The 288,358-nt window shown below is 30.6% G+C and overlaps 32 protein-coding genes, 1 long non-coding RNA gene and 1 other non-coding gene across 47 annotated transcripts; 14 read left to right on the plus strand and 20 right to left on the minus strand.

The window, feature by feature from the left end:
* The first annotated feature begins 257 nt into the window (after positions 1-257).
* On the plus strand, positions 258-4,114 carry LOC115709398 (GTP 3',8-cyclase, mitochondrial). Of its 3 annotated transcripts, none has more exons than XM_030637490.2 (7): positions 258-429; positions 1,275-1,907; positions 1,999-2,166; positions 2,256-2,447; positions 3,206-3,274; positions 3,436-3,548; positions 3,846-4,114. In XM_030637490.2, exons 1-6 carry the CDS (start codon positions 361-363, stop codon positions 3,517-3,519), a joined length of 1,215 nt encoding a protein of 404 aa, XP_030493350.2. In that variant the 5' UTR covers positions 258-360; the 3' UTR covers positions 3,520-3,548; positions 3,846-4,114. The 3 variants fall into 3 exon arrangements, 2 of the variants coding, with proteins under 2 accessions (XP_030493350.2, XP_060967462.1); XR_004010234.2 differs by having other exon boundaries at positions 259-429; positions 3,436-3,705; XM_061111479.1 differs by having other exon boundaries at positions 259-429; positions 3,206-4,114.
* Positions 4,115-6,226: 2,112 nt separating this feature from the next.
* LOC115709399 (probable pectate lyase 4) lies at positions 6,227-9,327 on the plus strand. Of its 4 annotated transcripts, none has more exons than XM_030637493.2 (7): positions 6,227-6,401; positions 6,640-6,666; positions 6,892-7,171; positions 7,821-8,172; positions 8,246-8,456; positions 8,564-8,632; positions 8,951-9,327. In XM_030637493.2, exons 3-7 carry the CDS (start codon positions 6,913-6,915, stop codon positions 9,185-9,187), a joined length of 1,128 nt encoding a protein of 375 aa, XP_030493353.2. In that variant the 5' UTR covers positions 6,227-6,401; positions 6,640-6,666; positions 6,892-6,912; the 3' UTR covers positions 9,188-9,327. The 4 variants fall into 4 exon arrangements, with proteins under 4 accessions (XP_030493353.2, XP_030493355.2, XP_060967463.1 ...); XM_061111480.1 differs by having other exon boundaries at positions 6,264-6,401; positions 6,780-7,171; XM_061111481.1 differs by having other exon boundaries at positions 6,264-6,401; positions 6,877-7,171.
* A 7,022-nt stretch (positions 9,328-16,349) lies between these two features.
* LOC115711172 (ABC transporter G family member STR-like) lies at positions 16,350-22,174 on the plus strand. The gene is made up of 5 exons (XM_030639502.2): positions 16,350-16,718; positions 17,681-17,860; positions 18,631-18,899; positions 19,805-21,114; positions 21,724-22,174. The coding sequence occupies exons 1-5, from the start codon at positions 16,350-16,352 to the stop codon at positions 22,134-22,136; spliced, it is 2,541 nt and encodes an 846-aa protein (XP_030495362.2). The 3' UTR covers positions 22,137-22,174.
* A 1,533-nt stretch (positions 22,175-23,707) lies between these two features.
* On the minus strand, positions 23,708-27,884 carry LOC115710638 (TPR repeat-containing thioredoxin TDX). Its single transcript, XM_030638995.2, has 10 exons — positions 27,544-27,884; positions 27,423-27,456; positions 26,198-26,347; positions 26,033-26,120; positions 25,876-25,956; positions 25,717-25,781; positions 25,489-25,629; positions 25,304-25,417; positions 25,017-25,047; positions 23,708-24,255 (listed from the first exon to the last, which is right to left on the minus strand). The coding sequence occupies exons 1-10, from the start codon at positions 27,651-27,653 to the stop codon at positions 23,927-23,929; spliced, it is 1,143 nt and encodes a 380-aa protein (XP_030494855.2). The 5' UTR covers positions 27,654-27,884; the 3' UTR covers positions 23,708-23,926.
* Positions 27,885-30,062: 2,178 nt separating this feature from the next.
* Positions 30,063-34,779, minus strand: LOC115711241 (protein TIFY 6B). Its single transcript, XM_030639573.2, has 6 exons — positions 34,395-34,779; positions 32,012-32,154; positions 31,659-31,930; positions 31,475-31,565; positions 30,714-31,126; positions 30,063-30,501 (listed from the first exon to the last, which is right to left on the minus strand). Exons 1-6 carry the CDS (start codon positions 34,498-34,500, stop codon positions 30,378-30,380), a joined length of 1,149 nt encoding a protein of 382 aa, XP_030495433.2. The 5' UTR covers positions 34,501-34,779; the 3' UTR covers positions 30,063-30,377.
* An 18,297-nt stretch (positions 34,780-53,076) lies between these two features.
* Positions 53,077-55,959, minus strand: LOC115710304 (pentatricopeptide repeat-containing protein At4g19890). Of its 2 annotated transcripts, none has more exons than XM_030638670.2 (2): positions 55,911-55,959; positions 53,077-55,500 (listed from the first exon to the last, which is right to left on the minus strand). In XM_030638670.2, the coding sequence occupies exon 2, from the start codon at positions 55,295-55,297 to the stop codon at positions 53,180-53,182; it is 2,118 nt and encodes a 705-aa protein (XP_030494530.2). In that variant the 5' UTR covers positions 55,298-55,500; positions 55,911-55,959; the 3' UTR covers positions 53,077-53,179. The 2 variants fall into 2 exon arrangements, with proteins under 2 accessions (XP_030494530.2, XP_060967460.1); XM_061111477.1 differs by lacking the exon at positions 55,911-55,959 and adding an exon at positions 55,624-55,885 and having other exon boundaries at positions 53,077-55,555.
* Positions 55,960-56,063: 104 nt separating this feature from the next.
* LOC115709570 (surfeit locus protein 1) lies at positions 56,064-60,506 on the plus strand. Of its 2 annotated transcripts, none has more exons than XM_061111478.1 (7): positions 56,064-56,313; positions 56,411-56,511; positions 57,504-57,742; positions 58,081-58,252; positions 58,331-58,614; positions 59,364-59,448; positions 59,643-59,793. In XM_061111478.1, exons 1-6 carry the CDS (start codon positions 56,169-56,171, stop codon positions 59,431-59,433), a joined length of 1,011 nt encoding a protein of 336 aa, XP_060967461.1. In that variant the 5' UTR covers positions 56,064-56,168; the 3' UTR covers positions 59,434-59,448; positions 59,643-59,793. The 2 variants fall into 2 exon arrangements, with proteins under 2 accessions (XP_060967461.1, XP_030493561.2); XM_030637701.2 differs by lacking the exon at positions 59,643-59,793 and adding an exon at positions 60,050-60,506 and having other exon boundaries at positions 56,069-56,313.
* A 1,199-nt stretch (positions 60,507-61,705) lies between these two features.
* LOC133035540 (uncharacterized) lies at positions 61,706-62,271 on the minus strand. The gene is made up of 2 exons (XM_061111385.1): positions 62,093-62,271; positions 61,706-61,925 (listed from the first exon to the last, which is right to left on the minus strand). The coding sequence occupies exons 1-2, from the start codon at positions 62,269-62,271 to the stop codon at positions 61,706-61,708; spliced, it is 399 nt and encodes a 132-aa protein (XP_060967368.1).
* A 2-nt stretch (positions 62,272-62,273) lies between these two features.
* On the minus strand, positions 62,274-62,825 carry LOC133035541 (uncharacterized mitochondrial protein AtMg00310-like). The gene has a single exon (XM_061111386.1). The coding sequence runs from the start codon at positions 62,823-62,825 to the stop codon at positions 62,274-62,276; it is 552 nt and encodes a 183-aa protein (XP_060967369.1).
* Positions 62,826-66,326: 3,501 nt separating this feature from the next.
* On the minus strand, positions 66,327-73,619 carry LOC115709560 (uncharacterized). 2 transcript variants are annotated; one of them, XM_030637688.2, is made up of 11 exons: positions 72,938-73,619; positions 71,121-71,378; positions 70,697-70,939; positions 70,389-70,538; positions 68,693-70,131; positions 68,358-68,431; positions 68,185-68,266; positions 67,968-68,093; positions 67,697-67,803; positions 66,892-67,049; positions 66,327-66,801 (listed from the first exon to the last, which is right to left on the minus strand). In XM_030637688.2, the coding sequence occupies exons 1-11, from the start codon at positions 73,376-73,378 to the stop codon at positions 66,571-66,573; spliced, it is 3,309 nt and encodes a 1,102-aa protein (XP_030493548.2). In that variant the 5' UTR covers positions 73,379-73,619; the 3' UTR covers positions 66,327-66,570. The 2 variants fall into 2 exon arrangements, with proteins under 2 accessions (XP_030493548.2, XP_030493549.2); XM_030637689.2 differs by lacking the exon at positions 66,327-66,801 and having other exon boundaries at positions 66,909-67,049; positions 67,697-67,793; positions 72,938-73,591.
* Positions 73,620-80,097: 6,478 nt separating this feature from the next.
* On the plus strand, positions 80,098-83,901 carry LOC115709575 (uncharacterized). Of its 2 annotated transcripts, none has more exons than XM_030637708.2 (5): positions 80,098-80,442; positions 81,684-81,835; positions 82,444-82,530; positions 82,909-83,067; positions 83,615-83,901. In XM_030637708.2, the coding sequence occupies exons 1-5, from the start codon at positions 80,289-80,291 to the stop codon at positions 83,705-83,707; spliced, it is 645 nt and encodes a 214-aa protein (XP_030493568.2). In that variant the 5' UTR covers positions 80,098-80,288; the 3' UTR covers positions 83,708-83,901. The 2 variants fall into 2 exon arrangements, with proteins under 2 accessions (XP_030493568.2, XP_030493569.2); XM_030637709.2 differs by having other exon boundaries at positions 80,192-80,385.
* Positions 83,804-86,987, minus strand: LOC115710015 (uncharacterized). Its single transcript, XM_030639501.2, has 2 exons — positions 86,539-86,987; positions 83,804-85,200 (listed from the first exon to the last, which is right to left on the minus strand). Exons 1-2 carry the CDS (start codon positions 86,847-86,849, stop codon positions 84,045-84,047), a joined length of 1,467 nt encoding a protein of 488 aa, XP_030495361.2. The 5' UTR covers positions 86,850-86,987; the 3' UTR covers positions 83,804-84,044.
* Positions 86,988-92,467: 5,480 nt separating this feature from the next.
* On the plus strand, positions 92,468-93,464 carry LOC115709582 (uncharacterized). The gene has a single exon (XM_061111482.1). The coding sequence runs from the start codon at positions 92,548-92,550 to the stop codon at positions 93,223-93,225; it is 678 nt and encodes a 225-aa protein (XP_060967465.1). The 5' UTR covers positions 92,468-92,547; the 3' UTR covers positions 93,226-93,464.
* Positions 93,465-101,844: 8,380 nt separating this feature from the next.
* LOC115709576 (uncharacterized protein At3g17950) lies at positions 101,845-102,969 on the minus strand. Its single transcript, XM_030637710.2, has 2 exons — positions 102,608-102,969; positions 101,845-102,527 (listed from the first exon to the last, which is right to left on the minus strand). Exons 1-2 carry the CDS (start codon positions 102,692-102,694, stop codon positions 101,982-101,984), a joined length of 633 nt encoding a protein of 210 aa, XP_030493570.2. The 5' UTR covers positions 102,695-102,969; the 3' UTR covers positions 101,845-101,981.
* A 1,750-nt stretch (positions 102,970-104,719) lies between these two features.
* Positions 104,720-108,657, minus strand: LOC115711691 (uncharacterized). Of its 2 annotated transcripts, none has more exons than XM_061111483.1 (4): positions 108,504-108,657; positions 106,284-106,744; positions 105,984-106,209; positions 104,720-105,423 (listed from the first exon to the last, which is right to left on the minus strand). In XM_061111483.1, the coding sequence occupies exons 2-4, from the start codon at positions 106,725-106,727 to the stop codon at positions 104,900-104,902; spliced, it is 1,194 nt and encodes a 397-aa protein (XP_060967466.1). In that variant the 5' UTR covers positions 106,728-106,744; positions 108,504-108,657; the 3' UTR covers positions 104,720-104,899. The 2 variants fall into 2 exon arrangements, with proteins under 2 accessions (XP_060967466.1, XP_060967467.1); XM_061111484.1 differs by having other exon boundaries at positions 108,440-108,598.
* A 5,167-nt stretch (positions 108,658-113,824) lies between these two features.
* On the minus strand, positions 113,825-114,419 carry LOC115709578 (MICOS complex subunit MIC10). The gene has a single exon (XM_030637712.2). The coding sequence runs from the start codon at positions 114,281-114,283 to the stop codon at positions 114,023-114,025; it is 261 nt and encodes an 86-aa protein (XP_030493572.2). The 5' UTR covers positions 114,284-114,419; the 3' UTR covers positions 113,825-114,022.
* Positions 114,420-116,839: 2,420 nt separating this feature from the next.
* On the minus strand, positions 116,840-122,192 carry LOC115709563 (ERAD-associated E3 ubiquitin-protein ligase component HRD3A). Its single transcript, XM_030637693.2, has 6 exons — positions 121,489-122,192; positions 120,266-120,757; positions 119,577-119,792; positions 118,354-118,677; positions 118,006-118,248; positions 116,840-117,273 (listed from the first exon to the last, which is right to left on the minus strand). The coding sequence occupies exons 1-6, from the start codon at positions 122,017-122,019 to the stop codon at positions 117,028-117,030; spliced, it is 2,052 nt and encodes a 683-aa protein (XP_030493553.2). The 5' UTR covers positions 122,020-122,192; the 3' UTR covers positions 116,840-117,027.
* A 4,172-nt stretch (positions 122,193-126,364) lies between these two features.
* Positions 126,365-129,437, plus strand: LOC133035542 (uncharacterized). The gene is made up of 5 exons (XM_061111387.1): positions 126,365-127,231; positions 127,454-128,368; positions 128,688-129,028; positions 129,079-129,204; positions 129,296-129,437. Exons 1-5 carry the CDS (start codon positions 126,365-126,367, stop codon positions 129,435-129,437), a joined length of 2,391 nt encoding a protein of 796 aa, XP_060967370.1.
* Positions 129,438-130,824: 1,387 nt separating this feature from the next.
* LOC133035543 (uncharacterized) lies at positions 130,825-131,499 on the minus strand. The gene has a single exon (XM_061111388.1). The coding sequence runs from the start codon at positions 131,497-131,499 to the stop codon at positions 130,825-130,827; it is 675 nt and encodes a 224-aa protein (XP_060967371.1).
* Positions 131,500-131,535: 36 nt separating this feature from the next.
* On the minus strand, positions 131,536-132,483 carry LOC133035544 (uncharacterized). The gene has a single exon (XM_061111389.1). The coding sequence runs from the start codon at positions 132,481-132,483 to the stop codon at positions 131,536-131,538; it is 948 nt and encodes a 315-aa protein (XP_060967372.1).
* Positions 132,484-134,141: 1,658 nt separating this feature from the next.
* Positions 134,142-137,836, plus strand: LOC115709573 (uncharacterized). 2 transcript variants are annotated; one of them, XM_030637704.2, is made up of 11 exons: positions 134,142-134,316; positions 134,403-134,495; positions 134,604-134,668; positions 135,683-135,737; positions 136,181-136,270; positions 136,343-136,427; positions 136,523-136,618; positions 136,740-136,924; positions 137,017-137,105; positions 137,376-137,475; positions 137,625-137,836. In XM_030637704.2, exons 1-11 carry the CDS (start codon positions 134,266-134,268, stop codon positions 137,667-137,669), a joined length of 954 nt encoding a protein of 317 aa, XP_030493564.2. In that variant the 5' UTR covers positions 134,142-134,265; the 3' UTR covers positions 137,670-137,836. The 2 variants fall into 2 exon arrangements, with proteins under 2 accessions (XP_030493564.2, XP_030493566.2); XM_030637706.2 differs by lacking the exon at positions 134,604-134,668 and having other exon boundaries at positions 134,182-134,316.
* A 3,703-nt stretch (positions 137,837-141,539) lies between these two features.
* LOC115709569 (uncharacterized) lies at positions 141,540-144,387 on the minus strand. The gene is made up of 5 exons (XM_030637700.2): positions 144,090-144,387; positions 143,949-143,998; positions 143,202-143,328; positions 142,426-142,530; positions 141,540-142,334 (listed from the first exon to the last, which is right to left on the minus strand). Exons 1-5 carry the CDS (start codon positions 144,340-144,342, stop codon positions 141,712-141,714), a joined length of 1,158 nt encoding a protein of 385 aa, XP_030493560.2. The 5' UTR covers positions 144,343-144,387; the 3' UTR covers positions 141,540-141,711.
* A 5,023-nt stretch (positions 144,388-149,410) lies between these two features.
* Positions 149,411-155,410, minus strand: LOC115709581 (protection of telomeres protein 1b-like). Its single transcript, XM_030637714.2, has 10 exons — positions 155,126-155,410; positions 154,123-154,259; positions 152,917-153,106; positions 152,222-152,286; positions 152,011-152,096; positions 151,124-151,405; positions 150,951-151,027; positions 150,783-150,841; positions 150,248-150,397; positions 149,411-149,927 (listed from the first exon to the last, which is right to left on the minus strand). Exons 1-10 carry the CDS (start codon positions 155,247-155,249, stop codon positions 149,706-149,708), a joined length of 1,392 nt encoding a protein of 463 aa, XP_030493574.2. The 5' UTR covers positions 155,250-155,410; the 3' UTR covers positions 149,411-149,705.
* On the minus strand, positions 154,858-154,968 carry LOC115711836 (small nucleolar RNA snoR113). Its single transcript, XR_004010704.2, has one exon. It is a non-coding gene; the product is annotated as a small nucleolar RNA snoR113 (small nucleolar RNA).
* Positions 155,411-156,445: 1,035 nt separating the features above from the next.
* On the minus strand, positions 156,446-160,194 carry LOC115709574 (phenylacetaldehyde reductase-like). The gene is made up of 6 exons (XM_030637707.2): positions 160,071-160,194; positions 159,255-159,424; positions 158,406-158,597; positions 158,029-158,191; positions 157,033-157,216; positions 156,446-156,590 (listed from the first exon to the last, which is right to left on the minus strand). The coding sequence occupies exons 1-6, from the start codon at positions 160,192-160,194 to the stop codon at positions 156,446-156,448; spliced, it is 978 nt and encodes a 325-aa protein (XP_030493567.2).
* Positions 160,195-162,066: 1,872 nt separating this feature from the next.
* LOC115711169 (kinesin-like protein KIN-7F) lies at positions 162,067-166,857 on the minus strand. Its single transcript, XM_061111485.1, has 6 exons — positions 166,204-166,857; positions 165,701-165,790; positions 165,206-165,306; positions 165,007-165,120; positions 164,762-164,843; positions 162,067-164,513 (listed from the first exon to the last, which is right to left on the minus strand). The coding sequence occupies exons 1-6, from the start codon at positions 166,406-166,408 to the stop codon at positions 162,238-162,240; spliced, it is 2,868 nt and encodes a 955-aa protein (XP_060967468.1). The 5' UTR covers positions 166,409-166,857; the 3' UTR covers positions 162,067-162,237.
* Positions 166,858-167,286: 429 nt separating this feature from the next.
* On the minus strand, positions 167,287-171,687 carry LOC115711168 (zinc finger protein VAR3, chloroplastic). Of its 2 annotated transcripts, XM_030639499.2 has the most exons (7): positions 171,090-171,687; positions 170,393-170,510; positions 169,604-169,950; positions 169,217-169,333; positions 168,805-168,921; positions 168,050-168,148; positions 167,287-167,949 (listed from the first exon to the last, which is right to left on the minus strand). In XM_030639499.2, the coding sequence occupies exons 1-7, from the start codon at positions 171,491-171,493 to the stop codon at positions 167,832-167,834; spliced, it is 1,320 nt and encodes a 439-aa protein (XP_030495359.2). In that variant the 5' UTR covers positions 171,494-171,687; the 3' UTR covers positions 167,287-167,831. The 2 variants fall into 2 exon arrangements, with proteins under 2 accessions (XP_030495359.2, XP_060967469.1); XM_061111486.1 differs by lacking the exon at positions 169,217-169,333 and having other exon boundaries at positions 171,090-171,638.
* Positions 171,688-172,827: 1,140 nt separating this feature from the next.
* On the plus strand, positions 172,828-176,818 carry LOC115709572 (uncharacterized). Its single transcript, XM_030637703.2, has 6 exons — positions 172,828-173,293; positions 174,093-174,227; positions 174,353-174,434; positions 175,158-175,252; positions 175,344-175,511; positions 176,271-176,818. Exons 1-6 carry the CDS (start codon positions 172,936-172,938, stop codon positions 176,429-176,431), a joined length of 999 nt encoding a protein of 332 aa, XP_030493563.2. The 5' UTR covers positions 172,828-172,935; the 3' UTR covers positions 176,432-176,818.
* A 6,050-nt stretch (positions 176,819-182,868) lies between these two features.
* LOC115709565 (translocon at the outer membrane of chloroplasts 64) lies at positions 182,869-188,195 on the plus strand. The gene is made up of 13 exons (XM_030637695.2): positions 182,869-183,222; positions 184,193-184,345; positions 184,582-184,706; positions 184,923-185,048; positions 185,499-185,681; positions 185,906-186,050; positions 186,134-186,302; positions 186,425-186,559; positions 186,839-187,042; positions 187,138-187,265; positions 187,349-187,400; positions 187,485-187,554; positions 187,697-188,195. The coding sequence occupies exons 1-13, from the start codon at positions 183,020-183,022 to the stop codon at positions 187,777-187,779; spliced, it is 1,776 nt and encodes a 591-aa protein (XP_030493555.2). The 5' UTR covers positions 182,869-183,019; the 3' UTR covers positions 187,780-188,195.
* A 1,567-nt stretch (positions 188,196-189,762) lies between these two features.
* On the plus strand, positions 189,763-192,668 carry LOC115709568 (uncharacterized). The gene is made up of 7 exons (XM_030637699.2): positions 189,763-190,244; positions 190,328-190,410; positions 190,922-190,984; positions 191,068-191,169; positions 191,336-191,401; positions 191,844-191,919; positions 192,039-192,668. Exons 1-7 carry the CDS (start codon positions 189,890-189,892, stop codon positions 192,494-192,496), a joined length of 1,203 nt encoding a protein of 400 aa, XP_030493559.2. The 5' UTR covers positions 189,763-189,889; the 3' UTR covers positions 192,497-192,668.
* A 656-nt stretch (positions 192,669-193,324) lies between these two features.
* On the plus strand, positions 193,325-198,400 carry LOC115709583 (uncharacterized). 2 transcript variants are annotated; one of them, XR_009686624.1, is made up of 3 exons: positions 193,332-193,539; positions 194,978-195,514; positions 198,351-198,400. It is a non-coding gene; the product is annotated as an uncharacterized LOC115709583 (long non-coding RNA). The 2 variants fall into 2 exon arrangements; XR_009686625.1 differs by lacking the exon at positions 198,351-198,400 and having other exon boundaries at positions 193,325-193,539; positions 194,978-195,441.
* A 20,219-nt stretch (positions 198,401-218,619) lies between these two features.
* LOC115709571 (uncharacterized) lies at positions 218,620-221,126 on the plus strand. The gene is made up of 3 exons (XM_030637702.2): positions 218,620-218,874; positions 219,888-220,239; positions 220,324-221,126. Exons 2-3 carry the CDS (start codon positions 219,889-219,891, stop codon positions 220,972-220,974), a joined length of 1,002 nt encoding a protein of 333 aa, XP_030493562.1. The 5' UTR covers positions 218,620-218,874; position 219,888; the 3' UTR covers positions 220,975-221,126.
* A 1,281-nt stretch (positions 221,127-222,407) lies between these two features.
* LOC115709579 (protein C2-DOMAIN ABA-RELATED 4-like) lies at positions 222,408-224,861 on the plus strand. Its single transcript, XM_061111487.1, has 4 exons — positions 222,408-222,735; positions 222,840-223,129; positions 223,837-223,932; positions 224,401-224,861. Exons 2-4 carry the CDS (start codon positions 222,968-222,970, stop codon positions 224,692-224,694), a joined length of 552 nt encoding a protein of 183 aa, XP_060967470.1. The 5' UTR covers positions 222,408-222,735; positions 222,840-222,967; the 3' UTR covers positions 224,695-224,861.
* Positions 224,862-268,165: 43,304 nt separating this feature from the next.
* LOC115709564 (probable auxin efflux carrier component 1c) lies at positions 268,166-272,891 on the minus strand. The gene is made up of 7 exons (XM_030637694.2): positions 271,381-272,891; positions 271,144-271,296; positions 270,794-271,061; positions 270,583-270,668; positions 269,380-269,537; positions 268,746-268,822; positions 268,166-268,616 (listed from the first exon to the last, which is right to left on the minus strand). Exons 1-7 carry the CDS (start codon positions 272,489-272,491, stop codon positions 268,550-268,552), a joined length of 1,920 nt encoding a protein of 639 aa, XP_030493554.2. The 5' UTR covers positions 272,492-272,891; the 3' UTR covers positions 268,166-268,549.
* Positions 272,892-288,358: the final 15,467 nt, after the last annotated feature.

The raw sequence follows: 288,358 nt of genomic DNA on the forward strand, positions 1-288,358 counted from the left end.
AACTTTAACATCTACTAAATCACACCTCTTGAATTTTAACATGTGCCAAACTGTGCCTTCAAAATTTTCATTAATCCCAATAATTTGAGAAGAATTTTGCACAACCTAAAAAATTCACATATATAATTTGGTAAATATCAAAATTTGGGAGAAAATATCCAAATTAGCCTCTTCCAAGTTCCAAATGTCTCCTCCATCTTTGGCCTGTTGTGAAGCTGGTAAAGCTAACCCATTAATGGAAGGTGGTCCCTCCAAATTCCCAATTTCATTTCATTGCCTTTTCCAATTACTGAAACTCCACTTCTCTCTCTCTCTCTCTCTCTCCATTTTCTTACTACTGTTTCTTTCTGTGGCTTCACTATGATGAGCCGTTACATCTCCAAACTCACCACCTCTGCTCACCGCTTCAGAAAGTTTACTCCTTTATTCGTATGTTATCATCTTTCTCTATTGATTCTGTTTACAATTCAGTTTATTCAGTTTCAAGCTTTGATTTTTATTTACTTGATGAATTCTTTTATCTGAAACTTTTTCTGGGTATTTGAGTTTTTGAACTCCTGAGCTTAATGTTCATTTGGGTTTTTTTAGGGAGAAAAGGGTTTATCTCAATTAGTAGCTATTTTATTTATTGACTAAGTTTTATGAGTAAAAGGGTTGTTTTAATGACTAAAAATGTTGTGAAGAAATGTGAATTGGATTCAAAATTGTATTTTTTTTGTGTTCTTTTCCTAATCATGATGAATTAGCAACCTTGGCTTCAAAAAAGTTTGGAGCTTTACTGCATAAGAGAGAAATTTGTTTTGAACTTGGTGAAGTTATTGTTGATTAACAATAATCCTTTTTTTCAATATAGATTTAGTCACACCAAACACAACTCTATCTCAGGTTTAAGGTTTGGTAGCTACTAAGGTGGTGTTTTGTTTGAAAAAATGAAAACACAGAAATAAGAATGGAATGAGATTGAATGAAATCAAATTTAAAATACATAAATTTTATCTTAGAATGTTCCTTCTTTCTATTTCAAAATGGAATAGTCATTCCACCGAAATGATAGAAAAGTTATTCTATTTTTAAAATCCTACCAAACAAAGGAATGGAATACAAATTATTTTCTTTCAATTCCATTCCATTTCATTATCTCTAACCAAACGCCACCTAAGTGTAACAGAACTCTACAAATTACTCACAAATGAGCAATGTCGACAGAACACACACAAGTCTCTTTTTTTCGATAGGTTTAATTGCGCAATAACCCTTTAATTTTTGCTCAACAGGTTGGGGTTGGAAATGGATCAAACTCAACTTCCAAAATTGTTGAGGATGAAGGTTTATGCAGCAGTAGTAGCAGTAATAATCAGATGAGTTGGATAAAGTGGTATGGGACTTGTATAGCTAAATTGCCAGAAGATGTTAGTAAGGATGATAACCCTGTTTCTCAAATGTTAGTTGATTCATTTGGGAGGTTGCATACTTACCTGAGAATCTCATTAACCGAACGTTGCAATTTGAGATGTCAATACTGTATGCCAGCAGAGGGTGTGGACCTTACTTCGAAACCTCAGCTTCTGACTCGGGATGAGATTCTTCGCCTGGCGAATCTTTTCGTAAGTTCTGGAGTTAATAAGATCAGATTGACTGGGGGTGAGCCGACGATTAGGAAAGACATTGAAGATATTTGTTTAGGCTTGTCTAACATGAAAGGACTAAAGAAGCTTGGGATTACTACCAATGGAATTACTCTTTCGACGAAACTTCCTAAGCTTAAACAATGTGGTTTGACATCTTTGAACATTAGTTTAGATACATTAATCCCTGCAAAGTTTGAATTTATGACCAGGCGAAAAGGGCATCACAGGGTTTTAGATTCTATCAATACTGCTATTGAACTTGGTTACGATCCTGTTAAAGTATGTCTTCATTTTCGTGTTTCAAATATGTATTTAGTATATAATGCACATTATTATCTTTCATTTGACATGTTGATGTATGTTCATTTAGGTGAATTGTGTAGTGATGCGGGGTTTCAACGATGATGAGATTTGTGATTTCGTTGAGCTTACTCGTGAAAAACCAATTAACATTCGGTTCATTGAGTTCATGCCTTTTGATGGAAATGTTTGGAATGTGAAAAAACTTGTACCGTATGCAGAAATGTACGATAAAGTGGTAAGGTACATCTCTAACAGGTATTCCCGTCTATAGATCTTAGAGTATACCTTGTTCGATAATCTAAGTATTTTGTCGTTGTTTAACAGGAAAAACAATTTCCAAGTATAAAAAGGCTTCAAGATCATCCAACCGAGACAGCTAAAAACTTTAAAGTAGACGGACACAAGGGTGTCGTTTCGTTCATCACATCAATGACCGAGCATTTTTGTGCTGGTTGCAATAGGTTGCGAATTTTAGCTGATGGAAATTTCAAAGTGTGCTTATTTGGTCCCTCAGAGGTATTTTTTATTCTTATGCTTGCTGGAATCGCCTTTAACTTTTCGTTAACTTGATGCTTTTGTTGCTGCATTTTTTACTGGTCATGAACAATAATTTCATAGAGCATCTTGCACGGTCGAGTGCATCGAGCACATATCGCTATGCTACATTAGAAGTTCTAACATGGATTTTCTATGTCTCTTAAGACATATAGGTGAACCAAAGAAGGTCTTGTTAGTATTTTCTTCTTATCATTATTTCGATTCGAATTTCTTTTTGTGATTTGTGTTGTTGTCATGAATGATAATATTACTTTTCATTGTAGTTGTTACTTTTCGAAAATCATATCTACATTCACTCTTTCCAAGTCATTCCTTTATTGTGATGACATTTATTTTTCCTTTCTATGTGGAATGTGCTTGCCTCATCTTATGCTATCGGTTTAACTCATGCCATCACGGTTCACACATTTTGCTCTTAAATTCCTCGGCTAACCAAAGAACAACCCCGACTCCTAAGTAATTGAATCCCATAAGCATCCAATGTCTTATTCGCTGGCTTTGTTTCTAAGTAATTGCCCCATAACTTGGTTGGTTTGTTCTCACCAAATTCTACTAGCTAAATCTAAGAAGTAACAGCTTATTTACCATACATCCTCCATTCACTGAGGATGAGAAAATGAAGAAGCTTGTGTATGTTACCGACTTAGTTTGCCTAAGTTCGAAATTTGGCAAACGGGGAACTATAACAATCTTATTAGTTCTTTTTTTCAATGCAGGTTAGCTTACGAGATCCCATTCGAAGTGGTGCTAATGACGATGAACTTAGGGAAATAATTGAGGCAGCGGTAGGTGTTTTACTCGGTCTCTTCACTTTTCTATCCATATTTTTATTTCCTCTTGCCCTTGTTTCTTTCTGTACCGAACATGGGGCTTATTGCCCACATCCCGAACTGTTAATTATTGTGTTTTGTTTTGTCCCGTCTTTTTAAACTGATTGTTGCTTTAGGTGAAGAGGAAGAAAGCCTCACATGCTGGAATGTTTGACATTGCCAAGACAGCAAATAGGCCTATGATACATATCGGTGGCTAAACCTTTGATGCCTTTCGAAAATTTTGAAGGTGCCATTCTCTCTTTCTAGTCTTGACTGTGTAGCCCTTTAGTTTCTTTCTGAATATGTCTGTGGAACACTAATGGTGTCCAACACCAACTGATGCGACATACAATGATGTCCAATATCATGCACCGATCATTATATGGCGCATCAAGTTGACTTAGGTAACCATACTTTTCTGCAATTTAGCAGTGAATTCAGTTAAATCGAGGCTGGACTCGAGAAACATGCATGAAGCTGTTGGTTCACATTGGTGTTGTTTGGTTAATTGGTGTCTTTCGGGTGCATATTTTTGTTGAATCAGATACACTCGGGAAGTGAGAGCCGCCATGCCAAACTCCAGCAAAAGAATACTCAGTGCTTTCAGTTTGTTCTTTTTACTTTTCTAAATCTCAACATAGTTAAATCTTGTTATTTGTTTGTTTATTTCACTCAATTAAGAAAAGGACATTGTTGAAAAATATTATACTAGAATAATTGAAGTAATACTAATAATGATTGCACTAGAGAATAGAGATGTCAAAAAAATTGGCTATGCACTCATTTTAACAATTCTTTACTATTGTTTTGGTTTATTTCAAAGTGTACCAAAAATCAACTTTTTCTTTTTGTACGATTTTTTTTTTTCAAAAAATTGGTTTCGTGTGGTTTTAGAAAAATACAGGGCCTGATTTGTCATTAGAATTCAATTAATAATTTTTACAAAAAATAGTTTAAATTGATATTTATCTTAATTGGACCATGTATCAATATTGAAGTTGATGTACTTAAGTATTGAATTTTATATAATTTAATGTAATAATATTTAAAGAGTAGTATTACTAATTAATTGTAAGGCAATACATTTAGAAAATATTAAGCACCACTGATATTTAATAACAATGCTCACATGTTTTTGAAAAAAAGAATAGAATCATTAATGGATTGTCCACATGTTTTTGAAATAAGAAATGTTCAAAAGAATAATTGGTGTTAGAAATAGTAAATGTGTGGATTAAATTAGGTAAAATAAATGCGACAATGTTCATAATCTTTAAATCATAATTAAGGTGATGTTTGGTAACATTTTTTTAATTAGTTTTTTGTTTTTAAAATTGGAAAAGTGAAAATATTTTTCAAAAACATATTCTATAAAACTCTTTTCATTTTTTAGTTTTGTAATTGAGAATCAAAATAAAAAAAAAAAGTCACTTTCAATATTTTTAAACAGTTTTTTTTTTTCTTAATCAATATTTTGGACTCTGATCAGACCCGGACTCAAATCCCCCCCATGGCCCTGGCGCTGAACCCGGCCTCTGACGCGAACCCAAATCTGATCCCGGACCTAGACCCGACTTTAAAAAAAATCAAAAAATAAAAATGAAAATAAACTTTACAGAATACACTTTTGTTTTCTGTTTTTAAAATTGAAAAACAAAAGTAATTATAGAACGTATTTTTATTTTTCAAAAACAAAAATTTTACTTTTATTTTGTGATTAAAAAATTAGAAAACAAAAGTGTTACCAAACGACACCTAAGTAAATATATAATTTGAAATAATAGAGAGATCCTAACTACACTTTTGAATTCTCATAATTTTTGAGTGATTGACTGGTAAATCTCCTTATGTTTTTATTAGTCTATACTTTAACCCTTGATCTTTTTTCAATGACAATGCTCACTTGTTATTTTTTTTCTTTTGACAAAATGATGAGAATCATATTAAGACAAAAGTCATAACATTTTTAAACTAACATAACTCAATGAGTATCCCAAGAACATGTTTAATCAAACTATGAGGCTAACTCCAATGGGATGGTTTACATGATTAATAAAAAAAATGGTGTACCACATTGTATTATGTAGCAAGAGAGAAGTAGTGAAAATATTTTAAATTAGGCATAGGTGTCCTTTATATTTTTAATTAAAATAGATAAATGAAAAATTATAATTGGCTTATACAATTAAATAAGACCAATATGACAATTATTTTTGTTGACCTCCTTAAAGGTGCTTTGAGTTACAATATTAATATATTAATATTGTTGAACACATGAGATACAATACTCTATCTTGGGGATGTTTTAACATAAAGACACAATCCTAAATGTTGGAAAGCTTTACAGTTCTTTTCTTATTATTATGTATGCTAAAGTTGATAATTAAAAAATAATTTGGTATAGATTATTTATATTAAGATATAAATTTATCTTTTGACAAATTTCTCATAATAATTTATTATCAGGAGATCACTTATTGCTAAGAGGTATTACTATTAATTTTTCTGATTGCCTAATTTGTGATGTTGGTGACGAGTGTTGCACTTTTTCTTTCAGCGTTTTTTTTTTTCCAAGCAGCTCATATACATTATTCAATTTTAACTTAGTAATGCCATTTGATCGACATCGTATCTAGATTGGCAGGTTGAATGCTAACCGAGCTCACCGTGAACTTTATAGGGTTATTACGATTGTTTGACATTCAAAACAAATTACAATATAGAAAATTGTGTTCAAACAATTTATTTCATACACGTATAAATTAAAGAGTCACACATCCAACCAAACACATTGTTTGACCCCTATTTTCATAGTATTAAATTTTTTCAAATTTTTTAAAATGGAAGAATATCTTTTTCTTTTTTTTTTTTTTTTTTTTTTAAAAGGAAGAATATCTTTATCTTAAATAACTAAAAATTATAGACTATAGAATTTTTCCAAAATGATTTAAATAATAAAAATAATAATAATTAAAACAAAAACTTTAATAATTTTATTTCCTTTTATTTTCTTTAGTTTTTCTCACTGTCCCTCTTATCATCTCTCTCCGACGACGGCTCCGATCTCCGCCGATACCGCCACCTGCCTCCTTCTTCAAGAGTAAGTATACCTTTCCTCTCCCACACTTTTTTGGAAAATTAGTTTTCAGATCAAATTAGGGCCACGGAATCCCTAGAATGAAACTGTTTGTTTGTGCTTTTGATCTGTTTTTTTTTTTTATTATTATTATTGAATTGATGAATAATTGTTATGGGTTTAATTTTATGCGAATAATGTATGGATTATTATATGTTTTCTGGGAAATTCTAATGGGTATTAAATCACACATTTCATATAGGAATTCAAGAGCTTCAATGTCCATTTGGTAATCATTATTCTTCTCGTTGGTTTTGGTTTTGATAATATTATTATATACTTTCGTTATATAAGAAAATCAGTAGTTATATATCTCAATAAATTTTGTTTAATTTCTTTCAGTTTTGATCAGTGTAATGGTGGGGTTTCAATTTCAATTTCAATTTCAATTTCAGTTTCAGTAGTTATTATCAGTAACAGTTTGTTGATTGTAATGAAGTAAATTTATTTTTAGAGCTTCTAAACATAGCCATTAATGGGAAACGGCCACCACAAACACCATAACAATAATCAAAATCAAGGAGCTCTGCCCTATAAATACGGTCCCTCACAACCACCACCACAAGTTCCAACCAGCTCAACCACATCTTACCCTCCTCACATGGACACCTTTACCTTCCCTTATGCTCATGTTGACTCAAGCTTGCGAGCCCTAGCCTCTCAGGCTGAAGGTTTCGGTCGTTTCGCCATTGGTGGTCTCCATGGTTCACTCTACCATGTCACCACTTTAGCAGGTTGTCTTCTTACTCACTCACTCACTCACCCCCTTAAAAGTTTGTGTTTTGGGCTTTCCTCTTTTTTTGTGTGATTAAGATTTGAATGTATTGATCTTCATATTGTCGAATTTGGGAGATTTTTGTTATGTTGGGGTGAGTGTGATTTTCGTAGAAAACCTTTTTTTGTATTTTGAGTTAAGGGCATGTGTTGAATTTCAAAGATATTTTGTTATGTTTAGGAGATTCATTACTGTTTGTGTGATTTAAATTTGAATGTAGTGATCTTCATGTCAATGTTTTGTTTTCGAATTTGGGAGATTTTTGTTATGTTGAGGTGAGTGTGATTGAAATTTGGATGTTAATGATTTTCATAGAAAACGTTTTTGTGTTTTGAGTTATGGGCATTTGTCGAATTTCAAAGATATTTTGTTATGTTTAGGAGATTCATTACTGTTTATGTGATTTAAATTTGAATGTAGTGATCTTCATGTCAGTGTTTTGTTTTCGAATTTGGGAGATTTTTGTTATGTTGGAGTGAGTGTGATTGAAATTCGAGTGTAGTAATTTTCATAGAAAAAGTTTTTGTATTTTGAGTTAAGAGCATTTGTCGAATTTCAAAGAAATTTTGTTATGTTTAGGAGATTCATTACTGTTTGTGTTGCTGTAGATGATGGTCCTGGATCACTCCGAGATGGATGTCGTAAGAAAGAGCCACTTTGGATTGTGTTTGAAGTGTCCGGCACAATTCATCTTTCATCCTACTTGAGTGTTTCATCGTTTAAGACAATTGATGGCCGAGGCCAAAGGATAAAACTTACTGGAAAAGGTTTGAGATTGAAGGAATGTGAACATGTCATTGTATGCAATTTGGAGTTTGAAGGTGGTAGAGGGCCTGATGTTGATGGCATTCAGATAAAACCGAAATCCCAACATATTTGGATCGATAGATGCAGCCTTCGCGATTATGATGACGGACTTATAGATATAACCCGCGAAAGCACTGATATAACCATCTCAAGGTGAGATATTGAATTTGAATCCCCAAAGTTCACTCTTTCAGCTCTTTGTTTTTAAACCATTGGCTTTTTTTAGGTGTCATTTCGCGCAGCATGACAAGACAATGCTGATCGGAGCAGATCCTTCTCATGTAAGCGATAGATGCATTCGTGTTACGATTCACCATTGTTTCTTTGATGGGACTCGACAGCGACACCCTCGTGTTAGATTCGGAAAAGTTCATCTTTACAATAATTACACCAGAAACTGGGGCATATATGCTGTTTGTGCCAGTGTAGAATCTCAGGTGAAGATAATATAACTCAAATCATTCTGTGTTTGTTTTTGGTTTTTGAGGATTTCATCTGATAATAGTCTGTTTTTGTGTCTTATTTCATGGGCTTCCACAAATAGATATACTCTGAATGTAATATATATGAGGCTGGGCAGAAGAAAGTAGCTTTCAAGTATCTTACAGAGAAGGTATTTTGTCTTCTTTTTTTGTTTCATTCCCTTATAACATGTTTAAGGCCTTGTTTGGTTAAGCATTTTTGTCTGCTTTTTTCTGCTCTTCCCTGAGAAAGTTACTGATCATGGCTTCGGTTAAAAGAGTTTTTTCACTAACCCGAAACTCAGTAAATTCGCTCGATGTTCAGTCCTAGCAACAACAAAAGTATTTTTGGAGTTTCAGAAGCGCAAAAACAACTTTGGCATGTACAAGGAGATAAAGAAACCATTTTTTTTTACATGTAAAAAAAGTGAGACTGATGGGCTGTTGAACTTGTTGTGATGAATTCGCAGGCGACAGACAGGGAAGTAGCAGTAAGTGGCTGCATAAGATCCCAAGGAGACTTATTCATGTGTGGAACTCAGGCAGGGCTGATGGCCGAGACAGAGAGCGGCGGAAATGGCATGTTTCATCCTAGTGAATATTACCCGAAATGGACCGTGGCACCACCCACAGATGCTCTGAAACACCATGTTCAACACTGTACTGGATGGCACAGTGTTCCTCGCCCAGCTGATCTTCAAAACTAGCCACACTCATATATAAATATTTATAGAAACTTGCTATGTTTTATATGATATTTTGGTGTTTGTAAGTAAAAATGGTCACTTTTATTATTGTAACTCTGTACTAATGGTTTTGTTATCAATAAAACATAAATTATATTAAATTATTATGATTTTATTTGATTTATTTATGTTTTTAAGTAATGAACTATCTCCTATTATGGTTTATGGTAGATTGTTTTGTTAGTTAAAAAAAATTATACTATTATATAAAGAGTAATTTGCGGTATAAATATTTAAGTTTAATCCTTAACTTTCGATTTTAGATAGATACTTTAGTTTAATTTTTGATAGTAATAATACTTAAGTTATAAGTACCTGACTATTGAAGTGTCAAGTTAATAGCTATATGACAGTTCACGATTGCTTCAGGTCATTAAATTTTATTTTTTATTTAAAAATTAATTTAAATATACCAATAAAAAGATGATACGTGGATAATGATTTGACAGTTAACGACTAGATATTTACGGAAATTCTAAAAATATAATTTAAGTATTATTACAGTCAAAAATTAAACTTAAGCATTTATTTACAATCGAGAGTTAAACTTAAGTACTAATACCACAAATTACTCTTATCTAGAAAATTCCTAATTTGTAATTAAGTGTAGAGAAGCTCTATGAGGGAGTTCAACGAAACATGTCACATAGTTCTTATGAGAAATTATACTATATATCTTTTTTAATTTGATGTCTTTAATTTTTACTCTCGTTTTCAAAATTTATTATGTTTACCTTTTTTTTTTTTTTCAATCATTCTACTAATTTTACTCCTATCACTTCACGATAGTTTTTATTTTTCTCTAATTAAAATTTTCCCTTAACTTTTCCACAAACTTACACATCCATCTACAAAGAACACAAAATTATTATATTTGAAATTATATTTTAGTTATGTGAGTGTGTGAGGATAATTTGGGCATGATACTCATAAAAAGAGGTATATTTGAATTAAATCTTATTTGGAGGTAAATTTAGTTAATGTATATATATAAAAAAAAAAGGTATTCTTCAACTTCTCCCTAGTTCTTACACTGTTCTTTAGCTAAGGCAGATTATGCTCGCGCCTAGTGTGACAGTCAGTAGTCCCGTGATCCGTAAGGGGAAATACCGGGTAAGCTGTGCAATCCCACACCACCTGGGGAAGGTCAAGTGGAATGATTCAAAGACTGTGTAGATATGGGACTACACAGTTAAAGAGAGCTTAAATAGATTGATTGGTACTACCTATGTCAACAAGGTGCATCTTGTTTTTCGGTAGCCCATCTCGAAAGAACTCCATAGTTAAGCGTGCTTGGCCTGGAGCAATTTCAAGGATGGGTGACCTCCTGGGAAGTTTTCGTGCGAGTGAGGACAAAGCACGCTAGAAACACTCGTGTTGGTCTGTAGGGTCAGTCATTAATCCAATTTGCAACTAGAGTGGCATACTCGTGTATAAGAGCCATTCATTCCGTGGGTGTAAGGGCCCAATAAAGGCTTGAAGCGGGGACGTTACACCTAGGGCCCACTTAGCCCAGGAGTTCAAAAAAATATTTTCTCTTTAAAAATATATATATTTTTCCAGTAGTTTTCAAAGTTACTACATATTTTTATAAATAAATAGCTTAATAATTTTTATTTTCTTAAGGTCCACCCAATTTCAAGACCAACTTTATTCTTACATGGTATGTCCACTCGTGATGTTCTAAGTACTATTGAAATATTATATTATTATTAGTGCGACTCAATATCAAATCTCATATATTTTAACTATTATAGAAAATTACTAATTACTTATTATTATAATATCATCTCATACTAATATTAAACACTACTGATATCTAATAAGATCGATATTTATCAAATACTTAATAAATATGCATATCATGTTTGTCAAATACTTAGTAGATATTGTTGTACATGTTTTTGTTGACATCATGAATTGTTGCACACTTACTATCGTGAACAAGTCCATCAACAATATGTGAGATTTTATACCCATATTTGTCTTAACTTGTGAAAAAAGATTGTAGAATAAGACATATTTTTTTATTTATATATATAAATTTTATATGGGTGAGTATTTTTATGACTGCTATAATAAGTAAAAATTTTATTTTTAGATTTAAATTAATTATATAATTAAAATAAATTAATTTGTAATTAAAATATTTATTAAAACATTTTCAAAAATTAATATTTATATATTTTTTTATTTTAAGAAAATAAATAAAATCAGTATTAAATTATAAGTAATTTATTAATTATTTTTAGTAAACTTTTAAATTAATCACAATTGTTTAATAATGATCTAACCACTAAAAAATAAATGTAACTATCATAGTTATATAACTATTGAAACCTCCATTATATATATATATATAGGGAAATTTACAAAAATACTGAAATTTGGGTTAACTTTTACAAAAATACTGTCACACGGAATTTTTTTCAAAAATACTGTGTTTTTATAAAACACCAGTAAAACACAAAGCATTTTAACTCAAAACAACAGTAAAACACTAGTAGAACACCAGTGAAACTTAACACAGTATACTGCAGTATGAAACTTATAAAAAAACAAAGTAAAAAAGTAATAAATACTGCCTGGCAGTATTTTTGTAAAAAAATAGCAAAAGTTAGTATATCATGTAAATTTCCCTATATATATCCCTCACTTTTTAGAGAAAATCAATTTTGATCCTTTGAGAAAGAAAAAGAAGAGCCGGCTTTTGTTTTTTGGTGACTTGGCCGGCCTATAAATAAATTTGTATAGATTAAGGTTAGTACATGTGTTGTTGGATTATTGTCAATATTAATACTATGTTAAGCTTCATAAGTTTGTGTTTGTCTTTTACAATTATAAGTCCACATTTTGAACCTATAAATACTTGAAAAATTACAATGTTGATTACACTCATATTCCCAAGTAACTTAAATCATTGTTAATATATATACTTGAAAATTATTACAATGTTATTTACACTCATTCTAAGTTCATTAGTTGAGACACAAAATCTTTCTTTCTCACATACACTCGACATTGGTGTGGTTTAATCTTACCAAAAAAATCGATGTGAAACTCGATTTGATGGTTTGATTGAGCCGCGCCAATATCGCGTGATTTCCATTTATTAATTTGAAATGGATTATTATTATTATTAGCTTATATTAGTTAGTATTGTATGGACTTTGTTCATTTCATATATGTTTGATTAAATGTATCTTTAAAATAACTTTATATAACTTTAATTTTATTTTTTTACTTTTGTATTATTTAATTTTTGTACTTTAATTTTAAATTTTAATTGATTTCTTGTTACAATTTTTAGCTAAATGAGACTTCATCATCAAGTTACGATCAATCGAAAGAGATGGTGACTCCATTTCTTCTATAGTGTTTGGGACTCGCCACAAATATACAACGGGAGTTGGTTGCCATGTTAGCATATGAAATGATAGACTAGATCATATGCACTTCCTCTGCCTCTATCGCTCTTGGCGAGGAAATGCAAACAAAGCAAAACTATGGAGAAGTATGTTGAGTGCCCTACGAGAGCCTCGAGATCTTTGCCTTCTTCATAGTTTTGTCTTTGCCTTTCTTTCGAGCATGATTTTTTGAAGTGCCTAGATTTAGTTTTAATTATTTCTACTTATAACTTAAGACAATACTTTCAAATAATATTTCAAATATATGCAATGTAAACTTAGGTTATTGATATGTGTTGTTTTATTTGATTAGTATTTGTTTTTTTTTTTTTTAGTATTGAATAACTAAACTAAAAAAGATATTATAATTAAATCTATCATTTTTTTTAGATTAGGAAATAATGTGATTAATGCTAATTGTAACGAGTTGTCGCTAGAAGTGACTTAATTTGTTGCTTGTTACTAAAGATTAACTTTAAAGACAACATTGTTATTTATTTTTATTTTTTTTGAAAACAATGAATATATCATTGAACTAAAAATTAATATGTTCAACAACCTAATATATAACTAATGAAACTAAACATCTCAAAGACAATATGAAAAAATATCCAACTTAACAAATTATTTATTAATCCGAAAAAAATGTACAACTAATCTATATGCAACCACTAATTGACATTGTTATTGCTAGATGATCAATAGACTTTTTTTCTTATATCTTGTAATGCACTCATTGACAAATAATAATAATAATAATAATAATAATAATAGTTTTATTTTATATATAATTTTAATTTAGAATTTTAAGGGATTATAATTAATGCATTTAAGTTTTTAAGATTTATCAATATCTAAAATTTTATAATAATAATAATAATAATAATAATAATAATAATAATAATAATAATAATTATTATTATTATTATATTTTTTTTTTTTGAAAATAAGGGTAAAGTTTTATTCAACTTGAAATAATATCATCCCTTACAATAGAAAGCAAATTTGATGGAGCGGAAAACTCATCAAACATACAATCTGACATAAAACAGGATTGCCTTGCAATGCAATGAGCAGCCCTATTTGCAGATCGTTTAACAAAAGAAATAAAAACATCTTGTACTTCAGATAATAATGAACGACAGTCTTGAACCAGTAACCCAAACTGAGATGGCATTTGAACTGAACCTTTGATAGCCTGAACAGTGACTAAAGAATCAGTTTCAATTTCCACATCAGTGATTTTCTTAGTCTTTATCCAACTCAAGACTTCTTTCATTCCCACCACCTCAGCAATCTCAGGAGCAACCACACCGATCTTACTCCCCGAAGCTGCTTGAATAAGCTTCCCAGCCGAATCTCTAACTATGAACCCAAAACCAAAACGATTTTCACTTTCGAAAATAGCTCCGTCGACATTTATCTTCTAACTATTATTATTATTATATTATTATTATTATTATTATTATTATTAAATTTGAGCCAATTTATCCATACATTTTGAAAGAGGTGGATTGTATGGATAGATTCTATTTGTTTTACTAGGTATGTAGTATACTTAGTAGAATTTGACATATCTTAACCAAATTATTTACATGAAGTAAAATGCACAAGGAAAATTGTTGGATTTCAAAAGACAAACATAGAATACTAAATAAATTTGGCTATTGAGTAATTTGCAAATAAATATGAATAAAAACCTCCATATCTTCATAAATTTGATCAATGATTTTATAATTCACTCTCATAAACCCTAGAATCTAAACAATGATCAATGAGAAATATGAAGGAGAAGTGTTCATAAATAATATATCTATACTATCTTCACTTTTGATAAAAAACTAATCCAAAATTCTCATGCAACAATTGGGAATGCCAATCATACCAGGCATAAGTTGAAAACTTATTTTTATTACACTTTAACTAAATATAATTGCAAAATAATTTTAATTGATAAATTCTCTCTTTTATAATCAAAGTAACAAACATAACCTCACATAATTTATCCAAATTAGAATCCCTAACGTACATAATAGGGATATGACCTATAAAACTAGGTATAAATTAGTAATAAAAGAAAGGTACAAATTAAAATAAGAAATAAAAAAATAGGTATACAATGTAATTTCCTCAACAGACAAAGCCTAAAGTTTTATACCCATTAAGCCTAGCTAGAGGTCAAAAAAAAATTATTTGCAAAAATCTACATATTTTTCTGATAATTCTCAATATTACCATATTTCTTTTAAACAACGACCTCCAAAAAAATAAAATAAAATAGTAGGCCCAAACAATGTCCTTATATATTTGTATTGAATTTAAGCTAATTAGGATTTTTGACTTTCAAACTTTAACATATACCAAATCATACATCCTGAACTATTAAGATTGTTAGATTCAAGTACTATTATCTAATTTCGTTTAATTTTACTAACGTGATGATTGCTCTTGTACTAAATTGTGCCTCCCAAACTTTAATATGTATCTAATCATGTCTCCAAACTTTGGCATGTACTAAAACGCATCTTCTGAACTTTCATCCACGTTAGACTTTCATTAGTAAAATTAAACGAAAATCCTCAAATCAAACAATTTTAATAGTTAAAAAAAAAATTAACGACCTGAAATGTTTAATTTAGTACATGTGGTGGCAAAAATCTTAATTGTACAATTCCACCATTTTTTTTAACAATCTAACACCACCACTTGATTGATATATTTTAATTACAACCAACCAATCATTATTTACACAATATAATATATCATTAATCATACTTATAATATATTTTGTTAAAATTATAAGTCCTAAAACTTATAATTTGTTGTAATTAAATATATTTTTTTATTATAACAAAATTAGTATTAATACCATTTTGGATTATGTATATTTTGTAAAAATACATAATAGATTCTCTGTTTTATTAAATGGTAAATTGAACCCTGTATTTTTTAAAATGATACAGAATGGTACCCTAAGCTCAATTTTTGATTTTTTTTTTTAATATAACCAACTTGAAATAATTTTTAGTACGAACAATGTAGAAAATATAACTAATTTTTGTCACATCACCACAAAATTAAATTATTATTAAGTTTTATTATAACAAAAAATCAGCTCATAGTACTATTTTGAAAAATAAAGAGTACAATTAATAAATTTTTACAAAATATAAGATCTAAAATGATATTTACTAATAAAATTATCACTATACATAACAAACTAATAGTAATAACTTGACTTGTGACTAAAAGTAATTTTTAATTACAAAATAATATATGTTTTAATAAAAAAGTACACTAAATAATTTTATTCTTAGTGAGTCCCATATGAATATTCTATTTGTACTTGATTTATATACTTGATGTATTTTATGTGAAATACATATAAGCCAAAATATGATTGTAGTGATATTATCAAAGCTAGCTAGTGAATGATAAATCCAAAGAAATTACAAAATAATACATTTATATATTATGTAGCCGTCTCATAATAATTCTCACTACATTTCTTTTGTCCACAATTCTCAAAACACTACTTTATATGTCTCACTACAATGAAATGAAATAATTTTACCCGTCACTAAATTTGTCCACATTATCAAATTTCATTACTTTAAAACTCTTTCACAACCCTAATTTCTCTTAAGCCTTAAAAAAACCCTAAGTCTTCTCTTCTTCTTCTTCTTCTTATTATTATTGTTTTGTTTGTGATTATCATGGCGAATAATAATAAACTCGCCATGATGAAGAAGAATGAAACGAACAAAAACCTAGAGACACTTCTCGACATGGATAACACGTCGAGAAATGGTAATGTTGCAGTTCAACCGAGAAATATGATTCCAGGCCACGGCCTAGAGTTCAAGAACCTTTCTTATAGTATCATAAAGAAACAAAAAAGAGAAGGAGTTTGGATCGACAAGCAAGCTTATCTACTTAATGATATTTCTGGTCAAGCGATGAGAGGAGAAATTATGGCTATTATGGGGCCAAGTGGAGCTGGTAAATCTACTTTTCTTGATGCATTGGCTGGAAGAATTGCTCAAGGGAGCTTAGAGGGTTCTGTTAGAATTGATGGAAAACCGGTTAGTAAATAATATATGAATTTTTGTAGAGTACGTGATAAAAATAACCTTTTTATAGTACTATATTTAAACAAATATAGTCTTTGATCCATAATTTTTTACAAAATAGCCTTTCGACAGGGTATCGAGAAAGTTGTTTGGGTGTCTCTGGATTAGACTATTTTGTAAGAAAATCATCGAAAAGTAAATTCTTGTGTAGAGTGACTAAGAAGTTAATTTATCAGATATATCTCTATTTGAGTAGAAATGATTCAATATTGTTATTAGAGATTAGCAGTTTTCAATACCATCATAAGGTAATATATCTTACAAATAGTTATTAATTTTTTTATAGTAATTATTAAATTAAAATAAATAAAACTTGAAGTTAAATTGTACTAATAACAATATAATACTCTTAGATAGTATTGGGCATCACTTGCATCCTTTAGCATTTCTCGAGTAATAATATCTACATACAAAATATGCATTGAAATATTACACATAGTAATGTACTAACTTTTTTTGACCAATAATATTTAGTATAGAAAAGACGCACTTTCTCAAAAGTATTTGTCAAGTAACAATTTGTAATATTTTAGTGCACATATGTCCTGAGTGCTTAATACTAATATAAGGTGAATAAGTAATTTACGATTTTTTATAGTAATTTTTAAATTAAAATAAATAAAATTTGATATTAAATTACATTAATAATAATATAATACTTTTAAATAATATCATAGACATCACTAACATCTTTTATCTAATAATAAGATGTGAATACAACAAAATATGTACTAAAGTATTACACAAAGTAACATTAATATTATTTAGTTTAGAAAACACTCACTTTATCAAAAGTAACAAGTTGTAATATTTTATATAATGTGCACATTAAACATTATAATTTGATTAGAGGTACAATTATATAGTAATTAACTAATATTTGTTGATTATGGTTTTTTTTGTACTATAAATAGGTTACAACAAGCTACATGAAGAGGGTGTCATCTTATGTGATGCAAGATGATCAATTGTTTCCAATGTTGACTGTGTTTGAGACTTTCATGTTTGCAGCTGAGGTCAGACTTCCTCCTTCCATTTCCACACCTGAAAAGAAGAAAAGAGTCCATGAGCTCCTTGCTCAACTTGGCTTGCAGGTACCGATATTTATAAATAGGGTCGACCCTGAGATATATTAAGCCTTAGAATATGTGTGTTTTTAAAAAGAAAAAACTTTTCTTTGGGCCCTAGGTTAGGTGGGCCCTTGGCGCAGAAGTCCAGAGTTGGCCCTGTATATCGAATATTTTTAATGAGTTTTACCTATAAATGGGTAATATTAGGAAAATTTAAAAATTTTATGTTTAATTTTTATTTCCAATTAAAATATATATATATGTGCTAAGATTGTTTTATCGACTGAGAAAGATAAAAAAAAATTAGGTTTGAGTTAAATATTTATAATATAAATATATTTTTAATATAGTATAAAAAGATATATTTTTTAATTAAGTAACTAAACTAAACATAAAAGCTTAAATTTTCTTTTTGGCTCATTAATCAAAATCTAATGATTTAATATTTCTAAAATTATTTATAGTTATTTTTTAGTAATTATGAATGTGTAATATTCATTGAAAAATGTTCCATAAAAATCGTATCGATATAAGCTACCTATGGTGTCAACATCATAGAATATGGCATAGTATCATTCAATGATTTCGGGTTTCAATTTTTTTTTCAATGATTTCGGGTTTCAATTTTTTTTTTTAATTTAAATTGAAATATAAAATCCAACATTTACCTGCACATATGACACATCTTAAGGTATAGGGTGTGTTTTCCTTTTAATTTTTTTGTAAATGAAATATGAATTGTTGTTTTTTTTTTTTAAATATTATGTTTTGTATTGTATGGATGGATGTTGCAGAGTGCAACACATACGTATATTGGGGATGAAGGAAGGAGAGGTGTGTCAGGAGGAGAAAGGCGTAGGGTTTCTATAGGAATCGATATAATTCACAAACCGTCATTGTTGTTTCTCGACGAACCTACCTCCGGTTTGGACTCAACCAGTGCGTATAGTGTAGTCGAAAAAGTCAAGGACATCGCTCGAGGTGGTAGCATTGTACTTATGACCATCCATCAACCTTCTTTTCGCATTCAAATTCTCCTTGATCGCATCACTGTCCTAGCAAGGTATATAATAATATGTGCACACACAAATTACATATATTTTCATTACTGAAAATTTTCATAACACATAATTAATACATAAGTCTCTTTTTTGATAGGTTTTTACAAAATGGATATTGTTGAGGCCTTTTATTAATACTTTGTTGAAAATTTTAGATACCTAGTGAAAAATTCTCAATGCCTACTTTTGTAAAAGAAAAATGAAACATTAAAAGAAGTCATTTTGAAATATCAAAACTATAAAATGATTTATAACATAAATATTCTTCAATTCTTAACATTCATACAAATTTTTATTTAAAACAATATTCTTTTTGATATTTTTTTTAAACAAAATGATTTTTGTCTAAATCCAAACTAAGTGTAGGGTGTATGAAAACCAAATATGCAAACAAGATTATACAAATTGCATATCTATATATAATATAAAGAAAATACTCTTCCTTTACAACTTTTTTTTTTCAAAAAATATATAGAATTAATACTATTTTAGACTTTGTGTTTTGTTAAAATTACTGATCAAATCATCTGTTTTGTTAAATGATAAATTAGACCTTGTATTTAACTAAAATGGTACTAAATAGTACCCTGAGTTTAATTTCTGATAATTATTTTTTAATATAACAAACTTGAAGATAATTTCTAACACAAACAAATGTAAAAAATATAATCGGTCTTTTCATAACACCTCTAGAATGAGTTATTATTAAATTTTATTTTGACAAAACAAATAAGCTCAAGTATTATTTTGAAAAATATGAAGACCAATTTGTTACTTAACAGATAGTCCAATCAATAAATTTTACAAAATATAGGATCCAAAATAACATTTACACAAATATATACATATGCTTATTTGTATTCATCATTGTAACTATTTCAATTTTATGTATATATTCATGTGGCAGAGGAAGATTAGTATACATGGGAAGCCCTAACGGCCTCTCGGCCTACCTAGACGGCTTTGGTAGGCCAGTTCCAGACACTGAAAATAACCTCGAGTATCTTCTCGACGTGATCAAAGAGTATGATGAAGCAACCATAGGACTAGACCCCCTTGTGCTTTACCAACGTGACGGTACAAAGCCAGACCAAGCAGCCAGAACACCAGTTCCCAAACCCCCAAAAGCCTTAAGAACACCATACAGAAGCGGTAATTATTCAAGTACTCACTTGGTCAATCTTCGAAGCCAACAAGGCTTCTCTTCATCAAACATGACATCTGGACCAACAAGTGCTAACAATTTCATGGACTACTACGACGAAGATGAAGATGATGATGAAGATTTTAACAAATCTTTAGAGCGTGGCCGAAGAAGGCCACCTCAGACTCCACTTCATAGTGGAGTTTTTAGTAGTAGTTATAATAACCCTCCTCCTTTAGCTTCACAATTTTATAAAGACTTCTCTTCTTGGGTTTACAATGGTGTTAAGGGAACTCCACGACGACCTCCGTCGTGGACCCCAGCTAGAACTCCTGGGCAAACACCTGCCCAGAGAACTTCAAGGTCTGGCTCAAGAAGCTTCGTTTCGAGTCAATATCCTACTCCTTACAATCAACCAAATAGTAACCCTAATAATAATAACAACAACTCTATAGCTAAAACCCCCTCAACAACCTTCAACTCATCTTCATTTGTTGAAGAGTTTGAAATGGAAGAGTACGACGACGACGATGATTATGAAGAAGAAGTACTCGATGAGATTGATCTCGGACCAAAATATGCAAATCCGTGGTTAAGAGAAGTGTTCATCCTTTCATGGAGGTCAGCATTGAATGTGATTAGAACACCAGAGCTTTTTCTCTCTAGAGAGATTGTCTTGACAGTAATGGCCCTTATTCTTGCGAGTCTTTTCAAGAAATTGAATCACGATTCATTTAAGGACATAAATAGGCTTTTGAATTTTTACATCTTTTCGGTTTGTCTTGTGTTCTTCTCCTCAAACGACGCCGTTCCAACGTTTATACTCGAGCGTTTCATCTTTATAAGAGAGACTTCACACAATGCTTATAGAGCTTCGTCGTATGTCATCTCCTCTCTCATAGTTTACCTACCATTTTTCGCAATTCAAGGATTTACATTTGCAGCCATAACCACCTTCATACTTAAGCTCAGAGCCAACCTCTTTTACTTTTGGATCATTCTCTATGCTTCTCTCATTACTACCAATGCTTATGTGATGCTCGTCAGTGCTCTTGTTCCAAGTTATATAACAGGTAAATATATGGATATTGCTATAGTATTGATTGATTTTAATCACTATCTATAGTTATTTTTATGGATATTTACAGCGTAAATACTTATGTAGTTTATTTTGTTACACTTAAAAATCTCTATGAAGTCATTTTGTTATAATATTAGTCCTTTTGTTGTCTCCAACTCAGGGACTAATGTTGCATCAAATATGTAACGGTTGAAATTTTTGTTGCCAAAGACGAACTACATAAGAATTTTCACTATCAAAAAATTTACATAGAGATTTAAGTGCAATAAAATTAACTATATAAGAATTTAAGTGAAACAAAATGAACTACATAAAAAATTTTACTGCAATTTCCCTTATTTTTGGTACAAATATAAATTGCAACTCTATTTATCTTACACAATGGTATATAACATAACTAAAGAGATTTTCCCAAAAATTTAGATAATTTAAGATGTTCAAATAAATATTCAAACAACCTGTTGCACTTGCATACAACAAGTTGTTTGAGTCTTGATTTCGATATCTTAAATTATTTGAAATTTCCTAAAAATATGTGAGATTTTCCTTCTAACTATCATTACTCACCACTAAACTTGTTCATATTACTTTTCCATTACAGGTTACGCAGTAGTAATCGCAACGACAGCTCTTTTCTTCCTCACATGCGGATTTTTCCTTAAGCGAACGCAAATTCCAATCTTTTGGAGATGGTTACACTACTTGTCAGCAATTAAGTATCCATTTGAGGCGATGTTGACCAATGAATTCAAAGGAACGCGTTGTTACAATGGCCCTCTTCAAGATCTCTCGCCAGGTCCTCTAGGAGAAATCAAGATAAGTGAATTGCATATTCATAACAGGACAGTGTTACAACAACCATGCGCATTGATTGGAGAAGATGTGTTATTCTCCATGGATATCGAGCATGAAAACTTATGGTATGATGTTTTGATATTGCTCGCTTGGGGAGTTCTCTATCGCCTCTTGTTTTATGTTGTCCTTAGATTTTATTCCAAGAATGTCAGAAAGTAGCGAAACTAATCTATTTGTATGAAAAATATTGGATGGCGGCAAGGCTATAAAACAAAAAAATTGATAATTTTTTCAAACTATTTATTGACAAGTCATATAATCTCGTGATAGGATTTAGTAATTGGATAAATGTTACTTTAGTGTGTTTAAATCTATCAGAAAAAATAACTCTAGTTTGTGTTACTTCTCATAAAAGTTCAATTTATATACATACACAATATGGTTTGTACTTACCTTCCAATGGGTTTGAATTTTGCTAGGCTTTCATTATATATCTAATTCATAAACATTTAATTGTTAGGAAATGAAAACATAGTAACTTACTAGTATTTTACTACAAGAAATATTTATATTTTTGAATTGATAAAATAAATGTTACATTATTACCTTTTTATCGTACATCCCTTCTTTTGAGGTGTTCAATATATTTAGGCATTAGATATTTATTTATTTATCATATACTTTTTTTCAATAAATTAATAATTGTATGATCAAATCAATCTAACTATAAACCGAATATGCTTGTTTGCTACATTGCGTTTTATATAGTATCTTGTATGACAATATTAGTGTTCATTTATATGCTAATCATTTACATGAAAATTTAGTATTGTTTTAATGTTACTTAAGAATATCTAATAATGCAAGATACGATATAATTATATCATTAAAAGGTTATGTTAAATAACTAAAATAAAATAGAAAGTCTCTATTATCACGAGATATCTTCGATAAACTTATTAAAATTAAAAAAATATGAAATATCTATGTTGATTGTAAAATGTTAAGCATCAACCACTAATATGAAATGTTATATCACTATTGATATAATTAAATATTAGATTCTATATATTTTAACTTTTTAATTAGTATGAAAAGTAGAAACCTTAACCATTCATTCTTGCTATTGGTAGTCCAAAAAAAATCTTGATCGAACCTATATTTTCTCAATGGATAAAATTTGCTCATGGTAAAACTTCATATGGGATCGATGTACTTTTATCTTCAACGAATAGTCCAGCATCCAACGCAAGTCAAAGCATATGATTGTCAAGTTAGTGAAATGTGATATTAATAAAAATAGTAACACACTACTCTTAACAATATAAAACAACACTTCACAATAGTATTGAGCACCACTACCACTAGTGCTTAACAACAATGTAAATATAAAATATTCAAAGTTTTAAGTTTGTAAGTAGCATAAATCTAATGTTTATTTTTACCAGCATAAGTATTGAATATTTGTAAAACTATAATTTTTTTTTTTAATTTCGTCAATACAAATTATGTTATTGTCTTAAACAAGGTACATATAAGACCCAGATTCTACATCGTTGAGTGTAGGAAGAAACATGTAGTATCCATTACTTCTAAATGTTCTTTTAATAAATTAAAAACAAAATTTATACTGACGAAACTAAAAAAAAATTACAGTTTGATAAACATTAGGTACTTATGCCGTTAAAAATAAACATTAAATTTATGTCGCTTACAAATTTAAAACTTTGAATACTTATGGCGCTATTTATCCTAATATAAATAAATAATGCTCATGTGGATTCATTCAGTGTTAAAAATCTATTTATTTTAAGTGTTATAAAATAAAATGGCATAATGTATCAACCATATAACACTTTATCAATAAACTCAACTCAAACCAAAAACAAAACATTTCTAACTTTAAACATGTACATGTATATGCATATAAATTTTTGGACCCAACTTCCTCACATGTACAATGAAAGAAGCTCAGAATTAAGGGTCAAGAGAAGAAGAAAAAACGACGATTAGCCTGCGTGTTGTGCAATCTTGCTTTCGAGTGCATTTTTGTCTGCACCAACCACCTTGTCTATCTCTTTACCATTTCTTATGAAGAAAAAGGTCGGAACACTACTTATGTTCCATCGTCCAGCCACGTCTCTTGCCTCGTCTATGTCAACTTTCAAGAAAACTACTTTCGGGTACTTACTAGCTAAGTTGACATACAAAGGAGATATGAAACGACACGGTCCACACCATGTTGCTGTGAAATAGAGGATTGCGAGACGAGATGTTTTCGAAGCAGAATTTAACTTTGTCTCCATTTCACTTATGGAATGTATACCGATAACTTCCCCTGTTTGATTAAAAATAAAGCCAAAAATTAAACAAGGGAATTTTGAAAAGCCATGATATAACATTCATGCCAAGAAAGGTTGGAACTTTAGTAACAGTCATACCATAACAGACGGGACATGATAATCGGAACTTGAAAATTACTATACGAAAAGAAACCTCGGACAGAAAACCAGACAATAAAATTTACCACAGAGCAACCAATTTAAAGTAAAGAGGCACCACCAAAGAGAATAAATAGAGTGAAAAAAAAAACCGCATACATTTAAACAATATGAAAACATGTTGGGATTAAACCTGTCAAGACAGTAACTTAAGCAGAACCTCACCAACACCTATAAATAGGTATGTCTCATCTCTCTCAGGCATCTCCAATGCTCATACTTCAGAATTCAGAGCCAAGTCTAGAGAGAGATTGTTATATAAGTCACTTGTGTATTTGATCATATGTTCCTAAGTGTGAGATTGAATGTAATTGAGGTTTGATCTTCACTGTTTCGAGGTGTTATTCTTGGAGGTGTTCCATTGTATACTACTGATTATTCTTATCAATAAAAATTCACAATTCATTCATTCTCGAGTTAAATTTTATTCTTGCCCGGTTTCTAATTAAGTTTAGTTTAATTCTTGTGATTGGTTTTAGTTTGATTGTATTTCTTTGAACACTGCTACTGTTGTAACAATGGTGTTTCGAGGGTGATCATTCACCACAAAAGAATTACGAAAAAAACCAAAGAGAGAGAGAGAGATCGAACATCATACCGTCCTTGAGAGCAGACAACGCTTCTTGAGCCTGTATAAAATAAAGCAATAACATTAGAATAGATATTAACACTCTTATTCTAGTATACAAGAACATAATTCATAACTATGCAATGTCAAAACAAAGGATCAAAAATCAGCAGCTTTGGATTTTCAGGATAACAAGATTTCCCTCTATGACCTTGACTTAACATTCCAAGTTTTTAACCTTTTTTTCAGCAAATATTAAAATGAAACAGATTAACTAGTACAATCAAACACCCATTTAAAATTTTTAATCTACTCACTTGGGCTTCAAATTGTCTCTGCTTCTCACGCTCGGCTTTTCTCGCCTCCTTTGCTTTCCTCAAACGTTCGTATTTTCTCCTATGCTCTTCAATTTTCTGAGCATTAGGCTCGATCTGGAAAGTTTAACTACACAATCAAGTAACAGCTTTCGGCAAAGATTTCATCTTCAAAAGAGCAAAATTACCTTTTTAAGTGCAAAATCAATCTCCTCATCGAAATCAATATTGGATGCTACATGCAAATCTCTAGCAGCTTCTTCCCAATGACCCAACAATGCCCTTGCCATACCTCTTATTTTATATCCTTTAGCAGAGTCTGGGTTGATCTATATAACAAAGCATATAACTTATGCATCATAGTTAACTAAATTTATTCTTCTCCAAAACACATACAAACAGAAGACATAACCAACCTCTAAAGCTGCATTAGCATCCCGAATAGCTGCGTTCGGTTTCTTTAGTTTGACAAAGATACTTGCTGAAAACAAGAAGATAATAAGGCTCTTAAGAAAATGGTTAAACTTCAACACAAAGGAAAGAAGAAAAATATTCCGGGTTTATAACAAAATTACCTCTAGTTGCATAAAATATTGCAGATTTTGGATTCAATGTTATTGCTTGTGTTATGTGATCAATGGCTTCATCCAACTTGCCTGAAAGGGAAAACAATTATTTAAGAAACAAAAAACAGAAAATGATAATTCTAATCATATAAAGTGGATGGCATGCCTTCAGAAATAGCATTCATAGCCTTTGCTTTTGCATCTTGTGCCGCATCTTGCATCTCTTCCGTAACCTCAACAGTTAGATCTCCCATCTGCAGTTAAATAGTAAATAAAGCAAGTTCTCGAAATGAAGAAGAAGAAGAAGATAACTAATATTTCTGTTGTTCACCTTTTGCGGGGGCTCATTATCGGGCTCCACAACATCAGAATCATCCAATTCAACATCAGACTCAACAATGTCATCGTCTTCACCGAATGATTCATGCTTTTTGGTATCAGTTTTCTCCTTAGTGTCCTCTGCACTGTTTCGAAATTTATCCTATCAATCATGAGGTTAGACATTATTAAAGGAACAAAGATATCTTTACAATTCAAAGATGGAATGTGGAGTAGATTTAAATAAATAATGATACAAATTTGCAACAGAAATTTATCATAAGGAAATAAACAAATATGATAAGAAATCAAACTTAAGATTTAGAACATTCCCAATATCCATTGAAGAACCAAAAGTTAAGTTAAGAAAGCAGAGCTGCAAATAAAAGAAAAACCAAGATATTGTAAATGGCTTAATACTCAACATCATTAAATTTGATACTTATACCAAAATGACAAAAGGAATAAGAAGTACATCTGTTGTTCGATCAGAGTAGAATTCTAGGAATATATTCTCAAGTTATGCAATGTCAAATCACCCAAGGGAACAAGCTCAAAGGCCACACAAGATCTGAGGTTCAACTCCCTCTTACAAACTTACATAACAATTGCTATAGTTTTATGTTCCTCAAAATTTGCAGGGTTAGACAAGGAGGCTAGCTAAAAGAAAAAACACATTTTCCAACATAACATGTGCAAAATAAACAGTTCTTTCAACCCCAAATGCTTAATGAAGGCACTACCCTCCAAAGTTTTTCAATGCACTTCCTTATTACTCTTCTTCAGATGGCCACCAAATTCCCAATCTCGACGGAGTTTCTTCTCAAGAACAAATTTAACCATTTATAAAAATGAATTACTACACTCATCACTAATTGGTTTTGCGATACAATCCCATGCTTCTTACCATACTATTCATCCTAGTAGCAGCTATCCTTACTCTCCAAATATAATGTCTTAACTTCCATTCAATGTCTTCTAACATTTCCAACTTTAAAAAACTATGAACCAATAAGGAATACTCACCTTATTCACTACAAGTAAAAAAAAAAGCTATAAAAAAATATAAACTTGAACAAAAACTACAAACAATTTCAGCCAATCAAACATTATTTACAATATTATCTTCTCTTCTCTCAAAATGGCTCAAAGTTAAATAATCTTAAACAAAAACCACATCAAATTTATATAATCAAAATTTATATATATATCCGATTGAACTTGAAAAAGAGTCTTACCGTATCAGGGTCAGAAGGAATTTGAGCACCCAAGCTGCAATTAATGAAAAAGAAAAGAAATTACACGAAATGGGTATGCAATAATGAGCTTAAAAAAGAAGAAAAAAAGTAAACTTTATACCTCTGAAGATAGGATTTGAAGAAAGCGAGAGAAGGGTTATGGAGTAATGAAGGGTTTGATTTACAGCGAGTGATGAATTGCTCCAATTCTGCCAATTTCACAGAATCCATATTAATCGCTTCGCTTGTAATTGTAAACCAATCTACTCTCACTCCTTTGGATTAGTCTTTTACTTCTTTTCGAATTCGAATTCGAAGTGTCCAGAAATTTTCGAGGGAATTAGATCCAACGAATCATTTGCTACGTAATAGTGTGTCTTTTGTCGAAATTATTAGGCTAATTAAAAATTTTGTTAATTTGTATTTTTGCTTTCTGAATTTATTTGTAAGGTTGTTAAAAATGCCTTTAAATTATTGATATGGTTAGATTTAAGAAATTTTGTCCAATTTTAGTAAAAAAAGTCTAACATGAATAAAAGTTCTGGAAGCATGATTTAATACATGTCAAAGTTTGAGGGGCATAATTGGGTAGATATCAAAGTCTGAGAAGCATGGTTTAGTACATAAACAATCACTGAAATAGTAAAATTTAAGATGAAAATCGGTAAGTTATGATAGGTTTTTACAATTTTATAACCGATCGGTCGGTTACGGTTTTTATTTTACGAAAACCGTAACCGACTATTTAGAAATTATAACTATATAAAACTGACCGTAAGGTTTTTGACGGTTTTTCGGTTTGGCAGTTTTGGACGATTTTTGGTGGTTTTGGATGGTTTATTGCGATTTTTAGCGGTTTTGGCTGTTTTTTGGTTTAACCATTTTTTTATTTCAAAAACCGAAACCGACCGCCAAATTCGGTGATGACGTGGAACCAAAAATTCGGTTACGGTCTGGTCGGTTTGATGGTCGGTTTCGGTTTATCGGTTTTTATGAACACCCCTAGTAAAATTGAATGAAATTAGACAAAAATCCTTAAATCTAACAATCTCAATAGTTTAGAGGCATTTTTAACGATCTTAAAAGTTCAGAGGACATGATTTGGTACATGTCAAAGTTCAGGGGGAAAAAATCTTAATTAGCCTAAAATTTTTATCACTCTTTCAAATTGTTGGTGTTAAAATTTTTTCCGAACTATTAAAATTATTGGATTAAAAACGTATACCAATTCTGTTTAATTTTACTAATATAACGATTGTTCAGGTATTAAATCGTGCTTCCAAGTGTGGTCCTAAATTTTGACATGTATTGAATTGTGTCCTCTAAACTTTTATTCAAATCAGACTCTCGTTAATAAAATTTAACAAAAGTCATTGAATCTAACAATCTCAATAATTTAAAAAAAAAATTAATGACTACAACATAAAAAACATTAGACATCGATGGTATAGGGCATGTTAGATAGGGTTATACATCGGTCGGTTTGGGTAGTTTATTATATATATTTTCTAACTCAAGCTAAAGTTCGGGTTGCTAAAATTTAAGTGCAACCCGCCCAATTTAAAAAAAAAAAATCTGTAAATCGACCAACGGTTTGGTCGGGTTAACCCGCCCAAACCGGCCAAACTTTTTTTTTTTTCAATTTTAAAGTCAAAATCAATGAAAATTAAAAAGATAAATTAAAAATATCACATTCCACCAAAGTACAACACAATATATATGATTTTAAAACTAACAATTAAACATATAACTTTATATTATTATATATTTAATCATTTATGTTATATATAATAAAAACTAAAAAGTTGAAGAAAAAAAATTAAAATCTAAAATCGGGTTGGTCGGTTTAATTGGGTGGGTTGGACCTATTTTCAACCTGCCTATTTAACAGATTGGGCGGTTTGTAATTTTTATTGATTTTTTCAATTTGGTTTGGACGAGTTATTCAGTTTGGGCAGTTTTTAAATTTTTTCGTACAACCCTAATGTGAGACTTGAAGCAAGGTAATAGATTTATGAAAATGTACTAACACCTTACTACCACTACCTCTCTGCACTTGTAACCTAACACCATCCGAGTACTACCTTGACCTCTTGAGACCACTACTACTCTAGGTCAATAGTGCCTCTACAAATAGCATTTCCCTTCACTTAAAAAGGAGTTGGAAAATCATTAAATGAATCTTGACACTCTCGAACAACACTATATTTATATCTTCATGCTCCAACTCTTAATTTTTTTTTCATGTTTCATTTTGTTCTTAATTTCATACTTAAGTTTCGATTTTTCAACTTTAAATTAGTTAACAAGTTCTTACCGTCAACATCCACCTTTTTGATAGCTTAAACAATCTCAAAAACCACGTGTCAACTATAAAGGACTCGTACCTCATCTCCCTTTAATTAGGTCAATATATATCTCGAGAATTTCATCCCATTTTCATTGTGTTATTCATATGAAATTAAATTCGAATTCATATATTCAATATTACATTGTAATATTCTGTAATTTTAATATTTTTTAAAAAAAAAAATTAAGAAAAATTATAAACCCAAACAATCTTTGACCCATATCTTCTTATGAGTTAATCCAAAACCAACATTAAACAAAAATATATATTGGTCTCTACTCTGGTCAATGTGATGCAAAAATGATACTTTACAATGTATTATAGAAGAAAAGTAATAGAATGTTACAAAATGCATTTGTTTTTTGGTACTATTTGATAGAAAGACTTAGGCTAACAATCAAAACCAAAACCAAAAGAAAAAGAAAAAAGCTACATTACATATCTATAAGATTTATCTATAGACCATATAAGGTCAAAAGAATTGATCTTACAATTTAAAACAAAAATACATGTTAATGACGACGCCTCCCCCGAACAGCTTCTTCCATTCTCTCTAACCCTTCTTTTCATGCCCCCATAGCCTCTCGGGGGGCATGCCTAAAGGGTCAGTTTATGGCTGACACTGGCGAGGAACTACTAGAGTTGATCGAGAAACTCGTAACATCAGAAACAGGGGTACCACAGTCTGAAGATTTGTTGGTGATGTTATATGGAGATGTGTTTATCACCCTACATGATGATCCAAAATGCACATTCAGCAAATAAGGTCTAGAAAAATATAATAGTAAAATTACCGAATTTAGCTATAACAATAACCAGACACACACTCAGAAAGACAGATAACAAAAACCTAGAATCAGTTATAACTAATGAGGTTAGTCCTTTCCAATTTTATTGAGAAAATAAGTTAGGACGACACAAAAATAACTTAATAAAATTACCTCTCCTTACGCTTTTCTAAGAACCTAGCCAAGGATGCTTTACGTGCCTGAGGGACGGGGACTGCGACCGAAGAAGCTGGAATCACATTTGTTGTGGCAGGACCTACTGAGCTGACTACTTTAGGAGGCTCCAAACGGTTACTCGAAGAAGTTGAAGCTCCCATTGGCTTCACCATTGATAATCCATTGGTGTTATTAGCTCCTCCACAACCCTGAGTATCAGGGTGCATGGTAACAGAAATGGAACCCGGAATGCCTGTAAATGAAGATGGAATATGAGACCAGTTCCTAATGAAACCATCAGCCGTCGAAGGCCTCGGTGTTGATGATGCCTCCCCTTGAGCCATTGCAGTGGGTGGTTTACTCTGAGAAAGCGAAGAACCATTTCCAGCCAGTAACATAATAGCTTGCGCCTATATAGAAAAATAGTGTAACAATTATAAAATTAGAATTTTTACACAAAGTACCTAAAATAATACTTTTAAGGATTATGATGTATTTATTATGAATTTTTTTTCCTATTTTAATTACAATTTTACAAAATCTCATAGAATAATATAAAAAATAATGTATAAACAACATCACGAAAACAATATTCAAAAATTCCCTATAAAATTAGAATAATACTTGAATTTATAGTCACAATATATTTCCAAACTATTGTTTTGGGATTCCTTGAGTAATTAAATTGTTACTAACAAATATAGTAAAAATGAGATTCATGCCAAAAAATTGTGGAAGTAAAAAATCAAAATACATACCTTTTCAGGAGATATATCATCATATACACTGACAGATCCTCCATAAAATATGGTCAACTGAGCAGGTGCACTAGAGGACTTGGGTGCATTCCTACATTACACAATCAAGTTCAAAATTTAGTATATTATCTTCTTCAGATCATTTTGATTGAATAATATGATTGAAAAGAATTGTATAGGGTACCTCAGATCAGTGGTGCCAACTACAGAACTACCAGAAGGAAGAACAGATAAAGGGGATATAACTGGTACACCTCCAAAAGACTGTGGTTTCATAGTAGAAGAAACCATGTTTTTAGCAGAGGAAACAGACATTAATGTTTGATTATTTGGTTGATTTGATGATAAAGGAAATATCTTCATTTCTTGAGAATGATCAAAATGCTGCACAGGATCATAAACAGTCATCCCATATTGAATTACTCCTCCTGTTTGTTTCTCTTGAGTGAAATTTTTCTACACAAAAAAGGGTCAATTAAATAAAAATCAGAACTTTAAAAAAGTTGGTTAAAAAAAAGAATTGTATACAATACAAACCTGAATTGGACTACTTTCATTAACTGTCTTTCTTATTATTTGTCTATTATTACTGTCTTGAGGAGCCTTGAAAGACAAGAATTGAGGAAGAGCAGAGACCTTATTTGAAAATGACCACTGCATCCCTGAAAATTTTTCTGGTGCTGCAAAAATGATCAATGAAATATAAGCTTAGAAGAGAGAGCCCAATTATTTTTTCTGGACAAAACTAATAGTCAATGATTTATAAAATCAAAGTTAATATATATATTCACTTACAAAATAGAAATGAAACAAAAAAAAAGTGTTTTGTAACTCTGACAAAATTAAAGACCATTAATTAGCACATCTGAGCTTAATTAATAAACACACCATTAAGAGATTCATAGACATAATAAAATAAGATTTATTATAATATTTTTTATTAAATAAGTTTGTTTTCCCAGTTATAATATCATATAAAAAAACAGGTTTACAGCTGGCTAGGCACTATATTCAGAAAAGTAAATTTGAGAATATGATTAAAATTGTTTAAATAAATTATAGTCCATTGTTATGAAAAGCAGTATTCAAATGCAGATTATTTTAATTAATTAATGATAAATATTTATATATATATAAATATCACATTTTTATAATATAAGGTTCTTGTTGATTAAGTTCTTTATTAAAAATATTAAACCACAGCACCTGGCCAGGCACTAAAGTTATGAATAACATTATCTTATTCATACACGACAACATTTTTTAACATAAAATAAAAACACCTTAAAAAAATAAACTATTTAATAATTTATATACAATTAATATTTACAAATAAATCCAAAAGACACCTAAGCCCACGTTTACATCCAAAAAAATAAAGCCCACATGAATTATTATTTTTCTTGAAAAATAAAATAAAATAATAAAAGTGGATTTCTACAACAACAACAACCTCACCAACTGTGAAAAATAGGGAAAATAAATAAATAAATAAATAATATGTTGATAAACAATCTTCTTGTGATTTAGATTTCAGAAAGATTATCATAACATTTATGGTTCTGGTGTAACATCAAGAGTAATTTGGTGGTCACAACAACCACCACATGTTTAAATTTAAAGATTAAGAAAAATCTATAGAATACCCTCTAAAAAAAAGTGTGTTTTGGTACACCTTTTATATGTTTCAATAATACACGAGAGTTTTCTCAGAACTACTGTTTATAATTTCGAAAATAAAGTTTACACTAATTTTTCTTATAGTCCTAAATAATTAAAATGTATACTATCATTATAGAAAATACGCTAAAAAGCTATCCTAAATATCAAATCAAATAGAGATGTATCGAAAACTTCCATGTACTATAAACTTACCCTAAGAACTATTTTAGCAAAAATTAATGAAGAAATAATGGTGACACAAAATTTGAGAAAAAAAAAAATGGTAAAAAACCAAAACATGGTAGAAAATTTAAAGTTATTTACAATATTAAAATAAAAATAAAGTTTAAATATTTTGTTATAAACGTAATTATTTTATCATATATTAGGGACACATTCACGAATCAAAAAATATATATACAATTTAATAAGTTATGACATATATTTATATAAAAGATAATAATTATAGACATAATATTAATTATAAAATAAAAATCTATTCAAAAAAAAATTATAAAATAAAAATTAGAATTCAATTTCTACATGAAGTAGTAAGTAAATAATTAAACCTTATTTTCGGTATCATTTAATAAATGAGATGTATGTACTATAACCTAAAGACTATTTTAACAAGAATTAATGAGCAAAAAAGAAATGGTGACACAAAATTTGAGGAAAAAAATTGGTAAGAAACCAAAACGTGGTATCAAGAACACTATTCAGAAATTTAAAATACAATCAAAATAGTTGACCAAACCTTCTTGCCTTTTTTTTAAGTGTAAATCCAAATTTAATATTCGAGAAAATAAGGCTTAACAAAATTTTTTGTAAACTGTTCCAATAACCTGTTTAAATTAATTTGAGATAATATTAATTCGTCCAATCAATCCAAACTAATTGTTAATTAAGAGATTTTTTTTATATGATTTTATCATATATTTATAGAAAATACTATTATTTGATAATTTAACAGAAAATAAATTTAAATATGATTCTGAAACTGTTACTTAAAGATACATAAAACTATTAATAAAATCTCATAAACTAATTAATAATTTAGTTCACAAATTAGGAATATCTTCGTACTCAAATTTAACATAAATATTCATAATTCATGCAGAAAAATCTTCAACTACAAGCATCGAATCGATTTTCATTTAAGAAATTAATATTGAATCTCAACTGATAATAAATTCAATCAATAAAACAACGATGAATTAATTTGATTTTCAAATAATAAATCAAACGAAAACCAAACCTGAAGATTTGGAATCATTAGTAGCAGAAGCAGTAGCGGATGATTCCTCCTCTTTCACACTCAACGAACCATTCTGAAAGCTCAGACTCAAGAAATTTCTCTCCATTGAAACCCAAACTGAAGCTTTTTCTCTTCTTCTTCTTCTTCTTAAGGAAAGTTTTTCAATCGAAACTGCGTCGTTTTAAACTTTTTGAATTTGCAGAAAAGTCCTCAAACAGAAAAATGTTACCAGATTCGTCCCCGAAAAAGAGAGAAAGAAACGAGAGAGAGAGATTTCTGTTCTTGCGTTGTGTTGTTATAACAACATCGTGTTATAATAAATGAAATGATTAGTGAGAAAACGTGAAATCTGAACCGTTGGATTAATTTAATTCGTGTGTTAATTAAATTAATTATCGGTTAAACCGGTTGATAATGACCGGGAGTAGCCGGTTTGAGAGCACGTGCGTTTCGAAGTCGATGACCGTACTGTCTGTTTCAAAAAAGCTTGCGACGATGGGCCTAGCACGTGACACAGCTATCACCTTATTTTTATTTTTATTTTTTTTGTAAGAAATAATTATTTTTCTTTTTTTTTTGGAAAAATATTTATTTTTTTTAATTTATATTTGGTTATGTCATGTGCATCGAGTATTTGAGAGGCACGTTTCACGAGGAAATAAAATAAAATTCCATGTTGACAAAAAAAAAAAAAATTCATAAGATAATTAAAAGTGATGCACTGATCTACTTTACTTGTTTAGGCATCGAGAAGAGTTTTTAGTTTAATTTTTTTCATATTGGTATACATTAGAGTTATTTCAGTTGAGTAATTCTCAACACCACTACTATTTTGCCTATTTCTTACCTTCGAATTCTACCGTAAATGAATCCCCATACTATTTATTCTTCTTTAAACTCTTTAAAATCACATGTCTGCTTCACTTCTGCTAAGCAAAAAAAAACCTAGCCGCTTTATGGTAACGTCTCAATAGGCCATCCCGCTGACGAAATTATAGAGGATTCAAAGAGAGATATCCTACAAAATTTGAAAAAATTCAAAAAAATTTACAATGTAAAAAATAGTGTTCAAACAGTCTATTTTACACACGTACAATACACTATTTGAGCCTTATTTTTAGCGAGTTAAATCTTTTCGAATTTTTTTAAAATTTTACAGAATGTTTTAAATAACTATAACGTTCATTACTATGAGAAAAGATTTGACTAAAAAATTATTTTAAATACCAAAACAGATAAAGATGGGCATCTCTTTTAAGGGAGTTTATCATGTAGAATTTTCCATTGATTTATTTGATCAATAAATCCTTGAATTATTAACTTAAAAAAATATTATAGAAAAATTCTACAATACTACTCCTAAAAGGGGTTTAGTGAGGTACCATCTATTTATTCTAGTATTTAAGAGAATTTTTTAGTCTAATTTTGTTCATAGTCGTCTACGTTGTAGTTATTTAGCAAAATTTTGAGAAGTTTAAAAAATTTTAACACGCCAATAATAGGATTCAAATAATTTATTTCACACGTGTATCAAATAAAAAAGTATCGCTTGTAACATGCTGATTAAACCCTATTTTTGATGTGTCAAATTTTTATAAATCTCTTAAATTTTATCGAATGTCTTAAATAACTAAAACGTCAACGATTATAAAAAATTTAGACTAAAAACTCTTTCGAATATCAAAACAAATAAGAAATACATTGTAGAAGTATAGTATCAATAATATATTCCCTTTTGTACCTTCCATGTTTGATTGTTTGCTAAGTACTTCTTTAGGCTTTTGTATTTTGAATCTATATTTATAAATTATTTGAAAATAGTGTTTTGAGCTTGACTATAATTTCATTTTCAAAATATATATTGATTTTAATTTTCACCTAAAATTGAGGTCATATGTAAAAATAGTATTATTACAAAATAGTATTATTGTTTAAACTAATTATATATGTAAAAAAACCAATAACATGGAAAGTGCATTGGCACAAAATAATATTATTATACTATTGTTTATCATAAATCTAGTTTGTGCATGAGGCATATTTTTCAATTAGAAAAGAGTAAGGATATAAGAAAAGTCTCATTAGGCTTTCTCTATTTTTTTATAATAACAAATCAACTTGATTAAGAGTAATTACTCAAAAAAAAAAACAATTAAAAGTTTCGAGGCAACATTATTAGTGAACATACAATCAGCAAATAAATAAGATTAGTGTGCAAAAACTTGATTAGTAGAACATTTTAAGAAACATTACTTAAAGATTTCAACAAGCTCATACAATCTTGAATAACTAAATAACCAAAGGGATAGAACATTTTCATAGGAGTGAAGATGGATTGCACATCAACCAAGCTATTTGTCTTTACACAAAGTGAAAATCCTTCCTTTTCAACTAGCTCAATACCTCTTTTATTTGCAAGCCTTTGCAATTTTAGGCTTCACCTTTCCCGACCGACTCAAGCTAGCAGTCGCCATCAGTTTAGCATCACAAATTCCTAACCACAAACCCAAACCATCATCGACTCTCCTCTTAAAAAATAGCAGTGTCTACATTAATCTTAATACAATTTGCAATTAGTTTTTGTCCATAGCTCTAAACTATCATTAAGCTCTCTAATTTAGTTAATAGGTGTTGTGAAAATAGTTGCTGCAGAAAATAAAAAGAATAAATTTATCGAATTAAAATTTAGGTTGAGTCGCGGACTAGGTTGCTCTCTTTAAGACATTCGCGGCACTGCCCAGATATGTGCAAACAGACTATCAGCTTCGTTGTGTCCAGGATAAAATAGCCCAGTCGAGCACACTATATCGAAACTCTATTGCACAATAGAGAACCGTCAAAATACTACACTCCAAAACTGACTACTGCTTGGAATATATATATGTAATATAATAGTATGTTTATATCGTATATGTTTTTTCTATGAGAAAAAGATATGTGTTTCTCCCGTTGGTTTAGATGCATTATATAGGCAATACACCGAAGGTAGTAACAGGAAGAAAGATGTTACTGAAGCGAACATTAGAACGTGGGAACGATGCTGAAAATCAGAAAGCTTCTATTTACCAATTAATTAAATGCGTTTTAGAAAAAAAATGTTTTAATTAATTAAATAAATAATAATAATTTAATAAATAAAATTTCTCCAAAAATAAAGTGACACCACACCCGCTCAGCTCGGTAGCGACACGCGTGTGGTGGTTCAGTGTGTAAGTCCTCACCCATGCGTACAAAACTTGGTACCCCTTGGGATTCCAACCCAAGTTCTAAACTTGAATATTATATACATTTTTAATGAAGTGTTTCTATCCCATGTGGAATTCTATTTACTCACACGGTAACAAAAAAAAAAGTAGTTATAACCTTAATTTTTTTTCTCCCATTGATGAGTCAAACATTTCTTTAGTTTAGCTTTTTAGCTATTTATTTAGCTAAATGCAGCTACAAACGATATAAGATAAAAGAATATTTTTAGGTGATATTAGAGCACGTTTGGTATTGTTTTCTATTTTTTGTTTTCAAAAAATTGTTTTCAGAAATGAGAACAAAAAATAGTTTTTGAAGTTTTTAAAAACAAGTCATGTTTAATTAGTGTTTTTTAAAAATAATATTGACTAAAAGTGAATTGGTTTTTAAAACAGAAAACAACATTTTGTTGTTTTCAAAATTCTTGTTTTTTTGTAACTTTGTTTTTTTAAATCTGTTTTAAAAAAATAAGGCCAAACAAGCTAAATTGTTTTCAAAAAATAATTTTCTGTTTTTAAAAATAAAAAACAATTTTTTAGTTATGATGCCAAACATTAATTTTTCTATATTTTGTTTTCTCTTTCTTTAAATAATCAATTTTTTTATTATTTTTTTCCCAATATCTAATTAATGAAAAGGTTAAATAATAGTTAGATGATGTCATGATGAGAACAATATAATAAAATTGGTTAATGACATAATATAAATGTATAAAATAAATACTATAAAATTTTGATAAGATATTTTAAATAATATAGTAAAAAATCTAGTGTGAATACTCTAAGATTTACTTGATAGCGTGAGTAAAATTATAGTAGGACATATCTGATATATATTATTATTGGTATAATTTAGTGACACGTTATATATTTTAAAGTAATTTGTGGTCAAATTTTTTAAATTTTGAAATTTGGTACGATTAACTCCCTAAACTAAAAATTTAGGACTAAAATCTCCAATCTTTACAATCATTTGCTCTGTACTCCTTTCTCCCTTCTTGACACTATCAGCCTAAATCGTTCACGAGTCTTCCCTATCAACCTTGTCGATCTGGTCGACCCCCAATGGTTAAGACCCAATTGAGGGAACAGGATTTAAGCAATACATTGTACTCGCCCAAATTGAAAATCGGGAAAACTTTGAATTCAGGTTTGGGGGTGACAAAATAGGTGTGCTGGGAAGCGAGAGAAGGGTTTGATTTTAGTTTGATTTAGTTTAATTGTATTTTAATTTTTTTGAGTTTTGTTTAATTTTGTTGGGTCTGTGATCTGAGAATATGCTTCGGCAGTGGTGGTGGTGGTAGTTTCCGTGGTTGTGAATGGTGGTGTTGATAGATTGAAGAAGAAGAAGAAGATGATGATTTTTGGGTTGGAGTTTGTGGGTGGGGGTTTGTGGCTTAGGGGATCACGGGGTTAGGGTTTCTGGGTTCATGGCTCGGGGGATCATGAGGTTGGGGTTTCTAGGTGGGGTTCCGTGGCTCAAGGGATCACGGGGTTGGAGTGTCATGGGTGGGGGTTTTTGGGTTGCCATCGGGTTAAGGGAAGAAGAAGAAGAAGAAAGAAAAGAAAAAGAGAAAGAGAAAGAAAAAGAAAAAGAAAAAAAAACATAAAAGAAAATTAAGAAATAATATTTTTAAAATATTTAAATAAATAAAATGATGTAGACTAATAAAATCATGCCACGTGCACATATTGTCAAGTTTATTTGGTATTTAACAGTTAAAAACTAATAGAATAAGTACAGAGCAAAACGATTATAGAGATTAATGAATTTAGTCTAATAATTTTTAGTCTAGAGGTTGATTTTGTCAAACTTCAAAATTCATGAATTTTGGCCACAAATTATCTTATATTTTAATTGAACATTCAAATTAAGATATATAGAATTTAATATATTTTTTTTTAACAAATAGAATTTAATATTTATGTACACTAATAATAATATATAAATATAGATACACTTTAGTATTTTTCATTAAAAAATACATGACCGCCAAACCAAACATGTCTAAGACTCACACGCCTCTTTTATTTGTCTATTATTATTATTATTATTATTATTATTATTAACATCAACTTTTTATTTCTTTATTTATTTAATATGGTGCCTATTCTTTATAATATACATATTTAATTAATAGCAACACTTTATTATTTTAAAACAGTTCTCTGCCCTACGCTATTGATAGATTTTTTTTTATTATTATTCTAAGAAGAAAAGAAAATGAAATTTCACATGGAATAATTTAATATTATGTATTTGCTGTCATAGCCCATGTGAATTGAATAGAATTAATTAAATATTAAATGCTAAATTATTGGTATATTTTATGGATTAATGAATCACCCCTAAGCATTTATTTTATTTTATTTATGGGAGAAATTTATTTTATATTTACTATAAAATAAAGAGTTTTGGAAATTAAATATATACACCTTTTATTTAAAAATAAAAAAAATGTTTATGTTTTTTATATTCTAGCAAAATGGCCAAAATAACTAATATGCATGCATATTGATATGATATTTTTTTATTATAATAAATAATTCAGTTAATGTTATTTTTTTAACTTGAATTTAATTTGGCCTAAGGGTTTATCCAATGAAACTATAAAATTATAAAAATAGTGGAGTTTTAACACAATATTATACTAACTGAGTACTAAATATTAATCTATATGTGAGACTTTATAATTTCACACTAATAATAGTGAGACAGTAGAAATCACGACAATTATTATTATTATTATTATTTAATAATTTATTAATCACTTTATATAAAAAATAAATAATTAAATAATTTATTTATAATCAAAACTTATATTATATTTATAAAATAAAATAATAATAAAGAATATACATTTTAGTGTTGTGATTGGAATGTAAAAAAAATAGGATGCGTTTGGAATAGGGGTGTTCATCCGATCCAATCCGCACTTTTTTGGTCAAACAACATCCAATCCGCACTAAGTGCGGATTTCATATTTTGGATCCAATCCGATCCGCATAAAAATTTAAATCCAATCCAATCCAATCCGCAATAGTGCGGATTGGATCGGTTATTTTGGATCAGTTATTTTTTTAATAATAAATTATTTAATATTTCATTAGAAAAAAAATTAAAAAAAGACTATTGTTTCTTAATCTCCAATAATAATCTATTTCCATCTCTATTTATATACAAATCAAACTAATATACATATATATATCAATATATATGTACTTATCTTTAGATTTACACTAAAATATATATGTATCTCTTACTAAAATAACTAAGCTAGTATACATATATTTTAAATTTATGTGTATGTGTCTATGTGAATAAGAATTATTTTTCTTGTGTTTTTTATTATAAAATAAATAAAATGCACCAACTCAATATGTTACTAAAAGAAGTTTGTGTTTTTTTTTTTTGATTAATATATATTATATATTATAATTTTTTAAAAATATGTATAATTAAGTGCGGATTGGATTGGATCGGTTACTTTTTGAGGTCAAACAACATCCAATCCGCACAAGTGCGGATTTTGGATTTTTCAATCCAATCCAATCCGCACAAGTGCGGATATCCGCATTTTGCGGATTGGATTGGATTGGATCGTGCGGATTGGATTGGATCGGATAATTTGTGAACACCCCTAGTTTGGAAGAAATTATATAATTACTAAAGTAGTAATTATATTTTTTTAAAATACAATGTATGTTTGGATGTCAGGTAGTAATTGCATATAAATTTTTATTTTCATATTTGACAAATAAGTTAGTAGTTACCCAGTTTAACATTATTAATTATCTAAAAATAGTAATACAGTATTGTGTATTACACCAAATTTTCATGGGGTCATAAGAATTGAAAAGTGTAATTAAAATCCTTTAATTACCTTCAATTACATGATTACTATATAATTATCTGGTTGAACAAATGCGCCTAACCTCGTAATTACTAAAATTACACTTAATTCTAATTACACAATAGTTTTTCAAATGTGCCCTTAATTAGTGTTAAAATAATATAATTTTAGTGTTAATTTAACACTAAATATAATTTTTACCATTAAGGTTGCCTTGTGGTATCTTTTAGTTTTTAACTGCATTTTAAAACCATGGGTCATGTTTTCATGGTATTAAATAATAATAAATAAATAAATAAAGAGATTATACCACTTTGGTATCATTTTATTTGTTTAAATACCACTTTACCATGTCCTAGTTTAGTTGATATCCTTACAAATAATATAATCTAAGTTAATTTGAAACTATCATTATTTTATTTTAATTACATAACACATCTAATTTATGTTTTAAAATCAAATTTCAATCTTAATCTAAACAAATAAATTGTTAGAAACAATTATTTTTTTCCTTAAGTTTTATTTTCCTTTTAGGTTTTTAATAAATTGTAAGAAAATATTATTTCAAAATTTTCTAGGATTTTTTTTTTTTTAAATAAACTAATTTCCAAAAATATTTTAAAAAAAGTCAACTAAGTAGTTTTAGTGTCTAACTATTGATATTAGTTCAATTAATTAATAATCTAAGAAAGAAAAAGATTATTAATAATGTTTCAAAATTAAAGTTTTTTTTTTTTTTTACAAATTACAAATTAATCTTCCTTATAATCCTTACTATATAAACTATTAAAATCCTGAAGAAAAAAATATCCAAAAAAAAAAAAAAAAAATTAGGCTTTCGAACCAACAAATAAAATAGAAGAAAGAATTGATGATTGAAAATTAATTTTTAAATATAGAGAAGATAAATATACATTAAAAATATATATACCTTAAAACAATAGTGAAGTATATCATTTGAACATTAATATCATTTTGGATCTTATGTTTTGTAAAAATAATTAATTAGACCCTATTTTATTAAATAAGAAATTGGACCTTATATTTTTTAAAATAATGTTAAATAGTATTGAATTAATTTTTTGTTAAAATAAAATTTAATAATAATTTATGTTATGACAAAATTAATTACATCTTCTGCATTATGAATTATTTTTAAGTTGATTATATTAAAAAAAATTAAAAACTTAACTTAAAGTCCTATTTATATTATTTTAGTCAATACTAAATTTATTTTACCATTTAATAAAATAAAAGATCTAATTACAAAATAAAAATACAGAATCAAAATAGTATTACACCTAAAAATATACTTTACAAGATAAAATAAATTAGATAGGTCATTTATGTCACTACATGCGTAATTGTTCAAATGACAAAATATTAATATTTAAAAATAAATAAAGAATTTGCACTAATAATATTTGGTTTTTTTTTTTTTTTTGTATTTTTACAGAATTCTACATAAAAACCTCTGTTGCAATGCAACTAGCGGAGCAATCTAAATCACAACACAAATTGTATAGCAACTCACATAGAAACATAAACTACCTGAGAAACTAATTTAAAAACCCAAACCGTAAATTTAAAATATATATATATATAAAATAATTTTCCTAGGATATTAAAACACATCTAAAAAATTCAATAAAATAAATACATATTTTTATGTTTTGATTAACTAAATGTATATTTTTTTATAGAAAAATAAAATAATAAATATATGAGTCCACGATTTACTTTTCATTTTTATTAATGATTTAATAATAGAGAGAATAATATTAATAAAGATAGAAAATGAGTGAGTACGTGGGCTGCATGTGAGGTGTCCTTATCGTGAAATTAATTAATGGCTCACATTTTTAATATGCTTACTATTTTTCTTATATTGTTTTTGGAAAATTCTACAATATACTTTCTTAAAATAGGTATCGATACACTCTCATTTATTTCGGTATCTAAAAAAAAATACTTAGTCTAATTTTTTTTTATAGTCGTATACACTATAGTTATTTAAGACATCTAACAAAATTTTGAGAAATTTAAAAAAATTTAACACGTCAAAAATAGTATTAAAAGAGTTTGTTGCACGTGTGACTTTTTTATTTTATATGCATGTGAAATAGACGATTTAAACATTGATTTTTATATTGTAAATTATTCCAAATTTCTTAAAATTTTACCGGATGTTTTAAATAACTATAACGTACACGACTATAAAAAAAATTAAACTAATTTTTTTTTATAAATACCGAAATGGCTAGGGGTTACATCAATACACCCATTTTGATGGGGTGTATTGGTCATTTTAAAAAAAAAAATTGGAAAACTCTAAGGTGCACGTTAAAAATGGGTGTACCGATACACTTCTTCATATTTTCGATATTTAGATAATTTTAATTTTAATTTTTTTATACGGCAGCCAAATCCGGCCTTGGGAATATACGGGTTAGGCATGTACCTAGGGTCCACCTAGCCCACAAAAAAAATTCTTTAAAATTACACATTTTTTTATTGATTTTGAAAAATATCACATTTTACTCTAAATAAGGGATTAATATTTTTTTTATGACCCACTAAATTTCAAAATCGATCTTAATCACAATGTACATTGTTGTTATTTAAGACACATTTTGCAAATTTTTTAGAAATTCAAAATAATTTAACGTGTCGAATATAAAGTGCAAATAGTTTATTTCATGTATGTCTCTATTGTTACACGCGTATAAAATATATTATGTTTAAATTCTACTTTTTGTATTGAAAAATTATATATTTTGAATTTTTTAAAATTTTACACAATTTAAGCACCTAATACTATTTTAAACTCTATAAGTTAGATTGAGAAATTGGTCAAAACACAAGTGTGATGCTTATAATAAATTGCTTGAATTTAAATAATAAAAAACTATGATATATTTAGTAATAAGATATATCTAAATAACACCAACTCACCAAAGTTTTTTACATGATTTAATAGTTAATTTTATCTAGCCCAATAGTTAATATTATTTTTCAAATATTAGCACAATTTTGCTAGAGTTCTTGTATGCCTTTTTTTTCAAGTTCAACCTTAGGCTAAGATGAGGTAAACCTATGGCTAAGGCCTACCCAAACTCGTGGCTAAAAGAAATTATATTGTATACTTTATGTAATAAAAAAACGACTAATTAGGATTTTTCCTCGGAACTTTGACATGTATCAAATCATGCTCTCTAAACATTTAAGGTCATTAAAAATACTCCCTGAACTATTTAGATTGTTGAATTTAAGGAATTTTGTCCAATTTTAGTAAAAAAAAAGTCTAGCATGGATGAAAGTTCAGGAGACATGATTTAGTACATGTGAAAGTTCGAGGGACATGATTTGGAAGATATTAAATTTTAGGAAGCATGATTTTTTTTTTTTTTGAAGGGATAGGGATGATTTAGTATTTAAACAATCATTGAAATAATAAAATTGAGGCTAATTAAGATTTTTACCCCTCGAATTTTGACATGTACCAAATCATACCCCTGAACTTTTAAGGTCGTTAAAAATGCCCCATAAACTATTAAGATTGTTGGATTTAAAGAGTTTTATCCAATTTTAGTAAAAAAAAAAAGTCTAACATGGATAAAAATTCAGGGGCATAATTTAGTACATGTCAAAGTTCGAGAGGCATAATTTGGTAGATATCAAAGTCTGGGGAGCATGGTTTAGTACATAAACAATCACTGAAAGACTAAAATTGAATGAAATTAGACAAAAGTCTTTAAATCTAACAATCTCAATAGTTCAAGGGAAATTTTTAACGGCCAAAAAAGTCCAGCGGCATGATTTGGTACATTTTAAAGTTTAGAGAATAAAAATACTAATTAGCTTAAAAAAATGATATTTTTTGTAAAAGTTTGTAAAATATGTCGAATAATACTCAAATTCCACTTTAAATATATGAATTCAATCAAATGGCAAGCTTTGACTTAGTCAACTTATACTTATAGTTAGAGTATTGTTATTGGGCATCAATGGTGTCTAGTACCTCTAGACATGTCGCCTTATAATTGACTAGCGATACTTTCCAATATATTAAACTATATAGGACTAATGATCGTCTTAAATATGTTGGAGGCCCTATTCTAATTTAAAATTTAGGTCTCTACAAAAAAAAATTACAATTTATAAATAATATTTTTAAATATTATCATTCAGTTATATATTTTTCTAAACACCAAAAACTTCAACTATTTATAAAAGTTGTTATTGATTCTAATAGAACAAAAAAATAATAAGAAAAAAAAGATTATAAAAGGTTTGAAAAAAAATAATAAATAGCAGTAATATATATATATATTTTTTTTGCTTAAAAACATTAATAGAATTGAAAATGGCTTTGGAAATTGAGATAGAAGTGACTAATTACAAATTGTTAGCCCCTTCAAAAGTTAGGTTCATTAAAAAAAACTATTAGACATTAAAGAAAAAATATATTAAGCCCTTTATTTTTTTTTTTTTTTTTGGCCTTGTGCAGTGTAATGACCTCTCTAGTAATTTTTGATTAGTAAAGGCAATTAACACTAATTTTTATTATTTTATTATTATTTGTGAATTAATTTAATTGTGGACCCCAATATTTAGAAATAAATATTAGAGTTATAATTTCTCAATTCCGGAGATTTTATTAAACTCTAGGGGTATTATCTAGCTTATATGTGTAATATGTTATTTTTGTAATTTTTGCTCGGCGACAACGGAAAATGCGATGGATGGCTAGATTGATCACATGGGTAAGTTTAGAACCTTATTTCATAGTGGGAAATATTTTAGAGAAAATAAATTATCGGGTTTGAGCGGGGTATGGGATTTGACCATTTTACCCCTAGTTTGGTGGAATATCTAAGTTGTAAATAGGAGGGCATTTTAGTCTTTTTCCTTTGGTGAAGAATAGGTGGCAGCCTTAAGAAGTGACACCTAACATTTTATTTCAGCAAAGAATTAACTTTGTTAACTCATTTATCTCATTTTGGGAATTAAAAGAAAAACATCAAAATTGAAGAACTCTTTCTTCTCTTCTCTCTCTCTCTTCGAAGGCAGCAAGAACAAGGGGAAGGGGCTGGGATTTCTTTGGATTTTTCAGCAAAGATTCAAGCTATTTCTAGTGAGGTAAAGCCCTAGACTATTGGTTATTGATTTTTAAGCTTTTAAAGTTAGGTTGAAATGGTGTTTTGGAGTAATAGGAGTTGTTAAGGTTTGAATTGCCTAGGGTTCGAATTTTAGGGTCTTGTTGAGTTGATTCTAAGTCCTAGCTGTTGGTTTTAATTGGTGTTGATGGTTTTATGCAAATTTAAGTTTAGAGTTCAAAGCTTTAAGCTTTAATGGAAAGTGGAGATTTGTTGTTTTATTCTGTGAAATACTGCCTGGATTTTATTGTTTATGCATTGAATAGGTGCTCTGGAAGGTTTCATGGCAATTGGTGGAAGATTGAGCAACAAATGAAAAGTTTGGGGAATACTGGTGCAAACCGGCTAGCCGGTTTGCAGTGCCACAAAAACCGGCTAGCCGGTTTTGGCAGGGTTCCCCGGGCCTTTCATTTTCTCAATTTTTGCCATTTCGATGCCTCAGTTGGGTGTTTTCCCATTTCCAGAGTTAGAATAACCCATTAAGAGTATAACAGAACCTAGGGTTTTGGTTTTGGATTTCCCGGGATTAGGGTTTTAATCATGTGACTTACCCGGTCTCAAAATGTGATTAGGGCATCCATTTAGCACGAGAATTCCGTTCAGGTCAGCCAGCACACTTGAATTCGGAAAACAGGTAAGAACTGAATATAATATGTGATGTGATTATCTGAATGTATGTATATGTGTCTGTATATGCATGCTTAGATTATGTTTCGCACTACCAACACTTGTATGAATATGTTACAGAGTGCATTGGTACAGTGAGTATTGTTGTTGTGAGTACGATACAGTGATACCAACACGGGCACGGGAAGGTGCTAAGGTGTGTGGTATATCACTCAGTGGTACTCAGGGTACGGAATAAACCCTACCAACACTCGTACAGTGAGGTACGATGTGTATGTGGTATAGTGGTTGTACCCTAGTGTTGAACGTTCATACTCATCTGTTAAGCTCTGTAAATAGGTGTATGGGCGCCTATTTACAGGTCGGAAATTATATGATATGTTATATGCATTTCTTACTGAGTCTGTTGACTCACAGTTTCTGCTTCCTTGTGTAGGTAAAGGAAAGGCGAAGGCTGAACAGGAATGAACCTGAGCTCGGGTGAGATTGTACATGTCAAGCGGCGCGACCTGGAGTGTTCGGTCTCGGGACATCTGGGAGTTGTATTTTGAAAGTTGTTGTGCGACCTGTAAATGTGTGTATTTTGGAATGTATAGTTTGAAAAGTAAATTTTACAAAGTTTAAAACGGGATCCCGACACTTGTAAATATTTTATTATATTACAAAGTTTAGTATTTAATGCGAAAGTTTTAATTTGACACGTTTTTCGAGAAATTTCTTTGATTAGCAAAGATTGTACAATAATTGAAAAAGTATTGTAGCGTGCCTTAGCATTAGGGCGTTACATGCAGTAACCCACCTTGCACACCATTATAGCCGGCCGGGAGCCAATACTTAATTAGATCAAAACCGATATTGACATATAGGAGGATACTGGACACCACTGATGCCCTTTAATATTTCTCTTATAATTATGATCACTTACTAGATTATTTATCGAGTTAATTAATAGAATATCTCTCAAACTATATATTATATATTTTGAACAATTCAGTCTTGATTTGGGATTATCTAGATAAGTTTATAAACATTACGATCTTTGTTGGATGATCACTAACATTGAGCTACATTTATTTGCTCCATAATTACGTATGTATAATTATCAGAAAAATGCTAAAAGACACTAGTGGTACCAAGCATCCTCTTACGTACGTCAAAATCGCTATTGGTCTAACTAAATATCGGGTCTCATATAATTTAATATAATAATTTTTAGAGAGTATATTGCTAGCCAATCGCAAGGTGACACGTCTTAAGGGTGTTAGGCACCACTGATACCCAATAACAATGCTCATATTTATCAATTTCGAATAGATTAGCCATGGCATGTTTGACATTATTCGAGTTGATCATTATTGCTTCGAAAAATGAGTATAACACTATAATTTACAAAAACGATTAACACGCTCTTCTATTTATTAAATGATAATTTAAAATTGAAATGCTCACTTATGGTTAAAACGTCTTATTTATATACTGATCGTATTTTTTTCTTATCTATTTTATATTACTGATATTATTGAGGTTAAGTTCGTCTAGAATAAAATTTACAGTTATAAAAATATATGTGCACGTAATATTAATCTAGTTTAGGTAAAATAATTTAGTCATAATTACTCGTGGTTGTTTCAGGTTTATTGGCTAAATTAATAAAAATTATTTTAATAAAATCCTAAACAAATCAATAAATAAATCTATATGTGTTCACACTATATAATAATAATAATATAGTTTTTTTTAGTGCATAGAGTAACATGATTACATATATCATTTTTTTTAACTTGTGATTTATTATTTCTTAGTTATAGATATTTTTGTTTTACCAAAAAGATATGATAAATTTGTAATTATCAAGTACAGATTTATTTTTGTAGTTATCAAGAACAATTTAGCTAGCCTAAAAACATTTTAATATAAAAAGTTTAGTATTTAACATTTAAATAATAATAATGTGACACCTTAATTAAATAATATTTTTTATATAAAATATTATTTTTTTTGATAGATTTAATTACATAAAATATTTAATAATTATAATGTGATATGTGACAACTTTTTTTTTTTTAAAAAAATACATATAATATATTAATTAGCTTCTCCAAGGTATATTAATATAATAATTGACATAATACACAATATAATATAATTTATTCATATGTGATAATGTACTATCATGACAACTATTTATACATTTGTTTTATTACTTTTTTTTATAAAGAAAATAAAATAAAATAATTTCTATTACAATCTTAATTAAAACTAAAATATTATAACAAATATTCATGGAATATGTTAGCATATATGAATTGGTCTTAGTAAGTTTGTGATGTGGAATTATATTTCAAACTTTCACCATTATTATTTTTAAGTAGGATTTTTTTTTTCTTAGAGTTTAAAGAGTATATTTTGTACAATTATTTATTAAGATTTTATTTTTAAAAAATTAATTTTTACACATTCTTTAAAAAGCATAGATAAGTTTTTGGACTCGAATTTAGTCAAAATATATTTTTTAGAAAAATAACTAGATTTGAGAAGTCCTTGCAAAAATAATCGACAAAATATTTTAGTCATATCAAAAAAAATATTTTGAGAAATTTAAGTCCAAAAATATAATTTTAACTATTTTACATAATACAACATTCAAAAATATATTTATATTAATAAAAAAACAGTGTTCAAAAAGATAACAATACAAAACACATAATCTAAAACTCTTTTTTTTTTTTGTCTATGAATACATATAGTTAATTGGAAATATTTTTATTTGTTTTATAAGAAAATTAAGGTTGCTACTACAAATCTCATTAAAAATTATATCGGGTAAATAGTATTTTGGATATTGTATTTTGCAAAAATTACCAATTAGACCTTTTATTTTATTAAATAATAAAATAGATCTTATATTTTTTAAAATTGTACAAATAGGACCCTGAACTGATTTTTATCAAAATAAAATTTAATAATAATATGATCTGTTATGACAAAACTAGTTATATCTCTACATCTGTTCATGTTAGAAATTGTCTTAAAGTTGGTTATATTAAAAAACATTTTAAAAAAAATTGAACTCAGGATCTTATTTTTACTATTTTGGAAAATATAAGATCTATTTTATCATTTAACAAAATAGATGGTTCAATTGATAATTTTTACAAAATACAGTGTTTAAAATAATATTTACTCAATTATACCTTATAGAAAATTAAATAAAAGTTATTTTTTTAATAGTTATTATTTTAAGACACATTCAAATAATTAATATTAATATATTATTGACCAATAATTAATCTACTTACATAGAGATGGATAATAATGTATAATATTAATATACACTTTAATATTGTACTATTTATTTATTGATATTAAGCTCTTTCAAGTGGTCCTATAGGTGGACTAGGGCACAAGATTCTAAAGTGTGTAACACACATCAAGAATTGATTGAATATACTTTAATATTATTACCAATATATACTCTTCACTACTCCACCTACTAAAATAAATAAATAAATAAAGTTAGGGTACAATAGTAAAGCCAAATATTTTATATTATCATTATTATTAAAGATATTTGTGACGAAACTACCTAAAATATTATAATAAATTTTTAAATAATTTATCGATGATAAAATTATCTAAATTTTTATAAGTGTAATGGATAAATAATTCAATTTTTTTTTATTAACAACAAGACTATTTAAGTTTATTAAAATAATATTTTGTTACTATCTATCCAATACTTTACGGTGTTAAATTTATTGTAAATATAACTTTTGTTTATTTTATTTTTTATCGTACAATTAATTTAATACTGTTGAAAAGTAAGTAGTAATATAAATTTTATTAATAAATTTAAGTAGTTTTGCTGCTAATAATTTTTTTAATGTATATATTATAGTTATACTTATGAAAGCTTAATCGATAATTTCAAACCGTCACAATATATATATATTAATATTTATAAGTTACACTTGCAAAATCATATTATTATTAGAGTAAATATAATTTTAGACCCTGTATTTTGTAAAATTTATTGATTAGACTGTCTGTTTTGATAAATTAGACTCTGTATATTACAAAATAGTACTAATAAATACTAAATAGTACCCTAAATTGATTTTTTTTTGTCAAAATGAAACTTGATAATAACCCGATCTGAATGTGTTATGACAAAACTGGTTACATTTACTGTATTTGTTCGTGTTAGGAATTGTCTTCAAGTTGGTTATATTAAAAAAAATTATCGAAAATTTAGTTCATTTTAGAAAATACAGGATTATCATTTTATCATTTAACAAAACACAAAATTCAATCAATAATTTTTGCAAAAATACAAAGTCTGTGATAGTCAGTAGTCTCGTGATTTCGGGTAAGCTGTAAAATTCTACACTGCCTGAGAATGTCAAGTGTGATGATTCTGAGACTATGTAGGTATAAAATTATACTGTTAAAGAAGCTTTAAAAATATATACTATCTATATCAACAATGTGTATTTTATTTTTCGGTAACCTATCATAAAAGAAATGACCTCTTCAAAAATTTTCCATGAAGACTTGAAGCTAAGAATTTACATGATCTAACATTAACCCTTATTATTATTATCCATTGAAGGATTAATTGAAAACGAAATGTGTCCCTACTTTTGCTTTGAGATAAAATATCATATATTTTGATAGAATATCTCAAAACACAAACTTCTATTTGATTGATTTAATAATAATAATAATAATAACTTCTATTTGATTGGACTTTTCTTTTTGATCATTATACACTAAATATTTTCTTAATTATTATAAGGTGGTCCTTATTTTTTATTTATATTAAATATTATATAATAAATTAAAAGGTGGTTCTCAAACATTGAAATAATATATCTTTATTATATATAATATATTTTTCTTTTTTTGAAGAAAGATATATAATATGTTATACTTATATATTTAATTATTAAGGATTATTGTTCATGTTGAAGTTAAAATATAATTTAACATGGGCAATTGTAAGTATAAAATTCTCTTTGAATAAAAAGCTATTTAATCCTTAAAAAAAACATGATCGTTATGATTAAGGAACATTATTGGCTGGCTAGTTGAATTTGTATTTTTATAATTATAATTAATTAATTATTTATTTTGCCCTTTGATTCAACAACGAGCCAAAATTAAATTATTATAATTCATTATATTCTTATTCTTATATAGCTTATAACCATTAACTATAAGAAATAATTCTTTCAAAAAAAAAAAAAAACCTATAAGAAATAATTAATGAAAGTCAACAATATACAAATTAAAATGACATTTTTAATTTATATTAATTTAAGGAGAATTTTTTTTGTACCCTATAAAATTATAACTATATTTTAAATAATATTTAAATTTTTTTCATTTTATTCTTTTGAATCATATATAATTCTTTATTTTAATTTTATTATCTTAATATATCTATTTTTTTTATTTTTATATGTATAATTTTAAGAATATGAAAAGGAAGAAAAAAGTTTTTTAAAAAATTAATATAAATTAAAGATATGTATTTTAGAGATATATTTATAATATTTTTGGGTGCAAATAAAAGTGGTAGTTAAAAAAAACATAAAGAAAGGATTAACATAATAAATGAATATTTTGTTAAATTTATCTAATCAATTTATTTAAAAACAAAAATTAAACATTTCTATACAAAGTGAATAAATAAGCCATCTCAAAATTCATTATAACAAGCAAGACTTAATCAAAATGAAATTATTTGCTTAATAATTAATTTCAAAAGATTTTTCAAATAATAATAATAATAATAAATATGTTTATTGAAGAATAAATTTAAACACCATTGAATCAAAATTGTGTATCACAATTCATTACTTGCACAACAAGTTACATCTACAATGAACTAACTTTCATGAGTTTTGTATAGCCAAACCAGTTTTGCCAATTCTTTCAGACAATTCAGAAACAAGAGCATACTTGTTGCTCTCATAACAAGCCGCCATAAACGCCGCCATCGTTACTCGATCCACATTTCGGTCTTTATCCACCAATTTGTGGAAGAACAATGCTGCCATCCCTACTTTCTTGTCACTACAAAGTTTCCTCACCAAAGTATTAACAGTCCGAATCCATAGCCTTTTCTCAAGCCTCTCCAAGATAGCCATAGCCGACGAGAACTTCTCTCGCTTACAATACTCGTAAGCTAATGTTACCCTTGTAACTTCGCAAGGCGATAACCCTTTCTCGATTGTTGCAGCATCGTATAGTTTACGAGCTTCGTCTAACTTTTCCTCCTTGCAAAGCCCGCTAATTAGTGCACCGAAAGTAAAACTATCCGGTGCACAATTATGATCGGTCATTCGCTGGAAATAATGTGTTGCTAAAGTGATGTTACCAATTCGACAGTAACCGCAGATCATTGAAGTGTAAGTCTCCTTACTCGGTATCAAACCAACCCTAATAGCATCCCGAAAAAGCATTTCGCTTTCTTTCATTCTTTTCTCTCTGCAAAAGAAAGCTATCAAAGTTGTATACAGATACATATCAGGGTTGAGTCCTGTTTTAACCATCTTATTAAACAGCATTAAGGCTCCTTTAGTCTCACCTTTCTTACAATGCTCAGAGATTAGAATTGTGTAAGTAACTCGATCAGAACGAATTCCTTCAAAAGAAGCTTCCTTTATCAATCTATAAGCTTCCGGGATCCTACCCTTTTTCAAGAGGCTATCGATAACTGCGTTGTAAGTACAAATATTAGGAGAAAACCCCTCAATTCTCATGGAATCCATTAACTGATATGCTCTATCGAAATTTCCATCTTTACAATGGCCATCGACGAGAGTTGTGTAGGTATTCGTGTTGGGAACGAGACCTTGTTCTATCATTTTGTTTAATAACATCTCAGCTCGATTCATCTTCTGTTCTCTGCAATATCCACTGATCATGGTTGTGTAAGTATGTACATTAGGCTTGTAGTTGTCGCTTCGAACGAGCTTAAGAAACAATCTAAAAGCCTTTTCGGTCCATCCCTTCTTGCAAAGACCGTCGATCAATGCTGTATGAGTGTAAACATTAGGTTTCCAACCTTTACTAACCATTTCCTCTAACATTTCAAATGCTTTCTTTACACTTCCCCTTTTACACAAACCATGAATCATCGAAGTATAGTTTACTAAATTGGGACTCAAACCCATCTCGATCATCTTATTGAAGAACCAAAACGCTCGGTTTGTCAAACCCTTTTCGCTAAATGTACTAATGATTAGAGTCAAAGTAGCATTATCTACAACAAAACCCTTGTCAAGCATTTCACCTAACCATCTCTCTGCATCAGAAATCCCACCATTTCTGCAATAACCAACAACCATAGATCTATAACTAACCGAATCGGGAGAAACTCCTCTATGAGACATTTCCTCAAAAATCTCCTCTGCATACTCAACTGAGTTTATTTCACAAGCAATTACAAGAACAGAGTTCAAAATATGTGTTGTCAACATAAGACCCTGGTTTTGCATATCGAGAATCATATCACCGGCCTCCTTCAACCTCCCGATTTCAGAAAAACTCACTAACATACACTGCATTACTTCATGGGCTCTCTCAAAATTCCCATTACTAATCAATGACATAGCACAAACTATGTAAAGCCTCATGAAATGGCGAAACTTAGATAAACCGATTGCCCAATAAAAGAAACTCAACGCAACCATAGAACCGCCCTCATCGGCTAGTGAAGCAACAATAGTTGTAACATGTTCATGGCTCAAAGAATCACTATCTATACTAAGATTAAGCCTAGGAGGAAGTTGCATTCTTTGACCATGTTCATAAAAAGATTCAAAAACCAATGAACAAACTGTTCTCACAAGAGACTGTGGAGATGGGTTAGAGAGCATTGAATCATTATGAGCACAAGAACACAACATTTTGGAGAAATGGAAAAGGGAATGAAGAACTGAAGTAGATGATAATTTCTGATTAAGCCTAATAAATCCATGGGATTTGAAAAGTAAATTAAACACCATGAAGCTCTATATGATTAAGCCTAATCTTAGTGTACTTTCAACATTCATCTTCTAATCAAAAAACAATTTAACTTTCCACAATCACAATATTCTCAGTCTCAAAAATCAATCTAACTAACTTTCATTAATGGTAATCAAAAACCTGTAACAATCCAAACCCAGATGGAATCTCTATGGCTGATGTAGCTTTTCTGGCATGAAACCTGAGATTTTAACAATAATAATGTTAATTAAAACAATGAAATTGAACCAAACAAACTGGGTTTAATCTAAATTCAAAATGCAAAGTTTCAATCTTTAAAGCAATGAAATTGAACCAAACAAACAAATGAGTCTAAATCTCTCCTTGTAAAGTTCAAAACTTTACTATACAGAAATCAAATTGGTTTAGGGCAAACTCTTGACTGTTTTGATTACATATACAAAGAAAAAAAAATGTAAAGTTTCAATCTTTATAGCTAGGAATGTATAATATAAACAATAATTAACTGAAAATTGAAAACTAACAAGCTGAGAAACAATACTTAAACCCTCAAAAACATTTATTATCATCATAATTGAAAACTAAAAACAAAAACAGAAAATCCCAATTCATTACAAGGAATGTATTTACCTTGGTACAAATCGAAAGAGCCAATCTAGTGGGAGCTTCTTAATTCTCGTACTAAACTCTCTCTAATGTAAAATCTTGGAGATGAGGGGAAATGTTTGTTGGGCTTCAAGTGGGCTTTTGAAGTCTGGCCCAACTTTAAAAGGCCCATTATTACATCAGTACGTAAAACCCCTTAAGCCCTCATCTTCCATCTCCAAAAATCTAACCTTTTTCAATAAAAAACCAAACTTTTGTATCATGAAATCACGTTAGATCCATATGACGACGACCACCACCATTGTTAAATCCATAACCAAGCTTCGACGGAGTCATTGGGAAGTCTTTTACAGCTCTTCACCTGCAATTTCCTCCACAGTTCAATCTCAATCTCAATCTCAGTTGACATCTTCTCTTCACTCTTCTGGTGAGTTTTTGTGATTTTTTTTTTCTTCTTATAATTAATAAAGAATGGTTTTTTACTAATCATTGTTGTATTTGGGTTAATGGGTATTTTAAATTAGAGCAAGAAAATCGAAAGAGATGGTCAAAATGGTTGCTTTTTCTTCCTGGAGCTATTACTTTTGGTCTTGGTACTTGGCAAATATTCAGAAGACAAGATAAGGTGTTGTTCTTTTGTTATTACATATATAATATATATGATTGTTTTTTGTTAGGTTCTTTGTTATATCAAACTATGTTGCAATTCGTAAGCTTTTGTTTTTGTGTATTGAAAGTTATTATAATTCTCTATGGTTTTAGCTTTATGGTATTGAGCAAAATATATATTGAATAATCGTCCGGTTTTGTAATATGAATGCCAGCAACTTATCATGCTTTGTCATTTATTTATATGTTTTAATTGCATAATTTAGACTAAGTGTTTTTTCAATGGGGACAATTGAGTATAGTGTCTCACCATATGGAAGGAACCAGTTTTAGAATATTGAGTAGTTTATAAGAATTTGGTAACTCAATCACTAAATAGATTTGACATGGAACTCTAAGATTCTTGTCAAGAGTCATATCCTTAAGCGGGTATTTGATCCACATTGTCTCAAAAAAAATAAGGTAAGTCCACGAGAACAAAACAAGCGAGCAAGCATGAGCAGATAAAGGGTCACTTGTGATCCAGTAATTCAAGATTGGCAAGCAAAAAATAGCTACCATCTCGAGGGGATATTGTTTAAGTCTAGTGTCACAGATGGATTAAATATAAGAATATTGAGTCATTTCTAAGAACACATGGATAACTCCATTCATAATTCTTGTTAGGGATAAATGTCATGAAAATATATGCATGTTTAGACAATAATTGTAGTGAGATCTTCTACATTAGTTGAATACCCCTCTGAGTAATGAAGAATGCCATTTTACATTTTATAGGCCCTCTCTATTTTTGTGCAGCCTTTGTTTTCAATTTTTTCATAATCTTTTTCTTTTCTGTATTTTGGGGGAATTTGCTTCCATGTCTTCTTCATTCTTATGCAGATTAGTCCTTGTTTTGTTGTTCTGTATTTCCATTGTTGAGAAGCAATGTAAACTATTACAACTGATAATAAAGATTTTCAATAGTTAGACAAGGACTTACTTTAAGGAAAATGTTTATTGTTACAGATAAAGATGTTGGAATATAGACAGAAGAGATTGGAATTGGAACCATTGAAATGGAACAGTGTGTTTCAACCAAATGAAGGATTAGACTCGTTGGAGTTTAGAAAGGTCGTATGCAAAGGACATTTCGACGAAGAAAAATCAATCTATATCGGTCCTCGTTCAAGAAGTATTTCTGGAGTAACAGAAAATGGTTACTATGTCATTACACCCCTTCTGCCAATACCCAACTGCCCTGACAGGTACATACTTCAGTAACCATAGAAATTTTCGGTTTGTTTCTTGAGTAAATTTCCAAGTTCCATCATCAAGTATTGCACACTTGGATCTCTGCTTTTTTCAAATAAAAATGAGAAATCTTGAGCACCACTACTACTCAATGGAATGAGTATCAAGGTTTTCTCAGGTTTACTATTAGAAAAAAATCTAATTTCCTAGCTTATCACCTAAGTTCTCACTAGCATTAGATTTCATGTTCTTATTGTAACTTAACACTCTTTGCAAATAGTTTCATTTTGTTACCAAACTAATAGTTGAGCTCAAACTCTTTTCTTTTGTTTTTTAAATCGCCTTTTTCCAGCGTCCCATCACCGATTCTAGTTAATAGAGGATGGGTTCCCCGAAGTTGGAAAGAAAAGTTCTTAGAAGTCTCACATGGTGATCAACAATCGAAACAAGAAACTCACGACGTTCAAGAGGGTGAAAGAAGCTCATGGTGGAGGCTATGGAAAACAAAGCCTACAAAAGTTCAGGTAGTTTTTCTAACAGTTTCGTATTGCAATTATCAACGACGAAGAAATATTCAAGATTACATCTTTAAAACTTGACAGGATCATGCTCCTGCCGTTCCTTCTGTTGAAGTTGTTGGTATAGTTCGTGAGAGTGAAAAGCCAAGCATATTCGTTCCAGCAAATGAACCAAACTCGAATCAGTGGTTCTATGTCGATGTTCCTGCAATTGCTCGCACATGTGGACTTGCTGAGAATACTGTTTACATTGAAGATATCAATGAAAACGTTAATCCAAGTAATCCTTACCCTTTACCGAAGGATGTGAATACTGTGATTCGAAGTTCAGTTATGCCTCAGGATCATTTAAACTATACATTTACATGGTAAGTATGCTGATTCTTCAAGTATTCTTGCTATATAGACATTTCCTCTGTCATGTCACAAAGTTCAGCCATAGCAGTTAGATTTTTTTGATTGCCCAATTTGTGGGAAATGACAATTGTTCTGAATTTGATATAACACCTATTTGTGTTACTATTCTAGTTCAGTTCTTGAAAGAATTAGAAAGGCGTTTTCAAAGAGAAAATTACAAAGTTTCAAACTTTTCGAGACAGTTTGGTATCTCCCCGAGTAATCTTTTACTCCCTTTGTTAGAAACACAATTCTTTCCCCCTTACAATTACTCAGCCTTTCTATTTATACACTAACACACCTCCTAACTGGTGTTAACTAACACCTTAGGACTAATAGGACGGCTCCCTCAAAACATTTCATCTCAGCCACTACCGACATGACAAATCAGCTACCGAAATCCCAAACCAAGGCCTACCTAGTTTGCTTACCTAGTGATTATTGGTACTTTCATAGAACAATAATGATGTGGATTATCTATAATGTTGCATTGGGTAAAAGCTCCATACATTTCTGTGATTGTTTCTCTTTTGAGTATGTAAAAGTCTTGATCAGAGATAATTATTGAAAGACAGATCGATCAGATATCTCTTTTAACGAATTGCCTGATTGTGACAGCTTATCGAGACTTGTTTAGAACCATTAAAAAGAAGAAGAAAAACTCACTTTCATTTCATTGGAAAGTCTTGCATTATCTCTTTAACAAATTTCTCCAATGCAGGTATTCCTTATCGGCTGCAGTTACATTTATGGCTTTCAAGAGAGTAAGACCGAAAAAGAGCAGAAGATAGCAAATTATTCATATGGTAAGAATTTCATCTTCCTCTCCTTTGTTCTGAGAGAATTGATTTGCAACTATACTTGCTAATTCCATTTCTTCATGTTAATGTACTCATCATATTGACCATATTTTCTTTTCCATTAGTAATGTTTAGCTTTAGCTCTTGATTGAAAAGGAAAATAACTGATCATATTCTACAATGAATTGGTTGGTTTGCAGATCTTGAACCTTAGGATCCCAATACAGAATTCGATATTTTTATAATATGACAATGTACATTATAATTATAGTAGGCATTTTGTTTGTTTTCGAAAAATTCTAAATAAATTATGGTGCTGAAAATAAGATTCAAATAGTTACGTTTTTTTTATTACATATACAACTAAATTATTTGGAATTTCATAACTATACAATATTATGTATATGTAAAAAAATTGAGATATAATTTCTCTAATTACCGAACATAGAAAATGTTCCTATGATAAGAGCAAAAGTGATGTTCTTACTTAAGTTCTCTGAAATTGTATTGTTCTTAATTTGGGAGCCTTTTGTATAGAAAGAAAAAAAGATATAAGGGTGAAAGTATGTCTAGTTGACACTAAATCGCGACCCTTTTCCATTTTCAGCAATTTTCGATGCAGAAAGATTTATAGCGAAAGACGAGAAAGGTTAAAGAGAAAGGTGTACTTACTACTTACATTGTATTTGAACTTTCATGTCGTTTTTTTGAAGGTTTGCGGATAAGAAAAGAGCTCCAAATAAATAAGATTTTGAGTACAATATATATGAACACACTTATACCACTTTCCATGAAATTTGTGGAAAATGGCCAATTTCTTGACAAGGTGATGATGATGAGGCTTATTGTTATTGCCCCTACTCCCATTTATTCTCTTTTTTCTTAGCAAAGATATAGAAAGGCATTACATTTTTAATACTAATTAATTAATAATAATGGCTACATATTTTGTCTTCTTTTGGTTTTGCTATGTAGGAAGCTTGGTTTGATGTACTTAAATTAATATTTAATGTACTTTACACTTAAATTAGTTTCTATGTACTTAAGTTGTCATTGATTAATAATTGTTTGATCCTCTACTCTCTAACATGACATAAAAGTAGGGGAATTTGAAAGAAGATGATTGATCTTTGGCTGTTTTAAAAAATCAATTAATTAAATAAATAGGATTTATACACTTTAAAACTATGACATTTGTAGAGTTTTACTTTTTGAATTTTTTTCTGTTGCAGAAACTTTACTTGAATTATAAAAATCGTTGCATACATCTCTTGTAGTTGCATTCTAATTATTTATTTAAACATTTTGTTGGTATAGAGCACTAATATGATGTTAATTTAGTACTAATAAAAAAAATACATAAATATCAGTCTAATAATAAATTATGAGAGTATGTATATGCATTCTTAGAGTTACTGTTTGTATTTTTAATATCAATAAACTAAATTTTAAGTAGTTTAAAATTAATAAGCAATTGTACTGTAATTTATAATCACATAAACAAATTGTATTTTTTTTTTAAAATAAAATGAGCAAAATATAATTAGAAGAAAATATTTACAACAATTTACATAGTTTGAAATGAATTTTTGAACTTAACGAACTTAGTTGCCACTTAAGGGTACAACTACAACAAAATAATAAGATATTTTTACTGTCATTTATTTTTAAGTCATATGTGTAACAATTACAAATATTTTTTTGAACAAAAATTAATTCATTAAACAGCAATATCCGCTATCACAATAGACTGAAGAGCATGTGGAACATTGCTCTTAGTAAAAAGACGATCAGACCAAAAACAAGCACTGCGAGCAACACAATGTGCGGCTTTGTTAGCAGATCGTTTAACGTAATAAATAGAAACATTATGTAAAGAAGAAAGAATCAATTGACACTCCTGAACAAACAAACCAAAAACTGATGGAAGAGCAACCGAGCTATTAAGAGCTTGAACAACAGCAATACAATCTGTCTCAACTAGCACATTGGACAAGTTCTTCGACTTCAACCAACTAAGGGCCTCCTTAACGCTCAATACTTCAGCCACAGTCGGCTGACAAGCCCCAGAATGCAAAGAGGAACTAGCTTCGATTAACTTCCCATGACAATCCCTAATGACCATGCCCATACCATATTGAGTTGTTGCCTCAAAAATCGCTCCATCCTTGTTGATCTTCAGCTTCCCAACAGGCGGCTTTACCCAACAAATACTGCTACCAACAACAGTAGCATCAAACAACATCGGTTCAAACCTGTTCTCTTAAGCCAACAGCCAACTAGAATGACACGACCTTGCCACTCGAACCACATCCGCAGCCTGAGAAGAACGACCCTGCCAAAGAAGCTCATTTCGAGCTTTCCAAATACCCCATGCTACCATCAAGAGCTCATCCACCAAAGCCACTCTACCTCCTGACAGAAATGCCTTAAACCAATCGGCGAAGGTAGATTCTGCACAAAAATGTAACCCCACACCCGACCTATGCCAACATGATTGAGCAAAATGGCAGCCAACCAAAACATGAAAAATAGTTTCTTCATCAAAATTACAAAATACACAGCGAGGATCAACAAGAACATATTTTGTACGCAATTGGGTACGAGTTGGGAGACACCCCGAGATAGCTTTCCAAGCGAAGTGAAGAACCTTGGGGGGACTTTAACTTTCCAAAGAACCTTCCATAAGTTAGACTCCAACTGAACACCCCATTCACCTTTCAATTCTTGAAGATAGTGGTAGGAGCTCTTAACCGAGTAAAACCCATTCGACTCTTTACCCCAAAACCAAGAATCAACATTAATATTATCACTTAGAGGAACCTCCATTATCAACTCATATCCCTTGCCTCAAACAAATCATGTAAGACCTCAAGATCCCATTGCTTACGATCGATGTGCATCAACTGCGAGACTGTGCTATGAGCCAACACAGGATGTCTAGAAATGACACAAGGGTTCACATCAGAAACCAGCCAATGGACATTAAGCACAGGGGTAGACACACCAGACCCGATTCTCCTTCTAGCACCATCACGAACCAGTCGTTGTGACTCAAACACACTCCGCCAAATAAAACTTGGGTTCGGACCTATCTCAACCGTAAGAAAATTACCATTTGAAAAGTATCGGGCCTTGTAAATACGTCCCACGAGAGAATCTTCATACAGAAGAAGACGCCATCCCTGCTTTCCTAACAAGGAAAGATTGTAATCCCGCAAATTACGAAAGCCAATCCCACCTGAATTCTTGCTTCTACAAAGCCGACGCCAACTAAACCAACTGACACCTTTTGTTCTATTATTAGAGGACCCCCACCAGTACTTTGACATTAAGCTCTCAAGGTGTGAAACAGTCTTAACCGGAAGAAGAAACACAGACATCAAATATTAAAGAAGTTTCACCGTAAATATCCTTTATTGAAAATCATTCAATTTTTTTTTTTAAAAAAAAAATATCTATAATTATATCAAAATTATAGTTTTTCCAAGTACCGATAATAAAAGAAATACCCCAATTTAGTGGGAATAACAAATTTTTTACGACTAAAAAGATTGTTAGTAGTACAATTACGTACCTTAGATAATAGTTGAGTACTCAAACTACGAGGTTAAACCTGCTACAATATTTTCTGTTGTATTTTTTGAGCAGTGAATAAAACTAAGTTAACTATAATGCTGTAATCTTTTTCATCTAATTTTTTTTTCAAACGATCTGAAAAATTAAACCATTGATTATTTTATTTTTTTTTAATTTTAATTCTAATCGTGTCTTTAATAAAAAAAAATTCCCAATTAAATTACAAGATATTATTTTAACTAATTACTATTAATAAAATTTTATAATTTAATCAAATTTCCATGAGAAAAAATCCATTGCCACGTGTAATTTTTCATACTTTGTCATTACAAGTAACATTTTTTTTTTCTTTTTGAATAAATATTAAGAATCTCTAAAAAAAAAATACTTAATGTGCCTTTATTACACGATTAACTTAACAGTTAACGTTAAACGTTAACAAATAAATAAACCCAATAATTAAACCCAAAAAATTAAACAATCTTTTTTTAAATTAAAAAAATATCTTACCCACATATCTCTCTAACAACTATTTTTGAAATTTTTTTACACGGCTAAATTCAAATTTCAAAAAATAAATAAAAGTTTAATTTAAATTTATTATTCAAATCTCTCTAAATTAAATATTATTTATTTTTGATTCATTTATTTCCTTCCGAACTCATAATATAATACTTAATATAAAACATAGCATACGTGCATCGCACGTAACAATATACTAGTATATCTTTATATATTAAAAGTGTCTATCTAACGGCAATTCTTGGTTTAACGATTCTTTTTTTTATTTAGCCTTACACGATTAACTTAACAGACTGTTAACTTTAAACGTTAACAAATAAATAAACCCAATAATTAAACCCAAAAAATTAAACAATCTTTTTTTAAATTAAAAAAAATATCTTACCCACATATCTCTCTAACAAATCCTACCATTTTTAAATTTTTAAATAAAATTCCTTCGGTTGGAGTCTACGATTGAAAAAGATTTGGGTTCAACCTGGATTGGCTTCCCTGTTGGTATTGAGTTCATTTGGGATTTTTGAAACAAATAGTCGTTCAAAATGGTAGTAGAGAGCATATATAGAATGCGAGATACCATGTTAGGGATGACAATTGTAGAGATTTTACTTTTAGTTCTCAATTATATGGATTCGAATTTTGTAAAGGTTTGATCGTGATTGGATTTTTTTTCTTTCGAAAATTGGATTTGTTTTTGGTGTACATAAAGAGATGGAAAATTGTCTTCCAAGAAATAACGAGAATATTGTTTGAATTTGTTGTGAATATTGTGTAATCCCTGGTTGTTGATTCAACAGTCAAGATTGGAATTGCGTGGTGTTTGGAAGCATTTAGGCCAGTTTCAATTAGGTAAAATAAAGTTGTTGGTTTAAATTACGATTGTAAGTTTATATTGCTCATGACATGTTTACATCTTTTTGGATCTAATTAACAACATAATCGTCATTTCATATGCATCATTATTCTCTTTTTCAATGTAATTGGGACCAACTATAGGTTCTTTATTCAATATTACTTAGGAAATTTTAGGTATATTTGTGATCCTTCTTGGTTTTGGTAAAAGTTTATTATCAGAGAAGTGGGTAATGACGGTGTTTATTTTGTTTTAGAGTGAATTTTAATAATAAGCTAAAAGGATAAGTGCAAATGCATAGTTTTTATAGTGAACAATATGAATATGTAGGCTTTAGGTACATGTGCCTTTATGCACATTTAGTTTTGAAGAAGATCCTGAATTTGTCAATCTGATAGGTAGGTAGTTGTCCCAAACATGTGACATAATTTTTGATTCACACTGTTTGTATCATCTGCTACTCTATCATGTTAGTTTCTTTTTCTTTATAATATTTTGTACACATAATCACAATCATGTTTACACTATGATGTGACAGTTTATAGTTAGTTTTACTTTGTAGTGTTTATATCATCTCTTCTCCACGATGTTGCTTTTTTACATTTAAGTACTTTTTATACTCTTCATAACAGTCAGGTATTTGACATCTCATCTTTACAAATATTCACACCATATGAGTTGGATTGTCTACTTTGTGGGCGTAGAGAGATCATGTGGGAGGTAAATGCATTTGAAATCAGTAACTTCATTACTATCACTTATCATCACTATGCAAATGTGCTAATAGTGAAAGTTCATAGTTCATAGTTGCTTGAGATTATGGGAGAGTTCACACCGAACAAAGAAGGCCTTCTCGCCGCCTTGTCACTGGTGCACCTAGGCTTCCACCGGGTGGTCTATCAGTGGTAAATCAAAAACTAACTATTGTCAAAAAGGTAATATGTATTACTAAATTTAGTATCTGGTATAGAAAAGGAAATTATATCTATTTTGGGTGTTCATAAAGAGATGAAAAAAAATAAATTAAATTATGTATGATTATTTGTTATGTCATTAAAAGTTAAATTATATAGCAACTAAAATAAAGCAAAGCATGTACGTGGTTGATCTTTTTTTGGAGCGGTCTTTTGATATTGATTTCACCGAGGCTCGACGGCCAGCAGAGATTTGATCGATGGTGAAGGTAACTATCATTTTTTTTTTGGTTTAATGATTGTCGTAATTGTTGTGTTTTTTGGTCTACCATGCAACTGTAAGTATATCTTAGTTTTTTTTTTTAAAAAAAAAAGATTAATTTCGATTCAAACATGGTTTCTTTAGAACAAAATTGCAATCATAGCTCCCAATGTAAGAAATTTTTTCTAATGTTTTTGCCTAATTAATCATTAAATGACATCAAATTTATACATTAAGTTTCTACTATTTTCAATTGCAGCCACTTCGTTAGAAGTGTAAGATTTTTTTTTCTCTTCTGATATAATTTTCAAATTTTAAGGTATTTTTGTATCAACCTCTCTACCATGCAACTGTAAGTATACCTCAGTTTTTATTTTATTTTTTTTTTAAAAAAAGATTAATTTCGATTCAAACATAGTTTCTTTTGCTCCTTCGGTTTTCTCCGGGCTTGTGTGGGCGTAACTTGAAAACTAATATTTACGTGTCTTGGCACGTAACTTCTAACTAGTATATATATATATATATATATATTTTAAAATTTACCGTTTCCATGCTCCGATAGTTAGTAATTTCTATGTGAATTTTAATTGCGAATTAAATTATTCCGTTGATTGTTATGTAGATATGTAAATTTTCTTAAAAATATATATAAAAAAATACTTTAAAATGTAAAAAAAAAAAGAAAAAAGAAAAAAAAAACCCAATAAAAAGTTCCCTCTTTGAGTTGTTATTATTATTATTATACAAGAGAAAATATCATAAAGTACTAATATTATACTTAAAAGTCAATTTGCCATGATTTTACACTGTACAAATTTTGTACATTACACAAGATCGATCTACTGCTAAAGAAATAGCCCAAACAAACACTATACTCAACCAAAGAAGAAAAGCTAAAATCAAATCAAAACAGCAAAATCTCAAATCAAAGAATAAATTGAATTGGAAATGAAATGAAATTATACGAAAAAAGGATGACGGGTTTCAAGGGATGTATCTTACTGGCAAAGGCGATGAGCTTGTGCTTCTTCGTGTAACGCCTTTAACAAAGATACGAAATTGAACATATTGTCTTTTGAGAACCACTTGAGTTTCCATATTGTTTTTTCTTTGTTTGACGAGGTTTCTACCTTTTTGCCAGTATAAGATGATAAGGAAGAACCGAGAGGGTGCGGTGTTGGGCGGGAAAGGGATAAGGTTACGCACTGATTCTCCTCTTCCTCTACAACCTGAAAATGTGAAATGGTTGACAGATTTTAGCGAATTTCGGGACAAGGCAAAGAACAATTAATGTCAATCATAGAGAAAACATTACTTACAATCTCAGATATGCTGTCAATTGAGCAACATGAATCAAGCGAGAAGTATGACGGTGAGTGTGCATCCACTGAAAGAGAGGCGAACTTCGCTAGGTCTTCAACGCACATAATCAGATGGACACCGATAACAAACAATGATCTTGGAAGCCATGAACCCTCTGTACAATTTGAATAGAATTCTCATTACCAATGAATAAATATTAGAAATTTAACGGGTGCTGAATTTCATTAAAGCTCAAACTTTACAACCAGTAAGAAGTTCGATCGAGCCAAATAGAAGAACAATTGTATTGAAAATGTTTTACTTTTTTTTTTTTTTTTACTGTGTTCGAATCCTGCTTCTACTAAAAATGGAGCACCCTTCTCTTCTCATGGGTTAGTGTTTTGTGAGATGAGTTTTACCTAAGTAGTTGTAAGTAACAATAGGATATCATAGCCAATACCATTTAATGTGATCTGAGTGAAGTCATTTGCGAGGTAACGGACAACATGGACAACTTAGCTCGGAAGATGAATTCTCTAAGAATTGTGAGTAGAGATGGAACTTAGATTTTGGGCAGAAATCTTCATACTGCTAGATGTTACTCGGTTTGGTATTTCTCGAGCTTAGGGTCCTATGAACCCTTCTCTCATAGGCTAGTTTTATGTGAATTCTATCTAGATAGTTGTAATATCGTTGGAAGTTAAAGACACAAGTCATTGGTTATGTACAACCCTAACAACACAGTGAAAAACGATGCTCAAGACAATTATTTAGACATCAAATCACAAAACTGGTAAAATAATTTGACTGCTTAAGGCATACCTCTATGGTTGCCATGCCAAAAGAGAACCATAGAATATTGGAATATGCTCACTTTTGAACCACCGAGTATTTGTTTTTCGAACAATTCAACCTGAACCTGCTCCAAACTGCCATTTAAATTTCCAAAACCAGTATATCATAACAAAGAAAAGGTATATAGTGAACTATTAAACACTTCTAAAAATTTCAATGTCAGAGACAATGCAGAACACTAAACCACCACTCCTATGTGAGTTTATAATATTCATGTGAAAATAAATGGTTAGTTTACCTTCTAAATGAACACTTGTTATCGACTCCAAACGAATCGAAAATTTGTAAGGTACAAAGTAATTGTCTTAATTCTTCAGTACTTCTGGTAATAAATAGGTAGGTTGCACTCTCCTCAATAGACACCCTGCCTCAACCGAAGAAGAGTATATCATCAGAGAAGTGAATTTCTATAAGTTCAATTATTTAAAATAAATATATATAATAAACCGACTAACCTTACAACCTGAAGTCCCATACCAACTAAGACTTCACTGATGTTTTGAACATTATGGCAAGCCATTAAACTTGAGACACTTTCTGCAAAATATATTATGCTAAGCTTCAGCAAACACAAATCAGAACAACTATCATCATTATTAACCTTGAAAAGAAAAAGTCCAAGACCAACCTGATCCATCACTTGTGGTGCAAACAAGGAAAATGTATAGCTTCTTTTCACTGCTCATTACAAGAGCCACATCTCTGCACATAAATATAATAATAACAATAAATTACGCCATTTTGGAAGATTGACATTAATACAAGAAATAAATAAATACATCTTGTACACATGATCAAACTAAACAAACAATGATGGGAAAAACTTCACTGTCAACCAAAAAAAAAGACATTCTTAATTCACATGTTTAAAAGATGTTCAGCAAATTATTAGACAACCCGTATCAACAACTAACCCAATTAAACACATCTGAAAATGATTTGAAGAGTTTCGGGAAAAGTCACCTTTCTCCGAACACAGAATCCTTCTCAAGTATACAGTAGCAACGCATATACTGCGAGCAAATTTCATCATTTCTTGAATCTGCTACATTTGAATTGAAATATTTCTCGATAAAATCATCATTCCCTCTACATGACGGAAACCCATCAGCATCATAATTTAGCTTAGTTCTGTCAACACTTGTTAACACTTGATTCTCTTCACCAACATGTTGATCTTTTACCATTTCTGCTTTATGACAATCAAGTTCGCCATTTGATTTTTGGCATGTTTCTACCTTCCCAACCAAATTATTATCATTTACCAGCGGAACGACTCTTCTTTTTGTTTTTCTTTTGCCTTTTTTCTTCCTTAATAAATCATCCTTTTGGTTGAAAGCACGGGTATCTCCACCCTCTTCATCCTCAAGACAATCATTGCCGCGTGATTTAATGGACTGATCTTTAACAACATCACGAGAATCAGCTGAACACTGACCATTTTCTCTTACTTGAGAAATTTGATGAGTTGGGTCACAATACTTGTGTTCAAAACTTTCCAAACAGGCATGCAAGTCAAAAATTGTCTTCAACGATTTTCCATTGGGTGACTGATCAACATCAGACATTGGCCCAAAGGCATATGAATCCTCGTCGCTACAACTAGTATTACTATCTGATGAAGCCACTGAATATGAATCAGCAGATAACTGCAGGATTTCTTCCTCTAGGTTTTGACGACGATGAAGAATATCTTCTCGGTACTGAGGAGGTGATCCGGGATGTGTAGAGGAATGAGATTCTGAAATACTATCAATGGTAGTCAGAGGGGATATGCTTACATTTTCAACGATCCCAGGACCAACTTGATTAGCAAAGGTATCAGCAAAAGAACTTTTAGCTTGAGCAGATAAACTGTTAACTCTTTCATAAACTTTTGAATACTCCTCCTTAAGATCCATTCTCCCCATGCTATTCGGACTAATTACACGGGTAGGGCCCATTAAAACAATTTGATCAAAATATTGATGGGCATGCAAACCAGAAGATGTATCCATGAAGGAACTATCAGAATCCAAAACACTTATACTATTCTCATCTCCAGAAGCTTTGACCGAGTCGGAGACATATCTTGAGCATTCACCAACATGTCGTTGAGTTGTCTTTATTCTCAATAAATTCTCTCCCCTTGGAGATGATGTCCCACTATTTTTACTGTGGTCTATGCAATTCTCAGAATCATGATCCATCCATTCCCTAAACTCCCGCAACCAAAGAACAGAACGCTCCTTCTTCATCAGTTCAACTTTATTCATTAAATCACGTATTTCAGCATCATCATCAGATAGGACATTCTCCTCTCTGCTTTGCACTTCGTTATCAATTGACACAGAGTCCTGATCAGAACATAAATATATGGTTTCACCTTCACCCCCAATAGAAGCAAGACGGGTTACCTTATTCTGCATAGTGTAATAACGATAAGTTAGTAGTTGTCCAAGTTCGTAGCAAATGATAAATATTAAATACATAATTATATATATAAAAAATAACACGGGGATAAAAAGAACAAACATTTATTCCAAAAAGAAAATATCTTCTAATAACTTAGAAATGGAAAAAGAAGACTTTACACCTTGAGCTTCTAACATTCATCTTCAATTTACTCAATGAAGGAACAATTTAATTTGAAGGCGATTTTCCAATAATAAACACTTACCCGTCTCCTGTTAACAGACCCTTCTCCCTTAGCATTGCATATTGCAGGAGAATAAAACCCAAAGCTGGCAGGTCGCTTCTGTCTACTGGCAATAATAAGTTGTCTCTTCCAAAATTCTCTGGTGCTGATTTCCATATCATCCAATTTGAACTAAAGACCCATATTAAAGAAAATTATAAGTATTAGAAGGAGTGACAGTTGAGATGGAAGCATGCGTGCTAAAATGCTATATCTAATCATTCTAACAACACACACCGAAGAAAATAAAACACAAGAATATATTTATGCCAAGTAATAGCATGACTTACATTGATCAATGTATTGATATAGCTGAATGCTTGTGGCCGATACCATCGAGCACAACATAATGGATTTCCCTCCAACCACAAATTTCGTAAAGATGGGAGTCCCGCTAGGAACTCTAACTCTGAAAAATTGGAAATAATATTGTAGGAAACATCAAGGCCTTCAAGTGACTTCAAATTCTCAATCCCATGCAATGTAGTTAGAGCATTGTTCCTTAAAACAAGTTTAACAATAGGACAGGAGACCTGCATAGTCCAACAACATCTGTGTTGGGTCCAATATAACACTTCCCAAATACAAAACTCATAGTAAAGAATACATGAAACTGAAATCATAAAACACAGTCATGTCAACCATTGAAGTTCCTATCGAAATTTCTTTTAAGAAGTTGCAAGTGACAACACTGTATCAAACAAAAAAATGTACCTCTCTAAATGACAAAACTGTTCTAAGGTTATTGAAACCGAGATCTAGGTGCTTCAATTTGACACACTTTCGTAGATTATCAGCCTTGGCAAACTTGTTCCGGCTCAGGTCAAGTGTTTCAACAGCAGGTAGAAGTTGCAAAGACTCATCCATGAGTAACAATCCATTACAAGCGCATGAAACAAATGATAATCGGTTCCATTGTGGAGAGTCCTTTATTTCTGCTATCCTACTTGCAAAGACATGCCGTAGAGCATCCTAAGATACCCAAAAGAAGAAAAAAGAGAATTTACAACACGAAATTATATAATTGCAAACTGAAATTGAAGTTTAAATAAGCAATAAATTCAAGAGCTTTTATATTATAAATGCTTAACCTTCAAATCACAGAATTCCAACAAACGTATGATTATTAAAAAATATTTAAAACTATGAAATCTTATCTAAATTGACACAAAAACAACAACGCATTCAATTGATACAGCAATTTTCTTTTCCTTTCCCACATTTTCTTAGCAACCAAACAGGAAGGTAATAAATCACCAAAACTGAAAAGTAAAACTCAAAGTAGAACTATAAATGCTTAACCTTCAAATCACAGATTTCCAACAACGTACTATCATTAAAGAATAGTTAAAAACTATGAAATCTTATCTAAATTGAGACAAACACAACAACGTATTCAATTCATACAGCAATTTCCTTTTCCTGTCCTACATTTTCTCAGCAACCAAACAGGAACTCACAGAAGAATTATATATGCTTCACCATCGAATCACAGATTTCCAACAACGCATTATCATTAAAGAATAATTAAAACTATGAAATCTTAAATAAATTGAGACGAAAAACAACGCATTCAATTCATACAACAATTTTCATTTCCTTTCTCACATTTTCTCTGTAACCAACCAGACAATAAATCACCAAAAAACAAAACAGCATCCTAAAATACCCAAAAGAAGAAAATTAAAAAACATAACACCAAATTATAATTACAAACCTACCAAAAAGGTGCAAATAAGATTCATACAAACTGAAATTGAAGTTTAAATAAGCAATAAATTCAAAAGCATTTAAATTATTAATGCTTAACCTTCGAATCTCAGCAAAGTATTATGAAATCTTCTCTAAATTGAGACAAAAACAACAACGCATTGAATTCATACAACAATTTTCTTTTCCAATCCCATTCTCAGCAACCAAACAGACAGTAATCAATCACCAAAACAAAAAAGCAAAACTGACAGTAGAATTATAAATGCTTAATCTTCGAATCACAGATTTCCAACAACATATGATCATTAAAGAATATTTAAAATTATTCTTTTCCTTTCCTACATACAGCAATTTTCTTTTCCTTTCCTACATTTTCTCAGCAACCAAACAAGAACTCAAAGTACAATTATAAATGCTTAACCTTCGAATCACAGATTTCCAACAACAACAAATTATCATTAAAGAATAATTAAACTATGAAATTTTATCTAAATTAAGACAAAACAACAACAACAACAACAACAACAACGCATTCAATTCAATTCATACAACATTTTTCTTTTCCTTTCCCACATTTTCTCAGCAACCAAAAAGACAGTAATCAATCACCAAAACAAAAAAGCAAAACTCTTTAGAATAATAAATGCTTAACTTTCGAATGACAGATTTCTAACAACGTATGATCATTAAAGAATAATTAAAAAAAACAACGAATTCAATTCAATTCATACAACAATTTTCTTTTCCTTTCCCACATTTTCTCATCAACCAAACAAGCAACAACAAATCACCAAAACAACAAAAAGCAAAAAACTCACAGTAGAATTATGACAAACGATCTTCTCCAAAGTATGTCTCAACTCAAGAAGTCCCTTAGCAGCCGAAGTAGACAAATCACATCCCCTAAGCTCCAAAACCCTCAACCTCCCAAACGGCAAAAGCGAAAGCGGAGTCGGGTCCCTAGTCGGAGGCGAAAGAACAGAAACAACCTTAAGCGAAGTAAGAAGTCTAAGAATCCTACGAAGCTGCTCAAGCGCACGGTGATCGCCAAGGTCAGAGACATAAGCACGAAGATAATCAACCGGAGCACCAGCCAAAAGACTCTCAAGCTCGTACAAAGCCTCGAGACGAGACTGAACATAGTGAAGACCCGCCGGATTAAGCTTCAAAACCATTGTTCCTTCGATCAATGGACCAGCTTGTTCCTCAACAAACTTCACAAGCTTCTCCAGATACCGATCTCCGGTCACAATCGCCATAATTGAACCAAAAAAAAAACAGAAAAAATTCAGAAAAAACTCACACCGAAAACCGCATCTATAGATTTTGGACTGTATACATATATAGGTTTAGAGAGAGAAAGGAGGTTTTGGGGGAATTGAGAGAAGAGGATTAGCCATGGATGAAGCTTGAGATGGTTTTTCTGAGAAATGGGTCTAATGATTGATTGGACTCTCTCTCTCTCTTTTGTTAATTTGTTAAACAATTTTTAATTTTGTTTAAATAAAAATTAGTGTTGTAATTAATTAATTAATTAATTAATTGGTAAATACTATTTGGGACAATAATATTATTATTATTGGCATCAGCGCTGTCTAGTGCGGCCTTTTGATTAGCAATATTCTCTAAAAGTTATTTTTTTTTAAGTTATAACAGACTCGATAGTTGATTATGATTACTATGACACCGAGGAAGGTGCTAGGTATGTGATATTTTTTAGCAATTTTCTTTCAGATATTGTATTTTACAAAAGTTAATTATTATATTTTTTATTTTGATAAATGATAAATTAGATCTTGTATTTTTTAAAATATTACATTGAATTGATTTTCTGTCAAAATAAAACTTAAAATGTTAATTAGGATTTTTACCTTCTGAATTTTTACATGTACAAAATCATGTTCCTGAACTTTTCAGGTGGTTAAAAATTACTTTTGAACTATTGATATTGTTGGATTTAAGGACTTTTGTCTAATTTTATTCAATTTTGCTAATATGACAATTATCCACATACTAAATCGTGCTCCCCGAACTTTGATATTTACAAAATCATACCCACTGAACTTTAACATATACTGAATTGTGTTTCTTAAATTTTTATCTACGTCAAACTTTTTTTAATAAAATTAGACAAAAGTCTTTAAATCTAACGATCTCAATAATTCGAGAGGAATTTTTAATGACCAAAAAAATTCAGGGACATGATTTAGTATATGTCAAAGTTCGAAAGCAAAACTCTAAATTAGTCAAAACTTAATAATAACTTAATCTAAAAGTGTTATGACAAAACTACTTACATTTACGGTTTTTGCTCATGTTAGAAATTGTCTTTAATTTAATTATATTAAAAGGAATTATTAAAAATTGAATTCAAATCATATTTAAAAAATACAAAATTAATTTTATTATTCGATAAAATAGAAAATCTAATCAGTAAACTTTACCAAACATAAAATCTAAAATAATATCAACCATTAAATAATTAATGGTGTTAATTAAGGATTAATAGTTTAATTGATTAAGATTAAGAATATGAACATTGTTATTAGATACTAATAGTGCTTAAAACTTTCTAGATATATCGTTTTGCGATTAGCTAACGATACTCCTTGAAAATTATTACATTAAATTAGATTCGATACTTAATTGAACCAATATCAATATTGACATTTAGAAAATAACCTACTACTATGTCTTTAACATTTCTCTAAAAATATATATAAATATATATATATATATATATATGTGGGAAAAAAGAAAGGACACCTGGCTAACATGCAGATGGTATAATGGGACCCATTGCGATCCCGACGCATTTGTATTTTAGTGTTTACCAATTTTGTCCTTGACTTTAGCTTTGTAATTACAATTTGTATATTTTTTCAAAATAAAAATTTAAAAAAAAAATATAATTATAAGAAAAATTGAAGCATAAATCCCAAAAATTTATATTTGATGCGCACTAATAGTTAAGAGATAAGTTGAGGAATGCATATCTATTAATAAAAATATTTTTATATTATATTTTATTTATATTAATTGAAAAAGTATAATAAGAACATTATTTATAAAAGTCGGTATATTTTAAAAAAAATATAAAAATAAAAGTAAAAATAAAAACAAATAAATAAAATAAGTATTCAATGTAATTTCCTTAATAGTTAGTTCGTTAGCCCGTTACTATTTTTGTTAGTCTATTAGTACATAAGTTAAAGGGTTAATTTCACAAATGCACAAAAACAACAAAAATACGGTTTCACGGAATTTTAAATATTTTTACGATTTTTTTGATTTTATTTACATAAAATACGGTCTTTTTATGTTGGAATTTTGTTCATTTGTTGTTAATTTTTTGTTATATGTATGTTATTTTTTGTTGTTTTTTTATTGTTATTTTCATGTTACTTTTATGTTGTTTTCTTGTTGATTTTATGTTGTTTTCGTGTTATTTTTTGGAAAACCGTAAAAATGTAAAAAAAACATTCTTTGAACGTAAAAATATGAATATTTTACAAAAAATGGTGCCTTATGTAATTATCCTAAGTTAAATGAGATAAATTGAAAACTACCCCTTATCTTTTTCTTACACATTAATTAAATATAACTCTAAAATAATTTTAATTAATAAATACCCTCTTTTATAATCAAAATACTAAATATAATCTCACATAACTTATCAAAATGAGCATTGCTATTAGGCACCAGTGGTGCCTAGCACCTTTGCGACATGTCACGTTGCAATTGTCTAACGATACTCCCTAAAAGCTATTATATTCAATTATATGGGATCTGATACTTAGTTGTACCAATAGCGATATTGACACATAGGAGGGTGCTAGGCACCACTGGTGCACTTTAGCATTTCTCTATCAAAATTAGAGTTCCTATTGCACATTATGGAAATATAACCTATAAAATTTGGTATAAATTAAAGAGTAGTAAAATAAAAATTAAAATAAAAAATGAGCATAAAATATTATTTTCCCAAGTTAAATGGTCTGTTAATTGTTATTAAAATTATCTAGTGTCAAAGCAATATTAGTACACTTAATAAATATATTAAAAAAACAAATAATTAGAAATTATATAAAAAAATTAAAACTTTAATGTTGTTTATTTTATTTTCTCTATTATTAAAATTAAAAAAATATTATCTAAAAAAATTAAAACTAAATCATTTTATTAATCCCTATGGGACAATATTGTCCCACATAGATTAAATGTAAACGTATTGAACAACATGTGTTACTCCACTCATCGCCAATTAGTTTTGAGATGGAACCCCATGATTCTCAACAATCCCCAAGCCCCATCTTGATCTTCTTCTTCTACTTCTTCAAAGAATCTAATTAATTTTTCAGCAAAAAAATATAATAAATTAAAAAAAAGAAAAAAAAAAACTAAGATTCAATATCTAACTCATCACTTAACGATCCTATTATCTCTCACAAACTCACCATCATCATCTTATAAATAGAAATTTATGAATTTTTCCCTTTTTCATATTCCTTCACAAACGTCAGAACCATCATCAACTCCTTCAAATTCCCAAAACTTAAAATCAAATTCCTTAACATACAACTATATCTTAAAACTACTTAACTTATGGATGGGTTTTGTCTACACAAGCTTTTGTGATTCGTAGAAGGTTATAGATGATGATCGCATCAAAAACCATGGCTCTGGTCATCAATGACAAAAACCAACCCAGAACAGGCTCTGGAACGACATCAATATGGTTTTGATCTCAAATCTGAGCATGGTGTGGGTGAGAATTTTTTTTTGTTCTTGTTGTGGGGAAATTGTAAGAGAATAAGAGAGTGAATAAAATGGGGGTGAGGCTTTGACAATAGAGCATTTTTAAACCTCTCTCTAAAGACCTATTTTGTTCAAAATGTTTCAGATTTGTGTAGCGAGAAGGGCAGCATGTGAAAGGGAGGCATGTGGACGACAGTGTGATCTTGGGGTAGTCTAGCTTGAACGAATTTGAGAGAAGTGGAGCTCGAAGGGTGGTAATGATGGCGGCCCTGGGTTGAAGGGAAAAGGAGAACCTTAGGACTACGACTTGGATTTTTGGGTGATGCGATGGTGTAGGGTGATTGGGTTCAAGTGAGATAGGACGGTGAGCAGGAAAGGCGTAAACGATGGTCAAAGCTTCTAGCCATGGTGGCTATGGAGATTCAGGCGTAGAAGGAAGAAAACAAAAGGGGGAGATAAGAGAAAGGGTAGGGGCTGAGAATGAAAAAAGAAAAAAGAAAAAAAGAAAAAAAAATTAATTTTAAGAGAAAGGGTAGGGTAGCCATATAATAGTAGGGACACGATTTTGTCCCGTGATGTACTTTCACGGAATGTATTCCGTGGTACATTAGATGGGTCTCAGGGTATATTAGATGAGTGTCAGGGTACGTTACTATTTTTTAAACCTAATTACCCTTAGATCAATCTCAGTCCTCATATCAAATAACTTCCTCATCTAACGGATGACGTACATCACGGAATACATTCCGTGAAAGTACAATCACGGGACAAAATCATGTCCCTATAATAGTAATCTAATATATAATAAGAGGCTTAATCGCCTCCTGCTTATTTGACCCTTATAACCTCTGTTTTAATTATTTTACAATTGATTGCAAAGAGAAATGGTATTGCAAATTTTAAGTTGTAGACAATCTTAGATTTTACACTTACAAGAAATTCTATTTCTTATTTGTTGGTCTCATATTGTGTTTATAGAAGAGGTTGAATGCAAATACATCAACAATTAGAGAAATTTTATAAATACGTTTTAACATAATCTCTAAAGTGTTTGTTTTTTTCTCCCAAAATATTGTCATTAGTCAATCTCAATATAGCTTTTAAAATAAAGAGACATTATGTTGGGTTTTATGCCCTAAATAAAACTCTTTACAATCTGATTAGTTATCAATATAAGAAATTTGAAGTGATTGATGTTTGTATGAATTCTACATGCTAATGGTTTAATATATTTATTGCTTTTATACACAAAATCAGTTAAATCCAGATCATATGTTTATTCACAATTACAGTATCGTCAACACAGTGGAATGTGATTGTGATCATATGAATCAAAAGAATTGGTCCCTGTTTCATCAGTGTTATTGGATTTACACTAATGTGATAATCAGCGATGATGTGTACTTACACTTGGAGTAAGTATTATGTTCTTTCCAAGACATTAGTAAAGTATACTAGTTTCGAATGTATGGAGTATACATTAGACTGGACCAATATTGCAACTAAGTTAAGATATTACAAACTTACCGTTATATATATCTTTTCAAGTCAATATCAGTAGTTGATCTTAAGATTAAAAGAATCTAAATCCTGATATGCTTAGGCTCAACTCAAGAGTGCTATTCGTGTTCTTTGATTTACTAGTTAAGCCTACTTTTAGGTTAGGGTGATACGTATATTTTGGGAACATGATAGTATGATTGAGTGGGAGTGTTGAACATAAATATGGAATCTATAGCTTCTACTGGTGTATAGAAGTCAAGTGATGATTCCCTTTGAGCTTAGCAAATAGAAGTAAATGGATGAGCTCTTGTTTAACTGACTAATTATTAGATCACTAAACACCATTTACAGGTAGCTAAGTGTTTTAAGGGGCAAAATACATTGAGGGGTGAGAACGGTAAAGAAATCCCATCTCGATGTAGATCATCTATATAGAGGATCTTTAAATCACAATAAGATTATAACAATGGTTAAATGAGATAGCATATTGATATCGTAGAACATGTAATATGCTCTATATAAGTCTGAGAGTGCAATTCTAAGTTCTAAGAGTGGATTGAACGAAGAATTAATAAGTAAGAATTTACTTGGTAAATTTGGTTCACTTATTGGAAGCTCAACATATAGATCCATGGTCCCCATTCTAGTTGAGAACATTCTGCTTGTAAGACTCATTAATTGATTCGTAATTGATCAATTATAATTCTAAAGTTAGACTATGTCTAATTTTATGAATTTTCACTAAGCAGGGGTGAAATTGTAAAGAAAAGAGATTCTAGGTTTATTTATTTATTAATGGACTTTATATGTCTAGTTAATAATTAAATTAAATGACAATATTATTTAATAATCTATTTTAGTTATTAAATAATTAGTTTTGACACTTTAAAGGTTAGAATTGGAAAATTGGCGTTTTTGAGAAAATAGAAATAAAATTTGTAAAAACTGCAAAATCAAGTGGGGCCCATTATAACACCATGGCCGGCCACTATTTGTGGATTTTCAAATTGATTTTTTCATTATTTTAATGCCAAATAATTCCTAACCTAAACCTAGTAGTTGCCTATAAATAGAAAGTGATGGCTCAGTCAAATCACAAGTTTTCATATCATCTTCTGACAGAAATTTCTCTCTTCAGAAAAACTGAGCCTTCCCCACTTTCTAAACCTGGCCGAAACCATCCTTCTCTTTTCTCTTCATCAATTTTCGTGACCCTAGGGAGAGAGTAAGTGCCCACACACAGCAAGCAGTAACTCAATCATAGATTGGAAGACTGTGAAGGATCAAACTCAAAGAAGAAGGACATTCGGGCTCAGATCTTGATTATACTCTGCTACAGAAAGGATACAAGGGTTAGAGATCTGAGTGGAAGGAGACATTAATTCCGCTGCATCAATGTAAGGTTTTCTTAACTTTATATGTGTTTAATTTATCGTTTTAGAAAGTTCATATTTAGGGTGTTTAAACAATATACTTGTGAGTAGATCTAAGATCCTGATAAAATAAATTCCAACACATTAATCATGCATTATTATTATTCATTCTTTTATATTCTTCAATTACATTGTTGTCTTTCAAAATTCTTAGAAAGAAGTTAAAGAGTAGTAATTTTAATTTTATATTATACAATGTTTTGAATTTTCATTCTCTAAATTATTGTATTAACTATTATTCTTCACATATAAAATCAGCACAGTACTTGCACTGCCTCTATACTTAGTAGTATTATAAGAGTAAAAAAAGCATAAAAAGATTTTTTAAAAGGAATGTGGGACCCAACAATTTAGCCAACTGAGAAAAATAGTGTGTGGACAGAGTGTGAAGCTGAAGAAGGCTTCATTCACCAATCTCATCTATTATCTCCATACAAAGTCATAATAATATTAACAGAAGAAGAAGAAGAAGAAGATGATGAACTCAGTCACTGTTCCAAGGATGATGCCCACTACCCTTTTCCATGGAAGAACCACCATATTATGTCAAAGGGGGGCAGTTTCTTTAATGGGTATTTCTCCTCTTCCACTCATACTCCTCCAAAACAAGCTCACACCTTTTGTTAAAGGTTGCTCCTTTTTCTTCTTATTTCATTTTCTGTGTTCTTTTACTTTTGGGTGTTGTTCAATTTAGCTGAATTTTTTGTTTTTATTTTGGTTCTTAGAACTGGAAGAAGAAATCACTCAACATGAACCCCATTTCAATATGCACTTATTACACTTGTATTTGTCTTAGCTGTTACTGATTTTGCCATTTTCCCTTGCCAATATATGAATCTAGCCACTTATTCTCATGATTTCATGATTCTTTTTTATCCTATTTTTTAATTGTACTTGCTTGGTTGATATAAAGGTCCTTTATATAATAATAATAATGGGATTGTAATGGATATAGTTTAGTGGTAAAAGAATATAGTTTGGTAGTAAAAGTGTGATTTGTTCTATTAATTTCTTATATAGTTAAGGGGTTCCTTTGGTTTGATTAATAGTTCATTCCGATTAAAAACTTTATCTCGTAGAAAGGATTTATTCTTTTTTCTCTCAATAAAAAATTCGAGAAAAAAAATATACATTCTCGTTATTTATATCCAAGAGTTAAGGTGAGATTCGTTCTATTAACCCCTTATATAGTTAAGGGGTTTCTCGATTTGATGAATATTTTATTCCGATCAAAAACTTTATCTTGTAAAAAGGATTTAACCTTTTTCCTCTCAATAAAAATTCGAGAAAAAATATACGATTCTCGTAATTTGTATCCAAGAATTAAACTGTGATTCGTTCTATTAACCCCTTATATAGTTAAGGGCTCTTTCGGTTTGATTAATATTCTATTCTAATCAAAAACTCTATGTCGTAAAAAAAATTTAACCCGTTTTGTCTTAATGAAAAATTCGAAAAAAATATACATTCTTGTGATTTGTATCCAAGAGTTAATTATAAATTAAAAAATTAGATTGTAAAATTACGAAACATAATTTTTAAAAAATTGAATCAATACTTTAAATTCAATAAGTACGAGTAAGGAATAGATTCTCTTGTCTTGGTTCATATTTGGAATGGATGATATTGAATTGGATCGAAAAATGATTCAGAGCCTCAGAACCCAACCAAATGTTCTCTGAAAAGTAACTATCAGGTTTAGACTCAAAGTAGACAATATCATATCAGTGTGGAGTGGAGATAGAAATATAATATTTTAAATTTCCGCCTTTTAAATATTTTTCTTAACTTTCGCCCCAGTTTGCAGACTTTTTCGGTATGCAAGACCATATGAATAAACTGATATTGGTTGCCTTTGATCTATTTCCAGGAAAACTAATAACACAGAGCTTGTATAGAGACAAAGAATCATCTTTTCAGGGAAGAGGGTACAAAAGCATATCGAAAAGAGTAGTGTTTACCATTCCCAAATGTTCTTCAAACTCCAACAACAATCAAAATGACTCCTCTAATAAGGCAAAGGCATGTATGAGACAAACTTGTAACTCTTCAACTTTAATTACATACTTTCTCATTTCTGCATCACATTGCTTATAATTTTTCCTATAAACTATTTTTCTTTCAATATCACTAATGAAAGTGGTACCAAGATGCTTTTTCTCTAGTATGATAGAGCCAATATAAGATGTTTCCTTCTATGTTGATATTTTGTGCTATAGCATTATCTCAAGTTTATAATATACATCAGGAACAGATATGATATGACCTTATTGTATCTACTTCAACTTTTCCAAGCTTTTTCTTGTCATAAATACACTTAAATGGAGTCCATAAAATAAGTGTTTTAGTTCGATAGAAATGCACTTGATCTGTAAAAGTCACTCTAGTGCATTCCTATCGAACTAAAGACTTTGTTCGGTTAAAACCTTCCCTTATTCCCTTTAGTTTTAGTTCAATTGCAGTTCGATAGGAATGCACTCGATCTGTAAAACTAAAGGGAAGGTTTTAACCGAACCCCAGATAAAAATATGAGTTGCTAAATTCATTTACAGTTGAACTAGGGTGTTGTAAGGAAGAACATATAAATATGTGTGTTCTTATTGTATCACATTCTCTTGTTTTGATAACAGACACCTTTCGGATACTCTAGAAAAGATGTTCTATTGATTGGGGTTGGAGTAACTGCTCTTGGCATTGGCTTGAAAAGCGGTTTAGAGGTATGTTATTATTTTAAGGGATATTTGCAGCATAACTACCCAATATTTCGAGTTTGTAATCAGCGGGAATTACCCAATGTTCCTTAAAGTTAATTTCGTCCAATTATGATCTTGTGTAAGAAAACAAACTCACAAACAAAATCTGTTGGGACGAAATTACGCTTTTAGGAACATCGGATAGTTTTGCCAAAACATTAGCTAATTACCATGAGAATTTTACCATTATAATCCTATGTTTCCTTTTCATTCCTTTTCAGCTTTGCTTATACAATCTATAACCAAATATGTAGTTAGAAACAAACTTTTCTAGATGTATGAGTCTAATTGAAATGCATACTTTCATACCAACTTTTATGTGTGTTTTATGTCTTTGTGCAGTTTGTTGGAGTTGATCCTTTACAGGCAGGAAATGTAGTTCAGTTGGTTCTGGTTTTAGGACTTACTATTGGATGGATTTCGACGTATATTTTTCGAGTTTCGAATAAGGAAATGACTTATGCTCAACAATTACGCGATTACGAAAGTAAAGTCATGGAGGTATACTTCTTAAAAATCAGTATAATTTTCTTGATTAAACAATATTGTCCCTTTTCAAAACATTTTTCATGATTAGATTAAAGAAACTTTCTTCAATAGCGACAAACTGTAAATTTGTTGAAGTTTTTCGGTTGAGAAATTTCTCTTAATCAGATTAGTCAATATTTATATGTTTTGATGCAATAACAAGATGTTATTTTTAACAAGTAGTTTTGTCAGTTGGTTATGATATGTTATTTCGATCTTTTTCACTTCATAACAAGAAAATATATAAGATGAAATGTATTGACTCGTGGGGTAGCTCAAATGGTCAGGCGTGTAGTTTGCCCAAACAAGATCTAAAATTCGAGTCCTTTCGTCCTCAAATATTATAGGTTCGGGTAGGGACTGGGGAGCCTAGTTTCGAAAAACAAGTATTAGAAGAAAACACATAAAACATAGTCTAAGAGCTAATCACAGTCTTATTTCCATGATATAGTTTTCGAAAATTGTTTCTCCTTGTATGAAATCGATTACAACTAAATGAGTCTTACTTTCGAATTTGCAGAAGCGATTACAGGGTCTGACTGAAGCAGAACTCGAGGCATTGCTCGAACAAGTTGAGGAAGAGAAACGCCTAGCTAGCGGTGAACAAAGTTAAATTTCTCTAGTCATTTTTATACAACACATCGAGACCATTATCGGTCTTTGAAGCTTTAGTACCACTGTATAGAGTACTGACTGAACAAAAAAAAGATGACTAGAATAATGTAACATAATTTCTGGTATATTCTTTACAAATGCAAATAACTGAAAAGGGTCAGAGATAATATATTAAAGTCACAAGTTTTAAAATGCTTCTAATTTGTACCATGAGTTAACAATTTAACTTAAGGTAAAAGAAGTTCTAATACACAAAAGCAGTTGATCAATTCAACAATCTCTACACTGAGAGTCCAAAATTTTAGAAATGGCATGTTAGAAAACTTATAAACTAATTATGACTTTCGCGACCTTCCGCTTTTGCCTTTTCCAGTTTTCCCCCGAGCTGCAGGTGCTTTCGAGCTTTTGTTTGCTGAAACCTTCCCACCCCGTTTTCCTTTATGCCCATTTTCGGCCAAATCATCGTCGTCATTATCTTCCTCGTCTTTTGCATTCTTCCTCTTCTTTTTCGTAGCTGGCTGAGTTTGGTTCGCAGGCTCTTCTTCAGTCCCTTCTTCGAAAGCCTTGCCATCATAAATATCGAGCTGAGAAAGTTGGTCGGCGACATTTGTTCTATCAACTACAACCATTGAGTGGCTCAAACCACATGCAACACTGATAACATACATACCCTCAAGAATATCCACTTTTTTTGGGATAGCAGAAGATTTCTGACCCATTGGACCATATCCCAGCTCACCATTCTGAGCCTGACCCCAACTTATACATGACTGATCAGCTCCAACAAAATGGTGCATGTTACCTGAATCCATACAACGTAAATTCCAACCGCTTAGATCCAAGACCGGTTTAGGATACATCCAATCGTCACCTGTATTCTTTAATTTCCCCCACATGTATAACTGGCCTCCAGCAGCAGTACACGCAGAATTAACAGAGCCAGCAGATATAACAGCGTCGGGAGGTAAAACATTTTGCCTCTGGAAAACATCAACACGGCGAGGTTCCCACTCATCCTTCTGCTCCCTATGTCCAAGTCTTCCATAACCACCAAATCCCCATGAGTAAACATGACCATTTGCATCCACAGCAATTGTATGGTTTGTTCCACACGCAACTTTAACAATTGTTTCCCCCGAAAGGGAAGCTATTGGTTTGGGGCGAGGTTGAGCTTCGTAAGCAAGCTTCACCGAGCCATCTTTAGTATTGTACTCGTTGTCAGTCCCGTGCCCAAGTTGCCCATATTGTGGGAGACCCGCGGTCAGTATAGAAGCTCCTTCAACCGAAGATAACCAAACGGTGAAATCAGCCCCACATGCAGTAGTTTTCACATCAGACACAAGACAACTAACTGGAGATGGTTCAAATTCATTTTTTGTCGAGCCTATTCCCAGTTGTCCATGTTTGTTCCAACCAAAGGCTAGGGACTCTCCATTTTCGGCAACTACAACTGTGTGATTCCTCCCAGCTGAAGCTTGAACAATTTTGTACCTATAACGCATCAAACATAAAAGCCAATATTACAAAAGTCGCTAATCAATTATCGGTTGGTGTTCAAATAGCAATACCTCCAACCAAACGCCACCTTATAAAAAACTAAGCCAAAACAAACTATAAGAGGTGATATACCGCTAACAATGCAATATCAATATCCGATCTTATAAATTTTAAATTTTAATTTAATATATAATATGAGAAACTATCAGTTGGTGTTCAAATAACAATACCTCCAACCAAACGCCACTTTATAAAAACTATGCCAAACCGAATCATAAGAGGTGACATACTGTTAACAATACAATGTTCAATGTTGAATCCTACAAATTTTAAATTTTTATTTAATATATAGTACAAAAAAACCGCTAATCAATTATCGGTTGGAGTTCATATAGCAATACTTCCAACCAAACGCCACCTTATAAAACTAAGCCAAACCGAACCATAAGAGGTGACATACCATTAACAGTGCAATGTCAATATCGAATCCCACAAATTTTAAATTTTTATTTAATATATAGTACAAAAAAACCGCTAATCAATTATCGGTTGGAGTTCATATAGCAATACTTCCAACCAAACGCCACCTTATAAAACTAAGCCAAACCGAACCATAAGAGGTGACATACCATTAACAGTGCAATGTCAATATCGAATCCCACAAATTTTAAATTTTTATTTAATATATAGTACAAAAAAACCGCTAATCAATTATCGGTTGGAGTTCATATAGCAATACTTCCAACCAAACGCCACCTTATAAAACTAAGCCAAACCGAACCATAAGAGGTGACATACCATTAACAGTGCAATGTCAATATCGAATCGCATAAATTTTAAATTTTTATTTAATATATAATAAAAAAAAAACCGCTAATCAATTATTGGTTGGTGTTCAAATAGCAACACCTCCAACCAAACACCACCTTATAAAAACTAATCCAAACCGAACCATAAGAGGTAACACACCATTAACACTAACAGTCCAATGTGAATATCAGATCCTATAAATTTTAAATTTTTATTAATATATAATACAAAAAACCACTAATCAATTATCAAGTGTTGTTCAAATATACTCACTGAGACATTTATCTTGGGTCAAATTTAGTACAACTTAACACTCTATTAGAGATGCTCTTATAGAAACTAAGCCAAACCGAACCACAATCCAATGTGAATATCAAATCCTATAAATTTTAAATTTTTATTTAATAAATAATATAAAAAACTGTTAGCCCAATAGTTGTTCAAAAATCAATACTCAAAAATTAAACATCTTTCATAGACCAGAGAATGTTAGGGTTCCAAATGTAGATAGATAATACTCACTTTGATAGTTGAGACACAAGAGTGGGTCTATCACGTTGAATCTTATCACCAACACCCAATTGCCCCTTCTCATTACGTCCCCAAGTAAAGCAACGTCCTTCAACATCCAACGCCACACAATGACACGAAGCACAACCAGATGCAACGAAACGAATGTCGACATTGAGAAGAGATCTGAGTCGAGTTGGGGAAACCAAATTGCCTTCGACGGGTCCCTTTTTCCGACCGATCGTTTCCCATGACGTTCCGCCGCAGAACAAAATCTCTCCTCCCCCTTTCTTCTCGTCTGTCTCTTTCTCAACGTTCGACATTGCTTAGAAGGGAAGATCCAACGGCTAGTTTTTCTGGTTTTTTCAAATCTGAGAGTGAAAGGTTTTTCTGTGGGTAAAGAAATGAAAAGGTGAAAGCTTTAAATCCAAACCCTAATTTATTTTATCGATCATTTTCTTTTTGAAGGAATTCTTATTTATTCTTATTATTTTTTTTTTATTACACTTCTTATTATTACAATAAATTTATAGTTTTCCACTAAAAAAATTGTAATTAATGTTATTTTTTGTAGGGGTTTAATTTAGGAATAATTATTTAAAAGACTAATTTATATCATAAATAATTAAGTTTAATTATCAGTTGTAAATAAATACTTAAGCTTAATTTTTTGCGTTAATAATAACTAAGTTATATTTTTGCGGTAATAATACGTAAGTTTAGTTAAGTTATATTTACTTAACACTTAACATGCAAATACTTAAATAAGTTTCAGAAATATAACTTATGTATTATTATCGCAAAAAATTAAAGTTAAGTATTTATTTACAACTGAGAATTAAACTTATGTATTTTTATCGCAAATTTCTCTTATTTAAAATACTCTGCTAATCTCGATTTGGTCCAAATATATTTTGATATAATTTATTTTCGTTAGGTATTTATTTTCAACAAGAAATTAAACTTAAATATTTATACTGTAAATTAATTTTTTTATTATTGGTAAAAATAGCAATACTAGTGGGATCATATATAGAATGAAAAATAATCTATTTAAATATTTCCACATGTCCACATGAGATGTAATATTTCTACTCACCATGACTAGTGAGAATTGATATCTAAATAGTCAAGAATTGAGTCTTGGTAGGTCACTTTTTGCCAATGTGTCACCAACATTAGTGGTCTATTAGTATTAGTATGTGGTGTTGCTTACTAATCAAATTCCATATAACTATTCTAATGATGGCTAACCAACTCAATTACAATAAAAACTCACTAACACAAATTAGATTTAGGTTTATTAATCAAACCTAAATCGCCAACCAAATGTACAATATAGTGAGAACACTTGGTTTGTTATGTGGTGTTTATTTATTCATTTTATGTTTATTTTTATTTTTTAAAATTAAAATAATAATTTGGACTAATAATATTTTGACACGTGACAATTTAAAAAAAGAAAACGGCTCAGTTAAAATTAGGACTAACGGACAAATAAAAAGTATGACATTGATGACTATTGCCGCTAATTTTGGAGGTTGGAGACTTATCTGTATCAAACCGAACTTTCTCAGGACTTTTGCCGCAAATTTCCCAACTAAAAATATAGCCCAACCCACTTATTTAAGAATCTATTAAATCTCATAACTTTCACTGAAAGTGCTATTTTTAAGATCAAATTTAAATAGCGTCGTAAAAATTCAAACACTAAAAAAACAACTTGGGCATGACCCTTAACACCACAATTTGGTAGTCAATATATGTGATGTTTCTTACTTAATCAAATTGCACAAAGTTGTTAGAAAACAAAGAAAGAATAGTTCTAATTATTTTAATTTAATCTCTCTATAAAGTTATGGCAATATAGAAACAAACTTGACCCATTAAAGAATGGTGAGCAGCCAGCAAGCTATGCCAGCTGAAAAACCAAAGGACTTAATTAAGTATTGTGAAAGCTTCTTGGTTGGCTTTTATTAGTTTCATTCCCTTTTTCACAAGAAATTAAATTAGATAATAAAAATTAAAAAAAAAAAAAAAAACTATCAAAATTAAATTAAAGTCTTCAATTCAAAGAATCCACTTTTCCTACCCTTAAAATTTTAATTTTTTTTTTGCTAATGGATTAAAGATATTCTTGATTGCCAATCATTAGGTTGTCCTAATTTAAAGACTCTTAAAATCAAGAAGTAATTATAATATAATCCATGTCTGTTACACCCACTTAAATAAATTTAGTTCAATTTTAACTCCATTAAAATTTCACAAAAAGACAAAATAGAAAAAAACAAAACAAATAAATAATTAAAAAAAATTAAAACCTTATATATTAAGAAAACTTAATATTTTGTTCGGTGTCTTATTGTATAATTAAATATTAAATTTTATATAACTTAAAAAAATAATTTTTAAAAAATATCATTAACTAATCAAATAACACCACTTATAAAAATTGTTAAAAACTACTTATATTTAATAATAATACTTAACAAAATTGAATAGAACTAATAAATCACCAAAATCATGAAAACATGTCTAATTAATTATATTAAATTTAACATCCAAATATTCAGGTGATCCATCCCACTCTTTGATTAGATGGCTTTTAATTTAAATAATATTAAGTGGAAGAACTTTATGAACTTTTAGGATCTATCAAAAGATGCACTTAATTATTATTATTATTTTTTTGTGGTCATTATTTTACCAAAACAAAATAAATAAATAAATAAATAAATAAAGAGAGATCATATTGGCATGACCTAGATTGACCAATAATTAATGAGTTTCTATTCATTTAACTAAGTGGGAAATTAAATTATATTTCCCATTTAATGATCATCTTAAATCATTCATCCATTATCAAAAATATTTCCAAATCATTAGTAACATGGAATTAATAGATTGTGGAATATATTTTCACTTTAAAATATTGGGAAATTATATTTACACCCTATAATATTATGTTAAAATATTTTCTTATTAATGTTTAATTCTTAAATTTTTCTTATTTCACTTTAAATATTTTAGTTCTCTTTATAAAAAATTTTATTCAAACATTTATGTTTTTTAATTATTAATTTATGAAGAAAAATTCAAATATATAATTTAAAAAACAATGATTCTCAAATTTCCAATTTTGTTTCTTCTTGTAAATATTGGTGTACAAACCAAAATCCAATATTGAAAATATATATGTGGTGTAAATAATATTAAAAAGTTTTTTTTTTTTAAATAGCTATCTTAAGAAATAAGGAATGAAAAACATAATTACTAAACTAACCTAATAATAATCTTATATAAAAGATTGTGTACATGTACATATATCCTTTCATATCTTGGTAAAGCTGTATAATTATGATGATAATAAAGAAATAAAATTATTATATGTCCCTCAAAATAAATAAAATATAGTAATAATAAGAAGAAGAAATTAGAATTAGGTGACATCCTCTTTTTGGAGTCATATTAATATTTATATTTAAGTATTTATATAAATATATGTATATGTATATATATAGCCAGAAACTAACCATGTCCAATGATGAGGTTGGTGGTGTCATTAACTTAGCTTTTCTCCATGCCTCACCATGTGATTACCTTACACTCAAATATAGAATCCCAATATAACATAAATTACTATATTGTTTTCACTAAAAGTTTCAATTTAAAATTAAAAGGAAAAAAAATTCAAAGTTTATAGAAGTGACAGAGAAGTATTTTGGCTTTTATTGTGATTTTATTTAAATCCATATAGTGATCACACATGTACATACCATGTTGTTAGTTAAATTACTATATAGTTTTTCTTTTCCCTTTTTAAGAAAAAATATTTGTCATGAGTTAAGAATTTGGACTATGATGGTCAAAGTATATTGTGATTATTATCTCTGCTATTTAATAAATACTAATTTTATTTTTAAGATTTAGACTATAAAAATAGTGTGTTCTTTTTTCCTTTGATAAGATAATAATACTTAATTTGAACACAATATAATGCTTTCAACTCTCTCACTAATTATTTAACAAAAATGAGGAATAATTTGTTTATATCGCTTTATCGATATGTCACAGTTAGTTGTCCTGTGATCTGTAAGGAGAAGTATCAAGTAAATTATACAATCTCACATTATTTGAAGAAGGTCAAGTGTGATGATTATATGATTGTGTAGGTATGAGACTTTAGAGTTGAAAATAGTTTAAATGGATTGATAGGTAGTAACTATATCAACAAAGTACATCTTATTTTTTGGTAGTCCATCACCAAAGAACTCTAAAGTTAAGCGTGCTTGATTTGAAGTAATCTTAGGATGTAAAACCTCCTAGAAAACGTGTGAATGAGAACAGAGTACGTTAGAAATACTCATATTGATTTGTAGGATCAATCATCACTCTATGAAAAGACTTAAAGCAAAAGTGTTACAAGATCCCAATTAAGGGGTGCCCTTCTCTTGCTTTTGTAGAGTTAGATTCAGATTATTATTATAATTTATTATGTAGAAAATTAAAACTTTCTGGCTCCACTGTTATCCGCTACATTCAATTGGGTTTGAGGTTGAATCATATCATTTTTTATCTGTTTTTTCAATGCAAAGGGCGAAGTAAAAAAAAAATGTTGTTTATTCAAAACAAAAAAAGAAACCTGCAATTGTTTTTTTTCATCCAAAAACATTTTTCTTTTGGTTCTACATCTCTATCCTGAAATAATGAATTGAGTTCGTATAGGCATTTTGGAAACTTGCCATGGTAGGGAAGAAGGGAGGAACAAGCACACTTGGAGAGTGCAGTACAACAGAGAGTTGAATGCTGCGTTCGGGAAGGATGAATCGCTCCAGAAAAGGAATCTATTGATTCTCTCCCAATTGGTTGGACCATAGGTGCGATGATTTACTTCACGGGCGAGGTCTCTGGTTCAAGTTCAGGATGGCCCAGCTGCGCCAAGGAAAAGAATAGAAGAAGCATTTGACTCCTTCATGCATGCTCCACTTGGCTCGGGGGGATATAGCTCAGTTGGTAGAGCTCCGCTCTTGCAATTGGGTCGTTGCGATTACGGGTTGGGTGTCTAATTGTCCAGGCGGTAATTATAGTATCTTGTACCTGAACCGGTGGCTCACTTTTTCTAAGTAATGGGAAAGAGGACCGAAACATGCCACTAAAAAACTCTACTGAGACAAAGATGGGCTGTCAAGAACGTAGAGGAGGTAGGATGGGCTGTTAGTCAAATCTAGTATGGATCGTAATAATTATATTTAAATTTTTAATGTCTTTTGGAATTCATAAATGTGATTAGTAATTACATAGAAAAATATAATTTTTTAGTAATTAACACTTAAAATGGAAAGTTTTAAGTAATTATATCGTGTAATTACACTCAATTCTCATAAGAGTTAACCAATTGATGAAAACTTTTTCATCATTAGGAGAAAGAGCAAAATATAATTAATATAGATTAGAGCAATTTTCAATATTGGGCTATTTTGATCTCCAATACTCTTTAAGAAGAATATCAAGATTCATTATCGTGCACGACACTCCCATAAAATCCTACTACTTTTATTAGCTTAACATATCAAATTATAACGTAACATGAAATAAACATATCAAATTATACAATTACTTTCAATTACATTTAAATCTAATTCCTCCATAAATTTCCAAACACCTTAATCTCAATTAAGCAATGCTAATGATATACAACCAAAAAACACACACACTCAAAAGAAGACATATTATTATATAATAATAATAATAGAAAAACAAAATTGTTTTAAAAATTCCAGCTTCTTTTTCCACCTGCCCACAATATTGGTACAATCTTTTAATAACATTATAAAAACAACAACACCATTTCATATTAGCTAGCCGACAAAACCTACCATAATACACAACTATATTATTCCTCCTATATATATATATACACACACACACACAAAACATAATCAAATTAGACAAAAACAACATCACAAATTTCCTCTTCTTTCTTACAACATTTTCTTCTTCATATCAATATTATTATTAATTATGGGAAATGCTTCAACCTCATGTGCTCCCTCATTACTAACAAATATTAGTAACAACAACAACAACAACAACAACAACAACAACAACAACAACAACAACAACAACAACAACAACAACAACAACACTAATGGGGTAGTAATCAAAGTGTTATCTTTATCAAATGGAAGAATGGAGTTTTACACAAAACCCATTAAAGTATCTGAGCTAATGAATCAAAATCCAGGTATGTTTGTATGTGATTCAACCACACTTGAATTGGGTCAAAGAATTCATGGCCTAAATGAGCACCAAATATTAGTTCTTGGAAAAAAGCCCCAAAGAAAACAACATCATCAACAAAGCCAAAAACTCTATTTGCTTCTCCCAATGGACCTTCTTTACTCTGTTCTTACTATTGAAGAAATCAATTATTTCAATTCTTTGTTAATTGGTACTAATTTCATCATCAACAACAATACTAACAATAATAATAGTAATAATAATGTTATTAATTTTGGTAACATTTTTCCTTCTCTTGGTGAGTTTTGTATGTTTCTTCCTCAAAATAATGTTAATAATAATAATTGTGGTGAGTCTATTGAGAATGATGATAATAAGAGATATCAATTCAACAAGCAAAGATCATGGAGACCAGCTTTAGATACCATTGTTGAAACTACTTCATCATCTTCTAGATGAAATTATTATTTTTTTTAATTATTAATTGTAATTTTTCTTTTTTTTAATTTTGGGTTGTAATTATATTTAGTTTAGAGTAAAATGAAATACATTTTTTTTTTAATTAATTGTAATTTTTCTTTTTCAACTTTGGGTTGTAATTATATTTAGTTTAGAGTATAATGAAATATATGTTTTTTTTACTTCATTATAATTTTTCTTTCTAAGTTTTAGGTTGTAATTATATTTAGTTTTTTTTTTTTTTTTTTGAAAAGGTAATTATATTTAGTTTAGAGTATAAATGAAATATATGTTGTACTTTTATAAATTATTCATTATAATTTTTCTTTTTAAAATTTGGGTTGTAATTATATTTAGTTTAGAGTATAATGAAATATATATATATATATATATATATATATATATTTGGTTATGTATAGATATACTTGATTCATGTGCTGGCTATAATTTATTTGGTAGATAGTTGACTGGATTTTAATAATTTATTTATCCCACTTGATAAAGAATCTTAAAATATATATTTATATATGATGAATATGTGACAAATGTTATTATTATTTATTATTTATTATTATATGTAATATGTATCTTGCCTGTATTATTACTTTGTTCAATTTAACAGCTTGAATTAATGCAATTTATTAATAGTTTGTTTATGATATGAATGAAGAGAAAAAGGTTTATTATATTAAGAAAATGAAATAAGTGGCTAGCTGTCTATATAAGCTTTTTCTTAAAAGGATTTCTTAATCATTAGGTATTGTATTTTTTTTTTATTTTATTTGTTAATATTAAATATAATAATAATTTTATCTTTTAAAATATGTTTATAAAATAATTATTATGTATTATAGTTTAATTTAAAAGAGAAATTTAATCAATTTAAATATTTTAATTATGTTTCTAGATAAAATAAATAAAATAAATTATTATTATTTTATTTCTAAATAATTTTAGTAAATACTATATTACAAATATTAATTTTTATTATTCTTTATTTAATTAATTTATTCTAATTCTGAATACTGTGTAATAAACGTGTCAGATATACATAAATTAAGAAAAAAAATTAAAAAAAAATAATAGAAATTCCATTTGGTAATATTCCTTAACTCATAAGAAAAAAGAAAAAAAAAACAAAAGAGCAATGTAAACAAAAGAAAATCATAACAAACAAAAGGTAAACATTTGTTTTCAGCAAAAAAATTAATAAATTTATTTAGTTATAAATAAATAATAATTATATATTAAAAATTGTATTAAAATTAAGAATTGAAGGGGTAGTAGTAGTGAAGTACCTCACATGTTTCTAAAGAGCTAATAGGGATTTTTCATAAGGTGCTCAACATGACATATTTTTGGATATTTAAATATTTTTACTTAATCATTTTACATTTTCTTTTTTAATTTCTAGTTACATTTTTTTTATGATTCTTAGAAAATATTATAAATATTTTGTGAAAAAATATTTAGAAACCATAGTTCGTATCTTTGTAATATTTTAACTTTCTTGGTTAATTATTAAAAAAATTTATAAAAATTTGGGGTATATTTGGACCTTAAAAATTTATAAATATACCCTTTTTTATTAATTTTTTATTTTAAATAAACTATATATATCTTTAATTATATTAGGCTTTTTTAGTTTTTTTCTTTCTTCCAATTCATATTTTTTTAAAAATATACATATCAAACAAAAATAAATTATATTTTAAATATTATAAAAAAAATTATATGAAATTTTATTAGAAAAAATAAAATAATTAGACATGATTTAAAAAAGTAAGAAAATAAAATTAAAATAAGTATTGAAATTAACATATAATAATATGAGAAAAAAAATATAATAAAAGTGATTTTTTAAAATTATTTAAAGTTTAATTTTTAAAAATATTAAAGTGTATTTATTATTTTGTGTAGTGCAAATAAAATTCTCCCAATTGCTAATATTTAGAAGTGAAAACAAATTTTTATATATGAAAAAATACTTTTATTATCAAAATTTTGTATGGGCCTAAAATAGTTAACCCATTCTTAATTACATAAGTAATAAAAAGCCCACTATATTTTTTTGTATAGAGTAATAATTGGGTACAATTATTGACATAATGACCACTTCATCTTATCACCTTAAGAGTGCCCATGTTGATTTGTTTGATCATATTAGTTGAGACATCCTCTCCTAGTTAAGATTTTGATCTAATCTTTAAGATGTCTCCACAAATTAGTGTTGTAATGCACATCACTATGAAAGAGGTAAAATATGGTTGAGTCTCTTTCTTTTATATCATTCCTTAAATAGGAGATGATCGATAGTATGACATTTTAAACTTCTATCACGATGAATAAATATGTTATTTTGTGATTGGACCATGTTAGTATATTAAGTGAAGAGAGGCTTAAACATTCACTTACCTAATTGGGCTTCATAAATCCCTCAACTTGTCTTAGGAACTCTTTCATGGAGTAGCAATTCTTCTTTTGAAATTATTCTAAGGCTTCTACTTGTAGTTTTGTAAACATTGTCATTAGCTTCTTGTCGCGCTACTCACTCTTTTGGCCTTAACCGTCCTCTTTGGTTGTATGTGTGAGCACTAGGGTCGGTTTAAGCATTAGGCAGCTTGGACTATTGCACAAGGTTCCTTATATTAAAATGTCCCATTTTTAACTAAATATTTATATATAATGTATACAATATACATAATAAATATTCATAACAATGAACATGCACATAAACAAAAATTGATAAAAACTTGTGGTTTCAATACACGTGATTTTAAAATTTTTGTCTATATGAAGTTTTTTTTAAAAAAAAAAAACTGAATTTATGAAGTATTGATTAGTAATTTTTTTAATTTTATTTTAAATAAAAAACTTAATTTTAATTTTTCGCTCAAAGCTGGCAAACCAGTCCGGCCTGGTGAGCACCATAAAATTATTAATTAACTTTCAAAAACAATTAACACCAAGACCTAAATGCAAAAATATGTATTAAGTTCTAAATTTTTACCACAAAACTCAAGTCTCTCAAGATAAAACATTGGATAGAATAGTGAAAAGGACAATCAAAGCTAATTTTCAAAATATCAAGGATTTAAATATAAAAAATTAAGATTGGGGGACCTAAGTGTAAAAAATAGTTAAAAGTTTGGAGTTTAGCTACAAATATGCTAAGACAAAATGATGTGTATCTTACTGAAACTTGACAATGAAGGGTTTTGGGCCTAATGGCCCACTTTAGCAGAAGTGTCAGTTTCAGTAGTTGCTTTCTACTTTCCCCAATCTAATTATGTCTAAACAAACCAAAGGGTATGAAAAAGTTATAATTATCTTTTGGCATTTGTGGTAAGAAAAAATTGCTAATAGGCACTAATGATATTTAGCATTATCATCAAGTGTGATATCATTTTTAGTTTAATTAAGTATCCAATTTAACACATTTAATTTAACCATTATTATAAAAATTGGCTAATCATTTGCAAGTCATGATTAAGAGTGGTAATTCGTGTTACCATGTCATATTTAAATTCGTGTAAAAGGCCGACCTTCAAATTTAGTGGGCCTTAAGAAAATAAAAATTATTAGATCTTTTATTTAAAAGATATGTAGTAATTTTAAAAATTACTGAAAAATATTTATATTTTTAAAAGGGAAAATATTTTTTTTGGCCCCTGGACTAGGTGGGCTCTAGGCGCGAGCCTAATCCGCCTTAGCCCAGGTCCAGCCCTACGTGTAATGCAAGTTGATATGTTTCATTGGTCAACCCTAACTCAACTCATATATATATTTCGTGTCAAGAAGTCTTGATCCTAACCCGACCTGTCTTGTTCGCGTGTTAACTATATTTATGTTACTATACATGCTAATTAACATGATTGGTATCACATATTTAGATTTTACAATAATAATTTATCACAAATTATCAATACAATAAATAAAATTGTTGATATCAATTATAAATTATCTATTTTATATGGGTAAATATTATTTTGGACCCTGTATTTTGCAAAAATTACTAATTAGACCCTCTGTTTTGTTAAATGACAAAATGGACCATGTATTTTCCAAAATGGTACAAATAAGACCCTAAACTGATTTTTTATTAAAATAAAATTTAATAATAATCCAATCTAAATGTGCTATGACAAAACTGTTTATATTTTATGTATCTGTTCGTGTTAGAAATTGTCTTCAAGTTGGTTATATTAAAAAAAAATTGTCAAAAATTAAGCTCACGGTCTTATTTTTACTATTTTGGAAAATACAGGGTCCATTTTGTCATTTAACAAAACAGATAATCCAATCGGTAACTTTTGTAATATACATGGTCCAAAATGGTATTTCAATTTTATATTCTTGTAAGTAATTTTTTTTTTCTAATTTATATATTTTTCTATAAAATAAATAATAATTTTACTATAAATTAATAATTTTAATAATATATTGGATATAAACAGGTCAATTCGTGTCGATTTCGTGTTACATACAACCATAATCTATTTCCAATAATAATTATGTCATTTGGGTTCGACCCAATTTTAACCTGTATTTATTTTTCATAATACTGACCTGCAAATTCGTATAGAGTTCAGGTCATATTATCGTATTATGTTGTTATATCATAATTTGAATTGTCACCCCTAAATATGATGGTTATGAGTAGACTAAATTGAATTAGTCCGACTTGATTTTGAGATAAATATACATTAGAATTTAAGAATTCAAATAAATAAAAATATGGCATATTAAAGAGAATATGGAGTCCACAACTTGTATTTAAATGGGTTTTTTCGTTTTCTTTATAAATATAACATACCTTGTATCAAATTACTACTATATAATAAAAATATGCAAATGAAAAAAAAAAAAAAAAAAAGATAGAAGGTTTTGCCTAGAAAAGCAAAAGAAGGTTTATTATGCAATAAAGTTGTAAAGAATGTTTCAATTAAATAAATGAGAATAAAGAAAGACTATAGGAATTTTGTAATCATGAATATAAAGATACTAGTTACCATAAAAGTGAAAGTTTAGTACGTATTGGTCTATAAAGATCATTATTAGCATAATTTATATTTATATTGTTAGGCCACCACCACATATATTTTTTTTATTATTAAAAGATCTTGATTGAAATTAATGAATTTTTATCCAAAGTTAGTGTTATATCTTTTTATGTGTACATAAAATATGTATCAAAATACAACCAGTAGAGTTAGGGTTTGAAGTGAAAGAAAGATATTTTTGGCATAAAGATTTTTTTTTAAAAAAATAAAATAGCAACTTTATTAAAATTTTAGCATTATGAATACAAAAGATTTTATAACGAGCCCAAATATTATGCTCGAAAATATTACAACTAGAGAAAAATCGAGAATGTCTAGCCACAATATGTATTACTCAATTTTTCGATCATTTAATAAACTGTAAATTGACATCATGTAAAGAGGAAAGCAAAAGTTGAGAGTCATGAATAATCAAACCAAAAGCAAAACTCATAATTTGTTTACTATGGATACCTTAAATAGTGAGCATATTATTTATTTCGATCTCTACATTTTTCTATTATTTGCTCTTTTATCCAACTGAGAACCTCTTTGATTCCCATAATTTCTACAACCCCAGCAGCGTAAACATCTAATTGATAGTAAGTTTTAGCTTCAATAAATTTGTCTGAACTGCTCGTGCCACTATCCTGAAGTCATACAATAACTACACAAGTTACAAGTTTCCATATAATATAATTTATTATTTTCTTTAATATTTCTATTAATCAAAGAATTTAACTCTTGCCTTCTTACCAAATCACTCTTACAATTTCAAATTCAAATCAAATATAAAATATGGCTAATTATGATTTTTGCCCCTGAACTTTGATATGTACCAAATTATGTCCCATAAACTTTTAAGGTCGTTAAAAATATCCCTTGAACTATTGAGATTGTTGGATTTAAATTTTTTTTTTCCAATTTTAGTAAAAAAGTCTAATATAGATAATTTAGTACATGTCAAAATTCAAAGGGCATGATTTTGTAGATATCAAAGTCTGGGGAGTATAGTTTAGTACATGAACAATACTGAAATAGTAAAATTGAATGAAATTAGACAAAAGTCCTTAAATCCAACAATTTCAATAGTTCAGAGGCATTTTTAGCGACTTTAAAAATTCAGAAGGCATAATTTGGTACATGTCAAAGTTCAGGGGACAGAAATCTTAATTAACCATATTTTACTTCACATACCTAATAAATAATTCATTCAATTTTAATTTAAATCATATATAAATTAAATTTCAATGATAATGTTGAGGTGTTTGATGAAGTTTGAATCAATCAATTATTTCTCATATTAAAATAAGTTTATCTGAATAATAAAATATATATTATTTTGGTTCTTAAAGAAATAAAACAAAAATCTCAGTGGTGGTTATTACAGTCCAAAAAAACTCACATAAATCAATTTTGGGATTTAACATCTTAACAAAAAAAATGTGTTTGAAGGGTAACCTAATGAGTCAACAAATTACATCATTGTCTTATTGTCACTAGAATTAAATACTATAGTTAACTTTGACATCTCTTTTAACTTTTACCAATTTTGTACATTATCTACTAATAGTCTCAAAATCATATCCTCAAAATTTTAAATATTGTGGTTAAGGCAAGATGAAAATGACAAACTCATAAGAATATTATATTATTGGGGTTTAATAATAAGTGAAAGTAATTATGAGACTACTATGAGATGACATATTTTATTAGTAATTTTTTATTTTAATTATTAAATTAAAATATATAAATTTTAATATAAAATTATACCAATAATAATATTAATACATTTAAATAATATAAAATACAAGTAATAATAAGAACTTTAATAATATTAGCTCCATTGTAAAGTGTCATATTATTTATGATGTAATTAAATATCTAATCTCTTAACTTTATAAATAGTGATATTAAACGTCGCTACAACTTAGTACCTACTATACCTAATAGTAATGCTATTTCTTAAATGAGTAATGTTAATTACAACTTATTATTATAACTTATTTGTAATCATTCGCGTTTATTTTGAAAAATAAAAAATTCCTAACAATTTTCGTTATAATTATAATATCTTTTCTATAAAATTTTGAATTTTTTTAGTAATTTATAGTATTATAAACAGATTTAAATTTTTTTAAACACAAATATTAACCTAAAATATCAAAAAATATATTTTTAATTGTAAAAGTTGTAATTAACACTTCTCTTCCTCAAATTGAATGTTAACTCATAAAATGGCAAAAACTAATAAAAATGATTTCTTGTCCCCTTTAGAAAAGAATATATATATATTTTTTAAAAGATAAGAATTGATTTTATGAAAACTCTTTGGATTTCTCAACTAAGGTAGTAAGGACCACAACACAAAACACAACACACCCATTGAATGCTTTACACATAATTTTATACTTTTCAAAAGCATGTTTTCAAAAGTACACAAACCAGGCTTCATGAGTGGATATATTTATAACACATATCCCTTATTTAATTATCTATTCATTTTATTATTATTATTATTATATATATTTATCCAATCCAAAAAAAATAAACATTTATTAAAATATTTAAATCCCAAAAATAAAATCCAAAACCTAAATCCACTATATGTAGGGAAATTTGATATTTATAACTAAGATTTTTGCATGAATTTTGACTTATATTAAAACATATTTTAAATATTTTAAAATATTTAGTTGTTTAATTTTTAAGACTCTTGTATTTTAAAACCTTTGTAGCTTTGTGTTTATTATTTCTTTTTCTTTCAAAAAATATATATATATATTTTTTTTTTTGATAAAATGCTATTATATTAAATGAATTACAATACAATAGTTATTAGAAGGATGAAAATTCCTTCATCCATAAACATTCTCTGTCCACCGAAAGAGTATTCTTTGCTAAAGTATGAGCAACATTATTAGTAGATTTATAAATATGAGAGATTTGAACTCCAAGAAATAATTGCTATTTTAAAAATATAATTTAATACATAAATAATTACTACGTTAATTATAAAAATTCTTAAATTTTACAATCTAAACCGTTCAAGAATTTAATTACCTAAAATAAATTAAAATTATAATTTAATACATATCAAAATTTCAGAAACAAATATTCTAAGATTATCTTCAATCCAACACTATAATATTTTATATAATGTGAATTTTCTCATTTTACACTCCAAAAAACAGTGTCCCACTGATGATGATAATAATAATAATAATAATAATAATAGGAAAGATAAATAATGGAATATTTTTTTTAATTGTTAACTTTTAATAATTATATAATGCTTTTAAGAAAAAAAAAAACAAATAATTAAAAGCATTAAATTACTCTTATTTTATTAATAAAATAATATAATAATAAAAAAATATATATTTTTTAAATTAATTTTTAATATTGTGATTAGAATCACAATAAAATAATTTAGTACTGAAATAATAGCTTCTTAGTATTGATTTAATATAAATTTAAATTTTATTATTAGAGATGGCCTAATTACCCAAAATTAAAAGCATTCAAAAACAAAAAAAATATCATTGTTAAAAGAAAAATTATTTATACATATATATTTAATTAATCATCAAAAAAGAGAATAATGAATCAAACAAAACAAAATCCAATTTCTTTTTTTTCTTTTTTTTATGTTTCCAAAAAAAGCAAAAATTAAATTTAAAAAAAAAAAAAGAAAGTGAGACACAGCATATGTTATCCTGCACCGCCACTACAGCAGATCCCAGTAAGAGAAGCCGGAAATCTACCACAAACAAAACCAGTCGCCGCCGTAGACGACGACGGAGAAGACGAAGAAATCTCCATCTCCGTCTGAGCCGGTGGAAGAACCCTCCCATCAGCAAACAACAACCGTCCATTTCTCCTCCGATCATCATCATCATCATTAACCACAACAACACCTTCAAGCTCAGCCGTCGCACCGTAAAAAGCTCCGTCACCAAATCTCCTTTCATTCTCCAAAAAATCTCCCAACGAAGCCGTGGGTTTCGCATCGTTCTCATCTCTGCAAAGACTCCACCACCGCCTTCGTCTCTCCGCAACCGATGATGATGACGTGGCATTGGATTTGTTAGACCTTCTTCGAGATCCACTCATCGTTCTTGCTCCGTTAATGGCGGAAGTTGATAAAGGAGTTTCGCGGTGGCGTTGGGAGGGAGCTCGGAATGTAATGGCTGGAAAACTGACTCCCATTAGGGTTCCGAGAGTTGTACTTCGATCGTGGAAGAACGAACCTGTAGACTGTAAAATCAGAAATAAAAAAATCAGAAAAGATTCGTAATTGTTTGAAGAGTTTTTTTCTATTTGATTTGGTTAGTTACCTCTGTGTCGAGATCGGAGGAGGAGATGGAGGAATTGGTTGGGGAAGAAGGTGGTGGGAGTAAATCATTATTGGCTGGATCTAACATTTTCTTTTGTGTTGTTTGGATGGATGGAAAATGGAGGGTTTAGAGAGAAAGAGAAAGAAAATGAAAAAGGAAAAGGAAAAGGTTTGTGTGATGGGTTTTAGAAGTTTGGATATGATGAGTTAGTTTCTTCTTTACTTTTAACTTATTTTTTTCTTTTTATGTAGAAGAAAAGTGAGAGAGGACTAGTAGGTGTACTAATGATATTTTCGGGTGTTGGGGACAGTGGCGGATCTAGAATTTAAAGTGAGGATACATAAAAAAGTGAATCATTAACTATGGAATCTAGCTTAACTAATATTATATTTATAAATATTATTTTTTAATTATAAATATATTTCGTAACTAATTAAATTACATATTTTTTTTTTTTTAAGGGAGGCGACTGTTATGCCTCACCTTTATGTGAGTTTGCCTCTGGTCGGGCAGGGGCGAACTCACATAGAATCGAAGCGGTGAGTTCTCTCTTTGAAAAAAAATTGAATATATATTTTAGTTAATTACGATATATATTTATAATAAAAGATGATATTTATAAATATATGGTTAAGTTAGATATATATAGTATGAAAATATTATATTCACTTTCTTACAAAAATATATTTTTTAAATTAGGGTTCCATTTTAATTGAGTTAAAATTTAATTAATATAAATACTCAATTCATTTTAATTTGCATAATTCAATTCAAGTTAATCCACAATTATTTATATATATATTTATAAAAATAATAAATTAAAATTACTTATTTACCATTGTTTTCAAATCAAAGTAATTCATAAAATATTATTCAATTGAAATTTTACATGTTTAATTTTCTTTCTCCATCTTTATTAAACAAACACAAGAGATTTTTAGTTTTAATTAAGTAAATAATAAATAAATATTTATATAAAAAAGAGATCCTATTATTTTATTTTCTTTTCTTCTTTTCATCTAATTAAATTTAAAATAATAATAATAATAAAAAAGAAAAAAATACAGACTGGACTATAAGAGAAAAAGCATGAGTTGTAGAGGTACCTAATAAAATAATGAATGAATATGAATCATTGCTTTTTTTTTTTTTTTTTTTTTTCTGGTTAAGCAAAGCAAACCAACATACAATTACTCGTGACTCACTTTTTCAAAATAAATAAATAAATAGATAAGGTGCTTAATTTTATATTAAGTGATTTATAATTAAACTAAAATTATAGAAATTTAAAAAATAATTCCCTCCAAAATTAAGTAAGAATAAATTATTTTAATAATTATTATTAGTATGGTAAATATAGTAGTATCTGCAAAAGTAATAGAATATTAAATGTGTGTTAATCTCTAATTTTTTTTTATATATATATAACGTAAAGAAAAAAAAAAATACTAAAGTAGATTCTTTTAGAGAAGAGAAGTTTGCTCGAAGGATTTTCAATTACTGAGATAGTTGTAAAAAGAGAGAGTTAGGAGAATTGTGAGTGGTGCATAATTATAATGTCTACAATATTATACATATTTCAAATATTGTCTATTATATATTTGGGTTTGATATAGTGACATGCTGATAAAAATATTAAAATTTTTGATCCAATAATCAGAATCTTACTACATTTGATCAATCAGTGTTATATAAATTATTAAAAATTATACTTAATTCTAACCCAATACATATGTGATTTATCGAAATGAGAAAAACATGCATAGTTAGTGTAAGTAATACATGAGAGAAGCTTTGAAAGATAAATTTTTCGAAATACAAATTTAAAATTCTATATTTTCAATTATTTATAATATTTACTATCCAATAATTTAAAATTATACATATTTATAATTAAAATAATAATTTAATTAATATAACTTTATTGGTCTCAATTATATATAATTAACTATTTACGTAACACAATTTGAAACAACATGTATGAATAAAGCCTATATTGTAGAGTATATAACTTCGATCGTAGGGATTAATTTCTAATAACATAATTTCATAATAATTCTGTAAATTTTTTTGCATAATTTCTTTCTGATTGGGCCGACATCCGTTACATTCGTCATTCAATTCAATAAATCTCCGTTTCAGACCTTCTAAAGTATATTTCTTTTCTATAAACATTTTTTTGTTCCAAATTTACACCCCCAAGAAATTGAAAAGAAAAAAAAAAAAAGAAGACACATGTTTATGTCCAATTTTTTTTAACCCAGCCTGAAACTATGATCACAAACAAAGAATCTACAGAGAAGATATGTCATTGATATAATCATTCCACATTTCAGTTGCAATAGAATCCCTCAATTGCAGAGACAATTCTATCTGTTCTTCATCAAAATGAATGTCCAAACCAGTAGAATTCTCGACATTCTTCATCGGTTGCTGATCCAATTCCACCAAAGGTGGCGGCGGTGGAGAAGACTCCTCTTGTGGTAAATCATCGTCTTCGAACAGTTTAAATAGCCAGTCACTCGGTTCCTCCTTTCGGATGTAGTTGTGTATGGCACATGCTGCAACTACCAACTTCACTTGTGTTTGTAACGGGTACGGTGGAGCTGTCATTAGTATAGGGAATCGAGCTTTTAAGGACCCGAAAATTCGATCAGCTGCGTTTCGTAACAATGAATGGCGTTGATTAAATAGCTCTTTCGCGTTTTGTGGATGGTAACCATCAGGAAACTCTTTCAAATGATATGGAACATCTGGATATGGAGCCATGAAACCAGGTAGATTCACATACTTGTTGTCCAATAGGTAGTATTTACCTGCATCATCAAGATTTACACTATGTTTGGTACGAAGAAAGAAAATTAACTTGTTACAAAATTACTATATTACCCTTAAATTATTAACAAAATTGTTCTTTTAATAAAATAAATTAGTAATTTTACATAAACATTACTATTAGACACCAGTGGTACTAGGCACTACTTAAAAATGGCACCTTACAAGTGGTTAGCGATATTTTATAAAAGTTATTACATGACATTATGAGATCCGAAACTTAATTGTACTAACAGCGATATGACGCCGACTAAGTACCACTAGTGTTTTTTTTAGCATTTCTCATTTCTCATTTTACATCAATGTTGTTTTGTAAGAAAATTCTCTTCAATTTTCTCTCCCAATTAGAGGAGAAAATTTTGGTGATTCTATCCGCATTTCGCTTCTCCCCATTTTTCTTTCCTCTCCCTTTTTTCTTCTACCAAATATATGGTTATGCTTAACAGTATCAACAATATTAAAAGATCAGTTTCACATTCATTTTTATTCTTAAATATCATGAATTATGTCATATAGTCCGAGAAGCGGGACAAGAACACACCTTCGGGAACCTGCAGTTTGTTTCGTCGAGTGAGTGCTGAATTTAGAACTTGCAGGTCTGATGCTGAACCTTCCCAACCAGCCAGGACGTAATGAAACTTAAGATCGAATGAGCAAGCAGCCAGAACAATTTGGGAAAGTGAGCCGTTTTTGTTGCGAAAAGGTCCTTGTTCATCAACACCAACCATTACAGGAACATGTATTCCATCAATTGCACCAACACAATCCTATTGAAGCAAAAGAAAACAGACATCAGAAGACACAGATACTTATCAGACTTAACACTTGGGTTTTCTGTTACCTTAAAATATGGATAGAATCTGGGATCTTCTGAAATTGCTGTAGGAACAAACTCCGAGCCAGGGGGCAGAAAGAAATCTAATGATATCGCCATGACTGCATTTAGTACATTGTTAAAATGGCGACTGATGGTTTCTCCTGAGTAACGAAATAATTCTTGTACAGCTCGAGTTCGCAGATTATGACCAACAATGAACATGAATATAGCTAATTGCTCTTCAATCTTGATTCGATTTGTATGGCGCAGTAAGCCTTTGGCTTGTAAAATATCGCATAACTTATAAAAGACATGCTTATCCATACGAAAATTCTCGAGACAACGTTCATTTTCCCCATTAAGTACTTCATCTACAAATTTTGCACCAGAATATCCTAAACCACGACTTACTTCTTTAGGGACATAATTCCCATATGCCAAATCTTTTTCGTCATCAGAGCTCTTCATTACGAATTCAAACTCGTCTGCATTAAGGCAAATATATACATTGCTTAGAAATAGTTAAAATGGAAACCAATAATTAAATTGTTGAAAATAATATGGAATTAGTCTTAGCCAATCAAAGGCGGTCTCAAACAGTAGTACCAACTTATTTACATTACTAATTTGGGATGGATAAAATGCAAGCTATACATGAGCCAAAACAATGTTAAGCCCAAATCACCTAAGAAAGGATGACATACTTCATTATCAGATTTCTGCACCAATGATACTCCAACAACCATAACTTAAAGACTTTTACAACTAACTAAATACCAAAAAGTCCAATTCAATTTTCTTCTTTTGTTTATTAAGGATAATAGAAAATGATAAGAGCAGTCAGGAACAAAGATAAGACCTATAAATTGATAAGTAAACTGGTAGGTAGGAATCAAACCTAATGTCCTGAATATGCAAATTTTATGCTTAAATAAAAACAATAGAAGGAACAAATACACAATTATGCAAATAGATTACGATTAACAATTCAATAGTAATGACAGGTCAAAAAGCAGTTACAAAAGAATCAACCTTGGCAAGAAGTAAGAAAGAAAGCAGCACACAGTTCACTAAACACAAAGCAAGAAAAGTGTTAGGCTCTAGGATTAGTGGGGTGTGCTAGCTTATAGTGAATAATAAGGGTATATGAAGTCCTTGTTTGGGAGGGTAGTATTAAGTGAGAAATTACTATACATAGGTAAGGGAAGATTTGGGGTATGCAATGTTCACTCTTTGCATCAAAGGAGCCTAAGGGCTCACATACTTTGTAATTGGGTTTCTCATACACTCAATATTAATCTTCTACAGTTTCCTACTGTTGTAGCTACTAACATTGTTTTAATTTGGCAGCAGGTTCTCATCAAAAAGAAAAAAGAATGAGAAAACTTAAGAGGGGATTGGACAACTCATTCTAAAGAAAAAGTTCACTACTTAACACACATCCTAAATTCTAATCTTCTTACATGATACATTAAGTCTAAAATAAAAACAAAAATAGTCAAAATAAAAGGTCACGAAACTCACAAAGTGTTTGAATGTTTACACAACTTGTATATATGCTTCAAAATATGGAACTACAGAGACTGAAAAATATGAAGTTGTATCATTGCACAACTGACTTAAGTTCATAAAAAATTTTAGTCTGAACTAATTTACACTAAAGAAAATGTAAAATCCCCAAAAGATTTCAAATATATCATTCACCAAGGTACTAACATCATCCTTAAGAGAATAGAAATGTAATGTCAAACAAAAATTAGAAACAGAAACCCCAAAATGCAATGACAGAAAATGATAAATACTAAACAAAATGATTAACAGAAGAAACCAAATATAACCCAAAACCAACACCCAATGAATTCAAAGAACTAAACACTAAGTATAATCAATTCAACAGTATATAATTACTTCTTTCTACACAAAATCAAGACTCTTACCCATTTCATAAATGTGCTTTTTTTCTTTTATTTTCTTAAATGTTTCAAATTACCATGATGATACATTATTCATTGATCAAATCAGTAAAACAATTCATAATAAAACAAGCTCTAAATCATATTCTTCAGGGAAATCATTCTACCTAAAATCAAACTCCATTTTTGCTAATAAGAAAGTAAGTAAGTAAGTAAGTAAGTAAGCTCAGTATATAATAAGAATGTAAAGGGTTTAAGGGTTTTTACTATGAACAATATATGATTGTTGAAGAAATTAATTAACGGAGAGGAAGAGATTGCGGCAACAGACCGGGAATTTTGAAGATAGACGAGAAGAGCTCGACGGCGACGGCGACGGCGACCAGAACAGGCGGCGCGAGGAGAGCACGGCGAGTGAGGCGAGTTGAGTTTGGTGGTGAGGTTTAAATAGTAATGACTAATGTGACTGATCCAAACATGGGATTGGAATTACTTATCCTTATTCTTATTCTTATTCTTATGTGCCAAACATAGGATTGGAATTACTTATCCTTAGTCTTATTCTTATGTGCCAAACAGGGGACTAGAGCTAATGACAAAAGTCTAAAGGGCTATTTTCAAAAATATGGGAAAAATTATTAAGGTTATGATAAATATGGCATAAAAAGTAAATGCCACTAAATATGGCATTATCTAACCAATCAAACTAAAAATATGGGTTTTTTTCTAAAAAAAACCATATAAGACATTAAAAAGAAATCTGAATTTAAAATTCATAAAAAATAAAAACTTAATTAAATTACCATAAAAAATATTAAAATTCTCTTCATATTTATTTTTTTAAAAAAATAAAACAAATAATACTATAGTGATTGCCGAAGTTGTCACTTGTGCTAGAAAAGTCATCGGAGTTTACTGCCGACACCGGAAAGTCGCCGGAGTAGCCGTCGGTGCCGGAAAAGTCGCCGGAGTTGCTGCCGGCGCCGAAAAAGTCATCAGAATTAGCATTGTCGCTGGAAAAATCACCAAAAAATCGGTTTCTAACATCAAGAAACTAGTTTCTTGGTGATTTTTCCGGTAATTTTACTGGTGACAATGCCAAGTCCGACGACTATTCTGGAGTTTGATGTCGGTGCCGAAAAAATTGCCGGAGTAGTTCCTGGTGTTGGAAAAATTGCCAGAGTTATTGCCGTCGTAAAAAAAGTCGTCAGAATTGGCATTGTCGCCAGCAAAATCACCAAGAAAGTGGTTTTTTCATCAAGAAACTGGTTTCTTCACCAAGAAAGTGGTTTCTTCATCAAGGAACTAATTTTGTTACACAACAATAATAAAGATTATGAAAACAAAACAAAAATGATATACACTGAAAATAATTGAAACCAGTTTCATCAATCAACCAAATAGAGAAAAAAAAAATACAAAAAAAATTACCAAGAAACTGGTTTCTTCATCAAGAAACCGAAAAAAAACCAGTTTCTTGGTGATTAGTCCGATAATTTTTCCGGTGACAATGCCAATTTTGACGAATTTCTCAGAGTTTACTGTCGGTACTGAAAAAGTCACCGGAGTAGATGTCGGTGTATTAGTCGTCAGAGTTGCTACCAATGCTAGAAAATTCGTCATAATTGCCATTGTCGTCAGAAAAATTACCGGAAAAATTACCAAAAAACTGGTTTCTTCATCAAGAAACCAGAAACCAGTTTCTTGGTAATTTTTCCGGCGACTATGCCAATTCTGATGACTTTTCTGAAGTTTCTTGTCATTCTTGGGAAAAGTCGCCGGAGTAGCTGCTAGCGTCAGAAAAGTCGTCAGAATTGGCATTGTCAACAGAAAAATCACCAAGAAACCGGTTCTTAGACTTCAAGAAACGGTTTCTTGGTGATTTTTCGTGATTTTTCCCGCAAAATGCCAACTCCGACGAATTTTCCGGCGCCGAAGAACTCCGACGAATTTGCCGGCACCGACCGCTACTCCGGTGACTTTTCCCAAGACGGCAAAGAAACTCCGTGACTTTTCCGGCATCAATGACAAATAAAAATTCCTAAACAAATAAAAACATTAAATATGGGATTTAGAAACCTAATTACATATATATGGCATATCAAATACCATAAAAAAACCTAAAAATAAAAAAATACCATATAAATTGGCCAAACTTAAATGTGCCATATTTATCATAAGAACTTTTAAAATCCCATACTAAGTGTAATTTCCTCATAGTCTAAATGGCAGACTAGACTAGAGTTGGCCCATATGGGTTGTATTTGGCCAATTTTTTTTTTATAAGTTTTCTAAATGCAAACTAATATCAACTAAGGTATTTGATTTTTATTGAAAATGTAAAAAATAATAATATTGAATTAATGAATAAAAAAGAAGAAGCGTTTAAAGAAAAAAAAAATTATCATTGAGCTTATTTTTTTTAAAAAAAAGAAATATCTTTTTGGTTAATTAGTAATTTTTTCCCCCGAACTTTGACATGTACTAAATCGTACCCCCTAAACTTTTTTGGCCATTAACTATTGAGATTGTTAAGTTTAAGGACTTTTGTCTAATTTCATTCAATTTTACTGTTTCAATGATTGTTTATGTACTAAACCTTGCTCCCTAGATTTTGATATCTACCAAATCATGCCCCTCAAACTTTGATATGTACTAAATCATGCCCCTTGAACTTTCATCCATATTAGAATTTTTTTACTAAAATTAGACAAAAGTCCTTAAATTTAACAATCTCAATAGTTCAGGGGGAATTTTTAACGACCAAAAAAGTTCAGAGGACACGATTTAGTATATGTCAAAGTTCGGGGGGAAAAAATTACTAATTAGCCTATCTTTTTTTTGGTTGATATAATCACTTAACTCCGTCCTTAAAATTCTACTGGACCTAGAGAAAATTAAAATTATTGGACTTTTATCTAAAATGATACAAAATAAATAGTATGTTGTACCCAATTTTTGATATTTTTTTTTACAAAAAAATATTTGAAGATAATTCTACTACGAATAATTGCATAAAATGTAATTGTCATAAAATTTCTAATCAGGTTTTTATTAAGTTTTATTTTGATAAAAAATAGACCAGTGTACTATTTTATTTTATTTTTGAATATACAAAACCCAATTTATCATTTAACAACACAAAGGGTCTAATCAATAATTTTTACAAAAATCAAAATCAAAATAATATTTACACTTGTTTAAAAGATATGTGATATATTTTTAGAAATTACTAAAAAAAATGTATATAATTAAAAGAGAGAGAAAAAAACTTTGTGAGCTCTTGTGCTGGGTGGACCTAACCTGTCTTAACCCAAGGCTAGCCCTGCAACCACCATGTGCCCTTAAGCTGGTTAGAGGGGCGATGGAGCTCGTGGTGGAGTCTAACTTTCTATGTTGGATTTAAGCTCTAATGTACTGTGTGAAGAGATGGAGTTTGGACAGAGTTCTTGCTGATGTTAAAGGCTTGGGTGATGGCTTGGTCTGAGTTAATATGGGTCTTCGAAAAGTTATCGGAGGCATTTTGGGTCAGATGAGTGATGGTATAGGAGTGATGACGGGTGGCAGTGTCGTGGTTTGTTGGAGTTAGGTTTGCCCTTCTTTCTAGGGTTTGTGGGTGTCATGACTCAGTCCCTTTACCTCATAGGGTTAGACAACTTAGACCCTTTGTTTTCTTCTTCTAATATGTTAGTTATTGAGTATTAGTGGTTTAATGCTCGTGTTAGGCGCTTTGTTCAACTTTGTTATTTGCATTGTTTCTTTATTATTTTGCTTTGCTTTTGGTGATAATTACTCTTAGTTAGAATGCACAAACTTATTTGTTACTTGTTTGATTGAGATTATTGATAATACAAGTTTGTAGCTAAGCTTTATAGTATGTAGAGATTTTATTTAGCATAAATAGAAACATATTGGGTGTTACTTTTTTTAATTGAAAATTTTCATTCAATTAGACCAATTCGGTCTCAACAATGAGGTAAACATCTTGCGTGTTATTAATTCTTTCGATTTAAGAACAAAAATAATCTTTCTTCTTGGCGTCGGTTGGTCTCGTCTCTTTTGCCTTAATTCGGGTGACAAAAGTAAATCGTGAGACACCATTTTTAACCAATTTATACAAACAAAACTGCTCATTTTCAAACTAATGTTGTTATTGATTAATGAATTACTACTTTTTATTCAAATAATAATAATAATAATAATAATTTATACACGTTTTTTTTTTGACAAGTGACTTGCACAACATGAGAAGAAAGGTGAAGAAAGGTAAAACAAAATTAAAGAACCAAAGATATACAAATTCAAAATTTACTCTATTATAAGATCGAGTTAGCCCAAAAATATAGACAAAACAACTTAGAACCACCAATCAAAGTCATCTGAATAAAGTAAACTTCTTGAGCCAAAAGCCACCGACAATGTGTTTAACATATCGATTTCGGGTTTGATAGGTCAACTTGTTTTTCACTTGAAATTTAATCTTTCTAATCGTGTTTAGCCTATTTTGATCCAAACATATTTATGCTAAATCCAAATCCCTTCATTTCGTATCATTTTCTAGTCGTGATATCGTGTCATAACCTATATTACTACCCTTACTTTTTCCTGTTTAAACTAAAAAAAGAAACAAAAATGAATTGTCAACAATTCATTCAACATTCTCATCATCATCATCATATGACCCCCAAATAATCAACAAAACCATCCCCAAAATGTGCTCATACCAATTCATACAAACAATATCAAAGGAACCATAATAACCATATAATCTAAAACAACAAAAAACTTTTTATATGAAACCAATAAAAAATTACACTGAAATAGAATTATCTTTCCACCCAATTTTGAGTTGAATTACAATTCATGAAAATGGAGTAAAAGGTTTCCATTCAATGGAAAGGAATGAATTCCTTTTTATTCCATTCCCTCAAACCAAATATCAACCTTTAATTAATTCCCCAAATCAGTGTTTATACAAAACAAAAATATATGCAACAAAACAAATCCCACATTCAATCCAAATTCAATCAAACAATCAAAAAAACCCATCATCTAAAAAAAGCCCTAGAATTTTTTATGTTCAGGTATTTCTTTCCCATGCTGCTCTTGTGATCTTACAGAGCAAGAAGTTGAGATTGAACTCTTATCAAATCCATGGGTAAACACAAACAAGGTCAAATTTTCAAAGCCAACATCAAATAAAAAAAGAATTGTATGAAAAATTAATACAAACAAATCCCAGATTCAATCTAATGAACAAATGTATCATCACAATTCAATGAAACAATCAAACAAAAAAAAAAAACATATCATCTAAAATCCCTAGAATTTATCTTGTGATCTTACAGAGAAAAAAGTTCAGATTTAACTCATCAAATCCATGGGTTCAAATTTTCATTCAATCAAAACCAACTTATTCAAACAAAATCAAAATAATTATGAAAAATTCATACAAACAAAAATATATTCTTCAACAAATTAATCCCAAATTCAACCCAATCTACAAAAATATCATCACTAATGATCTTGTGATCTTATTCTAATCTACTCTTACAAATCCATGGGTAAACAAAATTATCCATCGAAGCATCTTTTTTTTCTTCAAATACATATTGAAAGCCAACATCATCAAATAATAAATTCTATGAAAAATTCACACAATCGAAAATATATTCAGAAAATCAACAATCCCAAATTCAACCTAATCAACAAAAATACCATCACAATTGTTCCTTTCTTATCAAAACTCCATCCATCGAAACAACATTTAAATTTTTCTCAAATCAAATCCAACATCAAATCAAAATTATTATGAAATGAAAAATTAGGTTTTACCGAAGATTCAAGAGTTTAATTCTCCTTTACAGAAGAAGATTGGGATGATGATAATAACTGTTGTGATTGAGTGTAAGCAGATCCAATCCCAATCCCAGCACCAAAAGCTACAGATGCCCAACGAGTAACTGGACTCCTGAAGAGAAGAAGACCAGCCAAGGCTCCACCGAATGAACCGTACACGAAACGACGAAGACTGAGATCCAAACACGTATCCCATTTGGCATTGACGACGTTGTATTGGGTTGGAGAAGTAATGGTTTTGTTGTCCGCCATTTTCAAAAACCAGAAAGAAACACAATGAAGATTTGTATGAAGAAGAAAGAGAGGTTTTGATATTTTAATTAGGATAATATATATATTTTCACTTTCTAATTTTCTTTTTTTTTTTTAAAAATATAATTTAAGGTATTTTATAAATAAAACTAAAAAAATTATATTTCATGTCTTTTTAGGGATATTTGTGGATTTTTTTTTTTTTTTTTTTTTTTTTTTTTTATGGTTGATGAGTGATTTTTCGGGTGTTAGTATTATGGGATTTGATTTTTTGGTATTGGTAAAGCTGTTAGAAATTTGAATTTTTGTTCATTTACTTTTGGGGTGTGGTTGAAGATTGTAAACAACTTAAAATTTTTTTTTTTTTTACTTTTTGTCAAATGGCCTATTGATTAGAGCATCATGTTGATTGTATTTTTTTGGAGTATAATCTCTCTTTTGATGTTGTTAATATTGTTAAGGTCGAGTTGATCTAGTTGAATGAAATTTATAGTTCAAAAAAAATATTTATGTAAATACCACGTGTTGTGTAGTGTAGTATTTTTTTTTTTTTGAATAATTGTGTAGTGTAGTGTTAGGAATGCCTTTAGTGACATCTTTTCTTACTTGGGTTAAGGGTTGTGGGTGGTAAGAAGACAAAAATGACCTTTTTTCAAAAAAAAAAAAAACTACCACTGACCTAATTAAGGTAGACTGAGGTATAAGATTCCTATAGATGACATGTGGTTCTCAGAATTGTCAAAATGACAAAAAATTGGGAAAAGAATTTGTACCACGTTATTCTTTAGGGGTTCGATGGGTTGCAGCGAAAGTTTGTCCCTAACCTTTAAATAGTACTTTTATCAAGTATTCACGAAAAAATCACAGAAAAATGCAGATTTCACCAAAACTTGTTTTATACCAAAAAATCAGTGAAAATCACACAAAAAGGAAAAGATCGATCAACTAAACACCAACCTATATCAAAATTAGTGATTCACAATTTGGGGTTTTAAGGAGTTTTGGGTGTGATGTTTTGTTCGTCGATCAAATGGGTAGGCCAATCGGTGGTTCGTCGGAGTGGGTTTGGATAGGCGAGACGATGGTGGTGGTGACGCTTCGTCGTTCATGAGAGAGGGTGGTGGTTTGAATTGTATGAAAGAATGAGAGAGGGAAATGTGATAGAGAGAAAGTGAGACCTTTGAATTGGGAGGAGTATTTGGGGAACTTAAAGAAATATGAGCATCAATTTGAGAGGGTGACCAATTTCGAATCATTTTATCATTTTTATCTTGCTTTATGCATAAAAAAAATAAATTTTAACCCATCTTAACTTTACAAATTATTTATTATTCAGTAAATGTGACATCCCATCAAGGTTCTCAGAGACTTTTGGGCTCCAAGCAAACGTGTTTAAAACAATGATATACTATCATGGGTTGCGTGAATTTGAGATGCACGAAGTTTTGTTAAGAAATTGCCTTTTAGATACTTTGTTGTTCCAATTTGTTCTAAACAATTGTCTACTGCAGAGTGTTAGAGCATGTTTAGTATTATTTTCTATTTTTTGTTTTCAAAAAAGTATTTTTAGAAATAAGAACAAAAAATCATTTTTAAAGTTTTCAAAACACAAGTCGCGTTTAGTTAGTATTTTCTAAAAACAATTTTTTTATTTTTTTTATCTTTATTTTTTAAAAACTGTTTTCAAAAAACAACACCAAACAAGCTTAATTATTTTCAAAAAACAATTTTTTATTTTTAAAAATAAAAAATAAATTTTTAGTTATAATGTCAAACATACAATTAAATTTTAGTTGAGAAGGTGGTGTCTACTGTCTTGTATTTGTCTTTAGAGCTCAAGAAATGTGTCTTATGCACTACTTTGGTTATGGTGCTATAGAAAATATATCAAACGCTACAACTAATATAAAGGTCATATTGTATTCTGAATGCTTAAATTAATGAATCGCTGATTTTATTTTTAAAATAATAATAATGAAAAAATCAATTGAAAACAATGCAATAGTCTATAAGAGGTTTGTACCGATACCGTAACCATTAAATTAACGAATACTACTATAAAAAAAAATTTCCACGATAGATTTTTAGACATAAAGATTGAGAAAGACGTTGTAATATGAGGATGTAATTAATAAAAGGTTAGGATTTTTTTCCTTTTTTCTTCTATTGTTTTGCAATTAATGGGAAATGGGTAAAGTAAAGAACACAAATTAATTTATCCATTCATTTAAATTTATACATCTAAATATGATCATATCATTAGTTAAGGCTTTCTATTACTAATTGTGCTTAACCTACTAATTACGTTACAATACAAGAATAAATATAGCAATGTTCAATGTGTTTTAACTAAATCAACAACACAACCCAATTAACCATTGAATAAAAAAGATTTCAATTTCAGTTCTTTTTTACTCTCTAATGAATCAACTTGAATATCTATAGCAGATCAGTCAATTCCAATTTTCCAAACCAGAATTTGGAATCTTATAAAATTCTATGAAAATTACTAAAAAGAAAAATCATATGACATTTATCCTAGTTCCAACTTCTCTATGGTACAAACAATACAATGTTAAAATTTTATAACATGGATAATAATTCTTTGGAGACTACTAAATCTAGAGTGTCACAGTAGTAAAAGGACCTATACATCAAAAGTATCGAAAGAGAAGGTGTCTTAACTAGGTACCTTTGTTTGAGTTGAGACAGCCTCTCCCCACCCATATAGTCTCGGAACTACATCAATTAGGTACAGGTTCCATATGGTCGTCAGGGCGGTGTGGTTCGGGAATATCTCCTGCTGCTGCTGCTGCAGCTGCAGCGGCTACAACAACAGCCTGTCGGCGTTGTCTCTCGCGAAGATATAGAACGGTAATGAGACAGACGAAAAGTGTTAGAATAGTTGCGTTTCCTTCCTCTAAGAGCACATTCTCTACCCATTCCTCCACTTTCGGATAGGCTTCGGGTAATGAATCAATAAAGTGAACCTACATGTAAAAAATGTTGGAATTTTAGTTACAATTACACCCAAAATGCTTTCACCAAATAATTACAGTAAAAATCACACTTTTTATTATTATTATTATTAGGTTAATTACAATTTTTACTTCAAACTTTGACATGTACTAAATTGTGCTCTTTGAATGTTTCAATCCGTTAAAATTTTCTCTTAACTATTGATATTGTTGGATTTAAAAAATTATGTTTCATTTTCCGTTAGGATGAAAGTTTAAGGTACACCATTTGATACATTTCAAAGTTAGGGGATAAGATATGGTAGATATCAAAATTCACAGGGCACGATTTAGTAGATGGACAATTTTTATGTTGGTAAAATTGAACAAATCCTTGGACCCAACAATCTCATACTTTGGGAGGAATTTTGAACCGTTTGAAAAGTTAAGAGAACATGATTTAGTATATGTAAAAGTTCGGGAGCAAGGAATATATAACAAAAGCTACAAATCCAAAACATATATTTTTTAAAATGTTCCATTTATTAGTGTTTGTGTGTAGATATTAGCATTCAGATTAAAAACCCTATAATTGATTATTCAGAAAATTCCAGGAATCCCAAGATTTGTCCCAAATTCTCAATGAGCAGACACTGAAAACTCTACTAATGGGGATGATGACAGTCATGCTCAAGTATTATTAGTTTCTTTGTATATTCTAAATGGGGTTTTATCAAGTAAGTACTACTGGGGAAGGACACTTACCAGGAAACTATCGGCGTAGTTTTTACGTATCCAAAGGCTCATGAGTGCCAGTGTGACGGGCAATTTTGCATTACGATCAACCACTAGTGCTTGGTCATAGTATCTCTTAGCCAGATGAAGATCTAGAGGTAGCCCTTGACCATGCTCATACATGTAACCAAGATTAAACATGGCTTGTGCATTAGATTGTGCCTTGGCATGCTGGTAAGCATCGGCTGCACGTTCATAATCTCTCTCGGTACCCTATTTAAGGAAGTATAAAAACATAGAAAGCTTTAGTTAAAATGAGAGGGTAAAAAAAAAGGATCAAGCAACTCGACTTTTGTTAATATATTTTAAAAGACATACCCGGCCATAATAATATGCATCACCAATCAGCAAAGCAGCATGCTCGTTGCCCTGTTCAGAAGCTTGCCACCACAGAAAATGTGCACGCTGGTGCCTTTCAGCATCGGTGCACAATCCAGACTCTCCCATGCACAAGCTTTGTTCTCCGTATTTATCGAGAATCCATGCGGCATTACTTTGTGCTACCTCATAACCTAGGTCAGCCATCCTTGAATACAAAAATAATGCCTTACCAACATCCCCTTTCAAGTATGCTTCCAGCGCCCATCTAGACAAGGAACTCCATGGTCCTCGCTCTGCCACAAGTTTATATAATGCAGTTGCCTGAAAACAATTGAAGTTGTTCATGAAGCAGTACCCAATTATCAATAATGTGAGTATGTTTAGTATATCTTAGTTTTACTTATGGAAGTTTTTGGGGTTTGAGACCAAACCAGTGTTTTTTTTACATAATATTGTAATGTTTGTATATCTCTTTTTCCAAAGCTCTTTCAAGGAGTGGAACAGAAAATTTCAGCTGATTGAATAGAATATAAATTAAGATCTTCATATCATAAAATAAATGGTATATGCATTTACAGAGTTCTCAAACATGTATATGGCCACTAAAGATTCAAGCACCAAGTACAATATAGGGTCAAGAATATAAATTATATCATCTTAGTTTAAGTCTAGCCAACCCCAAGATGGTGTACCATTCTTAAATATTTTATAGTGTGTGAAGATATTCATTCTAGAAGGGACGGCACGGGACAATCAATTGAGATACATCTCAGTTCCATAGCATCAAAGCAAACTATTTTTAAAAGACTAGGGGACAGAAAAATCTTCATCTATTTATATTATAGCTAGAAGCTACTATTTCTTCTCGCTTCGACTTTCACCTTACTTCGATGCATGCTAAAGAACACACTTAATAAAGAGTCTGATGTTAAGCATACCTTGGTTCAACCATAATTTCACGAAACTTATCATCGTTCTGTGACAAAGTAAAGAGCACTACACTAACTGTATACAAGTTCACTGACCTAACCTACTAAGGGTCCTAAGGGATCAGGTCCACGAAACATGATAGTCAAACTAAGAAATGAACCAGTTAAGCGTGCAATATAATGAAAATAATCATTTTTATTAGAAAAAATATCAGAGAAATGTAGGAGCAAGTAAAATAAACAAACAGGGAGATCAGATAGAAAGATTAAAAATAATAATGATGAGTTTACCATAACGAGATCCTTCTTGAGCCCAACACCCATATGAAACATCTTTGCCAGTTGGTAGAATGCCTTCGGTTGACCAGCATTGGCAGCATACAGGAAGTATTGACAAGCAGCTTTCACATCCCTCTTTACCCCAATCCCTTTAAAATACATAACTCCCAAATTATAGTGCCCACCAGCTTCGTCATTCTCAGCAGCCTTCTCAAAATACTCTTTCGCCTGTTGTGAAATAGGTCTTACAAATCAATATATAATGATTCTTGAATTTAGTGCACAGAGTAGAAAACATATATTTACATCTCTCCACCAAGTAATGAAAACTAGAGGTAAACAATAATACTTGTCCATGAGCATTGGAAAAAACTTCTTGTTCACATAAAGATCATTAATTTGGGAAAGTGAAGGGGTTACAAGGTCCTCTCATTTGTATAGCAGCTAAAATGACTGCTTAAAAAATCCAAGTCCTACACTGAAATCTTCTGTCTTCTCCGTCTACATTTCAATCAAATGTGTAAACACAAGATTCCAATTAAGCTTTCCTAATAGAAAGTCCTTGCCTCATACTACCTTACAAACTACAGATTTACAATATTATTCTCACCAAAATAAAATTCTATGATAGAAAAAGGCAGTCAGGTTAAGCAATTTAGACCAAAATCTAAAAAAACTTTAAACAACAGAGACAGTCTCACCTTAGTGTAATTTTTCTTTTCTACTCCATATCCCTTGACATACAGATAACCCATTCCGTTGTAAGCAGAATAAAGCTGCTGCTTTGATGCAAGTGCGAGCCATTCCACAGCTTTTGTGTAGTTCCTTTCCACCCCAGCTCCCCTAGCATATATTTCTCCAAGGAGCTCCATTGCCCTTGGCTCACCTTTCTCCACAGCCTTCAAAAACCAAGACAATGCTTTCTTATGGTCACGCCGCAGACCCCTTAATCCAAAATAGTAGAAAAGACCAATCTTATACATGGCACCAGCATTGCCTTTCTGCGCCTGGTATTCCAAAATTTGAAAATCTTCATCCTCTTCTCCTCGAGATTTCCTCAAAGCCTCCTTATTCTCCTCTGCTCCATTGTGAATCCTCACCGGTTCAATGACCGGTGAATCCTTCGAAATCAAGAAGCTATTCACTGCTACTTCAGCTAATTCTGAATAGAGTTTCACCGCCTTTTCATACATCTATAACCAAACCAATCAAACACATAAATCAAATCCTAACAAACCACACATTTACCAAAGAAATTTGCCAAACTAACAACTTGAAATTATAAAATTTGCAAAATAACCACATTGAATTTGCACTGTACAACCACTCATTATTTCGCTATAAACACCATCAAATGAGCAATATGGTCGATATGTGACTATAAATTTACACTATGCAACCAGTAAATGACTATTTTCATATTGTTAGTTTGGCAAATTTCCCACAAACTACACATTTACTGCAAATTTCAAATCTATAAAAATCAAATGTATCTATCCAAATAAGTTGTTTAAACAAATTTATATACATCTATAACCAAACCAATCAAACAAATAAATAAAATCCTAACAAACCACACATTTACTTTTGATATTTGCCAAACTAACAACTTGAAATTGTAAAATTTACAAAATAACCACAATGAATTTACACTATGAGAACATAAAATGCGACCATTACAGTGTAATTATGAGCGACCAAACGTGTTTATTTTGCTAATAAATTTTTCAAAAGAGTTATTTTACTAATAATTTTTTTCATAAAGACCATAAATTTTCACTCTACGACCAGCAAATTCAATGTGATTTTTTCCCTAAATATAACATTTTCATATTGTTAGTTAGCAAATTTCTCACAAACCACACATTTACTGCAAATTTCAAATATATAAAATCAAATTCACAGTTGAATTAAGTGTTCATACATCTTGTTTGAAGTAAGTATACGCAAGAGACATCTTAGACTGCATATTACCCCCCTCAGCAGCGAAATGATGATACATGAAAGCCTTCCCTTTATTCTTCTCCTTCATCTGTCCTGTACCGTAAAGAAACCCTAGAACAGATTGAGCATGAGAATGACCAGACGCAGCAGCCGCCTCGATCTCCGCCGCACCTTCTTCCATGACCAATTCCTCGCCGGTACTCACAGCTCTGACCATCTTCAACACACCTGAGTAGTACATCGCGTCGGACTCAGAACCTGGCTCGGCGGAGGACAAGTCAGGCTCAAAGATCGGTCTCCACGAACCAGGATCGAGTTCTTCGTCGGACTTGTGGGGATCGGAATCCCCGAACTCGTCCCACTCGGGCGAGTCATTGTGAGTGGAATCTGTAGGGTTTTCATCGGGCGGTGAGTCCTTGAGATCGTCTTGAAGAACGAGGAGAACGGATCGAGCGTAGAGAGAGATTGGGAAGAGAGAGAAAATGAGGAGAGAGAAGACAAAGCTTCGCATTTTTTATTTTTATTTTTATTTATTTATTTAGAAATTAAAATGGGAAAATGAGAGGTTGAAGAAGATGATGAATTGGACTGTGGTGAGGGGTAAAATTGGAACATCATTTACATTTATATATGTTTGGATTGCCACGTCGAGTGTTGTCACTTGTCCAATCATATTCCGCCACGTCAGTAATTTTGTTGAATAACTGTAATATCATATAAAACAAAGAAATTTTTTTTTTTTTTTTTTTTGAGAAAAAAACTGCTATTATTAAAAAGATGAGTCCCTAATAATAACAGAGATAATTGGGGAAGGAGTTTCCCCCAACCAAGTGTAATCTTCATCCAATCGAAGAGCAAATTTAGCTAAAGCATGAGCTGCTTCATTAGCATCTCTTTTTACATGAGATACTTTCACTCTAGGAAAGAAGGATAAAAGATAAGAGACATCTTCTACTAAATCATAGAAAGGAGCTAAAGACTTAGTAGAAGAAGCCTTATTAAGAGCATTAACTACCACCAATGCATCTGACTCAATGAAAGAAATTGGAAGCTGAAGTTGAAGAGCCCACTGAAGGCTATGAAATAAAGCAGCAACCTCCATTTCTTTAGGCGAAAAAGTCCCAGGGAAAGGCTTGGAAAGGCCAGCAATAACAAAGCCATGATGATCTCGGAGAATCGCACCAAAGCCTATTACAGCACCTGCTTCAGTACATGCCGCATCTACATTTAATTTATAGCAGCCTTCATCAGGTGGCTTCCATTGAGGCCTTGTCTTCTCAGATGCGTCCACAGGATTCGAAGCATTGCAGCTGGTAGAAGATAAACCAGAAGCACATTTCTGTTGTGTAGCAGCCATTTTGTATTGAGTTAAATAATTGGAAGCAAAAGAACAAAGAATGGGTGCAGGTTTCGGTTTAGTGCCATGAATCTCTTTATTCCTTTCAGACCAAATACACCAGAGGAGGCATGTGATAATTTCTAAATCATTGTCATTGTGGACAGCAGCAAGATGGGAATAAATATCAAATCCTTTAATGTTAGCAATGTTGGGAATGAAAACATTAAAGTGAAACTTATCCCATACCAACTTAGCTCTGTGACAACGAAAGAGAGCATGTCCGACTGATTCCCAACTACATTTGCAAAGAGCACAAGCAGCAGAAGAGGCAATTTTTCGGTGTGCGAGATTGACTGCTGTAGGAAGAGCATCATTCACAAGTCTCCAAGCAAATATTTTGACTTTTTTGGGAAGTTGGAGTGACCATAATCGATTCCACCATTTCCTATTGGTGGATGATGATGAATGATCATCTTGTGAGTCCAAACTAACAGCAAGGTGATATCCGGATTGCACTGTATAACATCCAGAATCCGAATGGTGCCACATAATCTTATCATCTTTGGGAAAAAGACTCAACGGAATAGAAAGAATACGTTGAACATCCAAGTCCCCAAAATGCTGCTGCAATAACTGAATATCCCACTGCCTATTTGAATTTATGTAGTGCTCAACAGTAAAAAGAGGGTCTCCACCATAATGATAGGGAGTGAAGGTAGTATTACCAGGTAACCAAGGATCCCTTGCACATCTAACAGTTTGCCCATTACAATTTTCATTTATACATTTATAATTTACTTTTCATTTATTTATATTTTTATGATTAATTTTTTATTTATTTATAAAAATAAAAATAACATAATTTCAAAATAGAAATTGTTTAACATGGAGAAAGAAACAACTTTTATAGAATGAAAACAACATAACTTCAAAATAAAAACAACTTTTATAAAAAGAAATAATATATAAAGAAAAACATAAAAGTAAAAAAATAAAATAAAATGTCTTATACCCTATAATTTTTTAGTCAACCTCCATATTTAAAATTAAATGTTGGAATTTTTTTTTAATTTTTTTTTTCATCCTAATATTCTATTATACGATGTTTGTTTAAAAATTTTCAGTACTGTAAACTATTTGAATTTTTTTTAAAATTTTATAAAGATGATGTTGCAACTAATAAATACCACCATAGAAAAAAATACTTTGACATGTATTTTCGGACATAAAAATTAACTAAAAGATTATATAAGAGAATGACGGTATTACTCTTATATATCCAAATAAGTGAAAAATGTTGTTAATATATCTCTAGAATGTAATATGCATTTTGTAGAGAAAAATTTATTTTTATTAGTTTTTTGTTAAGGATGTATTATCTAAAACTTTATGTATGTGGAAGTGGAACAGTTTGCTTTAAGTTAATGAAGATTTTTTTTTAGTCCTCCATGATAAGTGTTTTTTTTTTAAAGAGAAATTTTTTATTAAACAACAATGTTATGCAGGATTCGACACGTCTAGCATAAAGGCTTGACGAGCACAAGGAGGTACAATCCCAATCTAAAGAGCACTTACTTTGTGAATCAAAGCATACATTTTTATGTAACAATTTTAATTTGATCTAGCAACCTATTAATATCACGACAACTGTCTTCCTTTTTTTATGATTTATTGAACAACTTGTAAACTGTTGAGAATCATGGAGTTCCATTTCAAAACCAATTGGTGATAAGTGGAGCAGTCCATGTTTTTATATATGACTCAATACTTTTACCTTTAATCCACGTGGAACAATGTTATCTAATATCTCCCGCAAGATAGTGACTATTTTTACCAATCTTGAATCACCTTATCATAAGGGCATCTCCAATGAGGAAACCCAAATTTGATGTTAAATCAACACTAAAAAATTACTATTTCAACACTAATTTTTTTTTTCAATTCCAACCACAATACTAAAAATTACACCAAATTTCATATTCTTTATTATTTTATTATTTTATTAATATAATAAGAATATTTTAATACTAAATTTATATAATTATTTACTTTTTCTTCTTAAAAGTATTATTTAATTATTAAAAATATTTTTTTAAAAAAATAGTGTGGTCTACAGCTAAATAGTGGGACACTGTAGACAAAATCATTTATGAGGATAGCTTTAGTGTTTTATTGGAGTAAATATAGTGTGAAACTATACTATATTTAGTATTTTAGAGTTCGGTTGAAGATGGACTAAGTAGTGTCATTTGCTTTTGTTCGTGGCTGGGAGTACTATTTTGTTCATAGGACAACAATGTTCTCTAATATAGACAATTCAATTCACTCCATGATAAATGTTAAAAAAAGTAAAAAATAATATGGTGAGGACAAACAAATATTAAGTAGTTATTTCGTTAAAAATAAATATTTAAATTTATACTTCTTACCTACTTAAAATTTTGATACTTATATTATTGGCTAATTAGCAATTTAAAAAGGGAAATTTGACAATACATGCTTAAAAATAGCATGTGTTGTTTTAATATGTTAGCCAAAAAATAGTTCAAAAAATAACCTCCAATTAAGATTAATCCCAATAATACCCTCCCCATTTCAAATTACCACTCTCTCTCTAACTCTCTCTTTTCTCTCTCTCTCTGTCTCTCGTTCTCACGCAACCCAAACGACACCCACCCTCCCCTAACCGGACCACCACCTCAAGTCACCGGACCACCAACGACAACCCACCAAGCCTGCTACGAAACCCCACCCGACCCCAACAAAACCACCACCTCCAGACGAAATCGCGAAATCGCGAAATCCACCACCTCCAGACGACATCGCGACATCGCGAAAACTTTGAAGACCAAATCGTGGAAGCCCGTAACATATCGTGAAACACAGAGAGACGAGCACCAGACCATTGGAGACGATATCGTGAAACCCCAAACTCGCGACACCCCTACACAAAACCCAGATCCGAAACAGTAAAAAAGGTATTTGTCTAAACTTTTTTATTGTTTTGATTAGTTTTTATTTGTTTGTGCTTCATTTTAAAGAAATGTATTTACTTTATTTTGAAAAATTTTTGATTTCGTTTGAATTTCATTCATGCCGATCTGTGTTCTGGTTTTTGCACAATTTGCGACGTGTCGCGACTATGTTCACGACATAGCGCGACATCGTCTTGGGAAAGTTCAAAATTTATAAGAAACCGTTTGTTTATCGACATTTTAGCGATACATTAGCGAGCCACTTCGCGATATATAGTGTTGAGTGTGTAGGTTTCATGATTTTATCGACTTGTATGTGTTTGGCGACATGTTTGCGATTTGGTTAGCGATATATGACAGTTGTACCTAGGATTCATGTGTTTTTATCGTCCTGTTTGTTGTTAGCGATATGGTAGCGACATAATAGCGACATAGTTAGCGATATGATTAGCAGTAACCTGTATTATGTTTCACGATAATTAGCGACATAGTGCGACATCTTTAACGACATACTTCTAACAAATTTGTTGACAATTTTGCAGATGGCACCTGAACTTAAACTTCCAATTTCCTCTCATTTCACGGGACGTCTTACCTATCGGGGTACAGATAGGTTCAGATATATCAAGGCCAAGTTTACTGAGATGGATTTGGTTGAGACAGTGAAGGCTAGTCCTTTCGGACACTTTTGGGAAGCTGGAGAGTTGACTTTCTCCGGCGCGTTGGTCCACAGCCTCCTCTTAAGAAAAATGAAAGTGGACACAGAGAAGGATGATGAGGTTTGGTTTCATGTAGGGAGAAATGACATGAGATTCGGACGGATAGAGTTTGGACTCATTACTGGCTTACCTATGGGTAGTGCCCCTACAGACGAGGAAATACACGCCAAGTCCAACGACCATCTAGTTCGGACTTATTTTGAAGGGAAGAGTTCTGTTCAGTTGGACTCCCTTATGCTCCAACTTGAGAGGTGCGAAGATAAAGATGATGCCTACAAGCTTGGACTGATCGCTTTCATTGAAGGTGTATTAGTATCAAAGGAGGGCAATGTCCAAGTTTGGCCTGAGATGTTGAAGTTTGTTAACGATCTCGAATTCTTCTTTAAGTATCCGTGGGGCGAGCGCGCTTTCCGTAAGCTGATGGAGACATTAGGAAAGAATATGCAACATTACAAGGATAATGTTGACAAGAAGAAGGGGAAGAAGATTGCTCAGGAGGCAAAGTACACTGTTAGTGGCTATGTGCCTGCCTTTCAGTACTGGGCATACGAAGCAATTGAGAAGTTGGGGAAGAAGTATGACCACTGCAACGGGACCAAGTTCCCCAGAATGTTGAGCTGGAAAACACCGGAGGGCCAGCGGAAACAAGATGTGAAGGCAACCGACATTGCACTGTTATTCAACAGTCGGGTATGTTTCTTAACTGTTCAGTATTTTATTTAAATTTATTGAAAATGAACATTCGCGACATTGTTCGCGATGTGTTAGCGACATTATGCGATATCGCAAAAAGAAATTGCCACATCGCTTATCGCGACATATGTCGCGACATGTTAGCGACATGTAGCGACATTGTGCTGCATGTTTACAATTATCATAATATTTGACTTCTGTGTTCCTTTTTTGTTTCAGTTGGTGGTGAAGAAGTGCTTGTTTCCCCGGCCCAGTGAAGAGGCATACTTTAAGAGTATTAATGAGGGTAAAGCCCCTCTTTGCTTTGAGATGGACGTAGAACAAACGGTAGACGTTGATGGTACACAGGAGTCCGTGTTTGAAACTCAAGCGAAGACCATCAACGAGGCCGTCACAAAGGCAAATTTAGTTCCACCACCACCGGCACCTGAAGTACACGAGCCATCTACTTCAGCAGGTCCTTCTGCTCCAACCAGTACAACTATGGACACTGACCTTGTAAAGAGGTTGGATAGTATTGAGGCCCGGCTGGAGAAGCTTGAGTCCCAGCAGGAAGCCGTCATGTTGGCACAGACGGGGTTAGTAAATAGCCATCTCAGCATGAGGCGGTCCTTCACAGATAGTCAGAAAGATCTGAAGGAGACTCTACTGGCTAAGATGGACGAGTTGATGGCTATGGTAAAAGGAGCGGCCACACCTGGAGAGCCCACACCTGCACCGCAAAATGAGGAAGAACCGGCGAGTGATAACGAAGATGTCTTCCCAGAAGATTGGGAAGCAGATGATAACGAGGCACCGTCAACTCCATTGGAAGCAATTATCACGGCCATTGGGGATACACAATCACAGGACGAAGTCCTACTTCTACCTGGACCCACAGAAAATGTGCCATTTGTGAGGAAGAGGAAGCCGCCAAAGTACTTGAACGACTACACTGCGGAAAAGAAAAAGAGGCGAGTTCTTCCGAAGAACGTAGACCCGGAGAGACCAGCAGACCGTAGATTGCTTCGTACGTTCAAGAGGTGGTTGATTGGAGACATTCCCAATGCTCGACCTAGGAATGTGCACACCGGTGTTGGCGATGTGAAGTTCTTCACAGTTTTATTTCTTAGGTCGGAGTGGCTTCACGATGATGTAAGTATTTAATCATTAATTAGTTTTTTTTTTCTGATTTTGCAACATATATGTTATTGTCGATGTGTTGGCGACATTGTCGCGACATTGCTGCTGATACTGATGTTTTTTTGCTTTCTGTTTTATTTGTCGACATGTCGCGACATTGTGACGACATTATCGCGACATGGGGCACTTTTTTATTGCTTCTGTTTAACGACATGTCGCGACATTGTCACGACATTGTCGCGACATTAGGCAAATTTTTCTGGCGACATTGTTCGCGACGTTTCGCGACTTTATTTACGACATTGATTAATCTTCTCTTTTTTGTATGCAGCACATAGATGCCATATCACACTTGATGAGGAGGAGACGCCATCATTTTCCAGAGTTGTACCCTCAGCCAGGTGTGATTTTGGACACAACACTTCCACAATTCCTCATGGGCATTTGGAGCTGCCAGACTGGTGACAGAAGTACGTTCGAATGGCCAGATGCGGTGAACCAGTATTATCTGGGTATGGAGAGCAGATACATGCCATGTTGGAAGGATTTGAACTTCATATACTTCGTCCTGTACTTCGATCATCAAAAACATTGGGTTGCTGTTGAGGTAGATATTGATATGTGGCAGATTCGGGTGTACGATAATGATTTATCATGCACCACCGACGCACAGTTTGATGCATCATGCTACCTTGGACTGAGTTGTTTCCACATCTGCTGAGGTCTACTGGCTATTATGATCAAGTCAACAACAACATTCTCAATGTGGACTTAGGGGACAGTAGCCAACTCAAATCAATGCATGCTAGACGCATGCCAAGTGAGGTGGTTCCCCAAAGTAAAACAAGGTATTTGTTAATATAGTATATTATTATTTAATTTGCCATTACTCTTTAAATGCAGTTCAGTCTCTAAATGTGTTTGTTGTTAATTTTTCAGTGGTGATTGCGGGGTGTATGCACTTGAGTACATCGAACATCTCATGCTGAATCGGTCCTTGGACAACATTACAGACGATAGCATGAGAATGTTCAGAGATCGGTGGTGTGTAGACTTGTTTTATCAGAACTTAACTTGGTGAAATATAATTTAAAAGGGTTGTAATTTTTTTGTATTATAGACGATAGTTGTTTTTAGTACTGTACAGTTTTTATATATGGAAAAGTGTTCAATTTTAAAACTTTTACTTACATGTCGCTACAAAATCGTTAACATGTCGTTGAATGTCGAAAATTTTTAGTTTCTGAGTGTTTGTTTTCATATCGCTAAAGCATCGCGAACATGTCGCTAAAAATGTCGATAGTACAATCATGTTTTGACTCTTCAGTTGCTGTCGTTAACATGTCGCATGTATGTCGCGAAACGTCGGTACAAAAGACGTTCCCACATTAAATGGTAATTAATGTGACATTTATTATCCCGCCTAACCAACTACTTGACTATGTCGATAACATGTCGCTCTGTGTCGCGACATGTCGCGAAAATTGTCAAATTGCTTTGTGCATGACAAACATGTGTACAATTGTGTAATTCAATTTTTACATTTATTATCCCACCTTCCCAACTACTAGTTTTCTCTATAAAAGCCAATTGTCTATCTCATAAGTTACATATTTTCTTAATTTTTTTCCTCTTAAGATAATTCTCTTAGCAATGTCTACTAGAAGGAACAAGGGCAAATATCCGATTCTTACTCCTGAAGAGATCAAGCAGGAGCCTGATTGTGGGGAAATTACGCCTCAAATGCAAAAAGTGCTTGATGACATGAATCGTTTTGAAGATGAACGGCTTATGAACGAGTGGAGGTTTCTAAAACTTGAAAAAAAAATTAACAAAACAGGTGTATGGCCGGCTCCACCACCAGGGTTCCCCGAAGGCTGCCGTCGCTGCAAGTTAGGTTATTTAAATGGTAAACAGGTGAAGCCTGGATCTCTATGCAAATATTGCAAGGCTACATGTCGCTTCATGTCGCAAATGTAATCGTTAAACGTCGCTAAATATCGACTTTTCATTGAATAAATAAAAGTTCCATTAATGTCGCTAAATGTCGCTAACTTAATCGTGAAACGTCGCTATTTTTTATTTTTTCCAGAATTGATAAAAGTTCTTCCTACATCGCACCATGTCGCTAGTGTAATCGTGGAATGTCGCAGTTTTTAAATTTTTCCATAATTGATAAAAGTTCTTCCTATATCGCGACATGTCGCTAGTGTAGTCGTGGAAAGTCGCATTTTCAGGACCTTCTCCAGAATAAAATAAATTTCCAAACATGTCGTGAAAGTGTCGCTACATATCGCAAAATGTCGTGAAATACACAATTATATACAAAAATCTGAGATAGTGAGAGTAAACAACCACATACACAGAAAATAATGTCCATAAAACATAGTCATACATAAAAAAATACAAGTAACATGTCATAAACCATAATAATAATAATGCATGCAATTTCAAAACGAAAATGCTGCTCAAACCCTGGCCTTGCAAGTAGCTTTGTTGTGTCCCAATGCGCCACAGTTTGAACATTTGCGTGGTTCCTTGACTTTTTGACCGTTCGATGGAAATCGGTTAGTCCGTAGTCTTCCTGCATTGCTCTTTCTTGGACGACCTACAGGTTTCTTCTCCACTGGTACACCGATTCTCATGTTCTGCATGTGTTCTGGAAGCACCCATTCATCCTCCTCGCCCACAACATTAATTGTTGCATCGTAAGTATTCTTCCACGTCTCCTTTGTGTAATAGGGGGATGACAGAGCGTAGACACTGACATTCTGAGTAAGCGCTGCAGCACATGCATGGGGACAAGGAATTTTCAACAATTGGAACATGCCGCAAGTGCAAGTTCTCTCAACTAAGTTCACATCTCTGCCTTTTTCAAAGTCAGAACCGTCAGCACCTCTTCCAACATTAAACAATTGTGCACCGTTACGTAGGACACTTCTACGTCTACCATCCTCGTGTTGCTTTATCAAATCTTCCTCAAAATGAGTTGCCAAAGGGGTAACACACTTACTTGCCTTCTCCAGACGGTTAGCAAACCAATTTTGTAGTGTGAACCTTATGAACTCAACTAGAGTAGTTATTGGATATGCCCGGAATTCTTCAGTCACGTTGTTAAGGCTTTCTGCAGCGTTGTTTGTCATGATGTTGTACCTGTCTCCTAGACAATAAGGACGAGCCTATTTTTCTAATCCTATATTGTCAACATAAGCAGCGATGGGAGGATCCATCTGTCGGAGCACCTGCAAATGTCTATCACATTCCCTCTTCGACCATGCGTAAGCGGCCAACCATATTTGCGTGTTACATACATCAGTCTTGAACTTGTGGGTGACATTCATAGAAATATGTTTGTAGCATGCACAATGGCATGCTTCGGGGAAAATAACCTCGACAGCATGTTCAATGCTTTGATGCCTATCCGATACAAACACTAAGTTTTCAACCTCCCCAATCGCTTCCTTTAACTTCTGCAAGAAATACTTCCAAGAGTCATGATTCTCGCTGTCAACAATTGCAAAGGCAATCGGAAACAGTTGGTTATTTACATCGTACGCTACAGCAACTAGCATTGTGCCCCCAAACCTTGTCTTCAAGAACGTGCCGTCGATACTAATCACAGGACGACAAAACTTAAATCCCCTCCTACAAGCAAAGGACCGAAACGGTTTGAACCTGTTATCCTCTCGTGATAATGTCCGTAATAGTACTGGATTCTTCCGTTCCGGCACGTAAAAGTAACTGTGTAACCGACTATAAGCCGCCGCCGGCGTACCCCTCGAATACATAAGTCCCTTCTCTCGGCACCTCCAAGCCTTCTCATAGCTCATCTTGATCCCATACTCCCGAAACATATCCCTTTGTATGTCTTTAGCTTTGTACTTAGTTCCATCCGATTTGAACTTGTTCTTAATGAGGTGGCCAACAACCCACTCTTGCCGCTTGACGGTTATCGGCATGTCTAGAATCCGAGCTACATGTGTGTTCGTTGTGGAATACAAGGTAACCTCAAACATGTCACAACGTGCCCTCTTCCTCCCCCTCACTCTCCATTTCCAATTTGAACCCCTGCAAGTTGCATAAAAAACATCGGTCCCAGACTTCTTCACCATGAACTCAAAATTCATTTTCAATGCAAACCTTCAAACCACATTTTTCAATTCGATCTTATTTGTATACAGCTTGCCAACATATATTTCCCCTGAATGTGTACCAGTAAAAGAAGTTGTATAAACATTATTTTCCTCTATGTCTTCCCTTGTCCACACAATAGGTTTGAATTTTGTACAAACTTCAAAATCAGATGGTACAATACTACGAGGAGGACACAGGCGCCGCTACCGGTGCTCGGTGTTTCGTAATTTTCACTCCGAGGGGTTCTTCTTTCTTGGTCTTTCCTTTGCTCCCTTGGACGTGGTGGAGATGGTGGAGGTAGTTCTAACCTTAAAGAAGGTACTTCTATAGGTTCATGAACTTCCAACTCCGCATCACCATCCTCGTTCAAATCTACTATAGGATCATTGTTGTAAAATGCACCATCAAACTCATTGAACTGGTCAAATCCATAGTCAACCCTATTATCCTCCTCTATATTAGTAGGGGCTCGCTCATTCATCCCTACTACCGGATCCGTTTCGGGACAAAACTCCCAACAACACTTCTTGGGAGGACGAGTTGGCGGAGTAGGCCCCAAAAGCGCATGCCTTTTAACCTTAGTCACAAACAAGTGGCGCAAGTTCTCCACACTCATTTTTGCCTTCATTCTTAAGAACAATCTTACTTGACTATCTTTCACTAAAACTTCTGGCGGTATCATATTGCCTTTCATGTACATATAACACACCTCTATTTTCAGTTCATACACAATAGGGTCTATATCCAATTCTTCATACAAAATATCATTCATCTTTTCTAAAGTAGTGTCAACCTCAAACATTAACATCTTACTTTTGGGATTATTGAAAATCCAGTTGAAACCTTCAACTGCCCAAGCCCCATCATATAGTACAACTACAAACACATTCGAATCTGCAAAACAAAATGACCACAAATTATAACAAACCAATATGTCGCAAGATATCGCGAACCTATCGCTACTTATCGCGAAATAATTGCAAAATACAGTAAGTCGACAAACGTCGCGAACATGTCGAGAAAAATAAAAAATATCCACAATATAACACAATAATTCTATGTGTCGCGACTTGTGTCGCGACATGTCGATACATGTCGCTAAATGTCATCCCTAACCTCTTGTCAGCTCTTAATCGCTAAATGTCGCTAACCATGTCGAAAAATATCGCTAAAATTGCAAAAAAAACCAGTAAACTCGCAGACTTGCTGCATTTCGTGTTTCATTGACAAAGGGTGTCAAAAGGGTACATAAAAACCACGGATATGTGTAGATCTATTACTTTCAACATAAATACATCTAAATCAAACAATAATTACTAAAGAAATTACATACCCATTATTGTTTAAAGGAATGACTTTCTTAGAGTTTTGGTTGGGTTTCAAGTTCCCTTTGAGTAAGTCGGCCGAACACTAGCTCCGGTGGTGGCAATGTGTGTATTGTAGAGAGAGAGAGAGAGAGAGAGAGAGAGAGAGAGAGAGAGAAATCCGAGAGATAGAGAGAGAGAAAGTGTTATGAATATTTTTTGGTTTGTTTTAGGGGTAAAATTGTAAGGGAAAAATGTTTTAAGTATAGTTTTCATAATGTAAAAAATGCTAGCATAGTTTTAGTCTATTATATATTTTTAAGCATATATTGTCAAATTTCCGAAATGAGTGATAATAACAAAGTTATTAAAATTGTTTTCAATTTTAAAAAAAAAATAATAAAACAAAAGTTTAAATAAGAAATACAATTTCCAGTTTTCTTCTTCTTCTTCTTCTGGAGACTGAAATCAATGGCGATTGAGCTCAAACTTTCCCATGCCAATCGAATCTACCGACCTTCAGTAACTTCTCTTTATCATATTCTCAATCTCAATCCTAACGATTATCATACTTAACAATGACTGTAAATGTCAATTTTGAGTTGCAGGAACCTCTTGAAGGAAAAATCATCGTCAACTCTCCTTCTACGATTTCTCACTATGGTATTCGCATCACTGTCAATGGATCCGTCAATCTACAGGTGAGTTTAAGCTATCTCTGATTGTTCATCGGGAAAATGCAAGAAAATATCGGTTTAAGAGTTTGAATTCTAGATAAGATATTTATAGTAATTTTTATTGTGTTTAAGGTTCGTGGAGGATCAGCAGGTGTTATTGAGTCTTTCTATGGTGTTATTAAGCCTATACTCATTGTGTAAGAACTTTTTAACTCATTTTCTATTGTATAGTGGAAATTTTTTGTAGAAGTTAATTTTTAGAGAGAGAAGCTCCTCACTGTTGTGAGTTGTTGAAGATTGAGAGTTTGGGTTGTAGTTGGGGTTTGGAAAAGGAAGAGATGAAGGGTGATTGTTTCAAAGGGGCAATTCTCAATGCATCTGAGGAGGCTAGTCTTTGATTTGCTTACTCCTGTAGTTAGTGTTAATCTCAATTTGAAGTAGAGATTGAGGTTTGATGGGCTCTTCTGCTTGTTGGGGGATGCTCATCAATCATCATGGTATACACTTTCGTGTACTAGCTAAAGTTTTTTCTTTGATCATCTTCTCGAACTGAAAGTGGATGTATGATCATCTTTTGATCTGAATGAGTATAAATTGTTTCGTGTTCCATTTTTTTTAGTTTTATGTTTTTATTGTTACGATTATTTTTGTTGATACTTCAATCTTTGTTGAGTCTTTCTGGGTGTTGAGACAGTTACAGCTACTGCGACTGCACTATTCCATATTTTAAAACCCAAAACTTGAAACTCGAAACCTTGGAATTAGGAATTTCAATTGCTTCATTTTTTAAGTAGCTGTTAGTGAGTGCTCATGTTAAATGGTTCTTGTACATAAATTTGGATGACTTGACTAGTCCGACTATACCTTATCTGAATTAAAAAGCCCTTGAAAATTTATCTAATTCGATATCGATGTCCTGGCTTTGGCTTTTAATGATCGATGGCTTTATTACATTCATGACTTTTGAAAGGTGATAATAGAGTTAGTTTGGTTTCAATCTCAGAGTAATGTTGACAGATCTTTTCTCAAGTTTGTGTTGTTTGTATGTTTACTTAAGATGAGTTAATTCTAGGATCAAGGCAGTACTAGCTTGAGATATTAAATTTAGCTCTGTTCAACAACTTATGTTATATGTTATGCTTGTTTATTGATACTTTTCATATCTAGTTTGGTTTGTGTTAACGTCAATTTCTTGTCTAACTTGCGAGCAGGAATAAGAACATTGAGATCAAACCTTCTGGAAAGATTAGTTCCGGAACCACAGAGGTAGTATATTGTGGTGAATTATTTGAATTTGATAATCGCTTTTAAGTTCTAATCTATTTGGTGATGTTCCATTATCACTTACGAAACTATTAGGACCTTATGAATTCAGTTAAAGAACGGTTTGTTGTTACATTTAAATGTTTCTAATGGTGTAGTTCTTATTTTATGATGATGTTAATCTCTTATAATTACAGTATGCTAATTCTTAATTGTTCTCTTGTAGTTAGCAAGAAATAACATTTCTTTGTATGATATTTGGTTCGTCGCATCTTGTCTTAAACCAATATACTTGATCTTGATGTCGTTGTCATTTATTCTCACCTTTCTTTAATAGATACTAAAATCATGATGGCTGCAAACTCCCCATTCCTTCCATAATCTTGATGCTGTTTCGAGTTGATTGTAAATTCACCTCATGTTATTTCTGTTTGTTGCCTGTACAGATACCATTTTCTCTGTACCTCAAGAAGGCAGGAGAAAAGAACTTAGAAAGATTCTACGAGACCTTCCATGGCGCCGATATTAGCATTCAGGTGAATATTGAGAAGTGCAATTCTTCACTGTTTTACCTCATTAATTAATGACGACTAAAAAATCTTTTAAAGTATTTATTAACTGCAGATTTGATGAGAGGATACCTTCATAAATCATTATCTACAACAACAGAGTTCATTATTGAAAGTGACAAAGGTAGTTTTGCACTTATGATTTAATTTTTTCATCTTGATAATTTGTTTTCATCCAAATAACTGAAAGATCCTTTTTTTTTCCGGAAACTTTGTTAGATGATCTTCTAGCAGGACCAGTTGCTCCTGAGATGGTAATCTTTTACGTTACTCAAGACACTCAAAGACACCCGCTTCTTCCCGAATTAAAATCTGGTTTGTTTCTTACCTCCATCATATTATGTTTTGTCTTGTAAGAATAGGTAGTTCATATTTGTATGGAAAATTGTAAGTAGATAATCCTACCGCACCGCTGACAAGTGGTCGCACTTGATAGGTGGATTTCGGGTGACTGGAAGAATGTCTACTCAGTGTTCTTTGTCAGATGCCATTACTGGTGAACTAACAGTGGAATCATCTGCAGTTCCCATTAAATCCATTGATATACAATTGCTTCGTGTAGAGTCAATTCTTCTTGGTGAAAAAATTATTACCGAAACATCTCTTATTCGGACTACTCAGGTATGCAACACTTTCTTCAAAGGAACTTAAACTGAAATCACATATATTCTGAAATCACATATAACTGAATATATGTTTTTGTTTCTTTTTAGATAGCAGACGGAGATGTATGCCGGAATCTGACTTTGCCCATTTACGTTTTACTTCCCCGCCTTTTAACATGTCCAACAATCTTAGCAGGGTAAGTTACTATTAACTAATAGGTTGCCAAATATGCATATTGTTCTTAATTTGTTTCTTTTTTTTTTTTTACGAACTTCACTTTATCAATCGCAACATGCAACACGCCTTCTGTTCATGTAAGTTAGGCTCGCGTATTTTTCTCAAACTTTGCTTCAATAACGTAACTTGCAAATTTGCGATGCATCTTATTTTACCATCTCATGTGAGCTCTGTTTTCATGTTTAACATAATAAGTATTGGCTAATTTCGGATTGAATCACTTCTGCAGTCCATTCTCAGTTGAGTTCAAAGCTTCAATAGTCATAACCTTTCAGTCAGAGCTCTCCAAATTACACTCAAAGTCTGATCCCAGAACTCCGAGATTGTGGGTAAGCATCATATCGATGATATGTACACACAAAATATGCACTAAAACATTACGCACATAACATTATTTTTAAAATAGTAAGAGTTATCTTAAATAAATGAAATCAATTGGTAACATTTCGGCATCCTAACTGTTCTTTGTATACTCCAGACAGCAATGGAGACTTTGCCCCTTGAACTTGTACGAACAAAGTAAGATATGTTGAAGAAAAAAGGATGTAATTGAAGACCCATTGTAAGTCTAGATTTTTCAAAGACTAAACATCAATTTTTGTAATGTTTTCTGAGCTTATTGTACATAAATTTTAAATATAGAACATAAGGATTTAAAAGCTTCAATATAAAGTTCAGATTGAGGACTAATATTCCTGTGTGATGTTTAGTTATAAAATCACGAAACTAAGTGCATGTAATGCCTCATAAAGAATAAATTCGGGTACTGGAACAACTCCGGTGGTTGAAACTGTGAACCGCCGAGGTTGTTGATAACTTACACAACAAGGGTGAATAGAAGTTGCTGTGCTCGAATCCAACCCAGCAGTGGTGTTTGTTTTGTACACTTTTGAGACAATGTTTCGCCGAGTGCATGTATATTTTGTTGATTACTTTTTTCTTAATGCAACTATCCCATCATATTTTACGGGGAATTAGCGAGGAGTGCTCTCTCCATTTCCATCTCCATTAAGGATTTTAATTTTCATACCTGCATATTTCCCATCGGACATGGAATAGAGAATCTCCTAACGGGGCGGGGACGAGGGAATCTGCATTATAATTTACCACTCACAGTACCTTGGGTATCTTTACAAACTAAAATTTGACTAAGTGTAAAATACATCCACCATGAAAAAACAATGAAAAAAATTAAAATGTTACTATTTCTAACTGCATGCAAATAACACATGTGTCCTCCAAAGCTTGGGAGATTATCATCATTTTCAAATAATTTAAACAATAAAGGCTTTTTTGTAAGATCAGAGTTCCAACTTTGAGTTGTCTTTTGAACTGACTTCTTCAACAGGTTTTTCGATACTACCTCGACAGGAATCATTACCTCATATCCATAAGTTAGTGAGAATTTTTAATCGTCTAACCATTGCTTTGAGGGTGGTAAAATTGTTTTCCTTTTTTTTTTTGACAATAAGTGTGTTCATATCATTCAAAAACAAACTAGACCTCTCGGTCATTACATAAAAGGTCCACCGGAACCGATTCAATCAGAATAGAACTGTACAACTTGTGAATAAAAGCCCAGTTAGCCACATTATGGGCACTAAAATTACAAGTTCTACTAACATACACAAAATTACAACAAATCTCTACAATGTCTTAATATAAGCTTATAGAGCATACCCAATCTCTACAAACTTAAGCTGGATAGACAAAGTCTCCTAGCTTCTTCAATGTTATAGGTTGCTAAAGAATTAGTTTTTGCCCCATTTCGTCAAATTATCAACCACGTGACATTGTTCCGAACTTTGGCGAGCATGCAAATGAGATCTAAAGACCTATTGTTTAGGTTGATACACATCTCTTAACATATGGAGCTTATTTGCTGCCCTAATAGTGATAGGAAAATTTGATTTTTTATACTTACATATACCTAATATTTTATCCCTAAACTAATACATATCACCATTGAAAATATATGACCACTTTATCTAAAACTCAAAAATACCCCTCTCAAATTTCCCATACTTTTTTTTAGTGCAAAAACATAAAAAAAAATTGGTAGTCTGATGGGGTCCGATGGTGGTCCGATGGGTCCGATATGGGGTCCGATTGTGTTCGATGTGGGGTCCGATTGTGTAAATGGGGGTGATGTAAATGGGGAGTATTTTAGGGATATCATAAAAGTTGTCATATCATACAAATATTAGTTATTATTTGTTTAGAAATTTTTTTTTAACCAAATGTAAGCATAAAAAATCAAATTTCCCTAGTAATATCACAAGGCTTTCTTCATAGATTAATTTGAGAGGGAAATTTGATATTCTATACTTACTCTTTTTTTTTTTTCAATTTTTCTGGGCTTTTAAGGGGTCGGGTCCGATGAGGCCCGATGCCCGTCCGATGGGGCATTTTTTGGGTTTTTGAAGTCGGGTCCGATGGCCCCGATGCCAAATTTTTGGGGTCCGATGGGTTTTTTTGGGTTTTTGAAGTCGGGGGCTCGATGCCCGCCCGATGGGGTCCGATGGGCGACCTTAAAAACCCAAAAAAATTGAAATTTTTGCACGGCATCGGACCTTCTTCTTCTCCGGTGGTGTTCGGCCGACGTGCGTGCGTGGGTTCGGTCGAGATGGTGGGCGTGGGATCGATTCGTGGATGATGCTTTGGGTCTCCGTCGGCGTCTCGGTCGGAGTGGTGCGGTTGTGGGTCTCCGTCGGACTGGTATCAATAGGAGGTGGGGCTCGACTAGTGGTGGGCGGTGGGGGGTTCGGTTCGTGCGAAGTGGGCAGAGAGAAGGGAGAGGGTTCGGTTGAGAGAGAAGCTAGAGAGATAGAGGAAGAGAGAGAGTTTGGGTGTTGTTATGTGAGGGTTATTCTTGGGTTTTTGATAAAAGTGTCATATATTTTTTGTTTTGTAATGTATTGGTTTAAGCATAAAATATTAGGGTTTTTAATGTATAGTTTTTCAAATTTCCCATTTGAGAATATTTTTTTTTTACGAAGTGATTAAAAACACTCATGAATTTACGACACAAATATTCGCAACCGGCGCTGAAACCTCCTCAAACCAGGATAGCTCATCGTCTGACCGCAGAGCATGCTTTGCCAAACCATGGGACGCTAAATTCTCAGAGCGAGTCACATGGGACAAAGTTGCCCCTAAAAATTTAGACAATAAAGCTATAACATCTTCAAACAATGCTCATAGCTCATTGAAATATATATACATGAAAAATAGCAGAAAATCAGAATAAAACTTTTATTAAAAAATTATCAAATTAACCCGAATCTACCAAACAACAAGAACTAAGCAACCCAAACCCCACTAAAAATTATACCCTTTGGCTAGTAGCAATGAATTATAACACTCTACTTCATAACCTTCTTAAAGTCACTATACCTTACTAAGACCATATCATCTAAAATAAATTTTAGTATGTGATTTAGTAAAAAACAATGAACATAAACCCTACCATATATGTATAATGAAATTACCACTTGATCCATTTCTATTATATCAATAATAGAAGTTGACTGTCTTGTTTGATAAAGATCTTCCAGAAATAATTGCGAAAACTTCTAAGCTTTCTTGATTGACATTATCAACAGGATAAACACTATTATTTGACTCTATTGGAGTTGACTGCATTTTAAATAAATTATAATATACTTAAAGTAGTATTAAGATAAATAGATGTAAGAGGAAAGGAAAACTGTAAGTAATATATATCTTAATGCTTTCTTAATACTATATATAGCTATTCATATTAGTATCTTTCAATACAATAAAAAATAATAAAACCCATACTTATTAAGCTTTATTGTCCATTTATTTCAGCATTTTATAGGATAAAATCAAAAAATTTCAATTCATTATTAATGTCTCCTATCTCCCATTAATGACGAAATTCTCACATTTATAATTTACACAATAAAACAATATTATTTTATATATCTATATATGGTAAAAATTATATTTATAGTTAATATAATTAATTAAAATTAACTAATATAATCACAATCTAATTCAACTTAATTATTTCTTATTTATTATCTATATAGATGGGTTGGAGTACCAACATCATAACCAATACTAAAATCTTCTAATTATTTTAGCCATTCAATTTACTAAAAAAACCATTCATATTAGTATCTATCTCTACAAGAAAAAATAATAAATTTAATACTTATTAACTTTTACTACCCAATAATAGAATAAAATCAAAAATATCCCTAATTCACTATTAATGTCCCCACCTCCCATTTATAATTTTTACACCAGAATAATATTATGTTATATACAGTGAAACTCATGTAACATAATTTCACAGCCTATGTTCTAGGATAGGGACCAAAGCATTCGGTTCATTTGGCTGTTCATAACTAAGACAATAAAATTTGGAATATGAAGTATTTTTTATGAACAAGAAAGCAATCTCATCAACACAATCAATCAATAATAGTAAGACTAGAATGATTAGAAAATTCAAATAAGTATATAGAACTGTCATCATTTCATACTTAGAAAAATATCATTTTAGACAGCCACTTGAAAAGACTTAAGACACTTTACTCAGCCGAAAACTCGAATAACATGGTGTGCTTGTACTTATCGCCGGGCTGAACAACAACCGAGGGGAAGTTTGGCTGGTTTATTGCATTTGGGAAACCTTGTGTTTCCAAACAGAGCCCCGAATGCTTTCCATAAACCGCTCCTCCTTTTCCTTTGACCCCATTGACATAGTTTGCGGTATAGAATTGAACCCCGGGAGCATTGGTCCACAAGTTGAGGACCCGTGAGCTTGATGGGTCCTTAACTTTTGCAGCGTGTTTCAGGCCTGATTTTTCTTCCCCGAGATCAAGAACATAGTTATGATCGTATCCAAGACCGACCTGTTGGATATCATCACCAATCCTCTTCTCAGAAGTGAAATCAAAGGGAGTTCCTTTCACGGGAAGTATTTCACCTGTCGGGATACTGGTTTGATCCACCGGAGTATAATTGTTCGCCCATATCTGGATTTTATGGTCCAGTATGCTCCCCGAGTTATGACCAGCTAAATTCCAGTAGGTATGTTGTGCTAAGCTGATTGGTGTGGCCTTGTTTTCACACATTGCTTCCATGTCAAGTTTTAATGTTGTGCTCGATGTAAGTGTGTAAGTTGCAGTAACGGAAACATCTCCCGGGTAACCTACAACCAAGAAAATCACAAAAATGATTAAAGGGGTTTGGTTAAAGTGATAGAGAAACGAGATTAAAACACGAAAAAACATGGATTTTACCTTCCTCGCCATCACAACTGTGATACTTGAAAGTAATGTGAGGGTTTTCGCCTTTTTCATGTTCAACAACTTCCCATATCTTCTTATCGAACCCGTTCTTCCCACCTAAACACAGTAAAGAGTAACAGTACACATTGGAAAATCAATTGAGAAGACCTAACTGAAGCAAAACACAATAAAATTTTTGATATAGCTTCTGTTCCATCATTCGGTCTAGTAATGTGGTCTTAGAGGAATATCCCGAAAAACATGATGCTCAGAAAATAATTTTCTACCATTCCAGGCAAACTAATCCAAACAAACAGGCAATCCTACACCTAACCATATTGAGATACTTGTAAAACAACTATAAGAAATAGAATACAAGATTGTCCAAGATCCTAAATTTATTATGTCTGCAGAAATTTACAAGAGTATATAGTTTCATACATACCGAAGAACATGATAAGCACATAAGCTTTGTTCTCTGTTTTGATAGTTTTTCTGTTAGGAAGTTAGTTGTAGATTGCCCTTAGTTAGATAAAGTAATGAAGGGTTTGTAAATAAGCGCAGCCGAGAGTGACTGAAGAGCGGGACCGAGAATTGTATTGGTGAGTTATTTTGACTATTGGGAAAGGGGGAACCTCTTGAATCAACTCAGTGTAACCATTATTGGGTTCAGTCTAATAACCAATCAATTGTTGATACAATCCATAGAAATTTCATGTAAGGTTTTGTGTTTTATGAGCTAGAATTGTACTAATATTATGACAACAAAATAAGATGAAATTTCATACCATGGAGACTGTTTGGAGGGTTGTTGATTGGTAGAGAGTATTCCACTCCATTCAGAGTAAACTTTCCATGTTTGATCCTATTGGCAACTCGGCCAACAATGCTTCCAAAATAAGGAGCAACACCATTCTAATCACACATACATTGTACAAACAATCATGAAATTATTCAATGAGATCAATCGAAAACAAGATTTACAGCTCTATTCAATATATATAAAATAAATCAACATTGAAAATACAATTTCGTACTATGTATTTAACAAAAGTTATCAATCAAACTCTTTATTTTGTTCAATGGCAAATCAGATCTTGTATTTTAGAAAATGGTACAAAATAATACCCGAACTCAAATTCTTTTTTAATATAACTAACCCGAAGCCAATATAAACAATCTTGTCATAACACATCCTCCTAAGCTATTAAGTTTTACTTTGACGAAAATCGAGCTCAGTGTATTATTTTTTACTATTTTGAAAATTACAAGACCCGAATAGTCATTTAACAAAACACAAGATCCAATCAACAACTTTCTCAAAAACACTAAGTCCAAAATAATATTTCCCTTTCTTTTTCTTCCTCTTTTCATAGATCAAAACTAAAAAGGGGCTAAAACCTCTAGCATTGGGATGCCTCATTACAAGTAATCAATCCATAATTCAACCAAATCCAAACTCAAAACTCAGAAGAACTCAAAAACCAAAATCAAAATCACAACGAACTAAAGCCAGAAAGATATATTCTTTTTACCAAATACGGCTCGATGGAATCGAATCCAAGAACAACATCACCCAATTTTCCTTCAAAATTCAAAGATAAACAAATCAACAAGAAATTAAATATAACACAATCAAAAAAGTGAAATTTACGTATTGGGTATGAGAAAGTAACCATCTTTATCAGGAACAGAGAGGGAGGTGATTGTGCAGCCATAGTTGGTGACCAAAACACATATATTTCCATTGTTGAGTTCAAAGATTTGAGCTTTATTGTTGGGATCAGCCATTGGGAATGAATTTTTGGTAGAAAATGATAAATGTGTTAAGGGAAACCAAAAGAAAAAGGTGGTAAGCGATATGAGTGTGAGAGAGCTTAGTAAGACCACAATGGATGCGAGGTTTCTGGGTTTTGTGACAAGTGGCATCTAAGCTAGTAAACTACACTAAAACACTTTTATTATTATAAAGGGTTCTTATAACACAAATAAAATTATAGTCTAATTGGTTTTTTATTTTTTGAAATAAAATATAATTTTGAGGGATACTTTTGTAATCTAATTTTATTGGTGAGATGTATTTACAATAAAAGAACTTGTATTTGAGATATTATAAAGTGTATTCAAAAAGAGAGATATTAGAAAGTGTATTAATCTTTTGGGAAGAATTTATAAGATTTTCTTTTTACAAAATAATTTATAAAGTACTATTATTATAAAGATAGTGTATATATTTAAAAAAAAAATGCTAAAGGATACTCAGGTTTTATAGTGTCTAGCATTCTTGTGAGGTGTAATATCGTTATTCGTATAATTTAATATTAGATCCTACTTATTTTAATTTAATAAAGATTACAGAGAATTATTAACCACTTATAAAATTCCATTGCATAGTGGTGCTAGATTCTTCAGTATCCCATAACAATACTCTATTTTTGTAGCATATACCAAATTTTACATCATAATAAATATTACTTTTTTTTGTTTACTCTTTTGCTACTCATTATAATGTAATTTTTATATTTTATTTTATATATTAATAGGATTTTTATACACTTTCAATTAAAATTTAATAATTTTGTTGATTTTCTTACACCTTTTTATAAAAATAAAATTAATTTTACCCTTATACAATGGTAAAATTTTGATCAAATATAATTTTTTGACTCATTTCTTGAGGTAAATTTAACACAAATTTTGTACCATTTATTAGAGATGGTCTAACTAGTTGTTAAAAAAATTATTAAAGGTTTGTTGTAGTTTTTCAAAATGGGAACATCAATTTCTATAATTAAAATTAACTTATATAATAATTAAATTTATAGCTTTCCGATGAGTACATAGATACATAAACTTTCAATAGGCAACATATTTAGTATTGAGAAAGAAAAAAAATTCATATCTAGTGTTTATAGACCTAAGAAGTAATTAATTATAATGAGATTGATAATTCAAAAAAATTATATGTACTTTTTATAATTGATAGAGTAATTTGTCTCTTATTTCCATTAGTTGAGGACTTTGATAAAGAATAACTTTTTGAGAGTTACTTTGCCACTTGTAAAAATATATTTTAATAGAAAGATAGTCTGTTATAGGTTTATCTTTTTCTTCTACCCTTACTTTTAAATTGACATAGTAGAACCCTTAGATATCAAAAGCTACTTTTGTTTTCAATCCAATAGTTGTAATCTTGTTGAGGTTTTACATCACTAAAAGTGGGGTGAGAGATTACATAATTAACATATTATAAATTGGTAAGATTTTTTTAAGCTTTTGAGGCCTATAAGTATTTGGTACTAAGGGTGACTAAGCATTATGGCTGAAAATTTGTATTTGTAGATTGTATTCGTGTTGTGTCGAGACTTATATATAATAGGTATATATTTGATATGAACATGATCCGTTTAATAATCGTGTCAGAAAATAAAATTCGAACACGACCCATTTTTAAATGGGTTGACATGACACGATTTGTGTAATCCATTTATAAGCATATTTTGTTTAAACATGTCAACTAATAATACGTTTATGACATACTCGATACGTTTATGACTCATTTATGACCTGTTAAAGTACTATAATAACTTTAAGTATGCAATTAAGAAGTTAGTTTTTTGTTAGCCATGTTAATCCAAATACGATCCATTTATTAAACGGGTTAGACGAGTCAATCCGAACACGACTCGAATCCATTTAAGGCAAACTCAAACCTGCTAACTCTCATGCGGGTTTCGAGTTGTGTTGTCATGTCTGATCCGTTTTGCCGACCCTACCTAGTAACTTTTATAGGTGGTGTTTTATAATTGGTCAACGATATTTCCTAAAAGTTATTATCTTAATTATATCAATAGCAGTATGACACCGAGTAGAGTACTAGATATCAATAATGCTTTTTAGCATTTCTCTTTCTTTAAGGGGTGCTAATAAAGTATGTTAATGAAAAGAAAATAAATTTATTTTATTTTATTTTATTTTCATGATAATAATATTTTGTTTGACTATTATCTTAAGTATGACATTTTAATTGTAAATTTATGTCTTTATGGTGTCAAACATACCAACATGAAATTATATATTAACATATTAATAACACTTAGTAACTTCATATAGTGTTTAACACCTTGAGATGTGTTCTAGTATTTAATGTCAAATATTTTTTTTTTCATCTGATCTTCAATCATATGTAAGAGTAAGACTTATACTAAATGTAATTGAGACTTTTTTTTTTGCTAAAAGAAATTTTATTAGAACCAATGGGTGTTAGCTCCCCCCAAAAAAAAAGGAGAACCAGTAAAGTTAGAGTGTCTAACTCAAGAGCCTAATGCATCCGCCAAATAGTTATCATTTCTGAAAATTCAAAGGAAATTACAATCTAAAGCACTACGACCAGAAAACAAAGAAGAAACATAATCAAAACAACAAGCTTCCATCTTGGTCGTTTTTTATTTTTCGTAGCCTAACAAAGCTTCTTGCTATATGAAAAGAACACTGAGTTCTCTATTCCAAGCTGATTGATCCATGGTACTGCAAAAATTCCAGCACAAGTCTCAGCATCTTAAAAGTATTCGAGAAATTGTCATGGAGACTTAAAAACATCTTTACACAATAAATGTATCTATATTTTCGCAAAAAAAAAAAAAACTTGAGAACACTAAAATTTTCTCACTTTAATGAAAAAATTTGACATAGATTAGAAAATTAAAACACCAAAATTTTTTTGACCCTTAAAGAAGATTTTGCTTAAACGGAAAGAATAATATTTGACAACTTAACTTAAATTTTATATGCCTTAATGAAATAATATATGTAACATTAAAGAGTAAAGTGACAATTCTTATGTTCAAGAAGTTTTTTCTTTCTGGTGTTATTAGAATCTAAGTTCAAGAAATTATTTTTCTTTTAAATATGTCTCACAAAGTTGACTTTGAATTCTTATTTCTTGTTATGTGGAATAAAACTCCCATTTATTTGTTTTTTTTTTTTTTATAAGTTTGAGATATTAATTATATATAACTATTAAATACAAACTAAATTAAATTAATGCATTATTGACTTTGAAAATAGAGATTTTTACACTTGGTGTCCTTTTTTATCCTTTTTTTACTTTTTTGTCAATGCTGGGTTATTTAAACTTTTATACAAGTTTTATTTTTCAATTTTACATTTTCAAAAGTTTCATAATTACAAATATACCTATCCCTATGCTTATGTCATGGTTTTCTCTCTTCTTACACTCCACCACTTCCATAACTCCTCCTTTCTTTTTCTGTTTTTTTTTTATTTTATTTAATTTTTTTTATTTTCTGTTTCTCTTTCCTTGGTTCTTCATTACCACAACCCACGATCATCCCGTCCAAAGCCCTAACCCATGATTTTTCAACCTCTCATCTATGTCACTATCTCCATTATCTTCCATAAGCTCTGTAAGTTGTTCCTCCCACATTGTCTTCTCTTCTTCTATAAATGACCACTACATAGTCGGGTTCGAAGTTACCTTCCCCAGCTAAAAAAATTTCTAAAATTTCTAAGAAACCTCCTACAAATTTATCATTTTATTGAGTTTGTTTTTACAGTAACTATTTTGTTTTTTTTTTTGTCAATGTTTTACTTGTTTATCATGACGGTTTTATGTATTCTGTCATTCTTTTTGTATTTCTTTTATGTATTTTTGTTGATGTTATTTTTGTGTTGTTATTGAGTTATTTTTTAGTTGTTTTTATATTCATCTATTGTTGTAGTTTTTTCTTTGTTGTTTTCTGGTTGTTGTATGGTTGATTATGATGTCACGGTCCCTGTTCCTAGAAAAAATGTATCGTCTTGAACTGATCCAATTGTGTGCGCAGATAGTTGTTGCTTGGAAGTTGTTGCCGGGTTGTTTCCAGATTGCTGCAAATCTGCCTGTGCTGAGTTGTTGTCATCCCAATGCCCATTGCTCTGTACCAAAATTTGTAATGGTTCCGTATCCTGAAATAATGTAAATTATTTATTTGTTTCAATTTCAGAAGTTGCAAACAACTATTTCAATCTGGCAAAACAACTACTAAACAACTCTTTCTAACAACAACATTTGCAGATAACATTTTGATCTGGACGACTATTTTAATCTGTCAAATCAACTATTAAACAACTATTTTAAAGCATTCAGTAATTAATAAGAATAGATTCATCATTTCTCGTTTGCAGATCCCAAACAACCATTATTTTACTGGAAAACAACTTATAAACAACTGTTTGCATATTAAAACTCTGTAGCATATAATTATATGCATTAATATTTGTTTTATGCAAACCGTTGTTGTTTTTTTGTTCAAATTCACCAATATTTTATTATTATTTCAATTTATTCCAGTTTTCCTCAATTAATAACAAATTCTCATTTATGTAGAATAAAAGATTGGAAGATGTTCATGAAGAAATTGTATTACCTTTAATTATTTCTCTGATTCAATCATGGGTGAGTTTCAATGATTACAGATCTCCTTCTCTTCGATTCTTCTCCTCTGAACGCGTTGGGCTTTTGACTGAATGTTGTTTTTGAGTTTTTTTTTTTTTTTGTACAACAATGGAGGTTGGATAATTTTTTTTCCCTTTTTGTATTTGGATTTTCGGGATCTGAGTAGTTTTTCTTTGAGATCTACATTTTTTTAGATATGATTTTCCTAGTTTTGAAATGAAAATGGTTGAAAATGGTTGTTGGGGTCCTACAGCTGGGTCACGAAGAAGGAGGATTCCCTCTGTTTTTTTTTTGGCAGGTATTTTTGTAAATAACAACTTTTAGTTTCTATTTTTGTTTATTTTCTCTATGTAGGTCATAAATGTAAATTTTTTCCATTTTCAGTTTATTATAGAAAAAATCCCTTGAAAATATACTATCACCTATACACAAATATACATAATAATTATCCAATTAATATTTAACGATAATATTAAACTAACACTTTAAATTTACAAAAAAAAAATAATACACTTGAGAAAATTTTGCCAAAATAAAATTACCAATTACCTTTTAGAATAAAATAAGTAACATAAAGTAATGTTAGGTATCATAATACCCTATACAAAATTACAAATGCTCAACACCTTATAACAAAACAAACATATCTTTTATGAAGTAGCAAAAATCATTAAGAGGATTCTACAATATAAATTCAAACCACACTAACTATGCCTAATGGTTGATTTTGTACATGACTATTTTATACCAATTGTCACTAAAAAATAATATTATACTAAATAATTTCTTTCAAACCAACATACAAGGCTATCCAAGGCTAATCCTAATCCTAATCCTAATCAACCACTAATCTAGTGCCATATAATCGATAATGTCGACTTCCCCATTTATCAGATTTATCCAAATAATAAGATTTCAGGCAACATTGCAACCATGGTGGATTTCTAGCACTACCATCTTCCACTTCCTTTCCATCATCATTTGTCGCCACTCCGAGCAATGCATTTCGCTTCCTTGTCAGTACATCGATGGTGGGTTGATCGCCAAAAAGCTTAGTCTGTCATAAGTTAAAAATAATACAATACAATCAATTGAAGATAGTAATTAGAAAAATCAAAATCATTTTGCTAAGTTCTATATTTCCAACAAAAATAAGAGTAGAAGAAAGTATAAAGGCGACAACGGTAATGGTTCAGTCAGGAGTGGCAAAATAGGTTTTTTGCAGGTCAGGACCGTGACCCAAAATTTCCGGGTTGCTATCTGGGTCTTTGCCCCGGCCTGGCCCGACAAAACAATAGGTATGACTATTGGGATTTTAGACACAAGCACAACAAAACCATAATATATTGAATCAAATAAACAGAAACAAGAACTTACACCATCTTTTCCATACAAATAAGCATGAATTCGGGCAGTTGCATCTTCTAAGGTTAGGCGAACTCTGTAAACTCCATTAAAGGAGAAATCTTTAGCCTGCCATGGATACATTGCTACGACCCGTACAACACATAAGAACCTAGCTGTAACCTGTCGGTTATGAAATTAAACAAGCATAAATTAGCTAAGATTGATAATTTAATACAACAAAAATGCATTTGACAGAGCCAATGGAGTTTCACTTGAACAAGAGAAAATGACTAAGATTGATAAGAAAATTTGATAACCTTAACAAATTTTTAGTTTAGTCGATGATAAAACCTTCGATCAGTGTACCTATGTTTGACGTATGAAACCATATTATCCTTAAATGTTCTAGAATTATGTTGATAACTTTAGAATGTCCCAGAGTTAGATTTATTTGGATGGTGATTTATTTGGATGGTTAATGAGAATAAATTCAAAATAGAAAGACAATACGTTACGAGAAGAAGTACACATACGAGTAATCGAATAAAATAACAAAATTTGATACCTCTGGATATGTAAGAACATCCATTAAAGTAACAACCGGTAAATCTTTGTAGTTCACCCCTGCACGACGATAAAACACATAAACACACCATTAGTTCACTCGAGAATAATTTTCAAATGATGAACGGTATAAACAATACATACAGATTAACAAACTCGCAATTAAAACCTGTTATAGGAAAAGTCAATGGAAAGCTCCAGTATGGATTTCGCCCGAATTTCAAACCTTCCCGCTCATTGTATAACCTGAAATAATTGTTATCCAAAGCTTAATTAACGGAAATGTGTGGAACAATCAAACGAGACATGTCATAAGCAACAGTCTTAGTAAAAGCATGTAACCTTTCGCGCTCTAATACAATACGGTCCTTGTCATGAGTATATCTAAACTTTGTTAAAGGCGTAAATGAACCACGCCAGAATCCTCCATTTACATCACAATATACATTGATAAACTTCATCCACTTCCCAATGTGTAGCAAGTGGAGGCCATGCTTCTTGGTACCTTGGTCAAACACCACCCTCAAGACAGTTCCGAGAGTAGGAAAAGTACTTAAGATATCTCTTGACAAATGCAATTGTTCGGGTTGTAGGGGAAGAGGATTGTTCTTTTCATCTTCAAGCCTGGGATTTTACTATTTAGTTAAATAATTAATGATTAATGACATAAGTGAAACAATAAGACTAAGTAATTCATCTAATCTAAGATACACACTAAACCACTCAAGCTAACCTCAAACGGTGGTAACAAATAAACAATAATTGGATATCATTTTCATGGTTTTTTAATTTATAACACATACACACACTTTATACCTATATGTTAAGATCAAGAAAACATCCTTCATAACATTCATTCAGATGGGACAATATAATGTATATGTATATATACTCAAAATCAAAATACTTAGGCACATTTGGATAATTGAGTAAGTGTACTTTGTAGAAATTTTTTGAAGATGAGAACATATCGTACTATTTTTTCTATAAATTTTGCCAAAGTTTTCTTCTCTATTATTTTTCCCTCGTTTGATTTGCTTCTCCCTTTTTATAAACTCACTTTTATGATATGTATTTAGAAAGTGGAGAGGTGAATGGTAAGTAGTTATTATTTATATATATATATAATAAATGAAGAAAAAAAAACGATTCAACACACATGATAATATAGCCAACTATGACCCGAATTTAAGAGCAACAACAACAGAAGTTAAGTAACACTCACTAACCTCGAAGAAATACTACTTGGATGGGCATCAGTTCCATCCCAGAGGAAGCCCATCCATTCGCCTTTAAACTCTTGGACGTGAATTACCTTTGAGAGAGAATATGAAGGGTGAAAGTTGATCAAAAACTTAGTTACATACAAATTTGACAATAATAAGTTAAAGCAAAGAGTATTAAGTAAAGTACAGTTTTAAACATAGTAAAACAAATTACCTTGCAAGCCAAATCAGCAAATTTACCTTCCTTCAGTTCCCTCATCAATGAGAAGTTATTTGAATCTATCATGTATACGACACATTTATGAATATCGCGGTTTTAAATATCTATTATATAATTAGTAAAATCACATAATAGGTACAAAAATTTAGAGTACATAGTTTTAGATACCTACATTATTTTTCTTTTCTTCTATTTTTATATCATCCCATAATTTTTGTTATACTTTTGTTAGCAAAACTAAGCTTGAACATCTACAAATAAAAAAGGTAGCTAATATGAAGGTTCTTCGATGCCGTATAAGAACTTTACTTTATATGTAAACACATTCAGATACCTCTTGCACACCCCATGAATCTAGTAGACTACTAGACTTATGTACGAGCATGTGTGGTTTGTTTAAGAGATTCAACCACACATTTGCCCCTTCTACATAACTAAAAGAAAAATGCCAAGTTAACAAGTTTACCTTGAATCCATGTTTCTCCTTTAATGCAAAATTTAAAGAAAGCTCCTAAGGAAGCCAACTCCCTCAAGTTCTTTTTCTACTAACTTCTATAATATTACAAGTAATTCAATTTCAACTATTAATGTGTCTCTATCATGAATTTTTCATAAGAAAGTTAAATAATTTAGATACTTATAAATAAAGATGGCTAATTTTATAGTTGTGTACCACAAAATTGAGCTACCTTCATCAAACTCAAGATCAATAAACCATTTTCGCAGGCGTGTTATGAGCTTCTTGTCTACATCTCTCTGGATAAATATTGGGTAAGTTTGATAAGGAAGAAACCCTTCACTGTCATTTCTATCGTATATAGCAAAGGTAGAGGACTTCTTATTAAAGATAGCATATACTTCTCCACCATGCGTTTTCATCTGTAAGAATATAACTTCATGTTCAAATACACCACACTTTAAACAAAACCATCTATTCATATCGAAAAAGTTTTTATCCTATGGATGAATCTCTTCTCTCAAGTTCTGTTTCTTTTGTTCCACTAAGTCAAATAGAAATGCAGGTAAATGTATCATAATTACTCTTATGAAAATTTAATTATTTAAAACATAAGAATCCTTTTGAAATGGTGTTACACCTTAATATCAGTCTCATCAGTATAGTTTTTTTTTTTTGCTGAAAATAAAGGGGAACACATGGTGCAGATCCCTTCCCCACCCTTTCGGTAGCTTTGACAATTCTGGGGACCACATGCCAACTATAAAGGTCTTATACCTCATCCTTCCTTAGTTGGGTCATTGGTATGCATCTCGAGGGTTCCCATTCCATTCAGGATGGCGCCGCCACAACAAGTTAGCCTCCCAAAAGGCCAAGCATTATCCCTCCCAATGAAGGGTTGGGTGAGATTCAAACCCTTAACCCAAGCAATGAATGATGCCAATAAAGTTGATTAGTCTCATTAGTATAGTTGACTATGATTTTAGTGGCTAAGTTGTTAAATTCTAAGTTCCTTTAAGTGAGCTATCCTATAGTCCTAAGGTGTTAAAACAGTTAAACAAGTATAAATAAAGGGTTGATTAATTGTAAGGGTGGGGGAATTGTTTTGTTACAAAGTGAGTAAAACATTTACTCGGGGAGACACCAAACTCTCTCAAAAAGTTTGAAACTTTTTAATTTCTCTTTGATATCAATAAAATACCTATTTTCTAACTGTTTCAAGTATTGGATTAGATCAATAGTGTATCAAATAGTACAACAAATGCATATTTTAAACTAGTCTGTTGAAAAACAAATTCTAATATCTATAAAATATGTTCTTCACTCTTCTTTTTCGCCTTTTTTATCAGCAATTCAAGTACTTTAGTGGTTATAAGCTACGCACATTTATGATAATAAGCAAAACAAAAAATAATTACTACTACAAACAAAGTAATACCATAACATTGGAAAGCTGAATTATATCTCCAAATGAGGCTACATGAGGAAGCATTCCGAAATGCTCAGCAAACATATTAACAGGAAGCCCGGGTTTCTCATACGATCCATCAACTATCTTTATTGTGCAGAAACAATCTGCAAAATCATCACACAACACAAATCCAACAAACATACATACATTAAAGAAGAAATTCACAAATCATTATCACACATTTAAATACTGCCAGACCCAACAAAAGCAAAACAAAAGAGCAACCCACATATTAAAATGAATAAATAGGAATCTTCCCCTTGAATTTAGTCACTTAATAAAATCATACTCCTCAAATTATCACCAATATTAACTACTCTCTCTCAACTATAAAAGTTAGTAAGTTATGAGTCTTTTGTTAGACTTAGTTAAATGATTAGCAATTTTATCCCCAAAGTATGACCACTATCCTCGAATTATTAGCAATGTTAAATATTCTCTCTCAACCATAAAACTTAGTAGGTTATGAGCCTTTTGTTAGACTTTGTTAAACGATTAGCAATTTTACTTTGAAAGTATGACCAATATCATATTTTGTCCCCAAACTTTTACCACTTTTACATCTAAGAACTTCTATTAAATAAAAGGAGCACAATTTGGTAGTTGTCAAAATATAATAGTGGCTATAATTTGGGGTTTTCGGACAAAGTACAAGCAATGTTCATAACAAAAACAAAAGGAAGATTTTTTTTGAAAGATTGAGTGGCTCAGATAAAAAAAAACCTTTGCTGCAAAGTCATTCATCATTCTACTACCGACCGACAATGGCGGCGGCAGCAGCCGTAAGTCCGGCCTTTTTTGTCATCATTGCCAATATCTCATTTTTCAATCCAAATACTTATATGATTGCATTCACAAAAACAGGGAAGATATGAAAAATCGAAACTTTTCTGAGTTAAAGGAACTCATTTTACTGTTACAAACAAAACAAAGCTATCTAAATACAGAGAGGGAGAGAGAGAGAGAGTACCAGTTCCTCTAGTTGTCTTAGGGAAACCGCACTCGATGATAACGCCAATCAAGCTAACTTTTTGATTTATAGAAGTAATGGCGTCCTTTATGTCAAGAAACCTATAGTCATCTCTCTCCCCCATTTGCTTTCTCTCTCTAAACCCTAATTTCTTTCTTCTAGGGTTTTGCAGAGACAAAAATGGTATTTTTCTGTATTGGGAGGGAAACAGATGCAGTTTTATATATATATTAAAAAAAAAAAGAAACTTTTTGTATTTACTTTACTAGTGCTTTTACTTCTACATATTTATCTAATGTGCCCAACCCCATAATCTTATTAAATTAAAATCTATACAACTTTTACACTTAAGTGGCGTTTGGTTTGAGATAATGAAATGGAATAGAATGAAAAGAAAACAATTTTTATTCCATTCTTTGGTTGTATAAGAATAGCATTCCAATGGAATGCTCTTTCCACTATTTTGGTGGAATGACTATTCTATTTTAAAAAGAAAGGAATGACCATTCAATGTAACAAGAAAAAAAAATTAATGATTTTTTTATCAATTTTTTTTATGCATTTTAAATTTTATTCCATTCCTATTCTTATTCTCATTCCTATATTTTCATTCATTCCAACCAAACGCCTCCTAAATTATATGATTAAACATAGATTGGGTTGCATGATTTTCGTCTTTATTGGTTTTTGAAGAAAAAAATGTATGTGTTATCTATGTGTCAATAGAGGCCAATTTTTTTTTATAAGATATACATATATTTTTTTTTTTTTTGGTATTTGTTTAATTTATCATAATTTCATCACTAAGAACCCAAACACAAAAATGATTATTTCAAAAAAAAAAAAAATTACAAAAATACAAATTGTATGGAATTTTAAATATCTTTATAATTTTTATGATTTTATTTATAGAAGATATAGTATTTTAGTATATTTTTATATTGTAATCTTATTTAATTTGCTGTTGATTTTTTGTTATTTTTTATTGTTGATATGATGTTGTTTGGATATTATTTTTATGTAGTTTTCTTATTATTTTCATGTTACTTTTATAAAACACTGTAAAAATATAAAATAGTATCTATGAACTTAAAAATATAAAACATTTACAAAAAAATAGTATTTTATGTAATTATCCAAAAATAAAATTCATTAGGTTGAATTAAAGATCAACCTTACTCCATATTTATCAAAAGAATGACAACATTACTAGTTCAAAACAAAAATAAACATATGACATGCATAAAAATAAACACAATTCTTATTTTGTAACAATACAATATTATTTTGACAAAGATTCTATGCCAATTTCTTTTGACTTTAGATGTTGAGGAACCCCTTGTCCTTAAGGGATTCAATAGTGTCTCTCAAAATCACTTCCAATGAAGTGAATTCAATACCCAAATTTCTTGCCTTCTCTTTTGATATTTGATAGAGAGGTGGAAAAGGTTTATCATCTTCACACCTAAAAATAATAAACAAAGAACAATAAACTTCATAGCACAACACTTTAAAAGACAAGAAAATTTTAAAATATAATTGATATATTTGTGGCAAAACTCCCTTAATGTTTATAATTATCATACATGCGATCCTAATCAAAAGAAGTGGCGATAAAAGTACTTTATCTTACGATTTTATTGTAGACGTATCATTTTTTGGTCATTAAGTGTCAATTCAGAAACATGTAACGACCTATTATTAGACTATTTATTAAATAAGCTAAAGAAACATATTGTCACGTATTTTTGAATTGACACTTAACAACTAAAACAGGGTACGACTGCAATAAAATCGTAATATAAAATACTTTCGTCATTAATTTTTTATTAGGATCATATATATGTGTAATAATTGTAAATGTTAAAGGGCTTTCGACGCAAATATCCTAATATAATATAACTTACTTGTCTGGAATGGTTAAAGTTGGGTAAAGTCGATGCAAAATATTCAAAACCTCAGAAACATGCACAACATGTCCAACTACACAATATCTCCCATTAGCATTAGCAACTTCAAATGCTCGAATATGTGCCAATGCAACATCTCTAATATGTACAAATCTATGAACTGCATTAGGGAAAGTTTGTGCTGCACATTCAAAAGTAATTACAATGTTTGTTAAAATTGTTGAAAATAAAGATGAACAAAAACCAGGCTTGGCCTTAGATATAGACAGGTTAGGTCTGTGCCTAAGACCCACTTAGTCCAGGAGCCCAAGAAAAAAAATTTTTCCTTTAAAATTACATATTTTTTTTTTCTAAATAAAGGCCAATTTTTTTTCCTAAGGTCCACTAAATTTCAAGGTCGGGTCTAACTAACACAAATTAACAGAGGAAAACAATGACACACGCTCTACACGGTAAACCTCGTAAAAATAAACTACGTGCAAAATTGAGAAAAATAATTTTCATAATTATATTTCACTAAACAAATGTTATACTACATGTTTTTAGATCTGGATCAAATATAACTTAGATCAGAAACACAATAATAATAACGCTTAAAGTTGTTTTCTATATCTTTAGAGCACTCAATAGCTTGTTTACTTTATCATTTAAAATACATTATCATAATTCTACATTTTTAAAATTTTATTATATTTTATTCATTTCAAATATATAATATTAATATATATATACACCTATCTCCCATACAGAAATCATTATTAAAACTCAAAACAATTAATAAAAAATATTTCGAACAATGAATAGTATTCTATAAATGTAGAGCATGAATAGTTTATTTAAAAAAAATTAAAATGAAAGAGTTTGGAGCATTTATTGTAGCATGTTTTTAGTACGATTTTTTAAATTTTTTTAAAGTTTCTCTATTTTATAGAAGCTGTTATGAGTGCTCTTAATATGTAATGCATAAGAAAAAAATAGTAACAAAAAAAGTACCATTTATTATGTTGCGAACAAACTCCATAGTGACATTAAGAGTTGGGGGTAACATGGGACCGATTGCAAACCCAGGATTAATGGAGACTAAGTCGATCCCATTTTCTTCTGCAAATTTCCAAGCAGCTTCTTCGGCTAAGGTTTTTGAAAGCATATACCAAATCTAGAATAACAAAATTAGTGTTTGTTATAATTAAAAATGATAGTATACATATAAGTTATACACATACACAAATTTGATAAAAAAAAAAAAAAGGTTAACCAATTTTAGTAAAATGAGTCTCGCTTGTTAAAACTTTTTGTCATATAAGTATGCGTCAAGTTTGTTTGTGCACAAAAATCACATATTATTACTCGAATTTAAAATGTTCACAAACCTTTAATTTTTCACATAAAATGGGATCCGAAAACCATGTCTCATCAATCATCACATCTGGTGTCAAAGGTCTCCCATTAAACGAAACTGCAGACATTGAAGATGTGAAAACTACCCTTTTTAAAGAAGGAACTTTTACACATGACCTTAGAACATTAAGTGTTCCTTTTACTGCTGGATCAATTAGTTCTACCTGAAAAAATATAGTGTTAAAGAATCATAATATCCAATATGAAAGTTCTTTGTTAGGTTAGTTATGACAATATGCCTCTCATTAAGATAAAGTAGAATATGAAGTTTAATTTCATTTCTTATAAATTTTTAGAGTAATGTACACATAAAATATGCACTAAAACACTATTTCTAGTGATGTGATAAAACTTTTTTAAACTATAAATTTAGTCTTAATTAGATGTGATTGACTGAAAACAAAAACATTGTCACAACACTGAGTTTGAATTTGGTATTTTGATTCATATTTTGTGTGTACATATTATTATTCATATTCAAGAAATATAGAAAAATGAATAAGCGATGGATAAAAAAAATAAAGATCACATTAGATAATATGTGAAAATTCTCTTCGAAAAAAAATAAACAAATAAATGAAAATTAACTATTTGAAACCTGATTGATGATATAATAATTCGATAATACAACTAAATTAAACATAAGGGAAAATCGAAAAGGGATTATTTCATAAATACACAAAAATAACAAAAAAATTACAAAAATACAGTTGTATGAAATTTTAAATATTTTTACGATTTTTATAATTTTATTTACAGAAAATATAGTCTTTTGATATATTTTTATGTTGTACTCTTGTTAGGGAAAAATAAAAATGAACCTGAGGATTAGTAGTTGTGATAATTGCAGGCGAAGCGGTATGAAAAACGCATTCACAACCATCAACTACAGAATCAAATGATCCTTCTTTCAACAAATCTGCCTCAAACAAATGAAGTCTTTCTTTTGCTCCATCAAGTAACAACAAATGTTGTGTTTTCTTTGAATCATCTACACACAAAAAAGTTATAAACAAATATAATAAAAGAGAATTTAACAATCACTTAAGAAATTCAATCAAAGTATATGGAGATTCTGTGGTAAACCCCTTAAATGTGTTGGAAATAATCCAATTTTTTTTATATATATAACAATTTTATTATAGCTATTTATGATATTTCGTAAACTTTTTCTTAAAAAAATTATAGTATAAATAATAAAATTCAAATGTTTTACAACGTGTATGTTTTCTATATGCACGTAGTTAAACAAATTATTTAAATTATATTTTTAACATGATAAATTATCAAAAAAATTTGCAAAGTGTCTTAATTAAACATTTACAATAAATACTTTTGTATGAATAAAATAAAATTATAATTATCCGGAATCGAAAACACAAGAAAGTAGCAATTACACTTATTTTAGAAAGTCCACTATATCAGAAAGTCCATAATATATATAAATTAAGACAGGTTAGGCTTGTGTCTGGAGCCTATCCCATTTTATTCTTATAATAAAGGCCTAATTTTTTTTCTTAAAATCTATTTCAACTTAGGATTCGACTTATATATTATTCAAAACTCATCATCTCCTTCATAGCAAAATATAGAATAATAATAAAAGTAGAAAATCAAAAGATTAGCAAGTAACTTACTAATGTTACGGACAGAAGTTTTGACAGTGTAACCGCGTTGTAATAAGAGTTTGATTAGATATGATGCTATGTAACCTGATCCTCCTGTTACACACACCACTTTATCATTCTTTGCTCTACTCATCTTTCTTTATGAATTTTATTATTGGTCCAAAAATATTTACTTGCAATTAATATCTATGTAAGAATGTATATATATATAAATATATAGATATATAGAGAGAGAGAGAATGAACTTTGTTCTTATACGAAATTAAAAAAGAGTATTCTCTTTGTTTGATGTACTTTGATTAATGTTAAATGTATTATTCTAAACTTAATTTAATATATTTTTGTTTTTGATAATTAACAACTGGTAGATCAATTCGATCATGATCCAATAAATATTGAGATAAATAAATAGTTTTTATCTCCATAACTTGTTCATAACAAAATTCAATTTCTATATATAGTAAAATTTCTAATTTTCGATAATTAACAACTATGGAGATAAAATAAATAATAGATTTTATCTCCATAATTTGATCATAACAAAATCCAACTTCTCTATATATACAATAAAACATTTATTTAAGAATATATACTTAAAACCAAATAAATTATATTGAGATTATAATTAAATAGAGTTATATTAGAAAATTATTAATTTTACATAAATAAATTTATAAACTATGAATATACGAGATTTAAAAATGTACAATTTAAATGTTATTTTTATTTATAATTATTCTAAATTGAAACTTGATCCTTTTATATTAAATTAAAAGTTATTTTTAAATAAAATATTTTCTCTAGTATATTTAAGATAATGGATTTGATTATTTATTGTATTTATATTTGATTAATCATTAAAAAAAACAATAATTATTGGGCAGCATATATATAGTAGGACAATATAATGTGCATGGAATAAAAGGACGAGCATTACAATAAAATAATTATTTATTGTTTTTTTTTTTTTTTAATTTAGTTCTTTTATTTCTACAAGAAAACTGCCCAAGAAAACAAAAAGCCAATATTTTGTTGGATTTATTGGTCATTGGATTAATTGTCTTTATTGATTGTCAACTATGCTAACAATGATCATTATTCTATGGCTTTTTTGTGTATGTGAATCTTGTATTGGTTATTTTTTGAGGATTCCTTCTTCTTTCTATGTAGTATGTTCATTATTATTTATTTTTCGCTAATTGAGATTCTTTTCCACCGAAATTTGACATGTATTATGTCTTTTCGAACTTATTAGTTTGTTGAAAATTTCTTCAAAATTATTGAAATTTTTTAATTTAAGAATTTTTGTCTAATTCTATTTAATTTTACTAACAGGTAGGTATAGGGGTGATATTTTCGTACATGTCAAAGTTTGAAAAAAAAAATTAAAGACTTTAAAAGTTCAAAGTTCAGATGTATGATTTGCTACATGTCAAAGTTTAGGAAAAATTTAAAAAACATAAGAAGTTTAGGGCTACGATTTGGTCTATATCAAAACTCGAAAAAACAAAATCATAACCTTTATTTTTTAATGAAATTATCATTTCTAAGTAAGAAACTATGCAATGTTTTATAATAAAAATAAGAAGAAGAAACTATCCTAACAAGGATTATAAGTGCCAAAAAGGAAAAAAAAATGGATTTTTAGTAAAAAGGGTACTATTGATCATGAAACAATTATGATGAAGTTCAATTATTTCTTATATATCTTTAAGATAAATTAGTCGACATATTCAAATAATGTAATAAGAATTAATGAACAACCGAGAGTTTAGAGAAAATTCAAACTGTAAAAAACTAAATTAAACATTAAAAGAAAACCTTATGACAACATAAAAAGCTTAATTTTCTCAACATTTTAATTCACCATAAAATGTCACACTACGAGCTTATCGAGTTAGATAAATTAAGATTTGGGTCATCACGAACACGACACAAAAAAAAATTAGTACTATAGAAATGAACCTAAGGATTACTAGTAATAATTGTAGTTGAAGAAGTAGTATGAAAAACACATGTTATGTTCTCTTTGAATCATCTACACACATAAATACACATTATAGTGACTTTGATTTACAATCACAATTTCATGGTTTGTTTCACTATTACAATTTGTTAAATTACAATTGATCATAAGAAGAAGAAGAAAAATCATTACAACCCAATTAGTTAAATTTTAGTAAGGACTAAAATTGATAGGTTGAGATAAGAAACTTAGTCCAAATATCTCTTTAGGGACTTGGTTTGGCTCTGCTATCCCAACCAACTTAGCAACAAGAAGAGCACTTTGTTTCAAATGCTCATTATCATTTGTATTAGTCCATAAACACTTTGCTAATTGTAAACTCCTTTGTTTTGATTTTAGCTTAATACCCCATTTTTGGTAAAGACTTTCTCTATCTTTTCTTGGAAACTTCTTATGAACTTGCTTGCTTAACATTTCCCTTTCGCGATTAAGCATCTTCAAACTCGAAGCTCGAGTTAGAATTTGAGTGTCTTTCTTCACATTACTACTCTTAATAGTAAATGTATCCTTGAGAAAATGTAGCCTTCTTAACTCCACCTCGAGATAAACAGAATCTGATCGCTCGCCTTTGTAAATGAGGAAGAAGTAAGATCTATGCGTTAATGGGACATAACATAAGTCCCATAACTCAATGATTTCTTGTCTTCTCTTCTCAAATTCCAATGGCCAAGTAATCAAAGGTTCCGCGTTGATGTGCTTTATGGTTTCTTCTTCTTCTTCTTCTTGTTGATTCTCGAGTTCTTCTTGCATAAAGTTGAGGACACTTTCTTCTGAATCTGACTCCTTAGAATGATTCCTTGTCGCGGGAGCACTTAGCACTGAAGCTCGAGAGTGTCTTTTCGAAATTTTTGATGTTTTAGTACCAAATTTCGATCTAAGAAGCTTTTCTCGCAAACCCTTTTCTCTTCTTAGATGAATTTCCTTTGTTTGATTCGTCTCCAAGGACGAACTCAAACAAGAAGAAGCATTAGAATCATTTCTAATTAGCTTCTTATTGTTGTGATGATGAGCAAGGTTCAATCTAGAAGCATTGTGTTGCTTAATCTCATTTTCTCTTTCGCGAGATTCATTCTCATCACTCTCTTCTTCATCAAACTCGTCTGGTTCAAAAGAAGCGCTCAAAATAGAAGCATTACAATCGTTTCTAATTAACCTTCTAGTATGGCGACTACTATTGCTCGATCGCTTAATTCCTTTTCCTCTACCATGTTGTGATTTTCTCTCAACAATGTCATCCACATTATCAAGTGAAAAGCTCAAATTAGAATTGTTGGAATCTTTTCTTGACAACTTCGCGAAATTTGCACTGCGAACTGATCTATGGGAATTCCACCAAAAGTTTTGTGCTGGTGATGGCGATTCTTTCTCATTATGTTCTTCTTCCTCATTCAATCCAACAAAAGATGGACTTGTTGTTGTGAGAACAGCTTTGCAACTTCTACTTCTAGTCAACATAACACTTCTTGAGCTAGACATACAAGCTTCAGATGAACAAGGAGAATCCTCAGAAGGGTAATAATTGACAAGAGAGTTAATTGTTTTTTGCAATTCTTGAACTTTTTGTTGCAATGCATCATAACTACAATTATCAGTGACAATGTAGCTCACTTTCTCCTCTTCATTCAACTCATTCTCTTCATTCACAACCGAGTTTTCTGCGCTCTTATCTTCGGGTATAGTGAGGAGAGGATGTAGTTTGTTTTGCTTGGAAAGAACTTCTTCATTTCGGGTTTGAGACTCTGAATTTGACCCTTTTGATTGCAGCATACTCTCAATTCGAGACTCAGCAAAATCGCGCTGTTTTCTCAATTCTTTAATCTCTTCATCCATCTTCTCAATCAAAAGCTCATTTTGCTTTAGCAAAACAGTTGAATCATGTGAATCAGGAGTTGATTGTAAGGTCTTTAATTCACTCTCCATTTTAGCCAATTCTCTTTGCAATTGCTTCACCAATGCCTTATCTGATACAACTACATTGATCTTGGCATTAGTTGTAACTTCTTTAGCACAACTCGCGAAAAAGAGGGTGTTTCTCGATTGCTCAACGTGGCTACGCGCTGGGCTTAGTGTGCAAATGATGGCTGTTCTTGCATTGCCTCCCAACGAGTTTTGTAATATGCGCGTTAGCTTAGAATCTCGGTAAGGTACATGACCATTTCTTCCTTTACTTAGCTTTCGAATAACAGTACCCAATGTTAGTAAACTGCGGTTTATATGGCTGCCTTCTTTTAACCTTGTTCCAACCGATAATGTTTGAGAAACACGCTCACTCCCCGCTAAATCAACGAAATTTGCACTAGCTGTTAGGGCATTGGAATGTCTTGCTTGTTGAAATTCACTAGCTGAACTTTCAACTGTCAATCTCAGAATTTGATGAGATCTTGAGCTAGTTTCGTTTTGTGATGTCTCTCCGATCTTCCTTTGAGCTGCAAGAACGCAAAACTAAATATTTGTTATGAATCGAGTAATCTATGTTCTTATAAATGACTCAATATTTTAACATCTGTTTCTTGTAAAGATAGTGGAGACTAATATGCTCGTTTATTTTTGTTCGGAACTCAAGTATGATTTGAGTATGAGTGAAATAACACGTGTTCTTATAAATGACTCGATATTTTTATTTTTAATCCATAATAAAATTCAACATGTTAATATTAGGACTTTTATACATTACCTTCACATATAGAAAGAAGCTCCTTTAAATGACTTTGATCCCTTAAAATCTCCTCAGTAAGTTTTTCAACTACAGTACCTTTCTGCAATAAAGAAACAGTGTTATTAAATGTGTTAAAAAACACCCATTTGATATCCTAAATTTAAATTTGATCAATATATATGTACTAAATATGTACATTTTTAAAATTAAAAATATTATATGAGCATTATTGAAAATACAAGGTACTAAACAAATATATTCACCTCGGGATCGTCTAAAAGTCGGAGTGGAGTACCATCTGCACTAAGAAGATCTCTTACAATTTCATTATAAATCTCCATTGCAGAGAACTTCAATACAAATTCCCTTTCTTTATGCTACATACCAAAAAAAGAACATCTAAATTAGTCAAATTTACAATACACTAATATTATTGTGAAGTTTATTTTCTTGATCATTTACCATTTCAATGTAATCATATACATCTGCTATTGCATATTTGGTAACTCCATTCATAGTATATGTCTTTCCACTACTTGTTTGGCCATAGGCAAAAAGGGTTGCTGCATATCAACAATATAATTACTATTATGTTCAAAATTAAGACAAATGCATACACAATATGTATAATATGTGTATCAGGGTCGGTCTGAGAATATATGGGCTAAGACCATTTAAATTTTGGTTATGAGACTCGAACTCACACTATTGTATAATGTGTTATACATTTCAACCAATTAAGATTTAAATATTTATTGTTTACAATACACTTAATTTTAGTTAAATAAAAACCTAATAAAACTTTTTATTTTTTATTTTGGGCCCCCAGAAAGTATGGGCGCTAGGCATGGGCTTAGCCCGCCTATGCCTAGGGCTGACCCATTGAGTATATATATTATATATACATATTTGTGTGTTGTGTATAAATAATTTTAAGAAAAGAAGTAGATTACTCACAATTAATACCCTTGAGAACTGAAAGAATGACTTCTTTAGCTCCTTCATCGTATACCTCTTTTGTGGTGCAGTCGAATCCAAATACCCTGTCTATCTCCAATTATCACAAATACATTAAAAATTGAAAAGGGTATTAAGATTTTGGGTATAATTTTATAGTATACAAAGGATCCTTCACGTTTCAGAAAGTTTTAAATAGTTAACAATGTTAAAATTTAATGTTCAAATATTTTGTTACATGTTTGTAACATATGTGTAACTTGTTTTTTTTCTTCTTATATATGTGTTAAGCATTTGAACCGAAAATACTATAAATCATTAAGAATTTCTTAAACATTTACAGAAATTTACAATATTTATGAAAAGAAAAATTGGACATAGAAAACAAAAAAATATGTTACCAAATCGATCATTTTAAGAGATGTATTATAGATTTTCATAAGATTTTAAAATTCATCTATACAAAATAATTCATTTTAAAGAGAGAGACAAAGAAAAGATACCAAAAGTATAAGCAGTCGGAAAGGTAATACGTTCAGAAAGATTGTTCTTGATTGCAACAGTATTATTACTAATACATTCCCAATCACATTCTTCATTTCTGGCTAATTCCTTTTCGTTCAATGGTCTAACCCTTACCGAAACTACAATGCTCTCTTCCTCATCTGAATTTGCACCCTTCTCTACCAATGCTTCTCCCTTCATCATTGTCTTTAATTCTTCTCTTTCTTTTTCCTTTGTATATATATTAAAGAGAACAATTTACGTTCAACTTTCACACATCAAATTTTCATCATCATGATTCTGTTTTGAAATATGGATTAACGCAAAATTATCGAAAAAATATACACTTTCATTGAAATGAAAATGTAATAGAAGATTCATTCCAGAAAAGAAAGAAGAGAAAACATGGCGAGAAATAATAGGAAGAAGGGAGAGAAAGTCGTTACAATGTCTCTCTTTCTCTCTCTTCTCTTCTTTTGATTTAGATTTGGATTTGTTATTTATACCAAAAAAAAACAGCCTATTATTTTCTTAGTAAACAAAAAACCAATATTAATATTTTGTTGAATTTTTCATTGGTCATTGGATTAATGGTCATTATTGAGTGACATGTCATTTGTGTCAACTATGATAATAACAAGGATCTTTATGGATTATTGTGTACATAAATTGTAATATGTTGAATTTTTACAATATATGTACATAAATATAAATATGACATGAACTTACAAGTCTATTTTTATTTACATTGTATCTTCTTGTGTTATTCTTTAGGAGTTTTTGAATAAAAAATAAAATCTTTTCTTTTAATTTAATTCAATATCGAATCTCACACTATACATAATTTAATTTAATGATAATTATAGAAAATTGCTAACAATTATATCTACTGCTAATGTTCTTGGTATGCATGAGTCGATGTAGGTTCGAACTTCAAATCCAAAAATTAGCATTTCGGGCAAAAGTTCCAAATTGCCCGATTTAGTAGGGAATTTCAATGAGTTCTAGCCCTACAATATTTCGAAACTAGAAAACTATAATAATTACTACTTAAATACCGAGACTCGAACCTCAAGCCACTACGAAAACAAACTACATGTCTGACTATTTGAGCTAATTCTCTTGTTTTTACATAAATACCGACAGGAGAGACTCGAACCTCAAGCCACTACGAAAACAAACTACATGTCTGACTATTTGAGCTAATCCTCTTGTCAAAACTCTCCATAACTGATATTGAATTAACTGTATTAACAGATTAAGTGCAAAAATTGGAAACAAAAATACAATATAATAGCCCAAAATTGTGCTCACACTAACCATGAACATATAGTTACCGAAACTTCTACGCAATATCAAGTTCTAAATTCACCTTCTTAAGTATGAAGAAAGCCATTCTGTGTCGTTGATGTTGTCTCAGTTTTGTATTGTATCCTTATAAAACCACCGACGGAATAAAGCTCGCAAGCACCAAGCCAGCACACTATCTTGTGTTGGGGGGCTCGAGTCAGTTCGATGAATCGTGAATAAAACCTAATAATGATCATTGTAAGTAATGATAGCTTGTAACACTGCTTCTCATTAACATCATCCAACTGTGTGTTCGGGCATTAATAGAAGTACACAGCTAGCGAGGGCGCCTCCAAACATTCTCCTGGTAGTCGCTATTTGCTGCTGCTTCTTTAGGGCGGTCGCACCTGCACTTCAGGCACGCTGTGTTTCTTCTATAATTCAGGAAATCACATCTACAATACCGAATTAAGAATATAATGTATCATTTCAGTAAAGCTATATATCTCTCGAAAACAAAGAGATAAGAAAAAGAGAAAGAGAGGTGGTACTCACGAGGGACATTCCCACTCTCCGGGATTTAAGAGTCTTTTGGGACGTGACTCGAGACAACGTAGACATTTTGCATTGCTTGCGAAATTCATGAACTCACACCTATCAACAAAATCCAAGTTGTAAGGACAAATCATCAAATAAATGTAAATTGAGGTAATAGAATCACATCAAAGCAGATAACCCTCGAGAACTAAACTTCACATGTTATGGTGTTTTTTTTGCCCCGTCTACCATGAAACTCTGCTATTGGCAAATCATGATGGAGAGACCGTGGGTTAAAACTTCTTTATGCTTAAACTAAAGAAGCAATTTTTCAGTTCATTCAGGACGAATGTGAAAACAAGTAGCAAAACTGGACTGTTCTATTCTCATATTTTGTTAAAGAGAGTGAAACAATCCTTAAAAAGTATGTAAGAGGGGAGGGGTGAGGAGGAGAAAAGGCAGCCTGAACTTCTTATCTCCATGTCACAATTTTAAAGATTGGCAAATAGAATTTAGTGGTTTATGGGAATGAAGCAACAGGAAATAACAAGCAATAATTATTCGGTAACAGTTATTCTTCCTTAAGACCAACTTTACTCCAATGGAATGGAAAGCTATCTGAAACAATCCCATTGCCAAATGTATACTTTTCCACTCATACCTTTTGAGGATTAATTAATATCAGGCCTGTTCTTAACTTGAGAATTTGAGCAATAAAAGTTACAAAACCACCTGAAATTGATTAGCAGTACATAATAAAAAAGGAAACTCACTTTGGGCAATTCCAATCTCCTTTCTTCATTTCAATATCAGTTCCTCCAGATTTCTTTGGTCCCTCAGCTTTGCACTTCAGGCAGCGGATATTTCTGGCGAAATTGGTGAAATTACATCTGCAGCACATTCAAAAGGGCATCAACCATTAGTTTAGGCAATAACAAAAGTGAAAAAGAGGATCATAAGAGCACATATACAGGGAATCCGTTCCAAGCTTGGATGAAAATATACACACACAAACGCACACTAATGTAGAAGACAGGGAATTTAACTCAGGAGTATCAAAAATATAACTTACTTAAAAAATTTAATGAGGGTGTATTCTTAAATGTAACTATACTTAAGTCTAATATTCTGAAATATAATCCAAGAGTATCTAATTTCACTAAATTATGGGCAGCGGGCACTTACTCGGGACAGCTCCAATCTCCTTTCTTCATTTCAAACTCGCTTTTGCCAACACTTTTAGGGCCATCATTTTTGCATTTTAGGCATCGTAAATTTTTGGAGAAGTTCATGAAATTGCAACTACGAAACAGAAAATGAAGGTATTAGCCTATGGACTTAAGCTTTACCGAATTGCTACAAGTATGCTGTAATTTCATCGAGTAAAAGGGGAAAAGGAAAAAACAGAAAGCCCTTCAGCCCCCCCGGCCCCGTTGCCATAATAATATCGATAAAATCTAAGATACTAGGAATTCAGTAATAAATCATTCAATGTTATTTATTCTAATACAGAGCAAGGTAAAAATTATTAAAGAAACACAAAATAAAAAGAAAGTAACTTAATGAACTTACTTAGAACAAATCCAATCTCCTCTCTTCATTTCAACATTATTCGACAAGTCATCATCTGTCAAACTCGACACTTGTTCTTTCTTCTTTGGAACTTTGGCAGCAGGCTGTGGAAGTGATGGATCAACGGGCGTTTCACTGAGCTCAAGCAACTCCAAAAGTAATTTTCTTGCAGACGATTCAACAAGCTCTCTACCTACAGGTTTTTCACCCCCTGAGATAACAATTGGATCGAGAGCATAAAAAAGCAATATGCGCACTATATCCACTGTCCGGGCATCAGCTTCAAATTCCTTTAAGATTGTATAAGCTCTATCACAGGAACCTCGCAGATTGCAAGCACTACAGACCTGAATCCAATAAAATAGTGAATAATTTAGATAGGTATGTTGCAATTTTTCCTGAATATTACTTCTCCAAGTCAAAGCCATCTACTTTCCAAGTCATAACCTATTAAAAAAAAATGGAAAATTGAGACAAATTGTAAATGAAGTTTGAGTTTTTGTCTCGAATTTTCTCACCAACCAAACTAAAAGGGTATTAAGATTATCTTATTTTCTTTAGCTTTTTCATCGTATACCTGCTTTGTGGTGCACTCACACCCAAATACCCTGTCTATCCCCAATTATCACAAATAGATTAAAAATCGAAAAGGGTATGAAGATTATCGGTAATTTTATAGTACACCGGACATTGCAGAAAATTCTGGATAATTAACATTGTCGAAAAGTAAAGATCCAAATATTTTGCACATAAACTTGCTATAATATCACAATGAGAAAAATCACATACATCCCCTTCATCGAGTCTGACATAGGCTCTCAATCTTTTAGCTGAATTAACAGCTTTCCTTAACAGATTAGGACATCCACCTCCAACAAGCACCTCAATATCTTTCGTCGACAATGATCTACAAATGTAACATTAGCCCATCAGTAAAAAAGTTAAATTTTTTCATATATTTGTAATGTTAAACCATGCAATGCTGCTTAGATAACTAGTAAAATCCAAAGGAAAGTGTTCTTGTTGTGTTGGTGTTCAATTCAAACAACCACATAAGGCGTGAATAGTTCCATATATGTGTTGTATATACAGTTAAATATATATGGAAAATTGAGACAAATTGTAAATAAAGTTTGAGTTTGTTTTCTTGTATTTTCTCGGCAACCAAACAAATAGATAGATAAGTTACAAACATTGAAGAAATGCTCAAAATGAATACAAATTCATCTACTTTCTAATTCATACATACATAAAAAAATGGAAAATTGAGACAAAATGTAAATAAAGTTCGAGTTTTTTGTCTGTATTATTTTCTCGGCAACCAAACAATGAAATAGATAAGTTAAGAACATTGACAAAATGCTCAAAACGAATACTTTCTAAATCATAACATATAAAAAAATGGAAAATTAAGACAAAATGCAAATGAAGTTAAGTTTTTGTCTCGAATTTTCTCGCCAACCAAACAGAGAAAGAGAGAAGTTACTTGAGAACATCGTAACGATCACGAGCGAAGCTGAGACAAGGATCTTTCAAAATTTTCATATTCTTGTAAAGACTGTCAGCTTCATCAGCAGCAAGGGTTTCGCCAAAATAACCCTTGGTAGTCAATCGGTCAACGAAGGCCGTCCATTCAGGCCAAGGGTGACGAGATTCTTCAGTGCTGCTGCTTTCTAAGGCGGAGACAGCATCAACGGCGGCGGAGGAACAGTAGTAGCTACTACGGGTGGCGGGGAAACGCAGGGATTGGGAAGAAAGGAAAATTTTGGAGAAGGAGGAGGAACAGATAATAGAAGGTTTTGGTAATAGAGATAGAGGTTTGTGGGCTCGGAAGATTGTAGTTCCGAACTGTAAGAATTTTGAAGCAGAAGACGAAGAAGAAGAAGCCATTGATGGGGTTTTGCTTCGATATGAAAGAGAAGGGTTTTAGGACAACCAAAGGGTTTTGTGGATAGATAGATAGATATTGGCTAGGAGCGTGGATAACACGCGCCAAAAATGATGACAAGTTGGAATTGAAAAACCATATTGTTAAAAAGATTATTTGTTGTTATTTGTGTAATTAAGTATCCAGTCTTATATAATTTAAGAAAATAGCTTTTAGGGAAGAGAAATGTTAAAAGATATTAGTGGTGTTTAGTAATTTTTTACGTGTCAATATCGCTATTGGTATAACTAAGTATTGAGTCTCGTATAACTAAAGAAAATAATAAATACTCAAAGATACAAGTAGTGCTTAGCACTCTCTTATGTGTCAATATCCCTGTTGGTCCAACAAAGAATCAAGTCTAATATAATTTAATATAATAATTTTTAAGGAGTGTCGTTAGCCAATCGTAAAGTGATATATCTAGACTAGCACCACTAATGCTCAATAGTACTACGGTAAGAAAATAGCTTTTAGGGAAGAGAAATGTTAAAAGGCACTAGTGGTACCTAGCAGCCTCTTACACGTCAATTTCGATATTGGTTCAACTAAGTATCGAGTCTCATATAGTTTAATGCAATATTTTTTAAGGAGTATCGCTAACAAATTATAAAGCAACACATCTAGAAGGTGTTAGACACTACTGGTGCTCAATAACAATAGGAGTCCTATACCTTATCCTCCACAACAAGCTATTCTTCTAAAAAGCCAAGCATAAACCCTCTTATGAGGAGTCGTGACAAAATTCGAATCCTTAATCTAAGCTAAGAAATATGTTATCAAAAGACATTCCTACTACTCCAGTTTTTTTTTTTATTATTATTTTTAAAAGCATAGTTAGGTTGGTAGTTAAAATTAAAATGAGTTTTTACACCATGTACTGAAAATTTTAATTTTTTTAATTTTTTTTTATTGTGAAGCAGATTTTTTTTCAAAAAAATTGTATAAGTTTTATACTGTGTACTGCGTTAAGTTCTTATGGTTGTTTCATGGTTATTTTTTAATTGTTTCACTGTTGTTCCATGATTGTTTTTTAGTTGTTTCACTGTTATTTTAATTGTTCTACTATGTTGTTTTACGGTTACTTTATAAAAAAAAAAAGTATTTTAGTGACAATAAAATTGTAAGCTTTTGCCAAAAATCCAATATTTTTTTTTAAAAAAACCCCAAATTAAAATATGTTGTTTTGATTACAAATTTTGGTAAACTACTTTTTCAAAAATACCACAATTAATAAAAATTTCACTTTTGCCCAAATTTTATATTAACTTTTCAAAAAAACCCCAAATCAAAACCCCTTAAGCCCCTAAAATCTCTTGATTCACAATAAGCCTACGTAAACCTTTCTTCTCCGAACTCTCTCCCAACAACCAGAAAATCTCCGATCGAATCAACAACCATCACCATGAGAAGGGCTTCAGCTCTCGCCACATCTTCTCTCCTATCCAGATCTCTCTCCACCGTAGATGGCGGCGGAGCCCTCTCCAACCACCGTCTCATCCAAGTAGCTTTGTTCGCCACCACTACCAGTTCTCGCCCTCGTACTAGTACCCGGTGGTTCTCTCCCATTGTTGAATCTTTCTCCACTGGCTCGTCTAGAGCCATGATTTCAACTGGCATCGCCGGTGTTATGGTGTCTGGTGCTGCTGCGGTGTCTCTTTCTCAGGAGGTTTACGCTAAGGAACCTCCTTCGAAGGAATTGGTCCCTAAAGATGTTGTTCTTTATCAGTATGAAGCTTGCCCTTTCTGTAATAAAGTTAAAGGTATAATCTTGTAGTTTTTGTAGAATTATTAGAGAAAAATTTATGATTTTTTGGTTCTGAATTCATTGATGAATCATAGTTCTTCAATTAGAATGGAATTTGTTTATACTTAACTGTCTTAGATCATAGGAAGAAATTCAATAGATATATGGTGCATTCTTAGTTAATGTTATTAGAAAAGTATGAGCTTTTATTCTTAATTTTGCAATCTAATAAAAAAATATATCTCATTGTTACATTAGAGGGGCTATTATATGGCTGAGGTTGTTCCATCGGTTGGGAGGCATAAAAAAAATTGAGTAAGAGTTAAATATGTTTGATAAAATATATTTTCGATATAGTGTATTTTTTTCAATTAAGTAGCTAAATTAATCATGGAAACACAAATTCCCTTTCTATTATTGATTATTAGTTCAAAATCTAGTGGTAAAATATTTTTAAAATTGATATTTCTAGTTATTTTTTAAAATTACCATCAATGGGTATTATCTATTAGAAGTGTTCCATATATATATATATACATGTATATATTGATGTCTTATTTTAGCAAATTTGAGCATTTTGACTGGGTAAAAGGAAGATGGCAGTGACATTGATCTGTTAGAGTCCTTTCAATCATCAATACTATTTACATATGATTTTTGTTTTATATAAATTATTAATAGAATTTGATTGTTTGAACTTGAAGTATAGAAGTTATTGGAGAACTTCATAGATGCAATATTTCTTCTTGCATCTATTTTACAACTTGGGTTGTTAACAAATTTCTGTTACCTTATTGGGTTTATTTTTGTCTCAGCATTCTTGGACTACTATGATATACCATACAAAGTTGTAGAAGTCAACCCAATTAGCAAGAAAGAGATTAAATGGTCTGATTATAAGAAAGTTCCTATTTTGATGGTTGATGGTGAAGCCCTGGTCGACTCATCAGGTTCAATATATTGTTTGAAGTTTTTTTTTTTTTCGATAATATTAAAAGTGTCGAAGTATGTGTTTTTTAGGCTTCTTTGAATTTGTTTATATCTCATGTTAAAGCAAACATGCTGGTGTTTTCAGTTATTATTGATAAATTGGGTGGCAAAATTCTTCCAAACAAAGTAGCTCCTTCTGGGGATGATGAAGAGACGAAGTGGCGCCAGTATGTTTCTTTCCTCTTCCTTGCTATTGCGTAGTTTATGTTGGTACTTGTTTGTTGCATAAATCTGAAAATGAAATGAAATGGGACTATTTATATGTTCACAGCTTAACTCCACTGACTGTTGATTATTTTAGTGTCTTATTAGATTATATTATTCAGAGTCTTTGATTGGAACTCTTAAAATATATACCATTAGGTCTTCAGGAATCTTTCTATTGGGATGGCTATAATATTTGGGGAATTTTCCGAGTTAGTGTTATGGAGGTATGTAGGGCAAATTTGTTTAAGTATTTAACAAGCTAAGAGTACTTACCGAGCCATTTGTGGGCCTAAAATTTATGGTAAACCCAAAAACTGATCAATGAACAATTTGATCTAAAGCCAAGCCATACCATAGCTAGAATCTGAAGTTTGCTGAGAGAAGTTTCAGTTTTTTAATTGTGCAGGAGTCAATTTCAGCTTTTAGCTTGTTAAAAAGGGTAAACCGAAATGACCCCTAGAAATAGCTATTTATATGATCTTGTTAATTAAAAAAGCAACTGAAATTTTTTCGGGACAAGTTTCAGGATCTAAAACTAGTTGGATTATTCTGTGTTTCTTACAGTTAAAGACCTTACCTCTACTTGGAGTTGCTATGCAATTTTACTAATAATATTATGTGGGCTCTAGTATATATTGAATTGAACCTGACTGACACATCAGTTGCTGAATTTTGATATGTAGGTGGGTTGACAATCACTTGGTGCATATGTTATCACCCAACATATACCGAAATACTTCAGAGGCCCTTGAATCGTTTGACTATATTACAAGCAATGGTATGATATTGGGGTTGTGGTTAATATTCTTCACTCTGCTACCTAACTAACAAAAAAAAAAAAACTTAATACATTCATACTCTCACTGCAGGTAACTTCAGCTTCACAGAAAGAATTACAGTAAAATATGCTGGTGCTGCAGCTATGTACTTTGTATCGAAGAAACTGAAGAAGAAATATAACATTACCGATGAACGTGCAGCCCTTTATGATGCTGCTGAAACATGGGTGAATGCACTGAATGGGAGAGATTTTCTTGGTATGTTGCTCAAAATGTTTAAGCTTGTGTTATTTTTCTACCACTAACACATTTTTTACAACACAATATACATACACTGGCATGTCATACTTTTGTGTCCTATATTTGAAAGCATGGTTGATTTAAAAATATGACACCACATACATATAATTTGTATGTAATATAGTGTTTGCATCACTCGTTATCTATTGCCTAATTTGCATTCATGACATTCTTCATTTAATATATATTGATGGGTTAAAATTACTGGATGTTGTACTCATGAACTCATATATATATGTAGCATGCACAACATTATTTAATATATATCATTCATGGCAGCCATTCAATGGAAGATTTACACACTTGAAATATACATGAAAATTGTAAATATTGCTGACTTGTAGTAAATGTTTATACAACTACTTAGCCAATGACACAAGAAGGGGTAGCTCAAATGGTTAGGCATATGGTATCTACATAGCAATTGCTATAGTTTCATGGTCCCCTAAATATTGTAGGTTAGGCTGTTCATGGTCCTTGGTGAGTCTTAACCTTCTGCCATTGGTTAATATGTAGTGATCATGTTGGTAGTTAGGTCTTATATATGTTAATATTGCCAAGGGACACCAATATTGCAGCCTATTTCCTTTTTTTAATTTAAGTAAACTATGTGAGACCCAATATTAAATGATACTGTATGTTACATTCTTGGATGATCGATTCCATTGTTATTTAGCTGCGTATATGCACAATTTCATTGTGTTTATTCTGTATCAGGTGGCTCAAAGCCTAATATGGCAGACCTTGCGGTATTTGGGGTGTTGAGACCGATCCGTTATTTGAGGTCCGGGAAAGATATGGTAGAGCACACACGTATTGGAGAATGGTATACAAGAATGGAGGAATCTGTGGGAGAGCCTTCAAGGATAAAAGAATGAACTGTATTCATGTAAAGTTCATGAAAGCCGGGTCTCGACTCTCAGCTTCGCTTTTAAGTTTGCAGGGTTTGTGTCACTTAACTATAATGATAGAAGAAAGAACACAATTTTGGAGCAACATTCTCTTTTGATGATTAATCATATTGAAAATTAGCAAAATTTTGCTATAAAAGTTTTTCTTTCTTAGAAAGTGATACCATTATTATCACAGCAGTTAAATTAAATTTGTATGCAACATAGGAATAAAGAAAATTAAGATGTGGGTTTTGTGATTTAGAATACCCCATTGATTCAAACTAAATACTATTTGATAATTATTCCTTGTTATGAGTTACATGCAATTATTTGATGAAAATTCATTAAGAAGTGGAATATTTTGAGGTGTTATGTTTCAATGTTCTTATTTGGAAAATATATACAAAGGGTTTATATCATTTTGGATTTGTAATAGTTTACAAATGAGATTGTTGCTTTTGTTTTGTAAAAAGAAAAAAGTAAATATTACGAGATCTTGTTTTAAAATTTTTGGTCATTAAGGTTTATGAATATGACACAAATAGTTGTTGAATTCTTGGAAGTTGGTGTTGCGGAGGTGGGGGCATTGGTGTCTCGAGGGTAGGTAGCTCGGGGGGTCTGCAGCGTGGTGACTTGTGGTGCCGAGGGTTGGGGATTGTCGGAAGAGGATGAGTGAGGGTTGTGGATGATGGCTCATTCAAGAGCCGAGCGTTGGTGTTTGGTCTTCTTTGCCAAGTTCCATGGCAGCCGCGTAGCTTATTTTATTTTTTTTTAAGAAGAAAATTTAACTTATTAGGGTTTTAGTTGCTTGTTTATAGTGTTTTAACACGGTTAGTTATAATAATAATAATAGCGTTTATCACCTTGTTTATGGTAAGAACGGAGCCACCCTTGTATAAAAGGTTGCCATGCGTCTCCCCTTAAAAAATTACTCTATTTTCTTTGTATTCTTTCTTATTTTTTTTTTCCAAACTATATAGTTTGGTTCTCGTTATAATTGATGTAATTTATCATTATTTTTATTTTTGAAAAGAGATAAATTTCATTCAACAAAAATTCTTCAAAAGTAAGAACGATAAATTAGCAGAGATGGAATTCTTACTAATAGTATCATTAATTTTAGAATAAGAATCCCTCACAAGAAAATGTGTTACCTTATTTGCAGATTGTTTAACAAAAATAATAAACACATTAAGAACAAATAACAATTGTTTAGACTCATTAATTAAGATGCCATAATAGAGTGGACAATATTAATGCTTCTTTTATTCCAACTACTTTAGCAATCTCAGCTTCAACAGCTCCAAATTTACTAGCTTGAAAGGCTTTAATGAATAAGCTATTATGATCTCTTGCCACAAAACCAAAGCCAAAGCTATTCTGATTAGAGAAAATTGCCTTATCTACATTAATCTTGATCATAGAGTAGTTTAGTTTAGACCACTGCTCATTTCCTTCACCAAGAGACTGAGAGTTCAATGAAGGGATACGTGACAAAGCTTGAACACATTTCCATTGATCAAGAGTGAGTTTTGCAGACGAGATAATTATTGATATAGATTATATTGAAACCATATTGAAATGAGATCATATTGAAACCAAGTAGCAAACATACCTTCAATGTTGTCTCTAACAAAACCCAAAGCTTTCATCCATCAGCTTTGTGCAAAATCGCAACCAATAAAGAAATGAATGGAAGTAAAATCATCACATTATTTAAATCATCTCATTTGTCGAGAAAATTCATGTAACTATTCGAATACGACACTAATGATCCATGCATCTATTTGAATATCACACTAATTAATAACATTTCATCCAGTTTTTATTTTTAAGCGTTTATATATTACATGTTATATTATTTTATAATATAATAATAAAGTAGATTAAAATGTGATAAATATATGTGAATAATATATATTAAGTGTATGGTAAATAAATGTGTAACCTATGATTTTATAACCTACACTTTTGTAACCTACATGTTGTAACTTGGAGAGGAGTTACAATTTGTTGTCACTTGTAACTCATGTGTTGATCACACATTATTAGTGTAATAAAAGGGTTGTTACATAATTTGATGATAGGATTCAAATGGTATGAAATATAGTTGTTACAAACTATATTAATACTCATTTATATGAGAGAAATGAGGTTGTGTATTTTGAATTCTAAGTGATCACCTATACATTATAAAAGGAGGTCTTTGGTGCTCATTTGGATGAGATGAAGTTTTCTATCAAGAAAGCACTTTGCTAGAAAACCCTAAGGCTTGATAATTCCCAAAGCTATTTCCTAGAGAGTTCCCTTAGTGCTTAGAGATAGGGGGAAATAAGCTTTTGGACAAAGGTGTAATACCTTGTTCAAGTCATGGTGATCCCCACTAATCTACACTCAAGGTTGTGAGTGAGTGTATATATATATTATTCTCTTATTATATATACATATATTATATTACTTGTGTTGTAATTTTCTCCTTCTACCTTTCATATATATTTGCAATATATAGTGTATATATGTGTCTTGTGTAACATATATTTAATCAATCTCTTTTATTGTCCTTGTATTATTTTTACAATTGAGTTGTATATATCTTGATTTATCTTCCATTGCAATAATATCTCTAACAATCAAAAGCTTATCCCTTTTCAATGGAAGAGGTGATAAATCAAGTGTGAGAACACAAGGATAAGAGATTATATGTGAAAACCATTCATGGGTGAGCATGGTGGTGTATATTATGTGATTTACTATATTTTTTATATGATAGTAATATATATGATATATATATGAGTTATATATATGTGATCATGTGTTTATATCATATTATATATATGATATTTGAAATTTATATCATGTTATTGTATGTATATATGTGAGATATATAATATATAACATGTATATATATATGAGTAATATATATTATATATATGTAGAGCATGTGATATAATATATATTAGTGAGATTAAATATGTAGAAATATTTATTTTTTATGTATTTATATGAGACATGCATATATAATACATATATTATATATAATATATATCATGCATGTGTATTAAAGTATATATGTTATATATGTGTGAGGTATGTAACATATATAATTGTGTAATTAGTCTATATATATTATGTGTATATGATATATATATGTATATATGCTACATGTATATGAGATATGTAACATATGAATTTAATATTGATATTATGTGTATGGTTACATATTTGATGTTGATTAGTAACATACATATTATATTAGTTGGCATAGAATTATTATTTGAGAGTTATAATTCATGCATGAGAGTTATATATATTAATTTTGTATATTAATATACAAATTATACAATATATATGATAATAATATTAATAGTAGTATAATAGTGTTTATTACTATTGATGTGGAGATTATTATCATATATATTGTGAATAAAGAGAATTTGAATTTTTTTTCAATAGTGATTTTGAAAAAAAAATTGTAACTTGTGAGAAGTTACATTCTTTGAGAATTTAAAGTGATAATTATCTCACTTTATGAGATAAAAAAAAGTGAACTATAAGAGTTACACTTAAGAGAATTGTCTTGTCATAACAAGAACAAATGGATTAAAAGTGAATCCAAACTTGTGAAATGAGCCATAAATTGGAAGAGCAATTTTGGACTCAAAAGTAAATGAATCAATGTGGATTCAAAAATAGTGAAAAGATAACAAAATTGGAGAAGTAATTTTGAATCTTAAATAATCAAAGTGGTGAACAAAATTGATGAGAATTTTGTTAACCTTGGTATAATTTTGGGCTAATCTCAATGAGGAGATAACCTTAAAATTATGAGAAAAAATAATCACATTATTTTGTAAGTGGTGATGTGAGTTTGATATTTTAGTTTTGTTGAGAAAACTAAAAATGTCAAATGGTATTTTTAAAATGGCCTTAAAGAGTCATTTGAAGAGGAAAATAAAAAAATGTGATATTTAATATACACTTTATGGTAGAAATGTGGGGGTGAACCACAAATTTAATCAAAATGTGATGAGACATTGTTGATATTTTTGATTTTGAATTCAAATTCTAAATCAAGTCTGGCTATGTGCATAAGTGAAAATATTGACATATTTGGTGTCAAATTTTTGGTAAAAATAATTTCAAGAAGGAAATTAAATTTAAGAAAAATTATAGAGACGAAGTGGTCTTCTATATTTTAAAATCAAGATATTATCTTGATAGTGAAATGTGAAAGTGTGGGGGTGATACTCCAATATGAAAAGTTTAAGACATGTTTGGTGTCTTAAAATAAAGTATAATTTAGACATGTTTGGTGTCTAAATTAGTGTTTAATTTTGATATGCATGGTATCAAAATTATTGAGAATTTGAGTTGTGTGAAAATTAATCTTTTATGATTAAATTTTCAAAGCTTAAGTACTTAAGGAGAAAAGTGGTCACAAAGTGAACACTATTTTTTGGCATGCATGATTCACATGGAATCAATAGTGAGAGGTTATAACAAATCGCTTAATCTCCGTACAAGATTAAAGCATGAATTTTCGAGGGATGGGGCCTAAACTCCCTTAGTGTTTCTCTCATTGATGGTAACCTATCTTGACACTAGTAAACATCTAGTCTTAAGTTCAATAGGTAATAACAAGTCAATAGAGTGAATATGGTACTCAATTGTCCCATCTATGGATGAGTACATGTTGTGAAAATTGAGGGTTAAAACCAAAAGGTTTTTTAATGGAGCTTAAGCTTAAGAAAACTCACTTAAGCTTAAGAAGTGTCTAAAGAGTGGTGAGACACTAAAACTCCACCTATGTGGACTAGAGGTGGTGCCGCCTCTTATGAGAATTGGGAGTTATTCTCTAGAGAGTCCATGAATTGGAATTTTGCACATGGCCATTAACGGTGCAAGAGCGAGACATGCGGTCTCAAGTGAGCATTAGCGAGGGTGTGTGTGTTATCACCGGTTTGTATTAAAGGGATAGTGGTTCAATGCTACGGCAACCAAAATTTCATCAAACTTTGTGGTAACTACACTAAGGTAAAATTCAAGTCGAAAGACATTTTACCTAATGCACCTAAGCAAGACTTCTTTAAAAGTGTATATTATTCAATCAAAGTGGGGGAATGTTATATTTTGATATAATATTTTGATTGATTAAATAAATGTTACAAGTGTGTTACAAGTGTGTCACACATTTTAATCTAGTGGGGGATTGTTATATTATTTTATAATATAATAATAAAGTAGATTAAAATGTGATAAATATATGTGAATAATATATATTAAGTGTATGGTAAATAAATGTGTAACCTATGATTTTATAACCTACACTTTTGTAACCTACATGTTGTAACTTGGAGAGGAGTTACAATTTGTTGTCACTTGTAACTCATGTGTTGATCACACATTATTAGTGTAATAAAAGGGTTGTTACATAATTTGATGATAGGATTCAAATGGTATGAAATATAGTTGTTACAAACTATATTAATACTCATTTATATGAGAGAAATGAGGTTGTGTATTTTGAATTCTAAGTGATCACCTATACATTATAAAAGGAGGTCTTTGGTGCTCATTTGGATGAGATGAAGTTTTCTATCAAGAAAGCACTTTGCTAGAAAACCCTAAGGCTTGATAATTCCCAAAGCTATTTCCTAGAGAGTTCCCTTAGTGCTTAGAGATAGGGGGAAATAAGCTTTTGGACAAAGGTGTAATACCTTGTTCAAGTCATGGTGATCCCCACTAATCTACACTCAAGGTTGTGAGTGAGTGTATATATATATTATTCTCTTATTATATATACATATATTATATTACTTGTGTTGTAATTTTCTCCTTCTACCTTTCATATATATTTGCAATATATAGTGTATATATGTGTCTTGTGTAACATATATTTAATCAATCTCTTTTATTGTCCTTGTATTATTTTTACAATTGAGTTGTATATATCTTGATTTATCTTCCATTGCAATAATATCTCTAACATTACAACCATGCATAATTTGGGACTCGAACCCAGGATCTCCAACACACACACTCTTCTATGGCCACTTGAGCTAGCCTCAAGTGAAGCATTGCAATTGATTAGTAATATTCCATAAAAGCTATTACATTAAATAATAAGCATTGATATTGGGCACCAAGGTACTAGGGGTGAATATGGGGCAAGTTGACCGAGTTTCGGGTTCATACTACTATTAGTGTAATTAAGTATCGAGTCCCATATAACTTAGAAAATATTTTTTTTGAAAATATCACTAACTAATCATGAGACGTCACCGTGTTGGGCACCATGGTGCCCAACAACAATGCTCTTTGAGTAAATGGCAAAATGGTAAATATCTATGAATCAATCAATGTAATAATTTTATTTTCTTTTTTTTTAATTAATAAATAATAAATAATAAAGGTTGCGTCTTAGCCTCAAAGTCATTTTCTGTATATACCAAAGAAAAGAGCTTATAGCTTAGGTTTCGTTAGAGTGGCGAAGTTATCACTACTCTCTCCATTATCTCTTTCCCTTCTCTTTCTTCTCAAGAACACATTTTTCCATTAGGGTTTTCCCCATTCATGGCTTCTCACTCATCTAATTTATGGGTTTTGCTCGGTTTGGGTTTGGCTGGGATTCTTTTCATGACCAGAAAACTCAAGAAAGTTATCAAGCAAGATTTTGGAGCTTTTATCGAAAAGCTTCAACTCCTTCCTCCTCCTCAACCTGCTCCTCCTAAAGCTCCTCATCCTCTTACTGCTCTCACCTTTGCCGTATCCGACGTGTATTTTCTCTATCCTTACTCTGTTCTATATATATATATATATAAAGGGTGTATCTGCATTTATTGTTATGTAATCGATGAGTTCATCATGAATTTGGTTGTTAATGATATTTGATAAGTTTTTTGAATTTGGTTGGCTAATTTTAGTGTTGAGGGAGTAAACTTTAATTGAATTGAAAATATCAAATGTGTTGTATTGTGAATAGTTGAAATGAATTATATTGCTGTTTTGAAACTGTTTGTGTAAATGTCTATGAGTGTGTACTGAGTTAATATATATATATATTTGAGATTTTGGATTGAGTTTACTATGATAAGTATTTTTTGAATTGCTTGGCTAATTTTAGTGTTAAAAATTGATTTGTGTTAGAACACAGATAATGAAAATCTTAAATGTGTTTATATTGTGAATAATGGAAATGAATTATTTATTCAGATATGAAACTGTTTGTGTAAATCTTTATAAGTGTGTATTGAGTTAATATATTTATATATATAATGCTATTTGAGATTTTGGATAAGTTTTTCAAATGGATTGGCTAACTTAGGGTTTAAGGAGTAAACTTGAATTTAATTGAAAATATCAAATGTGTTGTATAATTGAAATGAATTATATTTGCAGTTATGAAACTTTTTGTGTAAATGTCTATGAGTGTGTATTGAGTTAATATATATATATTTATATCATGCTATTTGAGAGTTTGGATTGAGTTTACTATGATAAGTTTTTTTTGAATAGATTGGCTTATTTTAGTGTTTAAACTAAATTGTGTTAGAACCCAGATAATAAAAATCTCAAATTTGTTGTTATATTGTAATAATAGAAATGAATTATATTTGCAGTTATCAAACTGTTTGTGTAAATATTTATGTGTGTGATAGGTTGTTAATATATAAAGTTTACATTTTTTTTTGTGTGGGAATATTTGTTCTGATTCTGAGTGAATATTTCTTAATTTAAAATTGATAGATTTGACATCGAAGGACACGTTACGGGGTTTGGTCATCCAGACTGGGCCAGAACACATGAAGCAGCTTCTGGAACATGCTCTGTGGTTTCCACTCTTGTTGAAGGAGGAGCCACTTGCATTGGTAAAACTGTTGTAGATGAATTAGCCTACGGGTATGTATTTTATTCTTAATATGCTGAAGAATTTGAACCATTTTTTTCCCTTTTGATGCAAATGCCTTGCTGTTTCGGTTTCGTTTCCAGCATTGGTTGAGAAAATGAATGTGATTTTTGGTTCAAAGAGATCATGTATGCTCTAGTTTGTCTTTCTATACATTTTATATATTTGTTTTCTGATTCTCTCATATTTTAACCAAAAGCTAAACAATGGTTCCTTTGTTTTGGGGCAGTATAAGTGGGGAGAATAAGCATTATGGTGCCCCCACAAATCCCGCTGTGCCTGAAAGAGTACCGGGTGGAGCTTCTAGTGGAGCTTCTGTTGCTGTAGCTGCCAAGCTTGTTGATTTCGCTTTGGGTGAGTCTTGTTTTTCCCTCCTCTTCTTGTCTTCTTCTTTTACATGCTCTTTCGGTAGCTAATTTAGTTATCCCACTTGTCTGCCTCAGCTTGTTAAATTTTGTTAAGTTCGAATTTGTGTGTATATATGTTTGGAACAATATTCCTGTTTAATTGTATTATGGTGAGCGTCTTCGAATAAAAAATTGTATTTCTTACTAATACGGTGGTTTTCAGGTATTGACACTGTTGGGGATGTCAGAGTACCTGCTGGATTTTGCGGTGTTTTAGGATTCCGACCCTCCCATGGAGCTGTTTCTCAGATGGGAATTGTACCTGTCTCATCAAGTCTTGATACTGTTGGTATGTATTATACACGATTAATTTGTAAGCTGGATGTGTTGCTTGTCCTAGTTTCTGCTCTCTGATGCACTATTGAGATCACTTAGATAGCAAATAATAGTTTTTGTGTCTGTGTTCTTTGTTTATGCTAATGAAAAATGTTTACTCTGTTATTATTAATTTGTTTTGTTTCGAGTATGAAATTATCACTATGCCATCAAGTACTAATGCATTTAATTATTATTATTATTTGGTTCTTTGGGGGTAGAAATTATGTTAGCATTTCATATGAATATACGAAGTGCTTTTGTTTGTGCTCCACAATCTGGTAGTCATACAACAATTCTTGCGAGAGCTGCTCTATGTTTCGTCAGTTTTCATTTTATATTTTGAAATATTTTCTCATTAATAATTATATTCTTTGATCTATAAGCCATCAATTATGTTTACCTCGTAAAATCTCCTCTGCAGGATGGTTTGCCAAGGATCATACTGTTCTCCGACGTGTTGGGCATGTGTTGTTGCAACTTCCTTATGCTCCTCAACGCAATCCTAGACAGGTAATAATAGCCGATGATTGCTTTCAACTAGGAAAGATTCCCGCTGAAAGGATTGTTCAAGTTGTTGTCAAATCCACAGAGAAGATTTTCGGAAGTAAGTTCTTGTACTTTGTTGTATAAGCATCATTAGGATATTGATTTCTTTTCTCAGCACTTCCATCTTTATTGTTACTATTACTGATATTATTTTATTTTTATTCACTTTCAAAAATTTATAATTTCTATTTATGTTCGCTTAGGCCTAAAGTACTGTTTTCTTTTTCCTTTTCGGTACTTTCCATGGATATTTTCTTAATGCTTCTTTTTAATCTGATCCAGAACAAGTATTAAAGCATGAAAATCTTGGAGACTATTTAAGTTCAAAGGTAACAAGCTTGAAAGTGTTCCAAACCAAACAAATAAATGGGCAAAATCAAAATTCATCACTTGGATCACTTGCAGCTGTTATGAAGATTTTTCAAAGGTGAGCTTCTTTCTCACAAGAGGAATAAATAGTCTCATCTGAACAATGATTAATCAATTTTTGTTTTGCACATCCTTATACAGACATGAGTTTAGAAATAATCACGAGGAGTGGATTAACTCGGTGAAGCCCGTTTTGGATCCTGCTATCTCGTCAATTTTTCATGAAACACCTGATACAACTGGTACCGATGTTGAAAATTGCAAAGCAATTAGGAACGAGATGCGCTTAGCTCTCAACGCTTTATTGAAGGTATAAGTCTTTTATCGAAGAATTTTTAAAATAATGTCTTTCTGCTAAATTGTACTAATTGAAATTTTAATTCATTATATACTTTAGAATCATGCTGACTCTGGTACTTGAGATTTGTCTAGGATGAAGGAGTTCTTGTGATACCGACCATTGCTGATCCTCCTCCAAAAGTAGGTGCGAAGGAGATCCTATCAGAGCAGTTTCAGAGCCGAGCATTTAGTCTATTAAGTATTGCTAGCATATCAGGCTGTTGTCAGGTAAAAGTTGCTAGTTTGCTTCCCCCCTTATCTCCCTCCGAGCGGTGTGAAGTTTGTATGTTTCTAATGTTTGATCAATTTACACCTGAAAAGTTGTGATGTGTGTCATTTGTGTCTATGCATTTGCTTATGTACGGTCAATCGGGACTTGAAAATTCAAATAAATGTTTGTCTGAATCCAAAATGTTTTTAAGAAGGAAAAAGAGAAGAATTGTGGGAGTGGATTCTTGTTAACATATATCTATATCATATATGACATGACCATTATATGATTTTCAGGTTACAGTTCCACTCGGGTTTCACGAGAAGTCGCCTGTTTCAGTCTCCTTTATAGCCCGACATGGTGGTGATCGGTTTTTACTAGATACAGTGAATTCCTTATACGTGTCTCTTCAAGAGCAAGCTGATCTCGCTTCCCAATCGAAAGCTTCCAGAAATGTTGTTGTCAGCAGGGAACAATCTGCCGAGATGGCAAAGGAAAAGGTTCGTTCGCTCAACAGTTTGTTTATCAATTCAAAAAGTGTTCCATTTTGGTTACATCGTTACTTTATCGTCTCCTTTTTGTAATTGATAATTAGGGCAATCAAGCTTACAAGGAGAAACAGTTTCATAAGGCCATCGGTTTTTACACTGAAGCTATCAAACTTTGTGGCGATAGTGCAACATATTACAGCAACCGAGCTGCAGCACACCTTGAAGTCGGAAGGTATTGTTATTCTTTCTCAAAGGTTGTTAAGCTAAACTAGACTTCTTGCAAGTGTTTGACCGTGTATTCCTTCGTAAATTCAGTTTTCTTCAAGCCGAAGCAGACTGCACCAAAGCTATTGAACTTGACAAAAAGGTAAATTGATTGTTCGGTTTCATTTTAATGAAACTTGTACTATGTTCAGAAAACAATTACATTGCTGTTCTTTTTCGGGTGCAGAACATAAAATCGTACTTGCGAAGAGGTACGGCGAGAGAGATGCTTGGCTTTTATAAGGAGGCTATTGAAGGTAAGCAAAGCACCATTGTTTTATAGATTCTAATCGAAACATTTTATTCAACAAAACAGAATCGCTGTTGGGGTCGTCATTTTTACCTCGGTGTTTTATCTTCCAAATTTTTCGGGATCTAATGTAACTTTCAACGTTGCAGACTTTAGATACGCGCTTGTTCTCGAGCCAACAAACAAACGAGCAGCCCTTACTGCTGATAGATTAAGCAAGGTGTTTCAGTAAGTAATCAGTCAGTTATAACAAAAGCTTCTCTCTCTCGGGAAGTTTTCGCTATGCGATTTACGTGCAAATTCTTGGCCTGGGATTGAAGAAGATTGCCATTTATAAATATTAGACCGAAACTGCAGCAGCAGATGAAAAAGGGGTTGCGATTCTTCTTCTTCTTCTTCACGAGTAAGGCCTAAAATCATTTTTCGTTGTATTTTCGAGGTTCGATAAAAAGCCATTTTTAATTCTCTAGCTGCTGATTATTAGTTTTGAAAATCCAATTTTGTTTACTTTTTATTATAATATGGATGGAGTTGTAATTCTTTCAGTTGGGTCTTGAAAGGTTTTTCTTTGGAGCCAATGCATCATCATCATATTATTTGTGAACAACTTTGTTTACATAAAGTTCCTTCCTTTGTTCTTTTTGTAAATGGTTTAGTTATTATTGTTATTATTATGGGTTGAGTTTGTTGCTATTCCCATCTTATTTTTGATAACCTATGGGAATGAAATTTGTAACTATATGTTAATTTAAGACTAAAGAAAAGAAAAGAAATTAAAAAAAAAAAAAAGGAAATAGGTAACTTTTGGTGTATAATAAACGTTTGAGAGTTATGTTTATAATTTATTGAGAATTGCATTTCTCAAATATGTGTATAATAAAAGTGCAAGGCTAGAAACACAACTCAAATTCTACACACTAATTACACACTTAAAAATAAAAATGGTTAATATTTAATACATATTGTGTGTAATTAGTGTGTGCAAAGCCAGTAAGGTTAGTTTAGTGGTGAGGGAGGGATGGAAAAAAGGGAGAGATCATGGGTTCGAACTTAGGGCCTTGAAGCTATTAAGCTATTAAATGATTGTAAAATACCATTACGCTACACTAAAAAAAAAGTAGTATTTAGCATAATAAGAAGATACTTGATCGTAATGCTAAGTACTGTAAGTTCCTCGTAACAATGCTTTTATTAGAAAAGTAGATATTTTACAAATTCTCATAGTGGAAAGTGAAAAAAATGCTATTTGAAAAATTATAAAATTCGCATATATAATTTGATGTAAAAATAGAGTTAAAAATTATAGTACTTGTATCATGAATATTCATAACACTAATAGAATTGGCACTGTCAGAACTAGACAAAAATTATAATTTTATTAACATTAGAAGTATTTGAGGCTAAAAAAAGACTACTTACAAAGTTTAGTGATTTATGTAAATTTTATTTTTAGATAGTGGAGCAATATGTAAAATTTTATTTGCATCCTAAAATTTTGTAAGTATACTTTATTTTAATAATTTTTATTTTACGTAAAATTTATATATTTAATTATATTATTTTTTAAAAATTTTTTTTCTCCCAATTAATTTTCTTAAAAAAAATATACATATCAAATAAAAATAATTATATTTTAAATACTATAACAAAAAAAATTAAAATTAAAATTAAAATAAAAAATTATATGAAATTTTATCAAAAAAAATTAAAATAAATATTAAAATTAATACAAAATTCTTAAGTGACTAATGTTAAAAATTAATTTAAGCTTAATTTTTTGAGGAGTGTTAATTATAAATTCCTATTACAATCTCTTAGTCAGCCTTCACGTCTGAAATCACATGTTAGAATATGTTTTTTTTTTTTCAATTTTTCTTTCACAGCCATATTCGTTATAGTTACAGTATCGTTCCTATAATTTTTAAAAAAATCTAAATAGTTTACAATGTCGAAAATAAAGTTCTTAATATTCCAGTTTACCACGTGCGTTCAAAAAATTTCAAACATATTTTCAACACTATAAACTATTCGAAAATTTTCAAATATTACAGGGATGATGTTGTAAGCATAAAGAACACCGCTAAGAAAAAAAATTAGAAAAAAAAAATATTTCGGTATGTGTTTTCAAGTACAAAGGTTAACTAAGAGATTATAATAGAAGGTTAATCCTTTAATTATTTTTTTTTACATATTGAGTTGTACTTATCATTTTGTAGGGTACAAATAGAACTCGTCGGCTAATATTTGCACAATATTTGTAAAATGTCCAAAAAGCCCCTACAAAACTAACGAAATTCAAAGTTAAATAATCTCTCTCTCTTTCATCCATTTTTGGCGCCAAAATGCCGAAAAATACGGAAGAAGATGAACACTGGGAAGAAGCTCTCGACGTAGACGACGATCAAATCCCCTTTCTCAAACCTTGCAAGCGTCCAAAACCCTCTCTTCTTCCCAACCCCAACCCCTCATCCTCATCTCCTCCTTCTTCACGCCGGCAGTTCCTCATTCCCGGCCCAGCCGGAGCCGTACAATTAGCCATGGAACGGAAATCTCGGGAAGACGGTATGTTGTTCTATGAGGATCTCATTCCTACTCAGGAGTACATTAGGAAGGTTATTGAAGATGGCGATGCTAGTGAAGATGAGGATTTTAGGGCTGATCCGTGGCTTTCAGCTTTGGATTTTCTACGAACGGAAGGTGTGCGAAGAATTCTGTTTCTGAAAATGTATTTGGAAATTTTGATTTTAGTTTTTAATTTTGTTTGGTTTGATTTGAATTAGGTATGGTGGATGGTGATTGTTCAGTTCCTGGAACGCCATTGGGTTCTATCAAGAAGGGGTTTCGTAGTGACAGAGCAGCTCTGGTATTGTATTTGAGATTTATTTATTTGTGAATTATCTTTCTATTTTTGCAAATTGAAACCTTCAATTTCTGTTTGGTTGCTGAGAAAATAGTGAGAAATGTTTAAAGAGTGTTCATTTCTAAAGAAATTTTTTCCAAACTAACTACTTGTAATTGTAAAATTTGTAAAATAATCACATAGAATTGATCATAAAACGACCATGAAATTGTAAATTTATGGTTGTATAACAATGGTCACAGAGCATTTACATGGTTCAACGAGCAATCTATATTTCGCGATCAAGTAGCAATCCTTATATATTTTATAACAAGCATTGTGCAGTGCTATAGCTATCGCGTTAAGTATTCCATATAATTTTTTGGAAAGTAATAAATTTTTTCTTAAAGACTATTTTTACAAAATACTCATTTCTAACTGGGGAGAATGATAATCTGTTTGATTGCATTTAACCTATTATTTTCTCTGTTTTTTTTAACTCAATTCATTAATTTCTCTTAATTGAATATGTTAGGTTGTTGCTATAATCAAGTCATGTACTCCAAATGGTCTTGGTAGTTTGATGGTAACTCTTAAGGTAAGTTTTGTTGCAATGTGAACTACTTTACTGTTTTAATTTTCAATGTACAATGTAATCTGACATGTTCGTGCCGATTTCAGGATCCCACAGGTACAATTGATGCTAGCATTCACCACAAAGTTCTTTCTCAAGGAGAGTTTGGGAAGATCATATCCATTGGTTCCGTTTTGATTCTCCAAAAGGTTTGATTTTTTGTCCTTTATTTTATTCTCATAATTAGTGCTTCTTCTCATGAATGTTAATCATCTATGCCACGGTACCATTATAGGTGTTTTTCAATTCAAAAGATAATTAACAGCAAACATGGTGAGACTGGTAGAATTATTGAACCTTTTATTCCTTTTGAAGGTGCCTGCTTTCGCTCCTTTTCGCTCTACATTCTTTCTCAATATCACCTTGAACAATGTAATCAAGGTATGTTTCTTTTTGTTCTTGCTAATTAGTTAGCCGACTATATTTTGATATGTAGGTAAACTCTATAATAGATTTCTAAGAGGTTGAATAAATTGGTGAAAAATGAGCTTATAGAGAAAGATAACAGTAGTTAGAGGGCTGATAGAGTAGTTTAACTATTGTAAACCATTGGTATACCAACAAATTTAGAGGATTTTTAATCCATAGAAAATGGCATACCAACTTGTGGTCTTCTTTAGTTATGTTGAATACTATGCAAAGCAAACCAAGAATATGTCATTAAGTAATACACACTTTCTCTCTTTCGAACAAAATACAAATATGATAATATCTGTATGTTTATCTGTAATTTTTTCTTTTTTTAAATATGTACTTGTAAGGAAAAAGAATCATGTGAGTTCAAGGAGTCATTCATATTTCTCTCTATGTTGAAAATTATCAGGTCATTTCAAAGGATACTGGTCCTCCCATTGAACACAATTATGCTCCATCACTAAGATATGCTGCAAAAAGTTCTGGTTGGTTACATTTTCAATTTCATTTCAATTGAGATTTTATTTATCTTGCATATATTCAGAATTAGTGATAAGATTACTCTATGATCACTTATGTCACTCTTCTTGTATATTGTAAATAGAGAGCAATGAAAGATCACATACAGCTGAACCAGTGATTTCACAGAAAAGAACCGAAGGAATTATGAGTAGTCTGAACAAGAACAGAGTAGTAGATCTTTCCGAGAACAGTAGCTTTATTAGCAATGAACACTGCAGAAACTCACTTGGTAATGCTGCTGAGAAAGAATGTTCATTCACAAACACTCCGGTTCTAAGTAGTACACTTTCGAGTAACCGAGCAACTGTGGCAGATGAACAGCCTAGCGATTGTGAGCGATCTAGAGCAGACAATTCATCTTGCAGGGTTGAAACCGCAACCACAGCTACTGCACAAAACTTGGTTGAAGTCTCTGCTGGTGACAAAGAACCTGAGAAGGAATTTGGTAGTGAAAACCTGAGAAAGGTGTCGGGTTCAACAACCTCAATGCCAGACTGGACAGACGAACAACTCGATGAGCTTTTCGAGTTTGATGATTGACATAAAGGCAAGGAGAATTGATTTTTCACTAGTTTAGAATAGTAATAGATATGTGCATTGGACTTAGAAATAGGTAAGTTTTTGTTGTAAAAACTAGAAAGTTTTACATAATCTCATTGTAAATCTTTCACCAAAACTGTGTTTTTGTGAAAAGAAAAGTGGTTTCAGTTCAGTTCTAGTCATATCATTAATCAAAGTGGTTTCAGTTCAGTTCTAATTCCCTGTCTTGTGTTCTTTTTTTTCTTTGAAAACAGTTCTATATAGCTGTAAATACGTGTGTCGTACTGGTTTGGTCCATATTTTGAAAAGCCCGTAATACTAAGAGTCGTGTTGTGTTGACCCATAACAAGATATGAACCGTGGCGTGCTAATATTAAGTAAGCACGACACGACCCGTAAGTTTACATTCATGCCTTGCTTTACTCGGGTCAGTCCATTTTTCATAAATGGGTTAATTCATTCTTTTATATGGGTCGAACTTAAACTTCACTTTTTTATTATCTTTTTTCACAATTAATGAGTTAATCACTACATTGTATGTATTTTTTATAGTTTCAATTATTTTTATATAATTTTTAACAATACTTCACATAATCCTATTATTATTATTATTTATAAGAATTTTTAATGTTTTATGCTTTCAGGCTAATTTATTTGTGCTTACGTGTCATTCCATTTCCTACCCAAACTTGTATTTTTTCGTGTCAAGTCGTGCTCATGCATCTTGAATTTCTTACCATGACAAAAAACTCAACTCATATTTACAGCTGTATTGTGGTTTATATTTATATTTATCTTTTCCATTTTTCTATTTTATTAAATGAGATGGTACAAGAATAATGTAGCTAAAGGTGTTAAATTAAATCCTGACCGTTGTTTATGTCCACTAACTAGAGAAAAAAGTGTAGATATTTAGATCATAATATTAAATTAAAACACTGCCATTATTATTTCAATTCAAGTCTTTTTTAGTTCATAAAGAAAAGAAAGTAGATCTCTTCTTCCTCTCCTCCAACCTACCTGAAGAGATTCCAACACTACAAGTAAATCTCTCTCTCTCTCTCTCTCTCTCTCTCTCTCTCTCTCTCTCTCTCTCTCTCTCCTTTTGTAGAAATTTCTTCTACTAAAATCACTACTTAGCTCAGTTTTTGTTGCTTTACCTTTGGGCTATTTAGCTCAATTAATTTTGCATATAGTAAAGGAATTTTTACATTGTATATTGAAATTTTCAATTTTTTTTTAATTGTAAGGCGATTTTTTTTCTTAAATATTGTATTTTTTATACAGTTTATTGTGGTAAATTTTATCTATTATTCTACTGGTATTTTTTAGTTGTTCCACTGTTATTTTTAATTATTTTGTTTAGTATTTTACAGTTGTTTTATAAAAAGACAGTATTTTAGTAAAAAATTTTATGTCACAGTAAAATTATAAATTTTTGCTCAAAATTTAATAAAAGACTAAACTACTACTATGATTACACCACATAAATGTGGAGTATTGCTATTACTTTTTGTAAAAATTATTGATTAATTTTTTTATTTTATTAAATGACGAAATAGACTATACTTTTAAAAATGATAAAGATAAAATTGTCAGTTCAATTTTCGACTCAAACAAATAAGGTATCTAATGGTCTAAATATATTTATTTGTTTTATTAAATTCTATATATCTACATTAAAGTCATGTTATTTCAAACAAAATGTTAGAATTTATCCACTATGAAAATATATATCATAATAAGTTATCACATTATGTTAGAATTTGGGTACTAGTAAAGTCTAGCACCTTCAAGACATGTTGCATTGCGATTGGCTAGCGATATTTCTTAAAAATTATTATATTTAACTATATAAGACCTGATACTTAGCACTCTCCTTGGTGTCATATCGCTATTGGTGTAATTAAGTATCGGGTTCCATATAACTTAAGAAAATAATTTTTAGACAATATCACTAATTAATTATAGGACGTCACCTGTTAAAAATGTTAGGCATCACTAATACCAAATAACAATGCTCTTTCTCTAAGTACAATATGTAATATTTATATTTGGCTAATTATGATTTTTGCTCCCTGAACTTTTAAGGCCGTTAAAAATGCCCCCTGAACTATTGAGATTGTTGGATTAAAGGACTTTTGTCTAATTTCATTCAATTTTACTATTTCATTAATTATTTATCTACTAAACCATGCTCCTTAGACTTTGATATATACCAAATGTTGCTCCTTAAAATGTACTAAATCATACCCCTGAACTTTCATCCATGTTAGACTTTTTTACTAAAATTGGACAAAAGTCCTTAAATCCAACAATCTCAATAGTTCAGGAGGCATTTTTAACGACCTTAAAAATTCAGGGGTATGATTTGATACATGTCAAAATTTAGAGAGCAAAATTCCTAATTAACCTTTATATTTTATATATTCTTGTCATGAGTTTTACTATTCTTAATTTTTACTTTTATGTTGTCATTAGTTCCAACCAAACGTGGTCTTTATGAATAAGGGAGTGAAGATTGAGAGTGAAGATTCTGAAACTGTGGAGAGTAAGATTGAGAGTCTTTCAGCTACTGTTGCAGCAATGGGAGTAAAGATTGATGGTGTTATTGAAGCTTCAAAAAATCATGAAAATATAAGTGATTTGCAAGCTCAACTTGGGAGCCAGTTGAAGCAAATAATGGGCTTAGAAGAAGTGATATTTAATAGAACTGCAGTATTTCGAGCTGTCAAGATCTTGGCTACAAACTATGATATTTTAAGGGTTTTCTCAGCTATGCCTGCAGATTTCAAGAGAATCTTTCTTCTAGATATTGCTGAAAATGGAATATGATTATGGTTTAATAATTTTTGTTTTCTTTTAAACAATGAATGAACATCTACTTTTTTTTCTTTTTAAGCAAATAAGCAATGCTCCTCTAATAAATAATTAATTAGCATTTCACATATTTTTTCATTTTCTTTTTCTTGAATATTAAATGAGGATTTGTATTGGTAACATAACAATGTGGCAAAAGTTCTTGTTTCAATGCGACATATCGAGAAGGTGCTAGGCACCACTAGTGCCTTATAGCAATACTCTATATATATATATAGACCTTCCCTCTTCATAGTTAAAGGTGCCCTATCAACTCTTAAATCTCTTTAAAGAAAACAGAAAAGAAATACTAAAGTAGTTGATCTTCCTAAATAATAACTAAAATCAACATATAAATAAATCTTGAAAAAACTTAACAATATGCAAAGAGAGAGAATTGGTAGAGAGTTATTAGTACTTGTATTGTGCAGGAGAGGAGAGGAAGATCAACTTTACTTTCTTTATTTTGGAAATAAATAAACTAAAACTCAAGAGACATTCAATAGTTGAATTGGGAATATATGAATTATATGAAGAGGAAATATGTATATATAATCTAACTAATTAATAATGAGTAGAATAAATATTCATTATTAATTAATGATCGGTAATCACATTTATTTATATATAGTAATTCAAAAAACTTAATAAAGAAAGGTGACATTGAATAAGTATTAATTTGCATCAATGCTATATTGTGGCATTGATACTATTTATTTTTTTAATAAAAAATTAAAGCTAAAAAGTTATTGTAGCTAAAAATTAAGATATATGTTAAATAATAATGTGTAAGATCATAATTATAATATTTTTAAAAAGTGTTATACATTAAAGTATTTTTAGAAATAAGAGTGCCAAAAATAATGTGGAAGAAAAATAAAATAAAACAAAATATTATAAAGTGTAATCTCATTATTAATTCAATTCAATATAGAATCCCAATTATTTTAATTTAATTGCGGCGTAAATACTTAAGTTTTATACCGGGTAGCAGATAAATACTTAAGTCGTATTTTTGGCGGTAAAAATACCTTTTGTTAGGGTCTTGGAACTTTCGTAGGTACCTGGACGTTAAGTGCCAGGTCAGTACCTACATGGCACGTTGTGATTGGTCCAGGTAGATTTATTTTTATTTTAAATAATCATTTAATATTTTAAAAATTAATTTAAAATTATAAAAAATAAAAAAAAATATTTTTTTCCTTTTACTCTCTCTCTCTCTCTCTATATATATATATATCTTTTCGTCTTCTTCCTTTTTCATCTTCAACCTAACCTATCGCCTCCTCCTCTCTCTTCTCACAGGTATCATCTCCGGCGCACCTCCGTCCGACCCCGGTGAGGCATTCTACCACAACCGATGGACGAGATTCCCACCACCAGGATCGCATCAGAGCACACCGAAGCCTGTTCTCCCTCTCAATCTCGCTTGAGTTCTCTCCACTCTCTTAGTCCCTCTCTTTCTCGATCCACTCTCTCAGTCCCTCTCTTTCTCGATTTCTCTCTGCTCAGAGCCGGACGGAGCAATCGCACAAGAGGACGACAAGTTCGAGATCTGGGCATCAACGACATCTGGATGGATCTGGGAAGCTTGAGTGCTGGGGTTGCTGGCACAAAAAATGCATTAAGACCAAAATCTATTTGAGAGGACAAAATATGAGACAGACTATTGGTTTCTTGATTCACCACCAGATTACCCCCTGATCAAAACTCATCTATTTCTATCTCCTCAGTTAGTTTTTTTTGTCCTGAAATAAGTTCCCAAACAAAGCAAAATATACCTACAGAAGAGAAAACCACTCAACCGAAAGAAAATGCAGACGAAAACCCTTTTCCAGATCTGATGCATAGAAAAATAGAGATACCCAACTGGCACAGAGATGAAACATTGGGTGTACAAAGAATGCTCAAGAGGATGCATCAACAGGCACATCCACTGGATTGAGGTTGGGATGGATTTGATGCACTCGTTGACTTCAGATTCACATCAACCATGTCTTCTTACTTCGTTGAGGAAAGTGTTTCTATTCTTGGTAAAGCAGCAGCAATTTTCCAAAAGAGTGCCTGAAAAATTATTCAAGCATTGTAACGTAATCCATATACTCTCATGAGCAAATCAAAATGGAAAGAGGAAATTCCCAACATGAGGTTCACATCACTCAATTATTTACCAAGTTAGTAATATCAATATGAAAAATAGTATTTGAGAAAATTTTCATATCATCTTATATGCCAGCAACCCTGGGCTATTTTTTATATCCCTTTCATATCTCTTTTTTGTGATTTTAGCGTGATTTATACATGATAGTGAGATATGGTATGTGAAATAGGGCTGTTGTTGGTGAGGAGGAAGAAGGCGATGACGATGGGGGGTGTTCTCTGGTCTGCACCTCTGGTTCTCAGAAGACGATGAGGGAGAAGAAGTTGACCCCTAAATCGCAGAAGAGAAGGGGGAGAAGAACGAGATTTTAGTGTTCTCAGATTTTTTGGGTTTGGAATTTAATTTTGTATTTAATTTAATTTTAAGTGTTTATGTTTAGTTTAATTTTGTAATTTTTTTAATTTAAAAAAATAAGTTTTATTTAATTTTTAAATATATAAGAATTAATGATAAAAATAAATTGATTATATTTATTTTTGTTTATTTTTTATATTTTTAAACTTTTAAATAATAAATAAAAAAAATTAATGAGATGGATCAATGAACGAGTGACACGTAGACACTAACCTGACACATAACGGAGAGGTACCTACGGAAGTTTTAAGAGTGTAACGGAAGGTATTTTTACCGCCAAAATTACAACTTAAGTATTTATCTGCTACTCAGTATAAAATTCAGGTATTTATACCGCAAATTACTCTAAAGATTATAAAAAATACTAATTAGACTTCATATCATAATTAATTAACCAATCACACGGTAGTGTCTTTTCATTTTGTCTTTGTTGTATTAAATGAGGATTTGTATTGGTAACATATAACAATAATGTGGCAGAAGTTCTTGCTAATTTCAATGTGACCCTTCTTTAATTTTTTTTGAATTATTATTTTAAATAAATAAATGTGACCTGTCTTTAATATTGCCTATATATATATATATATATATATATATAGGGTAAATCTACCGTGGGTCCTCTTGTTTTGTCCTCATGCTATGAGGAAAGAAAATAGACCAATTACAAGTTAAATAAATGTGTGTGTAGATGTATTTTGTTAGATTATAGTAGCTGATTATTCATATATTATAGCTAATGGAAAAGGTATGTGCAAAACTTTTTAATACTGTCGAATATAAATTATTTACCTAAACTAAATTAAGATAATTTGATAAAAAATACAAACTAAAAAATCCGATGAAAATATAATCCACCCAATTTTTATTTGGACGGGTTGAAAATAATACCAACTAGCCTAATCAATCCGAACTAACTCTACCTACCCGATTAAAAGAGTTTATTTTTTTTTAATATATATACTTTTACATTTTTATGATATACATTTATATATTATATAATTTATATGACTACTTAAAAAATATCAAGTTGAAACTAATATGTTTATTTTCATGGTAGTTGATTTGAACTTTAAATTTAATTTATATATATATTTATCTCATTATTACAATTAACTAAAATATAACAACTGAATATAAAAATAAAAAATTAACAAAAAATTTTAGTGGTCTGTTTAGACCGGTTAACCTGACTAAACCGACCAATTTTATTGGGCGGCTTACTATTTTTTTTTCTTAATTGGGTGGGTTGCACTTAGATTTTTGCAACCCGATCTTTACATTGGATTGAATAAAATATAGCATAAACCGACTAACGTACACCCCTATTTCCAGCCATGCATTTCGTGCAAGCAGAGGAGCTGAGGGCTCGCCACCGTGCCACTCGGGCTGAATTTTGAGATTTTATTTGGGTTGCAATTGCAAACATACCTATTTTGTTTGGGGCTGAGATGCAATATAGCTCTAAATTTAAAAATTAAGTTAAAAGTTCTAGCGAAATTGCTAAATATAATAAATTAACTAATAAAAATTATAAAAATACATTTAATACAAAAAAGGCGACCCCAAATAGTTATAGATTTAAGAACGACAAACTTTAATTTTTTTCCCACTTATTGCTTTGGTCAAAAATTATTTTAATCATACAAAAAAAAAAAAAAAGTTTCAAGGACAATACAATCAAACTCCCTTAATGAAATAAATAAATAAAGGCTTTCAAAAAAATAATCAAAGACAAATAAATTTTATAAATATATATATAAAAGAAAAAAAACTTAGCAAATTATCTAGTGCCCTAACATTCATAATACTAATATATACCTTAGCCCATTATGATCGTCTGATGCACAATCAAAGGCTCAAAAACCTTCCTTACCCATAGGGACATAATGGCATGTTGTACCATAGTCCCACCCTATATATATATATATATATATATATATATATATCTATATATATTATTTTGTTATGTTTTTAATGATTAATTTATATATGGATATTTGATTTATTTAGTTTAGTATATTTTGCAGTCGTTTTTATGTCATTGAACCAAATAAAATAATAATAAAACTATCCATTTTCATAGAATATTATTATTAGTTTGTTTATATATAATAATTTATTTATTTTTTTCCAAAACGTTGGTTTCTTATTATTGCTTTTTGTTTTAATTTATTTTTTTCTTCCAAAACGTTGGTTTCTTATTATTGCTTTTTGTTTCTTAAGTTCTTATTTATATGGAATTGATTTATTTAGTACAATAAATTTTATTATTATTTTTTTAAATGAAAAAGGACTCAAATACGCCCTTTTGACTAGTGGAGAACCATTTTCATCATTTAATTAATATATTTAGCATGAAATAATAAAATTAGACTTTATATAATTGAATGTTTAGGCATTAATTAGATATATATATATACATACTAGCAATGGCTGCATTGGGAGTGAATCTTTCCATCTTTTTAATTTAATTATATTTCAATCATTTTTTTTTATAGATAAGCAATGGCTGCATTTGGAGTGAATCTTTCATCTTCTTTGGCAGAAATGAGATTGAAGATTGAGAGCCTTTCAGCTACTATGAATGAATTGGAAATCATTAAAGATCTTATGGAAGCTTTTTATGCAGAAAACCCTAATTACAACCATGCAGATAATAATAATAATAATAATATCACTAATTTGCAAGGTCAACTTGGGAGGGAGTTGACTGAGTTATATGGCCATCCAATTAGTAGTACTAATTATGCTACAATTTTTAGAGCAATCTCCATCATAGCTGCAAATCATGATTTTTTGAGGGTTTTCTTAGCTATGCCTAGAGATTGGAAGAAAAAGTGCATTAGTGATATTGGTCATGACAATGGAAAAATAATATAACAAGTTATTGTTATATGTATTTAGTTGTGCATGTGACACATCTATAGTACTATGCTATCATTTAGTATTGAGACTCTATTTTATTTCCTATCAATTTGAAAAAAAAAAAAAGTTTAAAATTGATATTTAATTAGTAATTAGTTAGGGGTTCTTTGTAATTTTATTTCAATTGCTATCAATTTGCTTTGGCTTCTTTCTTGCTTTGACTCTGTTTTATTTTTTAGCATAGTTATGGAACACCACTATGAGATGATGATAATGATTCTATATAATTTTTATTAAAATAAAATAATTAGGACTATATACAATTGAACTATGATAATAAAAGTTAAGATGGTTGTTATATTAAATTAGAATTCTATAATTCCCAATGTGTTTAATACTAGTACCAATAATAATAACATATAATATATAATTTTGTATATCTAAAAAAGAATGCTAAAGTATTTAGTATGTTATGTATTAATATTACTATTGGTTCAAATTAAGTATCAGGTGTCATAATTTAATATAATATTTTTAAGGAGTATCGCTAATCAATTGTAAGACGGCATGTCTAAAAGTTTTAAGACACTATTATCAAAACTTTATAAAGTTGTAATTAATAAAAAGAGAATGAATTGATTTTTTCTTTCAAAAAAATTAATAATTTAAAGTTCAATTTGCTAATTTGGGAAGCAATATACAAGCTTATATATTTGGGATTTTTTTTAAAAAAATGAAAATAATAAACAATTTGCAAAAATATAATTCAAAATTACAATACAAAAAAACATTTGAAATTCTATATCTAAAGGCACTAATGATGTTTAGCACCATTAATAAAAGAGCAGTGTTATAGGTATCATTAGTGCTCAATATCTTTTATAAGTGGCGTCTTACAATTAGTTAGTAATATTTTTTAAAAACTATTTTTTTAAGTTATATGAGACTCAATACTTAATTATACCAAAAACTAACACGAAAAAAATACTAATTACTAATAATGTCTTTTAGCACTTATCTTGTAAATTAATTATCCAGCACTCAATACTTAATTAATTGCACCCTTTTTAGCAACCTTTCAAATTCTACAGCCAAAATTACTTATCTATTTGAGGTAAAAATATAATCACATTTTACATTTATTTATAATTTTAATTTAGACCTTGCCTCTTCATTCCCTTTATTTGTTTATTTATTTATTATTATTATTATGAAAGATTTCCCTTCAACTCTTAATCTATATATTGTCTTTTTAATTTTCTTTTTCTTGTATTAAATGAGGGCATTTGTAACATAACAATGTGGCAAAATTAAGTTAATCCTCATGATTACTAAATGTAACACTTCTTTACTAATAATTTTTGAATTATTATAAATGTGACCGGTCTTTAATTAAATTTAATTGTCTCTTCATATATTGATCAATCTCTTGAGTTTTAGTGTAATTATTTCCAAAGAAAAGAAAGTAAAGTTGATCTATTACTCTACTCTGTCTCTACACACTACAAGTAAGTGACTCTATATTCAAATTATTTTGTTAAGTTTTTCGATCGAATTTTACTTATTTTACTTTAATAAAGATTATCGAAATTCACTAACTATTCTATTTGATTGAGCCTTTTTTTTCTTTGTTTTTTAATTCACTCAAACAAACAAGGTGTTAGAAGGGTCTAAATATATTTGAAAATTATATTTATTTATATTTTTTTTAGCACAAATTCATTGTTTGGCTTGGGGTTAAAGAAAAATAGTACTAATTAATTAAGAACTTATTTGTATTTGTAGTTGTTCATGATGGGAATCTTCTTCTTTGTGAGTTTAGTAATAAGTGTCTTGAGAGGTCAACATGGTTCTATCTGGAAAATTTTGAGTATTTTGAGATGGATCTCGAGAATTAAGGCTATTAAATTTCGAAGAATTGTGTTTGCGATGATTGTGCCCATTGCTGCAGCGGCCATGCTCATGTATTTCATAAGAAAGGTAAGAAACTTAAGGATGTTCGGTAATCATTTTGATTTTGATTTTTTTTCTTCTAATTTTACTTAACAAAAAGTTTTATAGTTTCTCCGAAGTTTTTAATTAATTAAAGATTTTTTTTTTAAAAAAAATTATTAACAGATCATTTGTATATTATTTTTTTTGGCAATAAAATTCAACTTAACTACCAAAAAAAAAATGAAATAAAATAGAAATATTTTATTTTTCATTTTCTTTTGTTTTTATTCATATTCTCATGCATGTTTTTATTATAATAATGTACTTTATATTTCTATTTTTATACTATTGTTTTCTTTAGATGAAAAAAAAAACATGAGAAATGTCCTATATATCTACAATAGTTTATTCTTGTCTAATTTAAATTGCATAATTATATTATTAGTGCACGTTGAATTTAGGGTTAGTTGAGTAAAATGTAAATCGATTTTTTTTTTGTTTCGTATGTTTATATATATTTTAATAAATTCATCAATTTCATTCCGTTTTTGTATATTATTATATTTTTATTAGTTCCAACCAAACGTACCCTTAATGACGGAAGTGAAGATTGAGAGTATAGACACCGAAATTGCGGAGAGCAAAATTGAAAGCCTTTCATCTTCTATGGTGGTCATAGAAGAGAAGATTGATGATCTTATCGAAGCTTCAAAAAACCCTAACCATGGAGATAATAATAATGTCATATATTTGCAAGCTCAACTTGGGAGGGAGTTGGCTGAAATTATGGGTCCTGCAAGTGATTATCCTAATAAAGTTATATACTTACGTGGTGTCACTATCTTAGCTACTAATCATGATTTATTAATGGTTTTCTCAACTATGCCTATAGATTGGAAACGAAGCTATATCTATCATATCGGTTCTGATAGTGTTGGTCATTACTGATACCCTTAATTAATATCAATTTACTTCTGTCTAAAGTTTGTGTTTGGTTTCTTGTTAAATGAACATTTGATTTCAAAATTGAGAATCCAAAGTAAAGTGTTTGAATTTTGTCAACCGATTTGATCTTATTCTATCGAATTGATCACTCAACCAATCTGATCTGATACAATGAATACATTGGATTGGATCGGTTCTAACCATTAAATACATTAAATGGTCATTTATTGAATTAGATCGAATCCATCCAATCTTTTTTAGCTATTATTTAGGTTAAATTCATTAAATAATAGATAAAATAAGCACAATTTAAAACTTGTTTCTCATTGTGATAAAACACAAATCAAACATATATATATAATCAACATTAGTCCAACATAATTTTTACGATCACATAATGATAATATAATAAAAATCAAATTCAACTTACATAATAATACTATCAAAATTCATATACACCTTAGTACATAGGCAGGAGATCCACGTTGATCGGCGAGGTGGGGCAGTCGCCCCTGAAAAAAATTGAGAAGAAAATGTATATATTTTTTAGTTAGTTAAAACATATATTTGTGATTAAAAGTGATAACATTAAACATAATACAAGCTATGACATAGTGGTTAAGTTATCTCATATGCATAGTAGATATCACGAGTTTGAATCCCAACAAATACTATAAAAATACAACTTTGCATCAATTTTTAACATGTTATATCATGTAGAAAAAAATGACACACCCCCTCACAAAAAAAGTACGCTCCCGTCAACTTAAATCCTAAATCTGCCACTATTTAGTATGTACATATATATATAATTAAAAATATTTGTTTATTCTTAAACGCGTGTGTAATAAAGAATAAAATTAATAATTTGCAAAAAATAAATAAATTAATATATATTATTAAATAATAGCATCGGTTTAATTACTTATCCATTTAATCTAATGTCCCATTAGATAACCTATCCAATCTAATTGGATTTTTAAAGTTTACATCTAAACCAAAGCCAATTATCACTACAAGAATGAAGAAACTGCGCCAACAAAAGTATTCTATTTGCGCTGGGAAAGCTTTGCCGGCGTTGAATGGTGCTTGCAAAGCCTGCCAGTAATGTTGCGTTGCTGAAATTTTTTGATGGCGTGCTTTCTAGCGTCGAAAAAAGTCTTTTTGCCGGTGTAACAAATCTAGCATAAATGGCAAAACCAAAAAAAAAAAAATGAAAGAGAAAACTTTTAGCATGAGCTAAATTTGACACACTTTAAACACTATTTGAATATTATTTTTCATAAATATATATGAGAGTTAGGTTTGTGTCTTGGGCCCACTGAGCTCAAGGGTTAAAAAAATTTCTCCTTTAATAAATATATATTTTTTTTACTAATTTTAAAAATATTATATTTTTTCTTCTTCTATGACCCACTAAAGTTTATGGTCGGCCCTACTTCTTTCTCTCTATGTTAATTAATATTCGGATTTAACTTATTCAAAGTTAAAAAATTAATACAGATTGATTACTTTTCTATTTCAGTTACATGAATTGATAAAGGTGATGATAAAAGTAATTGTTGTTAGGCTATTTAGAATTTTGCCCCTCAAATTATGATTTATTTATTAGTGTGCTCATTGAACTTTTCAGTCTGTTAAAAATGGTCCATGAACTATTTAAAGTGTTATAAATAGGTCTTTTTGCCAAGTTTTGTCACACGTAGCAAACAAAATAATGACATAGCTACTTAGCTAGTTGTCACATTAGTTCCATGTCAACGCCACATATGTAATTAATTTTAAAAAAGTAATTTATTTTTTTGATTAAGTTTTACTTAATTTTCCTAATCATTAATTAATTTTTAGTTTAATGATTTTTAAAAAAAATACATAATTTTTATTTTTTTCTAATGTTAAATTATACATGTGGCGCTGATGTGATAATTGGCTAAGCAATTATATCATCATTTTACTTGTCAGGTATGACAAAACTTGACAAAAGGAACCATTTATAACAGGCTAAAAAGTTTAGGGATACAATAATACATAGATTAAAGTTCGAAGGACAAACCTTATTGTTATAAATAAAAGACACAAAAATGTGTGGAATATGTAACCTTATTTTTTTTTTTTTGAGATAAATATGTAACATTAATTTGTTTCTCTTACTTATTACCTTTTTTTTTTCAGAGAATATTACCCTTTCTCTTTTCAATACAAGAAATAATAATCTCACGTTCCATAGTATTTTTTGAAAAAGAGCATTGCTATTAGGTACCAGTGGTGCCTAGCACCTTCTCGACATGTTGCGTTGCGATTGACTAGAGCGATACTCCCTAAAAGTTATTATATTAAATTATATAGGACCCGATACTTAATTGGATCAATAGCGATATCGACACATAGGAAGGCTCTAGGCATCACTAGTGCCCTTAAGCATTTCTCTTTGAGAAAATATTAGTGGTGTTTAGTATTATATTATTATTGATGTAATTAAGTATCATGTCTCATATAATTTAAAGGCTAATTAGTAATTTTTCTCTCCGAACTTTGACATGTACTAAATCGTGCCCCCTGAACTTTTTTGGCCGTTAGAAATTCCCCCGAACTATTGAGATTGTTAAATTTAAGGACTTTTGTCTAATTTCATTTAATTTTACTGTTTCAGTGATTGTTTATGTACTAAATCATGCTTCCCAGACTTTGATATCTACCAAATCATGCCCCTCAAACTTTGATATGTACTAAATCATGCCCCTTGAACTTTCATCCATGTTAGAATTTTTTACTAAAATTAGACAAAAGTCCTTAAATTTAACAATCTCAATAGTTCGAGAGGAATTTTTAACGGCAAAAAATGTTATTTATTACATGTCAAAGTTCAGGGAGAAAAATTACTAATTAGCCTAATTTAAAATAATAAATTTTTAAAAAAATATAGTTTATTTCAAAAATAAAAAAAAAAATATATATATATCCTTAACTATGGAATAACACTTTTAAACGGTGCTACTATTAATGCGCAATGCTCGTATTTATTTTGGTAGATTACATGCAAGCATTTATATCAAAGAAGACATGCACCACCTCGATTACCATTCTAGGGTTATCTATTTTTTTTTTTCAATTAATCAAACCAATATTCCCAAAGCTCATATTAATTAATAAAAGAAATTATTTTATAATTCACTTTTTAAAAGGGATATATGAATACATCTTTGTAACGCCCGCATTTTATAATAATAAACTCGGAAATTAATTTTAATAATTTATATATTAATAAACATGCGGATCGGGATCCCGAGTATCAAAATACTAGTTTAAAATATTTTACTAATATGTACATATACATTTTTTTTTTAAAAGTTTAGCGGACATGCATTTCCAAAATACAGACTCAAAATAATATAAGATCGAAACCCTCCGGGTTGCCTTTGTAGCGATATGTACAATCATGCCGAGTTCCACCTCACTGCTCCTCCAGCTTTGCCTTTCCTTTACCTACACAAGGTAGCAAACTGATGAGTCAACAGACTCAGTAAGATATGCAAGACATATAAAAGTAGCACGTCGCCAGCTTTATGATCAAGCTGCCCTGAGCTTAACAACGAAGCTCACCAAATGATTAAGAACGTTCTTAAGGGTAGTACGACTACTATACCAAATGCACTAAAGTACCAACTCCGTACTTGTGTTGGTAGAGCCCTGATTGTACTCCCGAGAATTACTAAGTGTTGTACCACGAACACGACGTACCCTGGGTACTCGTGTTGGTAACACCGTACTTATAATAACATCCAAAACAAGCATAAACATTCGTATATATATTCTTACGCTATCTTACCTCGTTCCGTGCTCAAGTGTGCCGGTCAGCCTGAGTGGAAGTGCAGCTCGACGTATAACAGGGCCCTAAACCATAATATTCAAAAACCGATGAGAGACTCGCCAAAATACTTATCGGGGGTTTAGAATACAAACTAAGCTTAACCCTATCGATGAAAAGGATGACAATGCCCTAAAATACCTAAAAACGTGAAAAATTAGGGTTCGGGAAAAAGCCCCAACCGGCAGGCCGGTTCCCAACCAGAAGTCCGGTTCCTGGGACCAACCGGTCGACCGGTTGACACGGAGCTCCCGAGGAAGAATTAGGTTCGGTACGGGAACCAAAATTCCAACCCCACAACCTCAATTCATCCCCAAATTTTCCAATACTTTCCAGAATACCTGTACACACTAAAATATACCAGTTCCAATCAACAAAACTCAACAATTCAATCAAATTTCAAAAACACCATTGAAGACCTAACTTAGGTTTTCTAAGCTCTAGCAAGAATTAAACACAATCTTAAACTCAATCCCAGCTTAGAACAGTAAGAAACAACTCTACTCAACCTCAATAACAGAACCTAAATTGATTCCATACACACACAGCCCCTAATCAAGCTTAAACATCAAAACATAACCCCATAACTTAAATAAAACATTGAGTAACATTACCAAAGAGATATACCTTGATTTGGATTCAATAAACAAGCTGAAACTCTCCAATTTCAGCAAACAAATCCTTCCCCCTTGCTGGATATAGGCAGCACGAAAGAGAGAGAGAGAGAGAGACTTCTAATTACACTAACTTCTCTTCAAAGCTTCTTTCTATATTTATCCCTTTTTCTCTTCTTTTCTTTTCTTTTAAAAGAATTAATATTAATGTTAATCTTGTAAAGGGTACAGCCAAACATTAATCACTAAACACCAAAAGTTAACCCAAAATGACCTATTTGCCCTTTTTCTCAAACTAAAGGTTAAACACTACTAAGGGCATTCTAGACATTATCAATCCCGTCCAATTAACAACACCTCTAATACCTAACAATAATATCCCGATAATAAACTAAATTATAAAATGCAACTCTCTAGGCCCAACGTCGCTTTCCACAGCTTCCGAACACAATCACAGAGATTAGGTAATATAAAATAGCATAAAAACATATATGATATATAGAATATATTTCTAAAACATGCATTCCATAATTATTAATACCTAATCCTTAAATAATTAATAATACAAAGTATTATTCATAGGCGATCTTTACAATCATCCCCCCGTAAAAAAAAAGATTTCGCCCCCGAAATCTACCTGAATAACTCAGGATGCTGGGCCCTCAAATCAGATTCCAATTCCCAAGTGGCTTCCTCCACTTTACTGTTTCTCCAAAGTACCTTGACTAATGATATGGTTTTGTTTCGGAGAACCTTTTCCCTTTTATCCAGAATTTGCACTGGTTGTTCGTCATATGATAAGTCAGGTTGCAATTCCAATGCTTCGTAACTCAGAACATGCATCGGATCAGACACATACTTCCTTAGCATGGAAACATGAAACACGTTATGCACTGCTGACAAGGAAGGAGGTAGGGCTAACCGATAAGCAACTTGCCCAACCTTTTCCAGAATTTCAAAAGGTCCAATAAACCTAGGGCTCAGTTTGCCTTTCTTTCCAAAGCGTTTAATACCTTTCATTGGGGATACTCGCAGAAAAACATGATCACCAGTTTGGAAAATAACATCCCGTCGCTTGGGATCTGCATAACTTTTCTGCCTGCTTTGAGAAGTAAGCATTCGAGCTTTGATCTTGTCTATTGCTTCATTCGTTTTCTGGACTAATTCAGGGCCCAAGTATTTCCGTTCTCCTGTTTCGTCCCAATGAATTGGGGAACGGCATTTTCTTCCATAGAGCAGCTCATAGGGAGCCATTCCTATGGTACTTTGATAGCTATTATTATAGGAGAATTCAATCAGGGGCAAATACTTACTCCATGACCCTCCAAAATCCATAACACAAGCTCGTAGCAAGTCTTCAAGTATCTGGATGGTTCGTTCAGATTGACCATCTGTTTGAGGATGAAAGGCTGTGCTGAACTTCAAATTAGTTCCCATAGCCTTTTGCAAACTCATCCAAAACTTCGAGGTAAATTTGGGGTCCCTATCTGAAATGATTGACTTCGGTACCCCATGAAGACGAACAATTTCTTTCACATACAAATCAGCATACTGATCCACTGAATAGGTTACCTTAACAGGTAAGAAATGTGCTGACTTTGTAAAACGATCCACCACAACCCAAACTGAGTCGTACATTCCTGTGGTTCTAGGCAAGCCAACCACAAAGTCCATCGCAATGTCTTCCCACTTCCATTCCGGAAGTGTTAACGGTTGAAGTAACCCTGCCGGTCGCTGATGCTCGGCTTTGATTTGCTGACAGGTTAGGCATTTAGTGACATAGTCCACTACATCCCTCTTCATCCCGTACCACCAGAAATAGGACTTCAGATCTTGATACATTTTGGTGGTTCCCGGATGTAATGAGTAAGGGGTAGTATGAGCTTCTTCTAAAATTTCTTTCTTAAGCTCAATGAAATCAGGGACACACACCCGTGCCTTAAACAACAGCATTCCATTGTCAGCAATGGAGAAGTCCTTAGCTTTGCCCGCTAAGACATCTTCTCGAATCTTAGTCAATTCTGAATCTTCTAACTGAGCCATTCTGATTCTTTCCAACAAATCTGACTGAAGTGTCAGATTAAATAATTCCTCAATCACCAACTCAATGTTTGCTCTAGTCATTTCCGAGGCTAGCTGTGAGGAAATCATAACCATGTTGGCTATTTGATCAGGTCCTTTTCTACTTAAGGCATCAGCCACAACATTTGCCTTTCCAGGATGATACAAGATTTCACAGTCATAGTCTTTTACTAATTCTAACCACCTTCTCTGTCTCATATTCAAATCCTTCTGAGTGAAGAAATACTTGAGACTCTTGTGGTCAGTATAGATCTCACACCTTTCACCATACAAGTAGTGTCGCCAAATTTTTAAGGCGAACACCACTGCTGCAAGTTCTAGGTCGTGAGTTGGGTAACGCTGCTCATAATCTTTCAGTTGCCGAGAAGCATAAGCTATGACTTTATCTGCTTGCATCAACACACAGCCTAAACCCTGCCTAGAAGCATCACAATACACCACAAACTTTTCTTGATCAGAAGGCAAGGCTAGAACAGGAGCTGTAATCAATCGTTGCTTCAGCTCTTGAAAACTCTTTTCACACTTATCTGACCATATAAATCGCTGATTCTTCCTAGTTAACTCGGATAACGGCATCGCAATTTTGGAAAATCCTTCCACAAAACGTCGATAATAACCCGCTAAACCGAGAAAACTTCGAATTTCAGTGACTGTTTTAGGTCTAGGCCAATTCTTCACTGCTTCAATCTTTCCTGGATCAACCATAATTCCATCTTTTCCAACAATATGCCCCAGAAAAGACACTTGCGACAGCCAAAACTCACACTTTTTGAACTTTGCATAGAGTTTATGATCTCTAAGTCGCTGCAGAACCATTCGAAGATGTTGCTCATGCTCTGCTTCTGACCGAGAGTACACAAGAATATCATCGATAAATACAATTACAAAATTATCGAGGAAATCCTTGAATACCCTATTCATGAGATCCATAAAAGCTGCTGGAGCATTTGTTAACCCAAAAGACATAACCAGGAATTCATAGTGACCATACCTGGTTCGAAAAGCTGTCTTCGGGATATCCTCTTCTCGAATTCTCAATTGATGATACCCAGACCTCAAGTCAATTTTAGAGAATACAGTCTTGCCCTGAAGTTGGTCAAACAAATCATCAATTCTGGGCAGAGGATACTTGTTCTTAATGGTTAACTTATTCAGCTCCCGATAATCAATACACATACGAAGAGTTCCATCTTTCTTCTTCACGAATAACACAGGGGCTCCCCAAGGTGACACACTAGGCCGAGTAAACCCTAGATCCAACATCCCTTGGAGTTGTATCTTTAGTTCTTTTAATTCAGCAGGTGCCATTCGGTAGGGTGCTTTTGAAACAGGTTCTGCCTCAGGGATTAAATCAATGATGAAATCTATCTCACGCTGAGGTGGTAATCCCGGCAATTCCTCTGGAAATACATCCAGGAATTCCTTAACCACATTAACTTCTTCTGGCCCAAGTAACACAGGTTTACTGGAATCCACTACCACTGCGAGAAATCCAACACATCCATCTCGTAATAAATCCCTAGCTTTCAGTGCTGAGATTCTAGGGACACGAGAACCTTGAACCGAACCAACAAAAACAAAAGGTTCCTCATTTTCCGGTTCAAAAGTCACCATTTTCCGTTTACAATCAATACTAGCAGAGTATTTAGACAAAAAGTCCATACCAAGTATAATGTCAAATTCGGCCAATGGCAACTCCACGAGATCAGCACTCAATTCTCTATCTTCAATTCTAATTATTACGGATCTAATCCACTTTCTTGAAATAATTAATTCCCCATTAGGCAACAGGGTTCCAAACCCCGTCTCGAGAATCTCACTAGGTCTATCAAATTGATCAAAAAGTCTTGATGATACATAAGACCGAGTAGCACCCGAATCAAATAAAACAGTATAAACAAAACCATTGATTAGAAGCTGACCTGCAACTACTGAAGGACTGGCAGCAGCATCTGCCTGAGTTATAGCAAAGACACGAGCAGGTGCAGGTACAGGTTTGACCTCAGGCTTTGGTTCCTCTTTCTTCAACTGAGGACAATCTTTCCTGAGATGTCCCACCGAACCACACTGAAAACAGGCTCTCCGGTTACAAGCCCCGGGATGATGCTTCTTGCAACGCGGGCACTCAGGATAAGAATAAGTCTGACGTCCTCCTCTATTCTGGTTTCCTCGAAACCTTTTACCTTGCCCTGAACTTCCCGAAGATGGAAAAGTTCTTTTCTTCTGTTCAAAGGTAGAACCCCCACTCTCTTTCTCAGGACCCGACATAGGGAGAGTAGTAGCCCCACCAACACCAGAAGACTCTCGGGTTTCTTGTAAAAATTTGACTGCTCCTTCAGCTCGAAGAGCCTTATCAACCATTTCTGCATAGGTTGTAGTATCACTTGTTGTAATAACCAAGTCATGTCTGATTTTGGCATTCAGCCCAGCCAAATATTTTTCTTTCTTGCTGAAATCTGTTGGTACAATTCCGGAGGCCAACTTGGCCAAACGATCAAACTTGGTGGTATATTCGGTCACTGACATATTCTCACCTTGTACCAACTCAATAAATTCCTTCCGCTTTGCACTGCGGACTGCCTCGTTGTAATACTTGGCATTAAACAATTCTCGAAACTCTTCCCAGGTCATTCTAGTTACATCTCTGGTGAGGGATACCATTTCCCACCAGATCAGGGCATCTTCTTGAAATTGAAATGTGGCACACGCCACCCTATCATTTCCAGCTACTCCCATAAAGTTCAATATTTTCTCAATAACGGTCAACCACTGCTCAGCTTTTACCACATCAGGGCCTCCCAGAAATACTGGAGGCGCTTGCTTTCTGAACCTTTCATACAAAGGTTCCATGCGGTTACCAGCAACATGCTGCTCAGCTGGCACCGCAGGGGCTGCAGGAACTGCAACAGCCGGTTGCAGGGGAGGCTCAACAGGGGCATCCCGTTGCCTAAGTCGCCGGATCTCTTCTTCTTGTTGCTCAATTCTAGTTTGCATCTCAGCAAACCTTTGTTCCCAATCAACAGGGGCCTGAGGTGGATTCCCCTGTCCACCTCTTGGGACTCGACCGCGGCCTCTACCGCGTCCACGGGGGTTTTGGGGATTTCTACCACCCCGACCACCTCCGGTCTCAACCAATTCACCCTGCCTTCTAACGTTTCGCTGGTCGTCCATTATTTAGGACTTAGCCTGCGAACCCACAAGGCACGTAGGTCAGACAGTGGTCAAATATTTCAGGACCGCAATTAATATTTATTTAATCATATACACAGCACCACATATCTTAAAACAGTTTGCAAAAAGAAATAAAGCTTACGGAACCGTGAGTTGAACTCGACACTGGCCTTGATTGTACATATCTTGACGGTCATCAGTGAACAACCCGGTGGCTCTGATACCAAACTGTAACGCCCGCATTTTATAATAATAAACTCGGAAATTAATTTTAATAATTTATATATTAATAAACATGCGGATCGGGATCCCGAGTATCAAAATACTAGTTTAAAATATTTTACTAATATGTACATATACATTTTTTTTTTAAAAGTTTAGCGGACATGCATTTCCAAAATACAGACTCAAAATAATATAAGATCGAAACCCTCCGGGTTGCACTGCCGCGATATGTACAATCATGCCGAGTTCCACCTCACTGCTCCTCCAGCTTTGCCTTTCCTTTACCTACACAAGGTAGCAAACTGATGAGTCAACAGACTCAGTAAGATATGCAAGACATATAAAAGTAGCACGTCGCCAGCTTTATGATCAAGCTGCCCTGAGCTTAACAACGAAGCTCACCAAATGATTAAGAACGTTCTTAAGGGTAGTACGACTACTATACCAAATGCACTAAAGTACCAACTCCGTACTTGTGTTGGTAGAGCCCTGATTGTACTCCCGAGAATTACTAAGTGTTGTACCACGAACACGACGTACCACTGGTACTCGTGTTGGTAACACCGTACTTATAATAACATCCAAAACAAGCATAAACATTCGTATATATATTCTTACACTATCTTACCTCGTTCCGTGCTCAAGTGTGCGGTCGGCTGAGTGGAAGTGCAGCTCGACGTATAACAGGGCCCTAAACCATAATATTCAAAAACCGATGAGAGACTCGCCAAAATACTTATCGGGGGTTTAGAATACAAACTAAGCTTAACCCTATCGATGAAAAGGATGACAATGCCCTAAAATACCTAAAAACGTGAAAAATTAGGGTTCGGGAAAAAGCCCCAACCGGCGGGCGGTTCCTCGACGAAGTCCGGTTCACGGGACCAACCGGTCGACCGGTTGACACAGCTCCCGAGAACCGGAATTCCGGTTCTGGTCTGGGAACCAAAATTCCAACCCCACAACCTCAATTCATCCCCAAATTTTCCAATACTTTCCAGAATACCTGTACACACTAAAATATACCAGTTCCAATCAACAAAACTCAACAATTCAATCAAATTTCAAAAACACCATTGAAGACCTAACTTAGGTTTTCTAAGCTCTAGCAAGAATTAAACACAATCTTAAACTCAATCCCAGCTTAGAACAGTAAGAAACAACTCTACTCAACCTCAATAACAGAACCTAAATTGATTCCATACACACACAGCCCCTAATCAAGCTTAAACATCAAAACATAACCCCATAACTTAAATAAAACATTGAGTAACATTACCAAAGAGATATACCTTGATTTGGATTCAATAAACAAGCTGAAACTCTCCAATTTCAGCAAACAAATCCTTCCCCCTTGCTGGATATAGGCAGCACGAAAGAGAGAGAGAGAGAGAGACTTCTAATTACACTAACTTCTCTTCAAAGCTTCTTTCTATATTTATCCCTTTTTCTCTTCTTTTCTTTTCTTTTAAAAGAATTAATATTAATGTTAATCTTGTAAAGGGTACAGCCAAACATTAATCACTAAACACCAAAAGTTAACCCAAAATGACCTATTTGCCCTTTTTCTCAAACTAAAGGTTAAACACTACTAAGGGCATTCTAGACATTATCAATCCCGTCCAATTAACAACACCTCTAATACCTAACAATAATATCCCGATAATAAACTAAATTATAAAATGCAACTCTCTAGGCCCAACGTCGCTTTCCACAGCTTCCGAACACAATCACAGAGATTAGGTAATATAAAATAGCATAAAAACATATATGATATATAGAATATATTTCTAAAACATGCATTCCATAATTATTAATACCTAATCCTTAAATAATTAATAATACAAAGTATTATTCATAGGCGATCTTTACAATCTTTATCTGTTTTAGTACTCGAAATAATTTTTTAGTCAAAATTTTTCGATCATGTAAATTATAGTTATTTAAGATATTCTGCAAAATTTAACACGCTAAAAATTACATTCAAATAGTATGTTACACAGCGTGATTATTTTATTTTATACGCGTATAAAATAGACTGTAAATTTATTTTTCTATATATATTATAAATTATTTTAAATTTTTCAAAATTTTATAGAATATAAATCTTAAATAACTATATCATACATGAATATTAATAAAATGTACAGTAAAATCACTCATTAATAAAATGTCTTTTCATTATCTTTTTCTTCTTGTGTAATTAAATGAGGGCATTGGTAACATAACAATGTGCCAAAAGTTAATTCTGATTTAATGTGACCCTTTTTTTTTTGAATATTAATAAATGTAATTATGCATGGTTTTTAATGTTACTTATTAATTATCAGAGAAAATTTTATCTATATATATTTTAGATTTAGACCTTGACATGTTCATACTCTCTTTAGTAAAAGTTCCACAGAAAAGAAATAATCTTCATCTATACCTCTGGTACTATTCCTTTCTCTTTCTTTTTTTCCTTTAGTTATTTAAATTTATAGTACCATTGAAGTATTTCTTTTTTATTATTATTTTTTTATTTCTTAATGAAAAGCATATCTAAAGTCATATTTTTTCAAACAAAACCTTAGAATTTATTCACTAAAAAAATTACTAACTTTTGAGAGTAATATAGTGATTTCGATAACTCTCCCACTTAAAATCTATTTGTTTTATGGTGACAATAATATATATATATTATATTATGTATGTATATATAATTAATTGTTCAATTTGTTGAAATATGTTTCTCTCTTTTGATTTTTGTTAGTTTATAATATATCAATATATGATATATATATATGGGCACTAGGTATTAATATATAGATTATTTTAATTATTTGGAAGAATAATTTATTATTTGTTCATATATATATATAAGTGATTTTTAGTTTTGCTGCATGCTTAAAAATGCATGTATAAAAATTCTATTTCAATTTGGGTTTTAAAAAAAATCTTGTTGTAATAGTTTTACACTTAAAAGAGTAGTTGTATCAATTGATTTTTTCACATATATAAATATAAAAAGTAATTTTTGAAAAAATGTTGTTAATTCTCAGTCACATAAAATAATTTCAAATAATAATTCTCTATTTAAAAACATATATATAATTTGAGTATTTGTCTAACATTACAGCAATGGAAGGTAGCATCGACGAATTAAAAAGCAAGATTGATGCAATAAAGTTGAAGATTGAGGCGGTGGAACAAAAAATTAATGGAATGGCGAATTGTTTGAAAATTAATGAAGATGTAACTGATCTACAAGCCAGACTCGGTAGCGAGTTGAACAAAATAAAAAACCTAAGCGACACAAATATTTTTCGAGCGATCAATGTTTTAGCCACAAGACATGATTTGTTGAGGGTTTTCTTTGGTTTGCCTCCTCACTTGAAGAAAATATATATTGAAAACCTTTACCTACTTGGAAACATAGCCATATAAATACATTTATGTTTTTTTTAATTGCTCTATCATTTAGTATGTTTTAAGAATAGGTAATTAAGTAGAAATAACTTGATTATTGGAGTAATCAAACTTTGTTATGTGGTAGTATGTATTTGGATTTGGATTTTGAATTTGAATTTATGTTACAATGCATCCAATTTAAGCATGGAATATTTTACTGATTTTCAATTTTATATATCTAAAATTCTTAATTGAAAAATAATTAATTAGGAATACTTTAAAAGAAAAAAGAACGTCGAGGATTGAGGACTAACATAATTGCTAACTAAAAAAATTAAGAAATGCCTAAAACTTTTCTATGTGTTAATATTATTGGTTTAATTAAATATCGAGAAGACAACATATTTAGAAGTACTAGGTATCACTAATACCTAATAGTAATGCTCTAAAAAATAAATATAAATCATCATATATGAGAATTTTACACAAAACATGTAAAATCATATATTTTTTTTTTATTATTTTTATTAAAATAAGATTGTTTTTTAGTTTCATTTATAATTTTCTTGATTATAAATAATTTACTTTTTTAATTTTTTTTTATTTTTACAAAAAGAAAGAAAGTATAAATATAGCAATATCATAAAAGTTTTTTCTTATATTATGCATTGTAAGCAACTATTTAAGTTATATTTTTAGTAATATAAACTATTTAGAATTTTTTTAAAAAATTTATAAATAATTCTAAATAATTATAATAATGTATATTCGTAAAAAATAAACTAGAATTAAGCTTTTCTGAATGTCGAAACAGATCATTTTTTTTACTGAAATACTCATTTTGGAGGGTGTACCACATATTTTTTTACAAGTCCCCTACATCAATATTTTGTAACACCATTAATCCTTACCGTAAACTCAATATAAACTGTTAATCCAATGCACATGTGTGAAATTATTATAGGTACACTTAACATAAAATTTACTAATAGATTAAAATCTTATTTCTAAAAATAATAAAAAATATAATAATAAAACATGAAATAAATTAATTAAAAATAATTTTTTATGAAACCATATTTTTTAAAGAAATAATTGAGTGTAATTTCTTCACATTCTAAGAAATGAATTTGGTAAAAAAAAAGAATAGTAAAGATTACTTTTATTTTTTTAATATTCATTGAAGTAAATAAATTTATGAAAAACTAATAAAGTAAATAAATTGAGATATTTGCGGCGAAACTCTCTTACATTTTGCAATTGTTATAAATATGACTCAAATAAAAAATAATGGCGGTAAAAGTACTTTATCTTACAATTTTATTGCAGTCGTACAATTTTTTAACTGTTAAGTGCCAATTAAGCTCGTTAAGTGCCAGCTCAGAATTGACATATTTCTTTAGCTTATCTAATACACAGTCTAATAATATGTCACCACGTGTTTCTGAATTGACACTTGATGGCTAAAAAAAAAGCACGACTGCAACAAAATTGTAAAATAAAGTACGCTATTTTTTTTATTAAAGTCATATGTGTAACAATTATAAATATTAAAAGAATTTCGCTGCAAAAATCCCTAAATAAACTTCACATTTGAGACAATGTTGATTTTTTTTAGAATTAAATTAGGGAGTGAGTTTTTTCCCAAAAATAAAATAAAATTAGGGAATGGGATTCCTTTCTCTCCATCCATTTTATCTTCTTTTTTTTTTCTTTCTTATCGAAAAATGAATGATTCGCTTTATTAAAAGAAATCTCATTCCATTCCTCCAAAATCAGAATCAGAATGAGAATTTGATTCCTCAATTATTTTTCTTTTCCCCAAATTACCCTTTTCATTATTACCAAATCAATTCTCAGATCAATTCCATCTCATAATAAACCCTAATTTTCGCTATTTTCATGATCACAGGTACGCATTTCTTAATTCTTAATTCTGATGTGTTTGTTAGCTTTCTGGGGTATCTTAAATTGTTGAATCAAATTCATTGCACTGTTAAAGTTCAAATTTTTAGACTTGTAGAGCGGTTGGTGTTCGGAGATTATCAAAATTGAATTTCTATGATTCTGGGGAAAGACCTAATTTGTGGAATTGTGTTATTTGAAAATTACGAAAGAGATATGAAAAGTTGTTGATTTAGTACTTTTTTGGAATTGGGATTGTAATAATTCAGTTTTATATATGATTTTGATTAATGAGTTTGTTTGGATGTGACTATTGTCTCTACCCAACTAGTTGTGAGTTTATTCATAAGAGTTTTAAAAAAGAAAATTTAATTGCAAATTTGGGACCCAATGAAGAATTTTAATTGTTAATCCATGTTAAATTATACTTGATGTTGATCATTTTAGCTTTGGTGATTAATATGAAAAGTTTGCAGTTTTGTGAACTATTTTCTACTTAGAAAACAATTGTGGATTGTGATCATTATTCTACATCATATCTCTCATTCATACTGTTAATCCCATGCTTAATTGCAAATTTGGGGCTTAATGAAGAATTTTAGCTGTTAACCCATGTTAACTTATACTTTGATGTTGATCTTTTTTTTTTTTTTTTTGCTTATTTCGCTTTGGTGATTGATTTATGAAAAGTCTGCACTTTGTGAACTATTTTGTACTCAGAAAACAATTGTGGATTGTAATCATACTTCTACATTATATGTTTCATTAAGTTTGGGGACCAATTGATCGTTTTTGCTTTGGTGATTCATTTATGAAAAGTCTGCAGTTTGTGAAGTATTCTGTACTCAGAAAACAATTGTAGTATGTTTCATTCATGCTCAAATATTTCTGCTCTGTTCTTTAGGAGTGTAAACTCTCCTTTTAATTTCGGATTTCTTTAATGGAATATGAAGGAATCTCACTTTGGATGGGTGTTTATATTGCGGGGTTTTTACCTTTTGTTGTCATTTTTGAATGTAGGATGAAAATGAATAGAAATACCATAGAAAGAGGAAGAGGTAAGAACAAACATTATTGGACACACGACGAAGATGCAGCATTACTCGATTCGTTACACGAATTGTATCAAAACGCCCTCTGGCGAGCTGATTGTGGATTCAAGAATGGTTACTTAGCTCAATTAGAGATCATGGTAGAAAGGAAGTTACCTGGTTGTGAATTAAAGGCATCTCCACATATCGAATCGAGAATTAAAACATTGAAGGCGAAATATTATGCTTTAGCTGAGATGTTATCTCATAAAGGCTTTACTTGGAATGATAAACAGAGTATGTTAGTATGTGAAAGAAATGTTTATAATGATTGGGTTAAGGTAAACATCTGCAAAATCTTATTTAGTAATTTATACACAATATTTTTATCTGTTACATGCTTTTATGACATGTTTGATGTGTAGATACACAAAGAAGCAAATGGACTATATGGTAAACAGTTTTTGCACTATCCCATATTGAAGGAGATTTATGGTAAGGAACGTTGTATCGGTGCCATTGTACCGATTTCTATTGTAGGAAAGAAGGAGGAACTGGGAGAGGACGATGAGGACGGGATTCATGAAGATGATTTGCCTTTAGATGTAGATTTGCACTTAAACCATGGTGTTGATATGAAAGTTGATACTCAAATTGATGGTTCGGATTCATCAGAAGATTACGAAGTATCGTATACTCAACAACAACCGAGTAGTCACCGACGTAGATGCAAATCAGTAGAAAATAGCCCGAGTGATTCAAATCGCGATCGAAGGGTTAAAATTCGGTTGATGGAGGAGATGGATAAGAGTTTTGGGAAAATGGCAACTTCTATAGCAACAATGGCACAGAAGATTGAAGGTTTGACTAACATTTGGTCATATAATGGTGAGGTGGCTGATATGCAATCTAAACTTGATAAAGAGTTGACTAAAATTGAAGGGTTGACTGAATTACAAGTTTTCAGAGCTACAAACATATTGGCTACAAAACATGATTTGTTGAGAGTGTTCTTTTCAATGTCTACTGAAAGGAAGAGATCTTATGTTCTCAATCTCTTAGAGTATGGGCTTTAGCCATTGTGACTAACTATAATGAATAATAGGGATTTTTTTTCAGAAATATGGGAATTTAATTGGCAATATATACTAATATTGCTTTCCTATATAGTATAGGTTTTAAAATTTCACCCAAGAAAAGGCATACTTAATAAAATTTCTTTTGCTATTAAGTTTTAATTGTTTTTCCATTATCCAATAGTGTTAAATAACTTTAGCTATGTGATGGCCCTTCCATTTGTCACTGTATTTCCCCATGGGGCCACCGGGGCAGGAATGGAGATTATTTTTTGTCCCCGAATGTAAATTAGGCCTGTCTATAGACGAACACAGGCAAAATGAGTAGGGAGACGTGTTAGCCCTAAATAATATTCTTCAATTTTTTTCATAACTAGCATCATCTACTAAGTTAAATGTGATTGGATTCAATTTTAAGTGTCTATCGTTTAGGTTTTAAATGAAAAAATTCCTAATTTCAAACACAATTTCATTCAACTCACATTTTTTATTTTCTTCCCTAACTTTCACAACCTTACACTTTGATCCTCCTCCATCTATCAATCTCAACTTGCCTTTTTAACTCTTTAATTGTTTGACCTAGAATCAGTTAGGGTGGTCATAACTAAATATTAGAGCAATTTTCTTAACCAACTGTGTTGACTAACTTCTATGTATATTCATTAGCAACAATTTTATATAAGTATATGTTATGTAGTATACATAAAATAAAAACGAATTGAAATTTTATTACATATTACAAGTGTTCATTTATAACTCATAATAAATGAATAATTTTCAATTTTATTTACAATTTCCCTGACATAATACACTAGAAATATTTATAGAGAGAAATAGTATCGAATCTTTTCACGATAAGTAAGATAAGGTGGTAGAAAGTGTAAATTAGGAGGTTAAACGATTAGTTTTCACCCTTACTTTTCATTTTTTTTAAAAAAAATTAAATATATGTCTATGAAAGATTGAACTTGAAACTTTTAAGAACCTTAAAATTTTTTACCATTACATTAAAGTACTAAAATTATTATTTTAACAGTTATTAAACTATTTATATAAGCACTATAAATTTTTTTACTTTTAGTCACAACAAAACTTATGATGATCGTAGAAAAAATGTAACTAATTATAAAATCATTTTTACGCTATGATTAAAAGATTCGTGGTTCAAGGTATTAGTCAAAAAAAATTACAATTTATTGTGACTAAAATTAAATTAGTGAAAACCTTTATCTAGTTACCATGTTTTAGTCACAAGTAATTTTTTATTGTGACTAAAATATTGTCACTAAAAATATAAAGGCCCAAAATTTAGTTTCGTCTTAAACCTCATATATCTTAAGACCGACCTTATTTTTACCGTAATTTTTTTTACAAAAGATAAATTTTAAGCTAAAATACATCAATAGAATCAACAAAAAAAATTAAAAAAAAAGAAAATAGTATACTAAGGATAAAATCATATTAACTAACAATGGACATGTTTAAATCACTAACTAAACCGTTTTTCACGCCTAAACAAAGTCAATATGTCCACAAAAAAAATACCAATGAACTATTCAATTCTATTCATTTTATTTTTGCTATTTTAAGTTTTTTCTAAACCGAATCTCTCATTTATTATCACCTTAACTAAAACCCATTCTCACCTAAAATCAATTCATCTCTCTAATCAATTTCTCTCTCTCTCTCTCTCTCCCACAATTTCCTAGTAAAAAAAAAATTAAGAAATTAAAGTTAATAAACCATTCAAATCAAAGCTTGGTGAGTTTATTATTTGCCTATGTTTGGTTATTATTATTATTATTAATAATGCAATTTGATTATTATGTTGTTTAATTGTCATTTTTGTTGTTTGATTTGTGCAGAGGAAAAGCATAAGGTTAGGTGGTTTTTGATTTTTTGATTTTTTTTTTCTTTGTTGGGTTGAATATTAATAAATAAAAATAAAAAGAGAGGGAGAGAAGGAGAAAAGTAATTTTTTTTTAAAAAAAAAATGGGAGATACATTGACAGAAAATAGTGGAGGGAGGCAATCATCCTCTTTGATGGACAGTTTGCTCGGACTCCTAAGACTCCGAGTTAAACGAGGCATTAATCTTGCCGTTCGTGATGTTCGTAGCAGTGATCCTTATCTTGTTGTCAGGATGGGCAAACAGGTTAGTTAAAATGTATTTACATTTTGATAAAATTTATCACTATTCTGTGTCATGAAAAATTACGAGATTCATTAAAAAACTTGTAAGACTATCGATATAGTGCCATGTGGCTTGGAAGAAATTTGATGAATTTATCAAAAAAGTTAAGCAAGTTCATATAAAGAAAAAATATTAATGTCTTAAACTTTTTTTTTCCAATTTAAATTATGGATAATTTGCCATATAGTTTCCCTTGTTTTGAATTTTAATTTATATATGATTTTGGCATCAAAAGATTTAATTGTTTTTTTTAATAAATCAGTATTATTAAGTATCAGTGAGTGTTTATAGAGTTGAGACTTAGTTAAGATGGGCTAAGCGCTGGCCTAGGCCCCATCCAGAGGGCCCGAAAACAAAAATTAAAATTAAAAATACACATATTTTTTTAGTAATTTTGAAATATACTACATTTTCTTTTAAAAATGACCCAATAATTTTGTTGTTAATTAGGGAATAATTAATTTCAGGGTCGTCATCCACCCCCTTTCAAATATAAAACAATTTTGTTTCTTAATAATTATTAAATTAAAATATGTGATATCTGATCTAATACTTAAATATGATATAAACGTTAAGCATTATTTGTGCTCTTTATCGTTATCTCTCTCTTTCTAATATATATTAGTAGTTCAAATCTACAATTAATTCCTTAATTAACATTAATACAGAAACTAAAGACACGAGTAGTTAAGAAGGATGTTAATCCCGAGTGGAATGAAGATCTAACCCTTTCAGTCACAGACTCTAATCTTCCTATTATGTTGGTAAGTAAGTAGTTTCTTAATCAGTTAGGACTCGTTTGGAACGCCGTATTAGGTCGTATTGTATTGTATTGTATTATATTGAATTGGATTATCTATCATATTTTTATATAATACAATGTTAAACTTTAATTTATACTAAAATATTATATATTTAGGTGTCCATAAAAGTTATTACCACATATAGTTTTACATAAAAATATTGCATAAAATACAATTCAATATAATACAATACAATACAATACGACTTAATACGGCGTTCCAAACGAACTCTTAATTAATTATTATATATGATTTAATCAGGTTCGGCCTTGTGCATACGCGGGCTAAGCCTGCTTCAAGGGCCCAAAAAAAATATTCCTATTTAAATATATATATATATATATATAAATTTCTTGTTAATTTTAGAAATACTTTATTTTTTCTATATCCCATTAAAGTAACTAATTAATATATAATTTATGTGTTTAGACTGTATATGACCATGACACATTTAGCATGGATGACAAAATGGGAGATGCAGAATTTAACATAAAATCATACATAGAAGCATTGAAGATGAATTTAGATTCTGATCTTCCAAGTGGGACAATAATCACAAGAGTACAACCAAGTAGGCAAAATTGTTTGGCTGAAGAAAGTTGCATCATGTGGAATGAAGGCAAAGTCATTCAAGACCTTTGTTTAAGATTAAGAAATGTTGAATGTGGTGAAGTTGAAGTTCAACTCCAATGGATTGATCTTCCTGGTTGTAAAGGTTTATAAAAACTTTATATATATAAATATATCTACACATATAAGTGTCTTACATTCATACATATATATCTATATGTACTTTGTATTATGTTTCTCTTTATACAAGTTCATTATTAGATGATAAAATGTTTCTGTTGTAAGAACATTGCTATTAGATAATAATATTGTTTTATCAATGGTATGTTACGATTGGTTAACATTTTTTTTATAATAACTGTTAAATTAAAATATGTGAGATATGATAATGAATTGCACTAATAACCGTACAATATTTTAAGTGATGCTAAGCAATTCTCTTGTTGCAATACAATGAATTGAAATACTGTTGTAATTTCAGCGGAAATAACTTTGAGGATTCAATCATAAACCTGCAATAATCTCAACACTTGAACAGTAATAATGAACATAAACCAATTAATCAACACAATGAATCAAACCAGAAATCAATCAAAGAACAACACAAGATTTTATCCTGGTTCCGGTCCTAGAGATCAACATGATCCCTGGCCATACTCCAGCTGAGAAACATCACCAATTCTTCATTAATATGTGAATAAGAGAGTATCAAAACGATTACAAGAATCAGAGCAATTACAACCCTGTTGGTACTCGACACACACCAGAGAAAACAATCACAGTTTTCTCTCTATCAACCCGAGTACACCCCTTGTTCTTGACCCTCTTCAAGAACAGAACTCTCAGCTTAGAACCCTAAGCAACTCTCTCTAATCCTCTCTCTTATTCTCCCTCTTCAGCCTCTGTTGCTCTCCTACTTAAAAGTGAAAAAGACTAGACTTATATATAGTCCCAACTCAAACAAGAATAGCACCAACTAACTAACATAACCGAAAGTTAGTTAAGTTAGTTGGTTTAAGGAGTTGGAAAGTAAGTTGGTTTAGAGGATCAACTTCCACAAATTTCCACCTTGATTCTCTAAAGCAACCTACCAGAATCTTTTCACTGAAGTCTTGATGATGTGATATCTCGAAATGTTCAACAAGAACCAATGTTCAGCAAACTGAGACAATGCATCAGTTTACTGAATGTAAGAACCTTTGTTCCCATGTCAGCAGGGTTGTCACTTGTGTGCACCTTTTCCAATTCCAGAACCCTGTCCTCAATCTTCTCTCGAATCCAATACAATCTAATGTCAATGTGCTTGCTCTTCTCATGATATACAGGATTCTTGCACAGGTGAATAGATGACAGACTATCCGAATAGACTGTCCCTTTGTCTTTGAGCAGTAGCAGCTCTTGCAGTATTCCTTGTAACCATATAGCTTCCTTGAATGCTTCAGTGGTGGCCATGAATTCTGATTCAGTAGTTGACAGTGCCACCACTGGTTGTTGTTGTGATTTTCAACATATGCAGCTTTTGTTAACCATGAATACATAGGCAGTGGTGCTACTTCTATTGTCCCTGTTTGATGCATAATCTACATCAACATAGCCTTCTAACCTCACATCAGATGTGTCTTTCTGATAGATCAGACCATACTTGAATGTCCCTTTCAAGTATCTAATCAGCCACTTTACAGCATTCCAATGCTCTAACCCAGGGTTTGCCATAAACCTACTCAAAACACTTAGAGCATGTGCTATATCAGGTCTAGTACTGACCATGATATACATTAGACATCTAACCGCCATAGCATATGGTACACCTCTCATATTTTCCCTTTCAGTTTCAGTTTTAGGGCAGTACTCATTAGACAACTTGAAGTGCCCTACAAGTGGAACTGCAGTGGCCTTAGATGAATCTAATTTAAACTTCTTGATCACCTTCTCAATGTAGCTTCTCTGAGTTAGCACCATCTTTCCTTATTGCTTGTTCCTCATGACTTCAATCCCCAAAATTTTCTTGACTGCTCCCAAGTCCTTCATTTCAAATTCAGAGTTGAGTTTGTTCTTAATGACTTGTATTTCAGCCTTGTGTTTGCTGATGATCATCATATCATCAACATATAGTAATAGGTACACAACCTTAGGTGTTCCTAGTTCCTTGTAGTAAAGACAAGAGTCAAATTTTGACCTTGAAAAACCAATACTCTGAACAAACTGATTAAACCTTTGATTCCATTGTCTAGGTGATTGTTTCAACCCATACAATGACCTTTTAAGCAGGCAAACCAAATCAGTTTTGCCATTTTCCACCTGAAAACCAGGTGGTTGTTCCATGAATATCTCTTCATCCAGAAAACCATTTAAGAAGGCAGTTTTGGCATCCAACTGCTCAACTTCCAAGTCATTGTGTGCAGCAATGGCTAACATCATTCTAATGGTTTTGTACTTCACAACAGGTGAGAAGATATATGTGTAATCAACTCCCTCAACCTGTGTGAATCCCTTAGCTACCAATCTAGCTTTATATCTAGGTGTTTCACCCTCTGACATTTCCTCTTTTTCTTTGAACAACCATCTGCAGGAGACAACTTTCTTGTCTTTTGGTCTTGGCACCAGAATCCAAGTTCTATTCTTCTTCAAGGAATGCATCTCTTCTCCCATTGCAGCAAGCCATTTATTCTTTGATTTGCATGCAATTGCTTCTTCATAGGTAGTTGGTTCAGGTTCACTCTCAGATTGTATCACAGCCAGGGCATAGGATATCAAATCAGCTTCAGCATACCTACTGGGAGGTCTAATTTTTCTCCTTGACCTTTCTCTAACCAATTGATAGTTGGTCAAATCTGGTCGATCATCTTGACTGGTTTCCACCTCAGTTGTATCTGTACCAGCCTCAGTTGTGTCTGCACCCTGTGTTTCCACCTCAAGAGATGTCCTTGCTTCTAGTGTGTGGGGTAAATCAATGGAGACTTCAATCTTTTCAGTGTTGATCTCCAACTCAGCAAGGTCATCCCTATTAGTACCTGCAACATCAGAACCTTTGCCTTCCTTGGCTGTCAAGTGCATGAAATCATGCTCATTAAAGACTACATCCCTAGATATGATAATCTTAGGTTTTCCATTTTCAACATGACATAGTCTATATCCTTTAACACCCTTAGGATATCCAAGAAAAAAACATTTAATAGCCCTAGGTTCCAATTTGTCAAGTTTCTGGTGTGCATATGCAGTGCAGCCAAATATTTTCAAGTGATTCAATTTAGGTGTAGTGCCATGCAATTTTTCATACGGAGTTTTTAAATCAATCACTCTACTGGGACTCATATTAATCAAATAACATGCAGTGATCAAAACCTCTCCCCAATAGATTTTTCCTAAACCAGAACTAATCAACAAGCACCTAACCTTGTTCAACAAAGTTCTATTCATCCTTTCAGCAACACCATTTTGCTGAGGTGTGTGCTTAACAGTCCTATGTTGTAAAGCCCGCTTAGTTAATTTGGAAATTAGCAGTTGTTTATGATTATTTATGAAATTATTTATAGCTATTTAAATAATTTATTATACTGTTATTTATGTTATTCAGTAGCTTGCATATTTTGCATTTCCGGTGTCCGGTATTTTGGAACTCGACGTTTGGCTCAGTAGAAATCACAACTTAGTATGTTAGTAATTTGGGGACGGGTTTTAGACATTGGGAATGTTGGGAATGGCCGGGAATTTAGAATTTCCCAAAAATACCCCTTTAGTATGATTTATGTGGTTTTATGGTGGAGGGGCAAAATGGTCTTTTTGCCCCATTAGTATTTTGTCTTATGTGATTTATTAAATGGATTAAATGTTTATTTTAAATAATTATTTTGGCTGAAATAAGGTGTTATATGCATTAAAACTTTATTTTCTCTCAAATTTTACACTTAGCATATTTTAGAAAAAACTTTGAAAAAGGAAAACACTCTCTTTTCTCTCTCTCTTTTTCGGCTGAAGGCTTGGGGTTCAAGGGCTGGTTTTTCTTCAATTTTCAAGCTAGTTTCATCCAATCTAAGTGTTCTTCTAATCCTTGGTAAAGTCTCTAACCTTTTCTTGTTGTAATTTCTTGAAAAAAAATGATAAAAAAATGGTGATGCATGCATGGTGTTTTGGTATTGTTGCTGCTGGTTATTGTTGTTGTTGTTTCTGTGATTAAAGTGTTGAATTCAGTAGGTTTGATGAGATTGAATTGCATGCTTAAGTTCTTGCTCTAGTTGGTTAGATTTTTATGTGAAAAAGTTATGAATTTTGAATGAAATGGTTCTATTTGTTGCTGTAAAGTTGCTGGATGTTCTTTATAGTTTTCTGAGGTGATTTTATGCTAGTTTAAGTAGAATTAAGCTAGTGGAATGCATGTTTAGGTGGATTTGCTCAAGTTTGAGTTTAGATTTCAAAGCTTGAGCTTCAATGGTGAATTTTGTTTCTGTGGTTTCTGGGTTAGTTTGTTGCCTTAGATGAATTCAGGGACCCTAGTTTTCCTCGTTTTTATGTTTTTAGGGGTATTGCCATGCTTTTTATCGATAGGGAAACTTTTAGTTCCTAGTTTTAGTCCCCGGGAAGTGATTTAGCGTGTCACTTATAGCGTTGTGATTTTTATGGTTTAGGAGCCAGTAATCCGCCGCTCAGCTTCAGTTCCGGTCGGGTTGACGCACACACGAAATTCGGAATCCAGGTAAGATTAGTATAACAGTATGCATATGTAGATTACATGTTTAGCGTGCATGTAGGAAGCCTGCTAGATTACATTAGTTATGTATGTTGGCTTCGAACCATCCAACCCTGTCACGTCGGTACAGGCTGGAGTATGACCAAGAAATGAGTATGACCGGTTTGACCGATCAGCCGACACTTGGTTGGTGGTTCCGTACTATTGACGTATCCCGTCGGTACAGCCGGAGTATGACCAAGAAGCGGAGTATGACCGGTTCGACCGATCAGGAGGATATAGTAACACGTCGGTACAGGCTGGAGTATGACCAGCAGCCGGAGTATGATCGGTTCGACCGATCAGGTTGTTACGTGTCAATAGTACCGTCCCTATGAACGTTCAGAACTCAGTACCACGTTGGACATGGCAGTAGTGGCTCAGTACCATGTTGGACATGGCAGTAGCGGGACTCAGTATCGTGTTGGACACGGCAGTTAGAATTATGTATGGTATTATTATGCTTTTCTTACTGAGTCTGTCGACTCACAGTTCTACGTTGATGTGTAGGTAAAGGCAAGGCTAGTGCTGATGGACCGTGAGCGAGCTTATGAGATTGTACATGTCGGGGCGGTTAGGCCTGGAGCGTACGATCATCGGGACAGCGAGGCTGATTTTGTAACTGGTCGTTAGACGACATTTATTTTATGTATCAGTTAAACAGTTAAATCTTTTTGTAAATGATTTTATAATCGGGATCCCGAGTCTTTTGTAATATTGTTTTATAAGTTTAATTAAAAAGCAAAATTTTAATTAATCACGTTTTTCCATAAACTTTGTTGATTAGCAACGAGCTGCACAGCATGTTTAAAAATCACGTAATACGCCTATGTTAGTTAGGGTGTTACATATGTCTAACAATTCCAAATTCAGAACACAACAAGCCAAATTTAATATTAATGAACTCTAAACCATTATCTGTCCTAAGCACTTTCAATTTCCTTTCATACTGATTTTCCACTTCAATTTTCCATTCTCTGAATTTCTCTAGACATTCATTTTTGGTTTTAAGTAAATAAACCCATACATGTTTACTGAAATCATCTACAATGGACAAGAAATAGTGTTTACCTGAGTGAGTTCCAACCTTGTGAGAACCCCACAAATCAGCATGAACATATTCTAATGGTCTTTTAGAACAATGGTGGCCAGCCATGAATTTCAATCTGTGATGCTTTCCCAACACACATGCTTCACAGAAAGGTAATGAGTTCGGTTTGAAATTGCCTAAGAGCCCTTGCTTGGTCAGTTCTTTGATCCCTTGCTCACTCATGTGACCCATCCTTTTATGCCACAGTTCCATCTCAGTTTCTTGGTGTTGCACAACACTAGCTTCACAAGCCATTACTATTTCTCCTTGCAGAATGTACAAACCATTCTTCTTTTCACCTTTCATGATGGTAAGAGACCCCTTTGCAATTCTCATCTGACCATTGTTAGACTTGTAACTGTAGCCTTCATCCTCAAGAGTACCAAGTGATATCAAGTTCCTTCTAAGTTCTGGTATATGCCTTACTTCATGTAGCATTCGAACAGTACCATCAAAGTGCCTAATAGCAACCTTTCCAATGCCAATTACCCTGCAAGAATTGTCATTTCCCATTAGTACAGTACCAGAATTTACTTTCCTATAGTCAATAAAATTTTCAAGAATAGGACACATATGGTATGTGCATCCAGAATCAAGAATCCAATCATTTGTGATTCTTTGATCTGAAACCATGTACAAGTCACCATCAGATGAGCAACGATCTGACTCTTCAACATTAGAAGCAGAATCATGCTTCTTTTCTCTGTCTTCTTTGAGTTTGTTCTTGAACTCAATGCAAAACCTCTTGATGTGACCTACTTTCCCACAGAAATAACATTTTCTGTCCTTATGGTATTTTCCTCTTGATTTCGATCTTGATTGGGATCTATGTTGGCCTTTGAAATGATCCTTTCTGTAGTGATCTCTGCTCCTATTGTTGTCTCTCCTCTGGCCAAGTAAGCTTCATCCTTGACATTGTCTTTCTCCTTGGACATTTCTTATTCTTTGGACTTCAAGGCTCCAAGAACATCATCAAGGGTGAGAGTATCTCTTCCATACTTGATCACAACCTTCAATTCTTGGTATGCAGGTGGTAATGATCTGAGAAGAATGACAACTTGGCTTTCTTCATCAACAGTGTGCTTCAAGTTAGCCAATCTTATAATGATTTGGTTAAATACATCAAGGTTATCATCTAAAGACAAATGAGAAGACATTTTAAAACCATATAAAGATGCTAACAAATTAATCTTGTTAGTTAGAGAGAGTTTCATGTAAATCTCTTCAAGCTTGCTCCATAGTTCTCGAGCTGTCTTCATATTCTGAACCTTCCTTCTCACTGTATTGGACAAGTACATTATGATAGTGTAATATGCCAATTCCTCCATATCTTCAAGTTCTTCCTTCTGCAACTTGTTAGTGAGTTCTTCCTTGGGTTTCAATGCCTTGGCAACTTTTTGATGAACAAGAATTCCCTTCAAACTTTCCCTCCATAGGCCAAAGTCCCCTGTCCCATTGAACTTCTCAAGTTCAAATCTCGCTGATCCTGTCATGACTGGTTGCAGATGAGTCTTGATTGAATCTTGATTCTTGACTTCCTCAATTGGATCTTGAACCTAAGCTCTGATTTTGTTGTAATTTCAGCGGAAATAACTTTGAGGATTCAATCATAAACCTGCAATAATCTCAACACTTGAACAATAATAATGAACATAAACCAATTAATCAACACAATGAATCAAACCAGAAATCAATCAAAGAACAACACAAGATTTTATCCTGGTTCCGGTCCTAGAGATCAACATGATCCCTGGCCATACTCCAGCTGAGAAACATCACCGATTCTTCATTAATATGTGAATAAGAGAGTATCAAAACGATTACAAGAATCAGAGCAATTACAACCCTGTTGGTACTCGACACACACCAGAGAAAACAATCACAGTTTTCTCTCTATCAACCCGAGTACACCCCTTGTTCTTGACCCTCTTCAAGAACAGAACTCTCAGCTTAGAACCCTAAGCAACTCTCTCTAATCCTCTCTCTTATTCTCCCTCTTCAGCCTCTGTTGCTCTCCTACTTAAAAGTGAAAAAGACTAGACTTATATATAGTCCCAACTCAAACAAGAATAGCACCAACTAACTAACTAACATAACCGAAAGTTAGTTAAGTTAGTTGGTTTAAGGAGTTGGAAAGTAAGTTGGTTTAGAGGATCAACTTCCACAAATACACTAAAAAATGTATGAATAAGATTTGAAAAATTATAATGAAGGATTTTAAAAGTTACAATTAAAGTATGTTACGGTGTGTAGAGATGAAGCATTTAAAACTCTTTTTTTTTGTAGCTTTTTAAAGGATTTTATTTTTTTGTCATAGTTCGTTAAACTTTTAAAAGTTATTTTTGGAATTCTGATAGCTCAAAAAATACTTTTATTGTTAGTTGGATAATTAATTAATTAGTTTTAACTTTTAACTCTTAAAAGTTTTTTTATTAGAAGATCACTTTACTAATTTTCTCATAAAGAACTTTTTGAAAAGTTAAAAGTAAAAGGCAGGATTGGGCTTGGGCTAAGGCAGACTAGGCCCGCGCTTAGGGTCCACTCAGCCTAAGGAGCCAAAAAAATATTTTTCCTTTAAAAATATACATATTTTTCAAAAATACTACATATTTATTAGATAAAGGCCCAATAATTTTTATTTTCTTAAGACTCACCCATTCTCAGGGTCGACCTTGGTAAAAGGAGAAATCCAACCAAAGAAATCTTTTATTTTCAAATTGGTTGATAGTCCTTAAGATCTTATTTCATGGCATACTATTATTAGCATAATTTAATACTAAATTTCACATATTTTAATTTTAATTATATCAATAATAATATGTAGATATGTTAAGGAGATAAATTGAGAACTATCTTTTTTTTTATTACACATTAACTAACTATAACTGTAAATAGCTTTAATTGATAAATACCTTTTTTTTTTTTATAATTAAAGTACCATATTTAACCTCACATAACTTATTAAAATTAGAGTTCCTAACGCACATAATGAGAATATGACATATAAAACTGAATATAAATTAAAGAGTAATAAAAAAAAGATAAAAAATTAAAATAAAAAATAAAAAATAAGTATAGAGTATAATTTCATCTATATTAAGCTACATGTCAATCTCCTTTAGATTTGGAGTTGGTGTAAAATATATATTTCTTTTTTTCATAACTGGATTTTTCATTACTAAAGATAAATGTGACACTTATGCATATAATTAGAAGGTTTTTTGTTACCAATTTTCCTATAAATATTGATTAAGAAAATGGTAAATTTCCAATTATATATATACTTAGATATAAGTCCAACAAGTAAATTACCACTTTTCAGCCTAATCGGTTGCTCAAAAGAACTATGGGCTCCTTGGGCTTGGGCTTGGGCCTGGGCTTGGGTTTTATGTTTATTTTATAGAGGAAATTACACTGTATACCCTTTTTATATTATCCTCTTTTATTTTTACCTTCTTTTTTAAAATCTATCATTTTTACCTCTTTTTTTTAAACATTGTACCAATTTGGCTCCTGTCACTTCAAGATACTCTCCATGTGATTCTCTTATGTAAGGGTATTTTGGGTACAATACATATAAAAAGAGGTATGTTTCAAATAAATATAAAATTAGAGGTAAATTTGATTAATTGATGAATAAAAGAGGCATTTTTCAACTTACTCCATTTATAATATGAAAAACCTCTCCATAATATTTCTATTTTTCTTTTGTATTACTTCACAAATACACAGAAACAACCCAAAAAAAAAAAAAATTACAAAAATATAGTTGTACAGAATTTTAAATTTTTTAAACAATTTTCATAATTTTATTTACAGAAAATTAAAAATACATCAAAAGATCATATTTTCTGTAAATAAAATTATAAAAATTGTAAAAATAATTAAATTTCCGTACAACTATATTTTTATAACGTTTTTGTTATTTTTATGTATTTGTGAAATAATTCTTTCATATTTTTTTAATTTTGTTTACCTAAAGTGGCGTTTGGTAACACTTTTTTAATCAGAATGAGCTTCTCCAAAAATACCATTTTATTAAACAAAATATCATTTATACCAAAATAAAATTAAAAAAAAAAAATAAGACCTAACACATTGCACAACAAGGATAAAACATTACAATAAGTACACAACAAAATAGTTAAACCTTAAGAAGAAATTCAAATGATTTTAATTTGTAAGCTAAAAAGGATTTTGTCACCCGAATTTTTATATGTATCAAATGAAACGTCTTGAACTTTTTCGGCTATTAAAAATTCTCTTAAATTATTGAGATTGTTGGATTTTTCAAAGACGTTTGTCTAATTTTACTAACGAAAGTCAGACGTGGATAAAATTTCAGGGAGCACAATTTAGTACATCTCATAGTTCGAGGAGGAATGATTTGGTAGATATCAAAGTTTGAGGGCCATGATTTAATACATAGACAATCGTCACGTTAGTAAAATTGAACGAAATTGGACAGAACTCGTTAAATACAACAATCTTAATAGTATGAGAAAATTTTCAACGACATAAAAAATTTCGAGAGTATTATTTGGCTCATGCCAAAGCTTGGAGATAGAAATCTTAATAATTAGCCCTACTTTATATGATAATGATAAAATTAAATATATTTATTCATTTGGTACTCAATATTTTACCAAAATATTACAAAATTTGAAAATGTATATCAAATGATAACTTGAGCTCCATTTTTTTAGAAAATAGAAATAAAATATTATGATAAAAAATGAATTTTGAAGTACTCTTTATATTAATAATAATTAACTCTTTTGTACTTGTCTATGTTGTAGAAGACTAGAAGTACTACTTTTTTTTCTTAACTATTTAAACAATAAAAGCAGAAAATGACTTAACTATTATATTTTTAGTTGAAAAAAAAAAAACTTCCCACTACCATCTAATTTATGTATAATTAATTCATTTTTTTATTAATTTTTAATTAAAAAGAAAATTAAAGATATAAGACCTAGATGTAGTGCCTGAACATTATTGATTGCTTATTAATATAATTAATTAATTAATTATATTAATGGGTTGAGATTAATACGAGTTTTGTGTTTCTTCAAACCAATCATCATTACAGGTTGTGGTGAAAATGAAAGTTAAGAAAAATCTTATTTAAAAAATATAAATGTAAAATTTAATATTAAATGAGTATATAAATAATAATAATAATAATAATAATAATAATAATAATAATAATAAATCTACACAAAAAAACTAAATTGTAAATGAAAAAAAAAAAAAAAGATTAGTGGACTCACCTCTACTTATCTCTAGGTCCGCCACTAATTATGAAAATACTTAATTAATAGTAAAAAAAAACTAATATTTGAGAGCTTAAAATTTAATTGAAAATATATTAAATGTGACTATTTAACATACATTATTAGTTTAACGGTTTTTTTTCGTTAAAATTAAACAGTTAATACTAACATCGTTAAATCAATCAATAATTATTTTTTTAAAAAAAATAGTTTTAAATATCTAAATTTAATTTATTTATTAAAATATAATTTCGATAATTATTTAAAAGTATCAATAAAATTAAATAATTATTTTTATATAAATTTAAATTTAAATTAAACGCTAATTCAATTAATTAATCAAACATTATAAAAAATTTATTAGCTATATTGTTTAAAATATTTAAATTTATTTACTTATTTTATTGTTTAATAAAATTAGTTAGATATATTTTATTGTAAATAAATTTCAAACTAAATTAAATTTTATATATTTTAAACAAATCAATTTTTGGTCATAACAAGGCCCACCTTGGTCATAACAAGCAATAATATATATTGTAGGTTATTATTCATTTACATGAGCATTGCTATTGGACACAAATAGTGGCCAAAAATTATAGGTAATTATCAATATTTTTTAAAATTATATGGGATATAATATTTAATTACACCAAAAATTATATGATATGAAAAAAGGTACTAAATATTAGTAATATCTTTTAGCAATTCTCATAATATATAAGGAGGAAATTGAATTATTCATAGCATAATTTTTTTTTGAAATTGAGAAATTTCATTAAAAGGCATCAAGCCAAAAGATCGGGATACAAAAGATAGGCAATTTAAACAGTTAAATCAGCGGGCAAGCCCGACCACCACATTCGGGCCTCATCTAAATCTAATGCTCGTTTTGCTAAAGAATGAGCAACATGCATGGTTTTTTGACCGATTACAATACGACAGAAATATGCTACTGAAAGAATTCTTAATATGATTAATTATTCATAGCTTAATTAAGAGTACGAATTAATTAAGTAGTGTTTCATTTAATTAATTAACCTAATAATAATGTCTTTTACTGCAGTGAGCTTTGGTTTGACAAAGGCTCTGCTACCTTGGTGGGTATCAATTTCTTTTCACATGATTAACCAAATCTTTTTTTTGGACCTTATTCTTTGTCTACTATTTTTTTTTTATTATTTGATATTAAATGTCTTTTAAGTAAGCATGCTTACACTAATCATGATTATAACCATAAATATGTGATAAAAACCCTATTTGGTTTAATTAACTTTTAGCTGCATGCATGGTAATTAATAATTATCTCTATTTATTTACTATATATATATGTAGTACTTATTAAATTTATTGTAACTAAAATACATATTTAATCAAAATTATTAATATGGGGTCTTTACTCTTTTCAGTGAGTAATTCTTGTTGTGAATTTTTTAGTATTTAATAAGTATATATTTTCTTAATCATAAATTTAAAATGAAATAAGAAATTATAAGTTAATGTAATTTACTTTGTTTATTTATTTAGGAGAATTATGTTTTTGTAAATTTGATAATGAGAATGATGAGAAAAGAATAAAAAAAATACTCACATTATTTTATTATATTTTGTGCCATACAAAAAGGGAAAAGAAAAAAGATTAAATATCTGAATATATTGATATGAAGAAAAGTGAAAAATTAGGATGGATTTAAATTTTATTTGTAAATTCTATATATTAATTATAAAGGTAATTGTAATAATCTTTTAACATAATCTCTCTCATCATTATTGTGCTAAGCACTCTTTTACCTATAATTTTTCACTTTAATATATAATTAAAGGTAAGATTGAGTAATTATCTCTAATTCTTATCTTAAAAAATAGTTAGTCCTCACAATTAATTAATATTGAGGAAAATGCAATTGTTTTAATTTTTCATTGGATAACTCCTAAAAATTAATTAATAAACTTTTGGTTTTTCTTTTTTCAAGGAGATAATGGCTGAAAAATAATATTTTTTAATTGGTCCAAGAAGATTATGATAGTAAGAAAGAAATCAAGTAAAATGTGTCTAGTTTAAAATATTATATAAAATAAAAATTAAATTAAAATGTGATTTCAACCAAACTTTGTGATACTATATTAAATTATTAAATGGATTCGAAATGAGTGCACGCGTGGGTAATTTTATGTTTGTGCGTGCCTTAATTAAGAACATGAAAATTTGAGCATAATTATAGCTAAATATGCTAAATGAGATATTATATAGTTATTGACGTAGTTAAGTATCGAATTTTATGCGGCCAGGTTTATTAGTTTTTTATGATCATATGTGCATCTTGGTTAGGATTGTGTTTTGCTATTGCAATTTAATTTTTATTATTACATTTTGTCTTGTCTCTTTGACATGATTAAGTGTTTTAGTCTTGTCTGTGTGACATAATTTTAAATATTTTAATCTTGTCTATATAATATGCTTTTGTTTTGTTTCGTTGTTGGTTCTTAAATGACTCACCATGAATTCAATGTTAGTAGTTGAGAATAACAAGTTTTCTGGGACTGAAGGAATTGTTAGTAGTACAATTACGTTTGTGTTCAAGCTACAAGGTTCAAAGATCTGGAAATTAGGCGGCGGCTGATTATTTAACTCGTTTTTTTTTTTATTTCTAATCCTAATTGTGTCTCCAACAAAAAAGATGTCCCAATTAAATTACAGGTTATTATTTTAGCTTATTATTATTAATAAAATTGTATAATTTATTCAAAAATTATTCAGTCTTATATATTTTAATTCAATAATTATATAAAAAAAATTATTAATTATTTGTAAGACACCACCTTGTGCTAATATTGGAAACTATCAATGTACAATGCTCATAATCATTTGTTACATAAATTTGTACACTCAAAACGATGATAAGTGATTAATCTTAATTGTGAATGTTTTTAAGGATAGTGCATATCATATTTATTGTATTAAGATTAATTAATTTTGCATTAATTAATTAATTGTGATGTATTCATCTATTAATTTTGCATTAATGTTTTTTAGATGTATAGATTAAGAGTATGTCTTTATCATTATTTTATGTTTAATTAATATCAAATGTATGGTATTCATTCTTTCAAATATGTAAAGCTATATATTTATTGAAAAAATTATATTTAATATGCAATAAATAGCCAATTTAAGCTAATGTGTAAATGGAAAACTAATGCCTTAAAATATTGATAGTTGCTAATAAATATAGATTTGGTCAATAATGTAATTAGCATAATATGATAAATATTTTGATTAATATCATAAATTATGGTGAAAATTATGATTGATTAATATCACTAATTAGTGGAAATTTTTACATTAATTTTTTTTATCTTCATACTTAGTATTCTACTCTATATGAAGCCTATAAAAGAAGGCGTCACCTTTAATTCTAAAAACACCAACAAATATAGTTACTCACTAAAAAGCTCTTTCGTTTTCTTCTTCTCTGTTTTTTTTTCGTAAGTCTTAAAGTGATAAAGTGAGTGTAATAATCTGAATTCGCTGAAATAATGAAAGTGATGTATTCATCTACTCGTTAGTCGTTGCATCTAATCATTTATATTTATAATTAATGATATATTGTTATACACTTGTTTGGCTATTTTTAGCAAATGTGGGACTTAATGATTCTCCTCTCCAATGCATTTCACCAAACTTACAAGTAATATCAGTCCTCCTTTATCCTAGCTAGGTTAAGCTCTTCCTCACTCGGTGAAGACGATGATCGATGACACATTTGTGAAGAATTTAAAGCACACTGCCATTTTAACCGAATCCATCAATATATCCTATATCGTGATTTTACCAAAAATATTCACTTCTTTCATTTGAAATTGTAAAAAATTGTTTATAGTTAACTTTGAGACCTAAAAAAAACTTTGAACACTACATATTTCTATTTGGGCAATAATCCCTCATCTTATAGACTCTACCAAAAGTTCTAAATACAAGATAAAATACTTTCCATCTTTATATATATAGTAAGTCTACAATGCATTTTCTTAAAGAAATATTTTAGTAGATTTTCTATTTTTTTCGACATATGAAGGAGCTTTTTAATTACTTTTTTTTTTATGATTACATACGTTATAGTTATTTAAACTAATTGTAAATTTTTAAATATTTTCGAATAGTTTACAATGTCGAAATAAGATTTACATATTTTGTTGCACACGCAACTATTTTTTTTCTAATGTATGTGATAAGTAACTGTTTAAATCTAATTTTTAGCACTGCAAACTATTAGAATTTTTTTTAAATATTTACAAATATTCTTAAATAAATATAACGCATGCGATTATAACAAAAAAATTAAACTAATTTTTTTCCCAGGATACACCCAAAATTGGTAAAAATTTTACCAGAACAACCCTATAGAGAATCTGCTACATAAAATTCCATATATATATATATATTTATATGTACCTATATATTTCTAACCAACTTGAAATTTTGATTGAAAGCTCACCATAATAATTTTATATGGGAACTTGTTTAACTAATATGTTGAATTAGCTAATAAATTGATTAAGTTTATATAATAGTGTTTAGGCTCGTTGGGTACGCCGTATAAGGGTCGTATTGTATTAAATAATAAATAACACTACTATGTTTGGATAAAGTAATGTATTATATTAATTATTACAACTAAATTTTTTAATACAATGTATGTTGTATTATTTAATACATAACAAATAGTTCGTATTAGCTTGTATTATAATATTTACAAAAGATTAGGGGTCAACACCAATCTCCTACCCGAACCCGGAGACGGGACCCAGACCCGGACCCAAACCCGAGACCCAGATGCAGACCCAAACCCAGACTTGGACTCGAGACCCGAACCCGGACCCCAGGACTCAAACACGGACCCAAGACCCAGAACCGGACCTGAGACCAGGGACTTGGACCTGAACTCGAGACCCAGATCCAGGACCTGGGACCCATACCAGGACCCGGACCAAAATTAAACTCAGATGGGACCCAAACCCGAACTCGGACGGGACCCGAGACCCGGACCCAGACTTGAGGCCCGGGGCCCAGACCCAAACCCGAACCCGAGACTTGAGACCCAGACTCGGACCCGAACCTAGACCCGGACCTAGACTCGGGACCCAAACTCGAACTTAGGACCCCGACTCGGGACCCGGATCCAGATTCGGGACCTCGACCTAGACCCGGACTGGGACTCGAGATCCCGACCCGAGATCCAAACCCGGACCCGAGATCCAAACCCGGACCCGGGACCCAGGACCCGGACCTGAAACCGAAACTTGGACCCGAGACCTGGGACCCGGACCTGGACCGGAACCTGGACCCAGACCCGTAGTTGGTGTTGGAGTCGAGTGTATTGAAAATATATTATAACTTTACACAACCTATTAATACAAGTCAATATCAAATATAGTATGTATTAAATAATACTAATACAATACAATATAATCTAACACAATACTATATAATACAGCATATCAAACTTGCTCTTTATGTATTAATTAAATGGGGATATCTCAGTGGTAAAATCTAGAATTTGTTGTGGATTTGATTATAATTGATAGATATATTATCCAATATTCCAATAGTGCTATAATATGTCAAAGGAGATTAATTAATAAACTAATTATGTTTTAGAAATTAAAATGCTATTATATTTTAACCAATATGGATCTAAGTACTCAAATGCAATTGATTAAAAATATAATAGGACAAACTCTTCTTGATTTTGATAAAATTATCAACATAATACACTTTTCACGTGCAATAGTTAAATAATAAACTTAATTAATTGTGACATGAGGGTTGGTGAGTTATTAGAGAAACACTAACTACAATCAAGAAACATTAATTAGTTAATTAATTTACTCAATTTTATATAAATATATATAATTTAGAAAAGATTGCATTAATCAATGTACACATATATATATCTTGAAACTTTTCTTTGTGTTTGAGAATATTAATTATAAATTATTAGATGGATAGCAAACGAGGAATACAAGACAAGGAGATAAGAACCATAGTGGTGAAGAGACTCTTATGCAGGTAAATATAATATATACATTCATACATTAAGCATATAAAAATCACTATGAGTTGTTAAAAATAATTTAATTAATTTGATGGATAAATATTATTTTAAATTATTTTAAAAGTATTTTATGATTAATTAAAAAAATGAAACTAATTTGAATTTTTGCTTTTTTAGACAAGTATTAAATTGTGCGTTCAAAATTTTTTTGCTTTTAAAAATTTCTTCCAAACTATTGAGACATGTTGGATTTAAGGAATTCCTTCTGATTTTACTAGTGGATGTCTAGTGTCTATAAAAATTCAAAGAGTAAAATTTAGTACATATAAAAAAAAGAGTAAAAATTTGGAGGACATAATTTGTTACATGACAAAGTTAGAAGGGTACAATTTGGTACATAAATAATCTCATGTTAGTAAAATTGAATGAAATTGAGCATAAATCTTTGAATTCAACAATCTCAATAATTCAAAGAAAATTTTCAACGGACTAAAAAATTCAGAGGAGTAAAAATCTTAATTAACCTTTAACTAATTGTTGACTTATTTCTTACATACATGTATATACACTATATATATATATATACTTGAGTTAAATATTGAATAATTATTTAAATAAGAGTAATTTACGGTATAAATACCTAAATTTAATTATTAGTTGCAAATAAATATTTTAGTTTAATTTTTAACGGTAATAATACTTAAATTATATTTCTAGAACTTCTATAGATACCTGATCGTTAAGTGTCAAGTTATTATTCACGTGTTATTATCTTCTTGGTAAATTAATTTTTAAATAAAAATAAAAATTTAATGACTTAAACCAATTAAAAACTGTCACGTAGCTATTAACTCAATAATTAGATACTTACAAAAGTTCTGAAAATATAAATTAAATATTTTTATCGTTAAAAATTAAATTTATATATTTATATAAAATTAAAAATTAAATTTAAATATTTATCCCACAAATTATAAATTAAATAATTTAAGATAATATGTATGTATGTACTTACTACAATAATATGTGATATATTTGTGTATACATTTATGTGAGACATTAATTGCAGAGAAAAACCCTAAATTCAGAAGTGACAAACCCCACAAAACCTTGTCCCTAGAACGGCCGACCCAACACAATTTAGTGGGAGACAATTTATAAAAAATAAAAAATAAAAAACCTTACCCACAAATTAAAACTCTTTCTTTTAACTTTATTATAAATATATATAATTATTTATATAAATATTTTTTTTTTTTTTTTTTTTTTTTTTTGATTTAAGCGTTTATATATTACAACATGTTTTACCTGGGACTCGAACCCAGGACCTCCAACACTCACACACCCACCTATGGCCACTTGAGCTAACCCCAAGTGGTTCATTTATATAAATATTTATACATTACCTTCTCTATATATTTATATTGACAAGGACAACACTGAGGATTATAACTTGTACCTTTACTTTTGCAATTATATCAACTCTCATACCTACTTATATATTTTAAGACCAATTAGTGATTTAATTAAGATTTGTTGTGTTCTAAACTTTTCATTCTGTTGAGATAGTTAATTCAAAAATTACCTTCTAATTTTACTAATCAACGTCTCATGTGGATGAAAGTTGATAGAGCACTATTTGGTAGTATGATTTTATACTCATCATATTAATAGAATTGAACGGAATTGAATATAAGTTTTTAAATGCAACAATCTCAGTAATTTAAAAATAATATCTTTTTGCACCACTTGAGAATCGAATCCGAGTCTGTATTCCGTGGCATTAACAAGGTACTATTCTACCATTGGTGCTCCTATTTAGAGAGAATATTCAATTACACAACAAATTTTTTTACTTTTAGTCAACAAAACTTGTGATTAAAAGTGAAAAAATTAAGACTAATTATAAATTATTATTCTTATATTACGACTAAAAATCCGTGGCAAAAAGTATTAGTCACAAAAATTACAATTTGTTGTGACTAAATGTAATTTTAATCACAATACTTATTGTGACTAAAACTAAATTAGTAACAACTTGTATTTAAAGTTTATATTTTGGTCACAAGTAACATTTTATTGTGACTAAAAAATTGTCACTAAAAGTAGTAATTTTTTATAATATAAGAGACATAATGGGTAAATAGCGGCATAAGTACTCAAAGTTTTAAGTTTGTAAGCGGCATAAACCCAATGTTTATTTTTAGCGGCATAAGTACGCAATGTTTGTAAAACTGTAATTTTTCTTCAGTAATTTGTCAGTACAGACTTCGTTTTAAATTTATTAAAGGAACATTTGGAAGTAACTGATACTATATGATTCTGTCTAGACCCAATGATCAAGAATCTAGACTTTATATGTGGCATGTTTAAGAAAATAACAAGGTTTATACGGATGAAATTAGAGAAAATTGGGTACTTATGCCGTTAAAAATAAACATAAGGATTATGCTACTTATAAACTTAAAACTTTAAGTACTTATGCCGCTATTTACCCTTTAATATATTTAAAAATATCTGAACAAATTTTTTTAATATTTTTTATATAACTTATTAAATTAAAATATCCTCAATATTAATTAAAATTATACTAATGACAATATAATAGAAAGTGGGGAATCTAGCACTAACTTCAAAAAACAAATTGCTTCTCCCATACAAGTGCGTGCATAGATTATATTCTTCTATCTGGCTGGGCCTCTTAACATATTAATTATTAATATTATTATACAATAATTATATGTATGGACATATATTATATATACATATAGTTTATAGGCTTAGATATAATGTGTAATGTGTGTATATATATATATATATATGGAGTAGTGTCCATTATATGTTATGGCTCATATGATTTCATGTTCCACTTATCTTTCATTATTAATCATTTGTTCTCTAGAAAATATATAAATATATATATAAAATTATAATATATTATGGGATAATTAAATAATTGGATATATATATACATTAATAAAATAAAATATATAGAAATATGGAAACAAAACACTGCAAGAGACGAGTACGGTACATAATAATATCAAGTAATAATAATCACTATATATAATGGTTTAATTATTATTAATTAACTAATTTAAATTAAAGTTGGGCATCAATGTTTTAAGCATATATATTTTTTCATAAAAAAAAAACATATATATATTTTAAGCAAGAGCCTAATAGTATCAATTAAAAGAAGAGTGTTATGGGATTTGAACCCATGACCTTAGACTTTATGTCATCCACCTCAACCAACCAAGCTATAAATATTTATTGTTTATAATACACTTAAATTTTACTTAAATAAAAGCCTAATAATTTTTTTTATTTTTTTTATTTCGGGCCCCCGGAAAGTGTGGGCCCTAGGCACGGGCCTAGCCCGCCTATGCCTAGGGCCGGCCCTGGATCAAAGGAATCTATAGTGATATTAATATATATGTTTTATTATTATTATATATACACTATATTGTATGTAACTTGAATCGATTATGATAGGAAAGGAATAATTCTATATTGATGAAATTCAAACATGAATATTTCTAAAGTAGACACATTCTGAAAAAGAAAAGAAAAAAAAACCATGAACTTTTATGAAGGGTAACTTTTAAAATATAAAAGAAAAAGATTATATAATAATAAAAGTCTACCGTACATCCCTTTAGGAACCAATGGTAGATCTTTTATCTGTGACAAAATATTTTAGTTTAATTTTTTTTTATAATTATGTATGTTATAGTTATTTAAGATTACTTGTAAATTTTCGAAATTTTTTGAGTAATTTACAATACTGAAAATAAAATTACATATTTTGTTGCACATGCAACTATTTTTCTTATAAGCATAGTAAGTAATTGTTTAAAGCTTATTTTTGACATTGTAAACTATTCATAATCCTTTAAAAATTTACGAGTAGTCTTAAATAGTTACAACTTATGCGATCATAAAAATAAATTGGATTAAAAAACTCTCTTGGATGGCGAAACAGATAGAGCACTAAAAAGCTATCTTTAGTGACAACTTTTTAGTCACAACGTAAATTTTTTGTGACTACATATGACTTTTAGTCACAGTAAAAAATTACTTGTAACTAAAACATAATATTTAAATACAAGTTATTACTAATTTAATTTTAGTCACAACAAGTCTTGTGACTAAAAACATATTATAAAGTCACAACAAATTATAATTTTTGTGACTAATACATTTAATTATATATTTTTTAATCATAATTTATAAATTATTATTTATAATTAATTATAATATTTTTTAATTTTAATCACAAATTATTCTGACTAAAAGTAAGAATTTTTACAGAGTCTATTAAAACAACTGTAAGTACTACATAAATTTCCTATAATATTATAATAAAATTAATTTAAAAATATATGATCACTAAAAAGTAAGCAACCTTAATTATTTCATGTGTGAAGTAATTTTCTTGCTTTTGGCTTTGATGAAATGTCTCATTAATTATAAAATTGAAGTATTTTGGACAAGGTTGATATCATATATATATATTTATATATATATATATATATTTATATATCTCCTAATAAAAGTTCTTCTTCACTTTTAAGATTTAATAATAACGATCATAACTAAGTATATATAATAAAAGTGAGCATGATATATATTTTATGAGATGGGAATCAATTATAACTTTTTTTTGGGTGCATGTCTTTATATAATATAAAAGATTGAGTAGTGAGAGGGACATGCACATATATATATATATATATATATATATATATATATATATTTGTATATAATTCTCAAGGTGAGATGAAATAAGGAATATGTCACTCTTTATATGTATATAGGAAAATTCTATAGTAGGGCACATATTTCGTGTTGCATTGGTGCAGTTTGCGATTGGCTACACATGACAAATCACAAAGCGACATTATATAGTATGGCTTCCTATACCATAAGCTTCTTTTGTTTTCTTTAAAAGATTAAAATGATCACTTCGGTCTGTCAGTTGAGTTAGAATATATCAATTGAGTCGGATAAATAAATTATATATATATAAAATAACGTCATGCAGTTTTTTCACCATCTTTGTCATCGTCTCTCATTCACTTTTCCTCTATTATTCTATTACCTCTTTTCCATCGTCTTTTTTTTTTATTGAATTCAGAAGCAATATTTTATGTTTCGCTCATTCGTATTATCTGCAAGTTATCCTAATTTCGGTTTAATGTTAAAACTATAAAAATCAAAATCTGATTGTTTTTTAAATTATCTAGGCATTACGATTTGGTATAAACAATTGAATTTTGGGAAAAAAACAAAAAAATACAAAAAAGGAAAAAAAATTACAAAAATACTTTGGGCCGGCCCATTAAACATTTATACAGTCCACATACAAATATTTACAAAAATACCACATGCACTAAGCCTTTAGCTGTACAGAGCGAACCATGAAGATGAAAATACGCGCTCGTTTCAAAACCGCAAAACAACCAAAATGAAACCAAAACGAGAAAAATACAACTATTAATTCTGGCAAAATCAACTGGAAAAGAATACCTGCAATGATCTAAACTGAAAATGACGAAAAAAAAATCAGAAAAACTGTGAAGAAACTGAAATTACACATTTGTTTTCTATTTTATTCAATCAAAATAACTCCCCCTAATATCGAAATCTATATTCATAAAATGTAGATCTGTAACAAACAGATCTGGAGCTCCCACTAAATCCAAAACAATGTATGATGTGAAAAATTTAAAAAAAAAAACCTCATGAATAATACATCTACGTTATATACAGTTGCATTTTGATTTATTTTTTGTTTTGGTTGCCTTATAGTTGCATTATCGTTTTATGATAGTTTATATATTATGCAAGAATTTAATTTGATGGGGACTAAGAAATAGTAGTTATACATAGTAAGTTTTGTGCAAATAGTTGCATATTAATTTTATAGTGAAATAACATATGCAAGTAGCAAAACTATAACAAAACTACAAAACAATTGTATGCAAGTGCAAATAGTTGCCTTATAGTTGCATTATCGTTTTATGATAGTTTATATATTATGCAAGAATTTAATTTGATGGGGACTAAGAAATAGTAGTTATACATAGTAAGTTTTGTGCAAATAGTTGCATATTAATTTTATAGTGAAATAACATATGCAAGTAGCAAAACTATAACAAAACTACAAAACAACTGTATGCAAGTGCAAATAGTTGCCTTATAGTTGCATTATCGTTTTATGATAGTTTATATATTATGCAAGAATTTAATTTGATGGGGACTAAGAAATAGTAGTTATACATAGTAAGTTTTGTGCAAATAGTTGCATATTAATTTTATAGTGAAATAACATATGCAAGTAGCAAAACTATAATAAAACTACAAAATAACTGTATGCAAGTGCAAATAGTTGCCTTATAGTTGCATTATCGTTTTATGATAGTTTATATATTATGCAAGAATTTAATTTGATGGGGACTAAGAAATAGTAGTTATACATAGTAAGTTTTGTGCAAATAGTTGCATATGAATTTTATAGTGAAATAACATATGCAAGTAGCAAAACTATAATAAAACTACAAAACAACTGTATACAAACTAAAATACAGGAAAAACTCTTTGAACATCAACATCCATGATAAATCTCATTGTTACCCATTGATGATATAAAAATGAGACTGACCAGGTTAATCTAATCTATTAGCTTTGCCACCTTCACTCATAAATCTTAATCATGTTTGTCCTAATACTTTTCTAATATTAATTTTATAACTCTGCTCACGTCAATACTACTATAAGCATGAATTAGATCGTTTTCTTTTCAAGTATAGAATATCATCGGTAATTGTTTCTTATTATTTTATTTTGTTATCTAATTATTTCGACGTGGCTTTGAGCTAGTCCAGCGAGAATGAAAATGACATTAAAATTATACGAATTTATTTGTACATGCTTATATCAGTTGAATGGCCTAGTCAAAGTCTTCTCTTTTGTCATGAAAGTATTTCAGAAGTTGTAAAGTTAAACTAATAAGTTAAAAAGATTTAATTAAAAATTGAAATAAAATTAAAAATAAAAAGGAAAGAAGAAAAAAAGAGAGTGAAATGATGGATTGATTGATAGAAGTCAATCCTAGACCTAAGCAACAATATATAAGAAACTAGCTTTACAATTAAAAATTAAAAATAAAAAGAAAAGAAGAATTGTTATGGAAAAAAAATTAAAAATTAAAAACTGAAAATAAAAATAAAAATTAAAAATTAAAAACTGAAATAAAATTAAAAATTAAAAATTAAAAACTGAAATAAAATTAAAAATAAAAAGAAAAGAAGAAAAAAAGAGAGTGAAATGATGAATTGATTGATAGAAAATGAAAAAAGAGAGGGAAGAGGGTAGGATTTGATTGATGATAGATGGAATGATGACTAAGTGGTATTTGTGTAATAAAACAAACTTTGTAAGTAAAAAAGTAGGTATAAGCGTGTATGAGTAATTTTGTAATAAATTGTGTAAAATGGATTTTTCATGTAAAAATTTCTTGAATTTTTATGAATATGGAATAAAATTAAAATTTATCTGCCTATTAAATTACCTAGCTACTCTGATTTGGTATAAATACTTAGTTTTTTATGAATATTAAATATAATCAAAATTTAATTATTTTTAAAATTATCTAGTCACTCCGATTTGGTATAACTGCCTGGATTTCTATGAATATTGAATAAAATCAAAATCTAGTTATTTTACCTAGCCACTCCAATTCAGTATAAATGCCTGGATTTATTAAATTGCAAGTGGGTGGTACTTGGGAAATGAATGAGGCACAAAACTCAGATTATAGAAGGTTTTATCAAATTAGAAGACCAAAAAATGAGGCACAACACTTAGATTATTGTGGTTGGGTCGATTGCCCATTTTATTTCTATGAATATATATTACATTGTTGGATATAGCTATTTCACTTTCCCATAAAATGTAATATTTTGAAACCATCAATATTTTTAGCTGCCATTTAAAGTAACGATCTTCGATCGATATTTTATTAGGTCTTATGAGAGATATCAATCAGGTCGTTAAAGTTTTATGTGGACTTTTGGGATACTAGTGGCCATAACATGTCTAAGATGTCTTATGGGAAAGATCATATGGGTCGCAAAAGGTATTAGATTATAGAAGGATTTACCAAATTAGAAGAGTAGAAAATGTACCAACACAATTAATTGGCATTGTAAAGTGATGAATTGTGTTAATTGTAACCCACCAGGTAACTATCACAGATGAGCTCATTTTTACAAGAAGTTCCACTAATTGACAAAGTGTAACCACGTAATGCAGAAAGCACATGCGATCACGCTACCATAGCCCTAATAAAGCGATGAAATGTGGCAACTCCAAGTAATCGGGGTAACCGTGTCATGTATGTTTAGGAGAGAAGGTGACCCCTAAAGTTGTAAAAATAGAGAATAAGGTGGATAAGGTTTTAAAGTTGTAAAAACTACAATAAAAGAATAAGTGAGAATTACTATTTGCTCACAAATATGGCAAAAAGCCAAATTCAATTAGATATGGCAAGTCAAAATTTTATCTCTAATAAGTAAATATTCATTCACTACTTGCCACATAATGAATCTATGCTTAGGCGTATTGAATCTACATGCATTAAATAACCTTGACACAACTCACTTGCTCACTTGATAAAGCTTGCTAGCCTTGAATTTGAAATTACTCTATGCATTGAATATTAGATTTTTTATTTGGGCATACATTATCATTTTTATTGGTTTTATAAAAACTTGAGTTGCTTTGATAGTTATTTGCCGTGTTATTAGTGATTTATAGTTAATGGGCTTATCATCTATTAAATCTTCTAGCCATTGATGAACAAAATCAAGAATCAAAGAAAAGAAAGGCAGAGAAAAGATTAAGAAAGAGAGAAGAAGAAGAAAATGAATTCTTCATTAATTGATACAGAAATAGTATCGTCTTATTTATACAAAGATGAAACAAGAAAGAAGGAAGATAGCTAGCTGGCTAAATCAGTTGGAAGAAATTCACTAACAAACTTTAACAGACATACAAACCACTACCAACTAACTCTTAACTATCTCAATAGTCCCCCTCAAACTTAGAATTGAGGCATTCTCAATTTTAAGTTTCTCTCTGAAAGAATGAAATCTTTGGCTTGAAATGGCCTTTGTAATGCCATCTGCTATTTGGTCTTCAGTTGGTATGTATTTCACTTGGACAATTCTATTCTGAACTTTCTCTCTAACAAAGTAGAGATCAAGTTCAAATGTTTAGTTCTAGCATGCAGAATAGGATTTGCAGTGAGCAAAATTATGTTCATATTGTCACACCATACAGTGAGAATTCTAGGTAAGACAATGCTTAGCTTAGAAAATAAGTTGTTTAACCATGTTAATTCAGCTACCACATTTGCCAAGGACCTTTACTCTGCCTCTGTGCTAGACCTGGAGATAATGTGTTGTTTCTTACATTGCCAACTAATCAAGTTTTGACCAAAGAAGATTGCAAAATTAGATGTGGACCTTCTATCATCTGAGTCTGCAGCCCAATCAACATCACATAAGGGTACAAGATTTGTTGAGGAAGGTTTTGTCAGGCGCAATCCAAACTCCAATTTACCCCCAATGCATGTGAGAATCCTTTTAATTGCAATCCAATGTGACTGAAGAGGATGTTGCATCGACAAACTTTGTTCACACTATAAGCAATCTCAGGTCTAGTTTTAGTAAGATATTGCAGACCTCCTAAAATAGACATGTACAATTGCACATCTTCAACTGGATCACTTCCATATGCAGACAGCTTCAAGCCACTTATCATGGGAGTTGAGGAAGGCTTGGCACTCTGCGTTTTAGCTTTACAAAGAAGATCCTTTGCATATTTTTCTTGAGAGAAATGCATTCCATTAGTAGTGTACTTGACCTAGATGCCTAGAAAGTACTTCAATTCTCCTAGGTCTTTTAGAGAGAACTTAGCATTAAGGTCATTGATAAGTTAAGAAACAACTGTGGAATCACTACCTGTAACCAGAATGGTATCAACATATACAAGAATTGTAATGGACTGTTTAGTGTGACAATTAAAAAGAGACTATTTTGATTTCTAAGAATTGAAACAAAGATCTGGCAAACAATCATGCAACTTTTCAAACCAGGCCCTTGCGGCTTGTTTGAGACCATACAAAGCTTTGTGCAATTTGCTCACAGAATCAAGAACAGTGGCTTCAAATCCTGAGGGTTGTGTCATATACACTTCTTCCTACAGTGTTCCATTGAGAAAAACATTATTCATATCTAGTTGTCTTACCATCCATCATTTAGCTAAGGCCATAATTAGCACTACTTGAATTGTTATTGGCTTGACCACTGGACTAAAAGTTTCAGTAAAGTCAAAGCCTGAATGTTGGTAGAAATCTTTTACAGCAAGCCTTGCTTTGAATCTATTTACAGTTCCATTAGGATTTTGCTTCTCTCTGTATACCCATTTACAACCTATGGCCTACCTTCCAGGGGTAATTTGAAAAGTGTCCAGGTAGCATTTCTGATTAGGGTAAGAATTTCATCTTGCATTATTGAGTTCCAGTGGGCATTGAGAAGAGCTTCAGTAAGAGTATCAAGAACTCTAGATGCCATAAACAATCTTAGCTTAGAGATACCTGAATTGCCCCTTGTCTGCATAGAGTGAATATTGTGCACTTTAGATGTGGAAGCAGCATTCTCGTGATGATGAAAGGATGTCTTAACACCCTGCATAACTTGTTCAACAAGTTTCAACACACTGTTTGAGGTTGGGAATTCACATTCTCCACTAATGTTGCAACATGAATAGGTGTGGGAGTAGCAATTGTAGTTGTATCAAAGTCCTGCTCTAGAACAACATCCACCAAACCATGTACAACAATACATGTGGGATTAAAATTCTAAGAAACACCAACATTCACAGTATCTTAGTTTCAATTGTTGCATAAGGCATGTGAATTTGCTCTGGATTGCTAAGTGAAGCATGTTGATTAGAAGAAGATGATGGGGTGTTGGAGTGAGAAGACTCAGAGTGTTGTGGCAAACAATCAAAGTTGAAAGTGGGAGTATGGGGAGTGTGACTAGCAGATTTGGGGATGACAATAGAGGTAAGAGAATCTAAATTGTAATTTATTGGAGGAGAATTGTTAGAAATAGTTGCAGCATCTAGAAAAGAGGTTTCATCAAAAGATTATATCTCGAGATATGTACAACCTTCCATTTGAGTCAAGACATTTATTCCCCTTATGATTCAAACTATACCCAGAAAGATACAAGAAGATGACCTAAATTCAAACTCATGTTTGTTATAGTGTCTTATATTGGGAAAGCAAGCACAACCAAAGGTTCTAAGAGCTTGATAATCTGGTTTTTTATCAAAGATAACCTGTAGAGGTGATTTGTTGCTTAAAAGAGGTGTAGGCATTGTGAAGGTAGACAATTGTCCTAAAAGCTTTAAAATCTTGAAACACTTTTAAGGCATCTAACTTATTCTTAAGTAGATACAACCAAGTGAACCTAGAATACACATCTACAAAATAAACATAGTATTTATATCCATTTGAGGAAAGAGTATGGGAAGGATCCTATAAATCAAAGAAAACTAACTGTAAGAGTGCACTATACTCAGTGAGAGAAGCTTTTGGGAAGGTAATTTATGAATTTTACCAAGGCAACAAGCTGAGCAACCTTTGTTGTTATTATTCTCTCAAATATGCTTGTTACAATAAGAGAGAACAGATTGAACAACCCTGACAAAGGGGTGGCCTAGTCTATTGTGCCAAATTACAAAATCATAGAATTTATTGGTATAGTTTGAGCAAGTGTTAGCTTCAGCTCGAGCAACATGAGTACTAATAGTGTTGGGACAGGAACTGGATCTGAGAGGTATCAAATGAATAATATAAGTCATTCTGATGTGTCCCCATCAGTAGAGTATAGGGGTGTGCATAAATCGATCCAATCCAATGACAATCGACCGATCCAATTACAACTGACCGCCAAACATTAGATATCCAATTGTGATCGGATCAGATTGGATGTTATTTTTGAATATCCAATTGGATCCGATCGGATGTTGGATGGAGTGTCTAAAAATCCAATACATCCAACATCTAATTAAACTAATTAGTATTTTCATTTAGTTTGAATGAGTAATTAGATTTTATAATGTTATACGTAAAATATATATGTATACATAAAAATTAACATTAAAATTTTACTCTTTTTTCTTGGATTGCATGGATCCAGTCTAATCCTGTACATATTGGACCTAAAATATTGGATGGATCCGATCTGATCCAAAAATACTAGTCTAAAATATTGAATAAATTCAAATTGAACCATGTAAATATATATGAAATATATCCATAGATAGAATCGATCCAATCCAACATCCAATAGATGTTGGATCGATTGGATGACTGAAATCAATTGGATCGGATCGGATGGTAAAATCTAACATCCAATATATAATTGGATCGGATCTGGATGGGCCTAAATACATTGGATTTAATCCAATGAACACCCCTAGCAGAGTAGAATAGGTCTCCTTATCCTTGACAAAGCAAATATCATCGTGAAATTAAAAAAATTCACTGTTATCTTTAACAAATTTGGAAACACTTAGCAAATTTTTATTAATTTTAGGGACATTTATAATATTATTAAGTAAGAAAGATTAGGAAGAGTTGGGAGTGGAAAAGAAAGATTGACCAACATGGGTTATTGACAAATGCGTTCATTTTGCACAAATATCTTCTCTAGACAATCATACTCAACACCTGTGGACATATGATAGGCATCAGGAGTACAATGATTTGTAGCTCCTGAATTGGGATGCCAGTTTGGATCTGGCATGTTTTGAGTGGCAATGAGATTAGCCTGAGCTATGCCATTCTGAGTTGATCCAGATGAGCTTGTCAGATAAGGAAATACTCCTTTGAAGCTTTTATCAAATTTGTAAAAGCATTCTGATGTAGTATGACCAATCTTGAGGCATCGTTGACACTGTGGTTTGCTAGTTGTAACAGGAGCTCTTGCTTGTCCACGACCAAAATGAGTAGCAATTGCTCTATCATAGATCTATGGGGAGGAAACTAAGAGCTGTAGTAACCTCTACGAGTGTGGCCTCCTCGAAAACCTCCTCTGAGGAAAAGGAGAGTTTGAGAACCTCAAAAAATTAGAGGATCTGAAATTATAGAGTTGCGACCGAAGTTAGTAAGATTGACGTTAGGTGAATTAAACTCCATGGAGGGTCACATTAGCACTGAGATCTGTTTCCTTGTTAGTCTTCTCAATTCTTGATTCAGAGGCAAGCAACAGGGATTCGATCTCAGTGACACTGTAACTTTCAAATCTTGTGTTAGTGGATATGACAAAGGTGCCATATTCACTTGGAAGACATTGAAAGATCATAGAAACATGATCACGAGCTGAGTAGACTTTTCCAGCTGAGGTAAGAAGATCAATTAGGTATTTGACTTTCAACAGGTACTTAGTTTTAGAGTTTGGTTTTAAATTCAAGCACATTAGTAGAGACCTAAAGAGTAAAGTATTGCTCGAGGTTGGTTTAAATCTGCTTTGAAGTTTCACAGCCAACCATGCACGTGAGAAGTCTTTCAAATATGGATGAGACAAGTAAGGACATGAGGAGCTGGTCTTGGACTTCCCTGTCAAGGTAAGTAGAATTGAAGGTACCTACAACACGATCTGATTCAGACATAAATTGAAGTGGATGATCACTTTTTCAAATATGACTAGAGTCGATTGCCACGAATGACATCCAAGACTTGTTGTTTTCAGAGCAAAAAGTTATGATCATTCAGTCGAATAGAGAGATTGTGTGAGAAGTAGATAGAGAGAACTCATCTGAATTTTGTGTTCTTAATCGATTCATTGGCAGTGGCCTTGATTGTTGATGATTGGACACCAAAGGTATCATAGGTGCCGGCATTGTCTCTAGATCTAAGAATGCCAGCTTTTGTTGAAGCAACATTAACCCCGAGGGGAAGAAATTACTCTGATACCATATTAAATCTTCTAACTATTGATGAACAAAATCAAGAATCAAAGAAAAAAAAGATAGGGAAAAGATTAAGAAAGAGAGAAGATGAAAAGGAATTTTTTCATTAATTGATGATACATAAACATGCAATATCATTTTATTTATACAGAGATGAAACAAAAAAGGAGGAAGATAGCTAGCTAACTGAATCGATTGGAAGAGGTTGTAACCAACCGATTCACTAACAAACTTTAATAGAAATACTACCTACTAATAGCATTTATGTGTGTAAGGTCTAGTTGAAGCAGAAATGTGAGTTTTTCTAATTAACATAAGCCTTTGATGAGTAAGCCCAGTGTAGTTATGTCCCCTCCTTAAGTTTATAAATATATATTATTTCATCACAATCATATTTAATAGTTAGATAAATAAAATTATTTTTAATCTAGAGATCAAGGGAGGAAAATTTAATTGATAGTATTGCACACTATCAAATCGATATAATTGATATGAATCAATTATATATATACTAAATTACTTTAATTATTATTGATTTAAATTATACAAATTTATATCTTAGGCTTGTTTATTTTCTATTTTTGTAATTTCAGAACCTGAATTAATAAATCAATCTCTATTATAGTTGCTTCTTATATATTTATACGGCTGAGTCATTAAATTCCCAATATGATTTTCACAGCCTATTATGCATGGCAATTTGTCGAAGCAATAACCATGTCTAGTATCATACATACAATAGGCATCTATTTATGCTTTATCTTTGAAAGTTTTTGTGTTGTGTAATTTCTTTTTCATAAAAGTTTCATAGTTATTCAGGAGAGAATTGTGTTTGCTTCTCAACCATTCATAATTACACATTGAGAATAAATATACAAAGCATAATATTTGAACTTTTTCTCCAAATTGTACAAAAATATATACTTATACTTTGACTGTGGATTATGATTATTATTCATTTATTCTCTTAACATAAATGTAGCTTAAGTTTTAGAAATAAAAGGAAACTTTCAACAACCAATTAAATTGTTTATTCATTGGAAGAAGAGCATTTATGATTAATCAATAAGAATAAGTCATAGTTTAAAGATACTTTTGAAAATTGAACAATAAAGTTAAAAATATCTAAGAAATAATATTATCATAAATATAGAAATACAATCTTCAAATATAAGGTAACTATTTTTTAACCTAAGGTGATTTCATTCAAACATCAAACAAATTACCAAGTCCAATACATCTCTCAACAAGCCAAAATATATAACAAATCAATATCTAAAAAGATAAATTATGTTTTGTAAAAGTTACCGATTAGATGCTTAGTTTTGTTAAAGGAAAAACCAAATCCTGTAATTTCAAAAATAATATAAAATAGGCTAATTAGGATTTTTGCCTCTTGAACTTTGACATGTATCAAATCATGCCCCCTGAACTTTTAAGGTCGTTAAAAATGCCTCCTGAACTATTGAGATTGTTGGATTTAAGGATTTTTTTTCTAATTTCATTCAATTTTACTATTTCATTGATTGTTTATATACTAAACCATGCTCTCCAGACTTTGATATCTACCAAATCATGCCCCTCGAAGTTTGATATGTACTAAATTATGCCCCTTGAACTTTCATCCATGTTAGACTTTTTAACTAAAATTGGAAAAAAAGTCCTAAAATCCAACAATCTCAATAGTTCAGGGGGCATTTTTAATGACCTTAAAAGACATGTCAAAGTTCAGGGGACAAAAATCTTAATTATTCTTTAAAATAATACCATGAGTTCAATTTTTATCAAAATAAAACTTCATAATAATAACTTGATCTGAAGGTATTTATGATTAGATTGGCTATATATATACAGTAGAACCTCTATTTAAGAATACTCTATCCAAGAATAACCTCTAATTTGTTATAAAAAAATCAAGTCTCAATTTGGGCCAGTTATAAATAAGAATAACCTCTAAATTGTAATTAGTTATACATTTTCTAAGTCCCGTATTAACAAAAATTAAGCTCATATATATATATATGTATTTTTGCATTTACTCATGCTAGAAAGTGGTTTCAAGTTAGTTATTATGTTAAAAAAAATGACAAAAATTGAGCTCATAGTACTATTTTGTACCATTTTAAAAATTACAGGGTTTGATTTGTCATTTAACAAAATAGAGGATCTCTTTGTGCTCAACACATGAAAAACTATAACACCCATGTTGTTGGGCCTTCCCCCACGGACTAATGACTCTTATACACGAGTACGTCACTTAGCTGTTTCTTGGACTGACGAATGACCCTATAGACCAACATGAGTGTTTTCAGCCTGCTTTGCCCTCACTCACATGCTTCATGGGAAAACTTCACAAGATCAAGTTACCCATCCTAAAATTACCCCAAGTCAAGCACACTTAATTGTAGAGTTCTTTCGGGATGGGCTACCATAAAACAAGATGCACTTGTTGATATAGGTAGTACCAATCAATCTATTTAAGCCCTCTTACTGTGTAGTGCCATACCTACACAATCTCAGAATCATCACACTTGACATTCCCAAAGTTATGTGGGATTGCACAGTTTACACAGTATTTCTCCTTATGGATCACGGGACTACTGACTATCACAATCACCCCCCTTACGGGGTCTAACGTCCCCGTCGACTACACTTCCAGCTAGGTCAAAACTCTTATACCATTTGTGAAGCCCCTGCTTCAAGCCTCCATTAGGCCCACAAACTAACACGAGTGTTTCCATCTTGCTTTGTCCTCACTTGCACGCTTTTTAGGAAAACTTCTCAAGAGGTCACCCATCTTGAAATTACCCCAGGTCAAGCACGCTTTAAAGTAGAGTTCTTTTGTGATTGGCTACCAAAAAATAAGATGAACCTTACTAATATAGGCAGTACAAATCAATTCATTTAAGCCTTCTTCAACTATGTAGTCCCATACCTACACAGTCTCAGAATCATCACACTTGACCTTCCCCAAATGATGAGAGATTGCACAGCTTATCAGGTATTTTCCCTTACGGATCATGAAACTACTGACTGTCACAAAAATTGATGAAGACATGCCTCGTAGTAATACCGAAGGAGAAATTCACTACAAAAAAAAATTTAGTCACAACCTTTTAGTCACAACATAATTTTTTTTGTGAATAATTGTGACTTTTAGTCACATCAAAAAGTTACTTGGGACTAAAACATAATATGTAAATATAAGTTGTCAATAATTTAATTTTAGTCACAACAAATATTATGACTAAAAACACATTTAGTCACAACAAATTGTAATTTTTGTGACTAATACTTTTAGCCAAGGATCTTTTCACATGCATACGAATGATAATTTATAATTAGTCACAACTTTTTTACTTTTAGTCACAAGCTTTGTTGTGACAAAAAATAAGATTTTTTGTAGTGACAATTGAGAAAATAACTACCTAAGCCCAGTAGGAACCAAATTCGAGCGGCGAAAGCCAAATATAATGAAGACATTATTAAAAAAAAATCTTCTTCGGTTTTTTTGTTGGTTCCTCTTCAATTTTTTCGATACTCAGAGCTAGAAACTTTCCAGACAAAGAAAAAAATATTTATAATAACTAAAGTTCAAAAGGGGAGTTTTCTCTTCGATTATTACAAATTTAACTTAAGAGAAAGGGTTTGGACTTTGGATCCTTGCATTTGGTGAAGGGAGGCGAACACCCTTGATCTCTTAATTTGATCGCACACCTGTAAATTTTCGACACTGTAAAATATTATTCAACATTATAAATTATTTTAAAATTTCTAAAAATTTAAAAATAATCCTAAATAACTACAATATACGTAACCATAAATTTTTTTCTTTAAAAAAAAATATCTCTTGTCGAAATAGATAAAAAATATACAAAAACAACCCTTTTTAATAATGTATCATAAATATAATTTTTTCCATTAATTAATACCTATATGAAAGTTCTTCAACTCAAGCAATGGATTGGCATCTTGACAATATATATATATATATAAATATATAAATTTATATCCACGGATGATCATCATGATATATGTTCTTTCACTGAATTTTGAAAGAAAACAATAATAATAAAATGTAGACGAGTATTTAATTTATTAGTTTTCCTGAAGAGTAATGGAGATCATGTTGACCTAATATTAAAAAGATAATAAGTTAAAATAAAAAAAAAAATTGGATGGAGTTGGATTGGATATATGTATATATTGATGGGAAAGTCCAGAGAAGAAAATTGTAGTAGTGTACGTATAATAATAAAACAATAATATTAATAATGAGACTGACAATAAATTACATAATTTTTTAACATTTATAATAATAATAATAATAATAATAATAATAATAATAATAATGCATACTGTGTGGTGACACATACCGTGTGGTTCCATTCTCACAAGCACTCATTATAAGAACCCATACTATAAATATATATTTGGAAATTTTATAATGCGCTCCTTAAAAAGAATGCATCGATACATTTTTATTTGTTTTAGTATCTAAAAGAGGAAATTACACTTAGTATGGGATTTTAAAAGTTCTTATGATAAATATGGCACATTTAAGTTTGACCAATTTATATGGTATTTTTTTATTTTTAGGTTTTTTTATGGTATTTGATATGCCATATATATGTAATTAGGTTTCTAAATCCCATATTTAATGTTTTTATTTGTTTAGGAATTTTTATTTGTCATTGATGCCGGAAAAGTCACCGGAGTTTGCTGCCGGTGCCGGAAAAGTCACCGGAGTAGCGGTCGGTGCCGGAAAATTCGTCGGAGTTGCTGCCGGCGCCGGAAAATTCGTCGGAGTTGGCATTTTTGCCGGAAAAATCACTGAAAAATCACCAAGAAACCGGTTTCTTGAAGTCTAAGAAACCGGTTTCTTGGTGATTTTTCCGTTGACAATGCCAATTCTGACGACTTTTCTGACGCTAGCAGCTACTCCGGCGACTTTTCCGGCAATGACAAGAACTTCAGAAAAGTCATCAAAATTGGCATAGTCGCCGGAAAAATTACCAAGAAACTGGTTTCTGGTTTCTTGATGAAGAAACCAGTTTTTTGGTAATTTTTCCGGTAATTTTTCTGACGACAATGGCAATTATGACGAATTTTCTAGCATTGGTAGCAACTCTGACGACTAATACACCGACATCTACTCCGGTGACTTTTTCAGTACCGACAGTAAACTCTGAGAAATTCGTCAAAATTGGCATTGTCACCGGAAAAATTATCGGACTAATCACCAAGAAACTGGTTTTTTTTCGGTTTCTTGATGAAGAAACCAGTTTCTTGGTAATTTTTTTTGTATTTTTTTTTTTCTATTTGGTTGATTGATGAAACTGGTTTCAATTATTTTCAGTGTATATCATTTTTGTTTTGTTTTCATAATCTTTATTATTGTTGTGTAACAAAATTAGTTCCTTGATGAAGAAACCACTTTCTTGGTGAAGAAACCAGTTTCTTGATGAAAAAACCACTTTCTTGGTGATTTTTCTAATGATTTTGCTGGCGACAATGCCAATTCTGACGACTTTTTTTACGCCGGCAATAACTCTGGCGATTTTTCCAACACCAGGAACTACTCCGGCAACTTTTTCGGCACCGACATCAAACTCCAGAATAGTCGTCGGACTTGGCATTGTCACCAGTAAAATTACCGGAAAAATCACCAAGAAACTAGTTTCTTGATGTTAGAAACCGGTTTCTTGGTGATTTTTCCAGCGACAATGCTAATTCTGATGACTTTTTCGGCGCCGGCAGCAACTCCGGCGACTTTTCCGGCACCGACGGCTACTCCAGCGACTTTCCGGTGTCGGCAGTAAACTCCGATGACTTTTCCAGCACAAGTGACAACTTCGACAATCACTATAGTATTATTTGTTTTATTTTTTTAAAAAAATAAATATGAAGATAATTTTAATATTTTTTATGGTAATTTAATTAAGTTTTTATTTTTTATGAATTTTAAATTCAGATTTCTTTTTAATGTCTTATATGGTTTTTTTTAGAAAAAAACCCATATTTTTAGTTTGATTGGTTAGATAATGCCATATTTAGTGGCATTTACTTTTTATGCCATATTTATCATAACCTTAATAATTTTTCCCATATTTTTAAAAATAGCCCTATCTAAAATAGTTTTTTAGTGAAATTTTTTTATATGGTCATATAAATTATACTTATTTAAGATATCTTGCAAAATTTTAAGAAATTTAGAAAAGTTTAACACGCCGAAAATTGTGTTCAAACAGTGTGTTGCACGCGTGACTATTTTATTTTATACGTGTGTAAAATAAACTTTTTGAACATTGTTTTCTATATTGTAAATTTGTAACGTCCCCGCTTCAAGCCTCCATTGGGTCCTTACACCCACGGAATGAATGGCTCTTATACACGAGTACGCCACTCTAGCTGCTTCCTGGATTGATGACTGGCCCTACAGACCAACACGAGTGTTTCCAGCGTGCTTTGTCCTCACTCGCACGCTTCCTAGGAAAACTTCCCAGGAGGTCACCCATCCTAAAATTACTCCAGGTCAAGCACGCTTAACTGTGGAGTTCTTTCGTGATGGGCTACCGAAAAACAAGATGCACCTTGTTGACATAGGTAGTACCAATCAATCCATTTAAGCTATCTTCAACTGTGTAATCCCATACCTACACAGTCTCAGAATCATCCCACTTGACCTTCCCAGGCGGTGTGGGATTGCACAGCTTACCCGGTGTTTCCCCTTACGGATCACGGGACTACTGACTGTCACAAAATTATTCCGAATTTCTTAAATTTTTTTTGGATATCTTAAATAGATATAACGCACATGAATATGAAAAAAAATTATACTAAAATTTTTTTTGGATGCCGAAACAAATAGAAGGTGCATCAATACATCCATTTTAAGGGAGTACACCCTTAAAAGGATTTTTTTCTATAGATTTATATATTATCTAAAAATTATAATTTTGTGTAATTGTATAGTGTAAGTATACTCTATATTCTCATAGAGACCATAAGAATTAGAAAACATAATATTTGAGATTTCTCGATTATTTTTAATTACACAAGCTTAATTTTGGGATAAAGCAGGCTAGATCCGTACTTAATGCTCACCTAAATCCCAAGGTTTAAAATTTTTATATAATATATTTTTTTGCATTAAAAAAAAGTATTTTTGTAAAAAATTTTGAAAAAATATATTATAATACTCATATTTTACTTTAGATATAACACACAAAAAAATTTGTACAATTAATTACCCAATTAAATAAATATGTTAAATTTCATAATTACTCCAAATTATACTCAATTCTAATTACATAATAACTTTCCAAACATGCATTTTTGTTAGATGGAAGCAGAGTCGGTCCTAGACTAAGGCGAATTAGGTCTGCGGGTAAGTTCTCCTACCATTTATTTTTATAATAAAGGCCCAATTTTTTTTTACTTATGATCCATTTCAATTCAGAATCGGCCTCGGATGAAAGCAAGAAAACAATCTCTCATAAAAGTAATATACCTAACTGAGCATCAAATACTATGTATAGGGTTAATTTGGTTTATTATTGTAAGGATTACGTACTACAATATATCTTTGGGTGAGATATATATTAATTATTATCTCAAGACTGATCGAGGATAACTTTATAGTTATTTTTATTTATATTATAGGATTTCAATATATATATATATATATATATAATCAAATTTGTGATCATAGATTCATGGATAGTTAATTATGCATGCATGTAATCCACCACAAAATCATTAAGTACTACGTGTTTCCCTCTTTTTTTCCTAGACTAGACTCACTAGCTACCCTAATTACCTATACCTAAATAATACAATGTTTTTTTTTCTCAGCAAAAAAATAAAATAAAAAAATAAAAGTTAATACTATCTATAATAGGGATATTGGCGTCTAAATTACCCATGAATTTTACGGTTTGTAACACTTAACCACAAAAACAGAAATTTTAGTGGCATAACTACCTAAACCCGGGCTCCGTTTTGCTCTGCACACCTCCTTCCAAAAATCACAGTTAAGTGCCACGGTGGACTATCTACGTGTGCACACTTGTACACGTGGCAAGTTTTTAGTGGTACACATGTGTGTATGCTCATTCCTTTCCAATGGTGGGGCAATGTTTAGCTCCATATATCTATTCTATATAAAATGTGGCTATATAACAAAATTCTTAGTTTATGAGAAATTATTGGGTGAGTTTTTTTAAAATAAAAAAAAAATAACAAATTATTAAATGTTGCTACGTAAAGGATCAGTTAAACCTAAATATAATTGATTCACCTAAAGTATTACAATTAATATTAAATTTGTTCATATTGTTTATTTTTTTATTAAAAATTATTTTCAAATTTTAAATATTATTTTAAATTAAATTTGAATGTTTTGATAGTTTAACCAGATGAGCATTTTCATTAATTGCAAAAATAAATTTAAGACAAATAATAATTTTTTTAATTACTATTACAAAGTATAATAGTAATTTTTATTTTTATTTAAATCACTATTATGTTTTAAAATTTCAATGATTATCACTACATTGAATATTATTAATTTTAAAATTATGATATTAAAAAAACTATAAACTAAAATAAAATTAACATACGTGACTTGGCACGTAACATAATATTATAGATCTAGCCCCAACCTTGGGGTCGAGGTCCTTGTCTAGGGTCAAGGTCCGTGTCTACGTTTTGGGTTGGGATTGGGGTCTAAGGTTGTGGTCTGAGACCATATCCAAGTCGGGTCAAGGACTAAGTCTGGGTCGAGTTGGGTGGAAGTCTAAGTTCGGGTTTGAGTGTACTATTTAAAAAAAAATAAATAAAAATTATTTTTAAAAAATATTAACTTTTTTATACACTATATCTATAATACATATGTAAATTTATGTATATGTGTATCCTCATTCCTTTCCAATGGTGGGGCAATGTTTGGCTCCATATATATAAATATATACCTATATATATATTTTTATATATATATATATATCTGAGTCATGGATGATATGAGATTAAAATGATTCTTGAGCTGCAAAATATGACTATATAAATTTATAAAAATATATTATATTTGTGTACAGAGAGAAAAACTTTAAGTAAAGTGCTAGCTAACCAAACAATTAGAAATGGTAAAGTTGGCTTAAATTAAAATGATCAAGGTCTTTAAAGCTTATGGATATATCATTAATTAATTATGATAATCAGTTGTATTTTAATACTAATTAAACATATAGGAGAGTACTTGTACATAAAACAAGGAAAAAATTAAAACAATATTATCACATAATTAATAAACATATCCATTTTATTATATATACTTAAAAGTATATTGAATTTGATATGATGATGATCACTTAGCCAAACATTATTCTACAAATTAATGTGTCTATGGTGGAAATACACTCAAACATAAAAAGTAAAGTATATTGAATTCTATTATATATAAAGTTATATTGATTGTACAATTTTTTTAGGGGTTTTTTTTTAAAATTTTTTTAGAATAAGATTAACCTTCATTAAAAATAAAGTTAATAGTAAATTAACAAAGTCAACAATTTAGAGGATTATCATCCACTCTAATAATACAGTGTGAGAGATAATACAATTCGCCAAACTGTTTAACAACGAATATAATTAAGAGAAGACAACAAAGTTTTATACCGTCATAAATATAAGGGTAAATACTATTTTGGACCTTGTGTTTTGCAAAAATTATTAATTGGACCCTCTATTTTATTAAATGACAAAATAGACCTTGTATTTTCTAAAATGGTAAAAATAAGACTATGAGTTTAGTTTTTGATAGTTAATTTAGTCCATAGATTATATTATGTGAAAGTACACGTGATAATTAATTAAGAAGAATCACCCACCTTAATTTAATATTTACTAATTATTTGAGAGTTCATTCTTTCATATACTAAAACACCATACCAACTTTTTCAAAAAATAAAAAATAAAAAATAAACAACTAATAAAAAAAATTAAATAATTATTATAAAATATCTAGCCTAGCTTTCTAAATTTAATATAGTAATTATTATGCCCAATTTATCACTTGGTTAATGAAAATCTTACTATATATAGATTAATATTAGATAATTAAAATATTGATGTGAACTAAAATAGTTTTAATGTGATATTTACATATTTACATATTAATTTTTTTTAATGGATTTTTTTATTTACAAGATTTTTTAAGAAAAATTATTTTATATATTATTTTTTAATATATATTTTTTTTATTTTTACTGTTTTGTTATTTTTGTAGTTTCTATGCGGGTTGCTATAGGATTTGGATTGTAATTTAGATTATTCTGTTAGTTGCTATGTGGGTTGATACGTGAGTTTCTGTAAAAATACAAAAGAAAAAAAAACTACTTTAAAATATTAAAATAAAAAAACTCTCTTTTTTTGCTGGAATTAAAAAAAAAAAAAAGATATTTTAATATATATTAAATAAATAATCTTTCTCTTTAATATTATATTGAGCAATAAAAAAAATTACTTAAAAATGTAAAAATAAAAAAGAAACCCCTTTTTTTACTGTAATTTTACAAAAAAAAATATATATATTAATATTTATATTAAACAGATAATCTTTCTCTTTAATATTATATTGAGCAACTTTTATAGAAAAAAAATTAAGTAATTAACTTATTCAAAAGTAAATGTTTTGATTATTTTTAATTGTTGTTATACATTATAATAAACATTTTTTCACAATACATAGTTTTTATTTAAAATTTCTATAACAATTTAAATATTACAATAAAAATATATATTTTTTTAATATAGCTAAAAGAATTATTAAATTATGTGACAATATTTTCTTTTGAGATGTATGTACAATAATGACATAATTATTTGAATATATATGTACAAATATCAATGTTATCACCTATAATAATATCTAATATTTATATGGGATTTTCCAAAGCCTCTATTCATTTTGATCATATTATTAATGATGATGTTATATAATAAAAACATTAGAAAATTACATATTCAAAAAAACAATATATAAATTAAAAAGTATGAATATTTACTAGATTTAATGATAGTATATGCAAAGCACTCAAGAGACAGATTAAAGATTGAAAATGAAAGGTGTCAAAGAAAAAGGCACAAAATTGTGTTACCAAAAAGAATAAGGAGATAGAAAATAAAAGATAGTGAGAGAGAGAGAAAAAAAGAAAAAGATGAAGAAACTTTGGATTATGACTATTGTCTAACAATATTCCAAACAAGTCCATATCAAAATCAAACCCTATATATATTTATATATAATGGAGGGACCCCTTTTTTTCACCACTAATTAATTCATGCAATCTAAAAGCATACCCAAAAAAAAAATTATAATAATAATAAGAGATATTTGCAGTAAAATTCTCATAACACTTGAAATTTGACAGCAAAAATACTTTATTTTATGATTTTGTTGCAGTCGTACGTCTTTTTGACTGTTAAGTGTCAATTAAGTCTGTTAAGTCTCAGCTCAGAAACATGTAGTAATATATTTTTTTAGCTTATTTAATGCGTAGTTTAATAATATATCGTTACGTATTTTTGAGTTGACACTTGATAACAAAAGAAGGTACGACTGTAACAAAATTGTAAAATAAAATACTTTTATTAGCACCTTTTTTTTAATTATGATTATATGTGTAACAATTATAAATTTTAAAAGAGTTTAATAATAATAATAATAATAATAATAATAATAATAGGTCTCTTCCTTAATTGTTATACCCTTTATACTTTGTGGTATTATTATGTTTAAGAATGTAGGAACATGACTTACTTTTCAAAACTAATTTAACTTAAGTGATAAATTAATCTTCTTATGAAACACTATATATAATATTTGATGATACTATTTAATTAGTGTAACATTTTTGTGATTTGGTTAAGAAATCATAATCAGATAACAAATTCAACATAGAGATGAAAAAAGCCTTTTAATTAAGTATCCTAATCAATAGAATCAATAAGTAATGGTGCTTCAAACTAATTAAGTTAGAGGTTTTCTTGTTCGATATTAAAATTTTATTGTCTAATTTTTTTAATAGACAATAAATATTTTTAGATATGAAAAAATCTTTCATTTTTTATATAAACATAGTTACTTTTATTATTTTAACATTTATTGATTAATCTTGACAAAAAAAAAAAATAGTTCTAGGGTAACATTTGCCACAAAGTAGTATTTTATAATATCCAATTATTGATTAATATTTTATTTAATGACACAATGATGTTAAACATAAAATAAATAATTAACTAAACAACATGACATAAATGATATTGAATCATCACATTAACTCTAATACTTTTCAAATTGTTTTTTCTTCCTAAATTTATATTCTTCTTAATTTGCATTAAATTCATAGAATAAAAACAACAAACAAACAAAAAAATATATAAATTAATAAATAGGGAAACATTCTCTTCTCCTTTTATAAATTAATTCACTACAAACATAATCATTTTACAAATTTTTCTACTACCAAAATATTAAAAAAAAAAAAAACTCATAATAAGAAAAAGACTCATTCTTCCAACCATACAGTCCTATTTTTTTTTCCACCTCAAATTTTCCTTTTGTTAAAATTCCAACTTGGAATACATTATATCATTTTCTTTTTCATTTTTTTTCTTGATCTTTTTCTCACTCATTTTCTTGCTGGCAAAGTTGTTTTTTTTTTCTTTTCCACATTAAAAATAGAGAAATTATAATTAATTAAAGGCCAGCCAATAATGGTGATTTTCTTTGCTTTTTTCCACAGCTTCATATTCCCAACAAAATGTAGTACACTAATGTTATGGGCAAAGCAATTAACATTCCAAATATAACCCTGCAAAATTAAAAAATATATATATATATATATTTTGTTAGAAAAGGACAAAAATTTAATTAAAAAAAATAATTGGGTATTTTTTTTTATTTTAATTTAAAAAGAATAAAAAATAAATAAAATTGTTACCCTGTGCTAAGAATATCAGGGTGTACATTGTACTCCTTAGCAAAGACAAAGGGGACAATTCCTTGAGGTAGAGCTGCCTGTTTCCAAAAACACAAAAGAAAATGTTAAAATATGGGACAAAAATTTATGTTTATATTATTTATTTATATATATACACACATAATACATCCAAAAAATTTAAAACAAAAAAAGGGGTCATTCTTCTTCTTTCCTATTTCATACTAAATTAAATCATATATTTGAATTATAGTAAGAAAGTATAATAAATATGTAAATATTTGTGTCTCCAAAAAATTTGAATTTTTATATTTAATTAAAAAAAATCTCATATGAAATGGAATTGTTACATTGGATTTTACAATATATATAATGTAGTCATTGTATAGCCCATAACAAATATACAAAAAATTATGTATTTTAACCCACAAAAGTATATAAAGAATCTTATCTTTAAAAATCACAAAATTAAAAAGAAAAAATAAAAGGATTGGGTTGTGTTGTGTTGTGTCAGAAGAAGGGAGCAGAAAAGAAAAGAAAAAAGTAATGTTAATGTTTGTTGGTATTATTATTATTATTGATTATTGATTATTGATATATAGAAAAGTAAAAGTAAAAGTAAAAGAGAGAGAGAGACCTGAACAATGGCAACATGTAAGAGAACACCTCTAAGGCCAACAGCAATGGAAGCAGCTGCCATTACAGCTGGTCCTGTAAGGAATCTCACAGCCATTGCAAATGTTGCTATCGAATTTCCACATGCTATGATCCTTGGTTGCAATGCCATAAAAAGACCTGTCACATTTTCCATTTTTCATTTATTAATAATATTAATAACAACATTACTATCGAGCATTGTTATTAAGCATCAGTGGTGTCTCTCTAACACTTTCTAAACATGTCGATTTGCGATTGACTAGCGATACTCTCTAAAAATTATTATGTTAAACTATATGAGACCCGATACTTAGCTAGATCAATAGTGATATTAACACATAGAGAGTGCTAAACACCACTGGTGTCTTTTAATATTTCTCATTACTATTAGCTAAAAGATAGTTTAATACTCTTCTTAATGTCATATCGATATTAGTGTAATTAAGTATCAAGTTCTATATAATTTTTAAAGAATATTGCTAACTAATCGTAAAACGCTGCCTATAGAAGATGCTCCCATTACTTTTAAATTGATTAGCAATATTTTTTAAAATTATCTTTTTAAATTATATAAACCGATACTTAATTACACCAATAACAATATAACATAAAAAAAAATACTAAATACTAATAATATCTTTTAATATTTTTCTAATAATAATAATAATAATAATAATAAAAGCATGCCCATAAACAGAGCCATAATAATAATAATAATACTACACTACAGCATCATCTGTGTCAGTCAAGTCATATTATTTGATAGACGTTTCATCATCATATTGTGATAGTGATCATCATCATCATCATCATCACTACCACCAACAACCCATTACATCAAATCAAACACTAAACTTAGGACAAAATTCAAGTAAACACTAAACTTCTCCTTTTACTCTTTTTTTAGTCTTACTATTTATTCGAGTGAGTTTTCGAATTACGTGGCACACTCAAATTTTATCTTAATTTAAATGAATCGCTAAACGTATGCCTAAGGCCGAACCTGCTCGAAAGCTTTTGAGTGTTGTTATTATTCATCTCGAGCTTCCGAACCATGTGGTACATTCGGACTATTAAGAAATATCTTAATCGGTCCGAAATCACGATTCGGGAGACCTAATTTTTTATTTTTCAATATAAATATTTAAAATTAGTAATTTTATTCAAATATATATATACTGACCAAGACTGAACATAGCCATGCCAAGTCCTGCATCTGACAATATGGAAATAGACTGAGCTACAATGGCTGGCATTTTTACATTCCACCTGCAAATATATATATAAATAAATATTTATTGAAAATTATTAAATGGGGTTTATCCATATATTATAAAATTGAAAAAAAAAAATGATATATAATATATATTATATAAGATTTAGTGTATGTGTACCTGAATGAAACTAGTGACCAAATAAGACCAATTAAGCTTGAATAAGTATTTGGGTTTCTTATAAGCTTTCTCCAAACCATGATAAGAATAAGCCTAGTCATTACACTTGTTGGTGGCATTATTTTCCCTTTTCCATTTCCATCAACACCTTTCTCATTATCATTATTATTATTATTAGTGTTAATCTCTCCTTGATTTCCAAAGCTGAAATCATCTCTTTCTACATACTCTTCTTGATTATTATTATTATTCTCTCTACGATTTTCAACTGAAAGAAAATAGAAAAAAAAAAAAAATTATGTAAAATTGAAAAGAAAAAAGAAAAATTGAGAGAAATGATTATGACAAACCTTTTCCAGGAGAAACAGCTAGTCTCATCTCTTTTTGTTGATCATGAGGACCATATTCATGGCTACCGAAAACATCAGATACAGGGGAAGCACTTGAACTCCATACAAACATGTGGAGATCTTTTCCGCCTTCTTCGCCTTTTTGAACTTGGCCTTAAATTAGTCGTAAGAATAATCAGTGACGGATTCAGAAATTTTATTGAAAGACGCACAAAAATGTTGAAATAAGAAAAGTACCGGTTGCGGTAGTGCCATTGGGTTTCTTTGTGGCATTGGGAATGGCGGCATTAGTGGTCGGGTTTTTTGACCCGGTTGGCGAGAACATCCCGGGGTTGGGAGCAGGGTAAGTAGTAGTGGTAGTAGTACCAGTACCACCCGCAGCACCACCAGGCTGCGGGTGACTGTAGTATCTACTTGGTTTGTTGGCGGTGGTGGAAACAGGACCACCACCACCGCCAATATCCTCATCATAATTTGAAGGTCTCGGAGTGGGACCTCTCGAAGCAGACATACCGAAAACATCATTAGCACCGAAATTAGAGTTTCTTCCACCGGCCATCATGGAGTAAAAATCGGTATGATTAAAACTCGATCCTCTCGGAGTAGGATTCCGAGAGGATTGAAGAGAGTAAATCTCTGCATTAGTGAGATTAGAAGGTCTCGGGGTTGTCGAAGACAAACCTTGAGACCTTCTAGAAAAAATATCGGATCTAGAGGCATTTGATCTTCTAACAGTGACGTGGAGTTTCCCATCTTCCTTAATCTCAGCCTCAGTCTCCAACTGTTGTCTACCATCCAAAGACATGATATCAGAGTCCACGTGTATGGACACGATTGAACCAGCAGTATCAGGAAATTGTTCAGAAATCAAAAGCTTAGCTCCTCTATATTCAAACATGAATAACATAAGAGTGTACCAAATGATACATTGAAGAACAACAATTTGAACCATTAAACTCCCTGAGAAATCTCCATACATACCCTTTAAGAGTGGTATACCCATAACAAGTGTGTTTGGGAGTGTGGATAAGGAGAATAGAGTTATAGTCCATTCCAAACAACCCCTCTTACTAACCTTAGACCAAACACCAAGAACAGCTAAAACAATGAGTTTTTGAAGTGTATCAGCTGCTATGAATCTAAAGTTCATATGGTAAGGATCATTTGTTGAAATAAAATGGAATGACAGTAATGGAACGGCGAAAAGCGCCACGAATCGGTTTATCCCGGAACACTGATCCGGTGTGAAAATCTTCCACCATTTTACTGAACCATAGGCTAAAATCATTGCCACATAAAGAGGGACCACAGCGGTCATTACATGGTAGAAATCCAATAGTGTAATCATTTTCTCTTCTAAGAACAAATCTCAGATCAGAGAAAGAAAGAAGAAGTAGATGAATAATTTAAACTAAGTTTAAAAGAATGGTTTGAAGAAGATGAGAATATGGTATTGGTAGTAGTGGGAGTGATGATGAAAAGGGTTTGTAAGAATAAGGAAGCATGTGGGTTTTGTGGGATATGGAGTTTCTATTTTATTTTTTTTTTCTTTATAAACTTTGATAGTTGTGATGAGAGAAAGCTTTGCACACTTCTCTTAGCAAGAGTGAGTGAGTGAGTGAGTGAGTGAGAGAAATGTTTAATATGTGAAAAAATTCTTTTGTTTGTTTCTTTTTTGTACTAAAGTATATGGTGTTTGGATGGATGAATAGGGTGGTGTGTTTGGATGTGGGGTTTCTTTCTTCTATTCTATTTTTCTATCTATGTATGTATATGTATCTTTCTTATGGGTCTACTTGGTTGTGTAAAGTGGGAGAAAAGCATTTTGGTTAGAGGTGGGTATGTCTCTAAGTAGTTGTATGGATTATAGCTTTTTAAGAACTTTGTGAAAAAGTTTCTACTTTTTTCATTTTCCTTTTGTTGGGTTCTCTATTAACTCTTTGGGCTATTTGGTATTGGTATTGGTATTGGGTGTGTTAAGATATTATATATATGGGCTATATATATGGCTTTGTGTGTGTATGGTTTTATTCTCTTTAATCAACTTTTATCAAGGGGTGTATAAAACTTAAGTAAAATAACCATTATATTATACTAACTAGACTTGGTTAAGGATTGAATTTTGATTAATTAGTTAAGTTAAACAAAGTTGTCATAATCAAATTTTTAGGTGAGTATACATATGACATGGCTTTTTTAAAAAAAGAAAAATGTGTATACATATAGGATATAAATAGGATTATTAATTTACTCACTTTCTATGTTAATTCTAAAGTTTATTAGGATTTTGTGAGCTTTTGATTGAGATAATTTATAGTTAACTTGACTCTTCATCAATATAAAAGTCTTATATTATGATGAATCAAATAATTAGTTACCAACTAAACTAAAATTAGTTACAATTTATTAGAAAAATAGCATAACCATATACTATAGTAATAACCAATTGCCAATTAATCATATATATTAGATTTTGAATAAAAATAACCTTAATTGTATATCATATATATATTTCTCTTTTTTATTTATTTAAGTATATAGTTTTGGGAAAACATATATGCCATCTATAATTATGTAGTATTTTAAATTATTTATTTATAAGTATTAATTATATATATAAATATCCAAATTGAATGTGAATTTAAAATTTTCTAATCGAATCCAATCACACAAATATAAATACTTATACTTTGTAAATTGAATTAGATTAAATGGTACATATCAAATTATATCAAACAATATTTTTTGGATACCCGTAATGGTAGGTGGATGTGCATTTTATAGCAAATCCGTAAATCACGACCCTATATCTTTGTTGTCATTCTACTTAGTCGTGAGTTTTTCAGCAAATTATATTGAGGCCTGAGTAACTATTCTACTGACGAAAATCAGAGTAGTCTTCCTAACTAGGGCAAATATATCTTGGATGTGAATTTTTAGGATCCAAAATCGAATTTCACATATTTTAATTATGTCTCTAGAAACTTTCCTACTAAAGAACTTGTATAGTCTCAAGAGAGGCCACTAGCCAAAAGACTAAATTAGCCATCCCAATCGCAACACATTCATAAGTCACGATATGAACACATGCCCCCAAGACGAAAACATGACCTCAAATTATATTGAAGAGTAGTGAAGTTCATGAATTAAATATAAGTAATGTGTTTTTATGATGAATGAAATAACTAGTTATAAAACTATATTAAAATTGACAAGTCCCAAAGAAAATATATCCTAAATTTTTGGCCCTAAAAATATCAATATATGTGTCCAAACATATATATATAGTTGTTATATGTCTATGAAGTAATATATGTATCGATCTAGCTAGCCTTTTGTGTCTTCCTAGAACATAAATTCCATTTAATAAAACAACCAAAACACTACTACACAAGTGGCATGTACAAATTGAAAAGAAAAGAATAATTAATAAAATGGTGTCCTTTGAATCTACACCTAAATGGTGGAAAATTATCTATATTGAGATCATTCTTCTAGGGAGAAGAAATTATACCAATTAACAATCTACCATATCCACATCAAAATATACACATATCTTTATTAGTAATGTTATATTTTACTTTTTTTAGTGTCTAATACTATACTGATATGATATCTTATAATCAGTTAATAATTTTTTTATATTAATTATGAAATTAAAATATGTAAAATTTAATATTAAAATACGTCAATAACAGTATATTACTTTTTGTGATGCTTGAAATATTAAAATACCCCATAACATTTATCTATATATTATGGGCTATAACATAATCAAATGTAAATTATAGACAAGGACAAATGCATGAGAAGCAAAGGGATATATCTATATGATATGATCATAGAAGAATATATCTAAGCACTACTTCTAACAACGTTCAGTGTTAGTTCCAAGAACTTAGTGCCAATATTATTAGGTGTAAAATGGAGCCCATGCATCATGCATGTAATTCCCAACCCCTATCACTCATTCACTCATTCACTAAGGTCAAATCATGCATATATATAAATATATATAGGGAATTTTGATTTTATATACTTAAAAAATTAAAAAAATTTATTATTAAACCAAAAACCTAAACTCTAAAAAAACTATGCTTTTTTTTTTCAAAACCCCAAAAATACCCCCTCACAATTCACTCATTTTCTCTCTGCATCACCTCTCTCTCTCTCTCTCTCTCTCTCTCTCTCTCTCTCTCTCTCACATCCCAACCGCCCACCCTCACCACCACCTCCGACCTCCATCCTCCGACCTCCGACCCTCACCACCACCTCCGACCACCCGCACCAACACCCTCGACCTAGCCCCACTCTCTCGGACCACCCAAAAGTCGCACCCCCTCAGCCCACTCTCTCTTCTTCTCTCTGAAATCGCAGAAAAAAAAAATTTCCCCTCAGGTCCGATGGTCGTACCATGGGGTCCGATGGGGTCCGACCAATCAGACCCCATGGTCCGACCATCGGACCTGGGTCTCTCTTCCTCTCTCTGAAAACGCAAAAAAAAAAAAAAGAATCAAACATATAGGTCTGATGGTCGGACCATGGGGTCCGATTGGTCGGACCCCATGGTCCGACCATCGGACCTGGGGGGAAATTTTTTTTTTTTTCTGCGATTTCAGAGAGAAGAAGATAGAGTGGGCTGAGGGGGTGCGACTTTTGGGTGGTCTGAGAGAGTGGGGCTGGGTCGAGGGTGTTGGTGCGGGTGGTCGGAGGTGGTGGTGAGGGTCGGAGGTCGGAGGATGGAGGTCGGAGGTGGTGGTGAGGGTGGGCGGTTGGGATGTGAGATATAGAGAGAGAGAGAGAGAGAGAGAGAGAGAGAGAGAGAGAGAGAGAGAGAGAGAGAGAGAGAGAGAGAGAGAGAGAGATGATGCAGAGAGAGAATGGGTGAATTGTGAGGGGGTATTTTTGGGGTTTTGAAAAAAAAGGCATAGTTTTTTTAGGGTTTAGGTTTTTGGTTTAATAATAAATTTTTTTAATTTTTTAAGTATATAAAATCAAATTCACCCACAATTCACCGAGAAGAGAAATACTAAAAAGTACTATTGATGTCTAAGCACCCTAGCTCCTACATGTTAATATTACTATTAGCTCAACTAAGTATCGGGTCTATATAGTTTAATGTAATAACTTTTAAGAAATATCGCTAGCCAATCGCAAGACAACATGTCTAGAATATGCTAAGCACACCGGTGCCTAATAGCAATACTCATATGAGAAATGCTAAAAGGTACAAATCAGAACGATCATTTTTTAGTCACAATATAATTCTTTTTGTGACTAAAATAAAAAATTGTTTGTAACTAAAACATAGTATTTAGATACAAGTTGTCACTAATTTAGTTTTAGTCACGATAAGTATTGTGACTAAAAATATATTTAGTCACACCAAGTTGTGATTCTTGTGACTTATATCTTTAATCACAAACTTTTTAGTCACAACATAGGAATAATAATTTATAATTAGTTATATTTTTTTTCACTTTCAGTCACAAATTTTATTGTGACTAAAAGTAAGATTTTTTTGTACAGTGAGTGGTACTTAACACCCTCCTACGTACGTGTTAATATCGCTATTGGTTCAATCAAGTATCAGATCCAATATAATTTAATATAATAAATTTTAAAAAATATCGTTAACTAGTTAAAAAAAATATATCTAAAATATATTAAATATAACTAGTAATATAATAATAATACACTATATAGAAATATTTATACATGGAGTATTTTGTTATAGGGAAACCCCCGTGGAAGCACCCTACATACTTTGGTACTTAAACCTCAAAAATTACTTTTTATTTAAGTTAATCAATCAAATTTATATATATATATACATATATATAAAAAATATATATAATTAGATTAATATTGGTGCCGATAGAGGCCATATTTCTTCTTATCTCCTCCTTATAAATATTATTTTATAATATCATTTTGCCCCATTTATATTAAGAAGCATCAATATATGCACTTTTATTGAAGTTGGTCCACTACAAAATTTTTTATTTTTACTTACAACGAAATTTGTGACTAAAAATAAAAAAAGTGTGACTAATTATAAATTATCATTCTTATATTATGACTAAAAGGTACGTGACTAAAAATATTATTCTCAAAAATTATAATTTATTGTGACTAAAACTAAATTAATTACAACTTGTATCTAAATACTATATTTAATCACAAGTAGCTTTTTGTTGTAACTAAAAGTCATATTTAGTCACAAAAAAAATTATATTGTGACTAGAAAATTATCACTAAATGTATCTATTTTTTATAGTAGTCATAGCCATAAGTAGTGTGAACAAGGTTGTGACTTTCAAAATGCAGCGATATTCTATATTAGTTATTAAATTAAGAAAAATACTAAATAGTACTTATAATGTCTAACACTCTTATTATAAGATATAATATCGTTACTTGTGTAATTTAATATCGGGTCTCACTTATTTTACTTTAATAAAAATTATGAAAAACTACTAACTAATATTTATAAAATATCACCTCATAGTAATACTAAGTACCTTAATACCTCATAAAAATACTCTTAATTAAATCATGTCATACTTAATTTCACTAATAATAATATTACCATTCAAATAATGTTACTTCTCAACCAATAAAATGTGACAGTCAGTAGTCCCGTGATCTGTAAGGCGAAATATCGGGTAAGTTGTGCAATCCCACACCGCCTGAGAGAGGTCAACTGGGATGATTCTGAGACTGTGTAGGTATGGGACTACACAGTTGAAGAGGGCTTAAATGGATTGATTGGTACTACCTATATCAACAAGGTGCATCTTGTTTTTTGGTACGTAGTCCATCAGGAAAGAACTCCATAGTTAAGTGTGCTTGACTTGGGGTAATTTCAGGATGGGTGACCTCCTGGGAAAACTTCCCAGGAAGCGTGCGAGTGAGGACAAGCTGCACGCTGAAAATATTCGGGTTGGTCTGTAGGGTCAGTCATCAGTCCATGAAGCAACCAGAGTGACGTACTCATGTATAAGAGCCATGAGTCCATGGGTGTAAATGCCCAATGGAGGCTTGAAACAGGGACGTTACAAATGGTATCAAATTCTTGACCCAGCCGAAAGTGTGTTCGAAGAGGACGTCGAACCCCGTAAGGGGGCTGATTGTGACAGTGAGTACTCCCGTGATTCGTAAGGAAAAATACCGGGTAAGCTGTGCAATCCCACATCGCCTGGGAAGGTCAAGTGGGATGATTCTGAGACTGTGTAGGTATGGGACTACACATTTAAAGAAGACTTAAATGGATTGATTGGTACCACCTATATTAACAAGGTGCATCTTATTTTTCGGTAGTCCATCACGAAAGAATTCACCTCCTGAGAAGTTTTCATAGGAAGCGTGCGAGTGAGGACAAAGTACGCTGGAAACACTCATGTTGGTCTGTAGGGTTAGTCATCAATCCATGAAGCAGTCGAGTGACATACTCGTGTATAAGAGTCATGAGTCCGTCGGTGTAAAGGCCTAATAAAAATTTGAAGCGGAAACGTTACACAAAAGCTATAGCAACTATGTGTGACAAGGCTTAAATAATACACGTTGATTTTTTATTTTTTCTTATTGTAATAATAAAGTTGGTATATATACATTATAGAAGATATAATATATATATATATATATAAATATCTGCAAAAGGTCTATCTCATGATGAATAATATCTCCTATACATTTTCTGCAAACATTCTCTTGGAAATGAATGTGTAATGAATGATGCGACATATGTATATATATAAATATACCATATTTTATTTATCTAGTTAATTACTCATTTAATTCACATGATATATATAAAAAAAAAAGATTAAGACGTTAGAAATGATCGTATTATAATTAATCAAATATTTATTTTATACTGATCAAAATATATATATATATATATATTTACAGCATTATACTTGGTTGGAATCTGAACCCTACACTACACTATATTTTTATATATATATATATATATATATATATAAATTTGTATAGGCATATTCAAAGTGGAGTACTTTGGATCTTCTAAGATATGCTTGTGCACCATATTTGATGAACCACAATCTTCAAGTTTTATATTAAAAGATTCCATTGTTTCTATACATACTTTTTATCAAAATTTTCATATATTTCAATTAATAATAATATTTATATGAGTAAATTAGTAAGTACCCACAAGCTGGTTTACTACTCTTTGTTTTTTAATGGCACTGAAAGGTTAACCTTTTTGAAACCCTAAAGTTTTTTTGCTTCAAAAGTGAGTTAATAAAAAGAAAAGAAATCAAACCCAAAAAAGAAAAAGATAGAAGTAGCATCTCTTGTAATCACTCACTATAACTAGTAAGTTTACAATCCTTTAATAAGTGTTTCAGTACACTTTTTATCTATTTCAGCATACATAAGAGTTTTCAATTTTTTTTTTTTTTTATAATCATGTATGTGATATTTATTTAAAATCGTCTATAAATTTTCAAAAAAAATTAAGTAGTTTACAGTTTCAAAAATAAAATTTAAATATTTTATTGTATGCGTAACTGTTTTTTTTATACGTGTAGTAAATAACTATTTAAATTTTATTTTTTGATATTGTAAATTATTTAAAATTTTGCTATAATATATACTATAAAATAAAACTAAATTTTTTCCAACAAGGTATGTATATAATCAAACAAGCATAAAAAGTTAAATCTCTCTATGTTAAAGTAATTAATAATTTTATTTAATTAATTACAATCTTAATTAACACACGTCAGAACTATCAGCCTTTACAAATTACGATATAGCTCTAGCTAGTTGTTGATTAGTGAAATTAATAAATAAAATATATGTACATATATAAGTCTATATTCCACTATACCTTATCTTATAATAGTAAAAAAGTACACTAAATAAATAGTAAAAAAAAATTGGAGATAAAAACAAAAGCTTTCATGTCCATTGAATTCTTTCAAGAGCTAAAGATAATTTTATATATTAATTAATGTCTAATTAAAACTGACATTCTCACATATGATTGGTTTAGAATTAATAATTTAATTAATTAATTAATTAAATAGATAAGAAAAGGGTTTCCTAGAAGTGATGAAAAAAATACATAGAGAATGAGAAAGCATGCGTTGAAATTAATGATGGATTATTATTAGAGTTAATAAATAATAAATAAAAGAAAGAAAAAGAAAAGGGGGTTTTGATTTTTTGGTATTTGAAAAGAATGAAAGGGCAAAGCAAAAGGGAACACATGTTTAGGTGTCAGTACCAAAACTCACTTTGAAATTCAAAAACCCTAACATGCACCAAACACCATGCTCTTATTTGCACGCTCTCCTCTCCTCTCCTCTACTATGGGTTCGGGGTTCGGGGTCCGGGGACCGGGGTGCGGAAAAGAGAAAGAGAAAGAGAAAGACGATGCCTTCTCTTTTTATGCTTTCTGATACTATAAAGAGATCGTGTTCGCTTCACTGTAATAGAATTAGAAGAGTAATGGAAAAATCACTGTAATTTCTTTTGCTTTTAGTTACAATAAAACTTGTGATTAATTACAAATCACCATATCTATAGGTTCGAAATTCAGGGTACGGGAACCGAGGTGCGGGAGAGAGAGAAAAAGACGATGATTTCTCTCTTTATGCTTTCTGATATTATAACGAGGTTGTGTTTGGTTCACTATAATAGAATTAGAAGAGTAATAATAGAAAAATCACTATAATTTTTTTTATTTATTTTTAGTCATAACAAAACTTGTGATTAATTATAAATTATTATTCTTATGTTGTGATTAAAAAATTTGTGATTGAAAGTATTAGTTACAAAATAGTAATTTGTTGTAACGTTATTAGGCATCAGTAGTATGTAGTTCTACTAAAAGGTGCCGTCTTAGTGGTTAGCAATATTTTATAAACGTTATTATATTAAAGTACGTGTGATTTGATATTTAATTGTAGGGATGGCCTTAAAATATAATGGGCTATAAGAATATATCTTTTTACCTTTATTTAGAAGGAAATATGGTATTTTCTAAAATTAGTAAAAAAAATATGTAATTTTAAAAGGGAAAAATTTTCTTTTGAATCCCTAACTCGCTTATATTTAAGGTCAAGCTTAATTGAATCAACAGTGATAGCAATATGACATATATTTATACTAGTCTTTTCTAGTATTTTTCAATAAATTAATGCTAATTCATAAAAAAATAATAATAATAATAATAATGACATTTTATTAATCATAAATGAGAATGACATGCATTCTCATTTTTTTTAATATTTCATTTCATTTATTCTTATTACAATTATAATTTAGGAAATGTATTTATAAATTCTAATAATGAGAATAGTATTATGATGTTGGTGGAACATTGGAATAAGATATTCTTTTGTTTAGTTTAGTAATGAAATGGAATATAGTGGTGTATTAACTAAAATAAAAATAATATAGTATTATCATGTTATGATTTTTGGTATTTAATAAGTATTGGAATCATAATTCTTTTGCTTGGCTTGATGTGGTAATGAAATGGAATAAATAGAGTATTGACAAAATTATCTCTCATTTAATTAATTTTATATATTTATAAAGATTGAGAAAGAAATAAAGAAAAATGTTAAAAAATATTAGCGATGTTTATTGTTTAATACTTATTTTAGGTCTGATCTTAAGATTGAGAAAGATACTATGTTTTTGTAAAAAAAATTACATTTTTATGTTTATCGATTTTTTTTATATACTTTTGTAGTTTTTCATAAAAAACTACATAAAAATAACATCAAAACAACAATAAAAAATAACATACAGATAATAAAAAAATAACAATAAATTAACAAGAATATAACATAAAAATACCGTATTTTCTGTGATTAAAATCAAAAAAATCGTAAAAATATTTAAAATTCCGTGAAATTGTATTTTTATAATTTTTTTTTGTTATTTTTGTGTATTTGTGAAATAATCCCTTTAATTTAGGGGTTCAAAAAAAATTTGTATTTTAAATTTATACATATTTTTAATAATTTTGAAAAATACTACATTTTCTTTTAAATAAGGGTCCAAAATTTTATTTTTTCTTATGACCCATTATATTTTAGGACCACCCCTAATTTTCTTACGTATCAATATCGCTATTAGTACAATTAAATATCGAGTATTATATAATTTAATGTAATAATTTTTAAAAAATATTAGTAACTAATTATGAAATAACACATCTAAAAGTACTAAATACCACTTATACCCAATAAAAATTCTAAAAATAAGTAATTGAAATTTCATAACATTACTTTAGAGTTATAGTGTAGAGAAATTAAAGTGTAAAGCAAACAATAGAATTGACACTTTGATTCCTTACAAATTTCATTGCAGCCAAGTTGTAATCAACCAAATTCAAATTCATACATTAAATTTTTATTATCTCTAAGTATTTCTGCCAAAAAATAAATAAAATAAAAAATCTAAGTACATGCATACGAATATATTCAAACTATTTCTTTAACAAAAATATCCTTCCATACATTACATATCTGACTTTTTTTTTATTGCAGCCTAATAATGCGGCTAACTAAATGTATAAACATTTTATAAAATTCTATTTCATATAAAATAATAATAATAATAATAATAGTAATAGAACATTCCTCTTAAGCACTAAGACCATTTGTAAATAATTAATAATATTAATTACTAAATTAAATTGTGAGAAAGTCAGTAATTAATTACACTAATAGTAAGATTCTTATTACTAATTAGATGTTTAGTTAATAAAATAATTAACCTAATTATTATCAAAACATATGAAAAATGGGTGGCAAAGTCTTCACCATTATTGGTTTTTTATTATATATATTATATAGGTTGTGATGAGATTAAAAGAATGTAAAAGCTTAAAAGGGCACAGCACAAGAAACAAAGCAAATATAGGAATAAATGATACTTTCAATTGATCATTCAATTACAAAAAAATTAAGAAGATGAATTATCAAGATTGTGTATTGTTTGGCATCTATTGCAAAAATTAGTTGCCAAATTACTCAATCACCATCAGGGCCGGCCTTGAAATATAATCGTCATAGGAAAAAAAAAATATTTTAGGCTCTTATTTAGAAAAAAAAATGTATTATTTTTCATAATTAATAAAAAAATGTAATTTTAAAAAAAAAAAATTTGGGTGAGATCTAGGCATAGACTTAAGCCACCAGTACCAAGGGCAGATCACCATACATATAGAAATCTATATAACATCTTAGAAATAGTTAATGATTTTCACAAATACACAAAAACAATAAAAAAAATTACAAAAATACGGTTTTATGGAATTTTAAATATTTTTACAATTTTTTTGATTTTATTTACAGAAAATACGGTCTTTTTATGTTGTACTCTTGTTAATTTGTTGTTATTTTTTGTTATTTGTGTGTTATTTTTTGTTGTTTGTGTGTTCTTTTTTGTTGTTGTTTTGATGTTATTTAGATGTTGTTTTCATGTTACTTTTATGTAGTTTCTTGTTGTTTTCGTGTTATTTTTATGGAAAACCGTAAAAATATAAAAAAAAAATTCTGTAAACGTAAAAATTTAATTTTTTTTACAAAAAATGGTGCTTCATGTAATCATCCCCAACTCCTCTTTTAACAGGCCCATTCAGGTAAAACAAGCAGGCCATTTTCTAGCCCATGTTTTCAGAAATGGGCATTCTGCTGGCCCATGTTTTAAGCTATTCTTAAATATTATTTTCATTCAACTCCTTCACTCATTACAGTCCATAGGATAATATGTAAAAAGAAATATTATGAACATAGTGAAAAATTAGGTAAACTCTTATTTTTGGTAAAATATTTGTATTTTTGCGTTTTTTTTTTTTTTATATATATATTTTTACGATATTTTATAAAAACACGAAAAATTACATAAAAATAACTAGAAAATAATTTTCGATGCTCTTTTCGAATGCCCTTACTCAAGAGCCAAGGTGGGAGATTGGAGTAAGGATCATCATGAGAATGTGATTGTCAATATTATGTGCATCAATCCCTCTTCGAATCCCGGGGCATGCTTTATGATGATGTAGTTGATTTGGCATGCGCGCAATAAAGTTAAAGGGAAGTTTGGGGATCAGGTTGATCAACCCTTGGTTGTTAAGGAAAAGGCGAGTGCCATTTTTTTTTAGTTCCAAAGAGTCGTCAAAGGTGTGGGTCTTACTTTTTCTAGAAAGTTAACTCACTTTGAGCATATGGATCGAAATGATAACCTTATTAGTGGTAATGATTGTGTGGTAAGAAAGGAGGGGGTTTATCACTTGTCGCATGCTACGTCCCACCCATGGAAGCCTCCTGACTAGGGTTGGGGGCGGTAATTCGAGACGAAGTGGGTCGTGTGGTTCAGGTCTTCACAAAAGTGGTGGCGGGAAGATTTTCGCCTTATTCAACTGAATTATATGCTTGTTTGGAGGCTCTTAAATAGTGTTACGCTAATAGGTTGAAGATTGATTGCATGGAGAGCGATTGTCTTAATCCATGCAATAAACAAGGGATGAGGCTTTATTGTTGGTGATAGTCAACATTTTCTTAATTTATATAATGTTGATTCTTGTCATTTTATTTTTCGTGAGGGAAATATTATGGCTCATACATTAGTTAAATTGTGTTTTAGAGAGGACTTCAATCATTTTTCTGAGATGGACATTATGGATAGGCAATTTAATTAATAAAATTTCGTGAATGTTTTTCAAAAAAACAAAAGAAAAATATTAATAATATAACATAATCAAACTGAAACAAATTTATAATGAAATTAGTACTAGTGTAAATATTTTTACTAAATGGTATGTTTCAAATATACCCAAATCACCTTGAATCCATAATGAAACAAATGGACTTAAACTTTTGTTGGGCCTAATAAATTAATATGTTACAATTGGGCTTTCTTCCTCAATGATGGAGGCCCAAGGGTTTTTGTTCTCCATTAACTGGTACACTTTGGTTGGGTTTCCCACTATCCTCATAGAATTTGGATACCAATTAGTTGATGGTTGGAAAAAAAAAATGGAAGTGTTAATAGTTGGAAAGATACAAGTATTATCTTAGGTTTCTATTTGTAGTTTTTTTTCAAGTGCTTCCAATAGCAATATAATTCAATCAATTGAATAAAATAGGTCTCACTTTTTAAATTTACTTATGTAAGTTTATAATATATACATGTATCATTACTCATATTTAAAAGAAAAAGATCTTATTGCCTTTTTTATTTGGTAGTGTTATTAAGTTCTCAAAACAGAAGTTATAAGTTTTGTTTTTGAAAAATATAATGAGTAAATGAAATAACCTAATGACTATAAATCTTATGATATAGCTAATTCTTTTTAGATAAACAACATGTTGATAAAAATTATTTATTTATATCAGTTCAATCATATATAATCAAATTATACACATAATATATTTACTAAATGTCCACCCGTATATATGATTCAAATTAAAATCACTAATATCACTACTAATTAGTGCTTAATAAACCGTAATTTGTAATACTATATTAACAATTTCATATTTTAATACACTACCAACTAATTTTATTTATATGGTATAATCTTAATTCTCTTATATTAAGATCATACACTCTTATATGAATATAGATTTTCTTGACATTTATTTAATTATTTTTTAATAATTAACATATTCATTTATAATATATTTGTATTTTATATATTTAATAATATATTTTCTTTTAGGCTAATTAGGATTTTTGCCCCTTGAATTTTGACATGTATTAAATCATGCCCCATGAACTTTTAAGGTCGTTAAAAATGCCACATGAACTATTGAGATTGTTGTATTTAAGGATTTTTGTCTAATTTCATTCAATTTTACTATTTCAATGATTGTTTATGTACTAAACCATGCTCCCCAGACTTTGATATCTACCAAATCATGCCCCTCGAACTTTGACATGTACTAAATTATGTCTCCTGAATTTTTATCCACGTTAGACTTTTTTACTAAAATTGGAAAAAAATTCTTAAATCCAACAATGTCAATAGTTCATGGAGCATTTTTAACCACCTTAAAAGTTCAGAGAGCATCATTTGGTATATGTTAAAGTTGGGGGAGCAAAAATACTAATTAGCCTTTCTTTTAATTACTTGCTTTTACGACATAAATTCTAACAGAGCTACGGACAAGTTAAGTACCTAAACTTGAATACTTGAGTATGTTTGAATGCACTACCTATATATATGCACATATTAGGCACGACAAGATTTAGCCTAAAGTACTCAAGTGCTTATTTTTAGGTCATCCAGATGGAGTAAAGGACTGTAAGTTATGGTGTATAGAACTTGGCTACAAGAAATGTATCACCAATAGAGATGTTTTTGAAGAAGAAAAGATGGACATGTTAAAAAAGATAGATACTAAGTCTACTCAAGAAGTAGAAAGCAGTAGATCACAAATTAAGGTGGATTCAATCCCTAAAGCTACTACTGACGAACTTGAAGAACAAGAGGAGGCCAACACCACAGATGACACATATAATTTGTGTCTATCAATTAACGCAGGACAGAGAATGAAGACTAATTAAGAGCATTTTTAATGGAAAATTATAAATGTAGTGTATTGCTATTTTTTAGAACATTTTGGTAAAAATTAACTCTAATGGTGATGTAAAATGTCTGTTAAATTTGGCCCACGTTAGAAATTATGCTAAATTTGGTACAAAAGATATCATGTGCCAAATTTTAGCCTACAATAAATGTCACTTTTTTAATTACCTATTTGCTACTCATTAGTACTATTCATTAATAAAAAAATATTTTTATATTTATAAGTTATTAGAATAATATAAATAAAGTTAATTGTTTGTATATTTTTAATAAGTATTAATGGTATTATTGATTTTTATAATTAATTTGCACATTGTGCATTGGAGCACAAATATAATAATTGAGCCGAATATAATTTTGTGGTATATTTTGAGCCAAATTTAACTTAAAATATACACCATCTTTTGGAGATGGTCTAAAGTACTAGTAAATTTAGCTTAAAAAATGGCTCAATCTTATAGGAAATTGTGCTCTAATGCACAATGTACAAATTCACGGCGAAAATCAACATAATTATTAAATTTTTATTGAAGTTATATTAAAAAAATTATTTCAATGAATAAATATAATATTAAAAGCTTTTAAATAATAAATATTTTTTATTAAATTATTTTTTTTATAACTAGAAGAATTAAGTATGAGTTTTTCTATTCGAATTTGAGGTTGTTTATTCGTTTTCTGGGAGAGCTTGACTTTACTTTTTGACTATGGTTTGATTTTTTCGAGTAAATGACTCCTTATCAAAAAAAAAAAAATATAGGAGTTTAGCTATTTTTTTTTTTTTTAGAAAATACATTTAACGTATTTTACTTTTAACTTTTTAAATATTTAAATAAAAAAACTAAATAATTAAGTGTAATAATTTTAAATTAAAGTTATAAGTATAATAAAATTTTAATTATGAAATTATATGTGTATATTTTTAAATTATAAAGAATTTTGCTATAAAAATTTTAATAATTTAAGGGCAAAAAAATTAATAAAAAATTCTTATTTAATAATAAATTATGAAAAATTAATTAATAATTATAATTAATTTAATTTTAAAATATAGTTAATATTCATTAAAGTTTTATAAAAAAACAAATTATTAGGTGACTATTAAGTTATAAGTTAATTTTTATTTATTTTTATTTAATCTTCAAATTAATTATAATCATTGATAATCTAATGATTAAAAGAAAATGAGCATTGCTATAAGGCACCAGTGGTACCTAGTACCTTCTCGACATGTCGCGTTGCGATTGGCTAGCGATACTCTCTAAAAGCTATTATATTAAATTATATGGGGTCCGATACTTAGTTGGACCAATAGAGATATTGACACGTAGGAGGGTGCTAGGCACCACTAATGCCCTTTAGCATTTCTCAAAGAAAATATAACTATAATAGTTACATATTTAATATAACCATTAAATTTTTTTTTTTCCATATATATTATATTTATAGAGATCGATACACTATTTGGTTTGGTTGGAGAGATAACCTCCAATAAATGTTATTGAATTAAGTTTCCAATAGAAAAATAATTGGAGGGAGTGGGCCATGAACGTTGATATGTTCTGAAGACTTTCAATGTTAACACTTTGAACTTTTTCAGAAAGCAATGGCTCAAGAAAAAAGTAAATC

The sequence above is a fragment of the Cannabis sativa genome, chromosome 3 (genome assembly GCF_029168945.1).
Source record: "Cannabis sativa cultivar Pink pepper isolate KNU-18-1 chromosome 3, ASM2916894v1, whole genome shotgun sequence".
NCBI lineage: Eukaryota > Viridiplantae > Streptophyta > Magnoliopsida > Rosales > Cannabaceae > Cannabis > Cannabis sativa.

Bases quoted from the DNA above. Each gene is read 5' to 3' on its own strand.
- LOC115709398 (XM_061111479.1), top strand. From the start codon at position 361: ATGATGAGCCGTTACATCTCCAAACTCACCACCTCTGCTCACCGCTTC. The intron at 2,167-2,255 runs GTAAGGTACATC...GTTGTTTAACAG, and splicing joins CAGAAATGTACGATAAAGTG to GAAAAACAATTTCCAAGTAT. The intron at 2,448-3,205 runs GTATTTTTTATT...TTTTCAATGCAG, and splicing joins GCTTATTTGGTCCCTCAGAG to GTTAGCTTACGAGATCCCAT.
- LOC115709399 (XM_030637493.2), top strand. From the start codon at position 6,913: ATGGGAAACGGCCACCACAAACACCATAACAATAATCAAAATCAAGGA. The intron at 8,173-8,245 runs GTGAGATATTGA...GGCTTTTTTTAG, and splicing joins ACTGATATAACCATCTCAAG to GTGTCATTTCGCGCAGCATG. The intron at 8,633-8,950 runs GTATTTTGTCTT...ATGAATTCGCAG, and splicing joins TCAAGTATCTTACAGAGAAG to GCGACAGACAGGGAAGTAGC.
- LOC115711172 (XM_030639502.2), top strand. From the start codon at position 16,350: ATGGCGAATAATAATAAACTCGCCATGATGAAGAAGAATGAAACGAAC. The intron at 18,900-19,804 runs GTATATAATAAT...TTCATGTGGCAG, and splicing joins CGCATCACTGTCCTAGCAAG to AGGAAGATTAGTATACATGG. The intron at 21,115-21,723 runs GTAAATATATGG...TTTCCATTACAG, and splicing joins TGTTCCAAGTTATATAACAG to GTTACGCAGTAGTAATCGCA.
- LOC115710638 (XM_030638995.2), bottom strand. From the start codon at position 27,653: ATGGATTCTGTGAAATTGGCAGAATTGGAGCAATTCATCACTCGCTGT. The intron at 27,457-27,543 runs GTATAAAGTTTA...CATTAATTGCAG, and splicing joins TTCAAATCCTATCTTCAGAG to CTTGGGTGCTCAAATTCCTT. The intron at 26,348-27,422 runs GTAAGACTCTTT...CATGATTGATAG, and splicing joins TTCCTTCTGACCCTGATACG to GATAAATTTCGAAACAGTGC.
- LOC115711241 (XM_030639573.2), bottom strand. From the start codon at position 34,500: ATGGAGAGAAATTTCTTGAGTCTGAGCTTTCAGAATGGTTCGTTGAGT. The intron at 32,155-34,394 runs GTTTGGTTTTCG...TCATTTTTGCAG, and splicing joins TAATGATTCCAAATCTTCAG to CACCAGAAAAATTTTCAGGG. The intron at 31,566-31,658 runs GTACCCTATACA...TGTGTAATGTAG, and splicing joins GTTGGCACCACTGATCTGAG to GAATGCACCCAAGTCCTCTA.
- LOC115710304 (XM_030638670.2), bottom strand. From the start codon at position 55,297: ATGGTGTTTAATTTACTTTTCAAATCCCATGGATTTATTAGGCTTAAT.
- LOC115709570 (XM_061111478.1), top strand. From the start codon at position 56,169: ATGACGACGACCACCACCATTGTTAAATCCATAACCAAGCTTCGACGG. The intron at 57,743-58,080 runs GTACATACTTCA...GCCTTTTTCCAG, and splicing joins ATACCCAACTGCCCTGACAG to CGTCCCATCACCGATTCTAG. The intron at 58,253-58,330 runs GTAGTTTTTCTA...AAAACTTGACAG, and splicing joins CAAAGCCTACAAAAGTTCAG to GATCATGCTCCTGCCGTTCC.
- LOC133035540 (XM_061111385.1), bottom strand. From the start codon at position 62,271: ATGGAGGTTCCTCTAAGTGATAATATTAATGTTGATTCTTGGTTTTGG. The intron at 61,926-62,092 runs GTTCTTCACTTC...ATGTTGGCATAG, and splicing joins AAAGTTAAAGTCCCCCCAAG to GTCGGGTGTGGGGTTACATT.
- LOC133035541 (XM_061111386.1), bottom strand. From the start codon at position 62,825: ATGTCTGTGTTTCTTCTTCCGGTTAAGACTGTTTCACACCTTGAGAGC.
- LOC115709560 (XM_030637688.2), bottom strand. From the start codon at position 73,378: ATGGCGATTGTGACCGGAGATCGGTATCTGGAGAAGCTTGTGAAGTTT. The intron at 70,940-71,120 runs GTACATTTTTTT...TGGACTATGCAG, and splicing joins CAGTTTTGTCATTTAGAGAG to GTCTCCTGTCCTATTGTTAA. The intron at 67,050-67,696 runs GTATGCCTTAAG...CAAATTGTACAG, and splicing joins TTGGCATGGCAACCATAGAG to AGGGTTCATGGCTTCCAAGA.
- LOC115709575 (XM_030637708.2), top strand. From the start codon at position 80,289: ATGATGAACTCAGTCACTGTTCCAAGGATGATGCCCACTACCCTTTTC. The intron at 80,443-81,683 runs GTTGCTCCTTTT...ATCTATTTCCAG, and splicing joins GCTCACACCTTTTGTTAAAG to GAAAACTAATAACACAGAGC. The intron at 83,068-83,614 runs GTATACTTCTTA...TCGAATTTGCAG, and splicing joins ACGAAAGTAAAGTCATGGAG to AAGCGATTACAGGGTCTGAC.
- LOC115710015 (XM_030639501.2), bottom strand. From the start codon at position 86,849: ATGTCGAACGTTGAGAAAGAGACAGACGAGAAGAAAGGGGGAGGAGAG. The intron at 85,201-86,538 runs GTGAGTATTATC...GATGCGTTATAG, and splicing joins CTTGTGTCTCAACTATCAAA to GTACAAAATTGTTCAAGCTT.
- LOC115709582 (XM_061111482.1), top strand. From the start codon at position 92,548: ATGGGAAATGCTTCAACCTCATGTGCTCCCTCATTACTAACAAATATT.
- LOC115709576 (XM_030637710.2), bottom strand. From the start codon at position 102,694: ATGTTAGATCCAGCCAATAATGATTTACTCCCACCACCTTCTTCCCCA. The intron at 102,528-102,607 runs GTAACTAACCAA...CTGATTTTACAG, and splicing joins CCTCCGATCTCGACACAGAG to TCTACAGGTTCGTTCTTCCA.
- LOC115711691 (XM_061111483.1), bottom strand. From the start codon at position 106,727: ATGAAGAGCTCTGATGACGAAAAAGATTTGGCATATGGGAATTATGTC. The intron at 106,210-106,283 runs GTAACAGAAAAC...TTGCTTCAATAG, and splicing joins GATTCTATCCATATTTTAAG to GATTGTGTTGGTGCAATTGA. The intron at 105,424-105,983 runs GTGTGTTCTTGT...TTGATGATGCAG, and splicing joins CAAACTGCAGGTTCCCGAAG to GTAAATACTACCTATTGGAC.
- LOC115709578 (XM_030637712.2), bottom strand. From the start codon at position 114,283: ATGGCGGACAACAAAACCATTACTTCTCCAACCCAATACAACGTCGTC.
- LOC115709563 (XM_030637693.2), bottom strand. From the start codon at position 122,019: ATGCGAAGCTTTGTCTTCTCTCTCCTCATTTTCTCTCTCTTCCCAATC. The intron at 118,678-119,576 runs GTAAACTCATCA...AATTGTTTTCAG, and splicing joins TCAAGAAGGATCTCGTTATG to GCAACTGCATTATATAAACT. The intron at 117,274-118,005 runs GTAAGTGTCCTT...TTTTACATGTAG, and splicing joins ACTACGCCGATAGTTTCCTG to GTTCACTTTATTGATTCATT.
- LOC133035542 (XM_061111387.1), top strand. From the start codon at position 126,365: ATGGCACCTGAACTTAAACTTCCAATTTCCTCTCATTTCACGGGACGT. The intron at 128,369-128,687 runs GTAAGTATTTAA...TTTTGTATGCAG, and splicing joins CGGAGTGGCTTCACGATGAT to CACATAGATGCCATATCACA. The intron at 129,029-129,078 runs GTTTGATGCATC...ACATCTGCTGAG, and splicing joins TCATGCACCACCGACGCACA to GTCTACTGGCTATTATGATC.
- LOC133035543 (XM_061111388.1), bottom strand. From the start codon at position 131,499: ATGACAAACAACGCTGCAGAAAGCCTTAACAACGTGACTGAAGAATTC.
- LOC133035544 (XM_061111389.1), bottom strand. From the start codon at position 132,483: ATGAATTTTGAGTTCATGGTGAAGAAGTCTGGGACCGATGTTTTTTAT.
- LOC115709573 (XM_030637704.2), top strand. From the start codon at position 134,266: ATGGCGATTGAGCTCAAACTTTCCCATGCCAATCGAATCTACCGACCT. The intron at 136,428-136,522 runs GTAGTTTTGCAC...AAACTTTGTTAG, and splicing joins CATTATTGAAAGTGACAAAG to ATGATCTTCTAGCAGGACCA. The intron at 137,106-137,375 runs GTAAGTTACTAT...TCACTTCTGCAG, and splicing joins TGTCCAACAATCTTAGCAGG to TCCATTCTCAGTTGAGTTCA.
- LOC115709569 (XM_030637700.2), bottom strand. From the start codon at position 144,342: ATGCCACTTGTCACAAAACCCAGAAACCTCGCATCCATTGTGGTCTTA. The intron at 143,329-143,948 runs GTAAAAAGAATA...ATGTGTGATTAG, and splicing joins ATTCCATCGAGCCGTATTTG to AATGGTGTTGCTCCTTATTT. The intron at 142,335-142,425 runs GTAAAATCCATG...TCTTGGTTGTAG, and splicing joins CAGTTGTGATGGCGAGGAAG to GTTACCCGGGAGATGTTTCC.
- LOC115709581 (XM_030637714.2), bottom strand. From the start codon at position 155,249: ATGGGGGAGAGAGATGACTATAGGTTTCTTGACATAAAGGACGCCATT. The intron at 154,260-155,125 runs GTACTCTCTCTC...ATGATTTTGCAG, and splicing joins TAAGACAACTAGAGGAACTG to ATTGTTTCTGCACAATAAAG. The intron at 152,097-152,221 runs GTAATTTGTTTT...TCTCTCTCAAAG, and splicing joins TTGCTGATTTGGCTTGCAAG to GTAATTCACGTCCAAGAGTT.
- LOC115709574 (XM_030637707.2), bottom strand. From the start codon at position 160,194: ATGAGTAGAGCAAAGAATGATAAAGTGGTGTGTGTAACAGGAGGATCA. The intron at 159,425-160,070 runs GTAAGTTACTTG...TTTTGTGTGTAG, and splicing joins AACTTCTGTCCGTAACATTA to ATGATTCAAAGAAAACACAA. The intron at 158,192-158,405 runs GTTTGTGAACAT...TTGTTATTCTAG, and splicing joins TTTTATGTGAAAAATTAAAG to ATTTGGTATATGCTTTCAAA.
- LOC115711169 (XM_061111485.1), bottom strand. From the start codon at position 166,408: ATGATGAAGGGAGAAGCATTGGTAGAGAAGGGTGCAAATTCAGATGAG. The intron at 164,844-165,006 runs GTGAATATATTT...TCTTTATTGCAG, and splicing joins GACTTTTAGACGATCCCGAG to AAAGGTACTGTAGTTGAAAA. The intron at 164,514-164,761 runs GTAATGTATAAA...GCGTTCTTGCAG, and splicing joins GCTTCTTTCTATATGTGAAG to CTCAAAGGAAGATCGGAGAG.
- LOC115711168 (XM_030639499.2), bottom strand. From the start codon at position 171,493: ATGGCTTCTTCTTCTTCGTCTTCTGCTTCAAAATTCTTACAGTTCGGA. The intron at 169,951-170,392 runs GTATGTGATTTT...TATTGGATTCAG, and splicing joins TCAGACTCGATGAAGGGGAT to GTCTGTAGTGCTTGCAATCT. The intron at 169,334-169,603 runs GTAAGTTCATTA...TCTGTTTCGTAG, and splicing joins GGAGATTGGATTTGTTCTAA to TTGCAATTTCATGAACTTCT.
- LOC115709572 (XM_030637703.2), top strand. From the start codon at position 172,936: ATGAGAAGGGCTTCAGCTCTCGCCACATCTTCTCTCCTATCCAGATCT. The intron at 173,294-174,092 runs GTATAATCTTGT...TTTTTGTCTCAG, and splicing joins TTTCTGTAATAAAGTTAAAG to CATTCTTGGACTACTATGAT. The intron at 174,435-175,157 runs GTATGTTTCTTT...TTTGATATGTAG, and splicing joins GAAGAGACGAAGTGGCGCCA to GTGGGTTGACAATCACTTGG.
- LOC115709565 (XM_030637695.2), top strand. From the start codon at position 183,020: ATGGCTTCTCACTCATCTAATTTATGGGTTTTGCTCGGTTTGGGTTTG. The intron at 184,707-184,922 runs GTGAGTCTTGTT...GGTGGTTTTCAG, and splicing joins GCTTGTTGATTTCGCTTTGG to GTATTGACACTGTTGGGGAT. The intron at 185,682-185,905 runs GTAAGTTCTTGT...AATCTGATCCAG, and splicing joins CACAGAGAAGATTTTCGGAA to AACAAGTATTAAAGCATGAA.
- LOC115709568 (XM_030637699.2), top strand. From the start codon at position 189,890: ATGCCGAAAAATACGGAAGAAGATGAACACTGGGAAGAAGCTCTCGAC. The intron at 190,985-191,067 runs GTAAGTTTTGTT...TGCCGATTTCAG, and splicing joins GTTTGATGGTAACTCTTAAG to GATCCCACAGGTACAATTGA. The intron at 191,170-191,335 runs GTTTGATTTTTT...TTCCTTTTGAAG, and splicing joins CCGTTTTGATTCTCCAAAAG to GTGCCTGCTTTCGCTCCTTT.
- LOC115709571 (XM_030637702.2), top strand. From the start codon at position 219,889: ATGAAAATGAATAGAAATACCATAGAAAGAGGAAGAGGTAAGAACAAA. The intron at 220,240-220,323 runs GTAAACATCTGC...TTTGATGTGTAG, and splicing joins TTTATAATGATTGGGTTAAG to ATACACAAAGAAGCAAATGG.
- LOC115709579 (XM_061111487.1), top strand. From the start codon at position 222,968: ATGGGAGATACATTGACAGAAAATAGTGGAGGGAGGCAATCATCCTCT. The intron at 223,130-223,836 runs GTTAGTTAAAAT...ACATTAATACAG, and splicing joins TTGTCAGGATGGGCAAACAG to AAACTAAAGACACGAGTAGT. The intron at 223,933-224,400 runs GTAAGTAAGTAG...TTATGTGTTTAG, and splicing joins CTAATCTTCCTATTATGTTG to ACTGTATATGACCATGACAC.
- LOC115709564 (XM_030637694.2), bottom strand. From the start codon at position 272,491: ATGATTACACTATTGGATTTCTACCATGTAATGACCGCTGTGGTCCCT. The intron at 270,669-270,793 runs GTACACATACAC...ATATATTTGCAG, and splicing joins TGGTCACTAGTTTCATTCAG to GTGGAATGTAAAAATGCCAG. The intron at 269,538-270,582 runs GTCAGTATATAT...AAAATGTGACAG, and splicing joins CATGGCTATGTTCAGTCTTG to GTCTTTTTATGGCATTGCAA.